The sequence below is a fragment of the Neopsephotus bourkii genome, unplaced genomic scaffold, assembly GCF_033783945.1.
Source record: "Neopsephotus bourkii isolate Nb327-2 ecotype Australia unplaced genomic scaffold, CSIRO-AGI_Nbou_v1 NB_1707, whole genome shotgun sequence".
NCBI classification, from domain to species: Eukaryota; Metazoa; Chordata; class Aves; order Psittaciformes; family Psittacidae; genus Neopsephotus; species Neopsephotus bourkii.
The window spans coordinates 6,982,639-7,270,996 of NW_026902181.1; the positions used below are offsets into that span (position 1 = coordinate 6,982,639).

Sequence of the window (288,358 nt, forward strand, 5' to 3'; positions counted from 1 at the left end):
ATCCCTCTTCAGATCATCCCATTTCACGTCCTACACGTTTGGCATGTTTCTGAATGCAATGATCATGTGTCATGGCCTCATGACTGAACTCATGAAGCTGAACTTCTTGTTGCTTTCTTCTTTTTTTTTTTCTTTTGCTGTTTCTCTTTTCTCACATGCAGCAAAGTCACATTTAAAGGTAACAACATTTTCTTCCTCAACGTTTTACCATCTTTGCAACAAAATTATCTGGTTTGGGTTTTTATAATACAAGTGTTGTAGTGCTATCTTTGCTGTCACTCTGTACTGGATTCTTAGATTCTTTAATTCCAAATGATGATTGATTTTCTGTGGTCTCTAGTTGCAGTAATACAGGTGTGGTGCTTGAATGCCATCACTTGTCTATAATTTTAATTTATGTTGTTCTTAATTTCCTGGGTCCTGTAGCCTCTGGCACTTTCAACTGGCCTTACGTTATCATGGGCACTTTTTTGGTGTTGGAACAAGTTCAGATTGCTACAACTTACTCTTTCTAACCTTCATCTGCCTTCTTGCTATCCATTGTAAGCCTGAACATCTGTGTGCTGAAACAGAGAGGAGGGAAGAGGTTAGGTAATACTTAGCTTGTTACAGATGCCATGAAAGAATTGCTAACGAGTGATTAGGTGTTCTTTATTCTTTAATGTTATGTGCAAGCCTGATTAAATCCCTGTTTATTTAATTTCAGCCCCAAAGCTTTCAGTTTTAAAATGCTGATAAACTTTTTAACATTTCTGCTATTCTTCAGCTTTGAATACCACAAATTTGGGTAAACTAACCAGTAATTAGTTAATGTTTGTAGCTGTAGTAAGTTTCATAGCTTAATATTGACAGGCTTTGGCCTGCTTGTTCTCTTTCAGTGTGTGTTGTTCTGGTGGGGTTTTTGTCACCTGGTCACTCTCGAAGGACCAGTTATGTGGCCCTGAAGTGGATTTTTAAGAATCCCCAGAAATTGTGGCTTGTGGTACACATCAAAAATTTGTATTGGATTGTTAGTAAATTTGGAGTCTAAATTTTACTTCTTATTCTATATAAATTGTTATTATTTCTAACAATCTTTCAGCTTCTCATTAAACAATAACTAACTTATCACATGGTTGATCTCATTTTCACCTTAGGGTAAGGCTTTCTCATCTTCAGTAACTTGTTTTGTTGAGAGTTTACACGTTCATTTTCTGCATCATAGAGACATTTCAAACAATGTGACTTTCATTCTTGAGTCTTCCTTATTCAGTCAGTTCAAATTATTCAGGTCCTTGCTGTCATTCTTTTCACTGAATGGCTTTCTCTTAAGTGCCAGGTTAAAGCCTCAAGTGTTTGTTATGAGTTTTATTTTGGATATATAGCACTGTATTGTAAAAGAATAAAACACAAACCTTACATGCTTATATGAAAAAATCTTTAGTGCTGCAAGTATGTGTTAAAGTATATAAAGAATTAGTTCTTCTGAGGCTATTAGAACTCTTCAGTTTAAAAATTAAAACAAAACCAAATTCTTTTGAACTGTCATCGGGACTTCTCTTATAGGAGCAAAATACGTGTATAGAAGAATATACAAACAAAACTAAATTATATAAACATATACTGACTTCTTTATGGATCTAAAAATATTTTCAAGACATTTGTACAGTAATGCTTTTCCTGTGTTTCTCTGCCTAAATACTTGGCTTCATTAAGACCTATGCCTGGTGTATATATAGCTACTAAGATCTTAATTTTCAGATAATAAGATTTTTATGAATTTTTTTTTTGCCAGAGAATCAATCACTTGCATTTAAGAAAATAACGTTATGGGGCTGCCATTTGTTGGAATCAACGTGTAGGTCAACAAATAGCCAAAACTTTTTTTTTGTATCTGCCTTGGGAATTTTTTGCCACAGCGACTTGCTCTGACATTACATGAACATGTAACTTACCATGTATCTGACTGACTGGAGAGTATTAGTTGCTACCAAAAAATCTGTTGAGACTTTTTCTTTGGGATTCTGAAAGAGTGGTATTTAAATATGCTGTGTGCTGGGTTCAGCAGTAGCAGTCATTTTTCTCCTTGGTAGCTGGCTCAGTGCTGTGACTTTTGGCCTGGCAACAGAGCTGATAACACTGATGTTTTGGTCTGGCCAAGGACTTTGTGAGCCTCATGCTCTGCCAGGGAGGAGGGGAAGCCGGGAGGAAGCAGAGACAGGACACCTGACCCAAACTGACCAAAGGGGTATTCCATACCACAGCAGGTCATGCCCAGGAGGTAACTGAGAGTTACCCAGAAGGGCAAGGACTGGAGGGTTGGAGGAGGTATCGGTTGGTGCTTGGTTGGGCTGGGGTGGGGGACAAGTTATTGGTTGGCTGGTGCTGAGGTGTTGTATTCTCTTCCCTTGTTATTTCCTTTATCATTATTATTATTGGTGGTAGCAGTAGTGATTTGTGTTATACCTTAGTTACTAAACTAAGAACCTGTGGGAGTTGCATTCTTTTCGATTCTCCTCTCCTTCCCTCCGGGAGTAGGGGGAGGGCAAGAAGGGGGGGGAGTGAGTTAGCAAGTTGCCTGACTGGTTTTAAACCACAACACTGAGTTATGATATTCACCTTACATTTAGCTATTTACATAGGAAATCAAAACCTGATGTAGGGTAGAATAATCGTGCAAACTGTGATGTCTGCTGACAAAGTGTGTTACTTGCTCAGTCACCTTGCTTGGTGAATGCTGAAGGCTGGGGATCACCTTTCTTAAGGCACTGATTGACCAGTTATCAAGTAACAGCCACATGAATTAAACAGTCTCATGTTCTCTTCCCTATTTTGGAGTCTGTTAGAGATTGCCTGCTTATCCATAATGATTTTCAAATTCTGATTCTGCTTCTGTAATAGTTCTACATGTAAACTGCCTGTATACAGTGCATTAGATGGAATCATTGAGTTTAAATTGCTCTGTTTTTTCCTATTTTCCAGATGTAGATGGCCTAATTAGATAATGATCCAGGATGATAGGTGATTGTAGAAAACTGAAGCAGCATGTGATAAAAATTAGAAGAGCAACTGACAATACTCACAGAAGTCCTGCTCTGCTGCTGTATTGGTGAAATTTTCAAGGGGAAGGTTTTGCTAATTAAAATATAAGCATTTTTTTACATGAGTGTGAAAGTTGGGGAGGGGAAAAGAAATGAAGACAACACAAATTGATTGCTAGTGGGAAGCCAGCGTTAGAATGTCCCTGCCTAAGTAACTTTTCCCTCCACAAAATTCCTTGGCAGGCTTTCTGCACTGTGAGGCTGTATTTATACTTGTAAATTAAACATATCTGGAAATCTTCTTGGACACAAAGTGCAACTGACATAAAATGGCCCACATCTATGCTAACAAATTCTCTTATCTTCCAAAACAAGGCAGTAGAACAGAAACTGCTTGAAAAATGACCTTAGAAGGAGTCCTCACATCAGGCTGGGAAGGTGCCTCAGAGAGTAGTGGTTGTGGTTGTCACAGGCCAAAGCCATGCCAGGGACTGTTGTCACAGTAACTAGTACAGATAACTACACTTCAATGATTTCACTGCTGTTGATATAGATTAAGACTCCAATGGTTATTCTGACTCCCATAAAAGGTTGAATATGATAAAAGAGGTTTTGTACTCTGCCTCACTTAAAATGACTACTTTCAATCTTTCTTAAATAATAACACTGTGTCAGAAGCAAGAGCAGCATAAAGCTAACCAGCATAGGATTTTGCTCAGATGGAATTACTGGAAGAATTATGAAGGATAGAATCTGTAAGTGCTAAAAATAAAGGGAACCAGGCACTGGGAGTGGTAAGGAACAGTTAATCACAAAGCTGCAGGAGAATAGAGGAGAAAAGAAAAGAAACATCAATTCTGAAGGAAATTAGGACAAGACTCAGAAATTAATATAAAAAAAGCTTTCTTCATAACACTTATGTTACCTGCTTCATCTCTTAAAGTTCTGCACATCTAGAATTGACCAATTTTCACATTCTTCTGTTTGGTGCACTTTGTTATCAAAGCCAAGCATTATTTTTGGCCTAGTGCAATAATTCATATCTGAATTTAATATGGGAATAAAATTTTAAAATCAGGAACTGCTTTGCTGAAAAAAAAATAATATATATAATTCCCCACCAAACAAAACAAACAAACAAAAACCACAACCCCCTAAAATCACTCAACCCAAAACAACAGAAAAAAAGACCCATGGTGGGACAGTGACAAGGTACACTTGCTTTTCAAGTACAATCTAAGTAAAGGGTTTGGGGTTTTTTGGGGTGAACAAAGCAAAGAATAAGTTCAGGTAGGAGTTGCTGATGTGCTGCAGCAGAAAAAAGTATAAAATGCTGTGTGCAGAGGCATCGTGTCTGGGTGAGGAGGTAGTTTATTGTCTAAGACAGAAGTACTGGATTTTACTTTCAGGAATACAGATTTCTGTAAGATGGGCAGTACAACTTCCATTGTTGTTTTTCACTGTATTTTCTCTCAAATAATATGTTAACAAAAAAAAAAAAAAAAACCCTTTATTTAGAAGTTTTCCATTAGTCAGAATTTAATAAATCAAGTATGGATTGATAGGCAGTCTTCATAATAACTTCCATTTTAAACATACTGAAACAGCACATTTTTGGTTTTAGAATATAAACAAATTGGTAATACAGAAGAAGGAACTTCTCTGATGTTCTGAAAACACTTGAGTTAGGATAGAAAGTACTATGTAAAGGCATGAAGCCACCATTTGAAAGATGTGCATAATTCATCATGTTACTACAGAAAATCTTATTTAAATTTGGTGGGGAAATGTGAAATTTTGACTAAGTGAAACTTTTTGAATATATATGTATGTAAAACAGTTTGCATGTAGTGCAGGAAGGAAACACTGCTGCTGGTGGTGCAGAGCCTTCCCATTTGGCATTGGGGTCATTTCCTTGAATAACTGATGTCATCCACCATATTAAATGCTGCCTCATCACTGGGTTGAGGGTGAAATAAGAATGAGGACTAAATAATTTCTGCCTTTCCAAATGCACTGAGTATACTTGTGCTGGTTTTGAGGAAATGTGTCAGTCCTCCCTTGGGACAGTACTTTTTCAGTCTTACTTTAATTACCTTTTCAATGCAGATTAAGACCACTGTATTTATCCTTAGTCCATGTATAGCATCTGTTCTATTTCATATTTGCATACGTATTTAATCACATCCATCAGTAAGATGTTATATGGTCACAAAATAGGTGCTTTTTATTGGTTAGGAAAAGAGAAGTAACGGATTTGTGGAATTAGACATGGACTTGACATTCTCCTACAGATATGTAAGTGCCAAACAATGCCTTTTGGATCACTGACTTTGTATTCTCAGTTAAACATATTAAGTTCCTAATGAAGTCACTGGGAGTGGCACATTTGTATGTGGTAAAGTAAAATAGGATATTTTGCTCTTGAGTGAGATTTCACAATGTAACTCAGAGCTTCAAAGATTGTAAGTTAAAAATAAAACACAGGGAGAGAGAGAACTCAAATATCTTCAAGTAATGCGGCTTCTGATTTTCTGTTGTGTTGTTAGAGCACTGTTGGTTCATTTATATGTTACCTACATCTGACCAAGTTGTCCAATTTATGATCAGAAGGGTATTTAAAATAACTGCTTAATTATGTCAAGGGCAAATGGTATATAATTCAGTGGTAGGACATAACAAACATACTTTTTTATATTTAAAACATCTTTTAGGCTTTTAATAAATTGGCTGGCATATTCTTTTGATGAAATGAACTCTTTTAGCAACAATGTTCTAAACAGAACCTCTCCATAGAAGGTATTTCTTCTAGTTTCAAATTGGAAAATTTTGTTTTGGTGTTTACCTTTTAAGTGTGACTGTGAAAAGGTGTTTGTGTCCTGGTCTGATCCATTTAATAGTGTGCAAAGCTCTCTGTTCTCTGCTGCCTCCTTGGAGTTTCTGTAGCATGTAGGTTCATTGTTTGTTATAGGAGGGCAACATAATAATTAAACAACAGTAGAATGGTGCCTTTTTTCATTTAAGATATTACCATCAAAACTTAATTTTAAACGTTAAGTTTGGCAAGGCTAAATCGTCATTTTCAGCATGGTGCTGAGCAGTAGTTGAAATGTATACTATACCAGTGCAGAATAAACAGTATCATACTTGCTGTTATGCAACACAAAATTCCTCCTAGATAGCTCCTTGGCACTGAGCTGATACCTGGGGCACAACATATTAGTACTTACCCTATTTGGGTAAGTCTGGCTACTCCATGCTGCAAGAAGGAATAAAGCTGTTTACTGATCACTGATATGCTCCATAAAGAAACAAAGCAGGCAAACAATTTATCAGGTCCTGCATTTGAAAGTTCAGTTGCAGACTAAAGTGCAGAAGGTTCTGACAGTCTCATGGCAAGGAAGAACAACAATTATAATCCAGTCCCTGACTGCAAGTCAGCCTTCCTTTTTGCTTTTTAATTCAACTTCTGTATGGACCAGGTGAATAATTGGAGGCAAATACAAGTACTAAGGAGGCTTGTCCACATGCCAATAGCCTTATGTTACATGAAGTTGTTTTGTAACTATGGTGCATTAATTTCTTACTTCTTTATTTGAATCATATCCAGTAACTTTGGAGTCTAGAGGCAACCTGTAGGAACTTAAGCAGGTTTTTATTTATTATTATTATTATTATATATTGAGAGATTTAAAAAAAACCCAAACACAAAACAAAAAACAAAGTCTAAAGTCTTTGTGTCATTTTTATAAGAAAATCTAATGTAGATGTCATTTTCTACGGCTTTCTTGCAGCAGACCAAAAATATTTCAAGATCATTATTCAAATTACACAGTAGATATATTTTAAGCATAGCTAAACTTCATGTCATAATATGTAATACTTGCTGATGATTTCAACCCATGTCCAGTGAGTGATATAACTGCACAACATCATGTCTGCTGGAGGCTGGAGTTTGGTTAGACACACTCAGAGCGGATCTGCTGGAATAGGCTCTGGTTTCGGGGATCTTGGTTTGACTTCCCAGTTTAAACTAGGGATCAAGACAACTTATTTGGCAGTATCATTTCATAGGCAACTTTACAGATACCCCTTTACAAATAACAGAAGTTTAGGTCTCTGAATTAGGCAGCACTGAGCTGTGAATCTGGAATGAGGTCAGTGCTAAAGTTGAGCTCTGTAGCCTCATTAGGCACTTAAGCGTCTTCTGGGGACATGTTCTGTCTCACAGAGAGATCAGGTTTTATGACAGCAGTTGCTCCATTACAGCATGTGTTACACTTCACTATGCAACAGCAGACATATACTTTATTATTCAAATACTTGACATGCAACTTGTTGAGTAGTCTAAAGTATTTTTTTCTTGCTCTTCAGGCTGTCTTATTCCTCTGCGCAAGGCTCTGGTACTGTGCTGTTATTGACAGGCCCGGTTTTACCAATGCATGGAAAACCAGTAATGGTGTCAGCAGTTTAGCTTCTGGAATTCTCAGCATCAGCTGCTGTGTTATTAACTCGGTGTAATCCAGATGGCCAGCCAGCTTGCCCAGCTCTGTCACAGTCTGGCTGGAAACTGAATTGCAGATTACACCCTCAACCTTTTGCTGTCTGGGTTAATGGAACATTGCAAAGGGGATATACTTTAATGCAATTATCTTGCAATAAAAACTGAAGACCTAAAGTCATCTGCAAGGCAGCGAAGTGGAAAATAAAGTATCAGAGGTTTTACCATATCATGTAAAAAGTTAAAATTGCTGTTGTCAGCAAAGCACAGATTCCAGTCAGATATTCATTGGCTTGCAATAGAACACTACTGGTGACATAGCTAGAAAGTATTTTCATGTATGGTGCAATGACTTTCCTACCTTCTATTGTAAGATTGTATCAGTTAGTTTACTGGAAATTTCTTGATACTAATCAGTGTGATATGCCAGGAAATGTGCCTCAAATAATTTCATGGAGTAAATCAGTTAACTCTTGCAGTGGATGCTTTGGATAGTATGAACTAAAACTATGATACCTCAGATGCTAAGCTGAAAAACTTATTTGAAAAAGTATCAATTAAAAATTAAAATGACCCTTTTAATACTGGTGGAACTATGTACTTTTTCCTACACTGTGTACAAATTGACTTGTACATTTTATTTCTAGCTTGAAGTCTCCTTATTTGTTTCTTCAGTAATAAAATAGCTGGCTCCCTTTCACTGATATGTGAATTTATGGATATGAATATTTATGAGCTGATAAAAGGTATGTAGTATATGCTTAAGAAACACACAAGTCCTCCTTGTGTAGATCCACTTTGTAGATCACAAAGTGGAATGAATTATTTTTCACTTGGTTGTTCACAGTTAACATGTTTTAAAACTCATAATGAAATTTTGTGTTGTTCTGCTTTACACTTCTTTCCAGTGCAATATAAGCACTTGTTTAAGGCATGGACACATGCATGTTTCTAAGGAGTCAGGCCCATGGCCATCTATTTCTACAGTCTAATTTGACATGAAAACAGGGAAATAACCTTGATGGCAAAACAGAAAATAATTGCTTTATGTAAAAAAAACCAAACAAAAAGCAACAACAACAACAACAACAAAAAAAACCACACACACACACAAAAAAAAAAACAAAACAAAAAACAAAAACACCCACAAAACCAACTTAAATAGGTTCTTTGTTCGGTCAGGAGTGCAGTGATACACTCCTGTGTGAAATGAAAATTATTCCCATTTGTTTGAAAAACTACTGAAAAACTACTGAAAAACTAATGATTTTCAGGTTTTATGTCTAGTAAAAAAAATGCCTTTTAGAAAGTTTTCTCTATAAAAGCACATTGTTCCCTGAAGCCTCCTATATGTGGAAATTCTTGAGATGTTTGTCAAAGCAGGTTAGAGCCCATGACACTTAAGGGAGAGTTCCTATATGAAAGTTTAGAACAAAATCTGATTTAAAACCAGATCACATATAGACACCAAAGGAGCTGGATACCGCAAATGAAGGGGCACTTAAAATATGGTATTAAAAGAGGATTTTTTTTTCTGAATAATTAAAAAATTGTAATGCCCTAACAGTTGGGAGATTCATTTAAATAACTGAGCATACAACTGTCATTCAGTAATAGGATAGATAAAAGACTTGCTCCCAAACATTACATTAGTGACAGTAGCATTCAGATCTCTAACAAAGGGAGTAACCCTGTTCCTGACCTAGATAAAATTTGAGATTAAAATACAGTTGTTTGCAGATCACTGAAGCAGACATTAGTATTTGCTGGCTTTAATAAGACATTTCATTCTTTCAGGATAAATTTGTTAAGTTGGAAGGCCAGAGTAATAGCATATAGGAAAGAGCCCTCATTAAAAACAATCCAGCATCTTCTCCTTCCAGGAAGGATACTGTAGTTCAGTCACGAAAAATCAGAATGTTTAGGTTTTTTCTTTAACTCTTTTGTTTACATTTGTCAGTGTCTCTTATTCTTTTCATGTGAAAAAGCCTGCTACATTAAGCATTGTATAGAGATGGAACTTAGTCTCATAGTTTCAGTATGTTTTGCTGTGTTTGTTATTTATTTTAAAATACAGTTTTTATCAAATTCATGTTTTCCATAAGATGACTGTTTTCTTACCACTTAAAAACCTCCTTTTCCGTGGCATGGAATCATTTCAAAGTGAATCTGTGTTCAGTTGTAAATTGAAGTGCTGCACTTAGGGGTTATCTGAATATTAATCTGGGTCTACCTAAACTTCCATTAATTGCTAATTAATTTTTTATGGTCTGGATTTTGTGTCTGGATTGATTTTTTTTCTATGATACAGTGGTTTTCTTTCACTTTGCATAGGGTGGTGGCAGATGGAGCAGAGCTTGTAAAATCATAGGATAAAATGGGAAAATGACAAACAGATTCTTTTTGAGATTGTAATAAATTAAAATAGATTTTGATATTTTTGAGTATTAATTTGTGTCAAGTGCTTTGCATTTTTCAGAAATGAATTTTGGAGTTTCAAAGTAGACGTGTCGACACCACAGTTTCCTATGGGGCAGAAATAGGTTTTTGTTTTCTCCCCCACGCAGCTCTCCTCATGGCTTGCTGCAAAGCCATGCAGTGTAACATGGCAATAATCTCAAACAATAAATAGTGCAAAGACTCCAAGTACATAATTAAATTAGAAAAATTAATCTTAATTCTGAGCCAGACCAGGTATTGACTGAGGATTTCTCGGTAGCAATGGCAAGTGAAAGAGCTCCTTTTAACTTTTCAGGGCTGTGACTTGAAGGAGTGCATTACTAATTTGTAGAGCAATTAAATTGTTCATTTGCGACGCTCTGTCACAAAACCAGTTTCAGAGTGTATAGAAGTAGTTACATTTCAGATGATTTGTAGTCTTTTGTAAATTCCTACAGTGCGTAGTAAGGTGAATGCCTGTCATTTCCTGACCACTCTCTGTCTTGCAAAATGAAGTTTAATAGAGGTGCAGAGCAATTTTATAAAGCGTTAAGTTAGACAAAATTCTTGAAGCAGGGGTTGACTGAAAAGGAATTTCTAATTTAACAAGGTGTATGGAGACACTTCTGTAATTATGGAAACAGTTCACTGTAATGCTACGAATGTGGAAAGTTGATCTTTTTTGGTGTTTTCCTTAATAAACTGACAGATTCACATTATTTTGATCAATACAAAGCTATTTGTCTTACAAAGTCATAATTCTATTAATTATTAATATTGGTATCACAAGTCATTTAAATCCTGAAAAATGGACTTGTCTTTTGTTTAGTCAAGAACAGTTCAGACATATAAAGTGATGAAAAAACTATGTCTCAGAGAGAGGTGGGGAAGATGCCTAAAGCAAAAATGATTGCAGCCTCAAGTGTTATGATTCGCTTCATCATTACTTCCAAATGGGGTTTCTCTAATGATAAATCTGGAAGTAGAAGAACATCTGCTCCAGATTTTATTGGTGATCTGTAATGAAAAAACAATTGAGCATGACTTTTTGTTATGAAGGCCTGATTTCTTAAATACTAATAATGATCCAAGTTGGTTTGAATACCTGCATTTTATAAAATAAAACTTTTCTACCATAAATAACAAAAATCCTGGTGTTCAAAACATCGTTGATCTCTACTGGGGTAATAATACCACAGTTCCCTATGTCAGTGGTGCTCTGTTTCAAGTGCTTTGTTATCTAATCCTGCTCAGTGGATTATGTGGCTGACTGGAGGAGTACTGTAATCAGTTAGGAACACAAGTCCTGTTGGCTGCTAGGACTTGCAGCCTCAATGAGTTAGTGTCCTGATAATCTCCCTCCTCCTCCTCCCTAGCCAATTACTCATACTGCTGTCATCAGGCAGATCAGTACCTGCTTTGTTTTTCAAAAATGTGATCATTTCTGCCTCCCTTGATGACATTGCAGCGTTACATAAAGGCATTATAGCAAGATTAAAAGGCCTGTGGAGCCTATAAACAAAAAAGCTGAGTAGTTACTGAATAGCTCTTGAAAAACAGATAAATTTTGTAACAGTCATTATTGTGCAACAGTAATGGCAGGCTAAACTACATAGGTTAACCTTTAATTTGCAAGTCAAATGTGAATCGCTCATTTAAGTACTGCAGTAATGTGAGGTGATTGATACGAATCTTGAACCTTAAGGGCAGTTATTTTATTTAGAGAGGAAATTAGATGTTTAGAAGTGAAATACTGCAGTTCTGTTAGAACTTGAGGAAACAGATACTGCAGGAAAAACATGCAGTAAAAGCAAAGGCAGATTACATACTACTGAATTGACAGCTGAGCTATTCTAGTACATGCTGAAATCTAAATTGTCTGAGGTTGAGTGGAAATGGATTGTAAAGCTACCAGTAAGTGATGGAAGCAGTATAATTGGAAAAGGTAATACTGATGCACTGCTGGAAGCTGAAGAGTAATTGGGTTTTATTCTGTTGTTTGCTAAAAAGGACTTGTACAACTTGAAATTTTAATTCTAGGAAGAAAGCCATTACCTGAAAAAAAAAGTTAAGAACTCCATGTACTAGTTATACAAATCTCGATTGTATACATAGGTAAGAAACTTGGTTCAACAGCAGCTTTACAGTAAATGTATCATACATTTATTCTGGAGTCATCTCTAAGCAGAGACTTAGAGTTGCCTGGGCCCCTGGGCTGTTGCACAGATGCATCTTTGCCTATAGCAGAGCCTTGGGGCAGCAAGTGAGCAGCCCATGCGGCCACCAGCTCCCCAGAGGAGCTCTGGTAACCTGCTGCAGGAAGCCCTCTGGGAGCGGGAGGCCCTTGCAACCTCTGGTAACGCTGGTGAGAGCAAAAGCAAAAAAAAGCCTGGCCTCTCCTTCCTGGGCTTGCCCTTTCCCGACTCCCATACCTGGAGCCGTTGTCTCACTATGGTGGCAAAATCCCTTTTTTTTTTTTTTGCTATGCTGTTTGAAGAAAGTGTTAGTTTCTTCAAAAGGGTATTTTGTTTGGTTTTTACAAATAACTGGAAGCACTGATAATGTATCTCTTTTTATTGAACTGTTTTCTCTGATGTGTTTATATTGGTACGGAAATGCGATATTTCACAGCGATGTGAAACCAGAAAACATTAATAATGGTAATCCATTTTATATGAGAATATTTAACTACAAGTGGAGTGTATCAGTATCTTTATCTTTTGAGAAGGTAATGCTTCCTCATGAATAAAAGCACAGGTTTTAAAAAATATATAGGCAGTTATCTCTAATACCATATTCCTGATCCAAAGGAATGAACAGGAAGTTTGTTACTGGCTAAAATCTGAAATCAGTCAGATGCATTACAGCCTGCATGTACTCACTCTAATCTAAAAATCTGTTCTCTGTAATTTATTAATATGTATCTTCCTTTCTGTGTTAACCTAGGAACAAGCAATAGGGTTCAGTTCTGCAGCTCAATCTTTCTACATTCAATTCCTACATTTAGTGGAAGTTATACAAATAAAGCAGAAGGTATCAGCTTTCAGAAGATTTCTTCATTGAAATCTATTCTCCTGATAGTTTCAGAATGTTATTTTGCTAATATCTGACAAGAAAGGATTTAAAAATTCAGTTTATGGGATTTGATTTTCTGGACATAAATTTTTGTTGTAGGTCTTAAAGGTGTACAGGAGAAGCCATTACAAAGAGGACCCAAAGCCACCTGTTATATCACTGCTAAACACAAGGACCCTCAGAAAATAACAGTCCAGCCTTCCCCTCAGTAATAGACCATATGTTTATTAACTCTTAGGTCCTTCTCTAATGATGTACAGGGGGTATTTGCACATACTGTGGGACACAGAGACTTCAAGCCTGGACTTACTTGCTATTTAAATGCAGTTTTACTGCTACTCTGGGGATTTCTGAAAGTTTATTCTTAAAGTAACCTGTGATTTCTTTTATAATAACTACTTCACACATTTAAAGGAAATCTTTGCTTGAATATTTCAGTGTTTCTAATTTGTCAAAATACTTTATTTTTGTATCCTAACATCAAAATACCCTGATGTTAGGAGATTTTGGATCTTGTAGGAGTATCTGTTCTAAGCAGCCACATACAGAATCATCTCCACATGCTGGTACAGAACAAATGAATGCTTACTAACAAGTGGTTACTACAGTTACTACAGCTTACTAACAAGTGGCAACTACAGTTGCAAAATTGGTATGTGATGTGCTGGCTGTGTTTTCTATGAAATTACAAGGTACAGTGTTCAGTGGAGCGTTTTATTATTAATGAAGAGAATCAAAGGTAAATAAATCACGAGCAAGTGCTATGGGTAATATGGTCTTTGTTTTCAGGGTTTTGTGGAAGGGATCAGTCTGCAGGTTCATGAGGCAGTAATCTTGCCTTCTCTGGCACTCTTCACCCTATGGCAGGCTAGTAATAAAGCAGTGGGATGTTCAAGAAAACTTAATACCAACAAAAACTATTTACAAGGAAAACAACATTTTTGAGCAGCTGATTGTTTTGTTGTTTGTTTTTCCACGTTTTTTTCTCCCCCCCCCCCCCCCCCCACCCCCTTGGCCTCATATTTGAGTTTGGTAAAAATGGATTTTCTCTGCCTTATCTCTGAATAAATGTATGGTTCATCTCCTCTCATGAGCATCACTAACTATTCTCAATCTTGTTAAAGCACTTGATGGTAGAGTTTTTTCCTCTGATTTACTACTTTGATTTATAATACAGTGTGTTTAAGACCCTTGTACCAGGACCTGATGTCCTGGAGTATTCTGAAGTCAGATTCCAATGAAGCAAGAGATCAGGAAAACACAGAGTGCTTTAAGCTTTTGGATGATGATGAAACTGTAACTCAAAAAAATCATCACTAGTCCTCAATTAAAAAGGTAAAATCACCACCATGACTATTTCCACTATCTTTGTACCCTAGCAACAGCAGCAGTTCTTTATTCTCTTCCCACGCTGCTGTCTCTGATATGCAACCAGGAGTGGTAACATTTGCTTTCCTTCTTTCCTCCTCCTCCACATGGCAAGTGCAGCTGCTGCCATCACCATTGCATTAAATGACAACCCTTATGCTTTGCCTGCTAACTTGTAGAAACAGCTCTACCTCGGTCAGAAAACTGTTAACCAAAAAAATCCTAAATGTGGCAGTTCTCTTGCAGTGTAATGGGATCAAAATCTTTAAAAATGCCGTGGATTTCCATTTCTGTTTGAATCAGGTGGGCTTTGAAGTTTAGCAAGAAAATTACACACCACAAACTTGAGTTTTCTTAGGGCAAAAAACCTCAAAGATATTTCCATGTAATTTTAGCTTAATGTAGCAGTTTCATTCTTTGCAACCACTGCATATGTACAGAGACCTGACAGATGTGCTCAGAGAGAAATGAGGGATGTTAACTGGGAATTACCAATTCAGAATCTTGCCAAGCTAAAGGAAGCTATGGACATGTTGGTTTGTTTTTAAATGCATTTTGCAGTTCTGCTGTTGAATGTTTTGTGAAAGCCTTTATGTTTCACACCACATTGTGTAAGAATTTTTAGTCTTTTTTGCAGCTGTGCTTACCTGATTTTTAAATCATGGTCTCCATTTGCTCCTTATAAATCATGATTCCTGAATTACATTTTTTTTTTTGGTGGACTACACAGTTGTTCTTCACTGTGTTACAGGTTTGCATTTAGCAGAACTAAACTACATTTGGTAGTTCGCACAAAAACTACCAACTGCTTGTCTTGATGTAGCTACAGAACATGAATCGGATCCCTTTTGTTCCTCTACTCAAAGTTTTATGAAGACATTCAGAGAAGTGTGCAACCAGCTGTTTGATTGAATTTACAAACAGTTAAAAGAAGTTTCCCATCTACAAAGAGGGCAGTGTTTTCCTTTCAAGGATCATGTGGTGATACTGAAGTGTTTCTTCAATTGTAAGTCCAAGGCAGTGTTCTGCTGATACGGGAAAAAGCAACATGTACAAGAAACAAATGTTAGTGGACCTAACTTGTTACGTCAGATTGCTTTATTGTGATAACAGTGTTTTCAAGGACTCTGTGCAAGTTTTGTATTAACTGAGAATGAAGCTCAGGAGTGCAGTTCAAATTGCCATCTTTCAAGTACTGCAGCTTGCAAAGAACCTGTGTGTTAGGAATGGAATGTTTCTTACAAATACGTATTTCTGTGTATAAACACGGCAAGAAAGACTGCTTGACTCTGCTGTCTTGCAATGAGGAAAAAACATCTTTTTCTGGGATCTGCCACTTCACTAGAAGAAAACACAATCCCATATCTATTGCCTTTCACCAGGCAGTGTTCTCTTTATGTATTTTATCTCAAACCTGTGAGGAGAGGGCAGCTACAGGTTTCTGTTCAGTGACGCATCTTTCCATCCAGACATGCAATTGTATGAATCTGCTGCTTACATTATCCTTCAGCTGTTGGTTGGTATTTAACTATCCACAAATGAATAATTCTAAAATGTATCTACCACATAAATGAATTATTTTTAACCAAAGTGGCAGTTGTGCCACTTTTAATTATTTTAATTGTGTCTTCTCATGAAGTTCAACAAGACCAAGGTCAAGGTCCTGCACCTTGGTCAGGGCAATCCTAAACACAAATACAGGCTGGGCAGAGAACAGATTGAGAGCAGCCCTGAGCAGGACTCTGGGGTGTTGGTTGACAAGAAATAAAACATGACCCGGCAGTGTGTGCTCACAGCCGAGAAAACCAACCAAGGTGAAAAAAGCCAGAAAGCCAAAGAGGGGATTCTCTCCCTCTGCTCTGCTCTGATGAGACCCCACCTGCAGTACTGCATTCAGCTCTGGGGCTCTCAACACAAGAGGGATGTGGATCTGTTAGAGTGGGTCTAGAGGAGGGCCACAAAGATCATCAGAGGGCTGGAGCACCTCTCCTATGAAGACAGGCTGAGGGAGTTGGGCTTGTGCAGCCTGAAGAAGAGAAGGCTCTAGGGAGACCTTCTAGCAGCTGTCAAGTACATAAAGGGGGCTCACAAGAAAGCTTGAGAGAGACCTTTTAAAAGTGCATGTAGTGATAGGACAAGTGGGAATGGCTTTAAGATGACAGAGGGAGATTTAGATTAGGTATTGGGAAGAAACTGTTTAGTGTGAGCATGGTGAGGCGCTGACACAGGTTGCCCAGAGAAGCTGTGGCTGCCCCATCCATGGAAGTGTTCAAGGCCAGGCTGGATGGGGCTTTGAGCAACCTGGTCTAGTGGCAGGTGTCCCTGCCCATGACAGTGGGTTGGAACTGGATTATCTGTAATGTCCTTTCCAACTCAAAGTATTCTATGATTATCTAGTGCTAATACCGTCTCTTACCTTGCAGTTTTCAGCCTCTCTTTCCTGGATCTAATGAGCTGGACCAAATTTCAAAAGTCCATGATGTTACAGGCATTCTGGCTAACAAAGCTCTCCACAAGTTCAGGCAGTAAGTATGCGCCTCCTTAGTTATTAATCTCACTGTTTAAATATCCGCTGTATGACTGTACATCTGCAATTTCTGCTCAGGGAACCACCATGCTAATCTAACTCCACTGGGACACTGAAGAGCGGTGTCCTCTATCCCTACCCAGAGATCATCGCATTCATGCTGCTTGTAGATAGAGCAGAAGAAATCTAAGCCTGTATCATCTTTAAGGCCAATAACATGTTAGGAGAGAAAACATTTCCTCGCCCTCCCCCTCCCCCCCCCCCAGTTATTACACACATATCCTTAATAAATGATTACCTAAATCAGATGAGAATTTTTTTTTTTCCAGTAATGTAATGCTCTCTGAATATGAATGAATAACTGTTTGCTCTCAACTTCCTTAACACAGGTCAAGAATTGCAAGGTTTGGTTTCTCCTTTAAAAAAGGAAAAGGAATACCTCCTGCAGTTTGCCTCCCAAAGGCTTCTCTCTCCTGTATGCAATGATAAAATATGATCCTGATGAGAGAATTGCTGCCCATCAAGCATTACAGCACCCTTATTTTCAAGAACTCTGACAAGTGACTTCGAATCAGTTCAGTCTTGAAGACTAAAACTAAAAAGTGGGGGGAGCACTATGTGCTTATTATTTAAAGTGGACTGAAATGAAGTTTGCTTACAGTGGTAGTACTAAGCTTGCAATACAATGAACATAATTCAGTTATTTGCCTTCACCTAAAGCACAACTGATGTTTTACTCTTCTTTTTTCCTCAAGCTTTTTAGGGCAGGTGAAACACAAAAAATTAAGATTACTGGGAAATACATCAGGGCAAGTACTTCTGCGTTTGTGGCACATTTCAATGGCAAGTCAAAAGACAGGTAATATTTAAGTGGAAGAATTGTCAGACCACTTAGAGAAAGTAATTTGTGGCATTAAGCTTGTTAGCTAGAAACAAATGTTTTACTTAAGCCGATTACTTGGTTTTATTGAGTCTGCCTGACTGATCTTTATTTGGTTTCCCCCTGCCCCCAAGCTCTGAAAAACACGAGTTAGAATTTAGAAGCTGTGATACCACATAATCCCTTCAGTAGACTTTTATCATAGTTGCTTTTACTTAAAGAATCAGTTCCACGTTTGGTTTTTTAATCATCTTTTTGCTGTCTTTGAATTAAAGAGCTTTATAGAAGAAGTTGTAGCAGAGGCATGAAGTGCTTCTGCCTTTCTTTTCAGACCTTCAGTCTACATCTTGAGCAAGTAATTTTTTTTTACTTAATTATACTAAGATGATATCCTAAAAAATATGAAGAAAATAACAAAATGGGAAAATCCTAAACTTGTATTTGACATTGGAAATTAAAAAAAATAAAATCTGATTAAAAGTTCTGGCAGACTAAAACTCAGTTTATGTTCAAGCTATGTGAAAAATACTCAATATACTCACTCTGAAGAGTTCCCTGTATCGGCAAGGTGAGACAGAAGTCATTACTACGCGAAAATCCCTCAAATACAGGTTTTTCTCAAAAAAGCAAATTGCATTAGCAAAAAAACCAATAATTATAAATTATTTTCTGCTGTGCATTTAACCTCAAAGGCACAAACTCTCCTTCCATAGAAGCAGTGACTTTTTCCACCAGTTTAACTCTGCGTTTCATCAGTGTAGGCTTTGTAAGGAATTCCTTTGGGAAAAACTGCAAGAAACATCAAGTGAGGCAGGAATTTTTAAAAAAGAATTATCTGAAGTGGCATTTGGCAGAGCTCAGTGAGCTCAGTACACACCCTGCATTGAGCTTTTTAAGTGTATTTTCCTTTCAGAAGCTGATGAAGAAGAAGGTTTGTTAAAAATAACATGAAAAGATTCTTTGAGCTTCAGTATTAGAATGGAATATTATCTACAAAATACAGGATTTCATATTACATTATAAATGACAGCTAACCTTTGTATAGCTTTAGATGTAAAAAAGTATTTTTCAGTCAGTTCTGGCAAGTGCTAACCTCCTGTGTTCAGTAACTTCAGCTTTTATTGAGGATGTGCCCATTATGAATCATAAGAGGTACTTAATTTTGATGCAGTTTCTGTAACTGCTGAATATTGCTAGAGAACTATAATGTAGCTAAAAACTAAAGCAACTTTTTATCTGATTCAAAGCAAATAAAATGTAGTTTTCTTCAAGCTTTAACAGAGACTGATATTGCAGCTAGTTGCTTAAAAAGAGTAGTATGGGCTTTTACTTAATTTTGCACAGATCATCAGTAGCAATGTCACTGTTTCCTAGTAATTAAAAGGCAGAGTTTTTAACCTACTTGGAAGGAGCCATTATTGCAGTTTCATACTATGGATTTTAAATCTCTGAGATCTCTTAAAAAATCTGCCATAATTTATTTGCAATGCTTAAATTTGGTGATGTGTTACAAAACAGGTTTGCTGTTTAAGAAGCAAATGTGTTTGTACAAGTCATACTTAGCTGGGGGTTTAAAAGTCGTCTGCCTACCAAGTACGCATGCAAGACAGGTTTTGCCAATAACCTTTTTGTGTTTTTTTTTTTTTATTAGTTCTAAAAGCTACTCTGCTCATAACTGGGAAGTGATCAGATTTTCTTTCAGTAACAACCCCCCTCTGGGACTGCTTCTGCTCAACGTTTTCTGTATAATGAACAAATGAAACACAATCAAAGACAAGGCAGGTGGGGGCCGTGTTGTATATACAAACTCAGTAAAGGATTTTTATACATATATATATATGTATGTATGTATGCATAAAATAAAGGTGTGATGCTAAGCTTAGGAAGTAGAATTAACGACTGTAGGTCTGCAGGCAATAAAGTGTAACTGGAACTTCTGACCGTGTACCTTAACCAAAAGTGTCATGAGCTTATCCAGTGTTTTTTCCCAGAGGGGAAGATGATGAGTTGCTTGGTGCCAGTATATTTGTAGTTAAGTATGGTGTGCAGCAGTAAAAATGGTCTAAAAATAGGTAACTTATTGTATCTATGGGATCTTCTTGCTCTCTGCAATTACTAATTTCTTACAAGATTAAAAAAAACAAAAAAGACAAACCCTTCTACTGACAGTTGACTGATCATTCAGTCTCAAGAGTTCTCTTCCTAGCATTACATATGAGGCCAAGGCTTGTATTATCAAGAGTATGTTCTTGATAGAGATATGTTAATTGGTAGCTTCCCATAATCTTTTTCTGGAAACCTAAAACCACACATGCTGAAGTTTAAATATTTCAACTAAAAAGAAAAAAAATTCCCTCAGATTGTGTCTGCACAAGGTCTTGTTTAATTTGAAAAGTGTTATTGCAACTGTTTGCTTCTATTATTGATGTATCAGGTAGGTAATTATTCGTACACCAAGCAAGTGGTTGTTTTTTGATAAGGTAAGAATTTTGGTAAGTTTAAGCTTGGAGAGTAGCAGCAACCAGCGTACAGTCTTGTGTATTGTAATTCTGTCTTACATAGTCGCTATCTACCTGTGGCTGTCAAGGCTGTTCTAATGAAAAAGGCCATTTCACATACAGCAGATTGCTTCTGATATGAAAATTAGAAATTTGAAGGGAAGGGCCACATTGGAATTTTTCTTTATTTTACAGTTTCAGGAGGATTTTACACAGTTTGGCATATATGGCACTTCACAGGTATTTATTTAATATAAAGTTTTCTGCTGTTATACCTCTGGAGACAACTTGGACTTCTCTGGCTGTTGATTAGTTGACAAACTCGAACTTTCCCACCTGCTTTATAGTTAAAATACACTCAACTTTAAGCTACAAACTGGCAAGTCTTCTTTCTACTCTCATTCTTCCAGCTAAAATTCCATAATGAACTGATCTGTGTTCCACTCACTTTTATTTTTTAACATAGTTGGAAAATGTTATGAAGAGCTGTGTCTATAGTAGAACTCAGAGTTCTTTTCAGGTAAGTTATAAGTATCCCTTTTCTTCCTGGAGAATTTTTTTTTCTACATGGAATAAAGGGTGGGATGGGCAGTTCAAGCTTCTAGATGACATCGTGATGGTAAAGAGGAGGCTGAAAATAGAACTACCACAAATGCTCCTTGAATGCTGTTGAACTATGAGAGACATACTCCGCAAACGCATATGCAAGCAGCTGCAATTATTACCCTAATGTTGGATACTCCAATCCTTTCCATAGGGGTTTTGTATTTTTCCAGCTCAAGGAAAAGTTTTTTAAATCATTACACCTATTCTCAACCGTTTCATTTTGACTCAGACCGTACAAAGCATTTACATCAGGGAGGTAACTACAGTAGTTTTCAGTGCTGAGGTTTATCTGTATTTTACCAGTTAAACCCACTATGTTAATAAAACAAAACTTCTGAACAATAATCCTGCTCAGTTTCAGTGTTTTCCCCATTCCTTATACTTTAGAAGAATGTAGGAAAGAATTGTGAAGTACAGCTCCATCTTTAATAACATAGACAATTTAACTGCCAGCTTATAAATGTATCTAGTGGTTTTCTACACAGTAGCTGAATTATAAGTATTAGACTTAGTTACAAGTAGCCACGGCAGTTGTTTCCCCCCAAATTTTCATTAATTTCCTGGAAAAATAAAAATTAACTTCTTATGCCAGAAGATACCTAAACTTTACTTGCAGTTTAAAAAATTCTACCTCACTTTACTACTGCAGGAGCAGGAAGGGCATTAACATCTGCCCTCACTGCGCATGGATACTCGGGCGAGTTCCACATTCCCAGGCTCGTGGCCTCTATTCTGCTCTGCTCTGCCTGTGCAGGATTCAGCAAAAGCCTAATTGAGAACACTGCCATATAGGGAACAGAGGAAGATACAGCAGGTACTTCTGTGCCATTCTGGGGCTTGACACAGAGCAGTGTCTCTTGGGGGTGGGTGGGGGGGGTGGGTGTGTTAATCTTTGCAAGAACTATTGAAAACAATTTAAGTGTTCTGTTGTAGACTGATTAAAATAGCACGTGTTAAGACAAGCAACACTGAACTGTACAAATACACTACGCCTATCTCCGTAACACTTAGCAGCTTAAGAGTGTTGAATTATAAATGAGATGTCTCATGTAAGACAAACAAGTTGTCTCAGAAACACATCAACTCCAATACATTGACCTAATATTAGACTGCCAAGTCAGAAAGCATGTACATCTACTGCTGCTGGATCTTCCACTTCACAACTCCTGGGACTTTGTGGTTACAAAATCCTTACCCTGTACAGTTGTCTGTCTGCACATTTTTTGCTGTATGATGTATTTAGAGATAAACCATTACAAGCAAGAACAAAACAATGTTATTTTACTTTCCTAATCAAAATTCAACTATACTAAATACGAAGTCATGTATGTTCTAGATGAAATAGTTTTGAAAGGAATTTGTTGTACAAAGTTTAGATGTTATGTCTGTACCAAACATTTAATTCAACAAAGGACTGATTACATCAAAAGTGACTGAATTTGAACAAAAAGTAAACAAAAATGCATGTTCAAGATAGTTTAATATGTATTTTCTGAATTAGAAATATCACTTTCTTAAATGAATGAGAAGTTCTAGTGTAATGATCCGTTACTCCCCTCTCCATCACTCCATTACATTATTTATACATATAATACAGAGCCAATGGCAGTTGGAAACAACAATATTAAAATAAATGTTTAATAGATACAAAGGATCTTTTCTTCACAACGTAGTTTTTCTGGTGTCTGGACACCATTTAAAAAGTAATTTTCTATTAGCATTAAACTATTTAAGTGCAAAACAATTTTGTTTTAAAAATCTATGATTGCAGCATCCATCTTCCTGAATAACATTTTGAAGCCAGAAAGTAATGACTTTCATTTTCCATGAGTGCATTCCAGGCTGTCTTCTAGCCATCTCTGGTTAAAAAAATCAGTGCAAAATAAACAATGGTGAAGTACTAGTTTAACCATTGAACTTACTTGAATTTAAGAAACATACTTTATTTTACATTATATATATATCTTTTATTTATATATTTATAGAGAGATTAAATTACACTGTACTTGAAAAGTATAAAGAAAACCAAAAATGTTACTATTATTTCCTGCAGCACCAAAGGAAGCTTGCCCCCTGCCATGAAAACCCTTCCTTGGGTGTGCAGATTAGCAGTATTAGCTGTAATAAGAACTCATTACATTATTCCTTTGCAAATTACTATGTGATTCACATAATTCTGTGTTTACACTCTGCCACATTACAATTTGTGATGCTCTTTGCCTGAAGAACAGCTCCTGGTTCCACTGTCATTACTTCTTGTCCTGCGTTCAGAGGTTTGCTAGCAGTAGTGTGATGGCTATACTACAGTTCCACTTGGAGAATTGGCCTGGTTTTGGGATGACAATAAACCCTGCAAACAAAGCAATTTACATTAATCCAGCAAGAGAACCTGATATTAAGTTTATAAAGTTCTTAGCCTGAAGCTAAAATGAGTACATTTTACTTTTACCACCACTTGCTTAGTTAAGACATCAGCACCTTCTTCCCTATGAAAGAATCTAGGCCGCTACTGTATCAGTCAGGCAGCACACAAAAGAGCTCTTGGTAAGTAAGAAAGCAAGCGTGTGCGGTTATGACACACAGTGACTCTGATCCCAGCATTTGATTTAATCTACCTTGCATTTTGAGTCATTGCAAACTGCAAAACGTTAAAAACCATACATCAGAAAAGTGATCAGTGTTTTATTAGGGTACCAACAAACCAACCTGTTCCAGTATCAACAAGGTTGATATCTAACCTGATACAGGGAAACAGTCTCTGAAATGCTACTGAATATTACAAGCTTCAAATAGAAAAATAGATTATCTAACCAGGTAGTTATTCTGGTAATTTTAAGAGAGAATGAAACACTGAGCAAGACTTCAGAAAAGATTCCCCATTACAATTTAAGTTTGCATTCAGGAAAACTTTTCACCCGCTCTTTTAACAACATCACTGCTTAAATAAAATGAGACTTACTCATTTCAGATGTCACTGCGCAACTGCATGGCACCCCTTGCTACACAGAGGCTGCTGTAATGATTTAAGACAACTATACCTTACGGATAGGTATCAATGAATAAATTCCTTTTCAGATTTATGTATACTAGTCCCTTTTTAATCATTTACATAAAGATAACTGTGTATCAGACTTAATTAGGAAAAGCTTAATACAAAAATACAATCTGGTCTTCTTGCAAGGTCATGATTTAGTTGCAGCAAGTGCCAGCAAGCTGAGGAGCACAACAGCAGCTAAGCTGGAAGCACACCAATGAGTATCACTGTGTGACTCTACCATGCAAGCATGGTCAATGCACTTTTAGCAACTCCTCTCAACAGCTACCAGCTTAGGATCTTACCTCAAAATTAAGATCCTGTGACTCAGATCCATCAAACTAGACAAGCTCAGGCAGACAACTGGCATATAACACAGAATTAGCCTACAACTTCAGAATCTACAGGAGCTCTTTCTTGCTTGGATCCAAGAACTGAAAGATCATAGCTGGGGGAAAAAAACCCTTTCCACAGAAGAGGTGGAAGGAAGGCTGCTCTGGCTGGATTCAAGTCATTAAGTTCCTGCTAAAACCATAGCCTGCCCTTTCAAAACACATCTGATCTACTGGCTCAGACACGATGATTCTGGATACATCTGCAGGATTTATAGCAGACTATGTGTATGTGTACACACATTTATATAAAACAAATTTATGTGGTGCTTAATTTGGTATCCTCCATAGATTGCACCTGCAGGAACCAGAACACTCTATTTTCACTTGTTTACATAGTGGATATCAGATTCAAACATTGCTGAGGTAGACTGGAGTGGGTCATTCTTTAAACTTGTTCAACACTCAGTACAAAGATACAGCGTATTTCACAAGAAGAGAACAGGAAGTTTTCTAGCTATTAGTTAAGGAATAGATGGTGAAAAAAAGGCAGAATTTTGAAGCAAAGAAGCTACTGAAGTACTTCTGAAAACATTTACCAAGAGAATTTTGTTTGAAAGTAATGGAGATGAATCAGAACTCTATAGTTCATTACTGAACATTCTTCTTAAAGCCAGCACTGGGAACAGTTTCTTACTGGAAGGTCTTCCTTTTCAGAAGATACATACCCTAAGCAACTTTAAGTACCCTGGAAAAAGACATCCAAAAGTATTATTTTCAGTCTTTAATAAATCAGTGATCCAAGCTGCTCATATTCAAATACATGCTTTCTAAGCACATAAAAAGTACCAGGAATGACATTGGGTCTTTCTCAACACGTTCATCACCATGCTTTGCAGACAAAGAGAAATAAGCACCATTTTGCTATCAGATTTACACTGGAACACAACCAATTGTTGGGAAACAAAATGAAGAGTCATTTATTTTCCTACAACTCCTCTAAAAATCCTTGCTCTGCATTAATTCTGCAACTGTGAGCAGGTGTGAGCAGGCAAGCCAGAGGATCACCATGTGGAAAGAATCTGACAACTGGTACCCTTTTGTTACTGCAAATGGGAGAGGTCAGAAGTTTTGTATGTTCTTCCAAGTACCGAATTTCAGAAGAGACCTCAGATTTCACACAGGAACAGCAAAATAATTCAGTTTTTAGGCACAGAAGTTTTACCAAAGTGACGAGTGTTCTCAGTGGGCCCTGAGTAACAAAAAGATTCTGCAGAATTTGCCATTGTACTGCAGCCTTTCAAGCAACGAGGGTTTAAGAAATCATGTTAGGTGCAACATAGGAACCTTCAGAAAGCCATGTTAGAAGAGCAAAAGAAGGCTCAAGAAAAGTTAAGTTTGACACAGAAGTTACTCTTAAGAATCTGATCTGTTGTAGAAAGCGTGTGGTACTAGAATATCTGTAATTGCATTCTCTGGGAATAATATAATAGATAAGGTTATAGAATAGCCACAGAAACCTCCTGCCTGTAAATGAAGAATAAAGAAACTGGGCTGCAATGCTTTCTGTGATGAAACCATCCAGCCTTGTCAACGAGGTGGTAAAAGATGGAAGAAAAGCTGCAGCAATTAATAGTGTACAGCAGAGCTGCACAGTTCAACAACCGTGACCAAAGAGTTGAGACATGAGCACCGCAGATCTCCATGTGGTACAGTGCATCAGCTTAGAGCTGAGCAGCAAACAGATCACACCAAGCAAGCAGCAGAAACAAATTAAGAGATTGTTCAAAAAAGGTCTGAAAATAAATGGAGTCTTTCATTAGTGGTGTCATTCTGTAAGTGTGTGGGTCTAGCAGGGGGTGGGAAATGGAACAGCGAGGAGACCCAAGTCAGAAATTTCCTAAAGCAATCCTCAGAGAGGGCTCTCCAAGTAGGTCCTGCATCTTCTGCCATCATAATGGAATACTCTACAGCTGAAATAAGCTTCTTTCCCAGAGAAAGGTGTGTTTCTTGCATCAGTTAGCAAAGGGAGAGTACTGGATGCAGGCTGTTTCAGTGCTAGTTGCAAAGTCTGTTCCAGGTTTGTCTCTGCATTCTTTGACTTCCCTAAACACTCAGGACTCAGCTTAGTAAAAGTAGGCATGCACAGGTAGGAATGAAAAGCTGTAACAGTTAGGATCCTAAAGGTCCTTTCCACTGACAGCTGTAGCACTCACAACTGTCCCCTGTCCAGAAAGGCCCACAGCAGTCTTGGGGTTAATCATGCTCACAACAGACTGGGGGTGGGGGTGAGGGGGGGGGGCTGTTTACAGAATTCCACATATGCTTCAGCCAGAGTCTGGGTATTTTTCACCTTTTTCCCCCAAAGATCTGAAACACAAGGTTTCACAACAGAAACTGTGAAACATGAGTCCAAAACTGCTGTATTTAAAGAAAAATTAAAAAAAAGATACCAGTAAGTATTGAAAAAAAAATAAAAGGCACCAGTAACTACTGAGTTAGTATTTTCTTCATGTAAATTAGAACAGGATTCACTGGAGCCAAAGATGCAATCATATGCAGTTTCACTAGTATAGAAAATAAACTGCAAGTCTGAACACATGAGCAGGAGATGGGAAATGGATGACAATCTGCTGCCTTGCAATGCTCCTGGCACATGCTCAGCCTTCGCCCTCCTCCAGCCAAACAGCTCAGCTGCTGCTCAGTAACCAGAGCTAGACTGCTGTCAGAACTCTGCACTTCTTGCCTACTTTCTGTTTAGAAATCAAAAAGTAGAAAAATCAAAGGGTCCAATGTAACAATCAACATAAAAAAACCCTGGGGTGTCTCCCAGTGCACTTTACTGGTAACAGTTAAACCAGGTTTTAAAATAGGCTGAATTAATCACTGCCCATACAAAAATAGCACTGATTTGTTAAAGCATTTCTGCTATTGCTAGTATATGAAATAATGGGGATTTATTATTGGAGGAACATTCCATATTTGTTCCTGTAAATATTCCCGTAAATAAAAATTCCTGTAATTTATTCCTGTCCAGAAGTGTGACATTCCTGAAGTAATCTGAAAAAGTCATCTGGACCTTTGTTTGACAGAAGAGCCCACAGTCCAATACAGTATTTGAGCAACAGCAAAATGTCAAAACAGAGTGAGATTTTTCATGTTTAAAATTCTGTCGTCAAATCAGCTGAATTGGTTTTAAGAGTTACATGAACAAAATATCCAACAGTTTCTTATCCAAATGATTCAGCGTTTATTAGCATAAGTCTCTGAACCGCATATACTCACTAAATCAAGATACTAGTGTAATGGAGGCATAAAAATCAATTGAGAATGGTCAAGGAAGCACATGCTGAACACTTACATAACATACAAGATGTACTTTGCATGGGATTTAGGGCGATACGGCAAAGCTGATAACTTTACATAGTCTATTCACTTAACAAGAGTTTTAAGTGTATTAGTTGTCTTCTGTTTGCCCTTTTAATTCTTTGTTCTAGTAATGTTACAGGAAAGTATAAATGCTTAAACCACCTGATACTGCTAAAAGCATGTAGCAGCATCAAGGGAGTTTCAGTTCTGAGTTTTTTGTGTACATGAGGAAGTTGCTTCTCCTGAGAGGTGTATCACTATTTTATTCATTGCCAACAAAAAGAAAAATCAAGCCTGATAGAAAGCCAGCAAACTAACTAAAAATCTGCCTTGTGGCATTAGGCAAGAGTGCTTCAAGACCAGCGTAGGACTGGCAAATGGAAGATAAACAAATGCAAGAGAAAAAAAGTAAGATGCAACTACATAAATCAGAATCACAGACTACTGGGTTGGAAGGGACCTCAAGAATGATCTGGTCCAACTTTCTAGGCAAAGTATGACCTAGACAAGATAGCCCAGCACCCTGCCCAGCATAATCTTGGGAGTGTCCAATGCTGGGGAATCCACCATTTCCCCAGGGAGATTATTCCAGTGGTGGATTGTTCTCACTGCAAAAAAATTTCTCTAGTGTGCTGGGAAAAGCACAAAAGGCTTTTGCCAGCAGAAACCTATCCAGCTTGAGCAATAGAACCTTAAGCTTCATTTCAGTAGTAAGGGCTCACATACTTAAAGGCTACTCCAGCTTCCTCAAATACAAAAGCCACTAAGATTTAAAATTTTCAGATTAGAAAAGAATGCAATTGAGCTAAATCAGGGAAAAGCATATGACTTAAAACAATACCGTTTGGGTTAGTTGTAAAGTAAGTGTGGTCTTAGCAGGAGAAGAAAAGAGCTAAATGAATTTGGTAAGGTTGATGAGCACCTACCAAAAAACCCACTTCAAAACACAGAAACTAATGTGAACATGTAAGTTATTTCCTCAAGATTTTTGAGCAATGTTATTGAAGACAAGCAAGACAACTTTCATGTTCCATGACATCTTTTGCCAAAGTATCTTCTCTGACCACAGAACTTGTGAAAGACAGTTTCATTTCATCCTTGAATTGACTGCTAAGAAACTGGTGTGACCAACCAGTTCTTGCATCATTTGACGTAACTGGATGTACCCAGAAGCTATCAGGATGGATTCCATTTTGTTCCTCTATTGGTACTTGTACTTTATAATACCTGTATGTTTTTATTTTTTTTAATATATGTATGTATATACACATATATATGTACACACACACACACGTATATATACACACACCATCACAGTGGTCAGTCAATACCTTCTGAAGTACCAGAAAGTTCTTAAGTTCACATAAGAAAGACTGATTTTCTCAACTTTATTCTACAGAGCATTTTTGCTTAACAGATGAACTGAGTCCTACCTCAATTAGTCTCGGCCCAAAGTAGCTAACTGCTTCTCAGCAGTTAACTGAAATTTCTCAGAAGTGCCTTTGAAACACTTTAGTAAGTGTAATTTCTTTGGCTCCTTCATTGGTTAACACAGAACCACAGCTGCAAGGGTGATGAAATCCCTTGTCCACTCAGATGGAAGGGGAACATCTGAAGTCTTCACCTAAATTGGTTCCAAGAAATTTTGCAGCCAGAGTTTTTGACTGGTTTATAGTTTTTGTTGAGACAAGCTTAGTTCTAGACTAGCCACAGCTCTTCTAGACAGAAACACGTGGATCATCTGAATCAGCCATACCCACAGGGCTGTAAATTCAGCATTCATTAGGTAAATATCACGATCCAAGGCTGGAATAAAGAACATACCCTGCACCAAAGTCCACTGAGGAAAGAGCTCCTGTAGAGTCCTAGAATAAACAACACTCTGCCCCAGCTCCTATTTGACAGGTAGGCAGAGAGGATCTAAATATGTCTGTGTTTAACTGAATCTGAGTTTAAACCAGCTTGACAAGTCTTTTGGCAAGTATTCCATTTCGTATTACTCTAGTCCTAAAAAAACCCGCAAGTATCATGAGACATGACCTTATCAGCAAGATTTAAACATCAAAACATACACATCATCTTGAGATGAAGTGAAATATTTACTTAGAACAGGTTACAGGATGTGATTATTTTCTTACTTTAAAATATGGCAAGTTAACAGCTTTCATTGTGGCCATTTGTTAAGCCTGTTACGTTAGCATAAGACCACCTAAGGACTGCAAGATAAATTAAAACTCAAATGTGGAAAGGACTATTGAAAGTTATCTACATTTACAGTTCAATCACACATTTTTATTTAACATCAGTATACAGAGGACAACCCCAGCAAGTTATTTTGTAATGTCAAGTATTTAGTAAAGTTCTTCAGCTGTAACAGTGACAATAGAACAGCTAAAAATAAGCAGTATGAAACAAACATGATCTTCTTAAAATTATAAATATACCAACAATATTTCTTAAAGCTTAATTATTGCAACAGTTAAATTAACAATAGTTCATGTTAGAAAGGCTCTATGAAATTTATTCAAGTTGTCAAGAAATTAGATGGAAGTGTAAAAAGAAAATACATATGAATTTTACTTCTGATTTTCACTAAAGGTAGTCAATACAATTTCGTACAGTATCACCTAACATGTCAATCTTTAACAAACTCAGTATACAGAATTCATAAAATGCAGAAAAAATATTGTTTAATCTTTACACGTAAATTGACAGTAAATTAACTGACACAAATTTTATTACTGTAACATAAGCAGGCCAGCATTTTAAATATTAATTTAGTAGCTTTATGTTGTTAAAGGGGCAGACGTATACAGTCATTCCAAGTACATATTTTGAAAAGGTGATAATTCAGAACATGGGTTTTCTAAAACGTGTTTAGTAAAAGTAATGTTATTTCCTAATCCAGACATCCTCATCATAAAGCCTTTACAGGGTTATGATCTCTCCTGGCTATATTCGAGCCACTAGTCACACCTCCTCACACACGTGCAAACACACATACCTTGCTATAAATATCACACCAGTGTTCTAGGTTTAAATTCACCCTGACAATGCAGGTCTGCTATGTGCAACTTTGCTATTATGCACATTACAGAAAGCTTCAAATTTTAGCTTGGTAACCTGAAGTCATATAGCTGTGTTTCAGTTTTACTATAATCATCCCTGAAGTTTATACAGATACCATATCACGTTGAAAGAAATCTATTTGATAGTACTTAAATACCAGCAATTGAACTTCAATTGTAATGATGAAATGCTCCTTTCCATAGAGGAAGAATTAGTATGTATAGCTGCTCATCTCACTCAAATATAGTACATGAATGTTTAAGTACTTTCACTAAAACAGAAGTCATACTATAACATGATACCGTACTACAATTGTAGTTAACTAGAAAATTCAAGGATGTTATAATTTAAGTCTAAGCTCTCCTGTACAATAAATCAAATAAATAAATACCATGTGCATTTGTTTTACAAAATGGTAGCATGTTTATCTTGCCAGGTTATACACTGCCATTTCACCTGTTCATTCTCTGGCCAATCTTACCTTGAGCTTTCTTACAAAGGAAACTCATCATCAAGTTTCACTTAGATAACATGGAGTCACTGTACAAGATGATGAATAGTTAATTCTGAAGTCAAACACAGGAATCACATAGATAGTTCCTCTGATCGCTAAGTTCAGAGAAAGCTTGTTTTGCATATCCAGGTACCACTTTGGTTTTTTCAGGAGTTCTGTGGGTTGTTTCTGAGTGGAGTTTTTTGTTTTTAATTGTTCTGCAAGTCCTGTAACTCAATTTGAAGTAGCTATAAAGATAGCATATGAAGTTTACCTTGGTTGCTTTAAAATTACTTTTCTGTGTTTTCAAATAAATACAACACTTCTATAATCCCATTTAGAGTCCTCAGCAGGGCCTAGGAAAGATGGGGGCAAGAGGCAACAGCTAGTTGTTACCATGTTGAGAAGAAAGTTCTTACTCTTGCTAAGGCAATCTATTTTTCTCCATAGACACAGGCTACAAAAAACAAGAGTAAAAATTAGAACTAATGAACCCTTAGCCTCAATTCACCTTGTTTCTAATTGAATTTTGCCATTCACTTCACCTCACTCTGAGTGGGCGTTAGTACACCAGTTCTGGAAAAGTGCAATGCAAGAATGGTATATCCAGTGAGGAAGCTCAAGGTATGATTATGTATACACAAAGGTAGCAATTTAGAAAGTTTATAAACCAACTGTCAGGCCCCTCTGTAAGGGCTGTACAGCCTAATAAATATCATAAGGATGACATCTGAAGAGACATTTATTTCTCCCCCGTCACCTCCCCACTAAGGGCAGCACATGCCCAACCAGAAAAAAAGAAGAGAACTTGTCATACACTGTCCAATTATCCAGCACATCTTTTAATGGCTATTCAAAATGAGAGAGAAAGGTAGCACTGGCTCAATGGAAATTATGTTGGACACTGCAAGTCTGCTTCAGTTTTCCATCCAATTCTTTCTTTAGACTGGCAGTGGCATGAATTTAATGAAGGCCTTCAGAGGCAATGATGGAAGAAACAGCAAGATTCAGAGGCTTTCACTCTAGAGTTGGCAGACAAAAAAGTGATGGAGTTTCACGATCACTTGGGGACCCACATTTCAAAAGGAAGACTAGAAACAGCAGCTTTAAACCCCAGAGTAAAGGGACAGACTAGGATAAAACAGCTGGCAAAATGGAAATGATGGCATATAACCCAGTAAGAAAGACATTACCACGAGTGTTTTATACTTCAGCAATTTTCATTAAATAAAATTATTAAGTGCTTTCCCATAAACAAAAAGGATGCTCATAAAGTCCTTCTGGCACAAATATATTTTCCTATCGAAGCCCTGTAAACATGCCACCGAAGTTTAGTTTTAACCAGCAGAGTGAGCTCACTAGAAATGCAAGTGAAATCAGAAAAACAAATTCATTTTGAAGTTTCTAAGTAAATACTTCCTAAACAATATGGCATTTACATCAGTGTGCAATATATTAATTTTGAAAGTGATAACTTCAGCATGAAAATTACTTACCTGTAATTAAAGTTTTCCACATTGGCCAATACATAAATCCTGATTTTTGGTACTGCATACTTTATCTCTGAAATATTTGAAATGTCATATTCCAAATCAAAGTCAACACACATAAATATTTAAGTTATATCCAGCCTAACAAAACCCACCTCAGCCACTGGAAGTAATTTAACAGTGTAGTGTTCAGTAGTATGTAAAGGAGTTTTAGAACAAAAGGACTATACAGGGCACACTAGAAATCTGAGGCACTGCTGTACATTTATAAAGGTAATTCATGAGACATGAATTGCACCAAGTCACAGAAGTGATAACTGCTTTAGCATTTGCATTCAGGACAAGCATTTTAAATAGTTCAGTGTTTTGGGGGATGCTCTTTTTTTTTCTTTTGTAATTAAATTAATGCTGGCTCTGTAGTTCTGAGGCAAAAAATAGTTTAGGTAACACTCTTCTTCCTTCTCCCCAAAAAAGGGCTTCCAAATTTTAGGTTTAGATTCAGCCTTCAACTATGCATTAAGATGCAGAGCAGACAGAGCTCTCTGTGCATACCTGTGTTGTGACAAATTTGATAACATCTCAAAGATGATTACACTATACAAACAGGTTTAAGAAAAATTACCAAGTTTTACTTAAAAGGTTCTATCAATGAAGATGTGGTATATAAATATATACAGTACCTCCACTTCAAAAGTCAGATTTATGAACCAAATGGTTAAAAGCTTTATGAACCTAATGAACAGCAGATTTTCATTTAGGCTGCCCAACATGGCTATTAGCAGATTACTTAATTTTCTTCAGGTGGTAACCTACTTTTTCACAAAAATAACGGTCTTTTTTGCTAGAACAACTCTGGTGATGTTTTCATAGCTGTATTCCTTTAAAATGCTGCTGGCAAAAAGAGCTATTTTAGCACAAAGTACTTTTTAACAAAATAATCACCATGGTTAGCTTCATTCAAAATCTAGCTTGCTATGCACTGGACAGAAGAAAAATGAAGTTTTATCTGTGTTCAAGTGCATTAACAACAAGTTTTAAAACTAGTAGCATATCTTAATGAAGGTTCAACTGACAGAATAGGTGCCATCAAAAAAACACAAGTTTGTTGATGATCAAACTGCCTAACAAAAACCGACAGTAACTGAAACTACTCAGAGAAAGCTGGCATGATTTTCCCTAATTTAACAAATACATAAATCAATACCTGGCTAAAATTAGATTTCTTTGATTATACTAAGTCACAATTTCAAGAGCATAAGCTACAGTCAGTAAAGGGCTAGCAAATTTGTGCATAAAATGACTGATGCTTTAATAAGAAGTGATTTTACATTAAAGGCAGGCCACCACAGAAAAGGATAGAGGAATAAAACACTTTGGTTTTAATTTTTTAAGAGGCTCATATTTCTCATTAGACTTAAAAGCCGCAGCTTTTCACAAGCTACTCTCACTGGAAGTGTTGTACTTTGTAGAAAACATTAGAAGGATTATCATCATTTTAGTGATGGACAGGTTTTACTTCAATCTTCACATAGTATAAGAACACTGATCAATAGTTTAGATGCACAGTATTTATTTCTTCTGCTGGAAGGCAACTATACTTAATTGTACCCAAGACACTTCAAATCATTCAGAAATACGGCATGCAGTATCCAAAAGTATGGCTCTGAGGATTTTTTTTTTTTTTACATTAAGCATAAAGAAATTTTATAGTCAACATTCAGTTATATTTCAAGAAAACTACCTATTCAGAGTTCTAGTTCTTTGATGCAGCATTAAGGATTAAAACTTACCACTTTACCAGGCCTTGCCCATGTGCAAATAAATCCCTCCTGACAAGCAGTGACTATACAGTCTTCAAGAAAAATTAACACAGTCAGTCTTTCATGTGCTATCTTTTTACAGATAAGAGGCTCTAACAAGGGAACATCTTCCATTCGGGGACAGAGAGGTGTTCCCAAAGTTTTAGCTGGGTCCGTTTTGGTTTTAGTAACTAGGTTCAGTTTGTCACTGCTCTTGCTGGATATATGTCCCATGCTATGATTTCTCTTGTGATCTTTTTCATGGTGTCGTTCCTTCCGATCATGTAGCGATAAGGTTGCAAATTTACTAACGCCAGAAGCAATGGCACCATCCATGACACTGCTTTTACTGCCAGCATTTGAGACTGCAGAATGTGGAAGGCTGTTTGACCGTGGAAGAGGAGGGGGTACAGAGTTTCCAGGTGTTGTGATACTGTTTCCATTACTTCCTGGGTTAGTTCCACCACTTCCAGCAGGTGGACTTGTGGCATTCATAACATTTGTATGTGTCCTTGCTCTTGAGAGAGGTTGGTGGGGGAAGAGGATATCTTCTGTAAGATCCCACAAACAGAGCTGTGTGTCCTGGCCTACGGAACCAAATCTATATGTAACGCTTACGGGACGACTGTCTGTAGAGTTCCTTTTGGATAGCCTAGATTGAGTACTATTTGCTCGATCTCTGCCAAAATGAAGGTCTTGGAAATCCTCATCACTTCCACTAAATTCCATTGGGTCACTCTCTTCTACACTAGTGGTATATGGATCAAACGCAACAACACTGACCCATGACTTATGTCCGTGGCCTCTCGCTATTACTCGACAGTCCACAAAAGACCATACTGTTACCAAGTCATCCTCTCCACCTGTCACTATGTATTTCCCATCAGGACTCCAACACACGCACAGCAGTCCTCCAAAGTAGCTTTTCATTGTACCATGCAATTCCACCGAATCAAAGTTAAACACACGAAGAAAACCATCCTGGCTCACACACGCCAAGAACTTCCCATCTGGGGAAAAGGCAAATTCATTCAGGGCACCCTCACCTACTGTCCATTTAAGCAGAGGGTTTCTTGTAGATTTACTCTTGCAAGTGTGTACTGCAAAACTTTCTCCTTGTTTAAGTAGCTGGTAGTGTGGGACTGTGGTACCACAAGTGTGCTCCACGTTATACAAGTACATATTGCCACTGGAATGAGCTACTAGGAAAAGGCTTTCCGAACCTGGTACCCATTTTACACAGGTTACTCTGGACTTGTCTATTAGTCTCTGTGAAAAACAAAGAAGATACACATCAGAAAGTCTGAAAATTAAAGTTTTAATGATTAACGGTAAATCTCAGCTTGGGGAGGGAGTGGGATGGGGAACAATACTTCAGTGAACTCAGCTTTCTAGGAGTGAGCTATGTTACTGCATTTGCAAAAACTTATCATCTTATCAGGCAGTAAAGAGGAAATTATTTTTAGATAAAGTGCTACCAAAGGTTATTATTATGGTCCAGTCACATTCCACAAAGAACAAACTTCAATCAAGCCAATCTGTTGTTATGAATCTAAAGGCAGCGTTCTTAGCTTTATTTTTCACTGTGTAGGTTGAAGAGCTTGAAAAGGAAACAATCAAGAAAACGCAGATTTAGCTACAGGGAAAAAAGGCAGTTACCGATCTATACTACATAGGTTACAACAGTAAACTGAGACTCTGGTTTTACCTGAAACCACAAATAAGATCCATCCTCTCAAGAAGAAATTAAAAAAAAAGGAGGCTTTAGGAGCCTTTACCAGGTTTTACTGATTCAGGGAAGAAAAGCTACAGAGACATTCAGCCTGTTATCAGGTGGCTGAAAAGCTAGTAACTAAATGCACAAGGTTCAGTGAGTGAATTGAAAAGGCACCACATACTCTTCACCTGGGAATCCCCACCCTCCAATTACTTTTCTTTCATTAGCCAAGGACCACTCAGTCACCACCTTAGAAGTTCCTTTTTAATAGAGTCTAACACTGCAAAAGAATGAACACACACATTAAACAAGCATTCCTGATCATAATGCCTTCAATTCTGTAAGAACTGAGAGATAAAGTGACTCCCTAAATTTGCTAGTGTAGCTCTGGTGGACTTCTAAAATGTACCAAGTTGGCCATAGCATGACTCAAATGCCACTCTGAGACAACTAATTCTTTACATGCACACTGAAGATTTGCATTTGACATAGACTGATAACAGGCTGAAAGAAAAGGTGAGCTACACTAAAGGCAAGAATGCAAAGACAGAGCCTAAGGAAATACCAGGAGAAGTTACAAAAATGTTAAAAACAAAATAAACAAAACCCCAAAACAAGGAGAAAAAAAAAAAAAGAAAACCAAACCAAACAAAAAACCTACCCCAAAACAACCCTAAACCCTCTCTATGCTGTTTATCACAAAAACAAACCCCAACAAACAAAAAAACCCCAACCAAACAAAACCCAAACTAATGGATAATGCGTTAACTGTTACCCATTCTGGGCCTGTACCTAACACTGGAAAGCAGCATCTGATCATTTTAGATCATACTTCTGCATATACTTTTGTTGCCCAGTGTTAAGACTAGGAAGCCTGTCTCCTGTGATTTCTCATTAGTTAAATTAGCGATTTTGTACTTGAGAGCTGAGGTATGTAACAATCTGGGCTTTTCCTCAAATGCAGTAACTTCAGAACAACACATTCTTAGCTTCTGTTGTGATATTTTAGGTAGTTTGTCATGTGTTCATTGATATTTACTATTCATGTTTTAGTAATGATGGTATCAAGTATTAAATAGTTACCTGGTACACACCAAGAGAATACAGTCAGGGTACATCAGCCCAACTGGCTTGCTATAAGCAGAAGTCTTCTCATCATGAAACTATCGTTAACACAGCAACACAGCACAATTTCTTGCTCTCCTGTACTAGAGCAGCTCAACCTGACATGCACCCTCTACTCACAAGAAGAGTTGCTCATCTTTTATACTAGAAATGACATTTTAAGTCCATAATCATGTTAGGCTACACAATCTTAAATACTGTACAGGAATCCTGGAAGCCTGATCTTCACTTCAAGGAGAACATGAACAAAACAGAAGATTGCCATCTGCAATGAGAACAGATTAGCTCAAGGAGACAAGATACAGAGAGACTATAAGCTGATACATAGCAACTGACTATATACAACTCATCTTTTTCTCAACTAGCAGAGCTTTAAATTCAGCAAGATGATAAAAACTCTAAATTTAGCACTTCCTGAAGTTTTAAAAGCTTTCAGCTGGGCTCAGGCACTTCTGCAGCACAGTGGAACAAGACCTGAAGTCAGTACGACCAACAGCTGCATTACAAAAATGGACTGAAAGCAGTACAAAGCAATCAGGGAGGTAACTGGGATAAGGAGCTTATGTCCAGTTTGGTGAAGGAATAATAAATGAAGGAGCTTCAGTTACAAGTCAGAAAGACAAGGAGGCCAAGATTATCCTGGTAGCCACGTTTTGCACAAGCTTGAAGAGACAAAATTATAAGCATAGGCCACAAGGAGTGAAAAAACTGAGGCAATCAAGAATGTGCATTAAGGCCTGACAAAGAGCTTTGGCAACACAGGCATAGGAAAAGTTTATTAGGAAATAAAAATGCAACTTAAGATTTTAGTTAAAATAAACAAAAGAGTAAGATGAAAGAATTATAATTCAATTTGCTAACTTGAGAATAACTAACTACCACCTGAAAACAACTGGATCTGTGAGGCATACTTGGTTGGTTTTGGAAATAAGAAAATGCCACTCATTAAATTCTGACACAGCTAGAAGGAATACTACTGCTGTAACAGACTGATTTAGGTAGGCAGCCACAAGCTTTATAATAGCATGCATATCAGCCTTTCAAGTCTCTATGGTCTTCCGTACCAACAGAATTAAAAAGAGTAACAAGTTAAGGCTGCATTAAAGTCTTTGCATTTTAAGTTCAACATAACTTTCTGTGTCATAACAGGTAAAGTTGTTTCACATATCACATATGATTAAGTGCTATCCTGATTGCTTTATCACAGGTGATAGTCAAAAGGCAGCTTTGGGCTACTGAATCACCAAATTACTAACAGGCCAGGTGGTAAATTCTATTACCTCCAGTATTCACATTAAATCTGTCAAAATATACGAACCCTTGTTTAGGCCACCTTCTGCCTATGAAGACAATGTTTATTCTCAAGCACTCAACCCAACAGCCAAGTTTATCTTAAAGCAAACTGGCTCCAACTCAGTGCTCACTAATCTTTCTCTGAAACGGCTTTTAGCTACAAGCCGAAACTTCAAAACACTTCCAGGCCAAACTTCAATATCGTAACTCAGATCAAAAATACAGAGTTTTCTAATTGGTTCTACCTGCAGATAACACCAGTGTAAAACCCAAGAATTTGTTATTTAACTCCAGCCTACTCTGCATGCAGTTTTGGTAGCGCTGAACAAATCCTTACGCTAGCTTCGTAGAAAACAGATAATCTCATTTACTTTCCACCAAACTGCCAAAGGATGCATTCCCACCACAGGGAAGTAATGCTTCCCGAGAAAGAAAAGACGAGTGGCAAATGGAAGCAGCATCCATGCTTCTATAACTTGTGGACTACCACAAGCTGCATTGCTGTATACTGTATACTTCTTTAAACTGTAGACACTAGACAGTAAATAACAAAGGCACGTAAACACACACTGGACCTTTATTAAATATTTCAGCAGAAGTTTTTCCCAAAACTACAAGAGTGGGAAGTGTTCTGTGATACGAAACACTAGCTGTTATAATACTTCTAATGCCATTTGTAACACTTGCACTACTACCATGCAAGATTAAGTAGAAGCTGTACTTACACAAATAACTTGTTCCCATTCCCATCCAAATTAGCACTCCCAGTGGTGAGTTCGGTGTTTTTTGGTTTGGGGTGGATTGTGGTTTTGTTGTTGTTTTTTTTTTTTTTTGGGGGGGGGGGAGGAGGAAGAGGAGTAAAAGGGGAGTGCAGTAGTGCAGGCTGAAGGGTGTTAGGACAACGTTAAAATGAACATTTCAACTATGTATGCAGAAGTTTCAACTATGTATGCAGAGTACTCTGCAACATTTAGAGATTCTCCAGCACTGTTTCGCACTCAACACAAGCAGACAGAGCAGGTGGGAAAATGCTAGGTAAGAAGAAAAGCACCCCTCTTCTGATCTAGCTGTAGCTACTTTTAGAAATCTGAGGAGGAATTAGACACCTCTAATTATAAACCATCCCCACTGAGAACAATAGTTCAACCTTCTTTGCACAAAGACAGAGCAAGGCAACACATCTCTGAGGTGGGAAAGATATGCTTGCTCAGTTTGAAAGCTGAGCAAGGCTTACCTTTATCTGCAAAGCTTTTATCCAGATTTTAAATAGCTAAAAAAACCCAAAACAAAATAAAAACACACCCAAAACCAGCCAACAAAAAAAAAAAAAAAAAAAACACCACAAAACCAAACCGACCACCAAAGCTCTTTGCTATTTGCTATTACCCCCCACAGTTCACCTGCAGCTGGATTAAAACACAAAAGGGAGAATAAACACCCCACACCCCAAAAATACCAATCATCTCCCCCAACCCACCCAAATTCCTATTGCTGTCCTCTGCAGAAAGTGCTGTCAAAAGCTGTACCAGTTACCAGATTTCCTTCCTTGTTTGCATCCAGACAACTTAAAATTCTAAGAATGCCAGTACTACCAGGTAATGGGAGCCAGTGGCCCGGTAACTAGGCATTAGTACCTCCAACAGTACCTCCTTCTATCTTCTTACCACACAGCAGCAAAAAAAAAGTAGATGAAGAATTTCTTTCAGGAACATCACATGGCTAAGACCACACAAGCCTTCGACTTCTTCTATGCAGCATTCAGCTTGATATCTTAGTCTTGCCCATGCAAGCCTACAGGAATCCTTGATACAGTGTCTGAGTACCATCCTACCCATAAAAATCAGTATTTTCACCTTATTAAATATGTTGACCAGAATATTAATTAAATAGGAAATAAATGTTTTCTTCTTCATTCAGAACCAGAAGCCTCAGAAACAGCTGACTGCAGAGCACATGTAGCAACATCTAGATCTGCAGACCTTCTTTCTCCTCAGTTAACTGTAATTAACACTAGTCACAGTATTACACAAACTAGAAAGTCCTAATTTTTAATCTTAACCCCCCAAAATTTCTTCATGAATAATGTTTTTGTGTAGCTATTTCAAGACAATGAAACAGCTGAAAAACAAAGGTGGTGACTGAACAATAAGCTATATAGACAAAGTCACCTACAGGACTTTGAGAATCTAGGATCTTTGACACCACAATCACATTGCATGCAACAATGTTAAGATTTCTACTTACTTCCTCATTAAATAATTTGCTAGTTTCTTTTTTAATAGGGTCTATAAGTTGGACCTGGCCTGCAGAGAAGCCCACTAGAAGAGAGACACTTTCTGCTGTGGCTGTTAAGTGATTGAAGTCATGGCATGTAGGTTGTGTTCCTTTGTATATCCTTTTGTCTATTGGTTTACTCAAGTCCGCAGCCTGCAAAGAAAACAAACAGAGTTAAAACAGTTTATCACAATGCATGAATATAACCAGCTCTACTTGCAAATAAGGTTTATACTAAGCAATAATTTATGTAGTCACAAAATCCTACTTTTAGAAGAAACTATTCAAAAGACATCCCAAGATGTTGTCAAAAGGTCTACCTTTTCATATAATGCAATACCTCTGTTTTTCAACTTTGCTAAACACTATACCTACCCCTAGCCTTTGCAGGTTGTCACAAACCAGTGACAACCGTTCAGTAATACAGAAGCTGCAGTGAGTCCTCAAGACAATATATTCCCAGAAGGCTCCTCCAGCCAGAAGATTCATACCATCACAGAGGCAAGTTATCTTCTACTTTTTCTATTACCAGCTTTCTCAATATTGAGTAGAACCAATTTTGGATTAAGAACAGCATATTTTCAATCACCTGATTCTTGTACTGTAAGTCTATCCTTTTATAACAGAGAAACGTAAGATATTGGTCTCAATTAAAAAAATATCAACTAGATCCTAGGACAGCATTTTGCTAGGAACACCGACTCAAGATGCTGATGCTGTTGATTATAAAACACATTTTAAGCCATTAAGCTGCAAAGTAATTGTGCTTCTGACACTGAACACAGACTTCAAATACAGTGCTAAAATAAGACAAAATAAGTGCAAACAAACTGAGGAACTTTAATATAAGCAACTGAAGAGCTGGCACTAAAGTGTCAAAAGAATCAAAAGAAACGGAAAAGCAATTTAAAATGCCTTTTCAGTTTTGTCATCTATGTTTATCCCCGTATCATTTGTGAAGACAACCTAACCTTTCATCATCCAGAGATTAAAACCCACACATTTCATATGCAAGATCATACATCAGGTTCAACTTTTGTTTTTTTTCAATCCCTATTTACTAGGTTAAGAGTCTGTAACTAGAAAGCTGCAGATACTCAACGATATTCCAGACCTGTGATGTAGCTGTGATTTGAGACTCCTGATTCTAATTCTGACATACACTTTTTCACTATTGTTCAGTCAGAGGAAATCAGGACAGCAACATACAAAACAAAACTTCTTTGAGGAAGAAGACAAGCTTCGCACAAAAAACCCTTGAGGATAAGGTCTAAAGAGCAGCAAATCCTCAGTGTGCATAGAACTACACAAACAGAAACTAGACCAATGAATACAGAAAAACTGTAACTAGCTACACAGTGAATCATGTCATGTGAGCCATTTCCGAAGTAAATTTAACCATGATGTACTCATAATAAGCGTATATACACAACGCTATTAAAGCTGCACTTCTGTTTTGCAGCATTTATTATAAACCGGTTTAATCAAGCATACAGCCTCATGGTTGAAAACTCCAAATGAGATGATGTATTCCAAGTTCTAAAGTCAGCAAATTATTCTCCAGAGCCCAGAAATCCATTATAAACCAGAAAAGAGTATTAGCAATACTTTACAAGGAGAACTTAAATAGAATACTAGCTCTGCTGGGAGATCATAGGATAAGACACATGACCAACAAGGAACACACACATACAGATGTAAATATGTAATTGGAAGCTGAAAGATCAAATCCTAGAGGCCACACAGATACCTCTTATACTGTGCAAGATTCCCTTGTCCTGTATCATTACAAAATAAATTATATCTAGAGCTAACTCTCAAAACTGAGGTAGCATCTCTACCTGGAGACCATTCTACAGAAACATACAGAAAGAAATGAAGAGTTAACAAGGTTAACCTATGAGACTCAAGGTTGTGTTTTCTGGACAAAGGCTCCAGCAGGACCCAATGCCTAAGAAGGAACATCCCTTTTAAAGCAAACAGACCTCAGTCCAAACCATGCTGAACAGAGAACCGCAGACTCTCCCAGCCAGCAGAAAACATGAATATTCCCAGGTGTTTCTCCTTCTGAATCCTATCCTTTTCAGCAGCAAAGAATCAATAGGTAGCTATTTTTAGACTGGAACTATACCTTGCTATTCTGTCTGACTGAGGTTTTATATCACTAGCTTCTGTTTTTGTTGTCCGACAAATTTGGTGTGACTGAAGTTCCCAGTCTTCTGAAATTGCATGATAATAGATCTAGCAAGACATGAAATTCTGATAAATTAAATCTAAGCACAGACTTCACCATGCTTGTTATAGCTGTTCTCTGGGAACCAGATGGCAGTGACAATCTGTCTGAACTTAAATGGAGTAAAAATAAACTAATTCAACCCAGAATTAAACAGGCTTCTACTGACAGGGATGCTCCGCCTTTTATTTACATGCAGCTAGTGTTTTCAGTTAAAATATAGTTGTCTCATGGAGATAAGTCAAATCTCCAAACACAGAAGTACTCTACCAGTCTTGATCTCTCTTAATTGAAAGGGCAGATTCAATGAGCATAAGAACTAGGAGACATTTTCTTTATTTCTGCACAGCAGAATGTTGCTATTGGATTTTGCTAAGAACAAGAAAAGTGCTACTCAAAATCCAGCTGTGCCTGGGACTCTGCATTTCATTAGCTCCCCACTAAATCCATTTGCTATAGCTATTTCATGGAAAATCCAATTCTCAGAAAAGAGCTTTTACATGGGATCCAAGTCCATAACTGCCAAATCCCAGGACGTGATACTATCTACTAAAGAAGATGATGTGAGCTGTCACCCTCTCAGAAGAATGATGTACTTTAAAAGAGAACAGAAAGATCTTGAGATTGTTACTGAACATGGAGGTTAAAAAACACAGATCAGGTACTCTCACCTCCACCTGAGCTGGCAGCAAGCTATCTGCATACTTCCTGTCTCAGTTCCTGTAAGATCTCCTGAAAAGCACTCAGCACTATTTCAGCCTGTCCACTTTGAGAAGCTTACTCCACTGTGGACGATTCGTGAGGAGAGCAACAATTTTTAATCACAACTGAAAGAAGGATGGGGCATCTAATGTAAGGCTAAGAAAAAAATACCAGTCTCCCTTTGAAGAAAAATCTGAAGCTATTGAACTGCATCTTAGCTAATAAAGACTCTGGTGTTAGCACCCTGGCCAAATGATACCTGCATCAGAAGTCTTTCTTTCCAGCATAAAGGGTATCTCATGTACCCCTTGGGCAAAGCAATGAGGAATGGTGGTTATCAGGCAACAAGAACATGAGGAATTTCACACGCCACCTGTCTAAAGTCAGTGATACAGCTGAACAAATTAGTGTACCCTGGGCATCAGCAGCTTCTTCATAGTCCTGCCACAGAACAGATTTAAAGTCTCTAGAGAGCCCTATGCTTACTTACAGAAGAAAAAAATGGCCAATTTGCCATTTAGCTCTTTGTGATAAATTCATATTCTAGAAATAAAATGTGAACCATGTAACACTTTTGAGGACTTCCTAGTGTCATTTACTTAACTCTGACAGCATACTCTCTTAGCAAGACTAGCCCCTCTCTGAAAAAAAAAAAAACCCAAACCCAAACAACTAACAGTCCAGCATTTGCACATTCACCCTGAATTCATGACTTCCAGCAGAAAGGCAGTCTTAACCACAGCATGGTAGCTTGACCCTGGCTTGACACCAGGTGCCCACCAAGGCCACTCTATCACTGCCCTGAGCTAGACAGAAGAGAAATACAACAAAAGGCTCATGGATCAAGATAAGGACAGGGAGAAGATCACTCAACAGTTTACTATCATGGGCAAACCAAACTTGACTTAGGGAAACTAGTTTAATTTATTACCAATCAAATCAGAGCAGGATAATGAGAAATCAATACCAATCTTAAAAAAATTTTCCCTTCACCCTTCCTTTCTTCCTGGGTTTAACTTGACTCCAGATTTTCTCTGCCTTCTCCCCCACAGCGGTGCAGGTGGATGAGGAATAGGGAATTGAAGTCAGTTCATCACAAGTTGTCTCTGCCACTCCTTCCTCCTTGGGGGGGCAGGACTCCTCACATTCTCGCCCTGCTCCAGTGGGGGCTCCATTCCACAGGAGACAGTTCTCCATGACTTGCTCCAGCGTGGGTCCCTCCCATGAGGTGCAATCCTTCAGGAACAGACTGCTACAGCCTGGGTCCCCTGCGAGGTCACAAGTCCTATGAGCAAACCTGTTCCAGCGCAGAATCCTCTCTCCGCACAGCCACAGGTGCTGCAGGAGCCTGCTCCAGCATGGGATTCCCACAGTGTCACAGCCTTCTTCAGGCATCCCCCTGCTCTGGCATGGGGTCCTCCAAGGGCTGCAGGTAGATATCAGCTCCACCAGAGACCTCCATGGGCTTCAGGGGGACACCCCACCACACCATGGTCTTCATCAAGGTCTACAGAGCAATCTCTGCTCCAGCTGCAATTGCTCCTGCACACTTTTCCCTCCACTTCTTAACTCTGTTATCCTAGAGGTGCTACCACCGTTGCTGATGGGCTTGGCCTTGGCCAGTGGCAGGTCCATCTTGGAGCTGCTGGCATTAGCTCTACAGACATAAGGGAAGCTTCTCGCAACTTCTCATAGAAGCCACCCTGTAGCCTCGCCACAGAAACCCAATACACACAACTCTAAGTACCAAAACACTAGGAAGAAAATAGGGAAAATAAATTATTATTATTATTATTATTAATAATAATAATATAGTTATGTAAGTCTGAAGCAAAGCATTTAAGTTTTCACATTCCTATGTTTGAAATGTCTGATTAGGATGGGCATCAATAACCTCTGTTCCATAGCTGTATGTAATTCTAAGGTCAAAGCCAGATTAACACCTGTCCAAGATTCATTCTTTTTATGTACTATTCATCCAAGACTTAGAGCTTTCATACTAAGATTTCCAAAGTGAATCATGTTATTTCAAAGTCAGCATTTAAACATCCTCCTCAACAAATGTGATTTCTTGCTGTACCTTTTCTTTCCTAACTTAATTTGCACCTTTCTACAAATTTTAGTTGAATGAAATTTATCATAGATGCTACATTTCCTTCCAAGTTACAAAACATCTGAGTTCAGAAAAGGAAAATAGTTAGTAATTTATCTCAGATAATTTCAACTGCAGTCATCAAAATACTCCCTTTAGATACTTAGTAATATTTAATAGCACATTTGCCAAAAAACTGGCTTTCAGTGGGTCATAGCTGTGAGACTGAGACAAAATATTAGGTCTTTAAGCCTAGAAGTGAGGACAAGCGTTCAATAAAAATTTTACTTCTGAAAATCGTCTTAAGAAAATCTCTCTTGTCCAGAGAATTAATTGATCTTAAACAGCAGATTACTGGCCATGTACATAAAGTTCTACTGCAAAATAAAAAGAGAAGACAGAAAGAACCAAGACACTGTACTTTTGAAAGCAATTTCCTCAGCATTTCTGGAGCTTGGAATTCATAAGTGGTTACCCATAGCTTGATCTGTCTTCAATACTTCGCTGCCCAGGGATTTAATGGTCCCTGGTCTAAAACCAGAACAATTTGAGAAAGCTGTGCTTGTTATAATGCTATACGAGTAACATGAGTAATAACACTAGGAACTGATTTCTAAGTGAGTTTTACTGAACTTCACAGATGCTCTTTAAAACCCAGCTGGAAAAAAGAGGCAAGGTAACCCCTGCTGATGCACCTTGCCGAGTATCCCCTCATGAACAGGGCAGTCTTCCAGGACTGACTTGCTCAATGTATTAGCAAGGACAGGGAAAATTAAACCATAAGGCCCCTTACAGCTTGTGTATTTTTCCTCCACGTCTGTGCTGGTCTTCTTTTCCTTACAGCAGAGCTAGCTGAAGGTCAGAAAAAGCTGAAGAATATGGCAAGAAAGCAGAGTTATGCTAGGCACTTTTGTAGAATTTTCTGGTGGGATCTATTTTTTCTGTACACAAGTATTTCTGCCAGAAATACCAGCTTCAATATTCACACTGGAAAGCCCTCTCATTATTATTAAAGGAGTGTATTTCCAGATTATTTTTTTTCGATACAAAACATACAATACAGCTCACTTAACATTAGCAATAAAATCATCTGCAGCTATTTCACAATTGCTTCAAGCTGGTCTGACCCTGCTTTAGGCAAGAGGTTACACTAGACTCTCAGAGGTCCCTTCCTACCTGAATAACCCTGAAATCCTAAGCTTAGAAGCAATCAAAACAGCGGCAACATGGCCACTCCCAGCTTACTTAACAGATCTGGCTTATGTTTAAAAGGAACTTTATGCAGGAAGAAAACTACAGAAACAAGTAAGGTGTCTTTCCCTATGAAGAGTGCTGATGGAGAGAAAAAACATCTGCTTAATTTATATGAGACACACAATAGAAAGTCCAGGCAATGCTTCCTGCAATTACAAAGCCCTAATAAAACACTTCACTGCAGTTCACAGTGCCAAAGCCAATCTGCAATAAACTGGCTCCTACAAATATAACTGCATGGCGGCTGACAAACTGCTGACTAATGACCTTAGCTCTCTCAGCAGAAAGTTTAATGTCTGAGAAGAACTCATATAAATTCTGGAGTCAGATTCAAGAACCTTCCAGGTACTGTACAAGTGAACAAGCATTCAGGGACACTTCAAAAGCGCCCCCAAAAAATTTATAAACTAGTCAGAAAGCTTCAGGGAATACTTGTAAAGGAGTATAAATTCTCTTTAGGATTCTATAAAAAGCCAGTAGACAATCACCATCTGTAAAATTGCTCTATTTACACCTACCTACGATAGGTTTCTTTAAGGACGGTTTCTTAAGTAAGAGCTGCTCTCTCCATACCTGAATGATGTGCTTAGCTTTAATGGTTGCATAATAGGTCTTCTCTGCGTATACACAGACTAGTTTGAGTGTCTCCCAAGCCTTGCAAAGCCATCAATACTAGGGACATTTCAGGTCTTTATTTGGCAACACTGTGTTCAATGCAACTGTGCTTTAGACTGGCCAGATCTGGTAACCTCAAGAAAACTAGTTTTGCTTCTAAAATCTGGCTCATCTTTCAACTCTATGAACTGAGGCAACAACAGCTTGACACTCACAACAGCATAACTACTGCTGGATTTGCTGCCAATTTATATAAGGGCAAGTATGAACTAGAACACATATGTTCATACAAGTATGAACAAGCATATACATTCACTTTCCCTTATTCCTCACCAGCTGAAGGCAAAAGAAACTATAAGCAAGAGATGAAATCTGCACTGGACAACATGAACTTTGAAAATGAAAAACTACAAAATTGGGCCCACTGTAGGAGAGGATGTGGCTCAAGACGATCTTAAAAAACTGAACGTGCAAAACTCGACGAGACCTGATGAAATCCATTCACGGGTCCTGAAGAAGCTGGCAAATGAAGTTGCTAAGCCACTGGCCATCATATTTGAAAATTCATGGCAGTCAGGTGAAGTTCCTGACAACCGGAAAAAGGGCAATATAACCCCCATTTTCAAGAAGGGGAAAATGGATGACCGGGGGAATTACAGACCAGTCAGTCTCACCTCTGTGCCTGGCAAAATCTTGGAGCAGATTCTCCTGGAAGGCATGCTAAGGCACATGAAAAGCAACAAGGTGCTTGGTGACAGCCAGCATGGATTCACTAAGGGGAAATCCTGCCTGACCAATTTGGTGGCCTTCTATGGTGGGGCTACGGAACTGATGGACAGGGGTAGAGCAGTTGATGTCATCTGCCTGGACTTGTGCAAAGCATTCAACACTGTCCCACATGACATCCTTGTCTCTAAATTGGAGAGACATCAGTTTGATAGCTGGACCACTCAGTGGATAAAGAACTGGCTGGATGGCCTCACGCAAAGAGTTGTGGTCAATGGCTCAATGTCCAGCTGGAGATCAGTAACGAGTGGTGTCCCTCAGGGGGCTGAGGGTGTCGGGACCTGTCTTGTTCAGGCTGGGACCTGTCTTGTTCAGCATCTTCGTTGCTGACATGGACAGTGGGATTGAGCGCACCCTCAGCAAGTTTGGTGATGACACCAAGCTGTGTGGTTCGGTTGATACGCTGGAGGGAAGGAATGCCATCCAGAGGGACCCTGACACGCTTGTGAGGTGGGCTGATGCCAACCTCATGAATTTTAACCATGGCAAGTGCAAGGTCCTACACGTGGGTCGGAGCAATTCCAGGCACAGCTACAGGTTGGACAGAGAAGAGATTCAGAGCAGCCCTGCGGAGAAGGACTTGGGGGTGCTGGTCGATGAGAAAATGAACATGAGCCAGCTTCAGTGTGCGCTTGCAGCCCAGAAAGCCAACCGTAACCTGGGCTGCATCAAAAGGAGCATGACCAGCAGGTCGAGAGAGGTGATCCTGCTCCTCTACTCTGCTCTTGTGAGACCTTACCTGAAGTATTGTGTGCAGTTTTGGCGTCCTCAACATAAAAAGAACATGGAACTGTTGGAACAAGTCCAGAGGAGGGCCACAAGGATGATCAGGGGACTGGAGCACCTCCCGCCAGGTTGGACGAAGCCTTGGGTGAGATGGTTTAGTGTGAGGTGTCACTGCCCATGGCGGGGGGGGGGCCCCCCTGAAAATAGATTATCTTAAGGTCCTTTCCAACCCTAAATATTCTATGATTGTATGATTCTAAAATTGGGGCAAAATAATTAGCATACAGGAAAACAAGATTGGCTACTTCTAACACACTGCCTCAAAGGCTTTAGCTTGCTTTCTCTAGAAAACCTCCAAAAAGCGTAACTGCCAATTTGTGCCATTTTTACTTCCATCTGAAGATCCCAATCTTCGAGACACGATTATTATTAATTTGGCATAGGTGGCATATACTCTATTTTTCTAATACATATTTTTTATAATCTCAAAGTTCAAAATAATTTGCATTTATACCTGCTGCCAACAAAATCATTTCAAGATTTACTTCCACTTAACAGAACATTTACTCTCCTGCACAACACAGTTCCTCATAAATGGGTTCCTGTATCTTTGCAGAAGGTTTTTTTATAAGTTACAAAGGACTTGATTAAATGCTGAACAGGAACACTTAAGGCATGTGACAAAGAGTTTCTAGGATACTGTGTAAGAACTGCTCTGTTAGTAGAAACAGGGACACAACATAATTTTATTTAACCTAATTTTTTCAAGTGTTCCACACAATTCCTCCATAACAAAGTCTTAAAGATCAGTTTTGTACAAGGTTGCCTGTAAATTTGGGAAGCTATTTGATATTCTTCTCCCTTCTACATTTAACTTCCACTCAGGGCCATAGAAGGCATACATGACTCTTTAAAGGAAAAAAGCACTACTTAACAAGATTTCAGTATTTTTTTCATAGCAGAGACAACTATGACCACATACATTACAAGCTCTCATGCAGACAACTGCACATAAACCCACATTTAGGCAAAGATCAACTTTGGTTTCTGAAGCATCCAATACACTAATCATATGCTGTTTCTAGCAGAATTATTCTGAGCACTCAAACAGAGCTAAAAGCATCCACTGGTTCGAAATTAATCTATGTGAAATTCATATGTATACAATTGTCAAAATCAAGAACATGGATGCGAACACAAAAAACCATGTAAAAGACTGGTTGATTCATGACTTAGTATAACAGTGTTATAAAGCTGTTGGCATTAAACCAAAATATTGGTCAGTTTACAGTACAGATCATCACATCCTAGATATTGGAAGTTATCTAACATGAAAGCACCAGCCTACCTACAGCCCTGGAAAAAGTAGACATTTTAAGAGTTCAGAAACTCAGAACAGCAGACTCCCAGAAAAGGAAAAATCCTTTTTTTTTTTTTTTCCAAACTCCCATTACTTCACAGGTGCATACAGAATCAACTCACTATTTTGTTTCATTGTAAGACTGAGCAAAGGGCATTAAAGTAGGACAAGAATGTTAACACCTCTGAACTACTGTAAGGCAGGGAGGCTGAGGGAAAGTCAAACAAGGTTTTGAACCCCTCAACCTAAAAAAAACCCCAACCAACAAAAAAAAAAAAAAAACAACAAAACTCCTCCATCTTCTGAGCAGAGAACACTGCTGCTGCCTCCAGCTGTCACAACCCAACAGAGGTCTTAAGTCACTGAAATTGTTCCTTTAGAAACTTATTTTCAATTCAATACATTACCCATTTAGTAAAATGAATAATTTTTATTATGAGACCCAGAGATATTTTTTTCCCTTTGAAGGTGCTGGACAGTGTTGAATGTAAACATAGGCCAAGCCCCAGCATGTTGCCATGATTTGTCCCTCTCTGGTATGACCAGGATGACAACACACCTCATTTAAACATTTTACTAATTTTTCTGGATTTTGCACTTGTTCAGTGGTGAAGTTGCAAAGCACTGGAGGGGCCCGCTGGCCTCATACTTGCCCATACTATCCCACACACACTGCCACTCATGACTGTCCAGCCTCAGGGAAAAATCTCTTGATCCTCCTATATCATCATCTAACCATAGACAAGACCCAAACCCGACTTTGCTTAACTTTCGAGATCAGATGAAATGGTCATGGGTGAAACACACTCTGTATGTGTGCCAACATGGTGATCCCCATCACTATCAGCAGGCAGATCTCAAGTGTACCCAAAGGCCATTCAAGACCTTCAGAACTCTCAAATGATGCTGTAACTAGTTGGGGGGGGGGGGGTCTATTGTATTACAAGTCCTGAATTAAACTGAGAATGCTCAAGTTTGTGATTCTGGATGAGTTCATGCTGCATCACCTGGTTTTTACTATGGAAACTCCATTTTAATATTTGGGTTCAGTAAATTATGAAAATGATTTGGTAAAATGAGTAACATTTTACCCGTAACACCCATACTGACAATACTCCTTTTGAGTAGAAGGCCAAACCACATTAAGTGTGACAGTGCTGTTCAAAGGCCCAGGTCAGACCCAAAGTGTTCTTTCTAGTGAACTGCCCACAGCCTCCAGCACAGCTCTCCCAGAGCAAGCCTGGTCAGCCTGAAGAGGTCTACGAGCTTAGCATCTCCAAAAGAAACCAAACAGCCTACCAACTTCAGCAAGTAGACTAGAAGCACTCCAAGTAACTCAAGCAATCTTAAACCGTGCTGTAATTCAAATCATTAAAACTTCAGGGAAATGGCATGACACTGTATCTTAGCTTTTCAAAAGGTGTTTGTATCTACATATTCAACTAAGTCAATTTTTACTATACCTGCAGAAGAACATGTGTCCATTTCCTCCCTAGAAGCACTCCAATACTTGAAATCACTCTTCACACAATACTGCTGTACTGTGATAAAGAGCACAAGATCCTGAACTTGCTCTTGAGCGTCTAAATAATTACTCAGAAACCTGCACTGAAGAACAGTTAGCAAAAGCAGTTCCTTTTGCAAAGTTCACCTTAACTGTGCGTGTCAGTTAATGACATGATCAATTCAGATAAAACCAGACTTTGATTTCAGTATTAGGGATTTGGCCACACTAAACCTGTAAACAGGCTGCTTAAACTCAAACAACTCTGAATATAGCCACTGTATCACACACTCCCAACAGACATGAACTGAATTAGGTATTCTATTTTGGTTTAAGCAATTGGTTGCTCCCCCCCTTCTTTTTTTTTTAATAGGAAGAAGAGAAAAGGTGGCGTGATATCAGTATTATTTTCTCTTCCCAGTGGCTGGTCTACAGAATTCTGGCTTAACGGTGGCTCAGCCTGCTGGATGAAAACCTTTCCAACAGAAACCTTATTCAGAAGCTATGTTCTGCACGCAGTGCAGACACCTTCCTCCTCTTCTCCCCCTACTCAGCTCTTTTTAAGGATATATGTAAGAAAGAGATCTCACTGTGCAGTTTTAAGTTCAAAACAACGATCTCAGGGCTATTAATAAACCATGGGTAATGGGTCACATTTTTATACCGGTATCACCTTCCCTGGCTTAAAAATTAAGACACAGATCTAACAGATCATGGCACATGCATATTTCATAATCATGGACTGCAGAACTGAACCACAGTACAAGACTTTGTACTCCCAATACCATTTATTCTATGGTAGGCAGAAATAAGTTCCAAAAGAAAATTCAAGGAGTTAGCTGCATTAATGCATTGTTGTCCATGCTAGATTTCTTTCAGAAGGCCATTAAATTTATCCTGGGTTCAGCTCTAAGTTATTGTTCTCCTTCTTAGTAGCTGGTGCAGTGCTGTGTTTTCGACTTTAGTCTGAGAACACACCAATGCTTTTATTTGTTGCTAAGTAATGCTTGCTCTGATCAAGGACTTTTTCAGTCTCTCGTGCTCTACCAGTGAGGAGGGGCACAAGAAGCTGGGAGGAAGCAGAGACAGGACACTTGACCCAAACTAGCCAAAGGGGTATTCCATACCACAGCACATCATGCCCAGTATATAAACTGGGGGGAGCTACCCAGAAGACCCAGATTGATGCTTGGGTCAGGCTGGGTATAGATCAGCAGGTGGTGAGCAACTGTATTTTGCATCACCTGTGCTTGTTTTTTCCCTTTTCCCACCACTTAGTTTTTTATACTCTCCCCTTGTTGTTGCCCTTATCGTTATTATTATTGGTGGCAACAGTAGTGGGTTTGTATTATACCTTAGTTATTGGACTGTTCTTATCTCAACCTATTCTTTCGATTCTTCTCCCCCATCCTGGAGCAGGAGGGAAAAGGGAGGGATTGAGTGAGTAGCTGCATGGTTCTCAGTTACCAGTTGGGCTTAAACCACAATAAAATTGCAATTAAAGAAGTTTTAGAACCCTTTACAGGATTTCTTTGCATTAACTACTGCGTGGAACTGTGAATATTGCCATATTTTAACACCCACTTTCTGTCCATTATTAACTCAAATGATCAAAGCAAGACATTCTGATAAAGTTAAATATGTGGAAAAACTACCAGTTCTGAATTTTGTTCCCTCTGGTTTTACTGAATACCTTCTTGTTCCCAGGAAGAGACAATGATGTCTCACTTTCCTTACATACACAGCACTTATAATGCTTACTAGAATAAGCACTTCCATCCTTCTCAGTATTTCTACAGAAGTTTTCAGTTAACACAGTTTTCACAATTTCTTTAAACATTTTTGTAACAGTACTTTTTTTTAATTTAAGACCTGGATGAACACTTATAGATGGATCTACTGATTTATACAATGCAATATGATTTATTCCATTCTTGTTTCTAATAGTCTTCATTCTATTTCTTACAATAAAGAAAAGCTAGGAATTGAGTACTGATCAATTAACAGCTATCTATAGCAACACCCTCTTCTTTTTGTGCAGTGGTTTCAAACTGACTCAAGGTCTTTCCTCCAGTATGCGCCACCAAAAGCTGAGTGGGAACAAACACTCCTGCTCAGTTACCTAACATTATTGCATCTCCCAAGTTCATTACAACTGCCCCTTGCCAGTTACTGAGTTGAAATAGTCCACCTTCAATTTCTGCTGCTTTTCTCTTTATTTCTTTTCCTGGTGTTACAGATTTACCACAGAACTCTAAGTTACCATATGGTAAACTTTGTGGGATGAAAGCTATTCAAAATTTTATTTACTGCTGCTAATCATTGGCACAGTTCATCTCATTCCAGGTCCTCCATGGTCTTAATTTCATTTGAGTTAAGCCCTAGTATAATCTTCCAGATTTTTCACATTCTACTTTTGTTTTAATTATAAAGTGATCAGTAAGTCCTTCTTAAAAAGGTCAGCAAAAAGCACAGACTAACCTGTCATACAGTATAATCATGACTACTTGTCTGCAGCTCACCCTCTTAAAACTCACGGGAACTCCTGAACTCCTCATTTCAGCATAATACTACACTGTTTGTTCCATCACCTCCAGCATTTCATGTTCAAGTAACACCACTTCCTACTTAATCACATCAAGCCTGCCTTCCTTCCCAAGACACCTTGTGCTTGTAGCACAAGTAAATTAATCAGTTTCTCAATTATAACCTAAACTGATTTCTCTTAGCCTCCAACTATCTAATATAATCCCCAACCTAGACTACGCAATGCATAATGCATAAGATCAAGTCATACGTTAGGCGAGGTGCACACAATCTCAACGTCCAACTCCAACTCCAGCCGCAATCTTCGTAAGTTTTTAGTATTATCTCTCTTAAGCCACAGACTGGCATCTCCATATAACAGCTTTCTCTTTTGGAGCAGATAGATTATTTTTTTTTTTAAAGATGCATGTAAATATATATCCTAACTTACATTCAGAGAGAAATAACTGCATGATTTGCACGCAAACACACCCATAGAAAACTGTACACCAGTCACATGCAGTATCAGATTTTGCCACGTATACCGATGTGATTGCAATATGAAATAAGTGTTCCTAGACAGTTCAAAGGCAGCTGATTAAACAGGGAACCTATCGAACTGGAAATCACCCTGTTAAAATACCAACATACAGATTTTTCTTACAGTTAGCAGCCTTGAGACAAACAACCACAGGAAAGTGAATACTGCAAGATCTTAAACATACACAGATCATTAAAAAATGTAATATAATCACGAACACACAAATCAATAAATATAAACAGATCCTATATATGATCTAACACACATATAATCACTATTATAGACAAATCATTATTTATGTATAGAGATTACCCTAGTCACATCTGTTAAACAAGACATGGCACATAAATTACTTGATTACAGTACTTATGGTTGTAATTTTTTTTCAGTCTCCAAGAGGCTATGCTATTCACTCAACATCCTTAGAGTTAAGAGGGCAAGCCACCAATGAATGTCACTCTTCTCTGCTTGTGAATACTGTCTGCTTTGTGTGAAACTCTTCACTGGCAATTAAGGTTTGCCTGATGAAAATAGGTTTTTAAAACAGTACTCTTTAGAAAATAGACTCTAAAAAATGATAAACAACTACAATTACCCTTCAATGCAATTATTTCAGTTTACAAGTTTTCTTTTGTGTATCTTAGTTTCCGAACTTTGGCATGAATTTCCTACTGTGTTTGCCATGGTAACCAAGCAGCCTGAGCCTCTACTTGAAATTCTGTTTAACTGTTTAGTGTTGTATATTGACCAAGATATATTAACATCCTAATGCATTCCAAAGAGCAAAGTGAGCAATTCTCATACTGAAAGAACCACTTTATTAACTATTGCAAACCTCAAAAGTTTTTTGCTGTTGTTTAACATAGGAGGATAATTGGGAAACTTCATTTCATAGCTACAAAATAGAACATACTCAGGTTTGAGGAACAGGGTATATTCAATATATAAGGAGCTACACTGGATCAGAAGAGTCTCTATTTGACACTATCTTCTCTCCTGTGAGTCAACACTTTACATTTATGTCAGAAAGGAAATACTTGTTTCAAGAATACATTTGAATGAGAAAAATTTTCCACACATTAAAGCTTACATCCTGGTGGAAAACTCATCTGTTGCAAGAAGGGCCAGGTAACTGGCTAACATCTTGAAGATCTAAGATTAACAGGGCAAAGTCAGGCCACATTTGCTAGCTTCTCTTTGTATCTATTTTGAAGGAAGCTTTCGTCAAACGTTTATCTTAAATACAGGCTCATGAATAAGAAAACACCTGATTTAAGTGCATGAAATCTTTTCTAATTCCCAGAAAACATAGTTCAACATACCAAATCTTATTTAAAAACTAAGTAAAAAAACAGATTAGGAAAACGGGGGGGGGGGGGGGGAGAGAAAGAAAAAGCAGCTTATTGCTTAGTTTTTTCAATCTCACTATTGCATATAGTTAAGATAAAAAAAATTTAAAAAAACCCTAACAAATAAATACAAAACAAGTATGGATTGGCCGGTCACCTCTTTACAGTAAATAAATGCAGCCACTATCACCTCATGTTACTATTCAAGAAAACCTCTCATTCTTTACTCTGCTCATGGCTCAACACAGGATGAAATAGTTCTGACCTGCTATATAAATGCAAACTTACAATACAGAAAACCATCTTCAAGAGTACCCAAACCACAAAATAAACCCCCTGGAATCTTCCCTACAAAACTACTGACATAGTTTTACCATAAAACATAGCATGCTCTTTCCATAATATCTGTAAAGCCAGCTGTACCTTCACCCTTTCATTGGACTTTACTGTCTACAGCTCCTCCAGTATCTTATAGTTCAGTTACTCTCCTGCATCTAAAAGCACGTAAGCCTCACTGGGTATCCCACAGATAGCTGGGCTGCTAAAGCTATGAATACATTTTCTGCATTTTGTTCATCTGGCTCAGCTCTTAGGAAGCTTCTGGATGAAACATCCTACCTCTTCTTAGAAATCTATTCTGTATTTCCCATAGAACTGGCAACCTATTGCACCACAGTATTTTCATTATGCAGTTTAACTATCAGCAATAGCTTACAGCAGGGCAGGTCAAAGAGCACGACTCTTCTGAATAGTAAATTTTGCACGACTGGGATTCATGTGAGACCTGGAAAGGTTTTATATTATTTATTCTCTCCGGTCTTTCTTTTCTTCTGCTGTTTACAGCTTTAAGAAATATTGATTGCTTTGCTCAGCTAACTAAAAAAAAAAAAAATAAAAAAAAATAATAAAAAAAATCACACTCCTCTTTCTCCAGTTTTACATTAGACACCATCTTCTCCTAGTAGCAGGAGCTGAAAATCACCTTCATCAACACAAGCAATCAGAATTTCATACAATATTAAAGCCATCTTTTCAATGCCTTGTACAATGGCACTAAAGATGTTTCCATTTCTATTGGTAAACCTCATTTGATGTATCTTTGAATTGCTTTTATCTCCTGCTTTCAACAGCTGTATCACAGGCTGGCTCAGCTTGTGATCAACGTTACACTCTGGTTATCATCTTTTCAAAGTTTTCTGGCTGAAGGAAAAATTCCATATGTATTTTTTTTTAATGAATTTTAACTTCACTTACTGTTCTGCTATCAGCTTGTTTCTTGTTATAAAATACTCTGATTACAAACTGATGCCTCTCAACTTTAAGAGAATTTTGCCACCATGTACGTGCGCTTACATCTTTGACCCAACATCACTAATTAAAGTACTGTTTCCAAAACCACCCTAGAAGACCTCTAACTTGAGACTCTTGAGTTCTCAGCAGTTGTCACAGTCCTGGTAATCAGTAAATTATGTAAAAAGATATCAAAACCTAAGAATTTTAATTCTCTCCCCATTTCAGAGCAAAGTGAGTTTAAGGTTGTAGTACTCCCTCAGTTAAAAAAATCTGATATACTAATCTAAAATTGCTAGTATATACAAGGACATGAACATAAATTCTTCCTTATTACCAGAGTGTTACACTAGAAATACTGAGCAGCTGAACTTCAAATAAAGCTGTCTATAATGTCCATTATACATTAACGTTTTCCCACTGCAGGGAAACTATCTTTTACTTTAAGCAAAACAGAACACACAGAAGTCTACTACCTTAGAATTTCAAAAGCTAGAACTGAAAGTAACATGAAGCAGTTAAAAATTCTCAGGGTTTTGGATCTGGGGGGGGGGGTGGGGGGGTGAGTTGAGTTTGTTGTTGTGGTAGCGGGTGTGTGTTGAGTAGCACTCTTGCATGTTTTTCTCTAAATACAATCAAGGGTGTGCCTTAAGAAAATACCTGCTTCTCACTAGCAGTCAAAGCACTTTTAGCAGAAGTTTTGACTACTAGGAATATGGAACTGATTTCAGAATAGCAGAGAGCATATCAAATATTCACAGGCACTGAATGAAGTTCATGCTGCAATACTACTTACAGACTGCCACATGCCACAGGTAAAGAATATATCCCCTTTTGTAAAATTGTAATGCACTGAAGCACACATTTTAGTCTTTTCACTTTTGAGGAACTGAAAAAATTAAGTGTATCATAACAATTACTGCTTTCCTTAACTACACTTCATAATTACGTTCTGCAAGGTACACTTAAGATCTATGCTTAATTAACTGTAACTCCTTTCTTAATAGTCACAATCTAGAAGTTATAACAGTCATAGCTCTGAAGTAAAAAAGTAATAGCTACCTTTCTGATCTCCTCTTTATTCCTTATCCTCCAGGGGATCCTCTCATTTCCTCCCACTCCTCCAGTCTAATCACTGTTGCCTACACTTCTAATCAGTCCTTTCTCACCTGTTTGTAAATGCTGAATGAGGCATGTTCAGATGAGCTGAACAAACGTAAAATACATATACTAGATGTAAGAAATAAATTCAAATAAGGAAAATAGGCATGTAAGTATCAAACGGCTTTCAAGTAAAACCACACATTCTGGCACAATTCAGTAACTCTTCTCATTCAGTTCACAGGCTCAGCTGGGATACTTACTAAACACTTATTAAGTTACTTTCACTGGAAAACTGTTTAAATTGACTCAAATCTAAGCAAAACTGGTTAGAAACTTGTATCTGTTAAAGATGACACTCATTTAAATTAGAGCTCGCAGACTGCTTTTTGATGACATCCAAAACATAGAACAAACTGGAAACATTACATGCCTGAATGATAGCATCATCTCCAAGTTGCTCACCCTCATGCACATGCAGAAGTTAGCTGACCTGTTGGACTAGTGTTCTAGTCAGTCACACCTTCAAAGCCATTACTTTCACTTTAGCTTTGAGTCTTATTTTTTTTCTTCTCCAAAACATAGCTGTGATTTTATATGTAGCAGAAAAATGCACTTTAACAATACATGCACACCTACCAAAGCATTCACTGAGGCTGACTTTATACACAACTTGCCAGAAACAGAATTCCAGTTTTTGAGTTGTTTTTTTTTTTCTTTTGGTGATCAGACATCCTAAGTTTCCTTAAAATACATCACAGAAAATTTTAAGTTCTCTGTTGAAAGACTAAGGCTGGTGTACTTTAATCACTGAAGTTGTTCAAACTTCATTTATTCTAACTTTAAGAAGATCAAAATACAGTAACACTCAAGAGTTGGCTTTACAAGTGTGTTTCATTGCAAAAAAACTCAACACCTGCCATCCCTTGACAATACCCTAATCTTTTCCAGTTTTAACAGTGAAGCTTTAAGTAGAACATTTCTCTTTTTAAGGGTATTCAAAAGTATCGAAAAAAACAAGACAGAGACTTCAAACCTACAAAGAACAAATAACCAAAAGACCAACTGATTCAGGAAACAGCATTAGGACTAAACTAAACTGTTTTATTCGAAATTTGCAAGCTACAGTATGATCATTATTATTAAATTACAGCAAGTTCAGTTTCAAGTAGACTTGTCAACAGGTAGAAGTACAAATTCATATTAATACAATATAACCAGTATAGCTTCATTATACTAAAAAACATATAGACAAGTAGTAAGTTGAGTTTCTACCAGTCTACACACTGGTATTTATCTTTGAAAGTTAGCCCCATCCCCTTTACAGCACATAAGTTACTTCTTTAGGACAGAAAATAAACATAAAAGGCAGCAACAAAAGAGGTCAGGATTATCCACTGCTATAACAAACCAACATTTTATTTGAACAGTGTAAATTCACTGTTTGTAAGAAGTCGTGTGTTGCACAGAAGTAGTCTCAATAATTGTTCACTTCATTCCCTGTTGCTGTAGAAACTTAACTTCACTGTAGCAGTTGTCAATTAATTTATATTTTTTTTAATTACAAAGCTCAATAAAAGTCAAACACAACAAAGCAATTTCTGTCCAGCAAGCTGAATTATGCCTTTTCTGGATCCTGTTGGATTTTGCAAGCCCTACAGGAATGCCAGACATTTCTGACATAGTGGTTTTAAGTGACCATAACTCCATGCTGCAGCATGTTAATACTACCAGAACAAAGCCCTAATTACTTTTGTATTAAAAATAAGATTCAACTGCTCTTACTCTAAGAACGCCAGAACAGTCCTAAAGAAGTTATGTGAATAAATTACTAATCAGATATATAACCTATGCTTCAAAAGCAGAATGAGGCCCACCAATTAATGATTTTTGTGATCATACTTAGTAAGAGATAACACATTTGCCTTAACTCTTATTCTGAAGTTGTTACTCGCAATGCATCTTCCTTCTGGATGCTGAAAATGTATCATAACAACCCAACACAATAAGGTAAAAACTGCTACAGAACAAGAACGGCAGCACAGGCTACTAGAAAGCAAATACCAAGGACCAAACCCCTAACACAGATACACCGCAGTGAACTCGGATTTCTCACAGTCCCACAGGTAGCAGTTCCAGGATATCACCTAATCCACAAACCAGAATCCTGCTTCAGAAGTTTTAGAGCAAAAGGCAGAATACTCCCAACTTGAGCACCAGCGTTCCAAATAGCTTTATTTTTAAGTAAGCAGAGCATTAAGACACTTTAAGTAAGTGCTGACAGTTTCACTAGTACAGATATTGGCAAGGGGAGGGAACACAACCAACCTTTTGCCTGCTAGCTATTAATAACTTCCTTTAAAGATTATCATGAAAGGGCTAAAACTGTTAAATGAACCAAATGGTCACACAACACTGTTTCTTTCCTCAGGCTGATTTTTATCTCAAGAGCAGGAGGCAGTGATCAATCTATCTACTGTCACCTACTGATCTACTTGCAGACAGTAGCTCAGGCCACTGAGTAGCTGCCCATACCTGAAGTGTTTTGCTCAAGTTCCTAACAGAAGCCTAAAGCACAGAACCGAACACAAGCTACTGACAGCACATGGGCCAGGCATTAAATCATCCCCCACACTGCTACAGGCATACTAATACTATGCACACTAGGGATTTCTACTGTCAAAAATACCTTTATCCAGCACTGATACCAGCAGACTGTCCAAATCTAAATTTCTTTTATATCAACCTGCACTGGAAGTGCCACAGCTGCAAGACACTTACTATTCAGAGGTGACACAAATGAAGAAAGGCTTCCCAAATGACTGAAGAGAAGGCACAGAAAAAGCATTTTCTAGCACCATGAGACTGGACTTCTCCAACCACTGGTCTTAAAAACATTCCCATTTGACTCTCTCTTATGTACAAGCAAAGCCACTATCAATTTAGGACTAACAAAAATTACACATATCAACCAGATCAATGCACGCCAAATATATTTTTGCAAAAAGGACTAACTATTGCTCAGAAGAAATTACACACATGCTGATGGGGTCCACCTGTCAGAGAAGAGGAAAAGTATTTTCAGTCACAGACTTGCCAAGTTGGTGAAGGTTTTAAGCTGAAGTTGCCAGGAGAGGGGAATGTCAATCCATCCCTTACCTACCACTACGATGGCGGATTAGATGCCAGCAACAGATGTCCAGAGCCTGAAGAGGGATCACTGGACAACAGGAGAGCACCTGAAGAGCAGCGCAAAAGAATTCAGACAATCCAGCCTGTAAATCAGCTTCACTGAGGGCCCAGCAGTAATACCTCTATGCAAATGCGCATAGCATGGGGAATAAACAAGAGGAGTTAGAGATGTGTACACACTTGCAAGGCTGTGATCTTACCAGCCTTGTGATCGTGGAGACTTGGCATGGTTCCTATAACTGGAGTGTTGGAATGGAAGAATACAGATTCTTCAGGACAGACAGGAAGGGGAGATGAGGAGGGGGTGTTGCCCTCTGTGTCAGTGACCAGCTCTAGTCCATACAGCTCCACATGGGAATGGATGAGGAACCAACCAAAAGCTTATGGGTCAGGAATAAAAGAAAATATGCTAAGGCACGTGGAAAATAAGGAGGTGACTGGTGACAGCCAACATGGCTTCAATAAGGGCAAATCATGCCTGGCAAATTTGGTGGCCTTCTACAATGGGGTTATGGTGCTAGTGGATAAAAGGAGAGCAACTGACATAATCTATCTGGACTTGTACAAAACATTTCACACTGTCCCATGTGACATCCTTGTCTCTAAACTATAGAGGCATGGATCTGAGGAATGGAGCACTGGGTCTGGATGGTTGCACTCCGGACCTCAACGTCCAAGTGTACACCAGTGATGAGTGGTGGTCTGCAGGGTTCAGTATCAGGACCAGTGCTGTTCAGCATCCTTCATCAGTGACTTGGACAGTGGGATTGACTGCACCCTCAGGAAGTCTGCTGATGACACCAATTTTAACTATCCTAGTTCAGTCTAATGCAATACAGAGGTTGCATTTTGGCTCAAACACAGAACTACCCTTGAACAGTCACTTCACTGGCATAGAATCTATTCTGCCCACCCTATCAGAAGGTCAGAAATTTAAAAAGCATCTTACAACTTGGCAGGCATTTGCTAACTGTACATGACACAGAGCCCCAAGTTATTCTGTACAAGAGACCACAGAAGTCACCTCTTGAGATATATCACTAATACTATTAAACAGCAATAATTCTCTAGTGAACCCAAGCATCTTTCTTTTACAAACTTCACCTTGTATTTCTGAAAAAAACTCCTCCTGGATTAATATATCACACTGAACAGCCACTCTTAAAGTTGTTTTTTTTTATAATTCTTTCATTAATTATGAAAAAATAGATCAATGATTTGAACTGACATATAGTCACACATGCAAGATGGGATATAAGACAGCTAAGAAATCCTGCATTCAGCAGCATACAGTCTGAAAAATGTTTGCTATATAGATCCTAGTAGGAAATAAAGGTGGAAATTTGAAGGAAAATGCAAGCTAAGCCTCTAAAAATCAACTAACTGTATTGCAAAGCCATAGACAGAGGTAGTATTTGCCATTCAGAACACTAAATTATACAAATCCAAACATCTAAACTATAATTTAAATCTTATGAACATAATTTAAAAAAAGAAATCATAAATATTTTTCTATAATACTGAGGACAGTAAATAAAAGCAGAAAAAATCAAGAAAAAAAAAATACTTTACAATAACTTCTGCGAAAACTTCACTTCAGTGATGGCTTCAAACTCGTACCAGGGTCATGCTCCAATATTCACCTCTGACCTGAAGAAAATCTGCACAACTATTCAGATTTACTGTGTTATCCGTGTGACTGTGCAGGTTAAAGCACCCTGAAGGCATCGCTCCAACAGTTTATTTCACCAGGCTTGCGGATTTTTAACATATAGTTTCAGTATGTATTGGCATCTCATGTTGTCAAAGCTCCCTCTTTCTTTAGTTGAAAGGAAGCACTGAAGCCATAAACTGGAGATCTCTCAAAGTTTGAGATTACTTCCCTGACAAAATGTATGTAAAGTTCCTGTAAGATAATATTATTATTATTACTATTTCTAGGAGTCTGGGTATAATGAAGTTTGCTTACAGCATCCAATGTTTTCTCCCTCCTCCAGGGCATTTTTAAATTAACCTAAATGCTAGTTAGTCTAAGCAAGAATGTTACTATAGCATTCAGATTCACTAGGCATACAAAATGAGGCATTATTAAACCAAGAACTGCTTAATACCTCTATGCTCTAATCCCACACAGAATGAAAAAAGTATTTATTTGACCACTACAGCCATATGAGAACCTTATGATTAACTCATGAAATTAAAGACAGATTATAGTTGGTAAACCAAAACTAAAATCACTTTGCAGAAACTATCTATTAGAGACCTTATCATTCCATTATGAACAGCTTTACTGAATAATGCAAGAGAAAAATCCCAGTGAAAGTTGACACTACCACTGGAAAGATTTCAAGTGTAGCGGCTGGTGGTCCTGCCCACAGACTACAGGGCTACATCTAGTCTACCAACAGTCTGCCAAACAGAAGCCAGAACAAGCAAAAGCAGCTGCTTTAAGTTACAGAGGGAAAGAAACTGGAAGGATGTAGATACTAGAATATGGACTGCATATACTTTTGGACTTAAAAGAGGGGGTGGAAGGAAGGAAGGAAAAAATACTCAACTTCCAAGAAGGATACAACACGTATTATTACTTCAACATACAGTATGGCACATTTAATGTTACTGTTTAGTTTTCTTAAGCTTTCTAAGAAGTTAGTGGTATTATTAGGCACTAGTGGCACTGTTTTCAATACTAATTTGTCCAAGTGTGTCAACTCACAGTCATAACAAATGGACAGCAAGTGGCCTTCAGATACCTGTCTTTCAAAAGAAAGTATTATAGATGGTTCCCCTTAGCCAGAGAACTACAATAATATTCCAAAATAGGGCATTAAATTCGATTCTAGAATGTCAAACATGACAATTAAGGCTTTCAAATCTCTGAGAGATGGGTCTAAGCAACATTTAATTAGAGGTTGAGGCATCCTCAGTGTACATTCTAACTATTAATGGTTAACAATTTAAGTGTTTTGCAGATTATCAGATGTCAAAGCATAATGCAAACTCCTCCTAATTTAAGCATGTAACACAACAGTTTTGGAAATAATCTGACAAAGCTGGCCCACAAAACTCACAACAGACACAAAAGCGTTTGTTACAAGTGACCACCACCTGCATCTGTGAAATAGTGACTAAAATTTTGTCAATCTGCAAAGATTAAGCGCTACAACTAATGGCTTCACACTAATTCAAATTTCCCCAACTGAATTCATGTAATTACTACATTACTACAGTATTACCACACATACACTCAAATAAAAATATCAGCAGTGGAGGAAAAAAAAAAAAAGACAAAAAGAAAAAGGACAAATCCCCGACAAATTCACTGTTTATAAAACACTGTGTACCAGTTTGGGGGTTTGGCCAGCATAGCTTAGTATTCACTCTCAAACATGCCAGCCAAACAGGCAGCCTTAGATAAAAGAACTGTTACCTTCAGAGACTATACTGCAACAGCTTAATGAAGTCGAAACAGTTGCGATACAGGCTTGAAACACAGGCTAAGAAAGTAAAAGCACTTCAGACTAACACCACTATCTCCAGCTCAGAAGTAGCCTCCAGATAGCAATCATCTTGCAAACTGTCAATTGCAGATATTTTGCTCTCTACCACAGCAAGAAACATTTAACAGTTTAACAGTGTCGTTTTAAAGCAGCTTTTCAGTCCTTCCTCTTCAGTCTTTCCCTGTGGAAGTCCTAACTGCTCTATATAAGCTTCACAACAAATTGTTAACAAAGTTAAATACTTTATCTATACTCTTGCAATCTACATTAGCCCTTCACTATTTCCTTCAGAATTGTCACTGGAAGGAAGGGGTTACGAAAAAAACCAACAACAAACCACCCTTCAGGAAACTGCAGATTATTTTGTGTCTTGTCAGTACAGCCCAGGTAGAATTAAGAAAGAAAACATCTATCTACCTGATAAAGCTCAAGGTGGTAAGTATATCCATCCATTAAACACCTGAAACAAGTCTCCAAGACTTTCAAATACCTTCACAACCACAGATCAACAGTTGATCTGTTCTACTGATCTAGGCACAGTACCTCCACAGGACTAGCAAATCCAGCCCCAACGTAACTATTGTCTACAAAACAGAGAAGAAACAAAAGCTCAGCAAGAAATTAAGGGATTTCTGGGTGGGGAAAGGAATATAAAAGAATCTACAACACTTTTGAAGAGGGACAGAACAGACTTACAGAGCATCACATCCAGCACACCTGAGACATGTGGACTATGCGAATACCTCCAGCACAGAAAAAGAGTATCTTCCCAGCTGCAGGATGGGACCAGATATCTTTGAAAAAAGTCCTGCTCTTTTTACTGTGGTACGTACATTAACCAATTTGCCTGGCATCTCTTTCACAGTAATAGTGATGTTTGATTCTGGTATAAATAAACATTTAAATGCAGCACGCTTTGTAGTAGAATTCAACTAATCATAGTACTAAGCCTTTCTTTGGTATCAAAACCACTGAAACAGATCAGACTGCAAGCACCTAGACAAAGGAGAATAAAGCACACAAGGCAAGCTTGCGTAAAGCAAGCACCCAAAAAATCTAATAGCCTTCTGAAAAATAACTGGACTAGAGAAAAAGTTCAGCAGCAAATGTAAACGTGTGGTTTTTAGTTCTCCTTAACAGATGAAAGCACACATCACATCTGTGAATGATATCAAGACTGGAAGGATTATTTTGCAATATGCAGCACAATCAGAAACAAAAACACTCTAAGAAATACAACAAAAATAAATGAAAATGGTCCATAAAATTTATAAACAACAAAAAATACCAAAGTATGTACAAAAATGGAGAAAAATAACAATATGATAAGAAACAAGTAAGTCTAAGCAGAATTAAAAAAGCAACATTATTCAATACATTAGCAAGAATATTAGACACAGCAAGCAATAACTGGCCCTTACTCTGCACTGAAGTCACAGTGGAAGTACTATATATTTAGTTTACCACAAATGCAAGCTAACAGAAGCCAACAGAAGAGTAATCAAGCATTTGGAATTCATGACCTCAGAAGAAAGGTTAAAAGAACCTTAGGAAAAATGAAAAGACAAATTAACAAGTTTTCAAATATGTAAAAGCTGAAGACAATAATCAACTAACCTCTATGTCCTCTATGTCCACCATAAATAACTGCATAAAGGCTGTGCGGTTGTGAGGTTTTTTGTTGGTTGCTTTTTTTGTTTGGCAGTTTTTTTTTTGTTTGTTTCCCTTGAACAAGTTTAGTTAGATATGGGGGGGGGGGGGGCAGAGGGGTGAACTAAGCACCAAAACAACTTATTTAGGGAGGTTATGGAATTCTCATTACTACTGCAAGTTTAAGAACTGGTCATGAAGATGTAGGTATGTATATTTCCCTCTGCTTCAGAGCAAGTGTATTATCAGGGATCCTTGCAAATCTCAGCATTTTTATAGCTCATATCTGCTATTAAAAGGTGCATCTTTTTCAGGGCCTTGACACAGCTTAGTGATGTCTAAATATACAGTAATATAAACTCACCTTCCCACCACAATTTGAGAAAATTTGCTGGTCTGCTCCACAGATTGCAGCTTCCTATCCAGAAGTGTCTTGCACTACCCTTCTCAGAGCAATATATTAAGCACAGTGACAAATGCCACCCATTATCATTCTGTTGTTGCAACAAGATCCTAGCTGAACAGTCTATAGAATAAAAATTGCCACCACGGATAACACTTCTCAACTGGACAAAGACTCCAGTATCAAGCCAGAAATAAAAAAGTAATTTAAAGAACTGCAAAGGAAGCAACCCTACATATCATCAGTATTTTTACTGGTAACCAGGGGCTGACAGTTTGCTAATTCTTAATAAAAGAAGTTGAAATACGAGATTATTTTCATCTTAGTACAAATATAATTGCTTTTAAGCAATTTGCTCAATGTAAGGTTAAAAAGACTGTCAACAGATTCTGCCCTTCATGCCTCAGCCAACCTGAGCTTGTCACCTACGTATGCTTCTACTCCAACACAATTACAATATGCTATAATATATACAATTATTGACTGACTGCTGCTTTAGGTAGCTGCGGGGGGTGTAAGTGTGCACATTTAATTTTTGAATTATTACCTTATAACCCTACTCCATGAAGAAGCAAACTTCTGAAATAATAAAAACAGGCTTCCTTTAACACCTATAACTCTCAATCAAAATTAAGTCAACAGTCCCATGCAAACAGATCCTCTAAATATGACTTAAGGCTGAAGCAAAGGCTTTATTGGGGAGAGACCTCATAAAGCAGGGGATCTGACCTGACAGCTCAGGCCACTGAAGAGGGGAGCTTTGTTACTTCTTTTCACCCAGCACCAACCCCTTCTTTGCTCTCACTGTTCCTGCTAATATCTGACCCCAACATGAGGCAGTGCAACCCACCAAATGAAAAGAAAATCTACCCAGAAAAAGAGCAAGTACTTTGCTGCTGGTTTAGCAAGCTGAACTAGCTCAACCAGAAGCTGAACACGGCTAAACATGACAAGGACATTGGAGCACACTGCTGAGAGGATACTATGCTGCTAAACCATCATTTCAAGCTGTGACTAGATCATTTGAGTTTATGAAAATTTACCCCTTCTTAACAAGAGATCACTGTACACACCTAACCTTAGAACCAAAGTTAAGGAGGACTGAAAGGGAAACCGTAATGACAGTGTAGTTGAGAATAATTATATACATATGTAAGTAGGTAAAGCAACCAGATATTCCATCACAATTTAATCTCTCCTTACTAAACTACAGGTTTTTAGGTGGGGGTTTTTTTCTTATGGATGCAAGTCAGAAAGCAGCAGTTTTCTGGAGGCCTGCACTGCCTTATTAACACAAAGATAGCTGCCTAGGTTTTATTATAAAGCCAACAATGCAGTCATAATTGATGTGCTTTCTATGACACAGAAACCATGGGAACATGGTGATGTTTCATAGTAATGGTAAAGTTCAGTAGTAAAATGGAAACATGAAAAAGTAAAAGTTCAGCTTCCTTTTTAAAGAGGCAAATAACAAAGTTAGGAGAAAATACCTTTTTGCTTCAAAACATCTCTAAAGACAGCCTGAACTGCTGTCCAAAGCTCTCTCTTGTCTCTCTGCCAAATTATCACTGTTTATTATTACTCAAATCTCCACACCACTGTCCTAGACATTAGACATAACTTTTGAACCAAGTTTTGTGGAAGAAGGATCAAGGTTAGGCGAACATCACCAGAAATACTTTTTTTTCTTTATATGGGTTAAATATCCTAAGTAGAACACATACATTAACAGTCTACTTTAAAAGATGACTTACAAATTAACATTGCAGATGCAACATATTTAGAATTTAAGGGAAACTAGAAGAATCTTAGCACTATTGAGTTCAAGATATGTCCTTTCAAGTGGTACCTTTGATTCAGTATTACAATATTTATTCTATAGTGTTGTTCATGGCTTAAGTGTGACACTTACTTCATGTGTACTGATCTGCAATGGATTGCCGATGCAAGAATTATCTCAATATTCAACAGATACAATTACTTAAAATAAAGTCTTGGTGGTTCTTTCACTCATTTTATTAAAAATATAAACATTTTCTTAGCAAGAAAAGAAGCAGATCTTAAAAATGGTAAAAAAAGAAAAAAGGCAAAATCATATCTACCTGATACAGACACAACACAGCTTCACTGAATTAAACTCATATTCTAATATGACTATGCGAAATTGACAACTATAGTCTTAAAGTAATTAGGGAAATTTTTTTAAGGGATACTTAGATAATTGTGAACCAACAGTTAAAGCTTGAGTTATTAGCATATGTATTGTGCACTTGATCCCAAATAGCTTGGTCTTCAACAGATGAAGTCCCTCTCTCCTCCTGCCCCCAAGACCAAGACAGCATGCAGAGTTTGAGTTTGTCCTTAAAAGGCAGAATTACATACTGTCAATTTAGATAATAACAGCTCTCTCCCTTTTATGATAGCCACAAGACACCTTTTGATTCTGAAAAGCTCAAATAATCAGTCTGAAAGACTGTCAGCCTGTTTCTATGTCAAATTTGTACACAGAAAAAGCAATGACTTGCAACTGAATAGTTTCAAAATAAATTCTAAAGCTTCAAGTATTACAAGCTTAAGACAGACCACCTTCCCCATTCTCATTTAAAGCATTTTTCTTCATTGCATTTCAGTCTAGTTCAGCTATTTCTCTAGGTTCACTTTACTAATGTATTACATACACATATACAGAATATACACTGTATTTTAAATTGCTATCACTGTAAAAGGCTACTGAAATTAATTCTGTTCTAACAATGTGTACGTTTTATACTACTTGGAGAAAAAATACTCAACACTAACAAGTATACTTCAAAGCTCTCAATTTAACAATAAACTAAAATTATCTCAGTTACTGTGTATCCCACCAACAGCTTTAGCATCTTAAAAAGATAAAAAAAAATCAAATACTCAAAATGATTTTATAATTTGAAAAAGTTATTCAGTTCCCTATTTTTAATGAAATTCCAGGGTTTAGTTTTTATTTTTTAGAAGTGTAGCAAGAGATGACTAAGACAACTTGCAAGAATCACATGTATCATTACTAAACTACAAAAAGGCCTGCTCTGCAATCTTAGTGAGAGAACTCTTCACTTACTCTGTATGGAAAAAACAGATATATCAGAATCCAAACATGGTAATAATTTAAGATACAGATTTTCAGAGAAAACTGCCAGCCAGAATAACTTGTAAATAGTAAACACAGCAGCTGGTTATAAACAGCAAATACTGTTTGATAAAAAATATTGCATGCTGAAAGAAACTATTAAGTACTACTTAAAACAAAACTAGACTATTAAAACTCATTAAAGGATGAAACTAAACTCTATATGCACACTTTCCCATATAATTATACAGGACATACCAGATCTGTTAAGTCACAGTTAACAGATAACCACATAGCCTTTATTCTCCAGTTGGTGTTACACTTTATACTGAGGAGGAGTGAAATAGGCACTAGTTTAGAACACCATGGATTCAATATAATTCCTTGCTCATGCACAAGCTTCCTGCACATCCTCGTGTATGTCACTAGTTCTCTGTGCCTTCAACCGGTACTGAATGGTGGGCTAAGAACAAAAAGATTTCAAAGTACTCACATTCTGGCAGCAGAGTCCTAGGTATGTAAGGTAACGAACACCCGCTTTTGGAAACATAAAACAGAAAAATGACAACCATTGTACCTGCGTTTACATATATCAAGAGTGACACAGGTTCACTCAGCATGACAAAGTCTGAATCCTCCTCTAAATCCCATAAAACCAAGGACCTTAAGAAATAACAAGTAGAAAGTGTTTGCTCATAAATGTGGTGACCCAAAAGATCAAATCCATGCTCTGCTAGTCCTGCATCAAATAATGACAAGTAAAGAGTCTCTATCAAGTGCATCAATGGTTCTTGTCTGTAAAGCAACTTTATCCATGTCAATTATCTGACATTTAAAACTCTGCTCACTCACTGCTCCCATTTAAAAACAATCCTAAAACCAGTTCACACTTCACAGTCACAGTGAAGGCCTAAAATTACAGTTAATATTGTAGCCATTAAATCAAAGCTAGAAAGATTCTGGAAGCAGGGACTGACACCACCATAATTATGACAGGCATCAGTATTCAGCAAACTCAGACCTGAAGCAGCAGGTGAAGGAGGCCCAGGGTTGCCTTACCAATGGTAAGCCAACCTTCACGCCTGCACGCCAAGGAGGACCCAAACAATCGCATCCCTCCAAAGGCTCACACAGATAAACAACCGTTGGTGACACCGTACCTGACGTGGCCCGCCAGTACTGAGCCAACGCCGGTCCCGTCACATAGCCCTCCAAGCCAGGCCTTCACTGCCCCTGCCCTAACCGCTACGCCGCGGGCCAGTTAATCGGGAGAGCGACTCAAATCCCAGCCGCAACCGGGCCGCAACCAAAAAGCTCCCAGGCGCAAGGCCGCCGGGGGGCAAGGGGGTCGGGGGAGTGACGGCCCAATTGGGCGGCCTCAGCCCCCCGCCCACGGTGCAGCTCCTGCGGTGGGGCTCCCACGCTCCACGGCAGCCGTCGGACCCTCGGCGGGCGGGCGGCGCGCAGTCCCTGCCACTCCCCCATCAGCCCAGAGACCGAGCCCCGGTACCTTGCGGACCCCCTTGTAGATGTAGAAGTAGAGCTCCCGGCCCACATTGAAGCAGAGCCGATCCCCGTTGCCGCTCTGATCGTTGACGTTGACGAAGGAAACGCGGACCGGGTTGGAGCCCTGCGAATTGAAGGGCACCCGGTTAGGTCGGCTGTACTCCGAATGGGTCAGCAGCTTGTACAGCCCCTCCCGGGTGGTGAACTGGGTCTTAATCTCGTTCATCTCCTTCCCTCCTCCCTCCGCCGCCATCTTGGAAAGGAGCATTCATCCTGCCCCAGTGCCCGGATGTAGCGGCACTGCGCAACCGCCGCCGCCGCCAGCCCTCGCACGGCTGTGCACGGAGGCGGCCACGCAAACGACGTAAGGGGGAGGAGCGGCAGCGCCTGTTTACTGCGGGTCTGCGCACACGCCGGACAGCTTCGCCTGCCCTTGGGTGGGCCCTCGGGGGGGGGCGGGGCTCCGGCTGGCGGGGGTCGCTCGCTGTGGTGATGGGGCGCGGGGGGGGGGCAGAGGTGAAGGGGAGCTGCTGCGGAGGACAGGGAGAGCGGGCTCTGGCTGGAGGGTGCGAGGAGGGGCTCTGGGCGCTCACAGGGACCCGTTGCCTCAGGACGTGGGCGGTGCGTGGGGTGAGGGCGTAACCGGCACCGCCTGAGGGGCCGCGCTGGAATCGGAGGTGTCCGCCTGTGCTGGGGCAGAGTCGCTAATGCGAGGCTCACGGTTCCCGGGTGAGAGGTCAGATTGAGGTGCCGTCGCCCTCGCTGTGTCCATGGGCTAGTTTATCCATACGTTACTGCCGGAGCACCCGCCAGCGCCTGCAAGCCTGGTCAGGTGGGGCTGCTAAACCCCGTTCGGAGCGTCCCGCGGGTAAATCAGTTGAGACGGCAAATGCAGGTGTGCAGCTATGCTTTGACGCTTCATGTCAAGCCCACGCTGCCCCTGAAGAAGACAGCATAGGTATTCTTCCAGCTCTGCACCACCTCCAGCTGCACGCAGAGCCAGACTGGGGAGGTGACCTGAAACGGTAACCTGAAAAACTGGTTGTCAGATCACTCACCTCATTGTTCTGATCATCGTGCAACTGTATAAGCAGCTGTGTTACACAGCAAACCACATCAGCGTCAGGTGGAAGTCGTGTAGGGTTGGAAAGATTATTTTCACTGGGCAGAGGCAGGACTGTTTCTTTTGGCAGCAGTGTCAAAGAGCTTGACTAATGAGCCTCATGGTTGACTCAAACTAAGACTGATCTCCATCTGTAAGAAAGGGTTTGACTCCTATCTCCAGGTACATACCTCCATTACCTCCCTTGTATCAGTCCTAGTAACCAAAGGGTGAGTCAGATCCACTTGAAAACTAGCACAAAGAAATTACAGGTTCTTGGGTAAGCAAACTATCGATCAGCAGCCAGACTGATGCAACTCATCTCAGAATTGCTGGGGTCAAAATAAAGAGGTACTTGGGAATATGCAACCAGGGGAAGACAAGCAGCACAGAGTTAGATCACCATATTAATTTAAAGGTATAGTTTCATGCTGTAGCTGTGTTGCTGTAATGCAGCTGCTACCAAAGGCATTGTCTTGCTCTCTACTTTCTTGACTGTGACTGCTGCTGCTACTTCCTTCCCAAGCAGCAGTGCTCATCTGGCCTCTAATGAGCCATTTCTGAAAGACAAATGGATAGAGAATTAAACTCCCTGAAAATGTGAAATTAATAGAGTAAAATGAAAAACATGGACTGTGTAAATGTGGGGACAGGAATGCACAACAGACCTGGAGGGAAGCAGGACCTCCTCTTCTTTCCACTAGGTCAGTTCAACCACAGAAGTCAATTTAGACTCCAGGGGGTTGAAGGGATTTCAAATCAACTGTTTCAAATTAGTTTAGTTAAAGAGATTTAGTTTGCAGCTTAATACTCTCTTGCTGCTGATCATCAAAATAGTAGTACAAGGTAGCTGAGAGACATGAAACAGCCAAAGTTCTCCAGGTTAATTCATGCAGAGCAGAGTATGTATCTGAGTAAGTACCTGTACAAGTACAAGCTAATCAAACCTCCAAAAGGTGGTCAGGTATTGAAGCCTTACTTGAAGTTCTTAATATTAAAACCAATCAGTAATAGCCAATAGACTTTGTCAAGTTACCAGCCAGCCTTGTTAGATGGTATTGATAATTAAAAGCACATAAAGTAGGTGAGCAGACTTGCAATTATATTAAGAATCGGACTGAGCATGGTTCTTGCATGTGGAAATTTCACAAATGGACTTCCAGAGAGAAGGCAAGAATGTTTTCAGTCACCAAAAGAAGAGCAGGAAGTGCAAGAATCTCTTCATAATCATAATATTTAAAAAAAAATATTACTCTAAGCAGGCATACTCACTATATCTTATTCATTACATACTGACAACATTGGATAGATCACTTTGAAGAACAAAGCAGGCAACTTTGTTAGAGGAACAATGTGGAATGCAAATTGTACTGTAACCACACAAAGCCCTCTAGCACTGATGGAATGAGTGTGATCCAAAGAATAAACAAAGCTAACAAGTATCTGGTTATCAGTAGTATATGATTGTGCAGAAAGCTGAAGCATTGATGGAGTGTTTAACATTTACCAAGAAACATCAATAAAAGATGCTGAGAGATTCCACTGAGAATCCAACACAAACATTCATTTGAAAAACACAGCTGCAAGTCACAAGAACACTATTGTACAGTACCACCACCAACAGTCACCAAATGCTTGGTCAAAGAATGGGAAAAGGGGATTACAAAGGTAAGCCTTCTGAAAAAAATTTCTCTGTACCACTCGTTAATTCTTCTGTTTCAAGCTAACCAAAGATGATAGTTTTGAAATGATCCCGTGAGGACACTGCTAGATGTGCTCTTTTCTATGCCCTGTGTAACCAGTAAATACAGATCAGTCAGTATCGTGCTGCATCATGCCTTTGCTTCTCATAAATGTTTTGGCAAATTGAAAAATGGACATTAGAAAAATTCACTCATTAATGCATGAGTGAACAATAAAACATTAATAAAGTAGTGTGGTCCTTTGAGATTGACATATGCAGGGCATAAATTGGTCCTGCAGCTTTTCAGGATGTAGTGTTGTGCTTTTGCTGGCCACAAGGAAACTGCCTTAAAACTTAGGCAATACAGTACTGTTACCAACAAAACTTTTTGCTGCTTTAATTTGAATGCTGTTACTTGCTGAAAAGTGCAACAACTGATCTTAGTGATGCTTTTACCAGAGAGGATGATGACTACACCCATATTCCATCACGCAAACAGTATCTATTCTGGTGTGCACTGCCTGCAGATTGTGATATAGAAACCAGGAGACCGTCTTTGCAGTGTCTGTCAACTATAGTTAAGTCTGACAAGTCTTGCTTGGGCTTCTGATGCCAAAACGAGTTTAGGCATTTAGTGTGACTGGCTTAAGAGTCCTAAGAGTCAAAACTTTGCAATGTGTCAAATTTTAACAAATTATGAATATGTGTGAATAACTAATAGGCAGAGGCATAGAAAGATACATAACTGACACATCTGAACTACTCAAAAGATTGACGCTGATGAGGGGAATGGCATGCAAGTTCTATTTAGTATGGGGACAAGAAAAATAATTAGTGTTGGAAATCTGTTTCCAATGACTTACATGGATTTTAAAGTACTTCTAACTTGCTTTCATCTTGAGAAAATATTGTTTATGGGTTAGTTCCATAGCACTTTATTTGCCTTAAGGATCTTTTCTTAACCACTACATACATTTAACACTAAATACATGAAATAATGCATTATGATGTATATTACAAAATGAAAGGCTGTTAGCAAGTTTCTGCTATGCTAGAATACATTGCATGTTGTTTGTATTCTCATCCCTCCTCCAGAGCAAGAGCGTGTGAAACATTTTGTTTTCATAGCTGGAGAGGGTTATTACTTAAATGGGTATTTTTACAAAACAGACATATGGATTGAAGAAGACAAGGTAAAAGAAGTCTGCTTTGCAGTTGGGATTGGATAACAGTGAATTCTGTTGTGGTTTGGGAAGGCTTCATTTTGGTGTTTGCACTCAGCTCTCTACAAGTTGCCTCTGGAACAGACTACCATACCTCCATAGTGAAAGTGCTGTTCTTGTCAGTAACAGTGCTTATCTTGAAGCTGTAGCTGTGCTGGAAATTATGTTCTCTGAAGATAAGACTGAGATAATTAATTTAATTTAAATTATATGGAAAGCCAGAGAGATTGGTTGTGATATGTCTGCAAATAGCTTGTGTTTCTAAGATGTACTACAGCATTATGTACTTCCCAAAACTCCCTAAATATGGAAGACATCCATACATAGTATTGCTGTAATCCATGTGAGGAATGAGAAACTTATGAATTACTAAGGTCTGACTGTTGGCCAGCAGCAATGATTGAGTTTCTTACAGAACTGGAATTTCTAGCCAGTGATACTTATCAGTGCTGCAGTGTGAGAATGTAGTGCCATCGAGAAGGTTGAGAACACTCCTAAACTGCAGTCTTCAGTAGACTCTTACGTGTTTTTAACTTAAGCAACAAAAGATTCAGTACATAAATGTTTCAAAATTATTTTATCTTCTATCAGAATCAGCTATTTAACTGAGCTGTTTTCATTGGGAAGCTTGTGGTTATCATGTTACGATAATACATGGTTACTGATAGGTGTTGTAGGTCAGCCAAGCAATCTGTACTTGGTGTAGCAGTTAATAGCCATCCATGCGAGCAAAGTTGTTGCCATTGTGTGTTTTAAGACTCCCTAAGCAGAACAGGAAATAAGGAAAGCTGAGAAAGGTGTCCTTGGAAAGAACAGACTTTAACAGCCAAGGAAAGGGAAGCATTACCAGCCTAAAACAAAGAACTGAGTAAGATCTAAAAGGTGAATCGGGAGCCTCTGAGCATTTTGCACTTAAGAGAGGTATGTTTATGGTGTCTTAAATTGATCCTAGGTTCCTCAGTCTCCTCCATGTCATCTGCCTAACTGATGATGATATCCTTCTCTGCTGCTTTGGTGTGTTTCTCAAAGAGAAACTGAAAACTTGTTAGCACATTCTACCTTTCTCACATGAGGCAATATTATCTCAAAGATGTTGCAGAGAGCTTCAGAAGAATGGTTATCTGCTTTCTGTCTAGTGTAGAAGGAGATTCTCCATCAGTGTAATAATTTCAGTTCCATGGCTGGAATGACTATCTCCAAATCGTTTTGGATGAAGCATTGAAGTTTTAGATAAATGATCTTCTAATGTGATTTTTTCTGAGTCTTGATAAGCTAATTGAAGCACAGGAGATTTGGATACTACATAGTACAGGCTGTTCATTCAGCACTAATAGAATCATTGCATGTATAAAGAAAGGAGAGCTTATTTTTCTGAATTATCTGCTGGCTTCATAATGGTCATTATTATGGTCATGCTCATGACTTTGGTTTCTAAGTCAAGAAGGGCACAAGTTAAATTCACAAGTCTGCCATCCATCTGGTGTCCAGAACTTACTCATATCTAGGAGCTGGAAGATTAGTGAGTGGAACTATGGAACTGTTTAGACAAAACTTCCAAATACAAATTTTCCAGCCTTTTTCGTTATAGCGATTTTGTCATCTACAAGACAAAAGAGAGGTTGGCTGAGGAGAATGAAGATTTATTGATATGATGCATGTATTCTTATCATATGCACATTATAATTTCATCATATAAAAAAATCATCATAAAAACTTATCAGCACTCGGTCTAACTGCCTAACTGGAAGTCTGACTTCTTCCATGTTTAATAAAACTTGTTTATTTTCTCTCTACTCTCTCTTGCTGAACATGTAAAGCACATGGGATTACTAAAGAAAAGTGTGGTCTGAAGATTACCTATGTAGAGTAGGCTCTTGGGTCCCTGCTTTTCTGGTTTACCTGAAACTATCATCCTTATCCAGCTCATACAATGTAGTCTTCTGTAATATATACTTATCAGTAATCAAGTAATCAGTAACGGGGTGACATTCCCTGTCTTTTGCCTCCATCCTTCTATGACCAAGTGCTAGGTATAATGTGATTAATGTAATTTCCCAATAGCTGTTCAGTCAGTTTAGTTAAATACATCTGGTGTTTATTTTTTTACTGATTTTTTTTTCATAAGTAGGTATAATATGCTGACATCAAATATAAGGTAGATACATACTAAATATTGATGTATTTTCATCTCCTTTAACAGCAATAATGGTAGAATTACTTGTTAATAGAGAGCATTAGTCTGACATCTTTCACAGGCAAGTACTTTCAATTTTCAGATACTAATTTCCTGATTCGGTCATTTGACACAGATGAGCACATCTGACAGATGCACTGGCATGCAGGAATTGCCTTTCTCAAAAAACAGCTGACTAAAACTTTACTGCAATGTCTCAGTATGTTCAGAGTCTGTACATGAAACTAAATCTGGGAGGTGGAGTTAGGAGACAGGATCAGTCTTTTTATTCATGTACCACATGAAAAGGGAAAGCTGTACACTTTTATATGCTTAAGCTATTTTTTTATTTGTATGTTTATTTAACCATAGAAAAAAGCATAATAGCTAGAAATGGAAGACAACATATACACCCTTCCGTTTTTATGTATGTGAGGTTGTTTATAGATTAAAAAAAAAAAAAACAACAAAAAACAAGCCTAATCTAACATACAGATTTCCTGAGACAGGTGTTGATTTTGGGGGGGGGGGGGGGGGGATGGTGAATGGTTGAATAGTTGAGCATACAGTTCATAGAAAATTACTGAAACAAAGTTTCTGTTATAAATAACAGACTCATTGAGTGGGTCAACTTCAAAAAAAAAAAAGGTTTAAACTCCTATGCCATATATGCAGATATATGTTGCTCTCTACCTATCTATGTTTGTTCAGTATAACTTCTATAGAGAATATTTATACTTGCTGTATTAGCCCCATCTGGTGAATTCTAACAGCATTGCAAACTAGAGAGACTTCATGCTGAACTCCCATGTTCCAGCTCGTAGGTCGGTAGCAAGGCATACACAGAGACCCATATTCCTCCTTTTGCCTACTGCAGCAATAATGCAAGCACCAAGGAGGAAACCTCATTAGTGTGTTAGTAACATAGTTTCTAAGCTTCTCCTTTGCTTTAATGGATTGATCTTACAAGTTAGGGTGCTACTATCTTCATTTGCATTCAAAATCATGAAGAGTACATTAACACACTTTAGCCAAACAGCCCCATTCACAAAGAGAGCATTTCTGTTCTTCAGCGCTCTTTGAGGAGAGGCCATGTGTGAGCAGCAGAATCAGCTGCTCTTGCAGAACATCTAGCTTTAAAATTCTTCCTGAGGGGGCTGTGGTTCCAGTTTGCATAGCTGCAAAGGGATGTCACCCTTCAATGAGTTCATTTCAGAGCAGCTGTTAGTGGACACAGTTATGGGCAATCTGCTCTAAGCGGCCCTGCTTGAGCAGAGGGGTTGGATGAGATGACCTCCAGAGGTTCCTTCCAACCTCAAACCTTCTGTGATTCTCTAAGTTTACCCTTATCATTTGTATTTGTTCAATATCAATATAAGTCAACACTATTTTGAGTAGGTAGCATTTTACTTACCTTCTGTAGGGATAAATTATAAAAGATCTTTTGAAGTGCAGGATCAGGATCATAGTTTCTAAACAACAAAGGAGGAGGCTGCTTGCCTCCAACATATGGGCTAGCAAACCCAGTCAGCCTTTGGTATGTCAAAGTAATACACCCTCAGCACCTGTCTTGACTTGCTCCATGCCTAAGAAGTCTTGATCAGTTTCTCTCTACTCTTCCTCTCCTTCTGCATGTCTCTACCAAGTAATGGCTGATTTTTATAAAAAAGCTTGGATTTAAGGTTACCTACATAGAGTCTATTCTGCAGAAAGGTAACAGTGATTCTTTTACTGATAGATAAAGATAACAGTGATTCTTTTACTGACAGGCTTAGCCATGAAGATTAGTTGCTCTGCTAAGGTAAGCTGAAATGTGGCTACAGTGTGTTTCTTTCCATCACTTCCCTTTGGAAAATTCAAACATAATCTTGTCATAATCTTCTTAGTCACCCTAATTCTGTTTCTTGTCTTCTCTCTTTCCCACAGCTGTGACAGAATACAACTATGGGCAAAATAAAACCAGCTAATAGTGAGACACAAGGCTCTCATGGTCTTTACTCAAAACAGATTAATAAAGTGGGTTAAGCATAACTTACATAGGAACATTAAATATGAGCATATCTTAAATAGAAACTCTACATCTTTGGGTGGTTTCAGGCTTGGTTATCATTAAATGATCAACAGAAGGCACTCTACAACACTTCAGTAAAATGTGATGCCTTGCAGTATTATTCTGACTTTAATGGATTGTGAGTCCATATTAGTCTCACCATTATACCAATTAAGCAAATATCTCTTATTTTCCCAGAAAAAATTCAAACTTATTCATAAAATTAAATCATTACCTCAGAGTGTACCTATACAGGTGGCCTTTCAGGTAAAGGACAGTGAGAATCTCCAGTCTTTCTTGTTATTTTGCATAACTATAAAATTTAAACTATGGCATGTCCCAGAATGTAAATGGAAAATTAATTAACGATAATAAATCAAATCTTGTGATGATTTTTCTTGCTTTGTAATACAGTCATTGAATCACAGAATCATAGAATAGTTAGGGCTGGAAAGGACCTTAAGAAACTAAGGACCTTAGTTTCAACCCCCCTGCCATAAGCTGGGACACCTCCCACTAAACCATGCCACCCAAGGCTCTGTCCAACCTGGCCTTGAACACTTCAGGGACGGAGCATTCATAAATTCCCTGGGCAACCCATTCTAGTGCCTCACCACCCTTACAGTAAAGAACTTCTTCCTTATATCCAATCTAAACTTCCCCTGTTTAAGTTTTAACCTGTTACCCCTTGTCCTATCACTACAGTCCCTAATGAAGAGTCCATCCCCAGCATCCCTATAGGCCCCCTTGAGATACTAGAAGACTGCTATGAGGTCTCCATGCAGCCTTCTCCAGGCTGAACAGCCCCAACTTTTTCAGCCTATCTTTATACAGGAGGTGCTCCAGTCCCCTGATCATCCTCGTGGCCCTCCTCTGGACTTGTTCCAACATGTTGAGGACACCAACACTGCACACAATACTCCAAGTGAGGCCTCACAAGAGCAGAGTAGAGGGGCAGGATCACCTCCTTTGACCTGCTGGTCATGCTCCTTTTGATGCAGCCCAGGATACGGTTGGCTTTCTGGGCTGCGAGCACACACTGAAGCTGGCTCATGTTCATTTTCTCATCAACCAGCACCCCCAAGTCCTTCTCCACAAGGCTGCTCTGAATCTTTTCTCTGCCCAACCTGTAGCTGTGCCTGAGATTGCTCTGACCCACGTGTAGGACCTTGCACTTGGCATGGTTAAACTTTATAAGTCTAAACTGACTACATTAAAAAGCCTACAAGTTTCCTCTTGATTAAACCATTATTAATCCTATTCTATCTCCATCTTAAGTAAATTAAAAGTCAGGGAGAAGCAAAAATCCAAAATATACATTGGAGTATTAACGATACATCTGAAACAGTAATTATATCTTTTGTCCTTCACTCTCAGTACATACATCCAAAATTACTTGTATTTTTTCACTGTTTAAAAACCCGTATACTACAGTTGTATGTGTGTATAAATATACATGCAGTAAGGGTTAGACTATGTTTATCCTTATTAACACTGAACCTGTGCAAACTGAAAATCAACCCATGGATGAAGAGAAGACTCTTGCCTTCCAGGCTGAAATAGTCCCTCATCAACACTGTCTATTGCAGCAAGAAAACCTTTCTGAGGGAGCCAGTTTGCAACTCATTGGCTGCAAGCTATCTAGCCATTAATGTGACTCAGCCAGTAAAACACTGTCTGAATTCTTAAGTATATCCTGAGAATGCTTAAGCCTTCTGTTTTAGTCTCCGGACAAAATCAGACTCAAGGCCTTGACTGATCCAAACAAGCTGGATTCTGGAAATTACTAACCCAATGAGCACAACTGTATTCTCGTCATGGATTCAGGCGCAGGATGACCAAAGCTGACCCCATTACTACTGTGACTTCCAGCAGTGGAGCTTTTATGGAAATATTGCTCGTGCTGGTGTCTTCAGGACTGGTCGATTTGGGGTCAGCTTCTTCTCTGCCTACTTGATTGCAAATGTGACTGAGCTCACAAAACAAAAAAGATAGGCAGTTTGTATGTCACCTCCAATTTGAGGCTAGCTAATGTCAAGTGAAAACACTACAGAACAGCAGCAGGAGCACAGGCACACAATCTAATGTAATAGTATCTAACTTTAACAGCAAATTTGCCCTGTCTGGGAAATAATGACTGTCTGAACTTTATAAAGCAAGAGAATGAAGTTGGTAATACAGCTCCACTGATGTATTTCATTTTATAATATGTACTACATTTAAAGAAAAAAAATTAAACATAATAGATTTCCATGAGGGTTTTGAAAACTGGGGGAAATACACTTTGAAATGGTGTAATTGCTGTAGTTGCTGCATTTGTTGGAGCACAGAATTAAGTATGAAGCACCAGGTCACCATCTTCATGTAGTCAGTGATGATTAAGAATTTATTACAATTACATTAACTCTTAATTTCAGAAAAAAACTTGCTATTTGGCCATTTCTGCTGCCACTAAAACTCTCAGATTTCACTCAAGGGGAACCCCATGGCTATAGAACAAAGATTATCCTAAATCCAAAGGAAGACCAAAGAGACTGTTTGGAAGAAAGGCAAATCAAAGAAATTGTGAAGAAGCATTCTCAATTCATCAGCTGTCCAATTACACTCTTTGTAAGTGCCTTGTTTGAGATGCTAATAGTACATGCTTTGAAACACTAGTTGCATACCTAATGTCCTCGCATCATACCCAGATGCTACTAGTACAATACTAACTAAGTTGTCTTTGTATTGCTAGCATTAAAGTTTACAAGAAGAACTGGCTACCCTGGATTTGGAGAAGGCTGAGGTTCTGAATGACTTCTTTGCCTCGGTCTTCACTGGCAAATGCTCTGACCACACCACCAAAGTCTTGGAAGACAGACACAGGGACTGTGACAATGAAGACCTTGGGCCCACTGTAGGAGAGGATCTGGTTCAAGACCATCCTAAGAACCTGAATGTGCACAAGGCCATGGGACCTGATGAAATCCATCCATGGATACTGAAGGAACTGGCAAATGAAGTTGCTAAGCCACTGGCCATCATATTTGAAAAATCATGGCAGTCAGGTGAAGTTCCTGACAACTGGAAAAAGGGAAATATAACCCCCATTTTCAAGAAGGGGAAAATGGATGACCGGGGGAATTACAGACCAGTCAGTCTCACCTCTGTGCCTGGCAAAATCTTGGAGCAGATTCTCCTGGAAGGCATGCTAAGGCACATTAAAAGCAACAAGGTTCATGGTGACAGCCAACATGGCTTCACTAAGGGGAAATCCTGCCTGACCAATTTGGTGGCCTTCTATGATTGGGCTATGGAACTGATGGACAGGGGTAGAGCAGTTGATGTCACCTGCCTGGACTTGTGCAAAGCGTTCAACACTGTCCCACACGACATCCTTGTCTCTAAACTGGAGAGACATCAATTTGATAGGTGGACCACTCAGTGGATAAAGAACTGGCTGGATGGCCGCATGCAAAGAGTTGTGGTCAATGGCTCAATGTCCAGCTGGAGACCAGTAATGAGTGGTGTCCCTCGGGGATCAGTGTTGGGACGGGTCTTGTTTAACATCTTTGTTGGTGACATGGACAGTGGGATTGAGTGCGCCCTCAGCAAGTTTGCTGACGACACCAAGCTGTGTGGTTCGGATGATACACTGGAGGGAAGGAATGCCATCCAGAGGGACCTCGACACGCTTGTGAGGTGGGCTGATGCCAACCTCATGAATTTTAACCATGGCAAGTGCAAAGTCCTACACCTGGGTTGGAGCAATCCCAGCCACAGCTACAGGCTGGGCAGAGAAGAGATTCAGAGCAGCCCTGTGGAGAAGGACTTGGGGGTGTTGGTCGATGAGAAAATGAACATGAGCCGGCTTCAGTGTGTGCTCACAGCCAAGAAAGCCAACCGTATCCTGGGCTACATCAAAAGGAGCATGACCAGCGGGTCGAAGGAGGTGATCCTGCCCCTCTACTCTGCTCTTGTGAGGCCTCACTTGTAGTATTGTGTGCAGTGTTGGGGTCCTCAACATAAAAAGGACATGGAACTGTTGGAACAAGACTAGAGGAGGGCCACGAGAATGATCAGGGGACTGGAGCACCTCCCGTATGAAGATAGGCTGAGAAAGTTGGGGCTGTTAAGCCTGGAGAAGGCTACATGGAGACCTCATAGCAGCCTTCTAGTATCTCAAGGGGGCCCATAGGGATGCTGGGGATGGACTCTTCATTAGGGACTGTAGTGGTAAGACAAGGGGTAATGGGTTAAAACTTAAACAGGGGAAGTATAGATTGGATATAAAAAAGAAGTTCTGTACTGTTAGGGTGGTGAGGCACTGGAATAGGTTGCCCAGGGAAGTTGTGAATGCTCCATCCCTGGCAGTTTTCAAGGCCAGGTTGGACAGAGCCTTGGGTGGCATGGTTTAGTGGGAGGTGTCCCTATTCATAGCAGGGGGGTTGAAACTAGATGATCTTAAGGTCCTTTCCAACCTTAACTATTCTATGGTTCTATGACTGTACATTCTGTTGTGTGATAACTTATTGGTTTGTTTTCCTAGTGATAGGTTTAAGAGGACTATGTACTAGCATCCTACCTATGCGGGATAGCTATACCACGTATTGGTTGCATCTAGATGGTGAGCTTCTGATGCACCAATCCAGAGGATGACTTATAAAGCTAACGTTTATATTAGTGAATATAGCAAGACAGAATTCATGCTGTTGGTAAAATCTGCACCACTTGACAATGAAAATACGTATTTGTAGCTAAAGATCCTAAGTATGCTGGTGAATCAATAAACTCTGACTGTGTATTTTATACTGATGTATTCTAATATTGTATATTTGGAGCCAAAGAAATCTGACATATTTAGACATGCTTCTGAAAGAGGTCTGGGTGGCACTGACTAATTAGTAATTCTGGCTTTTACACCAGAATTATTATGGTTCTAGTTCCAAAACTGAGCAGAAAGCCATTTAGAAAGGTACTTTGAATGCCTGCTGTATCAGTATTATTTAATGAAAAATTTTTGCAAAACTGCAAAGTTGGAAATACTTCTCATATGACCTGTAATGATGATGATCTTGGACTTTCATTATGATCTTTGGACTTGATGATCTTAAAGGTCTTTTCCAACTTAGCCGATTCTATGATGTTCAGTCTTAAAAAGAAAGTGATATGCAGGGAAATCAGTCAAGATGGAAGTAACATGCAAATTAAATAATGTAATAGGAATGTGAACCCAGGGGTTTCTAGAGAAAAGAATGGCCCACTGTACCTTCCTGTCTTGGACAACCAGAGCTAAGGAAGCCAAGTTATCATGGTTATATTTGGTATAAATTCAGAATTGTATTTCTGTCAGATGAAACAAACTTGTAACAGTTCTGCAGAACTACAGGTAAGAGAGACAGTTCATTGTGAACAAATGGTTGGAAAATACAATTTGAGGTAAGTCATTAGAAAGAGCAGCTATGTTCTGAGGAATAAAAGCTGAAAAATCCCTGCTTTTACTATTCCAGCCCTTTACTGTTCCTTCCTGCAACTTAGCTTTGCAGATCTACTGTGAAGGACAGCAAGAACAAAACACAGAAAAATACCTTTTGTCATCATTTTTTAATAGGTTTATTCTATAATAGAAACCTTTTCTTGTTAGAGTGAACTTGCTGCTTTTATTTTAAACACTAGAAATTTTTGAAGTAACTCAAATTTGACAAAATAAAGGCACTTTCCCTATTCCATACATATCCAACTAAAGTAGAGATGCAAAAATCCTGGGCTGCCAGCAGCTGAAACAGTTTTTGTTTTGTTAATCACAGGAGTCAATGTGACTCCCACCCAGCTGAAAGAGCCATTCTGGAGGGTTTTTCCTCTCTTGTTTTGTTTTGTAAATGATGAGAGGAAAAAAAAGGCAGAAATATCTGCAGAATTATCTCCTGGCAGGTATTAAGCAGCACCACTCCAAACAAGAAATAACGTGGTGACTTCTAGCAACTCTAGTCTGTCCTACTTGTTCAATGTAGAGCATTATACTGACATGTATATTAACTGGCCTAAGAATACCCTCAGCTCAGCTGACTGCACAGCAGGATTTCAGTGTAAAGAGCCAAGTTACTTCAGATTTGCCTCAGTATGGCAGGAAGCATCTCTGAAAGAGATGAAAACTGACTTTCCCTCTGATTCACTATGCCTTGTTACTGTAGCCTACAGATAGATCTGTGTATGATTAATGAAGTACTTACACAGCTCTTGACAAAATTTCTCAAAGTACCCATTCAGTCAGCTTTAATCAGAATTATCTTACTGCTACCATTCTTTCTTTCAGCATTCTTTCATGGAGAAGAAGCTGGGATTCAGAGCTCTCATGTTTTTTCACAAGAAATAAATCTTTTGATCTGACACAGCAGGAAAGTCACATTAAACTGCCTAAGCAGAGTGTTCATCTTGGATAGCTGTGAAGCCTTTATCTATGATTATCTGAAAATACTCCATCATTTTAGTACGGGGTTTTTTTTCGGCAGCAGTATATCCCTAATAAAATGAAAGTACTGCCTGAAATATAAAAGAAAAAAAGACCCCACAAAACCAAACACCTATCATCCATGTACTAAGTAATCTACCCAGAGCATATGGACAGATTTAAACCAGTTTCTTGCCTTTTCTTTACAAGTATAGAGTGCCAAAGTAGACTATATCCTAGGTTTGAAATACTAGAAATAATCAATTTCATGGCCATGTATGGTAAATGCTAATAATCTCACATTCTGAAAAATGTGAAATCTGAACCTGCAGATTTTTTTCAGTTCCTGTGACTTCTGAGATTTTTGTTGAATCATGCTTTGTGATGAAATGTGAAACTTTAAGGCATGTAGCAGACTCACAGTATACTCCAGTGTTTTGAATTCTGAATAGCTGACTTTAAATATTTCTTTACAGATACTGCAGCACAGCAGAATTATGAAGGTGACAAGTGGATTAATAACATTCTTCAGAGTTTCCTTGACCATCACAAGGAAAGAAGATGTAAGTTTTGCAAGAAATTTTCCAGAATATGAGGTGTTCTACCTGGACACCTCTTTCAAGGAGGGCCTTACCAGATTGCTCCATCAGCAAGGATGAGCCAGGAGCCAAGGGTAAAATCAAGGCAGGCCCAAGCAGGCAGCATACTGATAAGGGTCATAATCCCACAGTACCTGAACAAGAAGAGAACTGGTGCAGTGATGTTGCACCCAATAGGTCAATGATCACCAAACGCATCTGTAATAATGAGGTATGCCTAAGGACAAACCAAGAAGTCATGTCAGCAAGACAAGGCTGGAAGCGGCAAAGTACAAGGCTGAACCCAGGCACACCTCAGGCAAAGATCAAAGCCAAGGCCCAGGCTTCAGTGCAGCTCCTAAAACGGCAAACTCCTGATCAAGGCTTCCTACAGCTTCTTCTCACACTGCTCCATTCATACTGGTCAGATCCAATATAACTTGGCTGTGTGACATCAGAGCAAGTTTTGAGCTGTAATTCAAACTCAGTCATTAACTACAAGTCCTCACTGCAAATTATTTTTAGGACCAGGTTCAACAGATTTGTACACCAATTTAACTAGAAATTCTGCAAGATTCTTTAGTTCTTCCTATTTCTGTGCCCTCTTAAAAGCAAGATGGTTGAGGTTATTACATGCTCAGTATGCCCAATAAAAATGTGTAACTGATTTTTAACTTAGATATCCCTGATTCCAGCCATTGCTGCTTTGTAAAACTAATTTCTCAACCCTTTATAAACAAAGTAAGATCTCTACACCAGATTGCTCTAATTCTTTCCCTAAATCCTCTGATTTTTAAGGTAAACTTTTCTTTGAAGGTTTTTTTTCTCTAATAATTGTACTTATTAAGCAGCAGATGATTCAGAAGTGTTCCTGAAGTATGTGAAGCAATTCAATTAATTTTTTCTTCTTGCTTTTGTTGAAGGCACTAGAACAATTTGATCCAAATATGTCTTCTTTAAATAAAATAGTATCTTATTTGTATAAAATAGTATCTTCTTTGTATAAAATCTTTTTTTATGCAAAAATGTGATCTTTCAAGTACACGTGACTCTATGAACTATTTCTCTCTGCATCTGCTTACCTGCTTAGAATCCAGAACTGGAACTTACCTTCTGTGTGTCTATTTAAAATGAATACAAAATTTGTTTCCTACTATCAACTTTTTTTGTCACATTCTCATTATCTAACTTTGAAATGACATCTGTATTCAGTAAGCTGAAAAATAAATACTATCACACCAATAATGTAGTGAAGTACAGAATATATGCTTTGTGACATAGTTTCCAGTAGTAGGTGAAACTGATGTGGCCTATTGTGTACAAGGGGGTTGTCAAAATGTACAGGGGGTTTGTCAAAATGTACAGGGGGGTACTGCTTAAGTCATAGCTGGTTTAACGAGCTCAGCAGATGTCTTATCAGACAAATACCAGAACAAAACCTCCTAGTGAGGAGAATGGGGGTTGTACAAGGAGTACTGCTTAAATCATGGCTGGCTTGACAAGCCCAGCAGTTGCCTTATCAGACAGCACTAAGATAAGGCTTCCTAGCGAAGGGAATAGCTCATTAAACCAGCTAGACATGGACCAGACCCATCCAGCTCCTAAAGAGCATGCGTGAGGACCAGAGGTAAAAAGTTCAAGCCTGAGGAAGACTCGTTTACTTCATCTTGAAGACCCCTACCCACAAGAGGAAGACTACTTACTTCATCTGAAGACCCCTGCCCAAGACCAGCAGGAGGCACTGCGCATGCGTGGAGCGCCTTTTAGCTCATTATAATATGAAGCGGGGATAGAATATGAATATGTATAGGCGTATTGTGCGACCTAATACCTATGTATGACTTTACAGGATAAATGTAAAAGGAAAACGGCACTAAGGCACGCATGCCTTTTGGAGGACCAATCCCCCGTGCATCTTCAGCTGAATAAAGCATACCTACTTTACAACTTTATCCAAGTTGTGGAGTCTATTCCGTTATCAGTAGGTATCTCCTAGTTTTAATTAATTTAGATTTAAGATTTTAGAGTCCTTAATTCTACTTTTCTGAAGGTGACTTGAAGGATAGATTTGTCACCAAATTGACCAGGCATGCAAAATAACGAGAGTGCTCCATACATCCCATACCTGCAGGTGAATATGCAACAGCATTTAGCTGTTACATGTACTAAACCAACAGCCTTTACTGTTACACAGAATGCAATTCTTAGAACTAAAATACATACATGGAAAAAAGTAGCAGGTTTATTTCCATGCTTCTTGATGCTGAGGCACTTTTAAGTAATTTTCCTAGTGATGTAACTTCACCATCAATATCAATTTTTAATGTCTTCAAGGGACGTCTCAGATTTTATGTTTCTGGGGACATTTTAGTCAAACCTCCTGCTCTCTGAAAGAGCTTGTTCTCCAAGTTCCTCCTGCTCTGATTTAGGACCTATTTAAACTTAATACCTATGAATGGAAAAAAGCTTGCAGCTCTAGATAATAAATGTTACAACTGCCACCATACCTATCATTCTTCCTCTGAAACTATCATTTTTATGTATCTATTCCTGATTTAAGGGGGATTCTGATAGGAATGACATTCTACTGTTATTCTCTAAACCAAATAACTGTGTCAACTGGTTTCTTGGACCCATGCTAGACAAAACATGGAGACATTTCAGCAAGCAGGTCCTGCGATGCTCCTGAAGCAACGAGGAGAACCAGATACTGGAAAGAAACAATTATAACTCTGTGGAAGACAACATGCCTGTGTTGGTAAGTTTGCATAGGTACAATTCTTACTTTGTACATAAAACTTCAGATTAGAAATGCATAATTATGTATTTATTCTGGGAAAGTGTAAATCATGACATAATGCATAGAACTACAAAGACAGTTTCCCTTGTTCTAGTCACAAGGGAATATTAAGATGAGGACCAATTTAAAATATCAAATCGTAGTGCTTATAAACTGAACCTAATTATTAGTTTTTTACGAACATCATATAAAGTAATTTCTGATAAGATTAAACAATTATTCTGGACCTTGTTAACATTTCATGAATCCAGGCCTTTCCATTCTCTCAGCCTTCCTATGCAGCTGAGCTTTTATTATAATTGACATTTGTTAGTAGCGGAATTGTTGACTTTTGCTACAGTAGTCTCGTACAACAGTTTAAGTCCCTTCAGAATTTCTTCTGAGAGCAATGAGTCTGAGTTATCACACTCCCTAAACACACATTTCAAGAACCTGAGGCTTTTAGAGAAGATGTAGCCATATTGCCCTTGGTCGATACAATTACTATTTCCACCTATAGCTCAGAAGTACAACTACATTTTAGGAAAGCAATTCTCTGCCTCTTAGGTACCTCTTCACTGCAAAAATATTCCAAGTGACTATCGATCCTATTTATAGTATGAATCGCTTCTTTTTGTGACTTTAAATCTTATTCTCACTTCGTCTTCCAGTAAAGCATGAGAAAGTAGGAAAAAAGCTGGCTCAAAGAACAGTTTTAAGAAACCCTGAAGCTTTGCTCAGAGATCCCTAGCCAGCTTTACATTTCATTACAGTAACACAGATTTTACATGCATAATTCCATGTATTAAACTACTTTCTTTCTACTTTGAAATCTTTGAAATCTACTGTTTAGGTAATTTCAGTTCCTGCTGTTTTGTTTTCCTTAAGTAAACCCTGAAGCGCTGAGGTAACAACATCACCAAACTGCCAGAACATGAACAGAATTAATTTTAAAGTGATGTTATAAAAGCATTAAGGCTGCAGCACCAAGCAGTCAAAAGTTAGTTAAATGTTGGACTCAGAATTCTCTATGCAAATGTAATGTAATTTCTTTGTGGCTTGTAAAAATAAAGTCTTATTCAGCAAAACAGAAGAAGCCTCTGATCAAGAATAAACCACAGTTTTTCTAGGTTATTTCAATGCTTCAAACATTACACAAATATTTTCCAGACATCTTTTACTTTGTTCTTTTTTAATTTTGTAATTTTCATAGAGCAAGGAGTTCTATGAAATTGTGTAATTAAATACTCTAACACAATTAAAATGTACATGGGGAACAAGCATGGGACTAATCCTTGGGAAAGCGAATGCAAGACTGTGGCCCATGCAGTCAGTGCAGCAATGTAACTTCCTAGCACATGCTGTTGGCATAGAACCATTTCTGGTTTAAAAAGACCCAGTTCTTCAACATTTGATTCAAATCTGGATTTTCTGAAAGCCAAAGTTTCTCAGATTCTGACAAGAAAATTGCAAATCAATTACCTGACTCGGCTTCAAATTTAGAATCAGAATTTAATATTGTGGTTGTTGGGCATTTTTACCTTTGCATTTACAGTAATGTTCAAAGTAGCAAATCTTACCAAATAAATGGCAATTGCCCCATGTGATTTATTTATAACTGCATAATCAGAAAAAATGAAATCCCATGTAACCTACCCTCAGACACTGGCTACAATAGCTGTTAAAAAAATGGAAGAATGTTTGACTAAAAACATTCCTAAGGAAATGAAGTACATGAAAAAATGTGGTCGTTGTCCGTCAGTCTCTCCATAGTAATTTTGACCTATTTAACCAATTCAATCAAAGTTAACAAAATACAGAGATCACAGAGATACTAAGGTCTACAAAATCAATAGGTGGGCAACAGAGCTGTGTGCTCTTGTTGCCTCTTTTGACGGAAGAAGGGGCAGGGAGAATTCAACTTTATCCTTGTTGTTTGCTGTTCTAACAGCCAGGAGGAAGTGGCATGGCTACAGCCTTTACCAAGCACACCTACATGCACCAGTTCTAGGCCATACTGCTTCTCCCCCAGGCAGAACATTAAAGGCAGGCAGATGAAGGATAGACAGGTTTCGGGTGATGGGGAGAGGGGTCAGGAACATCTAGGGGATATGGGAGGGAGTAAGTGTGTGTGAAGGTATGACCTGAAAATATCAGGCTCCTCGCATTTCTCTCGTTAACTACTAGTTAAATATGAAGTATATTAATCTCTTGGTTGAAAAGCGGAACTCTTCTGCTCAGATTTTCCTCCAAAATAGATAGAAAGCAAGTCTGGAACTAGTGTGTTTAGCCTAAAACTGAAGCAACACAAAACTAGGATCAGTTAAAATAGAGTAACCATAGGAACAAAGTGCCTATCTTCATAAGCCCTCACTGCATACCGGAACAGAAAGAATATAGATTATTTACAAGTCACAAAGAAAATACTTGGTTTACACAGGCACACAGGAACTTGGGTTAAGCAGAGCTAGGAAAACTTCAGATGGTTTGGCATGAGATTACTTGCTCCTAGTGCACTTGTCAAACAATTCTGACAAAAGAAATCAGTCTGCTTTTGAAGACTGCTTTCAAAAGTTGAGTAACACGATCACAAAAGGGAAAAGAGAATAATATGGCTGCTACATTAGACAGCTTAAAGGTGCATGATCCTGCAGACATATGCAAAACCTTATATATGTCTTCATATGCTTAAAATTACATCTGTCTCTAAGTCTGAATAATTGAATCCACATTAACCAAAAGATTACAGAGAAAAAGATTTTCTTAGAACAACATCTTGAATATTTTGATAAAAGTGGCACTCTTAAAATTCTGGATATCTCCAAAGGATGTCCTACTAAATAATATCCTGAATAATATTAGTAGGATATTACTGGGGAAAAAAAATGCTTGGGCGGATTTCTATAAATTGTAATAGCTTAGCAGTTCTCTGTAATACAGAAGTTATTTTTTCACTAATAAATGTTGGAAAACATTTAATGAAATCTAAATTTAAGAGGCTTTCAGCCTAAAAGGCATGTCCTATGGCATTTATACTATACCAGGACAATTTTTAATCTAAGAAAAACAGGAAAGTTCCATCATTCTGCTTGGGTATAACTGCCACACTTTATTAGGGAAGTGGTAAAAAGCCATTAAGCTCCTTTATGGAAGCAGAGAACCAAAGCAGCTGTCAGACCATTAAAATCATAATCACTATGCAAAGAAAGGAGCATGTCATATTCAGGAAATTATTTTGGTGCATATTATTTTGTAGAAGTGTGTGTGTTTGAAAGGAAAAGAAACCCATTGAGATCATAAATGTATTGAAGTCAGACTTGACGAAGGTTCAGAAAACAACCAGCTGGAGTACCCACCAAAAGGTGACCTGGACATAAGCACAGAATTGTCTAGGCTGAGTGTTGGCTGAAATCCAGCTTTTTCAGTGGCTTAGAATGGTGAGCGAATAACCTCACTCCTACTCCTCTCCTGTGTGCTGAGCAGCAGCTCATCTATACACCCTCATGTTATCATAATTAATTTTTCCTTCTAATTAAAACAACCTGCAGGACTCGGTATGTAGGCCTACTGCTTTGATCAGAGCTGTAGCACATTTTAGAAGGGCAGGGTCCTGTTAGCCATTGTACCAATGCAGATACTGATCCAGATACTGCAGAAACTACAATAAAGCAAGCTGTGATTTTAATACCTTGACAGGTCCTATATTATGTTTTACATGCATACTTAATGTATTTTCTTGTCAGATAATGATAAGTACTGAAAACTCCCTAAAAGACATAATGCTGCAACAAAACCAAGCCTGTAAGCCCCAATTCAATCAGATTTGCTTGTCTAGGCCAAACTGCAGGAAAATGGATGCTAAGAATGGTAAATTCAGCATAAGGATCTTTGGTTAAATACATTAATAGACCCAAGTATTGCTGTATCTAATTCACAGGGCACACTACCCAGTGTAATTTAGTAGCAGAAGGGCAGTTAGGCATGTAAAAATGTCATTCCCCAAAATCAGTCAGATGTCAAACTAGACAGCACTCTGGGGTACATCTAAGAGCCAACAGAAAATGCCAAGAAGTTGCACCTGGTATGAATTCTTGCTACAGAAGCAACATCTTTATTTTACTCAAGCAAGCAAATAGCTATTCCTTAGAGCAGAGAGATTGTCCAGATTCATTCTTACATCAGTGTACAGTTTTAACATGTGGCTTCACTTGGTATTTATACCCCCCAAAGTGGATCAGCTCCAACAACCAAGTTTTAGAAGCCTGCTCTAGAACATTTGCGATGCAGATCACTTTCCCAAGAGATGGAAAACCTGCATTTAACTCCCTGCTCCCAATCAGGTCACTCAGGATATAAAAATAACATCCCTGCTACAAGCCATAATCAGAGTTACTGGGTCAGACATGTGCTTTTCCTTTATGCATGATGTATGGACTTATGTACGAAGATGCCTGTAGCTGTGCCCTTTTGAAAATCAACTGAGATTTCCCAGAGATCAGATAGCCATATCCAGGAAGAGAATCCCAGTAGGCTTCACGCTTTGGCCTGTTAATTGAACAGCATTGGCATCTGACGGCTACTATGATCACTTAAATCCTTAAGTAACCGCATAGCTGTGTAGGTCTTCCGAGATTCTTCGATTTGATCACTTGAGCTTGCGCAAAAATATAGTCTAAGAAGGACGTTTTTGTTTAACTTGCAGACTGACACTGCTGGGGGAAACGCTACCACAGCATCCGTACGCCGTGATTCATCCGGCTACGCCCCGCAGCACAGACAGGTCTGGCCGGAGGGGGGGAGCGAGCACAGCCGCAGCCACCTGCACAACCGGCCTGCGGGGAACCGCCCGGCGCCACTAATCCAACCGGAACCCAGCGGGCACGGCCCGGCCACTGCGGTTGCCGCCCCGCACCCAGCTTCTGGGCCCTTCTACCCGGCGGGTGCAGCCGAGTGCTTTCCAGGCCTTTCCCGGAGCGCCACGGGGGAAGTGCAATGAGAAGCCGGCGCGGCACCGCCCGCTTCTAGGACGTTCTGAGAGGCGCGGGGCAGCGGATGACGTCACCACCGCTTGCACAACCCCCCCGGACCTCTTCCCCAACCACCACCATAAGCTGCCACTTCGCATGCGTCCTCCCCTCACCTCCCCCCTGCTCCCCGGGCAGGCGGGCCGGCCGGCGCCTGCACAAGCGGTGAGCGCGCCGCTCATTCATCCGCTTGCCCATGCGCAGAGCCCGCCCCCGCCGGGGCGGGTAAGGCAGCGGGAGACGCCTGCGCGAAACCCGCGCACCGGCAGATGCTGTTCATAAACGGCTCCAATTGGCTGCGAGCGCCTCGACCCCGCCCCGTAGCGGCGTGGCCGGAGGTCTCCGCCCTACCCCCAGCCACCCTCCCGTGCGCAGCACCGCCCCCTCCCCTGTCCCTGGCAGTGAAGGTTCCCGATGGTTCTGGAAGGAGGCGGAGCCCGGTGTATATAAGTCAAGCGGGCGGGCGGGCGCGCGCACTGGAGAAGGGACGTCCGTGAGTGAAAGTGCGCTTGTGGTTTCATTGAGGAGGTCGGCGGCTTTCTACCCCCTGCCAGGGTGAGCGGTGGGGGAGTCTGTGGTAGCAGTCGGTTATGTAGGGGGATGGTTTTGCTGAGGGAGTGTTTTTCTTCCAGATACTACTGGCTGGTGGATTCTAATGCGTGTGCGGGGGATGCAGGCAGCCGCGTGGTGCGGGACGCTTTCTAGTACTTTCCCTGCTAGTGTCAGTTAAAAGTGAAATGGGATCGAAGGTTTTTTTTGGGGCCCGCAGTTGGGGTATGGTTGGAAGGAGGTGGTGTATCTATAGTCTGAATCGTTGGTAGTTTTTGTATTTCTGTCCTTACAGTAAGGTGGTAAGGAAAAAATGGCGGGGGGGGTGAGGGAGAAGGAGGACGGCCATTTTTTGTTTGCAGAGTGGGGGTGGGAGATAATGGGTGAAGTAGGCTGTTGGTTTCGGAGGGGACCACCGGCAGCAGTAACTCACCCTTCACACCGGTGGGATGGGGGTGACCGGTCTGGCTTTGTCGCGGGGTGGGGATGGGTCGGACGGCGAGGGATCGTTCCTCTGAATGAGTGCTCGGCCCCGCGGGGAGGGGGGTGGGGGGGGGATGGCGGGTTGTGGCGGGCGGGGGAAGGGGCCGCTAGGCAGCGCGCTCCGCGCGGGAGGGGGGCGGGCGGGGAAGGCTCTGGCAGTTTCTAGAACCTTTCTTGCTTCCGCCGAGAGCCTGCAGGGGGCGCTGCGCGGCAGCGCGTGGGGAGGCTCCTGCCGCCCGCGGGCTTGGATTAAAATCGTCTAGAGGGCAAGGGCACCGCAGCGTTAGAGCTAAGTGCAGTAGCTTATTGTTTCCTGTTACATTAGCGTTGGTGCTAGGGATTGCGCTGCTGCACTAGCGACTCGGTTCACTCCGTAGAGATTAAAGCTGGGTTGTGGTTCGAGAGGTCTTCGGTTTTCGGTTGAATCTGTCGTTCTTGAGCATTGGCTCGTACAGAGGGTAGCCTTGGCAGCAGGTTCAGTTCCCATTTTTTTGCGTAGAATGGGGTAACAAGCTCGGCTGGACCCTGTTGGCACTGGAATTGTATGGAGAGTGTATCTGAAGATAAAAGTCATATGAGCAAAAATAAGAGGTGGCTAAGATAAAAGAGAAGTACTAGTCTCCGAAATGCAGAAACGCGGATCAGTTTTTTACTTTTTCGCTATCTATACTTGTTCTGTGATGAGGAGAAGCAGGAGTTGTGTGGTACTTCCCAAGCTAATGCAGGAGAGGGAAAAATCTATGTTGCTCCAAAATGGTGCAGATCCATAACTAAAATCTTGTTTTCCATGTGTATTTCAAAATCTATGAATATTTGCTGGTGAGAAACCGAATCTAGTTTTTTTTTTTTTTCTTTGTGCTGTTACGCCGCTGTATTTGAAACAACAGTTAAATGCATTTATTTCTAAACGGTGCTGTTGATGCTTGCAAAAGGCTAAGTGCACAAAGGTGCTGTGGATGGTATTTCAGCTTTCTCTCTTTGTAGATGCCGGAAGCTGTGCAAACTCAAGACCAACCAATGGAGGAGGAGGTGGAGACATTTGCTTTCCAGGCTGAGATTGCTCAGTTGATGTCTCTGATCATCAACACCTTCTACTCAAATAAGGAAATTTTCCTGAGGGAGCTGATTTCCAATTCATCAGATGTAAGTATAGGCTTCCAGCCTGTTCCATGTCAGTAGGGGTGCTGGATTTTTTAGGAACGGTCAGGGAATACTAAAGCCTGTCCCTTCTCTTACAGGCTCTGGACAAGATAAGATATGAGAGCCTGACTGACCCAAGCAAGCTAGATTCTGGAAAAGACCTGAAAATTAACTTGATTCCAAACAAGCATGATCGCACTCTGACAATTGTTGATACAGGCATTGGGATGACCAAAGCTGACCTGGTCAACAACCTTGGTACAATTGCAAAGTCTGGGACCAAGGCGTTCATGGAAGCACTGCAGGCAGGGGCTGATATATCTATGATTGGTCAGTTTGGTGTTGGCTTCTATTCTGCCTACCTGGTTGCAGAAAAAGTGACAGTGATAACCAAGCACAACGATGATGAACAGTATGCTTGGGAGTCATCAGCTGGAGGATCTTTCACTGTCAGGCTTGATAATGGTGAGTGTTAAATGTTTGGGTTTTTTTTTCAAGCAACTTTTTGAAGATTTCTGTTCAGATACTTTGTGCGTTAACAGAAGACAAAAACAGCAGATGGGTAGTAGTACTATTAGTCATGTGGTATATCAAGCACATACACAGCTGTTTCCATTCTTCCAGTTAATATGTAATGGAATGTTTAAGTAAATCATAGCAAAGTGAGTTACAGTGAAGACATAAATTTTCAAAGCTTTGCATAAGGAAATACTGACTGATTGCTGCAACTACTCTACACTGCAAGCTCATCAGAGTACATGTCTGGGTACAGTGAGGCTGAGGAAATGTTCGTGAGGCTGTTCTGTATACAGAATTTTATGTTTTTGCAATGGTGAAGAAATCTGTTGATAGAGCAGTGGCTCTTCAAAGAGCAGTGTGTTTCAGAACATCTGATCTGCACAAGTAAAGCACGTAAACTCCATTCTAGGTGAACCTTTGGGCCGTGGGACAAAAGTCATTCTGCATCTGAAAGAAGATCAGACTGAATACCTGGAAGAACGGCGAATCAAAGAAATCGTAAAGAAGCATTCCCAGTTCATCGGTTATCCTATTACACTGTTTGTATGTATCTTGCTTGGATTGCTAAATAAGTATTGCAAGCTTAGAGCAAGTGAATTTTTGAAAGGGGAGTAGTGTCTGTAGAGTAGAATTACAGGTGCTACGTAAATCTAGCATTTAAATTCTGTTAACTGCATTTTACAGAGCCATTAATTACAGATTGGTAAAGTTACATTTAAATAACAAAAAACCCAGAACTGGAACGTGTTTTACAAAGCTGGTACTTAAACAGTTTCTGAATTACTGAAAACCTAATTCTATTTTGATGTATTAGTGGTAATGAAGTATGATGAAGCTAAACAGCTTGACCTAGTTCTATGCAGTCACATGGAAACAAATACTACTATCCTGGTGCCCAGAATGGAAGTTTTCAGTTAAATGTAGGAGGAAAATCTGATGCCATGATAGTTTTTAGCTTTGAGACTACAAGGGATACTTCAGGGCTGATGGTAATAGAAATTCTGAGTTTCTCCAGTAAACTAACAATTTCATTATAGGTGGAGAAGGAACGTGATAAGGAAGTCAGTGATGATGAGGCTGAGGAAAAAGAAGAAGAAAAAGAAGAGAAGGAGGAAAAGACAGAAGATAAACCAGAGATAGAGGATGTTGGTTCTGATGAAGAAGAAGAAAAGAAGGATGGAGACAAGAAGAAAAAAAAGAAGATTAAGGAGAAGTACATTGACCATGAGGAGCTGAACAAGACCAAGCCCATTTGGACCAGGAATCCAGATGACATAACCAATGAAGAATATGGGGAATTCTACAAGAGTCTGACAAATGACTGGGAAGACCACTTGGCTGTCAAAGTAAGTCTCTGTCAGTCTTGAGGTACAATTCTGTTTGCCCCTAAATCTGGAATATCAGTGAGGATGCTGCTGAACTGGATGCGTTGTCCCACATCTTACTCTGATAGTTTGCTTTACATTTGGAGTGACAGTCTGTGAGGATGAGAATCTTGTGCTACAATTACTTTGGCTGCTGTTAGGCTGCGTTCACAACTTTGATCAAATCAGTGTTAGATAAAACTCAGGCTGCCTTCCTAGTTTGTAGCTGTTACCAAGTTTAATTGAAAAACTGAGTAAGTTTCAGATAACTGTAAGTGGAGTTACTTGGCTTCATAGCTCAGTTTTGAAAAGGTCCATGGCTAAATGGGATGAGTGAATGAGTGGCCTTTTTTCTGGGTTGAGAAGTGCTGTAAGAACACAGCTGCTTTCTGAAGCTCAACATCTAGTATAGGGAACTGAGTGTGTTCTCATCTGCTTGTATGGTAACAACTGAATAGGACTTGGATATGTCTGGAGAAGGTACTTGTTCCTGACCCGTGTTTAATCTGTTTTTCTGAGATCTCTGATAGTTACTGTTCCACTTAGCATTTGAAGAGTTGTTAAATGATCATGCAAGTGAGAGCAATGTAAACAGACTAAAGTGACATTGTTTCCTCACAGCATTTCTCTGTGGAAGGGCAGTTGGAATTCAGAGCTCTCCTCTTTGTCCCACGGCGTGCACCTTTTGATTTGTTTGAAAACAGGAAGAAGAAGAATAACATCAAGCTGTATGTACGCAGAGTTTTCATCATGGACAACTGTGAGGAGCTGATCCCTGAATATCTGAGTGAGTACATTTTTGAGGAAAGTGTTGCCCAGAATGTCAGACAAAGCGCTTATTAGTCTTGCTGTTTCCCTTCATGTTTTAAGGACATTTGGAAGGGTGAAGGCTAAGTCATTAAACCTGATAGGAGTTGAAGGTACTGCTTGGTGATGTCTAAAAATGGTAAAAACCAATTAACTACTTTAAAATCTAGAGCCCCTTAGGTGATGACAGTTAATTTTGGTTGAGACCTACAGTACTCACTGTGTACAGTGTTAAAAGTTCCACTGTAATCTTCCAGATTTCATGAGAGGTGTGGTGGACTCCGAGGATTTACCTCTGAATATTTCTCGTGAAATGCTGCAGCAGAGCAAGATCCTCAAAGTGATCCGGAAGAACTTGGTGAAGAAGTGTTTGGAGCTCTTCACTGAGTTGGCTGAGGACAAGGAGAATTACAAGAAGTTCTATGAGCAGTTCTCCAAGAATATCAAGGTTTGTGGTAGTATTTTTGCTTTATAATACTACTACTTGTTAGATAATGCTTAACACAGTTCAGTGCTTCTCTGAAGGAATCACTAGTTTTTACTACTTCTGTAGCTTGGTATACATGAAGACTCCCAGAACCGCAAGAAGTTGTCAGAATTGCTGAGGTACTACACATCTGCATCTGGTGATGAAATGGTATCTCTGAAGGACTACTGCACTCGGATGAAGGAAAACCAGAAACATGTCTACTACATCACTGGTGAGTTGGTAACAAATTGTTAATCTTTTGGGGGGTAGAAAATGAAAAAAAACCACCATGGCAGCTCTTGGAGGGCATGCTTGTCCTTGCGTGTTCTGGTAGTCAGTGGAACCTTAAACATGGTATTACGTCCACAAGGACAGCAGAGATAGCTATACATGATGTAATGCTCTTTGTGCAGCTAGTCTACACACTTCTTTACTTATGGACATTTTCTAAAGCATGTTTTAGAATCTTCATGGTGGCTTTAAGATGACTTTGTTCAGGTGTTAGCTGTTAACAGCCAGGAGTCTGAATTTTTAAGTTCTAATGCTCAATACACTTAAGTATTTGGGCATTAAATACTGTTTTTTCTTAATGCTGTACAGGGCTCCTCAGATTATTCCTTGGCAGATATGGGAAATACTTCTGCCTGGATTACAGAAAGTTTTCTTCATTTTCAAACCAGGAAGAAGTGTATTGCAGGCTGTGGGTGTCAGTTTGATAAAAAACTTTGGTCTCTACAGGCCAGCCTAATCTTTACAGTAGCTTGTGGTACTGGTTATGTGTGTGTCCCCCCCCTTTTTTTTTCCCCTGGGTTGGGCATCACATAGTGAAAATGCAGCATAGGCTCTGGAGAAAAACAGGCTGCTATGTTTTCAGTACAGTGTTGAGGCTCAGACCACGACTGTGGCCTTCTCATTGTGTACAGGTGAGACGAAAGATCAGGTGGCTAACTCTGCTTTTGTGGAGCGTCTTCGCAAGCATGGCCTGGAAGTGATCTACATGATTGAACCTATTGATGAGTACTGTGTGCAGCAGCTGAAGGAATTTGAAGGCAAGACCCTTGTTTCTGTGACAAAAGAGGGTTTGGAGCTTCCAGAGGATGAGGAGGAGAAAAAGAAGCAGGAGGAGAAGAAAGCCAAATTCGAAAACCTTTGCAAAATAATGAAAGACATCCTTGAAAAGAAAGTAGAAAAGGTAATTAACAGTATTTAGTTTGTTTCTATGTAGTAAGTTTAGTGGTCTGAAATGAATTCACTGCAGTGAAGGCTGAATTACAGTTGCCCTTCTGAAGAAGAGCAATATATGCAAAATACAGTATTACAGATACCAGGCGTTTTTCACTTCAGTGACGCTAAGTGGTTGTGTTTAATTGGTATTGCACATTTTGTTTTGTCTCGTGAGTCCTTAGTCTTACATGGCCTGCAGCAGCATTTCGTAGTTGGAACTTGAGTTAAATCGGGATAGTAAAATATGTTCAAATACTAAATTCCATGTGTTTGTATGCACTTTCCTAGGTGGTTGTGTCCAACCGTTTAGTTACTTCTCCATGCTGTATTGTAACAAGTACATATGGCTGGACTGCCAACATGGAGAGGATCATGAAAGCACAGGCCTTACGAGACAACTCTACAATGGGATACATGGCAGCAAAGAAGCACCTGGAGATTAATCCTGATCATTCCATCATTGAAACTCTGAGGCAAAAGGCAGAGGCTGATAAGAATGACAAGTCTGTGAAGGATCTTGTTATCTTGCTGTATGAGACAGCACTGCTGTCCTCTGGCTTTAGCTTAGAAGATCCTCAGACACATGCCAACCGTATTTACAGGATGATTAAACTTGGCCTGGGTAAGTTACAAATGCGTCTTGTTTTCAGTGAATGCTGGCCCTTTGGAGAGCACTGATGGTCCAGAGATCATTTTGATGCTTGGGAAAGGGGAAACTTAAGTCAAATTGTGCAAATGAACAAAGATTTTGAACCCTGAGTTTGGCACTAATGTACTTGTTTTCTGCACAGGCATTGATGAAGATGATACTGCTGCAGAAGAAGCTAGTCCAGCAGTTACTGAGGAGATGCCACCTCTTGAAGGAGATGATGACACATCACGCATGGAGGAGGTGGATTAAACGAGTTCACAGGAAGTCATGAATGTTTCCTTGGCTAATACGAATAAGTTATATTTTGTATATTATGAATGTTACCTGCCAAAAAAATCTTAGACACTTTGTCTGCATTCCCTCATATTTATTTTCAAAGATGTTATACCTTTATTTTTGTTACATTGCTTTTTCAGCTGATGTGAGATACAAACGTCATTGAGGGAATATTTTCTTTTAACACTGTACAACCCTAAACAGGCAAGTAAGGAGTAATTTTTGTCTCTTATTAGCTGGTTGCAGGTGGCAGGGTTTTTGACTTATTCTTAAATGCCAGAAATGTGGGAAAGAAGTAACAAAGACAGTATGACATCAGGATGTTAAAGTTCGTGTTATGCAGCTCTTCAACTCTAAACCTGTCTTAACATTCAGTACCTAGTAACTAGGTATCTAGGAGAGCTGAAATATATTTGGGGAAGCTTTAACCCTTTCGCTCCTAACAAGGTCTTGATGTTTAAAGTTGTTTTTTATACTGTTTCAGGATTCTGGATTGCACTCTTACCATAGAATAGAATCCACTGTAAATCTCTATTGTGACTTAATGCAACTCTGCATGTACAGTTCAAACCTAGAACTGTAAGAATAAAAGTGTTACGAATGACTCATGTCACAGACTTGTCTGTTAACAGTGGGAGTTAAATCTGTAATGCTGCAATGCCACTGCAGTGCTACTGCAAACTGGTACTACAGAACAGTTAGCAGCTGTCAATGTATCTTAAGCCTGTTCTAGTCTTCGAAGAAGTGATTGTTTGCCTCAAGTTCGGTTTCCTCTGTGTTGATAATTCTGGCAGTTTTCCAGTGGCTCTACACATGGAGCTAGGCCCCCACAAACCTGGCTGCTAGTGGTGTACTGAGGTGACATTGTTAACGTCCTGAATAGTGCTCAGCACAGGCTTTCCAAAAAAAGACTAGGTTGTGTGTCCTTACATACTTCTACCATTGTCTCTGAAGGCGAAACAGTAAAAGGAAATGTTAATAGTGAATTCCAGCAGCTTCGCCTGGTTGTCAGCTTCTTTGATGCAGGTCACATCCTCTTCAGTGCCTTGGGTATTTACAAGCTGAAGTTCAGTGAACTTCAGGAGGGAAGGGGTGGGGGCAAAGTTGTAGGCATATCCTGCCTGGTTCTCCAGCAGGTAATGATTCAGTTTCCTGGTTCCCTATTTCATGTGGTTTATATATGACAAAGGGGTGTTTTGGGGAGGGGGGGGGGGGTGTTCTATAATTTTTAAAAGCCACCTGGTTCTAGTGGCAGTGGTGTCCTGCAGATAATCTAAAACTGTAGCTTACTGCAGACTAAAAGCTGTTAAGAGCAGTGCTGCTCTGCAGGTGGGGAGCTCTAATTTGGGCTTCATACACACTGGGTATTGGTGGGGGTGTGAGGGCTTTTCAACCTGGTGTTTTTGCATGTCAGTTTGCTGTACTGGTGTACTCACCTGTTTACACCAAACGGCTGAATTACTCCTCTGAAATAAATTCAGGGACTGGTTATGAAAATGAAGTGTTCCAATACTGCTTACCGTATTTCCAAAGGCCTAACATACGTGAAGGTTTCTGGGTGGGTTGGGTTTGGGCCATTTTTTTGTTTAACCTTCATCTGCTTCACTGAAGTTTTTCTGTGGTTGTTAGGCCACACTTGGCCTTGGATCAAGTTACTCTTGAGAGGGAAATGAAGTAGGAATGGAAAGGAAATGGGAGACATCTTCCCATTTTTTTCAGAATCTACATTTATGAAAGCTGTACTTGAGTTTTTTGGGGGTGAAAAGCAACCACTGGTACTACATTCCCACAGCTCTCAGCAGTTTATGTGCTCAAAGTGTGTCAAAGATGGTTCAAGCTCTTCATGAGTAGAGCAATTGCCTCATTGTACTTCACAAATACGAGCTTGCAGCTTACTAGATCTGTAGTATGTCTCCCATCCTTGTCATTTTGTCTTGCAAGATGCCCAAAACTGCTTCAAATGAGGGGTGTGTCAAAAACTGCAGCAGAGACTGGGGCTTCCTGGGCTGGGAAAGCAAGCTGACAACTTGGCTGGAGCTGTAGTTCTGCCATGTCCCAGCCTGGGGGCCAGGTGCACTGAGCTTACCCCATTCAGTTATAAGCCCAACTCTCCCCAAGGTGGCTCTCTTGCATGTGTTCCATGGCATCCTTGTGCTATAGCACTGTTGCTATAGCAACAAGTATGATATCAAAATATGCACTCTTGTGGCTGGTAAGAAGGGTACTGGCTTGTGGTTTGGTGGATGGATGATGGTAGCTGTGAGAGCTTTCGTCTTAGTGATGCCCGAATGGTGAAGGCTGTCAAGATGCTGGAGTTCATTCTGCTCTAGGTAATTTTTCCAAGGCCCTGCTGGTAAAAACCCTTACTCAGAGACACTAAAATGTACAAGCAGGTGGATTTTAAAGATAATGTGTGTGTTGTAACGGAAACCTGTTCTAAAAGATCTTTTTTAATATGTAAAATACTGAGAAAATATTTCCCAATTAGTACTCTGAGACTTAAAGTTCATAGTGACAAGATGCTAATGACAGACTTCAGTTGGTTAGTGAAGTGATGGCACAAGTCCTGACTCAGGTCTTTACCTCTCCTGAAAACAAATATATCTGTTAGAGAAGAATTCGAGTGAAACTTGTTTATCTTTTAATGAGTTGTTCCTGAGTTACATGAAGCAGTTGGACTGTAGATCTTGCAGAGGGGACATGACAGTGGGTTGTGCTTTGGCACAAGAGTGTGGAGTTTCCCTTATCTGGCAGGTTTTTCCTGAAACGTGTTTTGGGAAGTCAGGACACTGTTCTCAAAAGTTCTCTTGCTTGCTTAGCTGCCTGTTGTAGCCATTCATGGTTTCTCACATTTTGTACCAGTGTAATGGGAGATGAAAGGGTTGAGACATCATGGTGGAGTTCAGGGAAGGCTGGATGCCCTCATAACAGCCTTCTCTTTTCTTGGGCTTTGACCCTGATGGGGGCTTATGGTATCACAGCTGCTAAGCTGGCATGCACAGCACAGTTCAGTAAAAGTCAAGTGCCAACGTTAAAAACATGTCATCTTACTTGGGCTGCAGGGCAGTGGAGCCAGCCACTGAGTAACTGACTGCAGTAAAATTTGGCACAGGTGGGCATTCTGTTTTCTCTTTGCCTCCTGACTTAGAGCCTATACTGCTGGTGGTTAGAGGTTTCACTGCAGCTCATCGGAGCATTTTCTGTTGACCACAGTCTTTGTTACTGATCTTAGAAGTACTTAATTCTGCTACTCTTGGGAAGGAAGCTTGCTTCATATATACGTGGTTTGGGTTTTGGAGCCTTGGGAGCAGACGTGCTGGTGCCCTATTGCTATAATGAAAAGCTCCCACCTTTGCACACTGTGCAGTCTAAATTTCAGGTGGCAGCAGCAAAGGAAAATAGCTTGCTTTGTCCTGGAAATTAGAATAGAACCTGATGGATTTCCAAAGGTGACAAGGAAAGGAGCACAAAAAAAAACCACAACCCAAAATGCATGGGTAAATGTTGTGCTAAATTGAGAGGGGAACTGTTGCGTCTGGAAACAAAGATGCTTCTGGAATGTGCTATTGAAAATGCCTGCACCTAAACACTTGTTACAGCGGTCATGGCTAATGTGTCTTGCTGATGAGGGTTTTTTTGGATATTTTGCATAAATTTATGGCTGACCATGAAATGTCCATTCATTTGTGGTCTTAATTTGTATTTGGAGGTCTTAATTTGATAGAAATCTTGGCGAATAGTTTCAGGTGCTCTTCTGCCTATGTGTAAATCTGTCAGGATTTGCTCAACAGTGAAGGCACCCTAAGGAGCGAGTGACATGAAATTTCAGCTTTATTTATAATTTCTGGTACTTCGTTATGCAGATCTTGTTTAAATGTTCAACATTTTCAATGAAGCAAGTAAGCGATTTCAAACAGATTTGCTTTTCTAGCAAATTGTACCAAATGTATTTTTTCAAAATGCAGGCTAAAAAAAAAAAGACTGGTGAATAAAACTCCATCCAAAATAATGGCTCATCCAAGGAGGAGCAGAGGTAACTGTATCAGAGGAGAGTTCAGTGCCCTTACCAACAGCATAAAGAAGAGAAAGAGATGCGCATTCTTTCATACCAAGGTGCTGTTTCCATGGGTGAGGAGGAGAAGGAGGGTGTGGGGTTTGGGGTTTTCAGCTTTGCACTGCACGGGATTCTCCTCATTTTGAACTGTTAGCCAGGCAATTTAGTTACTAGGGCTTTAAAATACACAGGGATGTGTCCCACGTGTATTTCCCTGTGTCATTTTTATTTTGCCTATTTACAATTGGTAAATTATTTTGTTGAGTTTCTGTTCTAGAAATAAAAAGCCCATAATAGTTTTTAAAGAAAAAAAAAAAAAAAGTACTCTTTCACTACTTTTTTTCTGAAGCAGCATTTTAAAAGCTGTTAATAGGTTTCTGTTACAAAGAATCATAGAACAGTTGGGGTTGGAAAGGACTTTTAAGATCATCTAGTTCCAACCCCTGGATGCCTTATAGTAGACCATGTTGCCCAAGGCTCTGACAAACCTGGCCCTGAACACTGCCAGGGATGCAGCATTTACCACTTCTTTGGGCAACCTGTTCCAGTGCCTCACCATGCTCACAGTAAGGAACTTTCTTGTATCTAACCTGAACTTTCCCCCTTTAAGTCTTAACCCATTAACCCTTAGAGACCCTGATGAAGAGTCCTCTGGTATTCTTATAGCCCCCCCGCCTTAGATCCTTGAAGGCTCCTATGAAGTAAGTTACATAAAAAGATGTGTTTAGTGATCTGTGGAACACTTAACAGTGACATTTTGCCCTGCAAAGAGCCACTGGGGTTGGGCTTTGCTCACTGCGTTCTTGCTTTGCTTTTGCTGTCCCCTGTGGCAGAGAGTTTTGTGTGGAGGAAGTCTGGGAAACCTCCTACCCTAATTCTGTGATTCCTTTGGTGGGAAACTGACCTGGCAGCCCAGAGCTCACCTTGCTCATCTGGACTAATTTTAGCTTTTAGATGTTTGTTGTGCTGTCCCAGAAGAGGGATCATTTCGCCCAGTCTGCAGTGTGAAACGCACTTGTGACCATTTGAAAGGTGCAGTAGATGTTTCCCATTTGGAAGATCCACAGCCTAAACCTGAAAGCTCAGTCCTGCCAGCTACAGAGCCTCATGGTGATGTTTATATGGGAGCGGAAAGTGCTTTTCAAACACCAATGGAAATAGCTGATGATGAGACAGCTGCTTTTGCATCAAGACTCGTGGAATCATACGAGCTGTCTCAGAAATCTGGAACTACTTCAGAGACCACATGGCCCCAGCTGCTTGAATGCCCTTCAGCCATGGAGATCGAGCCTTCAAGTTCAGTGGGATTTCTGGAGAACTCTTAACAGAGGGACAGTTAACATCTGTGAACTAAGAGCAGTTCTTTCTGATGCAAGAATGGACTGGTGAAAAAATACCAATAAAACCCTTCATGTGGCCTGAAGTAGGTATGGTGTCATGGTGCAAGACCTGAGCCCAGGACATACGGCAATAATAATAATGCCCACGGTGCTTGGTCTCATCATGAATGTAGTGTGAGATTTCTGGAGTTATCCTGAGGTTGCTTTGTGCAGCAGTTGAAGGTGTGTACTAGAATTAAAGCTTCAAAATCATCGTTACAGACAGGGCTGGGTTCAGCTTTCTCTGTGAAATCCTGTGGTAGGTCAGTGCCTTGTCGATTTGAGATGACAAAACGCACCTTACTGGTCCCAATTATTGCTGTCTCAGGAGCTTAAAGGAAGCACTGGCTGGTGGGATTGGGAAGGCAAGGCTTTGGGGTAGATCCACCCCTCCTTCAGATGTCCTGTTTTTTTTTCCAGGGAAACAGGAGCACAGGTTCGGCTAGATACAGAAATAGGTTGTTTTTTGGTTTTTTCATTAAGGGTACTGTAGTGGATGATATGTTGTTGCATGCCTGGAGTAGCACTATTGCCTCCTCTCCCAGGTTGTTACTGAGGCATTTGAGAGGCTGTACCTTCGTAGAGTGCTATTGCTCTTTTTCTCCAGGAGATGAGCCAGAGAGTTTGCCATGCTAATCCTTTGTAGAGTTAGTAAGTTCAGTGCGTTTGCTGTGTTTCATTAGTTTGGAACAATAGACCTGATTTCAGTCATTTTCTAAACTGTTTTGGTCAGAGCTTATGTAGAGGGAGGTCTGAAATGGAAGAAGGAATTAAGAAATGTACCTCTTGGTCCCATGGTATTCCTTCTGTGGCTGCAAAGTCATCTGGCATTTGAGAGTGCCCTGAGAGGAGAGGTGTTTTTTATTTTTCTGCAGTAAGTTGTGCAAATAAGCATGTACACAGCATGTATACAGCACTGTCAATCCCAGGTGCTCCCAGCTGACATATGAACTATTATTTCCAGCAGCCTTTGTCGTAAGAGGTGGCCAGATCACTCATGTTACTACCTAGCTTTTTAAAGAATCAAACTCCAGGTAAAGATGCCAGGCTCCATTCCTGGAGCTACACTGTGCAAAGCAAAAAGGGACCAGGTTCAAACGCAGTTGCAGCCTGTCCTTGCACTCACCTGCCATGGAGACATCAGTCCTGCTCTGCTTGAGAGGAGAGCACGAGGTGCATTCCTGACAGTACAAGCAAGTTTTCAGGAATTCCATGACTGGGACAATACAAAGCTAAGCCAAATGTTAAGGCTATTGCAACAAAGCAAATCCATAAGGGAAGGTCATGCCAACTCAGCCAAGACATTCCTTGCAGATGATGACGTAATGCTCTTAATACTGTCAGCGTGTACTGTAACACTAGTGACCAGCTGCACTGTTTGAGTCTGAAATTAGATCCAGAGCAGCAGATGATACAGACTGTAGCATTCATTGAAATGAGTCATGAGAATAGTTAGGGAGAAGCTGCTGCCTGAGCATTCACACACCATTCCAGGCACACACCCCACCTGATACTTCAGTTGTTTGAACTGGTGTCCCTGCGCAGTGGGTGGCACAAGTGAGCTACGGGTGCCCCTTTTGCCTCCTCACTCACTTTCAGGGGCACATTCCCCTCCTTTGGACTCAACCCAAGGTTTCCTGCAGCAGTCTCAGTCATTTGATTCCAGGTTTTAAGCTGCCTGTGCTGCTTGACCCTACCCAGGCTGGTGCTGCAGTGGGTTCATTGTGCAAGGCTTGGCCTGGTCTTACAGTCACAATTTCATCCACAATCATCATCAGTCACAGACCGACAGCTCTGTTGAGCCCCAGTTGCTGGGGCTATGTTGCCAGCAGCTGTGGCCAATAAAGCATCTGGGCAGGCTTCTGTGGAAGTAATGAATCCAAGCCATGTGTTAGGATTAAGGATGATGATCATATGTGATCACTCAACTCGGCTGGCACTAACACAGCTCCTTAGCTCCCACCTCAGGGGTGGGGAGGGTGTTGGAAGAGGCTTTTGGCTGCTCTGTTTTGAAAGAGGCTGGAGAGGAAATAACTATCAGATGGTCCTGTCCTGGATAGAGAAGGTAAGGAGATGTCAGGGAGGAAAAGTGTGTGTGACAGGGCCTATCTCAGCTAGGGGCAGAAGTGGAGTGTAAGGAGTTTGTGACCTGTTCTCACTGTCACCTCCCTGAGGGCTTGATGTTGGTGCCTTTTCAAAGCACAACCTGCTGCTGTCTCCAGAGTGATGTGCTTGATTTACTGAGGCTTTTACACTCCTTTTAAGATTATCTAAACCAGTAGTGCCTTCTGCACTCTACGAGAAGATGCAAGAAAGCCAGATAGGGAGAAAATAATGGGATCAAAAGGAATTTCATTCAGATAGTTCCTGTTTCCCTGTTAAAAGAAGAACGGAATGGAGACATGGCCTTTAAAGGGTGAAATCAGATCTGCTTCTTTGTGAAAAGCGGACCTGATTCATAGTTCTCTGGTAAGTCTGAAAACATACAATTCTGGGTGTTTAAAAATTGCAAAGCTGTTGTTCCTTATCTCAGCAAGCAGTGGCAAGTAAGGGTGGTGGTATCTGAGTCCTCCAAATCATGAATGATGGGTTTTAAGTGTTTAAGAGGTGTTTAATAAAAGTGCTGTGTGTCTGACCACAACTGTCCACCCAACAGATGGGAGATCCTCTGCTGCAGAAAAGGGCAGGAGGAAGCCTCTGTGACTGTCCTGGCTGTCTCTGGTTCAGTAAGGTGTTTTTCCTTTGGCTGTTGACCATCTTCTGTCAGCCTGAAGGTTGCGTGGCTGAAACAGGGCTATGAAAAGTAAATCTCCCAAGAGCAGAGGGGGAGCACTGTTTCTGGCCACCAGGCATTGCAGACCCAGCTGAGGATGCATGTGCAGTCGGCTCTGGTGAGCACATTAGGAAGAGCAGTCCAGAGCCTCTAGCAGTGGCACGAAGCACTTTTCCTTTGGGACTTTCCTCTCTTTTTCCTTGTTTCACTCCCATCTTTTTCAACCAAGGGAGGGAGCCAGGCTGAGGGAGCTGAGCAGGGCACGTGTGAGAGGCTGGGGGAAGGGAAGGTGGGGCCGGGCTATAAAGCTGTGGGAGGGTGAAGGTGCTGGGAGCAGGATGGCATCCTCAGAAGAGAGGCAGCAGCGGCAGAAGCAGCGTGGGGCTGGGCAGCCCATAGAGGGTACAGGAGGAAGGGAGCGTCCTGTAACACAGCCTGGGGGTTGAAGGAGGAGGGGGGTATGGAGACTGAATGCTGGGGTGGGGGGCTGGGACAGCTCTCAGTGTGGCTTTGTGTTGGAGCTCCTCTGGTCTGGTTTGATGTCTTGAGTACAAATATTTCCTTGGGGGTTCAGAAGGCTTGTGGCTGGTTTTACAGAAGAAGAAAAAATCCACATCATGGAGTATGAGCTTTAAAAAAAGCATGTATTTTTCTCATGCTGCATGAAGGCCTGTGAACCAAGTCATTGTTCTGGCAGGAGACAGTGGCTTCTTGTTTGTTTTAGACAGAAGCTGCCTTTGATTGAGAACTTAACCGATCAACCCTTCTAGCATAAAGGGAGTTACCGTATCTGGGCAACTTATCTATGAGTTTTCCCCTAATGTGCTCTCCTACCTTCTACCTGTTTTAGTAGACACTCAGGCAGTGAAGAATTCTGTTAAAAGCCCAGACTACATAGAAGGACTGGCACGTAGATACATGGTAACTTTCTTCTAGTTGCTGCTTCTCTCTCTCTGTATTAAAATATAATTCAGAAAGTGTTAGTTGCTTTGTCTTTAGCCTGCAGCCAGCTGTGCTGGAAAAGAGGGCATGAAGAGCAGGTGTGAATGCATTAATTCAAGTGGTGTCACCTGCAAAGAGACAGAAAGGGAGGGAGGAAGCTCTTCCACTTCTGTGCTGCCACCTGGGGAATTCGGGGACTGTCCTTTGGTGAGGTTTCTGTAAGGGTGTAGTGTTAGTTATTATCTGTAGTTACATTTCTGAGATGTAGGGCCACCAAAAGCAAAGAAACTACCAAAACCTCACTGCAACTCAAAACGCATTTTGTAAAATTACTTACAAACTTGGAGTAACCACTCCTAGCAAATACAAGGCATGTTCTGGCTAGCTTCCTTTCTTATTTTTTGGGGGGGATGGAGATGAGCTTCTGTTTTTCCCTTGTGTTGCACTCACACAACCCAACCAGCAGCACAAATGTGGGAAACTTTGAAGGACTATGTGGTTTCTGATAGGAAAGCTTTGGAGAAAGTGTCTGCAGTTTGTACTAGGACTTCAGCTTCAATCTGAAGCTGCAGTAACTTCTGCTTGAGTAGCATTTCTTTCTCTTCCTCCTTTGCAGCGGAAGTGCATAGTAGAATCAAGTACAGAGTCCGAGTCTGAATCCAGTGTAAAGGTAAGAACTGACTCCCTAAAGCATTTTGATGGTGATGAGGTTCCCTTATGAGTATCCAAATCTTCCTTCAGTCTCAGCAGGGACAGTCTGAAGGATAGTTGGCGGGATTGTTGGGTTTGTGATGGTGAACTGGGCCAAAAAAAAACCCTCAAACCCCAACCACCCCAAACCGAACACTGTTCTGCCCACCAGGTTCTTCCTTACAACTGTTACTAATTGTATCAAAATTGATTCTGGGGGGATGAGGCAGGAAAGTGCTGGTGTTTTCAATAGACAACTGTAGCATGAACACTTCTCTGCTCAAAAGTGCTTAAAGCAAAGGTGGGATGTTTCTGATGGTTCACTTTGGTGGGATTTCCACAGCTCTGGGTGGAGAACCTCTGCCTTCTGACTGTCCATTTGGGGTGAGACTGAGAGAGCAGCTCTGTTGCTGTTGGAGTTCCTTATGACTACTGGCAGCTTCCTGAACATTGTTGTGTTAAATCAGTGTGTTTAATGGGGATGAAAAAAGACCTGATTCTGCAGTGGAGAACTGAGTAGTTAATTTCTGGGTACAAGTCTTCAGAATCGATGATCGCTATTAGTCCATGTGAATGAATTGCTGTGCTCTGTGGCTTAGAGAAGCTGTCTGCCAGGAACCAGCCCCTGTTTTACTTTCTAGAAAGTACAGAGGAAAGCTGGATTTGTCCATGGCTGGCTCCTGGGAGAAGCAAAGCTGGAAGTCCAGACTGGCTGGACTCTGATAGCTGGGCTGGGTGGAAGAAGGGCTTGCACAGGTGCCACCCTGGACAAAACCTGGTTGCTCTCACCAAGGGGGCCGAGGCAGGTGCCAGGGCAGGGCTGGGGGATTTCTGGGCTCATTAAAAAAGCAGAAACTGCTTTTCTTCATCACTGGCTTTGTGGGGATGTCTCTGTGTCCTTGAACCAGCACAAAAATGCACTATTTCAGAATGATGCGGTCTTCAGCATAAATTCATGAAGAAGGCTCTTTGGCCAAGTCTAGACAAGGCCATGTTTAAACACATGGGAAAAGAAACCTGAAACCTCAGTTATTACAGCAGGGACACTGAGATTGATCAAAAGGATTGAGTTTGCCTGTGCTAGTTACAGAAGTCTCCAAATAACAGCAAATTGGTAACCCAACTAATAAGGAAGAATTTCAGGTCATGTCAATAGAAAAGACCAAAAAGGAACCTAAGTGGGAGGGAAGCTCTATAAGGTCTATCTTTCTACTATTAGTTAAGTGCTGGTTTGGTTTACTTTTCTAGAGGCAAAATATACAATTACTCATTGTTCTTTTTATAGCAGTGTTTTAAGTACAGTAAGATTTACCATAGCTCTCCTCAGCCCCTCTCTTCTAGGCTAACTTTACCAGGCCTTTAGGTGTTAGACTGAGATACACTCTTTCCTACCTTTCAGCAAGGGGACAACCCGGCTTCCTCTTCTCTGGTATTTTTACCTACTCTGGTTTTACTTGGATTAATAATTCGTAGGAAGGTGCTTTATAAACTTACGTTTACTTCTCTTAAATAGGTTGTGCCTAGCACACTTGCTGGAAGACTCAAGAAAGCAAGAGACTCCAGGCGACTACAGGTAGGTTTGGCTGTAATGCAGCAGCCTTGTTCTCAGTGTAGCATCGAAAAAATAAAATAGAGGTGGGAATGCGTGGATAAACAGAAAAACTTCCATAGCAAGTCTGTGACTTATGTTGAAAGTGGTTTTAAAGACCACTGATGTTGCCTCTTGTTATTTTTTATGGACTAATAATCACCCACCGTATTTAGAGATTTATTTTAGTTTTTAGATCCTTATGACGGTGATTCAGAAGATGAATCCATCCCTTCTGACTGCAGCTTGAATACTTTAAATAATCTAGAAGTTGCACGATGGGCAAAATGTGCCCCAAAGGCAGCTGCTTTGGAGGATGCTGATACTTTGGGAGAGTCTTTTCCTCAACCTCAGGACTGGCTCTGCCCAGAAACAAAAGTGATCGAAATTCAGGCAGTAAATGACTGTAAAGCACCTCTGGGACTTCCCTGGCAAGAGAAGGATTTCCCAAGAAGCCTGTTGCAACCATCGAAATTGCCTAGAGCCACAGAAACGTTTACCTCCATGAGGCTGACACTTGAAAATTCCTTATTGATGGGTATTAACCCTTCAGCCTCTGCAGATGTCCCTGCAAGTTCAGACAACAGTGCTCCACAGCCCATACTAGGAGCTGACTGTGATGGCACAGTGGTCAAACAGCCCCTACTTAAAAGGAAACAAAGGGTTCCCATTCCAGAGGGTGCTAGTGAAAAACTAGGAAGAAAGAAATTTTGTGTCTCTTAACAAATCATTGGACAAGCTGTTCTGAATAATGCACCTGGTAGAGATTTCTTTTGCAGATGTTACTGACCTGCACAAGCTTTAAACAAAGAAGTGCAAGCCTCACTGTGTTCTGTAAGCTACTATTCATGAAAGCACAATGATACCAACCTTGAAATACAGTGGTACCAGCTACCTGGTAAAGCATTAATTCTGTATGACTGTTTTTAACATGTAGTTTCTTTCTTAAGATGGAAAGCCACCCAAAATACTACTGACCTTCTAGCCTTGCACCCTTCCACCACCAGCAGCATATTTACTTTATTAAAACAACTTTGCTTTCATTCGTATCACCTATGTGGCGATCTGGAGATGTTTTTTTTAATCAGCTTGGGGGAAAAAGTGGGTAGAACAGTAAAATTAAGAGGCCTTTGTTTTAAGCCATAAGCTGCTGTGGCTGCTCTCTGACTTGTGCCAGTGGCAGAGAATGCTGCAGTGAACACTACGAAGCTAACTAACTGCAAAAAAGCCTCCTTGCAGGTGTAGATGTGGGTGTACTGCAACAAGGCCACAGGTCTTGCTGGAATTAAGATTTGTGGAAAGCTTAAAAAATACAGTATTGTATTGGCCAAAGTACTGTGTCAGGGAGGTCATACCCTGTCCACTGAATGGTCTTCAGCCACCTTGTCTGAGGCTAACTAAAACTGAATTACTGCCCTTCAAACTTCAGCCAAGAACCCTAACCTCACTTAGTGAGGCTTACACTTAAACCGGTTGTTTAACAGAGCATAATGAAATATATAATTCACTAGGAAAAAATAATACAGGGCAGAAGTAAGTGAAGCCCCAGAGGACAGTACATTCTCAGACACTCAAAATTTGCTTATTCAGTATGAGATCTAACTGTGGATTAGCCAGTGAACTGAGAAGGCACCTCAGTTCAGGCCTCATGCACAAGTTAACATTCAGATAGTTGAATAGTTGGGGAAGCTCTAGCTTCTACTTCACGCTTAGTTAAGACTCTGGTGATCTCATCACCAATACTTGCTAACAGATGGAACTGGTTTAACTGAAGATTTTTTTTTATAGTAGCTGTAAGCTGGTCCCACATCCCAGGTGCTGAGGTATGCATAAAAAGTAGCTACTGAAAGGTGCACTCAGCTGAGCAGCTAAGAGCCAGATCTTGTACATATATAAGCTAATACTTTCCCTTGCGATCGGTATCCAGAGCACACTGCTAGCAGGAGATTTTACTTCCTTAGTGTATAATGTCTGAATGTATGAAGTTCTGGTGATGGAAAGGGCAGCAACTCCAGGAAGCTGAAACAGAACAAGAGCATTATGTATGGTTAAAACTCATCTTGGACAATGGATGTTGGATGTAGTTCCCATCTGTTCCTCACAACTGGGATATGAGAGCTACAAGCAGCAAAGATTACATGATGCACTGGTCTAGGATTCATTCCTTACAAGGTAATAAAACCAGCCAGGACAGTTCAACCTACACAGATTAACTGTATGAACAGTATGGCAAGAATAGAGAGCAAGAATTTTCTATTTCAGTAACTAGTAAGCATCAGCTGAAACAAGTACGTGAAGTATGTGTAAAACCAGTTTTTCCTCCAAGCACAACTGTGCTGTAGAGCCACTCACCACAGAAAAATTAGTTGATGGGTGTTCAGGAAGTCATTGCTTTCACGGAAGAAATCACTGGAAGGACGGAGCTCCTGAGATTTCAGTTTTGAGGTTGAAAAGCTACACACCTGTATTCTTTGAACACTTGATATTAGCCACTGCTACAGTGGCTGATAAAGGTAAACTCAATTGTTCTGACAGGCTTGGCAGAAGTGTTTACCCAGTTAATTTAGGATCAGAAAAAGCAAGCAAATAGCCAAACCACTACACACTGGTGCAAGCCATTAGCAGAACTCTCAGCTCCCCTAATTTGGTAACAGTTGGTCGTGTGTGTGTCTGAAATGGCATTGTAACTCCTTGTTCAAGCATTTAATACTACCCTCCTGGGTTTAATGAGACATGAAACTGGAAACATGTTTTGTCACAAAAGCAGCTTAAGCAAGAGGAAGCCCTGTGTTCAACAGGACAAGAGAGTCTGGCTTGGGATACTCTGGCTTCTAAGTGCATCTCAGCAGCTGTGTAAATGCAGGTTATTTGAAGCAACAGACAGTTCTTTGCAAACAGTTCATGCAATGGCACCAAATGTGATGTCAGGCTTTGTGTCTTACTTCACTGAAGACTTACATTCCAAGGTTCTCATTCCTTGTTTATCTGAACCAGCTGCTGAGTTGTGTGAAGGTTAACGATAGGCTTGAATACTAACTTCTCAGTTCTTATTCTCTGAAAAGATCACAGGTATAGTTTTTCCAGACCACTGAAATAAATTCCTGTAAGAATTATATTTCCAGAAATAGAGTCAAGAGTCTTGCTACAAATTTTATTTACTATATGATGACCCATCAAATACCACATCTACCCATTACCTTCCAAAAATCTCAGCCGATTTTCCTTAGAAGAAATCTAGCCTATTGGCTTTCCAGTGCACTGCTCCCTTTCTTTTTCCTCAACGCAAATCCATCTGACAACATAACCAGGTCACAAAAGTACAAGTGACTACTACACAGAAGACTGACAACTACTACAGCATTAACTAGTCAAAACACGTATTTTCACTCAGTGCAGAGAACTGCAACACCACGTTCATAGAAGCTACGGGGGTCTTCCTTGGTAGCTATTTCGAAGTCAACCGTGAAAATCAGATCAGCACGAGTGAAGTTCAGATAAACTGGCAAAGTCACCTGGGGAAAAAATTGAAAGTAGAAGAAGAGTTATGTAAGGCAGCTGAAGAGTGTTAAGAAGTTTCTGTACTACAACATGGTATGTACGAGATGGGATTTTAGTCTCAGATAACGCAGTACTCAAAAGATGAGAAAAAAGCCCAGGCCTCATAAATCTACCTGAAGCACAGGAACCTTTAGAGGTGTAAATTCAACTTTTGGCCTGAATAGCATTAATAATTTTGGATGCCAGTCCTCCTCCTTTCCTTATCTAACTACACAGGAAAGACCTAGTCAAGACTAGGTCTGTTTGCTGCTAGCCTGGGATTCAGGTACCAACTGTCTCTGAGAATGTTAATAAAAACCACAGAATGTGGTCCACAACAGAAGTATTCATAAAGCTTCAGGAAAAAGTATTGCTAGGTATATGTAATTATGAGAATTGTTTTAAAAATTGTTTTTACCAATACTTACAACATTTGCTTTTTTATCAGCATTTGTTTGCTTGATCCAGCGAAGCTGTGTAATGGGCAGTACAGTTGAAATAGCATTCGAAAGGGACAGCTTGTTGTTACTGCATGTAGCTCCCTGAAGCTTCAGGCCTGGCAATTGAAATACACTTCTAAGAGCTTTCATACATTTAAACAAAGACTGTATCATTTAATGACAAAGTCCACTAAATGAGAGGTATTTCATACTGCAAAATAAAAGAGGTTGTAGCAGATGTTCTATCCAATACCACTTAAATACATACTATACTGCCCCAAGTCCTAAAGTTTATTAGCATTATAAGTACTTCCCTGTTAAGTAAACTATTTTAAAAAGCTGTTGCAATATGATCCTTGTCATCTAATATAACACATTTAATACCAGAAACTTCTGAAAATATTTTACATGAAGGACCCCTTTCTGGTTGAGTTTACCTGTAACTCCAAAACTGCATGCATCCAGCACTGCATTCTGTGTAGTTGTAACATTGACTTCAAGACAGAGCTCTTCAAGAGACCAACTGTTTGCTTGTGCAACGTACTGTCTTGTAGCAGTAATATATGCCTCTGGCACGAACAGGCCACCAAGGCATACATGGATGTTCTATTTGGGGCGAGAGGAGGAATATAAAAAAAAAGGCTATCAGCTGCAGTATTAATTAATGATTATCACAAACATTACAATTTTCCTGCTGCTACTGGAACACACTGTTAAGTTCTAAGCTGGTTTTTGTTCTTAAGGCTATGTTTTTTGTCATTCTAAAATACTAGGTTTTCCTCTGTATGAACAATTTAGCCTGCTAAGCCTCACCACTCTGAGGCAAGGAGATACTCAATAGTATTCTAGATGAAGGGAGAGTCAGGCCTGATGCGAGAAAGAAATTTGTTACAGTGAGGGCGGTGAAACAGGCAGAGGTTGCCCAGAAATGTGGCAGATGCACCATCCCTGGAGTCATTCGAGGTTAGGCTGGATGTAGTTCTGGGCAACCTGATATAGTTGAAGATGCCCCTGCTTATTGTAGGGGGGTTTGATTAGATGACCTTTGAAGGTCCCTTCCAACCCAAACCATTCTATGATTCTATCACTTACAAAGTACATTTCAGAGAACACTGAAGTTATTTTTTCCTGAAGAACTATTCAGAAGCCTTGATTTGAAGACTCCATGAAGTAGCTATACAGCTCCACAAATGACCTCTAGAAGAACTCAGCACTACATACCTTTAGTTCTTTTGCTCCACCAGAAGCAGCTGCCTGGGAAATATTCTGCAGCTGTTTAATGCGCTCACTGAAGTCAGACACCCACTGAATAACTGTCATACCAGCTGGCACTGTGTAATGAGACCAGCTCCGAGGCAAGATGCCTATGAAAAATGTGATTTGAATTAAGTTTTGTTGACATACAAGTGGGAATTGCGCACTATTCTGACACTTCATTTTTTCTTCCAATAGCCATTTAAGACTTGGACCCAGGATACAAGCCTCTATCTTAAAAGGCTCCTCAGTGAGAGATTCTTCTCCTCATTTTCAAAGGTTACAAAGCAAAAGGTCTCCAGGTGTACTATTTGTTCAAAAAGCCAATCAGTTACAGAAACCAACAGCAACTTCAGTTACACACAGCTATATACTCCAGTAACTGACTGAAGCGGTCAAGTATCTGTGTTTCAGGAAATGCTTTTGTTCTAAGCAGACACAAGATGACCATGTATTGCTAGAAACAAGATGTCTGAAAATTCCATGCTTACGTACAATCCTGAAACAGAAGTTTAGAGAATCTGAATATTTTCTAGGAGCAATATTACTGACTTTGTGGTATAAATAATTTTGTTCACTCACAATTCAGAGACTGAAAATTCAGTAAGATTTCAACTTAGAAATTTAGCTGCTGATATAAACTGTACAAAAAAGGCAGAAATTAGCTACCTCAACTTGAAATCCCAAACCAACTGGAGTTTTATTGCCTGACTCAAAAGTACTGTTTGTGTCAAATGGTGAAGTCAATGCCAACCTTCCTGCAATTTTTTTTAAGCTGCTGACCATAACAGCCCCTAACGTACAGAGCGCAGAAGGGAAAGAGCACTGGGAGGTGCTAATTTGAATTACCATACCTTTCACCAGTTCATTTATAAGTGTACGCAAATAGTTGGTTTGTTTCTTTTTTCCTTCACACACTTGAACCACATCTGCGAGGTCCTGACGAACATCTTGAAGCAGCTTAGCTCCCATTTTCACCTCTCTCTCAAAGAATCGGAACAGAGGATCCTGATGGTCAAAACACTGAAAGTAAGCTGCAGATCTAAGTTCTTGCTGAATAACTGCTACAAAAAGCAACCCCAAAATCCTGAATGGGCTGAGCAGTGACACTGACTACAAGCATTAAACATGAAGATTCAGTCTTCTGTTCAGAAAGTAACTGCGGACACTGTTTACAACCAAAATCTCCTCTCCCTTGGAGAAGTAGGGAAATAGAAGTCTTAGCTGAACAATCAATGCAGACTGCCTGCTGGAGCTCCTTCCAATCAACTCTGAATTTATTTTAGTCAGCAACAAAAGGTTCTCACCTACTATGCCAGAGTAAGTCTTTAGAAGCAGTTAAGCAATCATGATCGCATTCATTTGTGGAGCTTATTCCCGAGTCAGAGCTTAGGATACTACTGTCTAGATCTCAAGAGTTGCCACCAGCCCTTGCAACTTCTGTTCCGAGTTAAGAGAAGCTGCTGCCCTCTCTCCCCTCACTAAACTATAGCAGTATTTAATGTGCACTGGCTGTAGAGGCAGTATTAAAACTAGAAGTCAGCATGCTAAAAGTAGAACAGGAAGCACTTGTTTCTTGCTACCTGATCACAGGGAAGCTTTGAAAGTGATAGCCTTGACAGTTTGCCATTGTATTTCGTCAAATAATACCCACAAGACATAAACCAACTTTTAAGAGCATTTCTAGAAATCCAGAGGGGCTCTACACAGCTATGGGCAGTCAGAATCAGCATCAATACAGGTTCCATCTCTCCCCAGCAGTTTCATCAGTATTTGTGAATCACAATGCACTCATTCCAGTGCACACGAACTTGCACACTTCCTATGCCCACATTAAATAAAACCTGGTTCTTACTTTAATGTTTTCCACAGTCCGCTTCAGATGGTTTAGAGTTTGTGGGATAAGGTGAAGCCAGTTAGAGGCTGTGGTATGTAGTGTTCTCATCCAGGCTGGGCGACCATCTGATGTAGAATCAGTTCTTGCCTTCTTTTCAGTTTCTGCATAAGCCAGATCATCCTCATCCTCTAGCATCTGCATTTTCAGCATTTTACTGATCATATCTATGCCTAATACAGAAGATATGCTGTTAGTCAGAGCATTGGCATCAAGATGAAAACATCCTGCTACATGCAAGAACTAGGACGTCTATTTTTCCCTAGTCTAGGCCTGAAATTCAGAGCTACTTAGCAGTAGGTAGCTCCAGAGCCAACAATAAAGCTTTCCAGGATCAGGATGGGAAATTAAACCAAATATGTTGGAGGAGGACGGGAAAGTTATCAACTGTTCAGTCAGATTTCTGCTTTTTAGTTAATGGTGGCCTAGTAATGTATGCAAGACATTGTTATAGTTCTGGTTTTACCTTGTGTAGTTAGAAGAACTTTCTCTGCATTATTTGGCAGGCCCAGCCATGATGGGGTTTGTGTATCTGGCAGCATCTCAACCCACTGGACAAATTCTTCACGTCTGTAAGTAAGAGTTTTAATACTCATTAGAAGGTTTCCTCTATTAATATTTTATTAAAGGTAGTTCTTTACCCAAGACAAATATTTCCACACCTAAATCCCAGCACAAGCATACAGGTTAGGGGCTTTTTAATAAATAAAAAAAGATTTGTACATACAGATCAGGATAAGAACGATACCTGATTCCATCTGGCATCTGGATATCTTTGTGTCCATCAACTTTACAAGCCAGTTTAAATTCACTATCAAAACTTAAAGTAGTGAACAGACGTTCCAAGAAAGTGTTCAACAAACGCTGATCAAATTCATTATCAATACGACCTCCATAGATAGACTGTGCCATCAGTGTCTTTAATGCAGACCAGGGGATTTTATCAGGTGAAATGTTTTGGCGACCCTGTAAGTAATATGCAACGTAATTAGCAGAAACAAACCTTTTAACATTTACTCTGATTGAGGAATCAAATTCAAGAACTAAGTTAAATTGCCATCAGATTATTTGTGTCTACTCAGTCAACTTAGTAAATGTTTCCAGAACAGACTGTTTTACTGAAAATCTTCAGTAATCTAATGATCTATACTTAAGTACACTATACTTGCCTTTGCTGTGTCATCCAGCCATGTATCTACTGTGTCACAGGCAGATCTCAGATCAGATTCTCCAAATTCATACTTCTTGGACCAACCCAACGGAGCATAGCGCAAGCGCTCTTGGATAATGGCATGGAACCAGGCAAGGAGGAAATATAAACGAGCACGCTCATTGGGAGACTAGGAAGTGGAGAGAAAAAGAAGTATAAATAAACTGTTGCTCAAGCGATCTGATAAAAATCAAAGCCTGCTAAGAGAAAACATCAGATTTAGTGCCGCCAGACTGCTACCAAACATATTCTATCAACAGAAAAAGCAACTACTACTTTACTTCTGTGAGAAAAAAACCCCAACATACTATGTGCATCTTAAAGAGCTGAGGTTTTATCATCTAAAGGTAAGATTTTAATGAAGACATTCTCCCATTTTCTTTCATCTATGCATACTGCAGCCTTACCTTGCACATTCTAGAAACTGGAATGCTACTGAAAGTCCTCAGCATGTTTGCCTTTACACCAGGGGGAGGCTCAAACACAAAGATTCGACCAGCACGTAGCAAATTCACTGGCACCTAGAAAAGATCAATAAACAGCTCCTTCAGCCTGTACTAAATTAAATCTAACAGCACAGTTTGCATTATCTTCCAAACCTCTTTGTGAGCACACACACTAACAACCTGCCTTTCTTTTGGAGGGTAGGGGAAACAGCAAAAGGAATCATAGAATGGTTTCGAAGGTACCTTAGAGATCATCTAGTTCTAGGAAGGTACCTTAGAGATCACCTACTGCCAGTGCCCCTGCCATGTGCAGGACATCTCCACTAGAGCAGGTTGCGCAAAGCCCCAACCAACCTAGCCTTGAACCCTGCCAGGGATGGGGCAAGCCACAGCTTCTCTGGTTAACCTGATCCAGTGCCTCACCACCCTCACAGTGGGAATTCCTTCTTAATATTTAATCTAAATCTACCCTTTTTCAGTTTAAAGTGATTCCCCCTTGTCCTGCCACTACATGCCTGTGTAAAAAGTCCCTTTCCAGCTTTCTTGTAGGCTCCTTTAGGTACTGGAAGGCTGCTCTAAGGTCTCCCTGGAGCCTTCCCCAGGCTGAATAAGCCCAGTTCTTTCAGCCTGTCTCCATAGGAGACATGCTCCAGCCCTTTGGTCATCTTTGTGGCCCTTCTCTGGATTCCCTCTACAGCAGGTCCATGTTCCTTTTGTTTGGGGCCCCAGAACTGAACACAGTACTACAGATGGGGTCTTACAAGACTGGAATACAGGGGAGAATCACATCCCGTGACCTGCTGACTTCAAATCTGTGTTACCTTTGGATTTATCTCCATGGTAAGGAAGAGTCTGAAACAAGCATGGGGCTGTAGGGAATGCAGCTTCTTTTCCAGTTGCATGAGCCAGCCAGGAGCCAGGTGAACGTTCTTCAGCATTACCCACCTGTGAAGTTTTGAAACATAACAAGTGCTTTTTAATGTACAGCTTATGGATCCTGGCTATAATCATAATAAAGAGTCATAGAATACGGCCTCAATGTTACATATTTTTCTTCCTCTTTCAAACCTGTCTTTTACACAGAATCAGTTACTGTGTACTGTAAATGGGCTAACTTCCCTGTTTCCAGATACAACCTACTTCTCTTGAAAATATTTATACCAAATAGAAATTGTGAAGAGCTGAGCTTCAGTTAGTACAAATTTCAGTTCAGAATATGGTCCCCATTTTTTTTGACTCAATTTTAACTATTTAGCCAATAGATTAGTTCCTCCTTCCCTGTTTACCTTTCTACTAGACAATATGCTAGCAAAAAGGAGACAGAACTTACCTTCCAGATTTCACTGCTGTGTTTATTGCTTTATCTGCTTGGTTAAACCCTTCAGCAGAGCCTGAAAGACAGACAGGTTGCTAAAGCTCTTACTAGTAACGATTTCATTTATGCTTAGATGATGAAATAAGGTGTGTTCTTACCAATAGCAATAGAAGTGATCTGTGTATTCTGCTCAGCTGCAAGATCTTCCACATGGCCACTGGCATCATAACCAGGCACTGAGCACATCAGCACAGGGGTATTAGGTTTCACCTGGTTTAAAAGGATATGAATCAGTCACTACATGAATACGAGAATGCAGTAAGCTCAGTCTTTTTTGCCTCTGGAAAGCTAAAGACTATGCTACTTTAAGTTTTACATTAACAAACAGGAAAAAAAATTATTATAATTCCATGGCGACAAAGATAAGTGAGTGTCTTGGTGGGCAGCTTTACTCACAATGGAAAACTCATGCAAGATGGCACTAAGGTAAAATTACCCAGGATTTTAGCCTTTAAAAAAAAAAGTGGGTTACCTCTGTATCTACGATATGTGTCAGATCTAAAGGCTGCTCCATAATGGACATGAAAGACTCTCCAAGATTTGTTGAAACAAATGTATGTGCCATTGCCAACAAACGATCTGGACGGAAGGCCTGGATGAGAAGCAAGCGATGAATGGCCTGTCCAATAGGAGCTGAAAAAAGGAGAGAGGATTAGAGGGACAGGTAAGAAAACCATCCTCAACACTTCCCTCCATTCTCCATTCCATTTTTTCCATCTTATTATGAAGAAAATTAATTATCCCTTTGAAGGCTCTGCTGCAACATTTTAATGGAATGCTTATATTCTATCTTCACTCTGATGTTAAAAGAAACTTAGTATCTTCAGTTGGCTTGTCTTCTGCAATATTTTAATTACCTGCTCAATTGCTCGTGTTGTAACCCTTTAAAAGCCTACCCTGACAAGATGCTTTTGGATTCTACTGAAATGCTACCAGTTTCCAAAATCTACAGTCCAGAAGTACTGCAACTGAGTGATTTTAACTTCCAGGTCTCTCCTCATTCAACAATTTGCTGTTCTGCTAGATTTTGAAGTATTACATACTTGTCTAGTATGGACAGATAACCTAGGGTTAATATTAAGCATTAACTCTAGGTTAAGCTGAAGTTAACAGTCAAGCAGCTTTACAGTAGCTAGTAAACACAAGCTTAGAATCCTTAATTTAGAAATCCAACTATGGGAATGAGCCCTGAATGATCACAGATGGCACACACTTCCTAACGTTACCTTTCAGACAGGGGAGAAACTGTAGATCAATAGTTACACTTAAGCTCTAAGTAGACTAGCCCTGTCCTGTCCTCAGAAAATGTGTGTTGGAGCTTTTTAGAGTATTGAGCTGCCTCCAGATTTGCAATGACTAAGGTTAATCCAAACTACTATGTATTCTAATGAGACTGCAGAAGTACATTTCATGCACACCAGAAGACCTGAAACCAAAACCACCAGACATGAAGTTCTTTGAAAATCCCAACTTTAGGATCTTCCCAGGCATTAAGGTCCAAATTAAAATTCTACTCCCGAACTGCTCTGAAATCACAATAATTCTACTTACATCAGTACAGTACATTGGTGTCGACAACAGTGTAACTTAACTTACTTGCAGGCTTTTCTTCACTCCAAAGATATGGTACAGTCTGCTCTGGTGAACTGCTATCCAGCCAGATACAGAATTGCTATATTGAAAGAAAATGAAAAGAAAATGAAACAGAGTTTCATGGCATCAAAAAATCTTCTGCAAGGTGCAGGTTCTGTTCATGGTGCAATACAGATGTTCAATCTCAGCCTTAAAATCTAGAATTTAATGTACTGCAGAAGTGTTCAGCTACATACCAACTTCCACTAGGAAACAAAGACTGCTAGGGTAGGGTTGAACTACGTACAGTCCAAGCTTCCCTAGCCTTGGATTTGCAAGTATTTAAAAAAACCTAGTAAGTAGTTAAGTGTTTAAGCAATGAAATGTACAAGTTCATAAGATTTTTCCCATTTGATGCTAGTACCTTATCATCTATCTTCAGAACAAAAAGTTCAATTAACTACCAGCTTCAGTCTGTGACTAAGTCTTGAGAAATAAGGCTAACACTGTTAAACAGAAGCACTATTATATTAATGAAATTAAGTCATACATTTAACTTAGCTCCCAGTATTGTTCAATGCTCAACACAGTCTGGTCTTTTCCAAGACTTCCAGATACAGAATCACATAAAAGTTACGGCTGGAAAGGAACTTAAGGTCGTCTAGTTCCAATCCCCCTGCCATGGGCAGGGACACCTCCCACTAAACCATGTCACCCAAGGCTCTGTCCAATCTGACCTTGAACACTGCCAGGGATGGAGCTTTCACAACTTCCCTGGGCAACCCATTCCATTGCCTCACCACCCTAACAGTAAAGGATTTCTTCCTTATATCCAATCAAAACTTCCCCTGTTTAAGACTTAAGATGTTACCCCTTGTCCTATAACTACAGTCCCTAATGAAGAGTCCATCCCCAGCATCCTTGTAAGTCCACTTCAGATACTGGAAGGCTGCTTTGAGGTCTCCACACAGCCTTCCCTTCTCCAGGCTGAACAGCCCCAACTTTCTCAGCCTATCTTCATACGGGAGGTGCTCCAGTCCTCCCCTGATCATCCTTGTGGCCCTCCTCTGGACTTGTTCCAACAGTTCCATGTCCTTTTTATTTTGAGGACACCAGAACTGCACACAATACTCCAAGTAAGGTCTCGCACAAGCAGAGTAGAGGGGCAGGATCACCTCCGTCAACCTGCTGGTCACACTCCTTTTGATGCAGCCCAGGATACAGCTGGCTTTCTGGGCTGCAAGCACACACTGCTGGCTCATGTTCATTTTCTCATCAACCAACACACCCCCAAGTCCTTCTCCACAGGGCTGCTCTGAATCTCTTCTCTGCCCAACCTGTAGCTGTGACTGGGATTGCTCCAACCCAGGTGTAGGACCTTGCACTTGCCATGGTTAAACTTCACGAGGTTGGCATCAGCCCACCACACAAGCGTGTTGAGGGCCCTCTGGATGGCATTCCTTCCCTCCAGTGTATCAACTGAACCACACAGCTTGGAGTCATCGGCAAACTTGATGAGGGCGCACTCAATCCCACTGTCCATGTCACCAACAAAGATGTTAAACAAGACCCGTCCCAACACTGATCCCTGAGGGACACCACTCGTTACTGGTCTCCAGCTGGACACTGAGCCATTGACCACAACTCTTTGCATGCGGCCATCCAGCCAGTTCTTTATCCACCGAGTGGTCCATCCATCAGATTGATGTCTCTCCAATTTAGAGACAAGGATGTTGTGTAGGACAGCGCTTTGCACAAGCCCAGGTAGATGACGTCAACTGCTCTACCCTTGTCCATCAGTTCTGTAGCCCCATCATAGAAGGCCACCAAACTGGTCAGGCAGGATTTCCTCTTAGTGAAACCATGCTGGCTGTCACAAAGCACCTTGTTGATTTTCATGTGCCTTAGCATGCCTTCCAGGAGAATCTGCTCCAAGATTTTGCCAGGCACAGAGGTGAGACTGACTGGTCTGTAATTCCCCCGGTCATCCATTTTCCCCTTCTTGAAAATGGGGGTTATATTTCCCTTTTTCCAGTTGTCGGGAAGTTCACCTGACTGCCATGATTTTTCAAATATGATGGACAGTGGCTTAGCAATTTCATTCGCCAGCTCCTTCAGGACCTGCAGATGGATTTCATCAGGTCCCATGGCCTTGTGCACATTCAGGTTCTTAGGATGGTCTTGAACCAGGCCTAAGGTCTTCATTCTCACAGTCCCTGCGTCTGCCTTCCAAGACTTGGGTGGTGTGGTCAGAGCCTTTGCCAGTGAAGACTGAGGCAGAAAAGTCAGTAAGATCCTCAGCCTTCTCCGAATCCAGGGTAGCCAGTTCTCCTGATAGCTTCCAGAGAGGGCCCATGTTGTCCCTAGTCTGTCTTTTACTTGCAATACACCTATAGAATTCCTTCCTGTTGTCTTTAACATCCCTAGCCAAGTTTAATTCTAACTGAGCCTTAGCTTTCCTAACCTGGTCCCTAGCTTCCTGGGCAACATTCCTGTTTTCTTCCCAGGCTGCCTGTCCTTGCTTCCACATTTTATAAGCCTCTTTTTTCCTTCGAATTTTCCTCAGCAGCTCTTTATCCATTCAAGGAGGTCTCCTGGCCCTCCTGCTGCACTTCCTTCTAGTTGGGATGCAACACTCCTGAGCTTGTAGCAGGTGATCCTTGTATATCAGCCAACAGTCTTGGGCCCCCCTGCCCTCTAGGGCTATATCCCATGGAACCTTACTAAGCAGGTTCCTGAAGAAGCCAAAGTTTGCTTGCTTGAAGTCCAGGGCACTGAGCTTGCTGCACGCTCTTCTCACTGTCCTGAGGACCTCGAACTCGACCATCTCATGATCGCTGCATCCAAGGCTGCCCTGGAGCGTCACATTTCCAGTGAGCCCTTCTCTGTTGGTGAGCACGAGGTCAAGCATGGCACCTCTCCTTGTTGGCTCCTCTGTTACTTGCAGAAGGAAGTTGTCTTCCACACAATCGAGGAACCTCCTGGACTGCTTGCTGCCAGGCCATACCGTACCCCCAACAGATACCAGGGTGATTGAAGTCCCCCACAAGAACAAGGGCCTGTGAGCGTGAGTCTTTTCCTGTCTGTCTGTAGAGTGTTTAATCCACAGAGTCCTCTTGACCAGGTGGTCTGTAACAGATCCCCACAGTAATGTCTCCCATTGCTGTCCTCCCTTTAACCCTGACCCACAAACTCTCTATTGACTGATAACCTGTCCCCAGACAGAGTTCCATACTCTCCAGCCTATCCCTAACACAAATAGCAACTCCTCCTTCCCACATGCTGGGCCTGTCTTTTCTAAAGAGCCTGCAGCCTTCCATTCCAACACTCCAGTCATAGGAGCCATCCCACCATGTTTCTGTGATGCCTATTATATCATACCCCTGTAGACACACACACATCTCTAATTCCTCTTGTTTGCTCCCCATGCTATGGGCGTTTGTATAGAGGCATCTCAGCCGAGCTCCAAATGAAGCCAGGTCATTGACTGGAGCGGCTGGAATATCTCTACATTGCTCCAAGCATTTATTATAGGTGCTGGCAACTGACTGGGTGTGTTGGGATGGAATGATGCCCCCTCCCCCAACATATCTAGTTTAAAGCTTTCTTGAGTAGCCTGGCAAGCCTACCAAAACCACTCCTCCCGTCAACCAGCTCCACCAGCCCTCAGTAGACCTGGCCTCCTAAATTCAGTCCCATGTTCTAGATACCCAAACCCCTGACTATGGCACCACCATTCTAACTATTTTTTAACCTGGCCAATCCTCCCAGCCTTTTTAAGGTCCTCCCCTGTACCCTGGAGAATTGACAAAAAGACAGTCTGAGCTCCAGAGCCCCTAACCACCTCTCCCAGGGCTTTATAGTCCTTCCTTACGTTCTCCGGGCTGCTGCTACCTATATCACTAGCACCCACATGGATCACTAGTGGGTAATAGTGGGACTTACTAGACCAGGCAGCGTCTCTGCAACATCCCTGATCCGTGCCCCTGGTAGGCAACACATCTCCCTTGAGACTGGGTCAGGGCGACAGATAGGTGCCTCTGTTCCTTTCAAAGCAGAGTCCCCTACCACTATGACCCGCAAATATGTGTAGCTTGAGCGTTTCATATATAAATGGTTTCAATGTTTCCCTGAGCAAGACTGCAATTTGACCATCATATTTATTAAGTTCTGGACTCGTTTTGCTTCAACGTATTTCAAGCAAAATGTTGTTGTTGTTTCTTTTTTTTTTAATAAAAAAAAAAACACACATAAAACTCAAATTATGCTTTGTCTATTACACTTTCTTTAGACATGTCCAATCAATTCAATGATCTCCCTTAATTCTGCATTGCCCCCAACCCCCCCGCCCTGGGTCTACAGATCTCTATGAAGCTATATGTTCTTTTACATCTGAAGGCTGAGGGATCTGAGGGAAATTAGAGGTATCAATGTCTAATTCAAAAGTAGAATTCAACTTTTAATATAAAAACTAGGCAGCCAAACAGATACTATTTCAGGTAAGGACATACTTTGTAACATACAGTTTCACAGTCAGGACACAGATGCATTCTTATAACATGTCATGACAAGGAGCAAAGTGCCCAGAAGCAGAGCACTATCCAAATTCAGTTCAAATAGTCATGTCCAAGAGCCCACCATAATGATACTATGTACGGCTAGGGCTGCTCTCATCTACTGCATCATTATCACATTAGTGATACAGTAAAAGAGACGCAGAATCACACTTTCTGTTATCATAGGAACGAAAGCTAACCTCAAAGTTAGGTGAATGGTGAAGCTGCATCCAAGGCCAAGTGATGAATAATACTGGTATTTACAAGTCAAATTTCATAGCTGGATTACAAATGAAGTAGGGGCATTCATTTCCACAACAACTACAACTAGTTAATCTGTAAAGCTTCCCTTCTCATACTAGGATTACTTACTTGTAAGCATGAAGCTCTTAAAGCAGACACTGAAAATGCTTAAGCAGACAGTTTAGTGCAGAAACCAACCATAGCTGACACTCACCTCATCAGCTTGAACTTTTGAAACAAGGTCCTTAAATGCCGGAAGGCAGCTCAACCTCATCATTGCTTCTGTTTGCTCTACAGTCAAACCATTGATTTTTGGGAGAGATGCAGAGTTTAGTACAATCTCCTTCCCTCTCAAGAAGTGCTGGAATTCTGCATCATATGTAGGCTCCCTAATGGTAAGGAAAAAGAAGAGTTGAGCTAGGTGCATTCAAGACAACTCTCACTTTTCTAACCAAAGTGAAGAGAGAAAACAAACGTTTACCCAATAGTGCCTTTCAGTTTAATGCGAGCCAACAACATAGCAAACGTTATATGATCTTGATGCAGCATACCACGTGCCACTCTATTGAAAGCCACCTACCAACAAAACAGTGAAGACAGCAATGTAAGAGGCCTTGAACTCTGACCCCTCAAAAATACAGAATTACATTTAGTAATTAAAAAACTGAACCTGAAAGAGATCCTTTGTGATGATCGAAAGACGCTGAGTATTCTCTGTAATTCCCTTCAGATTTGGGTTCTCATACAAGACATTGTGATAGATGTCCAAGAAAAACTGGAGAGAGTATTGGTACAGGAAATGTATCTGAAAGACAAAAGAGTTTGTTTTTTCTCCCTAGAATCCTGCTGTTTGACAATGGTTTGTGCCTACCAAACTGTAATATGTCAGCTAGGGCTGGAATTAGGCTGTACCTATTTAGCTTTTAACTGTGAACACATGAAGCTTCTGATAGGAAGAACAACTCACCCTACCTGTTTCAGTGACTCCATAGTAAAGTAGATGCTACTGCATGCTGTAGAAAGAGGCAAGTACTGCTGAGAAACAGTCTCCACTTCTTGCATGACAATATCTGTCTCTTCTACTTTTCTGGTGACCTCTGCTGCTTCCTTCTTCAGGTTCTCAAGAGTAGTAATGATGGTGTCATCATCCAGGATACGTCCCTTCACTTCATTAAGCGCCTGTAGTAGGGATTTTTCTAACTGACGCAAGCGCAGCTGAAATTCACCTTAATTAGAAGAAAAATCAGATTACATATGTAGAGATGTATTAGTTCCTAAGAATTACATGAATTCTGCGTACTTTGTCATTGGACATCCTAAAAAAGCAAGAGTATCAGCTATATATTTCACTGTGTTTTTCTACAGCTACATAAAATCACTGTACTGTTTTGGAACAGGAGAAAGTCACTTTAATTTTGGCAAGCATACCTTGAAGCTTGAGGAGGTCAGAGCGTTTTTCATCAACATCTGGTCTTTCAGCTTTCAGGACTTCATTCAGACACTGGCTCTGTAAGCTGCTGCGAGTAACTGTGAAGTTCACAAACGTAACACGAGAGCAGAGGTCTGGTGGGAATTCAACCTGTCACAGGAAACACGAAAAACTCTCTCAGTTCTCTGACATACCATTTCTATAAGCAGGATAGCCTTTGTTTACTTACTGTTGGATCTCTGGTGGAGAGGAAGATAACGAAGGATGGTGACAGATCAATATCTTGGTCTCCAAGAGTAATCAGAACTCTGCCTCCAGTTCTCCGGACTTCACGATTCAGAACAGGATTCAGAACTGGATCATAGCTTTCCACATCCTAGAAGCAGAGATTTGTTAAAAGATTCTGTTGCTTCAACTGTCTCAAGCTAAAAAACCTGATCCAACTAGGGCATAAAGTTTGGTGAGGGATCAATTTACAGCTGGTTTAGAATATGGATCACATTCAAAGGTATTTCTAGTTTATATTTGTAGCTGAGCTACAAAAGCACACAGTTGAGGCTACTATAATACATACTCTTGGAAGGGGGGGTATTAATGGTCATAATTGTGTTAGTTCTAATTCATAGTAAGACCGTTTCTAAGCAGCACAGGTAACAAGTTACTGATCCCATCTGCAAGCTAATCCTTTTTCTTCCTCTTTTCCATACTACTAAACAAAAAAATATATCCATCTGAAGTCAAAGTCATTATTCCTACCACTGCCCATTTCTTTGTATTACTGAAACTTCTTCCTGCTACTCAGAGTAGATTTAGTTCCAGATAATTAGCTGTATCAGGTACTATGATCTATGACTAGAGATAGCAAACAGAAACAAAGGACAGACAGACAGGTTACAAGTCATTCTGTAAAATGGAATTAAAGAAAGATTATTTCAAAATAAAAGCATTTAATCTTGAAATAGTTCAAATGGACTCTGTGTATCTCACCATATTTTTCTAAGGAGTAACACCTCATATATGACTGAGTGATAGTTTACTTGTTAAATCATGGTTTGAAAATAAAGTTGTTTGCACCTTAGTAGCAGAACAATCATAGTTTTCTAGTACATCTCAGAATTTTTAATAGTTTCTACAAGACTATGCAACTAACCTGGACCAGAAGTGGGTTACCAAATCTCAAGGCACTTTCCAAGTTCTTCCTGAAAGCATCATCCAAGAAACTAGTACGAGTTATTTTACGGTCTTTATATTCGTTCATGATAAACTCTGTAGCTTGCCCAGAGGGATCAATGATCAATGGATACCTAAGTTGGTAATAAACCACTGTCATTATTTGGGTCTTGACTGCAGACAGCCTCTAAGCAGTTTTATGAATTTAGGTTGTGTTAAGTCTCAAATCTAAAAGCCCATATATTGAAGGAATAAGCTGGCCAGGTTCAGTGACTTATTTCACTTCAGAGTTCTGAAAGGTAAGTCTGTATTTGGGCAACAAAATAGCTTCAGTTCAGGCCAATTTATTTTAACAGCTATGCGTAACAAAAAAGGCAAGGAAAGATGAATGAGTTTTTATGTTTACACACAGTTGAGAAGCTTTTACAAATATTGTAAGTTCTTACAACAGTGAAATTGCTGAAGCTGCTTTGAGAGAGTTACTGTGATTCTTAGATAGGTGTAAAGCTCCTGTGAGAATGCTGGTTTAGAATTCTATGTCTTAGAATGAAATACCTATTAAACCGCTTGAGCATGATGGCATTCTCAGTGCACAGGTCATCTGCAGGTAGAGAACTTGCTTGCCAGCGAAGCCGCTCATCTGCATTGGAAAGGTACTCTGTCCTTGCAATGTCTGTACGGAACTACAAGAAGTACATCCAGTTAGTACCTGACTGAAGATTCTCCAACTAGGTGGTGAGGACATTTTAAGTAAATGCAGTTCTACAGGGTATTGCTTTCCAATAGCTCCATTCTTTACTTGCCAATCTTAAACCTACTTTTCTATTTATCATTTACTACGGCAGTAAATGCATACACAGTTAACTTATAACTGCGTCTTTACCTGAATATTTGCCTGCTGCAAATGGTGAGACCACGTAGTGAACAGATTCTGGCGCATCTGCTGATCGAAGTAGCCAGCATAGGCAATAAAAGCTCCTGAAAGCAAGCAGTCTCCAGCAATAGTGGACATCTGGTTCTTGAAAGTTTCACTTGTCTTCTCCCATCTTTCACGTTCAGCAGAAAGACTCTTCAGAAGAGCTGTGCTGCGGTTTACCTAGAAATAAGTGGTCAAGTACAGTCTTCAGATGACAAATTGTTACGGTAGTCTTTCAGGACATCTGAATATTAACTCTAGGCCCCAGTTAGATTTAAAGCTCAGAATGAAATTAGTGCTTTTACACTTCAGTGTTTTGTTTTTAACTGTTATCTTGAACTTAAAAGTGCTAAATATTAGCATAGTAGTGTCTACTCGCTAATCGCTGGATCAAATACACAGAGAAATTCTTCCCCTTCCACCCTCCCAGAAGCAGCACAGTTAAGACATTACAATCACTCTACATCCATGCCTTTTTCCAAAGGCTTTCTACTTAGTTTAGGCCTTATGTGAACTGTCTTATTAATCAACCAGCAACATGAGTTGGTATTTCCAACTCAAGCCACGGGTTTCAGTTGTTTTAAGCTTTGTGACAGCTCAAATGCACTGCACAGGGGAAGCAACCAAGTCTGGTCACAAGTACGAAGAATGGTTCGATTTCCTACTATCAAAGGTTAAAGAATGGAAAATTATTACATAGGAGCCTTACTTTTGCTTCCACTGCAGCCAGATCTGCTTTAATAGCCTGAGCCTCCGAAATCAGCACTGCATATTCTTCTTTGTAACGAGCAATACTGGCCTCAAGATCACGAATCATCTGCTCTACTTCATTTGCTTTCTGCTGGTTATCTTTGGCGTCATCCTCCAGCTTCTGCAGTTCATTGCGTAGAGGTTCCACTCTTTTCAACATATCAGCATAGTTCAGCTGTAAACAGTAAACAGGCCCTTTATACTTTTAAACCAGTAAATGTTAATAAGAACCACAGCATTCAGGTATGTTATCAACTGCATCTTTTCAAGCTTAGAAACTTGGGACCAGTATGCCAATGAATAACTACTTAACAGAAACTCAGAAATGTTTATCAGTACCTAAGACTTTTATTTAAACCAAGCACAGACACCCAAGTAATTGCTCTCTGCAAGATCCTTTTACTGCTTTGTAGATAACAAAGGAAGCAATCTGAAAGGTTGAGACCACATGCACTAGTATACAGCACTGTTCTGCATAAATAATTGACTGCGTGTCCATGCCAGCCACTACTGTGCTAATCTGACTTTCCTAGTAAGGAAGTGAGTGTAGCTAAGCCAAAACCAGTTAGGATATGGCTTATTTGCAACACTGAAGCTGAACAGTCTCTCCACATCATGCCATTCACAGCAGGGACAGCTTTAACAAGCCAAGCATTCTGCTGCATTGACCACCAACAGGCAAGTAAAACCATTTTTCAATAACTCAGTCTGGGGACATCTTTCCAAAGCCTATTCCTTTAGGAAGCTAGTCAAGTATTTAAAAGTCTGCCTGAAAGACCTTGACAGATTTATTTGAAGCAAACCAGTTTGTAATATTTAGTTGAACAGAGGCAAATTCAGAGCCTTCAGACACTGTTATACACCTTCAGGGTCACACTTTTCATGTTTGCTTCTCCAAATTACTGACTTTACCTGTGCAATTGCCCACTTCACCATAGGTCCACAGGCCAGTGATGCTCTGTTTACAATTTCATAGTTGTAACTTGGATTCGACAGGTAGTTTTTCTTCATCTTCTCCCGGATGGCATCACTGCAAAGGAAATGTTTTTAGACATAGCATGAGTACACTGTATGTCAGCACATGAGTTCAGTACTCCTTTATCTGGCCTGCCTTCCACAGCTGACATGAACATTGCCTACCAGTTTTGCTGACTGGTAGCTGGGATGTTTCAATTAGTTCAAAATGCTGTTTTAGCAGTCACAATTTAAAAGGGTTAAAAAGCATTTAACAGTATTTTAAGATTAGTCACTCATAAATTGCTAAACCCTGCTCAGAAAAATTTGGAGTTGGAAGGGCATTCAGTGTCTCTATAGTCTAGTCTGACCTTCTACTCAGATTCAGAGCCAGCTGGGTCAGCCTGGATAAAGCTTTAGCCACTTGGGTCTGTTATTACTGCAAAACTACCTTCAACTAACGATGTAGCTCTGAACAGCAACACACTGCTTTGCAACCATGCTCTGAGGTTACCCAGCAGCAGCTGTTTTGTCCCAGTCTGCGTAAGACACCTTTGCTTCAGTAGTCTTTTTCCTGTACTACCTACACATTCATTAGATGCAAGAATAAACTGGTCTCGAAGGAACTGAAGTGCTACCAAAGCAACTGCACAGAGGGAAGTTCAGTTATGACCTTCCGTATCTTTGTAAATAGATTATTCACATAAATAGCTCACGCTTACACTTTACCTGATTTCCTCAGCAGAAAAGTTAACAATGGTTGGAATGAAGTTCTCTCTCATGATGATGGAACGTATTTGTTTCCAGTCAGTTGTACTTTCACCCAGTAGCAGGCAGATGGACTCCAGTGCTAACTTAACAGCTGCAGGTGGATTAGCCATAGAACGGACCTCTACTAGGTGCTGTTTCTTTATCGACTTCACAGCTAACCAGTGCCAGAAAGATGACGAACATTGATTAGGAAGAAAATAAACAGTTAGCTAAGTCCACTGAAGTACCTTGGATTTGTAAAAGCACTTTAAGATTCTCAAAGGGAAGATTATAAGAGAAGCAGATACTAGTGGATAACCTTCAAACTACTGTATCACAAGATAAACTTCTGTGAAATGTCAACTTCCAACTGGCCACAATAAATGAATCCTTTTTAGGCAACTTATTCTGCTGCCTAAAAATTATTCACGTAAATCAGTGATTCCTCTAACCAGTTTAACAAATGGACAGCTTGATTGTATGCTGTCTGTGCAGCAATGAGGCATCAATGGCCTTTCTGATTATGAGCTTTTTAATGAATACACAGACTGAGTTAAATAACTAGTGCTGATCTGCTAGAAAGAAAGCCGCAGGCCATAAAAGGAGTTATCAGGTATCAGACCAGTACTATGAACAGCTCAAAGACTAGGAATTTTTTCAACACTGTTCAGCTACATACTGAACAGAGCCTATACTTCTGTTAGCACCAACTCAGACCACAACAAAACACATTTCCATGGACTGCAGTTTTAGATCCAAGACCACAGGGTGATGTCAGTTGATAACATACCATTCTGAGCTTCAATGACAGCAGGCTCCACCTTGTCAAGATCTTCTTTCACACTCATCTGCTTGTCTGCAATGACCTCCTGCTGCTTGTGCAGCTGTTCTTGAATCTCCTGGCTCATGACCTAGAAGGAAATTACTGCTTTTTAGAAGTTGAAATTCTTCCAGTACTTGCTCTGCAGGCTCTATTTTATAAATAAAGATATTTACAAATACACAGATAAAAACACAAATATTTTTACCTTTTTCTTCTCAGCTTCCTGCTGATCTTTCACCATCTTTTTCAACTTGTCATTGGCTGCTGCATTCTTCACTTCCAGTTCCTGACTCTTTATTCTTAGGTCACGCCGCAATTCTTCCACCTGAGATAGGTTGTAAGATGGGAGAGAAAATCCATTTAAGCAGAGAGGTCTATTTAATCACTCCAGCCTTATAGAGGGCAAAGTTTTAAAGATATGTACCTGATCAACTGTTTCCTTGATTTTTCTAAGACCAACATTCAAATGCATTTGCTGTTCCTCCAATTCACTTCGTTTCTCATTGAACAAGTTGGCATAATGGTTGATGAAATCTAGATAGTGGCGTGGTGTGATTGCCATGGTTCTGCCTCCCCGTTTTGCCAGACGAGCATTAGCCTTAGGCAAGAAAAAGATTATGCAGTTTTTGAATCTATTTGGATGCCAAAGATCATACTTTTTAGGAAACTGGTACATGATGCTGTGGCCTAAAGATCAATAGAAGTTAATCAGTGTAATAATAGCATACCTGATGAAGAGTCTGATGAACGAACACACAACTATTAACAATAGCTTCCCTGTGTGTTGGTGGTTGGGGTAGCTTATCATATACAACTGGCATGTAATCGGGCACAATATAATTTGGTTTCTCAAGATCCATTTTGCTTGTGAACTCTTTGCCCACTTGGTACAGTGCCTCAGTTGACCAGTCTCCAAACCAGTTCAAGACACACCTGAAATACAAAGCATCTGTGAAGACTTTCCCCCCAGTTACTGTTTTAATAATACTTGTAATACATGCTGGAATATATAGCAATTACCTGTTGAAGAGCGCAGGAGAGGTAGCTGCCCTGTCCTTCAGGCCCTCAGAAGATGGATTCATAGTGAACACAACATGGAGATTGCGAATAACTTGGCTGGTGAACCATTTGTAGAGTTCTTCATGTGAATCTAACATTAAACCTTCTTTCTGTGCTCCTTCTTTACACTGAGTCATAAGGGTGGCATATTCATCTCCTTCAAAGAGACCAGGAACCTAATTCAAGAGATAGCTTTGTTGTAACTTATAATTTTAAAAAGGCACTTGAAGTATTTACTTAAAAATCTTCTTACCTCTCCATTGGCTAGGAGAGTGTTCATTCTCTCCAGGAATCCAGAATCCAAAACATTTGATTCATCCATTATGAAAGCTATTTTTTCATTTTTGCAGCCTGAACGTCTCAATACTGTCCTAAGGTCTTCATCAAAATCTTCACCTGTGTATTTTCTGTGAACCTAGTAAGATTTAACACTGGTTATTAGTATTTTTCTTTAGATTTTAATGCATATTTTAGGGGTCAGTATTTAAGAAATGTGAGCTTTGACTAACAGGGTTTTTAAAGTTAAATTAGCATGCCAACCTTAATTTGGTAGACACTCAAACCATTCATCCAGGCAACAAATCTTGAAAGGGTTGTTTTTCCTGCTCCGCTGACTCCAATAAGCAGCAAGTGGCCCTGTGGCTGACGGAAGATTCTGGAAAAGAACACAATGAAGTATGTTTGGCAAGTGTTATCAACTTACTGATGCTTTTCTTTGAACAGCTAAACTTCCAAACTGACACACCTTTCCAGATAGGATCCTGCTATCTGGAAGCCAGCAGTATATTGTCTATGGACAACAGGATCATGCTCCATTCTCAGAGTAGCCTGACTACACAGGAAGTAAGAATGGAGCATGATCCTTTTGTTTTAGAAAAAGTCTCTAAATACTATTTACACAATCAGCAGCTGAAGTCTCAACTTACCGGTCAATTCTTAACACATGATCCAAGACTTCATTGAACAGAACAAGTGGTACATCAAGTTCTTCTTCATAGAAGACCTTAAGCCTAGCTTTCACGTAGTCTCTTAATTCTTCTTGATCCACTGGAATATAATCCTGAAAGAATCAGCCAATACAGTATGGAACTTAAGATTACATCGGGATCAATTTATGAGTAGATGAAAGCAGAACTATTCAAATACTTAAGTAACAATGCTTTACAAAAGCTGTACTCATTCAATTTGCTTAGGAACATGCCCATAGCCTAAACTGACACAGATACCAGCACAGGGTTTGAATACTCTAGTGAACCTATCATAGCTTGAAACTGTGCTTGCCAGTCACCAGAGACTTAGGAAGTACCATGGCAGACTTACCCTTACTTCCTCAGCTTATTTTAAACAGCCTTTCCTAGCCACTTGCTACTGGCAGCAGGCTAGATGAACTTTTGCCTTGACCGCGGAAGATTTCTACAGATTGCACAGCTGTATGACTTCAGATAGCAACAAACAGTCCACCATAAAGAGTAACATCAGCGTTATCCAAAGGTCACTGCCTTATCCAAGAGATTCCATAAGCAGTAACTGTCATCAGCTTTCTGTGTTTTACTGTTCTTGGGAAATACTATCTAATACTGCTTGTACGTACTGTGATAGATCTTACAATAGCACTTCAGATAATCATAGTAACAGCTTCTTTGAGATCAGCTTAAGAAATTGAAGGGCACGAATTATCCTGTTAATATACATGCAGCTAGCTTGTAAGAACTGCATCACTCAGTTGCTCCCAAACTTTTTTTTTCTCAATTTTTACTTACTTTTGACAGCCAGTTGCTGTATAAGATAGGCCTGCTCATAGCTTTTTCTTTGTCAATATTGGGGAAGTGTTTCAGAGCAACCATATCAATGTTCTCATCAGTCCAGCGTCTCTCCTCGTCTTCCACAAGTCTGAATAAAGAAACAAGTCAGTGACTACAAATCCTCTGTAATGGGAGGATATACTCACATCACAGGACAGTGCTATGACTGAAGTATGTTTCTGCTTTGCTCAGATACTACTCCTTAGAGTGTAGAGTGAAGGGAAATTCTATTGTATTAATGTTATTTAACATGAAGCACACTTCAGTTTGGCCTTCTAATGAAAGTTGGCAATGAGTACGGAAAATTGATTTTGTTTTTTTTTTGGTTCCCCATCTCATGTTTATTTTACCTGTCCTGGAAGAGACGTAAGGCTTCATGGGCCCAAATCCTGATCAGGCCTTCAACGGGTAAGGTTTCCAGTGGTCTTAATGCTTCAAATATGCCTCTCACCCATCGAGTCATTTCACGAGGTGAATAGATGTAGTGTGGCTGTGTGTCTTGAGTGAATCTCTCCTAAAAATTTAAACTTCATTGGTTAGTTCATCTTAAATTCGTATATTTTTTACAGGCCTTGGCATTGCAAGATATTATTTTGTTAGCATCACCCATCAGCTTTCACCAGAACTCTGTTAGTCAAGTTCCTCTACATATATTATCCATATGAAAGACAAACAATGCATGTTAAATGAAGGAAGATTTCTAATGCTAGAAGACTGGGGTTGTATTTAAAAATTTACCTGAGACATTGTGTAGAATTCTACCATAGCAGCAGTAAGGGGTTCCGCGTATGTGCGAAGTGATGGGATCAGCCTTAGCATTGCACGATTAAATGTTCCATATATCTGAGTGAGTGAAGCTGGTCCAGGATAGTCCACATAAACCACAGGAACATGTCGTAAAAATCTGAAGATTAGCAGATTACATAGTCCAGAAAGTCAAATTACAGCTTGTATTATTTTCATTATGTTTTGCCAAAACTAAATTAACATCTTGATTCAAAATTATTATTAGTAAAAGCAGTTGGTTTGATTGCTCCTTGGTAACTCAGGCCACAAAGCATTCTGAAGTATCCACAGCACTTCAGACAGATCATTCAAGGCGTGCAGCAGTGAGTCCACTGGCTGGCTGTCATAATGAACCAGCTAGCAGTTAGTTCATAAGTAAGGGACAATTTCGGCACAGCTGGCATTAAACAACTGTATTAAGAACAGATTACACAGTCAATGCTTCAATTTTGACCCCTATTCTGTTGCTATATGGAGTTTACTAGACACGCTACCTATGTGACAGAGGTTTTCTTCCAGGATCTGTGGGTGGATTACATGCACCAACAAACTGAATTCTCTCCAGTTTCACCCATGTCTGGTCTGATGTACGATAGAATCCTCCATGTTCCACCATCTGGAAAAAAACAGAAGTAAAATAAGATCAGTGGAATGCTGTTATTTCCTTGAAAATAACTCTAGTGGTATAGTTGATTACAAAGAAAAACAAACCTGTCTAATGAAGGATATGACTCTTTGTGTGCCATACTTATCCATATCTGGCAAGTTGATTTCATCACAGAACAGCACCAGCCACTTTCCTAACTGCACAGGAGCCAACACTACTCCATTAGGTGTACGCCTGTACTCACAGTAGTGATCGAAAGTTTTCAAGAGTAGTTCTGGAGTTGTAGCACTAGAAAAGTTGAGCCCAACCACCTTAAAAAGAGAATATTGCAAAGAAATAGTTAAAATACACTAAGGCTTGAAAAACAATATATCAAGAAGCCTGAAAACAGGTATACTTTGCTATCTGTAGTGGAAGTATATATACTATCTATATTTCACGTAAGTCTGTATTATGACTGTATACTGTTGGCTTCTCACTGTATGTTCTCCGTCTACCATGCAGCAACATCTCCTGCCCAAACTTGTACTTAGAATATTATAGCTTCATATAACTGTTACTCCATCTAAATACACTGAAGGATGAGAGCTACTCTTGAACATTACCACAGGTTTTTAAACACTAAATGAAGGAATGCTCCTGTATTATTGAAGGAGCAAAGGAAGTAGTTTTTAGGTTAAGGATTTTGAGACATAAATTTAGATTCTGCTCAACAAAATTTTTGTTTTTTTGCTATGTATACAAGTGACTGACTGAGGTGGAGGTATCACTGAATTCTGGTTAGCAAATTGTTTTCCTGCTAAATTAAGACTGCTTTAATATTTTAAGGAGATTAGAGACTTGCTACTACTCTGTAATTCGCATGTATTCATACACACTCATACCTCCATGTCAGGCAGAGCTCTCAGAGCACTGAAGAGTGTCATGGTCTTTCCAGAACCTGGTGGGCCACACAGGACCAGAGGTTTGTGTTCTGCCAGCCAAGTATACAGCAATGCTTCATGACGAACCGTATCTAGGGTTGGTACTACAACATCAGGAGCTGCAACTTTGTGTGTTTCAACTTCAATTTGTGGAACCTTCGATTGCCATGGCACCCATTCACCTGTAATGGACACCTAGTAGCACAAAACCATGATCAGACAATTTACAACGGGAATATAGCTCAATCTTAACTTAAAATGTTTTTTTAAACCACAGAATAGTTTGTGGCATCAAATTTCATGTGTTTATTTAAACAGGCAGCTTGATAGCTGAACTGTGAGACTAAAATTTAAGATAGCATAGTGTTTTGGTTTCCAGTTTCATCGCCAAAATCTGAAACAAGCTCCCAAGAACACAAAACAGCAACACTTTCATCATTAGAAAGGTTTACCTCATAGTCAATTATAGGTATGTTTGGTGCAGTGGGCAGTGGCACAGTGGTGATTCTCCTAATGTATTCTCCCAGTTCTGTTCTCATTTTCAAACGACTGTCTCCAGAAAGAGACCACAGTATTGCATAGACCAGGTACCTCTGTAAAGAAGCAGTAAAAGCAGCTATTGGTTTAACAGCAATGGAACAAAGCCTAAGGAATAATCAATAAAATCCAACTGCTACAATAATGCATCAAACACAGCAGCCACCTAGCAGCGTATTATATTTACCTGGATGTAGCGCTCTAGTTGATCTATCTGCATTGGAAAGTCTGGATGATTGGCATTGTACTGGGCTACGTTGCGGCAAGCTTGATGCAACATGGAGAACAGAGAACCAAGACAGCGCAAGCGGGTAAGATCCATAATATGCTCCAACTTGAAAGCATGTTCAAGTGCTTTAGTTACCAGGCCATTAGATGTGAAATATGGCTGCATTATTGTTGCAGCATCTCTCTGAATCTGTTGGGGGAGACAAACACTGCTCAAAACACTTGTTTCTCACCTGATTACTAGGCAGCAGGAAATAATTTTGTTAAAGGTTTGAAATACTTCATATTTTAATATTCTTTAAAAAGAAAAAAGTATGTTAGAAAGGATGGCAGCTTATCTCTGACAGGCTGTCATAAATTCTAAGTACACTGTACTACTACTTGTAATACAAGCATTCTTACTACCTTATCCCAAAATGTAATCTAATTTATACCTGCAACATTGGGGATGCTGCTTCTTCTCCTTCATCTTCTTTGCCCTTTCGCCTTCGCTGAGCTTCCTCCTCACCTTCATCCAGAGGAATGCTTCTTAGTCTGGCCAGGAAGTTATTGAATATCATGTCTGTACTGAGAACATCCTCACTGAACCAGACCATGCCACACCTTGACACAGTAGCCAAAGTGGCATATTTCAGATCCTGTACTTCAAACATGATACGCACCTGAAGAGCAGAGATTCAGAACAACAGTTTGAAGTAAAACTAAACAACAAAAAAAGCAAAACAAACCTAAACCTCTCTCCCTCTGCCCAAACAGAGACCTTTTAAAATAAGTTGATTTGCGTTTAGCCTCTGAATAATCAACAGCAGCATTAAAATATCCTAGAGTAAGTTCATCATTGACGGTTACACTAGTCTTTCATATAACCTACAGAATTTGTCTTAAAAGATCACAGTGATTATAATGTGAAATGTTTGTTTCCACAAAAGATCCTAACTCTGGCAAACTAGTACCTGAGTTCAGTACTACCCTGGCTTGTAATAAGAAAGAAGGACAGCACTATGGATTAAGGTAAAAGCTACAAGTTTATAGGACAGCACATAAGCATCGGGTAAAAATAATAACATTACATTTGGTGGAAGGCTGAGACGTTCTCCGTTTGGCAGAGTCAGTAGCTTGTTGTCATCCAAAACAGAGTTCAAGTTCTCAACCCATTCAGGGTCTACATCACCATCAAAGATGATCCACTGACGTTTTTGTAGTTCACCTCTCACATTGTCTATGATTCTACATTAAAAGAAACAGTTACTGCAGTAGGAAACAAAGAATAAAGCCAGCTTATTCATGGCACAAATGTATTAGCCACTCACTTTCTCAGGACATGTGTAAACAAGCCATCTGTCCATTCTCTGGTGTTCGGATCCAAAGTACCATACAGGTGATCTTTGCTGATTGCTTTTGGATCTATAATATGAGCAACACCTTCCACACCCTCCAGCCGTTCAAGGGCTTTCAGAAGTACTCTCCAAGCCATGCTCTTTCCACTTCCGGACGGACCAACCATCATCAATCCATGATTTATCTGTGTAATCTGATACAGCTGAAGAACCTGTGACACAAGAAATGATGCAGCAATTAAGTCTTAACTTCAGTAATCAATCTAAGATTCCATGTGTTGCTCACTTCAGACAAGAGAAAGGAAAAGGCTTTCCAACTTTCATAATAAACCAGGAAGTTTAGTCTTATACATGAACTTTCAATTCCACATTTTCAGTTTCATGTTTTACCTTTTCAACCCACATGCCACCAACTTCCTCTCCATCACCATAGGTAAGGTACATTTCCTGACACACTTTCTTAAGCTCCTCTCGCAAGGCTGTCATCTCCCCACGATGATACTGTACTCCAGGGAACACATCAGAAAGGAGACTGAACAGCAATGGAATGTCTTCTGCAACCAGTTTTGGTACCATAGTTTCACATACACTTTGGATCAGGATCTGCAGAGAAAGTCATGTTTAGGTTAAGATTTTTTTAAGTTTGCTTTACCTAATGTGTTTGACAAGGAATACTTCAACTACATGCTTCATTGATAAAGCACTAGACCAAAGTGGTCTTAGTAAAAACAGACACTGATGGGGTTTAAATTTTGAAACTACACAATGAATTCCTATTGATGTTCAGTTTATACAACTGTAGTTTATCACGCCTCTCCTTTCACTATGCTTTTGGTATTAACTGCTGAGGAACTGAGCAGCAGTAAGTATAATGAACAATCTATGATTCAAGGACTCATAAGACACATTTAACTAGGTGCTTCTAAGTCACCAAATTACCACTTTCCGTAACTAACATTACTCCACTTGCATGGCTTAACACTAATTGTAAACACTATTAAGTTACTTCTTTGTTTAGCGTGCATCCAGTACCTTATCACACACATTACCTCTTGTTCTGGTAAATTCTCAGCAATTTCTCCTTCATCAACAACTTCACCACGCTCTTCTTTCTCCCGCTTTATCCTCTGAATCCTCTCTCTCTTCACATTACCTGCACTAACCAGCACGCTCTTCAATGCTCTCAAGCCAAAATCATAGTGACTTTGGGAAGACAGCTGCTCATCACAAAGCCTAAGAAGCAAAAGAGCCAAAATATGGTTTGATTCTGAATAGAGACAAACACAAGACTTAGTAAACGTCACTATTTTCTTAAAATGACACTGCTGCACACTGTGCTTATTGAGATATAAAGAACATTACTGCTTTGAACAATAACTCTACTTTTACTGACTGGAGCCAAACTTGTTACTTACTTGAAGAATGGTACTATCTTGTTGGCAAGCACTTCAGCTGTACGGAAACCCTGGGAGTACAGCATGACCTGGGCAATCAACTGGCGGTCTGGTTTTGTCATTGCCAAGCTACGGAACAACTTCTTCAAATTGTCAGGCAGATTTGATCTGCCAGCATATCCAGGATTCATGGTGATGAAGATAGCCATGTCAGGGCTCACTTTGACTTGTTTGTTCAGCAGCTCGCAAGTAATTGGTGTTGCAGCTGAAACAGAGTGCATTTAGTTACACCTGAGTCGGCAATCAATCACCCTGAAAACAGAAATCATACTTTATTCTATTTCATTTTCCTACAGCAATGGACAGTAGGTCCACTAGTACTGCAACTGAAATACAGATTTCTACCAGCTGAAAGCTGACTTCAAGTTTTTAAGTTTTGGTTGAAAGTGCCTTTGTACTTGGTAGAAATGAAACTAGGCAACAAAGCACCATGAAGGACATTAGAGATGCTATGTAACACTACTACATATGAACAATTACATACTCTTATCATAGTTGGGGTTGGAATGTTCTCGCAAAGCTTCCTGGATGCACTGAACTTGCTGGGAAACAGCAGAGAGCATACGCTCCTCCAGTCTGTTGAACTCATCAAAGCAGCCCCATGCACCTACTTGGCAAAGTCCCACAAAGATGCGTCCCATTGCCTGCACGTAGAGGGCAAAAGTCACTGAAGTTGCATGATCATTCTTGCTTATAAATAGGCAAAGGCAGCAGAGAAGAGCAGGTTATACAATGCATCTATAGTAGGAAGGAGCTCTATTTCTATGTAGGTTGCCATCTCTGTAGTGCTGTGAGAGCTATTAAATGGGTCTGACTTTCAGATGTTCACGGCTTCATAGAGTCACAGAAAATGATCACAGCTTTCTATTAGTACATTCTGTATTGCAATGTATTCACAAAGCAGTCAATATAAACCCACTTTATAATGTTTTGTTTGCTGATATGATTAGCTCCAGTCCTTTATTGCAAGGAGGATACTAAACTACAGAACATTTCAAAAGGTGTGGATTTAAGGGCAGAAATGAGTACCTGGGGAAAGGTTCACTGAAGCATGAACAGAGTAACCCATTTTAGCTTGGGACCTCCTGTTCCTCTAAACTGTCAGAGGCAGGAAGGGGACTGGGAGCAAGGAAGGAGTAACAAACACTATCTGTGATGCTACTGCTGCCTAAGTATCTTCTCACAGTCATCACTACAGGCTAAATGTTGACTAAATGGACCCCTGGTCTGATCAAAATACAACTGTTCAGAAAAAAACCCAAACAGATGGGCAACCTGGCAGAGTACTGTGATTCCTTGACAAAGTTTCATATTGTCTTCTATATATACACACCCAACCAAGGTTTTTATTTTGAGACATTTGCCATGTTATAATTTACAGAGGCATTGCATGAGGTTATCAGCTGAAGATATTATTTTTGAAATATCTGGGTAGATTTTCTTAGTTTTGAAGAATACCTCACATGCTGAGGTACACTCCACAGTTATGTTGCAAAGGATAATTTGGTAATAATACAGCTATTTTAGCAGTCTCAAAGTCTCATTTGTTTTCCATTAAACCAATACTATCTATGCGAACCAAACAGTTTAAGTTACTTTCCTAAAGCCAGTCTTGCGCCACCACCCTGTACTTCCTCTTTTTTCCCCCTCCATGCGCTGCTATTGAACTAAAAAAACAACCAGAACCTTCCCCCCTCCAATTTTTTTCTCTACTTCTGCTTTAGGCATTTTTTGATACAGAGCATCTGTAGGATCCACAGATTCCAGCTCAGTTAAGACTTGAAGATTATCATCCTGAAAATAAACACTGTTGGCTGTTTCAGAGTTTTGAAGAGACTCTCACAGCTTATTAGCAAAGATTACATTTCTTTTGTATCAAACACCTTACCTGGAAGTCAAATGTTTCATCACAGTTGAAAACCAACACAAAGCGGCCAAGCTGATGTCCAAGAGCCTTAACAGATTCTGTTTTGCCAGTACCAGCAGGACCTATTTTTGAAGTGGGACAGACATGTCTTAATATTTAATCATCTGAGGTACTCACTACCAGCATGCTGATTCTGATGGTCCCTGCCAAGAGGGTTCAGTGAAACCTAGACCTGTTACAACTTCTCCCAAAAGACTGTTTTGTTCTTCAAAAATTTATTTCTAAGTGTGCTACGTGCTTACATTAAAGCTATGTATTAGAGATAACAAGTTTGTATACCTGTCTCAAGTTTTTATTGTACTTCAATACAAACTTACCAAATGGTGATCCTCCAAGTCTTGCCTCCAGGGCTTGAGTCATCGTCAGGTAACAGCGGTCAGTAAGCGGAGTCTGTACTAGCTTATCCTGAACACCAAGGTACTCAAAACCATAGTTGAATTTGGCATTTGCCATCTGAATGGAGAGCTGCTGCAGCACATCTGTCTGCTTTGGGTCAAAGTAGAACCGCATTTGGCTGAGCCACTCGAAGGATTTGGAGTTGTCAACCTTGCTTTTGATCAGTGATCTTGTAACATCTCTCTGGTGCACCAACTCGGTGATCTGGAGAATGAAGTAACTCCTTAGACCACTGCAAATACACCCCATTGCTAACAAAGCCAGGAATCCTGCAGCTTCTTGGATTACCAAAGTGAACTGTCATCACTTAGAAATCATGACCTACCAACAGTCTCTGCCTTAAAATCTGTTGTTACGAATACAGAACATTGTTGACTGCTCTTGTTAAGGACTTCCATAGCTTTCAGCAAAGCACTCTGGTACAGTCAGTCTGTTAACCCACCACACTACTGAACTATGCATTTTACTTGCCAGAAACTACGAAGACAAGTACTTGTAAATCCAGGATGATTTTAAATTCTCCCCCCCCCGCCCAAATTTTTACCCATAAAGAAAAGCATATAATAATTACAATAATAAATGGCTTTATGAAGTATTTCATGTTTGAATAAAGAAATCAGTAACTTTCACATCTGAAAGTTAGTTTGAAAAATCAATTCAGTGATCCTGGTCTGTAATATGCCATCATACATTAAGCTGACTGACTACAATGAAAAACTACCACCACCTACAACATCAGGGCTTGACGTAGATGCTTAAATTGCACAAAACTTTCTCCTAGAGGGAAAATAAATCTTTAGACTAAACAATCTTTTCATTAAACTTTAAAAAATCCTCACTTAAAAACCCAGAAGAGGAACGTAAGTTTTTACTTACCAAGTGCTCCAGTTTCCTTCTGCGAAGAGGTGGCTGCTCCATCAGCACAGAGTCTGCCAGGACATTGAGTGTGACCTCAACATTAGCTAACACAGACTGGAGAGGACTGTTGCCTCCAGCTCCACCTGTATTGAGGGCTGTCTCAACATTCTCAGACCATGCAATCTGGGCCGACAGGACAACGAGCTGAGCCTGTATAACAAAAATCCTCATCAGACAGTCTTCCTCACTGATGTAACCAAGCTGCAGTATGCTTAAGTGTTCCATATTGATACCTGATACTTGTCAATCCAAGAGATGTAGACTGCTGGATCAATTGAAGTTGCTTTCCCAAAGATTTCCACTTCAGTAACAGATTCTGCAAGCAATTTAGCAAGGGTCACTCTCATTTCCTTTTCAACAAGAGTGAGCCACTCATTGATCTTGGGATGTTCTGTTATAGAGACAGGTGTTTTGAACAGCACCTGAAAGAATTAGGTTTAAGTCAGCTCATGTTCACTTATTTTCAGAATCTTATTTAAAAAGAAACACTGCAGCCATACCTCCTCTCCTTCACGTGAAGATATCCCAAGAACCACAGAATTGTCTTCATTGAGAATAATGCTAGAAACGCCAGCAAACATCTTCTTGAAGTGTTTCTGCAGCTTAGCAACATTTTTGCTGTTTCCAATTATTTCAAGCAAGTCTTCATCACCAACAAAGTAAAACCTAAAAATCACATAAACTTAGATCTGTATCAGAACTCCAACTATCAATTTATTTATGCTTCACAGATGGCAACTATATGAGAGTAACTGACGTTTATTTCCCCAACACTGCAAGAGTGCACAAACCACAAATTTGTCAGAAGTTATACTTCAGTTCTAAGATTAACTGTCAGTTCATGTTGTCTGTCCCATACAGAAGCGTACATATGCTCCACACTGATCTTTGCCTTCCCTATCCATCCCTGAAATACCCACAGTAGAGCTTGAGACTCAGTTGGGTCTATGAGGCAGGGAGAACTCCCACTCAGTACCTCCCTCACCATTACCCTCTCATGCTAAAGTGACAATCTAGTTAAGGACTACAGGTAGGTCAGAACCAATGACTTAAATAACAGACTGTGGTAGTATACACACTGTTCCTTCAATCAAATGCCAAAATTAGGCTGTTCAAAATGGAACCTGTAGGTTTACAGAAAACAGCTGCAATGGTTCCTTAAGCAACATCTGAATCCTACAAGAAGCAAGTAAGGGAAGTTTTAGTTCAACTTCCTGAGAAGCAGCTGTAACTGAATTCTGTATTGAGACAACACAGATTTAAATAGTCGTAACATCTTACATACATGCAAAACAAAAAATTTACAGAGGCTTTACAGAACAGTACACCAGTTCCTGCACAGAAACATCAAATCATGTCAAGAGTCAACTGAAGTCAACTTCATACCGAGGAAAAGAGGACCGCTCCCTTTCCAAGTATTCTCCCAGTGCCTTCTGTATCTTCCCAAGCAAGTCTGCCAGTCTCTCTAATGACCTCTGCACACCTTGAATGTTAAGAACATCCATCACAAGTGGAGATTTAGACACCTTTTTCATGAGTGCCAAAAATTCAGTGCTGATGCTGCAAGTAAAATAACACAGTACATTACAGAAAACTCAGTAATCACAGCCTGCAGAACACCACAGTTATCAGTCTCTAAATGACCACTGCCTCTCTTAAGTGTTGCAGCAGTCCTAGGGAACATAAGGCTAAAGTCCCAAAACAGCTCTTCATCTACCTACACAACAACATGACCTAACTTCTTTGCAATGTTCAATTTACTGATTCAGCTGCTGAAGGTCTACTTGTTCTCCATTTCCTGAAGAGATGCACAAATATGATTCTATGATCTGACTGGAAGTGTACAGAATGAACAAGGATGACCAGGGCAACTTAAAGCAGAGGAAAAAAATGATACTTGAAGGGTAAGACTGAAGGCTGTGGCAAAAGAAATCAACCTGCTTGTTGCAGCTACAATGCAAGAAAAATCCCAGAAGCAGCTGATCAGAACTAGCAAGAAAACCTGACTGTATTCCAATCATCTTCTAAAAATTGTACATCAGCCTGTTTATTATAAACCTTTTTCTGCTGTAGTTGTCTACATGCAACTTCTGCTGTATCTGTTTGATGAACTTAATGTATACAACAGGGCTGTAATCCACCTGGACCAGAGAAGTATCTTCATTTCTCATGTATATATACACACAAGTATAGGAGATATATGTATTTCATATGGACCAGTTAGTACAGAATACAGTTTTTCAACTTAGAGAGTGCTACAATGAAATAATGAAGTTGCAGGCCTGTCCACATGGTGCCCCAGGGGAGGCAAGAAAAGAACAAAGCAATTAAAAAGTTACCTCTGGAATCGCTGGGTCTCCACAGGGAGCAAGTGCTTGATGTCTGCACTACCAGTGAAGATACCCTCCAGGTAGACCCATCGCCTCTGGACATCTATCCAGACATCAAAGAGTGCCATGATCCGGTTGAGCTTATCTTCCCAGCTAAGGGCGTCTTCTTCGAACACCTGAAGTTTAAATGCTGCATTAAAACTCATTTTAACAGTATCAGGATTTTGACTGCCACTTATTATTAACAGAAACAGTTGCTTGAGAATTACAGAATATGCATGTGCAATTAACTGTCAGCTTAATCAGCCCCTGATGACAAATACATAAACTGAACAAGAGGTGAAGGCAGAATTAAATGAAGGTTCTTCAGCCCTGTTCTCTATTTTACCTTGTAGTATGGCGACAGCTTCATAGCAGACACACTGTTAATGTGCTCTTTTACTTTGTTGAAAAGGTCATCCCATCCACGGATCAAACGACATTTGTTCTGGTAATTAACTAAGTCCAATTCATAAGTGTTCCAGACTTCTCTTATCTGAAGAAAAAAAATGTTTAAGATATGACATCAATAATTTCTGCTTGAACATACTACAAAGGAGAAACATTAATCATCTTTTACTTTTTACCTTTTTTTTATAGAAATATTGAAAATATGATGTATTTAAATAAAACAAACCAGGCAGAGTGTCTGCAGTCATTATCAAGAACTGCATTTCCCAAATGATGCATGTTTCATCAGAAGCTTACATAGCTTTACTCTGTTCCCCAAAACAGAGCACTCATGGAGTCTCAGCAACTTTTATCAACAGCTTAGACTGATTAAGTTTAATACACAAGTGTCAGCCACCATACAGCAAACCTTTGATTTGCTATAGCATGCATACACGCCAGTTGATACTAACCTGTTTCAAGAACTCTTCCAAAGCCATCTCTCCCTGAGCCACCAGCAGCACATCTTTGACGATTGCTTCATTTCTTTGTAAATCGACATCCCAGATCTGACCCAGGGTCAATTCTGAGACAACCCAGTTGACATGAAGCCTTTTCATTAGCTGTTTCCAGTGACGATCTTTAAGTGCCTCGGATTTCAGTTCAATAACTAACATGTTTATCTACAGAAGACAAGAAAACAAGTTACATCCCTGAACTATAAAACCTTTAAACCCATGCATTTTAGAAATGAGCATAAGTTACCTTCATATAGCCCTTCAGGAGTCTCTGGACATACTCATAGGAGGCATATTGTCGCAAGCGGGCAGGGAAGTTTTTCAGTTGGTTCAGCAGAGCATCTAAGTTTTGTCGAAGCTGTTAGTAACGTAAAAGCAATGAAATCTTTTTCTGCAAGTGCTGCATACACAGTTGTACAAGCTTCAAGCAGTGTATTTTTACAAAAACCACTTACTAATGAGATACTGGCAGTACAGCAGTACAGCTCTTTTAGACGTATTTGCACAGTATGACATGATATTGTCACAGGCAGTTTATGCCTCAGTGTTCTACTGCTCTCTACCTCCTGAATATTGAACTAAAACTGATGCTGTTCTTTCAACCATATAACAAAGTTTCCATAATAAGGTCCAAAAGCCAACTTAAAAACCAGCAGTTTCTTCTCTGTCGATGCAGCTCAATCTCAAAAACTACTGGAATTACATAAATCCCCATCAAAATTACTGAAGTTGTGACAAACCCTGTAAATTAATTTATTTTATTAGCTTAGCATAAGAAGAAATAAGCTAAAAAGATACTGAAAAAGGTACCTAAACACTGAAACAATCTGGAATGTGACAATTGAGCTTGTCCATCTTAAGAGGTCCAATTTCTAAATTGCATATACTTGCAGTGATGTTGTTTATATATACAGAAGTACCTTGCGAGGCTGTACTGAAACCCAGGGCTGTTCTTTCATTTGATCAATCTGTTCCCAGACCTTAGAGAGTTCAGACCAGACACCTTTGAGATCCTGCAACTCTTCAAGGGCAACCTATAATAAGAAGTATATTAAACATCAGCAGTTATTCCTAATTTTTTCAAAATCATAGAATCATAGAATAGTTAGGGTTGGAAAGGACCTTAAGATCATCAAGTTCCAGCCCCCCTGCCATGGGCAGGGACACCCCACTCTAAACCATATTACCCAAGGCCTCATCCAACCTGGCCTTGAACACTGCCAGGGATGAGACATTCACAACCTCCCTGGACAACCTATTCCAGTGCCTCACTACCCTAACAGGAAAGAATTTCCTCCTTATATCCAATCTAAACTTCCCCTGTTTAAGTTTTAACCCATTACCCCTTGTCTACCACTACAGTCCCTAATGAAGAGTCCATCCCCAGCATCCCTATATGCCCCCTTCAGATACTGGAAGGCTCCTATGAGGTCTCCACGCAGCCTCCTCTTCTCCAGGCTAAATCATGAGTGTGGGGAAGTTAAACAGAATACTTTGAATATGTAAAAAACCTTCAGATAGCTTTCCAATTCATATTGTCAAGAAATACAATAGCAAGTGACCCATGAGATACTTGCACCTCAGGTCCCATACTAGCTTCACAAGACAGGCAAGGAAGAGATCACAATCTCTTAAGGCAAGAAATGAAGAAGTGCGGAGATTGTGTCTTGACACTAGTACACTGCTGATTACAAGTCACTCTCTTAAGGGAGAGAGAGATGGAAATGAAATGGTTTTATCTCAAATGGATAAAATACTGTTTGAGCAGGTTGTACCTGGACACGTTCTTCACTGCCACTGAGTAGTCCTGTATCTGTTAGTTCCAGAGCTTCCTTGGCCTTGGCACACTTCTCACGATCATCCTTCAGCCTACTGAACTTTCCTTCGTAAATGGTAAGAGCTTGAAGAGCCTCTTCTGGACGTAGGTTTCCCTAAAGGTTGCATGGGACACGTTAACCCAAAACTCCTACAACCAAGTTGAAGCCAAGGTAAAAGCAGTAAGTAAATACTAAATGTTTGCTTGCCTCATTATTTTCCTATTTCCAGTTTGCTGACAATAAGCTTACATACTGATGCAGAGTTTAAGTCTCATACCACTTTTACATGCAGTTTTTGGCTTTCCTAAATAGCACTTTGGGAAGAAAAAAAAAAAAAAAAAAAGCAGCTTGCTTCTAAATACCCCTACATGCATGCCTCTGACATAGCCCTTGTTTCAGTAAAAGCTTGTTAGTCACTTGAGCTGTCTAGGTTTTTGCACCTAATAGAGGCCTATGTCTTAAGAGCAAATTTCCTTATGCCACTCCTCCCAACATCAACATATTGTCAAGTTATTATAGAGCCCTCAAACAGACTTTTACCACCATCTAAAATGAAAACCTGCAAAAAAACAATACAAATAAACTGCCTGCTTCAACTGAATACAAAGAATCAACCACATTTGCTGAATGAATATTAACCATGACTTACTGTTACAGGCTTTGTTTTCTCCCAGTCTGTTAGCAAGTCAGTTGTTCGGCTCTCCACTGCACGATCCTCTTGAACTATCTTCATCTGCAAATTTGCTACTTGTTGTTGAATGGCAGAATCCTTTCTACGCATAATGTCATTAAAGGCACCCCATTCTCCTTCAATGTTGTCAATGTACAGCCAAGAGGATGGAAACTGGAACCTTTGTTTCTCAAGCAAGCGCTGACCATTGCGATAAAGCTACAAGAGACAGTGGTTGTAGTTAAAAAGACAAAACTAAGTTTAAGTTGCAAGGCTAAATACTCAAACGTATTTTAACAAGTGCTCACAACAGAATTCACAGGTTATGAAGCTCACGTCTGCTCTTTAAGAACTTGAATATTACGAAGCTATATTTTTAGAGCTAAGCCTGACATTTTCAGAAGAAAGTATCATTACCAAAACAACATACCTCAACTTGCTTTTCAAACTGCTTGATTTTACGTTTCAAGGACTGCACGTATGTGATAAAAGTCACTGCATCTGATGTGCTGGCAGTGTCCACTGAATGCTGCTCCAGTTCTTGACGGGACTGTTTGGAGCACAAATCAGTATTTCAGAAGTCTAGAACAGTTGATTTGAAAGTGAAAAACTGGAATTTGGACCTGTCTTACCTTAGAAATTTGTGAATGAAACTCTGTCATATTCTGGCCAAGCATTTGGCCAAATTTGCTGAGCACTTCCTTGTGCCAGGAGTCATACTTCAAGTTCACCTTTGATTGTACCTATGATCGAATAAAGTTACATAATAGTAATGTGTCAGCCTTGCTATTTTCTGCTATACAGTCAATCTGAAATTGAATCCATTTATAATAAAGACCAACTACAATTTCTTACCTTGCCATAGTCTATGACAACAGGTCCAAATTCCTTTCTGGTTTCTGCATTGTCAAATGTTCCTCTTGCCTTTCTTATCTGAACTAAAAGGGCTTGCCACTTATTCAGGTCTTCTCCAAGACGGTTGTATATGTTTTCAGCCTGCATATCCCACAGACACTGGTACTGCAGCCAAACCTGATTGAGGTATTTCACAATGTTCAGAACTTCTCCAGCACGTTCCAAAAGATGTGAGTGTCCCCAACTCTCAGGAAAACTGAGAGAAGGGTCCACTTTCAGTTTAGCTGTAGCATTATGTGGTGTCAGTCTCCTACCTTGACATACTGCTCCACTTCAGTCACAATTCCCATGATAGCAGAGTATGTCTCCTCTAGAGCCGCAGGGCCATCAGGCATCCTTGTCAATGCATTACGATAGAATTTCTCTTCCTCAGAGAGCTCATAATGCACTCCAACCTAAGAACCACAATTATATGTGTGATACACGTGAATTTCTAGAGCACTCAGGTTCACTCCCAGAGCAACACATTAAGATAACAAGCACAACTAACTGCAAAGTGAAAATACCTGCTTAGATTTATATACAGCTTCGTTATACTTACCTGGTATCTCTGACTCTGAATTCTTGGTAGAGACAGGATTACCGTCTTCCAAAAAAACATTTCTTGATAAAGTTTGTACCTACACTCTTCAATTGGTGGATTCAAGTATATCACCTGGTTGGTTATTCTTAGTTCATGTACGATGTTCTGCAGAAACAGTAAACACGTTTTACTGACAGATACTCCCACATACAGACAAGAATTCTGGATTTCAAGAAGCAGCAAACACTGCTGAAAAATCAACTTGCAATTAAAGGGGAGGCAAGTATTCCTCCAAGAACAGATGCATAAAAAATATCTGTCTCTCATGTAAGCCTCAGATATAATTCTTGGATTAACTGACAATAAGGTTAAAGAAAAAAAAGTTCAGCAGAAAACTTCAACAGCAAAACTTACTTTGATCTTGGGTTCACCACCAGGCTTATGGCTCACTTGAGGAGCATCTGTATCCATGTCAACTTCGGCTTTGTCATCTGCTTGTCCAAGAAGCACTTGTGTCCAGGCCCTCAGTCCTGCTTGCAAACGAACACCCAGGATTCTTTCAATCTAAAGAACATAAGATACATTGGAGGAAACAGCTGTATATTCACTGCATAAAGACCCCATTACCGATATATTCCGACACCACACATACTGTGGTGCCTCAAGGAACCAAGTGTTCCTTAATAAGTCAGTAAAGAAGTTTAAGAGTTTTGGTAAATTTTCATTAAATAAAAGTTCAAAGCTTCTCCTGTCCTCATGGACTTAAAAGGAATTTAACAATTTTAACTGCTCTGAAGTTGGCTGAAACCTAAAACTTTACTCAACAGCAGAACCAAATAATACAAAGGTAGTGGGTCCTGCTACTAGCATAGAAATTTTTCACCACCCTTAAAAAAAAAAGAAAAAGCTGGTGACCTGCTTGCTCACCGGCACCTTCTAGGCAGTCAAGCTGAATCAAACTTTTTGTCTTCAAATGACAAAACTCCCCTTGAACTAGTTGATCCCAAAAGTCAACAGCAGAAAATAAACACGTCTTGCACCTTCTGCATACAAAACCCACACAAAATTTTCAGAGAATTGAGACAGAATTTTCCTTGGGTGACTATCAGGAATATAATAAAAAAGCATTTGTACCCAGGGAAAATGTTTTTTTTCTAAATACATACTAACTCCTTATCTCAAACCTACCTCTATATCCAACTTATTGACCCAGATTGGCAAATTTGAATATGAATGAAGATTTAAGTCATCCACAGCTTTCTGAACCCTGTTCAAGATTTCAGAGAAAGTCCTGTGATCATACATGCATGTTTCCAATGATCTCACTTCCAAGTCTATTTTCTCTTCAATAATGAGCAGATCATCCACCTAAAATGGTTTAGGAAAAATGGGATGTTTAGTTTGACAGTTAGATAGAGGCAGCAGTATTGTGCAGTAATGGTTAGTCACCTCTCTTTATTTGGATTCAGTTTGTCTACCAATTTTAGTAGTACTAAAAGAGCCATTTAGGTGGCCGACTTGTTACAACCCTATCAGCTACTTAACCAAAGAGCTATAGAAGAGCACACCAGCTATTCCATTCCACTTTTGGTTAACCACATTGCTGAAGTATCAGTGTAAAAATTTTGCAGAATTTGCAAGATAAAACAAACCTTTTCTTGGAAACTGAAGACAGTCTCAGCTAAGCGCTGTACATATGGATCAAGTTTGTACGATTCCCACACAAGAGCGATTCCTTCTGCAATCAAAGCCTGCACCTCCTTCTTCAAGCCAGCAACCAGAAGTGAGATAGTATTACGCTCTTCCACTTTCTCACAGGTTCGCTCATATGTACGGACACTTTCAATCAGAGAAATAGCAAATGGGTAGAGCTGGTTTGCTTGGTGAGCTTTGTTGACAATTGCCAGGGGAACACGGAAACCAAGCCATTTCAGGTTTCGGACTTCTTTTGAAAGTGTAATTATTTCTGGGAGGAAGTTAACTTTCAGTTTCAGGACATTTCCACTTCGACCTCTAACACGAGTGCTTTCAATGGTGAAAATACGACCAGACACACCAAGATTGCGTTGCTGAACTTTTCTTGCCCAGTCATCAAAGATCTCCTGTGTGTTGAGCTTCATGCGAAAGCTATCTCCATCCTGCTTTAGCTTCTGACCTTCTACATGGTTCTCCCATCCTTTGCCAAGGACATCCTCAACACGCTTCATGTAAGCGGTGAGCTGTCTGTCAATCTGTTTTGCCCAAATTATAGACCCAGACACAGGAGGCAAGTCACGAACATGACTCATTTTACAAGCTTGACTCTGGGGGTATTGTACTTTAAATTTGTCATGAAGAGACTCAATATCATCTTTTACGCGCTGGATCAATTGCGTTTGATATTCACGAATGGCACCACGAATGTGAGGTCTGACAAATAAGGCATTAAACCTGGAGAAGATTCTGAACATTTCATTGGCATTCTTCGCTGTACCAAGCTGGTCTCTCAAACGGGCAGTTATTCTTGTTTCAACTCTATCAATTCTTTCATCATACCGTTTCATTGCTGCCTCCCATGCTTCTGTGCCTTCTTTTGAAACATCTAACCCATCTACTTCCTTAACATTCTCATAAGCAAGATTGACTTCTTCAATTGCATTAGCATCTGCAGCATCAAAAAGGACCTCTGCTACTTTCATATCCTGTGGTTCAGGTACCTCTCCTTGATTTTGTTGGGCAACAGCCGTCACCTGCATTGCAATCACATTTACGTAAGTTGGATGCTTCAAAATTTACCTATAAATAATCACAAAGTCTGTTATAAAAAGCACTGAAAAAAATACCCTATTTGTTTATAATATATTTTTATATATACTATATTTACAAACAGGTAAACAAATTAGTACCAAATCCTTAAGAAACCTGCAGTCATGTTTAAATTTAAGCTCGATTAGGAACAGGGCAACAGTTACTTTACAAACTTCCACTACTGTGCAGCATAACCTCATTTTCCACTGTGAATTAGACAAGCTCAAGAATTTACACTCTTACTAATCACTGCTATGTCTGGACTTGCTGTCTTTGTTAACAGGTGCATGGCCATGTAGTATGTAATGTAAATCAGAATAAAAGATAAGCCTATCAAAAAGGGTTCAAAACTAGACCAGTTTTGGAAGCAGATAGTGAAACTGTTACATTAGCTTTGCGTTGCTAACTTTTTAAAGCAACAGTGAGCATTCCTGAAGAAGCCATACAGATTTTCTGTCTGGTAACAACCAAGAACATTACCTGAGGTCGCAAGACTCTCACAATAACTGCCCTCAGCTGCTCATGCTGACGCCTGAATTTCCTCATTTGATCAAGACGACCCTGGAGTTTCCTATGAGCTGGATTGATACGCCAAACCATCTTCAGGTTCTCCTCCCTTTTTCTTTTCACAATATCTCTCAGCAGAACTTGCAGCTTCTCATATTCATCATCCCAGGTTTGGAATACTTCAAAGCATGCAACCATTACCTGAAGAGAGTTTTACAACAGCAACTTTAGCTTCCAAATGAAATTCTTCCCAAAAGTCACTACTCAATGCATAATACAGCCATGCTCTATATCCATACCCTATATTCTGTATCACAAAACTGTAACATACCTTTTCAAACTCTTCATAAGCAACATGCATCAGCTTTCTGGTTCCCAACACTTTAAGTAGCTGAGAGCTCAGATCTCTTGAAATAGCCTCCACTAAACGCAATGCCCTTTGGATTGGGTATTTTGTGTTTCTGATTTTTCTCAAATGGGTAAATATTGCAACAAGAGCCTGCCTTATTTTGTCCAACTCAGTAGCAGACAGCAAGTCATTCAGTGGAAAGTCTTTCATCAGTGGATTATAGTCATTCACTGTCTCCAGAGCCTGTTTCAGACCTAAATGTAACAGGAAATATTTTTAATACAACTTTTAATTTCATTAATCACATCTGTAGCTTTAACTAGACCAAGGTTACTCTAAACAGCGTTGTTCTTTGTACCACAACATTCAAGTTCCAAAACAGCAAGTTTCTGTAGAACTTTTGTAAAAAAATAAAATTATTGCAGAGATATTTTACCTGTGTCTGTATCGAAGCTCACAGTTGCATGAAAACGTTTGCCATGTTTCAGGATATCCAGAGTCAGAAGAACTTCTGGACTTTCACGTTTTTCCTGAATGCGATACAGAGCCCGTTCCAAATTTAACCAGAAGCTTATCTCCTGTAACGCAGTGCCTGATGCAGGATCTCGATCTAGTTTGGTCACCTTAAAAGTAATAGAGAGAAAGAGAAGGGAAGGAGAGAAGCATTTAATTCACATGCGTCAACTGTAAAAACTTGTTAGATTACCAAACGTAGTTGAAACAAGTAGTATCTCCTAGGTTGTAATAACTGAACCTGAGACACTTTGACAAGCATTCTCTCAGAAATGTAGGAACTGCAGTGCAACAAGAGTCAAAGTTCAATTCCAGTGGCCCTGGAAGTTGGTTTTAGCACCTCCCGTGGCATCTTCAGCATAGCCTAAAAAAGTCACCTGTCCACTTCCTTGATCTCTGTTTCTATTTTGGTTAATGACAGATGAGCCAGGCAAGAAAACAAATGTTTTATGCTCTGGAGTAGGAAAAGGCACCACTGTTCCATGAGCAATAGGTGTTTCATGTGCCCATGGAAGAAAAAAAGCCAGAGTAGTATCTGAGATGCTACTTCCAAGTAACAGCAGAATAGCAGAGCTCTTCTGAAAAGTAAAAGGCAGACATACAAGAGATTACAGGACAGTACTGGACCAACTATTCTGAATGCACCTGGATAAATAACAAGCCAAACCAACAAGACCCACTTCTCTCAATTTACTGTAAAGATAAGCTGTTATGTTGCTTTGTTGGTTTTTTTTTTTACCTTTTGTATCTCTCTAATCCAGCGGTTGACTCCAGATTGTAGCTGATTGAGGAATAATGGATCCTCAGCCTTCTCACCAAAATCTGTAACCTTTGGTTTTTCTCCACGTTCGTAACACTGCTTGGCAACATTAGTAATAGTTGCATGAATTGGCAGACTAATCTCCGGAATTTCAATATTCTGCTGCAGATGCAAGAGGCCCATTTCAAGTTCTGCAATCTTTTTCTCAACTGAAGGAGCCATCTTATCTCCATCCCTGAAAAAGCGCAGAGGTTTCCATGTAAGAGGCTAAACATAAATGACACACAACATATTAAAGCCTTATGAACTACTTCCCTGGAGTCAGCAACAGCATCAGATGCAACTGTGTGCTTAAACAATTTCACATGACTTGCCTTGAACAGCTGCTTTTTTCTTTTCATTAAACACCTACTTTAATTCATTAGTAGAGAAATGCGGCATTTATACTGAATTACCTGTCTGCTTTGCCAGATTCCCTGATATAGGACTTGAAAAAGGGAGCAACAGCATTGCTGATGAAAGAATGTAATGTTTCATACGGAGAATCTTCACTGAGAGTGAGGACTCTCAGCTGGGAAGACACTGGTTTGTCAGCATCAATCACTGGTGTACGCTTAATGAATGCCAGGCTGCAGAACAGAGAAAAGTTACCAACTAAACATTTGAAACTTAAGTGACAGTTAGAATAGCTTAAATCTACTGCAAGTTTAGGTCACAGGAGTCAAATGCTAACCTACGTCATACTTTCTTCTGAAATACCTGAACACAAGTCTTGTAATAACTACATCTTTTTATTTAATCAGTAAACAGCCAAACATAGGTATCAGTAAGCAGTGTGGGCACACTAAAGAGGCTTACATCTTAGGAAGCTTCACGCTCAAATATAGAATCATAGAATAGAATCATAGGTGACAAATATGTAAGAGTCAGACATAACCAAGTATTACTGAACCTAATGAACATACTACTGTGTATGCTACTTTTGCATGTATGCCAGTTTAATAAGACTCTCTCTTTAACTTCAGAACTAGAAGTCCTAAGTCCATTCCTGTCAGCCTCATGACACACCTTTGTTTTATCAGAGCCTCCACCTTAAAAAGCTATTCCTCTGCCTGAATAAAATCACTGCATGAAGCACATGGCAAACTGGAGGTAAACTTCTAGGTAAAGCAGGTAGATCTGCTTGTAAGGGCTTTGCATTTACAAGCTAGAAATATCAAGATGTTTTACTGACTCACCTGTTTGATTTTATTCCATAATGAATGTCAGTGCTGATACTGTAAGAAATAAACTCTTTTTCCTCTTCTCCTTCATCTCCCACATCCTCTGCAAAAAACATGCTATGTAAGAAATATTTTATTTCTAAGGTATCGGCCACAATCCCTCTACCAGACTATCTTCTAACCATTAATTTCTACATCAACTTATCTAAATTAAGTTAAATTCAGCTTTACAATGTCACTCAGTTTCAGAGTGGGTTCACTGCTCTTCAACAACACTCTATTGGCTTTTAAAGGTTGCTATAAAAAAGAAAGATAAAACATTACAAGCAAATTCTGTTATCACATTCTAAGAAAAATCTTCCGCAATACAAAATGTACATTTATTTGTAGAGGTATGCTATGGAATGACTACACTTCAGTACACTAGAAAAAAACAGCTGCTTTCTTCTTTTTAAAGGTTGGGTTTTTTTTGACCTTTTCTTTGAAAGATATTTGGAAATTAAGTCTCTGAACAAAGAAACCTCCTGACAAAGCAGAAACCCAAGCCATGGGAAGTACTCGGGCATTACCAAAGCCAATATATCACAGATGACGTAATCCCTGGGAACGCAGGCAGTTGTGCTGCAATGCAGTCATTTTAGTGCAGAAGGTGACTCCCTGTTGGGAGACATGCATGGACCTGAAAGAGCATTACAGTGGACTCTTGTCCTGCCCTGATTTCATTTTGTCATTCATGGGAGATACACCCTAGGGTGTCACATTTGTGATCCTGAACACTAGAAGCCAGAACACTGCACAGTAACCTGTATGAAAGCTGTTGGCAGGCTGTGTAGGTCATGATGGCACACAGCAGTTTTCATTACGCAGAAACATGGCTTTTGTTTTATTGTATTTGTAATCAATAATTTACTTGGTACTATCTGGACTTCGTGTGGACTAATAGTCCACACAAAAGTTTCAATAATAATATTGCTTTTAATAATGTTAAAGAAAATAAGATCTCTATATGGTGTTAGAGGTACTGAATCTGTTAAATCTGAAGGCTGGCTGTGAATCATAAAATCCGCTCTCCCTAAACAACTGCTATTAAACCAGAAGACATCAATGGAAATGCCTTCTGTCCATAGTAAATTAGTATTTACCTTCTGAAACATCAAAATGTCTCAATTTGGTTTTTAACCATACATGTGTAACAATACCTATGCAACAAGCCTAGAGCTAACTTATCACTACTCTTTCATTACTTCCAACCCAGACTAAGGATAATCAATCTCATGAGCCAGCCAAGAAAGATTCAAAAATCATCTGCATATTATATTAACATGCGGTAATGGTGTAAACACTGTGTCATGAATTTATGATTGTTGTTCTTTTTTTCACCCCTAGAGAATTCTACTGTTATTCCTGCTGAAAAATCTCAGACTCTGAAGGAGGAAGAGGATAAGCAGTAAGCAGAAATAGGCATAAGATAAACAAAGACAATATTTTAAGCAACATTTTGGATTCATAGGGACTAGACAAGGAGCGGAAGAATCTTCTTCATGTTTCCATCAGTGTGCAGCAACTGCAGGGCCTATGTCCACTATCTTAGACTGCAGCTGCTGACCTGCTAAATAATGTATTATGAAGTCTGAATACATTAAAATTTGACATAAATCTACTGGGACTGAATCAATAGTATAATAGCAGCAGAAATCCAGAAGTTTAGTACTAAAATTCTGCAAGCTCAAAGTGGCAGGCATGTAGCCATATACAAATTGTAAGTCTTGTTTAGTAGTAAAAGTCTGTGTTATTAACGAAGCTTTGTTTTAGCCTATTATTGTTCATTAAACTGGATTCTGTGACAATTTAAGTGCTTATTTAGAAATTGATTTCTTGACAAAAGAAAGTCATTTGCAAAATAAATGACTCAGTGTAATCATGCAAGTAACAAAGATGTTTTTCAAGCCAAGAGTGTCAACTTTGCTATAACATTTAATGCAGCATTTGATGACTTTTCCAAGAGCCATTTACAAGCACCATGGCCACCAGGCTTTGCTAATTAAACAAGGACACTGCAGGGTCTGCAGCCTGATTTATGAACCGGAGTCTCGCTAATTTACCATGGAATAACGCTTCCCACAGGCTGAGATGACTCTCTTTTGGTTTTTATTTTTCGGGGCGGAAGGGAATGGTTTTGGTTATTTCTCAAGGGCTGGTTTTCGTTATTCTGCTTCAGGCCGGCGACCTGCCTCGCCCAGGTCAGCTTCTGAGCAGCAGGGACGCCTCAGAGAGAAGCGCCTACAGCGCACTGACGAAGCACTTTCGCTGGCTATCCCAGCTGGACGGGCTACAGCCGCAGCACACAAAGCACCTGCGCCCACGACCCCGCCGCGTATCTGCATCGAGCCGCTTCAGCCCAAACCTCAGGCATAGAGAACAAAGAACGGCCGAGGCCTGCCGCGGCAGGGGCTGACAGCTCGGGCCCCGCCCGCCAATGCCGGTCCTCGCGCGAGGTGCGGCGCCAGCGCCTCGACCTGGCTCTCCGGGTCGCGCCCGCCCGCGGCAGGACAGCGCCTACCGCGCAGGGGCCGCGCCTGAGGCGGGGACCCCCGCAGCCCCCCGAGCCCCTCCCGCTCCGCGGCAGGGCGGCGGCCCCAGACAGGCGCCGCCGCCATTTTGAGAGCGCGGCATCCGCGCGGCTCTCGCCTCACCTTTGAGGGTGGAGCGCTCCACCAGCACAGTGTGGACCTGAGGGTCGGATAGGAACTTGCGCATATGCTCCACGGCGCCCTTCTCCTCCAGTGCCGCCTCCAGCACCGCTGGGGCTTCGCCGCCGTCCTCCAGCAGCAGCGGCACCAGCTTTCGCAGGTGCTTCTGCAGCACCGACACATCGGCCACATTCTGCACCGCCGAGCCAGACACCTCCATGCCGCCTTCCTCGCCGCCGGGGCCGCCGCCCCCACCGCCGCCGGAGTCGGACATGCTGAGGCAGGAACAGCGAGAGGCACGCCACGCTCCGCCCGCCCGCGGTGCGGCGAGCAACGCCCTGCCGCCGGGGAGCCTGGGAAAGGCAGCCCGCCACGCCTCCGTGGCCGGGGCCAGTGCCGCCCTCGGCACAGCCCCTGTTGGCGAAGGCGGTGTTCCAGTAGCTTCTCCCTAAGAGCAGCGAAGTGGCTGAGCTGCCAGAGGAAAGTAGCAGCCCGCCCACCTGCAGCTGCGTTGCGCCACCAGGCCGAGAGAGAGATGGGTGCTGTCGGTCCCTTACCGGGAAGACAAAGCAGCCCCAGGGCTCGTTTGTTCAAAATGTTTAGTTTATGTGAAAAATAAACCCTAGAAGCCGTAACAAGGGGAGAAGCAAGACTGGCTTCTCTGGCGTAAAGAGCAACCCCCTACCCACCTCGTACAATAGGCATGGCTAGTTATAGTTTAATGAATGCAGCACTTAAATCAGGAATCCCATACTTTCATACCCCATAGAGAACAGAGAGGGGAACTGAAAGCACCCCAGTGAGAAGGAGACTTCTCCCTGAACATAATTTAATTTTTAAAAATTGTTAAAGCTCTTTTACAGCAGCCACACCCCAGTGTGTATGTTTGATCTAAGGAACTGCCACCAGGATGGATAATCCTGCTGCCCCTTGTCTAAAGTAGTCCCATCCCTCCCTTTGTCCTGGGTGGTAGTTGCATGTGCCTGGGAGAGGGAAGGTGACAGCAGCTCCAGAACAATTCCACTGCCGCCCAAAAATCACTATTGGTGACACACTTTTGTTTATACGCAAGCAGAGAAGGGGATGGCACCTAGAAGAGAAAACCAAGCAAACTAACCATACAAAACTATCTCTGACCGCCCCCCCTCTCATTTCCTCAGGTGGATACACAGGCAAATGTAGAGACCCTTAGGCCCAGCGTCTGTTCAGATGTACTTACTGCACAACATGTAAGCAAGACGGGATGGGATATCCTGCCTGACTAAGCAAATGCGAGCCTGTAAGCCACTACACAAGTGTTAACGCAGCGTTAAAAGTGTGTGTGCCCAGCTATTTTACAAGGAATACAGAACAGCTACATGCCCTTGCTCCTTTTTCTACCAGGAAAAAGCATGCCTACACTCACGTAGGCTCCTAAGGGGTTCAGGAGTCCAGATTAGCTTTAAAAAAACCCACTGATATCTTAAGTAATAGAAATTTCAAGCCTTCTTGGCTGGAAGGAAAATAATCTGTTCAAGCAACAGAACTGACAAAGGTTATTCACTGAAAACTTACCAAAACCATTTCATTTCCTCTCCTTCCAAGCCCCTCTTAATAGAATAGTAATTTTTTGACAAAGAAAAATATTCTAAGATAATATATAATCTATTCTATTTACAGAACATGGTTATTGAGACAGTATTTAAAATAACACTCATCTACTTCAATTTTCCAAAGTCTAGTTTGCTCACATCCTATCAGTTTTCTACATGCAGATGTTTTAGGATTAAGTTTCATATGAGAAAGACTTAACTTTGCCAGGCTGAATTCCAGAAAGGCTACCCCATATCTGGTCCTGATGAATGCCTTCCGGTGGGGTGAGGATTACCTACTTCTTACATCTGTGTAGTAACTGTCAGTACAGACTAAACATCCAAAACCCACAGGTTAAATTAACATGCTGGCCTCTAGGATGTTCCGTAAAAGGGTGTTGATAATCCTCTTCTGCAACATAGTAAGTGTAAAAACATCTCTTCGGAGGTTAGTTCAAGCTAAGTGCTGGCATGCTCATTCTTCTAAAACAGCTGTCATTTGCTGCACCAAAACATCACAAAATTTTTGCAGCTTACAAAGCAAGAATCAACATTACTGCAAAACTGCTGCCAGGAAAAAATATGAATAAGGTAAGTAAAGTAAGGAATTAAGTACAAGAAAGAAGGACAGAGACAGGAAACAGGAATTCAAGTAAGTGTATATATATGCATTGCTGCCAATCTGCAGAGAAAGTAGGGTCAAAAAAATCCCAACACATCCCATTACTGTCAGTTCTAAAAATACTCCATGTGTGACAACACTTTATCGTATAAAAAACAAGTCAAGGATTCTGATATTTAAGCACTGAACTACTTGCCACTACAAGCCAGCGTAGGTAAGAAACTTGGTATTCCTTCTCCAGCCTTGTCTGCTGTGCCAAAGGTAACAGGAAGATCTTGTAAATTAAGTTAAAGGAAATCGAAGCAAAGACAAGGTAAAGTAGCTTTTTGCACAAGTTCTTATGTTCAGCTAAAGAACAGATGTTCTCTCTATAAAGGCTTTAGCTTTCTCAATATGTGAAAAATCATTTGCCTTGATCTACCCCTAGTTAATCATGAATGGCCTTTTCTTGGATACACAAAGGACCTGGCACTTCTACAGGTATGTGAGAAGCTATTTCAGTCAGCCATCCAAAAGGCAAAACTGCCAATATGACACATTTCACCTCTAGTTTAACTAAAAATAAGTATTTCAGAGAATCAGAATAAGAACGAGGACATCCCAAGACAGAGAATGTTTGCACCTGGCAAATGCCATATAAAATATGTAGAAAGAAAGAATTTTGCGCAAGTCAGAAAAGAAACTTCAGAAAAAAAATATTTCTCCTATATTTAATAATGATTTGGTAGTATTAGAGACCAAAATCAAAGCAAAATCCCTGAACAAGTAACAATCAGAGCAAATCACTTGCTTTTCCATCTCTAAGCCTCTTAAATCTTGGCAAAGTACTAGAAAAATCACAGTGGCAATCCCTTCATGCAGCATGAACTTTAGTGTGGTCTTCTTGATCACAGAAGTGCTTAAAATAGCTTGAGGCAATTATGTGAATACTCTTTTTCCCCCCTGAAGTGAAACAGTGGAAGCCCTCTCCCTTCAACACCATAGGACTGATGCTTATGAGACTTCATGTGTTATGGTTGCAGTCCTCTGCTTGTGCAGGAGTGAATGCAGTCCTGATATGACTGGGTTCACAGAAAGACAGCTGGAGCCTTGCTGTTTTTCAGTTACATGAGGAAGGTATAATGTTATTATCTTCTGTAGCTCCACAGTAAATTCTCCATTGGGAATTTTTTCATATAAAAACTTTTTAGCTGCATCAAAGTTTTATTTCATAAGGTAGAGACAGCTCAAGCCAAGTCTCAGCATATAAACTATAATACAGGGAGATAGCGATATGGTAACTAGAATGGCATTTCTTAATTAGCTATATGCAGTCAGTCTCCACAATCATTGCACACAGTAAGGACAAGATCCAAGGTGCAGAAATGCTCCACTTTCAGGGGTATGGTCCCTAATGTGATCTAGAACAAGATTCAGGATAACCTGGAATCATAGCTATCTCCTGTAAGTACACCTGTAAGGTACTGAAACTTTCCATAAGGAAATGAGAAACCTCCACGCACAAGTGTACCTGTGCTACACTAGCACCTTCCCTTCCATGGCTAAAAAACCAAAGCAAGGAATACCTAAAAAGGCTGCTGGTCAAAGCCCCTGAGCTTAATTCTCTTGGGGAGAAAAGATTATAAAGTTCAATTCCTGAATATACTTGCAACTCAGTAAGGCATCTATGCAGGGGAAAAAAAAAAAGTCACTACTGTCAGTATTTTAAAATATTATGAGGCATTTGACCTTAATTTTATAAACTGAATGACTGAACCCTTAGTTGATTCAGAATCTAGTTCCTGATTCATGATTAAGCTTGGGAATGCATGCAATGAGTTTACTTCTGAGCTGATGCAAAAACCTGTTTTTCAGTATGCAACAGTTTAACTCAAATTTTAACATCTGTAGCAAGGCAGTAGTCAGATACTGATCCACCACACTTAGAACCCTCCCCCAACCTCAACCACTTATTGGAAGTCAGCTTATATGTAATCGCCTTAGCTCTTTTGAAGACTTTTATGGATTCCAGAAGGAAGACAATTCCTACTGCAGACTGAATGTTCTTCCTACCTTTTTTCCTTTTTGCTACCTTGACCACACACCACCTACTGCACAATAATCCCTGAATTTATGGTTACTTTGCTTGAAGCCTGTTAAGATAGAAGTTACAGGGAAAAAACACTGTGGTATGAAAGGTGCATTTTTCATATTTGTAGACTGGAGATTCAGAAAACTTCTTTCAGTCCTGATAGTTGTCACAAAAGATGTATCTGCTCTTTCTACCATCATTCCCATTTTTTTACTAACTGCCTTACAATAAACCTTTTTTTTTTTTTTTTTTTGGGGGGGGGGAGGTGTGTGTGAAATGTATTGTATTCTCTTAGTTTGTACAGATGATTCTGCAAACAATTACAATCTACACATCCCCAAGCACCCTGGGCTAAATTTAGTTTCATGATGAACAAGTAAAATTCACATGTTCTTTATTTGTCCATATAATACACCATTTTTTTATAAGTTCTAAAATTAGATAAAAGCATATTAAATGGCAGGTGTATGAAGTTCTTCAGAAACAATGCCAGAACAAAAAATTGAATTACAAAATGTTAAAAAATGTAGGTACATTTGAACTTAACATTCCACTAATGCATAATGTTACAGATACTGTCTAATGAAAAATAATTGTGTCACTTACCTATTTTTGCTGTTTCTAGGAACTTTTTATTCTGTACATAAGACGAATCTGTACAAAATATGAAGTCTACATTTTTATTACTTATTACCATAAAACAAGGTACAATGTATGTACAATATTAAAATGAAGCCATACTAAAGCCACACTAAAAAGACACTTGTAATATTACTTTTGACATTCCTGATGTACAGGTGTAATTTTGGAAAACTGGGGAAGGTGTCAGACAGAACTTTATGAAGAAGAACAATCACCAAAATTCTACTTTAATTCTTTTTATTTTGGATGTTTTACTTTTAGAATGATTTTGTACAGGATTATTAGAACTTTATAAATATTGATAATAAACATGCTAACCTGCTAGTGGTGATGGATTCTGGAATATTGCCTGAACAAATTGCAGTAGCCCAAAACTTCAAATATGACTTCATGATGAACTTTACAAATACCACAGTTTTTCCCTTTTTGGTGAGTGTTTATCTTCAATAAAGAACAAAAATAAAATCTAGACAGTGAAAGATGTTCTTATATGTTGAGCATCACATAAACATTGATATACTTTTTTTCTTTTTCTACCCCTTTGGGTAATATAATTCCTTTCAGCAACCTCTTGCACAAACATACTGAACACCCAAAATCAAAGGTAACTGATGATCTACCAGCTAAAGATGGAAGTTCAAACAATGGTATATCAAAATACACTGACATTGCTTTACACAATTAAAAAAGCACCCTTTTTCCCTCAAAAGGAGAAGGCATCTTAAAACTGTTTTAATATAGTTTATCCTAATGGTAAAGCATTTTTTTTTTTCTTCAAGTTTTACAGGAAATGTTTTCAGACACAGTGGACGTTCCACTTAAAGGTTGGGCTGGTCTTTAAATTTAGTTGTTGTAAGCCAATAGTTACCACCCTCAACTGTCTTCCAATAGACAACATGACAAATATTGGAATTTGAATGTTAAATGCAACCAACAAACAGCAGGCACTACATATGCACAAGGTTACTACGAATGTCTGCTTTGCGCATTTTCTTTTTTAAATGGATGCAGGAGACATTATACTTCCTTAAAAAGTAAACCAAAACTATTTTTAAAGAAGCTGCGTTTTTATCTCTTTATGCATTAAGACATTAAACATTAAGTTATATCATGTTACTGCCAGAGACAAAAGAAACTAATCACCCATTTAGAATAGCAGAACACATTTCAAACAGCTTGTAAGCAGGATAAGTAAGTCAAAATACTGGCCACCCTGAGAGAAATCAAATATTGAAGACAAAGCACTATATTTTTAGAGATTTTCCTCCCGTGCTTTCCCATCTACAACGAAAAGCTCATTACATGCAAGTAATCTTGTGGAATATATAGCAGCATTTGAAGATCATCAGCAACTCAGATGCATTTTCAGTTCACTTGTGAGGTGTATTTGCAGCACATGTGCTCTTTACAACAACAACAAAAAAATTTTCACTGTAAAATTATGGTCACTATCTCCTCAGCTCTTAGACTCATTTGAAAAGAAGCAGAATGGAATTCAAGGGTCTGTTCTTTTTCTTGTTATTTAATAAGCTTGTGACGTTGTGTTTCCTGAAAGGTTATGTTCATCTTTCAGATGAAAACTGATCCAACTGAAATCACGCATAGTATCTGCCACAGAATATTGAACTCCTAGAGCCCAAGAAAAATGCTGAGTATTAAAAGCTCAGATAAGGGAGAAAACAATGAAAGAGTATTTTATTGACTTGAAAAAACTTAAAATGAAATTTTATATTCAATCTTTTTCCAGTCAGTAAACAAATCTTTATTTTAGGAAAAATTCTTCTACCAGTTCATATCTTGAATACTGGTGCCATATTATACACTAAAGACTGGAAAATATGGCTTTAAATATATATAAAGTATTAGGACATGGTATATATATATATATATATATATATCTTTATCCTAAGTAAACGAGAAATAAATTTACAGAATTCTTAGAAAGGAATGATGATTGAGGATTGTCATGAAAGTTACCAGTTTGTAAGCCATGTTTTATAGTACGAAAGAATAACTGTGTATTTTCAAAACTGCTGGTATATTGCAAGACAGCAACAATGTGGAAATAACTGTCAAGAAATCCTAGAAAAAGTTTCATACTTAATTTGAAATAATTTTGCTTTTTTTTGAAAACACACATTTATCATTAGTACCAACTGTTGGTCATTCACTTACATGGAAAGAGTTGATAGAATGCTTTTTTCAAATATTACTATAAAAACTGCATGATATCAGCTAGCTGGTGCTATAACACCACCTCCAGGAAATTGCGTCCACTTGACTGTAGTCAACCCAATATTCTGCATGTAGAATTGGGTAATTTACCATTGTTTGAACTACTAATCTTGAGCTGCATACTCTATTATTGCCTACAGAACTGGGTTGAAGAAAGCTTTGACTTTGTAACTGATTGGTATGGCACAAAAAGTAAGTTCTACTGTAGAACTGAGTCCAGAAAAAACCCAACTTTTCCTCCAAAATAGTATTTCACTGTTACAGTTTAATGCCCATCATGTGATATTAATTCATCAGCTCTGCAATGTGATTCCAAGGCTTTCATGGTATAGATATCCTGAGGCAGTTCTGACTTGCGTCGCACAAGAGGACGATCTTTTTTCTGATCTTTCTGTGCCTGAAATAAAGTTGGCCAAAATAATTAATAAACAGTTAAAAGTATTTCTTGCACATCAGTAGGCTCATTTATAGAAAAAAAAAAAAAAAAGCCAAACCAAAAAACCCAACAACCCTCCCTCCCCAAAAAACCACCAAACAAACAAAAAAACATATGGGGAAAAAAAATGTATACCTTCTCTTTACCCCACCAGTTACCCAGTTTCAAGTCCTGACCCTCTTTTTTTTGCTGAGAGGCAGTATTAGAAACAGGTAGAAATTCTAAGCTATTAGCAATCATGACATTACTACCATGATTATCACTTGATAATGTTTTAAGAAACTAAATTATCTTCTCATTTATTTTTCATTTTGTCTCTACATTTAAGATAAATGATTGTTTTTTTTCTAATGACTTGCACTATTCACATATCTGAAAATTTAAGCTTCCGCTCTATTTTTTACTGATGCTCTCTCAAAGCCAAACACTGTTGCTGTCAAAGTGTCTTTAAACTGTATAACGGTGTCTTTATATAGTTCCTGCGTCTGTCTCACCCTAATGTGCCTGTTAGATCATAGGATCAATGGTTAGGGTTGGAAAGGACCGTAAGTTCATCCAGCCATGGGCAGGGACACCTTCCACTAGACCAATGATGTTTATTCATCTTCTATAAAAAACATCCTTATGAAAACTGATAGGCTTTCACTTAGCCACTGATTTACTAGCATGTTCAAAAAGTTAGTAAGTCATGCCAGTCAAATTTTACTGTAGCAGAGTATACCCTATAAACCCTCACAGAGTCTGGTACAGAAAAAAAAAAAGTTCCATCACCTCTTCAGTATGGACACCCTGCTACATTACTAACCTCTGGCACAAACCTTGCTTTCACTGAAACTGTATATATCTTTACACAGCTCCTCACTTCTGAAGGTTTACTTAAAAAATAAATTAAGCTGTTATTTTGAGTTGCCCCTGCCCCCTTCTCCCCCCTGATAACTGCAGTACTTCTTGGTTTAGCATCAATTTCTAAGGGTACTTAGCCAGGGATGCACAACTGTCTTTCCAGTGCCCTCTCAAAGAATTATGCAAGAATGCTACCTTGCTTGCTTTCTGCAATACCCTAATCCTTAATCAATTCTTTGCTTTCCTTGTTACCTAGACTTATCAATCGAGCTCATCAAATAGGAATGCGATACATGCATTTTCCAGCTGAAACACTAGCAATGAAGCTGTATATAGTCCCAGCATCATAATTATTGATGATGAGTTCTTTGTGGAAAAGTAGTCAAGACGTAGGTAGGGTCCTTGGTTTTAGTCTGGGCTGCCATTACTCTTTGTACATTTGTATTGTATAACACTGACTCAAATCCCCAAACACATCAGCAGCTGGGACTGGGAACTTTGTTCTTAACTGTTTGTCCCAACTACTAGAATGTGTCACACTTCAGCTGATTTTCTTCTGGAGCTCGTGTTAGACCTCTCAGACTTAGCAGGTACAAGCTCTCATTCCCTCTGGCCAGGACAGAAAGTGAACCAAGGTCCCCTACTTCTGGAGAAAATCTTTATTACCTAGGAAATAGCATAGTAAAAGATGGACACTACCATCAACACAACTCTAAGATTAAGAAGTACTTGTTTTTTTTCCAATAAACTTGTATACACTTTCCTCCACTAGAACTGGTTCTAGGCTCTGAAGTTGTGAAAGGAGGACCCTCTCCCCATCACGTGGAGCCTACCTAAGCTATCCATGGTCTCAAAAAAAGGCAGAGGTTTAGAAATTTATTAAGCCCAGTACTCCTCACTGACTAGCTCTAACCAGCATTCCCACTAAGGGCAATGCTACCCTCATTCACTGCTCTCAACAGGAATGTAATTCTTGGTGGCTGAATTACATGTAATGCATAGGATTCCACTTGAGAGACAAGTGTTTAACTTTCATGCATTCCAGTATTTCTTTTGATGTCAATCTTCATTCAAAATCCCACAGTACAAGAAATAAATAATCTTGAAGGACAATGACTCTGGAGTTTTAAGAAAGTAATCTAGGAGGTTAGGTTGACCGTATGCTTATTTTTATTAAATTTGTTTGAAACACTGGTTCAAATTAACACACTTGATCTCTGATCTCAACCAGTTTTTCCACCTCCAGCTCATTTCTCTGGTCTTATAACTTTGCTGGATTTAGAGATATTCATATTACTGATACTGCTACCAGACATCTTGGTGATACTGCAATGCTCCCTGGCACCTCTCCATTTTCCATTAGCTCCGAGTTTAAATCTGTCATTTGAATGTCAGGATTCTAGTTCTGTTTATCTGATGTTAAATTAAAAATACCTGAAGATTACTAAGCATTAGCTAAGGATGAGAAGACTGGAATGACCTTGAGAGTCCAAGGACACTGTAGTAGGTAATGGAACATGCCAAATGGTACACTGAGGAAGATGACCCATTAAGTGAACAAGACAAAGTCATACTTTATGTATTTTTCAAAGCATAGTAGCTTTAGTCAATAAGGCGGCTCTGAACAAAAATGTCAACACTGGAATCCGACTTTATACATCTGTACGTACTTTATGCCTTTTCCTGTAAAAAGCCCCAACCTTACATACGTAAGAGTGGCAGAGTTCAGTTTTATTTTTAACTATCCTAAAAGCAAAATCATTGTTCCCATCATGACATAAAAAGTTATTTCTAAGTGAAAAGAAAATGAAAATTCAACCACTGTATTCCTGGCTGCTACACTACCACTTAAAAGTGGCAGCTCTAAGGAAGATTATTACTCTAGGATAAATGGTTATGGGGCTGAAAATAGAACCTAGAATTATGGCTATGATTAGCAGTCACTTGGGGGGGGGGGGGGGAAGTAATTCATGATTTAGAGTACTTTGTTATCGTCACATGGCTTTACCTGACAAGCCTCTTCTTTCACCGTCTTTTTCAGCATCTGCAAATCTTCAATTAAAGGACCATCTGTTTCCATTGCAACAGGACTGTTCAGCAAACTTGTGTCACTATATGTAGGGTACTAATAAAATGCAAAATGTTAAAATAATCATTCTTAGTAGTAACACCTAAATAGTAAGAGTGTATTTCAGCATTTGAACAATAAGATTAACTTCAATATCTTATGCTTCCAGGCACCAAGTAATAAATTTTAAAATGGAACTCCAATACTTTTACTTGGCAGAAATATCCTGTTGAAAAATACAGTCAGAACACACATGCACAAAAACTATGCTTTGATTATCTGAGGTTGAATTTTAAAATATTCAGATTTTGCCAGTACTGAACTGAATGCAAACATTTATCTGAAACTTTATTAATACATTGTCTAGTGATTTGTGAACAGTGTAGCAACCCAAACACAATTATTTTACTTTCTGGTGCAGTTCCATGTTGGAAGAGAAAATACACTGTTAAAACACCAAATATGGTTAACATAAATTTACAGTAATTTCAAAACAGAATATTAAACCTTTCTGGCTTGAGAAACAGCCTCTTGTATAGCTTATAAGCTTACTGTACAGCAAATTCAGTCATTTAAATGCTAGTTTAACTCAGGTGATGTGTATGTGATCTTGAAATCAAAACTAATTTAGAAACACATAATTTTTCATTTGTTTTTTCCTCATAATATGCTAGTATCTGAGTGTAGCAGTAACAGTGCAGATAAGAAAATAGAAAAAAACTATAGCAAGGATTTAATGAATCCAATTACAATGATTTCAAAGCTTAAAATATATTCCCTGTGTCACACAGAGGCAGGAACAGCTCTGAACAGCAACTGTCAGTAATTACACAAATGACAAATTTAACAAATTCCAGGAAAAAAAAATAGTAACTCAAAAACCCCTTAAAAAGCCATTATATAGAGCACTAAAAGCATTTATAACCTTATGCCAATTCACAGGAACACTTCACGTTCAAATTAATATTTTTAAAAATGTTATTTATTTAAAAACTTTTATATTTTAAATGTTCCTCAAACATACTATGCAGAACATACTTGTATACAGGTTGTGTTAATGAGTCTCAGAAAATGTGGTTACAAAAAATTACTTGTGAAGAAACAAATTTCCTATTGCAAGTCAATCCCATTATTTAGTCAGACATGCAATAGCAAATGACCACACATATCAAATAATGTTCTAGCAAGACTTTCATATGGCTTATCTGATCAGCAGAATGTTTTATCACTGAAAGTCAAGTGCTACTTTCATACGAATCTTTTTTCATTCACTTAGCTTATCTGTTGTCAGCTGACATTTTGTTTAACAAATTTTATTTCAGCAGTTTAGGAACTGTCCCCTGAGAAACACCACAAGAACAAAAATATTTATGAAATTCCACCTTCTTAAAAAATTATGACACTATAGTCTGCTTTAAAATAGCACTGAGATCATAAGTGTCCCACTTCCGTATACAGAGTACTACTACTCCCTCTTCCACCTCTTGAAACTCAGCTAGATGATATTAAGATACAATACAGTAAGTTTCTTGCTGCAGCAAAGTAGAATTCTGGCTACAAAGTAACTGAAATGCTTGGGGTCTTTTTGCCCATAGCAGTAATCAGTATGACAGAGAGAAAGGAAAACTGGCAGCACCCTCCCAAGCAAATTAGGGGGAATATCCCCAAACAAAAATAAAACAAAAGCCACCCAAGTCAAACCATCCCCCTCTCCCATAATCTCAAAATATAATGAATAGTCCAAATTATCTTTGTTTCTGTATTAAAATTTCAGTTACATCAAGTAATAGAATAGAATAGTTAGGGTTGGAAAGGACCTTAAGATCATCAAGTTCCAACCCCCCTGCCATGGGCAGGGACACCTCGCCCTAAACCATATTACCCAAGGCCTCGTCCAACCTAGCCTTGAACACTGCCAGGGATGAAGCATTCACAACCTCCCTGGACAACCTATTCCAGCACCTCACTACCCTAACAGGAAAGAATTTCCTCCTTATATCCAATCTAAACTTCCCCTGTTTAAGTTTTAACCCATTACCCCTTGTCCTACCACTACAGTCCCTAATGAAGAGTCCACCCCCAGCATCCCTATAATGTAGGTTACTTACTAAAAGGAAAAGTTGATTTCCCTTTTAGTAAGAACCTGAGGCGCAGGTTCACCAGACGACTGGCCCAATGCAAGTAGGAGAACAAATGCAGCAGACAAGAATGAACAGTATTACTTTAATCCATTAGACACAGAGCAAAACTGACCAGTCATAACTCACAGTTTGCAGAAAGATCTTTTGTAATATATTGTTTGCAAAACAGCTTTTCAAGAGAAACCAATTATGGCATCTCTCTCTGTTTTCCATAATTTTGCACAATAACTTCAAACCACAATACAGTATCTCCTTTATACTCCTGCATACAATAATCTCCTAAGAAAAGGAAAAAGTACTTCATACCATACTTTTCAGAAACCTTCTTTTTAAAAAACAATTACTTGCACAAGTGAAAGTTATAAATTTTTAAAGTATTTTTATTGTATATATTTTCATAATACAATTAGTGAAATTGCTTTATTTTCATGATCAGTCAGACCTGTTTCCCCCTCTGATATTTAAGAAAACTAAGGTATTTGAACATGAACATGTTAATCTTTTCTAAATACCTGGGGATTTGATTTGGCTAGATTTTCTATTTTAACCCATGCTTCTTCCCGTTCCTTCAATTTTAGCTTCTCTCTGGAAAAAAAAAAAAAAAAAAATTAGAAGCAAAAATAGCAAAAGGAGCTTGGTAAATTTTGTATCACAGCTTGGATACTTTCTTAAGCACAAAGAAATTCACTAGAAGTCAAGAGAATAAATTACTTAGCTACACGTGTTTCAACTTACTGCCCAAAATACCACTTCCTGTTGACAAGATAACTGGCATCATTTCAATACCACATGATTGCAAAGGAAAAAGACAATTCTCATAGAAAAATAAGCTGACATGAGCCAGTTTGTTGGTTAGTAACTGTACATTAAAAGACTTAAAATGAAAACAGAATTCTTGATCTATGTCAAAAGTGTGTTTCAACTTTGTAATATTTGAATTCTACATTGAAACATAAGAAACTAGCATCTTGCCAGAAAAAAGGCAGAAATTCTTACTGTCAGCCCAATGGCTTAAGGTAACAGTTTGAAAGAAAAGGTTCAGAGACATCTTGAACTTAACACAGACACACCCAACAAAGTTAACACAGAAGTACCCAACTTAACACAGAAGTACCCAACTTAACATAGAAGTACCCAACAAACACACCCATTCAAGTGAGTCCCAAGCCAAGAGGGATGACATGGGATGCCTTTTTTTCCTTTCTCCTCATTAAAGCAGGAAAGGTTTGTTTCCTTCTGCCTAACATAGTTTAAAATGGTAAAATGTAGGGGCTTGTTTCCAACTCTTTTTTCTTACAGATAAACAATGTACTACAGAGACTAGAATCAACACCTATCTTTGAAACCTGGTAGAGTTTTAAAAGGGCTTTGAGCTTAAGAGTACTGAAAGTGGTCTCAGGCTTGAACGCATAGAGCAGATAAACCAAATGTAAAAAAAAAACCCAATTAGACAAAAACGTTATATTCAAGCACATACAAAATTTGCCCCCCAATTCTCAATTAAGTTCAGCTATTTAGCCCCCCCGCCCCCCCTCCCCCCCTTGTTAAGTTCTGCGTAGTCAGGGATTTTTTTTTTTGTTTTGTTACTGTATCACTCAGAACCCTGCCTGCCTTAGTTCACACCCAAAACACCACCCAGAAAAGATCCAAAAAACAGAGAAGGAAAGTTTGCTTTCACATGTAAAAAGGATTCTACTTATTTGCTATGAGGTAAGAGAGACTTATATGAACTTTTTTAAAAAAGCAAATGTTCACATTTCATTATCTATAAACACACACAAAACTTCGATACAAGCTCATTTCTACTTAAGTTGTAGAAAGAAACTTCAAAACTTGGACAAATCAATCCCCATTAAGAATTTGTACTACTTCCAGTATATTGGTTTAAAATAGGTGTGTAATTTGAGCCACCACTTGAAGGAATCCCTATTCATTTTAAAATTAAAACTAGAATTCAAATCCAGTATGCACTTTCTAACTATACTCCCCAGCCCCTAAGGTGAGAGTGAAAACATTAATACTTCTGACTTCTGAATCTCACTTTAGTAGGCTTTATAATACCCCAAATATTCAAAACACTACGTCTAACAAAATTAGACATGAAGGAGCAGAAGATAAGCAACTTTATGATCATAAAATCTGCATTTTGGGGCATAAGCCAGAAAAAAAAAATCTAGCTTTTAAATCCCTACTCTGTTCACTGACCTATGCAAGACTATACTAAATTCAGCAGGAGTCTTCTGGCAGGTAATGTACAAATACCCTCTATTTCATTAGACTGATAACTTTATTTTGAGTAGCTTTTTGAAAAATATTCACATATGCTGAGACAGAATGCAACGCTTTAAAATACTGGAAAAGTGTTTTGGGAAGAACCAAGTGAGATCATGAAAGGAAGTAACACTGGGTAAATAAAGCATGCTAAAATAAATGCAGGATGTAAACTAAACTGCTTAACAGATCTTTTACACTGGGCTCCACGAGTACCCCTCTCAAGTTTATTTTTAGGAAGATTGTGATCCCCAGCAGCATTAGGTATAAGACTATGTGAGGCATCCTACTGTTAAGGAGATTTTACAGTTCACCTATAATAAGTTTTCACCAACTCAATTCAGAGACTGTTGCACTGTAAATGAATGGGCAACTTCCCCACTAAAGACAGTAGTTTTTCAGAGCTAAAGCACTCTGAACAAATTATTCAAGAACAGACAGACAACACTGACATGAAAACTTACTTCAGTTTTTCTGCTTTAAATTGCTGTGTGCAGTCATCGAACAGTTTTTGGTTCATCTCCATGAAGAGTTTCAGAGCATTGTATATCAAGCCATGTATTGTCCTATAAGTAAAACTTCTGGGTGAAATTCAGAGTACTTTAAACTTGGCTATTTTTTTCTGGTCAACAGTAGCCAATAGCCTACATAACTGGAAAATTATATCATTTCAGAATAAGTGGAAACAAAGCTAGTGAGTGGAAGTTTCAGTTTACCCTCAAAAGGGCTAACACAAGGACTAAAATTACCAACCTGAATGCAGCTTTCATTCTCTACAGCACTACTCATCACTTTTGATATGTTTGAACTTCATTTTTAACAGTAGATGTGTTAATACATGATTAGTTTTGAAATTTAGTAACCGACATTAATCAAACTAGGGTTATTAGAGAAAATACAAGATGACATTGATCTTGATGTAAGTAACTTACTGGCAGCTGACAAATTCAAGGAAAAAACTCCAACATTAATGATTAAAAGGAGCATGGAAAAGACACCATTCATTTAAAGAACTGTCACACAGCAACAAGCACTTGCTTTAAACACAATTATGCCACACGCTCTAGAAAAGTGTTAGAAAAGTGGAAAAAATAAGAAAATAAAATAATCTGCTTTATGAAGCACTTTTACAAAGTAATTTACAGTTCCAATCTGTAATGTACTACTGATAATTAAATCAAAAAAGCAGTCCCTTCAATGATTATTTTTATCATACATGTGAGCTACAAGTAAGAGTGCAGCTGTACTCGGTAGCATGACTTCTGCTCAGAGCAAAATGAATGCAAGGCCTTGAAAGCCCGAAAAAAGTCAATAGCAATCCACATTTACTGTGTACAACTGCATCACTGAATCAGTTTTATTAATGAGTACATTATTTGTTACTGCTTACAGCCAGTGACAGTAACCAATTACTTTAACATCACTTTATTTTCCACTTCTTTTCCTGTGTTTAGTGGCAGACTGATTTCTCATTCTTGGCCAATCCATCAGCAGTCCTCAGCACTAGACTGTGATATTTTCACTATCGCAGCAGTTGCACAATAGCTCAAACAAAGAGGCACTTTACAATGGAACACCTGCAGAAAGGAGCTGACCAGCACTCTTTTCATACATCAGTACTATGTTATTGTGGGGGAAAAAAAGTTAAAATAGTCAATGGAGAAAGAAGAGAAAACAATAAACAATGGGGGGAGGAAGAGGAGGGAAGGAAATACTGACTTTGTCCACAATGTATTTCCATTAGAATGCAGAAGAAATGCAAAACAGCAAAGATGTTAAAGATAAGAAATCAAAGTTAGTCTTTAGAAGTATCTGAACTACAGATTCAGCCAAATTTGGTTCATATTAATAGAAATACATCATGGACAAGATGCACTAAAAATATTGTTTCTTGTTTAATGAAAAAAGGAAAACTTTTCTTCCTCAGTTCTTTATACTTCCTAAAAAATTTTGCCAACAGTAGTCTCCTCCTTATTCAGCAACTTGAATGTCATAAACAGCTCAACATACTTAAAACAAGCAACTCAAATACCTGAACCACTTTTAAGCCTAAAACTAGACATAAGTGAACTATCAGAATCTTATCTGTACAAGTGTTTCTTACTTGTTCCAATGTGTCTTTGAATTCCGGTACAAGGATGGAAACATGATGGGTAAAATTTTTGCTGCGTTGTCACTAATTAGACTCATAATATATTCATTATTCCAGTAGTATAATGCTCGTTCTGCAACCTAAGATGAGATGAAAAAAAGGAAAACTTCAGACAACCTCTTATTAAGAGCAAATAATTGAAACATTTGACAGAAATAAGGAAAGGTCAGATTGGATTTTGTTTTTTCTACCACAAACAGAGCCATGGAGCTTATGAAAAATGCTATGGAAAAGTTGCTTTTTCCCTGACAGGAACATGATTCAAACTATAACCTATGAACTCTAAAGTGCAAGCAAATAAATGTTTTCCCAAAGAAAGAGTATTTGTAGAACTCTATTACAAGCACTGAAATGCAAACACTCTGTACTTGAAGGGTTCACATAGTTCTGAAAACGGTGAGCTTTTAAGCTTTTATGTTAAGCATAACACTGAAGTGAATCACCCAATGCGAATGCACATACCACACTCTTGAAAAAGACCAATAAAGCTAACATCTGGATCCCTAAAATTTAACACAGAATCAAATGTTTTTTTTTAGCAACAAATAAAACCCACTGAATAATAACAGGTAGTACCATTAACAAATATGCTTTATAAAAATTCTCTTATTACAATACACTCAGTAGGTACAGACCTGGAAGTGTGGACTGGACACACATTTGGCCAGCTGTCTAAAAAGAGGCTCCATAACTTTTACAAATTCAGATGGTTCAATAACATCTAAGATTTCTTCTAGTTCATTTAGAAACATGACTTCTTTTGGACTGTGAGTCTTTGGCCAGTATTTCAGCAGCGCCATTACAACCTGTAGAGACAAAATGAACATAATCTTCACAGTAATTTGACTTTATCGCATCAAATTATATCTCATCAAGAAGTCTGGTACTTTAAACACAACACAACTTAGATATTTTGTCCCATGTGACAGCAGTAATCAAATATGGTTCAGTGTCACAGAAGTTAACTGTTAACAGATCTAAAAAACACTTCTTTGGAAAACAGTTATGCATATGAAAGACATGTTTATAAATAATAATCAAAAGACTAGAGAATGACCTGACCCCTAACTTAGCACAATCAAAGTGCAAATGTGTTATTACACTATGGGGAAAATGATCTGTCATTTAAGCGAAAGCAGCTTTCAATCTCTAATTTCTTGGGACTGTACTCCAAAGTTCAAGAAATTAAGTTTTATGATTATATTTTAAGAAAGTATTTACTATAAATACTCAAACTGACAGATGACCAGCAACTCTAGGCATGTTGCTCTTAAAGCACTGAGTTTTATTTAACTGACTAAATTACTATAATCAGAGACTTAACTTTCTTCATGACTATTATTTACCCAGCTTGCTGAAGCAGTTTTTGCCTAGCAAACCATGAATACTCAAAAGATAGGTGGGTGGGATCCATAAAAATGTGATCTAAAGGAAGTTGTCTGCCAGTTAGCTCACAACTCTTCAAAAAGAGTCTATACATCTGTGGGAAATGTTTCTCAAATCTAATTGAAAACCAGAATTCTTTTAACTACTGAACATACAGGTCAAAGAATTTCAGTCTGAAAAGTAATAGTAGCTTAGCAGTTAAAATATATTTAGACATCATATTTATTAGTGTAGTTACTGATTACACCATAATTTATTCAAGAATCTTTGGAAATACACAAATGAAGGAGTAATAACTCTTGTGCTGTTAGCAATTTCTGATTTAAGAAAAATAAGAGTAAACACAAATGTGTTTGCGACAAAAGGACAATGATTTTTCCTGAAAGATGTTAGTTTTCAAACCAAAATGTAAGATTTTTATTTTTTTTTAAAACCATAAAACCTGTTTTCTATCTGTGGCAATTTGGTGCCAAAGAATATTCAAACAGGAAGATAATTTCCCTCAAAGGATATTTAAGCTATGTAGCAGTGGAAGAAAAATCCAGAACAGTACAGACTTCCGGAAAAATTCTTTAAAAATAAAATTGATATTTTGTCTTTCTATACAGTTTAAAAGCAGCAATGGCTCATTAGCCTCTCAAACAATGATTTCTGATCTCATTTAGGAAAAAAAAACCAAAAAGCAACAACTCAAACCAGTTTCTACTTTTGTTTCCTGCAATTTTTACAGAAGCCCAGCTTTTTGTATGAAAGCAGATACTATGTCCTGGGGAAATTTATGCAGCTTTTTTTTCAACAAGATGTCAGAAAGTCTCATATAACAACGGGAAGGGAAAACAGGTTTTTTGGTAATAACCAGAGTTTTTGAAGGACACCTTAGTACTTCTTTGATGCATGTGCTAGATTTTTAAATAATGTTGGAATCATGTACTACTTTGGGATCAAAAAAAGAAAAGAGACTTGCATATGTATCAGTTCAGATTTGTACTAGGAAATAGGCACATCCTAGCTGATTTCTGGAAGCAAGCTAAGTTTTCAAGATCCCATACAGCACAACTGACAGAAATGTCTGACATTTGATAAGTTAACAAATATTAAAAACTCTAATTCAAAGAGAGCTCATGCTCAGCTGCATACTCCATTTGTTTAAAGAATCCCGGTTCCCATTTTACAATGAAAATGGTTATAATCTAATGATGTGCACTTTTGTTAATAACAATCATTTTACTGATTGTTACTTAGTGATTAAACACATTAGTTCTTACCTACTTCATATTGGGTTTAACGAGGCGAAGCACTATATGCTATGAGGGACAATTAAAAGTATTTATCTAGACAATTAGGTGCAGCCAGACCAACATCTGCTTCTGTCTACGGTCCAAACTTCATAGACATGAACAGGATCTAACTCAAAAGCCTTGCATTAGTAGGTAGCTCCATGTGCCAGAAATCTGTGCTAAATAATCAGTCACTCAATAGAGCACAGTTCAGGCAAGCTGATTTCTGACTAAACCGCTTCTGCATCAACCATCTCATATCCAGACAGCCAGAAGAAAACAAGCAGAATAAACTCTACTCTGTTAGTAAAAGGTATGCTCTTAATGTTTGTTTTAATTCATTCTGGACATTCGATCAACTGTTGGAAAAACTGAACTTGATAGATCAAAATTATTAAATATTTGACTCTTCCTAATAAAAACAATTACATATCAATATTTTTATCCTCACACCCCCTTAAACAGTCTACAGATTAAAGGAATATTAATATTCCAAAACATATAATAATGGAAGATAAACTTACTGGTTCTGTAAGTGTACTGTCCTTTTCTAAAAATTGAACTACACAGTATGCCAGCTATAGAAAGAGAGAGAGAGATACTTATTAACGCTCTTTGAAGCCACTTTGAAACCACTAGTGTAAGCAGAGAACACTACTAATTCAAATAAAAACACAACAGTTTTTCTGTAACTTTTCAGAAATTATTTGGCAGACAATTTAAACAACAAAAGGGCAAATACACTTTACCAATTTTTCCCAACCTTCCCAAGTCTGTCCTCACCTTCTTCTGGGCTAACACATAATTCAATGTTTTCTTTTTAGATCTAGTAATTCACATTTCAGCACACTTCATCTTTTCAAACACAGGATTTAAAAAATCACTCTCTTGTCCTTTAAAGCGCTCTCCACTTGCCAACATTTTGGTGTCCCATACTGATTTAGTAAGTATTTTACATTTCATAACCTTAATTAGAAATGCACTGAACAGTCATAAATCTTAGGACTTTCTAGACATGAGAATTAATGCTAACTGTGCGTGTCACTATAAAGCAGATACAAGCTGAGGCTAAATTACAGTATTTACCACCTTCAATTATGAGAATCAGACTGTCTATCCGTGCCTGAACAGTGAACTATTACACACACCCATTTCATTTAGTAGGCCAACAGTCCCAAAGTAAATGGGAGGTTCACTCCTTAACCATTTTTTCTAATGTCTCCCGACTTATGAAAGTTCAGCTGATGAACCCAGTTCCTTTCTGATGACTGCTACCAAGAATGTCCCTAAGGAATTAAAGGAATATACAACAGTTACCCCCAGTGTTCTCCATCATTTTACAGTAAATTTGAATTAGATGTAGAAATTATCTTTCTTCATGCGTATCTGCCACTGTTTCAATGTGAATTTTTGTGGTTTTACTCTGGTGTTTCACACACTAAACTCACTCAAGCCTTCCTATCTTATGCAATAGAACATGTAAAAGAGGCATTCCCTATGTCTTCTCTTTAGTAATGGTAATGAGAAATGCAGATCACCTGAAGGCTTTGGAGAGTTAGTTTGTGAATTAAGGGGAAGATATAAAGACCAAGCCATCTCAGGTAGGTAGAAGAAAAGGTGGCTATCACAGATGCCTGCACTAGCTGAAATTACAAGAAAGGTCTAATTCGCCACTTCCCAACAGGTTGTTCGTAGCATTAAAAAAAAATGGGAAAAAATATTTTTAAATGGAAGCCACTCTAGCCTACTACTTCAACAGGAAATGATTTGAGCCCCAGTAGGCAAGATCTAAAGTAAATGCTTATAAGCATCTCTAATTACTAAAGAACTGTAATTACAGAAATGGTGTTCTTAAAAATACAAGTTGTTAGTGGTTTCATTTGAAGAAATGGTACTTAAAACTTGGAGTACTTGAATCTACACAGACATGTTCAACTTTCAAATTAAAAAAAACCCCAAACCAAACAAACAAAACCAAAGCTGTGTAACAACCTTTCACTGAGAAAATTTCAGTGTATCATGATACTGTATTTTCTCTAATACTGTATGATTTCCCACTTCTCTAGAAATTCTGAATGGAAGTAAACTCAGCACAGAAAACATACAGCTGGTTTATAAGCATGCTACAACTCAGATGCACCCTTTTTTGATTTTTTACTTCTAAAAAGATCTTACAAATACTGATGTCCCAGTAAATGCCCAATTCTTTAACAGTTGTAAGACACTGAATTCAGCTGAAATTCTCCATTTAGTTTAGAAAAAAACCTGTTTATAGATGACAATCATTAAAACCATACTTTTCTGCAATTTTTGTATGCCTAAATATTACAGCCAAAAATAAAACAAACAAAATTTTGCATGTGGATATATATCAAGAACTTTCACATTAAGGAACTACTTCATGCGTTTCATCTATAAACATTACAGTGCTATTTTTAAAAAGGTATTTATTTATATATAAAACACATATTTTGAAGTAATTTCCCTTCCCTCCTCCCTCAACAAGTGAGGCATTATAGGTATATATATTAAGTAATTTCCATAAGGCCAGTTATGAGGCAAGTGTTGGGAGTGTTCAAACAGAATTCATATCAGTATGACTAGAGTCTCCTTGTCCTCTCTAGGCAAGCTTACTTTAACACTAGTATGAAAGCGCTGAACAAAATTTACCTGTGGATGGTAGACACTGAGTGATTTCACTTTGTGCAATGGTAACAAAACCTTCAATAAGAATATTTTGTGCTCTTCTTTTAATGGTAAGGCAAATCCATTAATTATGCTGCCAGGGAAAGAAATTTAAAAATAGAAGTTAGTAATTATACGAGATCTACACTGCTGTACGGCATTAACATCAGTTAAAATATCAAGAATCCTATTGCCCGTTTAGTATTTTAAATTCTATTTTATTACTCTAATACTTTTCAATAACAAGGACAGAAGGCACCCAGGCAAAAGGAACCTACTATATTCCTCTTAAAAAAAGAAACAAAATCAAACAAGCCAAAAGCAGAACCTCACAAAACCATTAAAAGGTAAAAAGTCACATTTATTTCACATCTTGGACATCAGAGATGACCAAAAATTAAAGCTTAATAAACACTTGCGTATCCTTGTTGCACATGCCTGAAGTAATTTTCACTAGTAATGACTGTACAACTATTTTTGAGGATATGAATTATTCCTCCTGAAGTCTCTCAATCCATAATCTCAAACCCCCATTACTACTTCAACATTTCTATGGTTTCTTGCCACAACTTCCACTTACTCAAAAATATACTTAATTTAAAAAAAAAAAAAAAAAGTGTCTCCAAGATGTTTTAAGGCTTGTTAAACTGAAAGGAGCAAAAACGTGGGGTGAGTTTGGCCTTGATCGTGTATGAAGAAATTCTGCAATCCGGTCAAAAGATGATTGCCAGAAACACCATTACCGCACTAGTAGTTCCTACAGGAATTGTTCGTTTGTCCAGTATTATATAGTACTTAGCAAAGAAACACGAAATGGAGTATTTCAGCATGAAACTCAATTCTTCTATTTCTCACAAGTCAAAACTCAAGAACCCAACTAAAAGCTTAGTTACTCCTTATTGCACTGGAAGAATATCCAATACAGAACAGTTACAGCTCAGAAACCTCATTTAACTACTAAAAGTTTTGATTTGGAAGTCTGAATGAAAGAAGAACAAACAATATCCCTTTCCCTCCCCCCCCCCCCCCAAAAAAAACCCGAACCAAACACAATGAACAACCTTAACTTTTAAATTTGTAACACTTATAGCTAACCTAACAAAACCAAGAATGAAAACACTGGTGACTTTAGTAAGAGTTTTGAAAACTTAGCTCCATATTCTACTATTTATGCAGTTTTCAGTATATCCTGATGAGTATTACTTCGCTATAGGATGTTGAGCATTTCAATGAAAATTAAAGAACTGCTCTCGGGAGACATGTAGACTTCAAAAATTTTAAAACATCTTCCCAATTTCAACAGCATTCTAAGCTGCATTCAGAACAGCACTGCCAGTAGGTTGAGGGAGGTGATCCTTTAACACTGCTCAGCCCTGCTGAGACACATCTAGACTGCTGCACCCAGTTATGGGCTCCCTAGGACAAGAAGGATGTAGACATACTGGAAAAAGTCCAGTAAAGTGTCGCAAAGATAATAAAATGGCTGGAGCATCTGATATACAAAGGAAGGCTGACAAATCGCTTTAGCCTAGATAAGAGAAGGCTCAGGGGTATCTTACTCATGTGTACAAATACCTGAAGGGATGGTGTGAGGAAGAGTCAGACTCTTCAGCAGTGCCCAGTGAAAGGGAAAGAGTCAACCGGCGTAGGAAATTTCATTCAAACGTAAGAAAAAAAGCTTTTTATTGTGAGCATGGCCAAACATGGGAACCTGCTGCCTAGAGGAGGTGTAGGGGGTTGTAAGCCTCCATCCCTGGAGGTACCCAAAGCCCAACCAGACACAATGCTGAGCAACCTGCTCTCCTTGACATGTTACTGTTATGTGCAAAGATACAGAAACACCATAAAGTAAACCTAACCAAGCTTTTAAAGTGTATTAATGTATAGTAAAAAAAACCCTAACCAAACCAAAACAGTGCCCCTCACCTGCAAACAACACAAAAAGACCAGAAGCAAAGAAAAAAAACAACACCCAAAACACTTGCACATGGATTACAGAAATAACCACTCTAGTTTTGATGAAGCTATCAGCTTTTAAGTTGTATAATTTTCAAAGACTTTCAGATATATCACTGGAATTTGCAAAATAATGGGATTAACAAAAGAATGTTACTGAAGTTTCATAACCTAGGCTTCCTTGGTGTACCCGCTATGCATTTAGTGATGTTGGAAGAACTTCTTAATAAATTCCAACTTACTGCATTATTTGTATTTGCTTTACAACCAATATTAATTTGTATGTATTTGCTTTACAACTAACATTAATAGGGGTCCTAAGCTAGAAAATCAGACTTAAAAAAATACAATTGAAAAAATTGTCACATTCCAAAATGCTGCCACAAGGTTCAAGATTTTTGCTGTGTTTCTGCAAATCCTACACAAACCTTACACTCATTACAGCTCTGACATGATGCGAAACTATCTTAATCTTGTTTCAAAGCAATCTGCAATTCCCAATTTGATTTTTAAAGTCTACCCTGAAGACCAAGCAAGTTTAATCAATTAAATGAAACCTACAACTTACCTTCCCAGTATTTCCAGTAATTCTGCTATGCCATTGTGATGTTCTGTTTCATAAATAAACCTAAATAAAAAGCTTTATTCAGTTACTGCTGAAGAGAGATATAAATCTAACACCAAGATCCCCATCTCACATTACAGATAGCCTTGGCCTCCCAGGTTTTAGTTACTCAGTAAAAAGAGAACAGGAAAACACAGTGAAACTTTGTGGAAAGATAAATCAGTAACACATCAAGCTGCTTTCAGTCTTCTACTTGCCTCTCTTTTTTTCCCCACATTTAACAAAGCAGCATGCACTTGAGCTTTTTCTAATACTCGTATTCCATGCCATTTTAATAATGCAAAACTGAACACAGCAAACAATGCTTTAAATATTAAAATAACACAAGAGCATCTGGCATAATTAAATGCCGTAACTCAACCTTCTATAGCACATGCAAGTACAAGGTGTTCAAACAGTTGCTACTTATGGATCTAAAAATCTCTTTGCCATTACAGACTTCTGTGCAAACAAAAGGCTCTGTAAAAAACAGAGGAAGTAAAATTTTTCCAAGTTTTCTGTTGACAGAGCACTGAAATTCCCTAGGCAGTCACCCTGCCATCCTTTTTCCAAATTGCCTGAGTGTAAACGTATTGAGAAAGTTCTATGCACAACCTTTTTTGCAAAAAGTTACAAAAATTTATGCTTGAAAAAATAATTCTACTAGCCAGAAAACATTTTTAATTTGAAAATTTGTCATAGGCAGACATATTAACAGCTACTTTTAAGCTTGAATATTTGACACAACTACTTTTTCCCTTTAAAGACCATTTCCATATAACCCAGTACAACGACAATTACAAGCAAAACTAAAGACAATGATATAAAAAGCTTTGGACTGAATTAACAGGAGCATAAAGGTTTAATAATTAAAATATTTTGCACTAGTAAAAATAGAGTAATGCACTATCAGGAAAGAATTCTGGCAATTCTGGTCAGTGACTAAAAGACAAAGAGCACACATTTCTTCAGTAAGCACAATAAGCTGACAACTTGTAGACAAAAGTATAAGAAAAGGAAATGCATTGAAAAATTCTACAATACTCTAGGAGCTCTTGAAGAGCATAGTCCATTAATTTAAGAAGAAGTTGAAACAACTTCCCTCCCTCGTGCTCATGTCCAGGAACATTAGCTTACATTTGGAGATGCAAAATTTTTAGGCTTCTACTTTTTAAATATTATATGATTAAGTGAGGTTTTTCTTTTAATTTTTCCTCTATTACAACTTGGTAGAGAAAGGTAGTCTCTACAGTGCAAATCAATAATCTCCAATATACAGTTCAGATCGAAAACATTTTTTATACAAACTATTACAAGTTTGATCTAATGACCAGAACATTTCTAGGTCTTTCAAAAGCCCTGTGCCAGAATTATCTGTGTTTGAACACTTTGCTTCCATTGTCCCTGAAAGTAAAGTGCAAGAAGTGGCAAGTAAAAACACTTTTCAGAAGTGAATTTTAAACACGCTGTGATGCTGCTGTGTTATCTGGTTCAGATATTTTACAAAATTATGCATTTTGGAATTAATTTCATAAAGTCTGTATCTGGGGGAAAATTTACATCTTTGTTTGAAAGATACACCTGTACTTTATCCTTTGGACATACTGGCTCTTGACATGTCTAGTCAAGAACAGTTGTCAACAACAGTGCAGGCTTACTAATTATGTTAAAGTAGCCCCTCTGTATCACTTCCAAAGGCTTACTTGTTACCATGGGCAGGGAAGATAAGCTCCCTCTACAGCTGGTACAGCTGGGTGCCATTCATGAGAGGGCACTGAGTATGTGTCAGCTTTTTGCTATTTTCTTAAAGGGATAGCATGAAACATTAATTTGGGGATGAAAACAGCAGTGCTAGAGAAAAAGGGAAAATGACAGAGTGCAAAACTGATACATTGATATCATTATTTGTTGACAAGAATACAAAAACTAAACCACTAAATTTAAGGCACCATAATTTTGCATTCATGCTTGACATAATGCCAGTAAAACACAAACTTCTAAAAAGCTTTGGTAATACAGTGGATTAGTTTTTCATTTTTTTTTTTTTTTTTCCCCCTTTGGGGTAATACACACATTCATTCTATGGCAATTAAAAAAATATTTCACGAGCCCTAAATTGTTCATCTCTGTTCTGAGGAAAGAAAAGGCAGTTCCTTCAAGCAAATTCCAGAGCTTTCGATCATTCAGCTTGAGTCCAACTTTTGCACTATGAAGAACTACATTTTATTAAATCTCTACTAAAACACAAACAGCACTATGCAATAAGAAAAAAAAAGCCTTACAGAGAAAGATAACCCAACCACTCACTGAATCGCACAATAGCTCAAATTTCAGCTGCAAAATTTATGCTGCGTGCAAGACTACCCTAATTTGTATCTCCCAGACCGGTAATAATTATTGTCAAATGCAGCAGTATTTGGTACAAACTTACTAAGAAATAAAAACAATTGCTAGCAATGTCTGGGAGTACTTTTAGTTGTATATGTGACCACATGCGCCGTAATACAAAGATACTGACATACCTATAAAATATATTATTAATTTGTTTCCGGATGTAAGCTCTTAGGCCTAAGAATTTCCCATATATTCTGTGAAGAGTTGTTTTCAGAAAATCTCTTTCACGAGGATCTTCACTGTCAAAAAGCTCTAAAAGCTGCAAAAAGGGAAGAGATGCACTTTACCTGACTGTAACGCATTGCAAAAATAATTTATAGCTTGAAGTTAAAAAGTCTTTTTTTACCTCACCTGTAATACAAACTTCTGATCAATATATTTCTTAGCTATATTAGGTTGAAAATCTGGAGATTCTAAAAACCTTAAGAAAAACTCATAAACAAGCTGAAAAAAAAAAACAAAACCAAAAAATAATATTAGTCTTTTAAACAAGGAATCATTTTATAAGTAGTAAATTACCAAAATTACTAATTAGTTGCTGAGAGCTGCACTGTTTTTATGTACCACACAGTAAAAACTTTGTTCTTCCTCTCCTGACAAAGTACAAGAACTTAAGTTTCTTTAAAGTACACTGAAATTCTGCTGAGCTCCATCACAAGATTCTACTCAAATGACATACAGCGATCTAATATTCATCATTCGCAGAAGTATGTGTTTTGAACATTCTCTGTTCTGCTGTCACAGTACCTCTGAAAGCTAGAGTTGCATCAGAGTCAGATCAAAGCATATGTTCATAGTGTCAAGCAGAAGCTCATTTAAAATCATAGCAGTTACATCTGCACCACAAGAAACAACGACCCTTTAACCTATAATATACTGATGTTTAATACTATCAGTTTAAATTAAAAAAATGTATTTTAAATATTGCAGAGAAATGTAACTGACCTGAGACAAACACATAACAAACAATTCTGAGTCAAGAAACAATTTTAATGTAAGAATTTTGTTAATATTATGATGTCCTAGTCTTCATTAAATACCTGTAGATGAGGCCATGCAGCTTCTAAGGTTGGTTCATCTTCCTCTGGATCAAATTCTGCTCCCGTTGGATTGGAAGATGGTGGTAATGTTCGAAACATATTAACTGCAAACTGAAATCATATGTGCCTTTAAGAACTCTGAAACAAGTGGATTATTAAGAAAAAGACTTCACTGATGGTTTTGACTGAAAACTCTTTTGAACCATTTTAATTAATATCTGCAAAAATACAAGCTATGTAACCCAGTTGTTTAAATATGAACTACATTCTTTCTTTGTTAAAGATTTCTAATTTGGAGAACACTTTCCCATGCAGTACTCTAAAGCACACACCTGTCAGGATGTATTTTATGAGGGTATCACTCTGATCTCTTTACACACATGAAAGCCCAAGCAAGTGTATATAAAACGTTTATACAAACATGTTATACATATATATATATGATATATAAATACACATATACACAATTTACAAGGCTTTGCAGCAACCTGCAAAAGTGGAAAGCAGAAGCAGAGATGCAAAACAAAGATTACCAACACCTGTTGTTCTCTGTAAAGTATCAGTTTCATTTCACACTATGAGTATACACATGGGGAAACACTTCAACATCAGATCTTCCTGCCAGTGGTCTTTCTGCTAAACCATGTCCATCTACCTGACAGCACGGGAACCCTGAGGTGGTAGAAATGCATATCCCAACCCATTCATCTTTCACTTTGTCTGAATTCTCAAACCCCTGAAAGCCATTCATCATTCTTGCGGAAGTGGAGCAGACTACAAAGATGAACTGATTTTCAAGTTGTTGATACATACATACACACAGACATATATTATTTTTGTGTTTTTAAGTACTTGTCTAGACTCATACTAATATATGAACTGAAGACTAACTCTTCACAAACACCTTTAACATGAAGAGTTTTTAAGTCCCTAATAAAGACAAAACACGCTTTCCCTGACATGGACAGAAACCTCTCTGAGATCCTGTTTTAGTCAAAACAACCTCATCACTAAATTCATGTAACTTTCTTTAGTTAAAAAATAATCAGAACTAATCAAATTTATATCAGTGTATACAATGCACATAACCACAAATGCAAAGTAAAACACACTTGTTGGCTGAAAAAAAGTAGAGGTATGTGATTTTTTGGGATAAATTCAGCACACACTCTCTAGAATAACCTTACCTACAATGGTGCAGATTTAAAAGGTCTGCAGTACCTTTAATTCTCCACATGTAGACAGCTAACAAAACCAGCTGGCTGCTTTGTGGATAAGAAAGAAACATCTAGCTAGTGATTCAAATGGTTGTTCTCACACTGTGAGGAGTTACTGATTAAAACTTTATTGAACAAGCTAGGGCGGATAGGTTTCTGAGTGTGCCAGTAAGAAAACCCAACAAAACTTTTATCTGTATATGCAAGACAGCTATAGCTGTCAGTACTGAAAAGAGACTAATTCCTCAATTCCACTTGTAATCCAGAGTATTAGGTAAGGCAGACATTGATAGGAGACAACCAAACTGTTGAGCAAGTAAAAAAGTGTCATCTCTTTAGCCATGTAAGCGCACCAAATAGAAACTTTGCTCTATTTTGTTGCATACTCATTATCAAACCAGTACCAAGCAGTCTAAACTGATTTTTGTATAAATAAAAAAAACAAATAAATAAAATCAATGCAAATTAGCATATGGTCCCAAACCACCTCCACAACTTCAAAATGATCATTTAAGACGAATGCCTCAGTCTCACAGCAGCTTGAATACATTGCAGAAGCGATGAGAAGACTGCCAAAATAGAAACAGCAGTGTACTGTCCTCACCTTTCATAGCCATTGAGTGTACTGGGCTCCATAAATAAATTCTTCAAGTCTATTCCTTCTCACAACACTAAAGTAAATTTTGCTTTCAAATGCACTGCTCATTTTATGCTTCATAAAAACATCAAAGTATTTAAAAGTAAATTTTGGTAAACATTTGCTCACAATGAGAATGGTGGGTATGCTGTATGGAGGGCACATCCTCCACATGTATTTTATCAAGTCAGCTGCAGTTGAAGGCGTGAAGCTTCAGCATAAGGCATACATTTACTCCATCCTCCACAGGTACCACAAGTACTGGTAAGAGTTAACATACACATTGCTATAAATAGTCTAGTGCTGTGAGAGATTAGAGGTGCCTTTTTACAAGTATTTAGGAGAAAATTGGAGAATACATTTCCTAAGTGTGGCAAAGCAAGAGACAATAGGGCAGAGAAGCTGATTTGTCAAGAAAAAGAAAATTCTTCATAAAAGGCTACATCACCAGGAGCAGCAGAAACATTTACAGAGCCTTTTCAAGAAAGCCAACACTTGGCTCAGTAAACATGCCAGTAAAGAGCATCTCCAGGAACAGCTAAGATGAAAAAAAAAAGAAAAAGAAAAAGATTACCCCATTGGAACCTGCACTGAACTGAATGCTTTATTTGAGGATGCAAAGGAACATTTCCCTTATTTCATCAACTGAAAGGTTCCTATGCTTCAACCAATGTGTAATACACAGTTAAAAGAATAACAAAAAAAAAAACAAAAACAACCCCTAAACCCTACAAGCTCGAGTTTACTTAAAATCTGTCTATTCAGAATGCAAGGTCTACTCCAATATAAAATTTAAAATCTATTCTTTATGCCTTGAATTCAGTCTTTGTTATGCTATTATGCCCAAATTCCATTGCAGCTAATACTCACATGTGCCATACACGTTTTCTTTTCTTTTTTTTTTTTATACAGAAGCAAAGCTTTCTTGCTGATAATTTGAAGATTACTCAAAAGCTCTGAAAGATTAAGCTGTCTCAGTTTAAAGATGTTATGTTCCAGAGGAATGCATTCTACCCATCTTTGATAGGATTCTGGGAAAAGCAGAGTGCCATATTTCCTTCCCCCTTCACATTCTGACTTCTCCTCATTAACACCTCCATTCACAGTTTAAAATAATGCTGTAAATTACCTATTAACTGGCAGGGCTAAGGAGCATATATATATGTGCTGCCCTGCCATCTCACTTCTGACAGATGGCACAGCAGACAGTGGGAGGCAGTATGAAACTGCATCAGCTAAATCTGCAAGGCTTACATCATATTCCCACAAAGGAAAAGTCATCCTCATGCTTCAGAATATTCCTTCATTTCTGCAGCTGAGATGTAGGTCTGATACAGACAGAGACTGGCATACCAGAGTAATTACTATTTCAGAGAATTAAAAGTAAAGCTGAAATATCTTTATGTTCCCCTTTTAAAAAGCATACTCCATCAAGAAGCTAACAAGTTCCAACCTGTATTATACAATAATCAATAGTCTTCCAACAAAACAAACCCAGGAAGACTATACTTGAAATTTAAAACCTACTAAATTTTTTAAGCAAATGGAAGAATAATCATGGCCTTCTCTAGATGAGCAAGTCTGAGGCTCTCGCTATAAAGAAGAAAAAACAGGTCACATAGGGTGCTAGGTACGATGTTTTATATTTTTTATTTCTGAGGATATCAAATGGAAAAAAACCTAGAGTAAGTTGTTCCATGAGCAATGGAACCAATGAAGCCTGACTTGATCTGGCTTGTGCTTTATATCCTTGAATAACAAAACATCAAACTGCTTAAATCAAGGTGCATCATCTCCCAGTGAAGGCACAACACAAACCTGAAACTCTTGTCTATTAAGCCATTGAAATTTAAAAAGATTTACAATGAATTAGTATCAGTGAGTCCTTTACCATTCTGTCAAATGCCTGGTATTTTTCATAACTTCTCAGCCTTCTGACCAAACAGACAAGACACAAGCTGCAGTCTCATTTCCTCTAAGGCAAATTTCCCTCAGAAGTACTAAGTAAACATAGCTTAAACACAACAGCTCCCCAGCTCCTCCCCCCTCAAACCCCACAACATCTTATCAAACTTATGAAGTTTGAGTCTTTACGAAAGTGGCGCTAGCATGCCAAAATTCCCCTCTGTGCTGTTAGCACAAGACAATACTTAACTCCAAAGGACGTAACTAAAGATAATGGGAAAACAAGAAAGGAAAATCAAACAACCTGCATTTTACTACTTTACAGACATGTCTGTTGTAATGGTAGTTATGCACCCTGTTTTTCTGGTAGCCTATTTTGTGTAATGCTGAAGAATATTTTCAAACAACTAGCATCAGACATAGTGTTACACATTTTCTCCTCCCTTCTCCTGAGCAGCCTGAGTGAAGCCTTACATGAACAGCTCTAAGTGACAAGGTACATAATCTGAAAGTCTTCTATATTTGCGTGAATAAAGCCACCCTAATAGCTAAACTGAGTCACAAGTAGTACGCTTCTACTCACAGTAGCATTTCTTATTCTACACCAAACATAAAAGAAACTAAACAAAACCTCACATCTGCAAAACACCCAAAACAAAAATGTAACTACAGGAGCAACATAGCTATTTCAAAACAGATGACCAAAAAACCCCAAACCTGTTCCATAAAAGAAGCCTAAGAAAACCTGCTATCTGAATTTAAGCTCAAAATACTAGTCCACGGACTTACATAGCCTACTGCAGTGCTGTGTAAGTCCCACGCAAGGGAACCCCACGCCCTTCAGAACCTTGCACATCATAAACATTTTTAAATTCACTGAAAGTGTTGTCAAACAGATGGTGCATGCTCCCAGCAAAACACCACCAATTAAAATAGCAGCCAAATTCTGCACCAAGAGTTAGTAAACTAACCAAAGTGCAGACTTCATTACCATTAGTCATACCTGAAAGCAAAGGAAGTTTATACTCTCCTCAGCCAAATATATTCTGGCCATAACTGATGAAAAATGATAATGCACGCACATAAGGCAAAAGTTATGGAATTATGGGCAGTTAAGACTTCTTACACAGAGCAAATGCTCACGTCTGACTTAGATATTCAAGAACTCGAACTCCATTTTACTTAAATGAAGTCTCAGCAAGCTTATTCTCTTCCATAACTCCCCTTTCATCAGTGTCAACTACTTCAAAACAAGCAATCAATTACCAAAAAGCAGAGATAAAAACAAGCTATCAAGACATGGAAAAAGCCATGATCCTACATCTCCTCATTAATCATCCTCAATGCATTGTGTACTTGTTTGACATCTACAGTTATGCAGTCCTACTATACACAAAGTTCTCATGAAAATAACCCGTGTTTCAGTGAACATTTATGGATGACTTCAAGAATAAGAAATCTTCAGAATAAGCGATGTCTTTCATACTATAAATCCTTAGAATCTATGAAGAAGCTTCAAAGTACCCAATTGTTAGGATGGCCTCAAAACTTTACTAAGTTTGTATTCATGTTAAAGATGCACTGTTTTCTTAGTCCCCTGAAAAATCACCTCAAGCTATAATGTCTTGGGAAAAACATCACGTCACACATGGTCAAGAGTTTCTTGTGGGCTCAGTAGCCAAGATTTTCAAAAGATGCCTTCTGTTCTCAGTGTATTGCAGACAACAGCTACAGACCTCAACTCAACTGCTACTCCACGGAACTGGTGTAAAGTCAGCACAATGAGAGCTTAAAGACTCTCCCATAGCTTCAAGCCCAATGCAGAGAAGGAGCTGGCCATAAGGCCAACAGGAAGAAAAAACCCTAGGCCTAGCTGGCTAGGATTTGGATAGTGAGAAGAGAGAAACAGTATAGGCCTGGATTGTTCATATAGCTTGTTCCAGCAGAACCCTTTATCTGCCATCCTGTGGACTAAAAGTCTGACTCTTCTCACCTTTAAACACAGGAGAAACTCAGTTGCTGGTACTGAATGAGATTATAGAAGACTGTCAAACTTGCAAAGGTGATCTTAATTCCAATCTTCTATTTTTTTTCAGGTTTTGAGTTCTGCATTCTACATGGTTTTTAAAGAGCTAGATGTATTTAACTTTCCTCCCTATTTTTATAACAACTATTAAAATTGATACAGATAAAAAAGCAACCATGAATTAAAAAATTCAACATAGTTCTCATTGTTAAGTAACTTACCATATGTACTACTTCAGGGTAAATAGGTTCTGTAATCACATTGCGATTGTGTGTGATATATTCTACCATTTCACTTAAAGCTGCTCGTTTTACTTCCTTCCACTTTAGGTCACTTAGTGGATCAGAAACAAAGTCAAAAAGTACACAACATTGTCGTAACTTCTGGATAAAAAGCTTTTCTTGATCAGCAGGAGGAACATCTGAAAAGTGAAAATAATTGGTTGTAAGTTATAGTGCAGTAGACTTCACTCTTGTCCCCTCTGCTCAAGACACAGACATAGCAGTGTTTAAGACTAAAAGGCAGATTTTCTGAACCTTTAAATGATTTTCAGGAATATAATAGTCCAGAGTTATGAGCCACAGTAAAATATGCTGTACATGACAGCAATGCATACTTACTTGCCTTTGCCAGGAATTGATAGTGCATGGAAAAAACATATACTTGGGGGGCAAAAAAAAAAAACCCAAACAAACAAACAAACAAACAAAATTCCAACAAACAACAACAAAAAACACAACAAAACAAAACAAACCCCTCACAGAATTCCCCAAACAGCTCAGTTTGTGGAAAAATATTATGTCACATTTTCATAAATCTCTAGTATTAAAAGAGCCACTTTTTAAACCTGGCAGCTGCCACCTCGCAAAGTCCATTTTTATGTCAAGTGCCTCCTATAACACAACAGGCCGCAGGAATCACATCCAGGCATAGAACAACTATTCAACATTTTTTTAAAACTTCACTAACACAAATATTCAGAGAATCTGAACCAACACACTTAGAATCTTCAACTACTTGGCCAATTTGTAACACTGTTTTGAATGTCTGTTTCACACATACAAGAGTCAGGCTTGCATTAATTACCAATTAACTCTGATTAACTGTGGCCAGCACTGCAAAGTTAAACAACACTGGCCTTCTTGAAAAGATCATACTTAATAACCAAGATTAATATAAGAAAAAAAAATCAGTAAATTTTAAAACAAAGTAAGTAAATATCTCATTTGATATTTACTCGTTGTTTAATCATCACTCAGATGCAGCTGGTAAGTAGCTATTTTGACTTCTTCTGTGATACCTATCAAAAATATTTCACAGGCTTCAGGTACCCAGAGACCAGACTCCCTCACCTTCTATAACAAATAAAAAAAAAAAAATTAAGAATTATAATCTTGGTAGCACTGTAATTCATTGCCTGAATCATTGTTACACAAACACCTAACTTCGAGACAAAGGTTGCCTTGCCTTACAGTCTTTCTGCAGTGCTACTTTTTACTATTTGAAAAGGATACATGGGTTATAAAAAAAATTACCTCTCAATTTTCACTTCACACACTTTACACCTTAATCCTCCCTATTAATTATGTAGCACTTTGAGGTAAAGCAAAATTAGACTGCACATTTCAAACTTCATGCACAATTGACAAGCAAATAAGCCAGCACTACTTCTAACATCAGTATTTTCCAAAATAATGAAGCTTCAAAAGAATTAAGTATACTCACAATGACATAAACCCACCAGTTACATTTTGAAACTAAAGTAAGCCTAAATCACCAAGTCCAAGTATAGATGTAGAAGTTTAGGTTACTGTTAAGAAAGAACTGACACTAGACTGCCATTTATAAACATTCATGTGCTGACAACTGACATACCTCCTATAGCTTACATTTCAACAGTTACAGGAGTTATGCCTTTTAAACTCTATAGAGCTTTAAGCCTCATTGCCACGAAAATCTGTATGTGCTTTATTTTTCTCTTAAGTAATCCCATGAGCAGTGAAGATGACTAATGCATGTGAAATTACAGATCATTATACACAGCAAAACCTTTCACGATCAGAACCTTAACTTTCAGTACTTGGGAAATACACAATTAACTAGCTAGAGGTAAAGAAAGCTGTAACCTCATTTGACAGCAGCAAAATTCATGTCCGATTAAAATTGTTACATGACTACAGCACCAAGGTAAAGACAAGAAATGTGAACACACCACAGAAAGGCTGTGTAAATTAGCACATTTTATGTTTTTGTATAATGACTATTTTATTGTTAGATATGAACTGCTAAGACATTAACAGCATGTTAAAAAACAAAGTAAAACTAGATCGCCTTTGTAAACAGTTCTGCAGTTTACACCCACTTCTTCTAGTTGATGACTTTTCTTTTTCCTTAGAGTATTATAAAATGCTAAAATTTTCTTCAACACAAGCAGCAAGAGCTACCACAAAAGTTTTTGAAGCAGTACTACTGAATATGAACAGACACAACCTAACACATGCAGGCACAATCTGATAAACTGAATGCCTGACCTATCTACAGTCCAGTTGATTAGTTACATACAATGAGTTGCTCTCCTTTAAGTGCCTGACAAACTTCTTAAGATAACAAAAACTGGAGTAGCTCCTCCCTCTCAAAGAGAAGTTGCTTTCAAAAGTACTTTCGCTATAATAAACCCGGAGGACACACTTGGTTTAAAATGTCTGGCTATTTTTATTTTTATTTTTTTTAAGTTATGTACACAGAATTGTTCTGAAGATTAATTCCAGAATAAAAGCTTCTAATAGCCCTGGAGACAATGCAGAATAAAAACGTAGCATACATGAAAGAAACCATAACCAGATACAGAACTCAAGTGTCACCAAGCCACCTGGGACAGTGAAGGCTTCAAGAACTAGGAAGAAGATGGTAAATAATGGGTGTCCCTAAACACAGCAACAGCTTTCTGGCAAACAAACCAAAATTCCTGTCCAGCATTATGAACAAATTGAAGGTACTTTAAGACACACAAATTTTGTATCTGAATACAATTTTGTCTATTTGGATTGAAAACTACAGCAATGAGTGATTTCTTCTGGAAAAAAAGAGCACTTAATCAAGTAATCTGTATACTGAAAGTCAGTCAAATTTATGACCTAAATGTACAAAGTCTCAGATGTACAAAGTGGTTATTTTTTCTCAATTAACTGTAAGATGGAAAGTGGTTCAACCTGAAGGGTAAACACAATTTCACTTCAGGATACTGTGCTATGAATGTATGCTTCACAAGATCCAAAACCCAAATAGAGACTATAATCATACAAGTAATGGGCATAAAATTACAGTGATTTACAGTACACTGACCTGAGAAGAAGCATTAAAGCTATAATTACAACTAATCTCAGAAGTTAAAGACTGAGAACTAAGACGGTCAAGAAACATCCTTAACCAGGCAAGCCACCTCCCTCACCACTTAACTTTGAAGTGGCTTAACTATTTTTAGTACCTCAGTCACCCTTATTCTAGTGAGAGAGAATGTTCTTTATGCAGACTGAGAGCCTCACATATTTCCAAGGAACCCTGTTTTGTTTGTTTGTGGTTTGTTGTTTGTACACACCACCCCCCCAAAGGAGTCTTAATCCGCAGCCTTCAGGTTTCTGGATCTCAAATCTCTTGTAGTACTTGTCTGGATTACTTGCCATTAAATAAAAGATCACCCCTACTTTTAAAGTTTGAAAGGATGCTTTTAGTATGACAGAAAAACAGAAGGTGGCCAAGAAGCTGACTTGAGTAGATAGTAATTTTTGTGCAGAAAATGTATGCACACCTGCAGAGGAACTCCAGATATGCCAAAAAGCTGTTTATCCTCAGCCACATGACAGTGACTGGTGACAATCTTTCAGTGAACTGCATGGGGACTTCTACATCACCTTCCACTTCAACTAAGTGATCACTCACAACTCCCAATTACTGAAGTTAACTGACTGACTTGACGAGACTGCCATTAGGTAAAAGTTTCCATAACTGAGCAACTCCAGTGCTCCATTCCTGAATAGCCATGAGAAGGCCACGCTTATTCAGAATCTACTTCTTACAATAATTCCATTTTGAATTATTTGGAGCTGCTCACTAAGTAGTGGGTTTTGTACAAATGAAAAAAACAAACACCAAACCCAAACAAAAAACCTCCCAAGAAAAATAAGAACAAAATCAAAACAAAAAACCCCCCACACCTTCACCACCTCCATTTGCTAGCCACTATTTACATTATTTTCACAGAATGTTTCTGAACAATAGTTTAAGCATAATCCTAAGGCTCTGTATTCAACATCTATCCCTATCAGTAATCATACTTTAAATGAGTAATATTTCTGGTCTTCTGCTGGAATAGTAGCATAGGTTTTCAGAATCTCAAAGAATTTCAGTCTTACATTTGGATTTGTTTCCCAGCAATTCCTGACACAAATATTGTAATGGCATATTTTCTGCCTAAATCCACATAATTTACCTACTATCCTTTTTGCAAGAGAGAAAGATACACTAGAAAAAGTACTAAAAGAATGTAGGTACTCTGATGGGAAGGTAGGCTCTGGGCCTGAGAGATCAGCTACTTGTTTTACTCAGATTTTTCAGTTTCTTTCCTTCCAATCCCAGGACATTAGATTGGCTTACACAACCAACCTACGAGGTGGAAGCTCTGCCCCTTCTATTTTAACTGTATCAGTAGAGAAGTAGCTATTCAGTAACTATTCACACTGGTAACTGTCCTCCCTCTCTCCTTGCTTCTCAGTAGGACACGGTAATCATTCTGTACATAGGAGCTACCAACAGACCACAGCACCCTGAGAAACAATTTTTTAAGGTACAGCATAGCTAAAGAACCAAACCTGTTATATTCTAACAAACCAATTTTTTTTCCTGTCTTCATACTAAAACAAATTTTGTCTGCTTTTAGAAAATCAGAAATCAAGTAAAAATAAACCATAAAACACTAAACTTTAGTTTTTAAGTGTCTGAACATACGTCCAATATTGTATGGTACATGAATAATTTTCAAATTGTAGGAGTGTAGAGAACTTACCACTCTCTGGATAAGATTTTTTTTTTATGTTCCTTCAAATCTAAAAATTATTTTTCTAGTTTTGTATTGTAACTGTGTCAACACTGGGCATTGGTGATTGATCCATCCCCTATCTTCTTCACAGCAGCCCTTTTTTCTATGGCAATGGTGTAATTCAATAGTTGCTTAGTAAAGGACAAAAGGCAAGGCAGGGTAAGTAGGTAACCCAGAGATGCCACACAAAACAGCCATTTTCTAGTATAGATTCAAACTGAAATAAAGCTAGAAGTTCAAAGGTTTCAGATCATGTCCTAACAGGAAGAACAGCTCATACAACTTCTACCACAAAACACAGTTTGTGGTCAGTAAAAATAGGAGTGCTTGTATTAGACTCAAGAGAGCACAATATATAAACATTTTAAGTAGCATAGAAGTGGAACAAACTTCCGCTCTTTATCTCAATATGAAAAAGATAAAGAGATGCACATGCAAGCTGTGTAAAGTGTCATAAAAGAATGCAGGCTTAGTTCAAAAGAACTGAGCTGTAAGTTTAAAGCCCTTCTCTAATTATGATGCAGTATACCTCTAAACATTCACACAGAGCAGTTCTCAACTGCTTTAATATATATGATCACCGGCCATTTCTTCCCTCGCCTGTCACTACAGGGATTTGCAAGTGTGGGTAAACCCTTCGGGCCTGCACAGTGGATTTTTTAGGTGAGGCACAGAATGCACGGAACTGGCCCCACCCTTTACACCTGAGGTTTATTTGTCAGGGCCTAGCAAGCTTGGATGGTGACAGCAAAGTCCTCAGGTCATAGGTTTGATTAGAGTATCCTTCTCTTAGATGGATGGCCCTACAAGGCTAGACAAGCTCCATCTGACCGGGTTTGAAGTTAAGAGTTGTCCTTCTCCTAGGATGGTTGCCCAAAGACTAGTGAGCCCATCCTGCCCGTGGACAGACTTTGTCTGACCCTTCAGTAGAGACCTGTCTGGAATGAGAGACCCTACCGGAGGCATATGCCACTGGAGGCGTAGCTCTCAACCTCACAAGGGCAAGCAAGCTCTTTCCCCATGACCACGGGGTGTCTGTGAAAGAGTTTTATATATCTGTATCTCTCTCTATATAGATACATATATACACAATGTATTTCCTGTCAGAAACAGGACAGTGGAGATGGACTTTCAGTCTGGTCTACAACAACAAAGCTCATGACTCCCAAACAACTCTTGATCTTTAATTAAAAATATTCTGCAGGTACTTAGACCTTCCCTAAAGATAACAATACTTATTCCAACCAGCTATCATCATAGCAAAGTTGTTGAACAGCAAACTGTTCAAGGATAGTTAGAAGACGAGCTGAAAATGGTAGGCCAACACACAAGGGAAGTTCCCAATCACAAAAGTATTTTTACAGCCCACATATTTCCAAAGCATGATCCTCATCTGCATCAGCTGCCTTTACGCAGGACCATCATGCTCAGTACCAGTCCAGGCATTCAGGAGAGGGGGGGAAATAAGAACCAGATGTAATTACAGGCTATGTGCACCCCAGCTTTCAAGGAACTGACCTGACTGCCAGAAATACTTTTTGACTGTTCTTCAGGTAACAGAAATTTGTAATTGGAAAAGAAAGCTGCTCTGCATTTCCCTGCATTTCGAAGAACTGCATCGTTTTTAACTGCTGCTGTTTCACATTGGGTAATGCACCTGAAAGACTGGCATCCAAAATACAAGAATTACTTTTCTATATATTGATAGAAAATAAGGTTTAAAAACAACGCTTAAATCCATACATATGTGGCCAGTTTTCTACATAAAATTCAAAAGCAAGCTGCATTTTACTTTATTTCCAAATCGCCAGTTCTGGTGTTTTTTTGGTGTTTTTTCTTTTTTGTGGGTTTTTCTTTTTTTTTTTTTTTCTCCATTTAAATAATGCAGTGGTTCTATTTAAAGAAATCTCCCCCCCCCACCACCCTCCCCAAGCAAACTAAGTCCTGGTCAGTAGATTTCTTTTTCAACAAAGCAACAGCACCGACATTGCTCCTATGCTGATCTGCACTCCGGATGAAGTTGTAACTCCACTTAAGATAAAAACTTATTTCACCTATGACAGCATGTGTATTAAACCAATATAAACCATGACACAGAAGTGGGGACAAGAGAGGGAAGATCAAGACATTGCAATTCATTAAGTACGAAGATACATAACATTTAAAAGATTTAGTTTCTACAAAAGGAAAAACTCTTGTCTAAATTTTAATTCAAATGAGAAGTTTTTCATTGGATTATGAGACTTCTAGAGCAATACATTCTTCCAATTAACAGGGGAAAAGAAGGCTGTCAGAATCAAGTGAGCCATTATCAGACTAATTAAACAGCAACAGGGAATAAAAAGCCACCACCCTAAAAAAGCCCACAGTTAAGAGAGCCTGAAAGGAATGTGAAGCACATGTTTTGTCAGTCGTGGAGTGAAGCTCAAAACAGGTGCTTCAAAACACTAATCCCCTCGGAAAGCTGCAGTTGTTAGGGAATGCAGCGAGAGCTATTGCTAGTGGCAGCTATCTCCTAACTACAAGATTACATTGTGGTTTTGAGGACGGAGAAACTAAGTAATGACATTTAACTGTCAAACATTTAAGATGGGAAGTTTTACAGACTCACTGGTAATGAAGTAGAAAAAAAAAAAAAAAAAGCCTGCTGTCATTTCATACTATTTGACATAACTTTTTACAAACTAAACAACCCGAGGCACTGGAATGACTTCCAGTAACATCTTTTCCAGGTATACATCATAAACCTAATGATGATAACAGCAGATCAGTGAATAATCCCTGCTCCTAACTGTCTAACTTTTTCAGAAGAGGACCAACATCACCCCGCATCTAAGCTCCTGCTTTACAAAGATTTTAATCAGAAGACAACTCTTTTCTTAGAAGCCATATGAAATTTTAAAAAACCTACCTTAACATATTTGTAATAGTATTTCAGAGAAGTAAGAATTTTTGGACTATATTTAAATGTTTAAAAATAGAAAGTGAGGAGTTAAAGTGGTAACTGAATAAATACTTTAAAGGCAATATACCATAAAGAGAAAAACAGAAACACAGAGGAAATGGCAAGTGAAAAAAAACAAATGGGCTAGAGCTAATGAAATAATAATCCCACCTGAAAGAGAAAAATGACAGGGAGGATAATCAAATGGACAACGGAAGAAAAAACTGTCTTAACAAGGAAAGAGAGAAATCAAACAGATAAAGAACTCTCAGTAGAGATTTTTGGCATACATATGCTGTTAACATACTGTTAATATGACAGCAAACCTAATTTTTAAACACAAAGCACTTATTAGAAACCTAAAAGAAAAATCCTCAATTTCCTAGCTGTTACACTGTACCTGAATCCATTCTCATAGTGTAAAAATCAATTTATTATGCAACACCTTCTACTGTATTTGAAAATTAAAACTGTTTTTAACATTCTCTGAAAAGATGAAGCACGACTATGGTGAGACCAGACCTTCGTTGCACTACAGAACATGATTCAAGTCTATGATGTAATTCAGAAGATTTACATTAAGTAAACTGAAGTAACCCATGAACCACTGAATAAACTCTGCTGCTTTGGACACTTGGTTGAAGTATCCGATGATCAAGTCTAACTACCTGCTATAAGCAGAAGGGCTGTTTCTCAAAACACACCCAAACTCCACATACCAGCCCATAACTCCAGTCAGCTACTGCTGATGAGCCTGAGTAACTTGTCAATCAATGTTATCTGTCACACATCTACGATAAATATAATTCAAGGAGCAATCAGCTGCCAAAACGTAAAATATCTTGTATGATTCCCCAGAGCATGTCAGCCTGCTTCTTCCTCTCCTTGCTCTCCCTACATATTCTAAATCCTGGCAGTTAATCCCTGGTTTCTATTGGATGCTTCTGAATGTCAAAATAGGTTAATTTAATGAGGACTCTTAGAATAATTAGTTACAACTATCAAAAGAATTCACTGAACAATACTGGGTCGTGTGGCTTGGAAAGAGATGACACAGACTAGAAAGCAGGAAGAAAAGCTCCCCCTATGGTTTTCTATGGTCAAACATGTTTCACACCCTAATGCAACCTAAACCAAATACCCAGCCTCTCACACAAGAATTATGGTTATAAACAGCTAACAGTTTATAAACAGTTGTGCTGGAAAGCACAACTGCATGTGCTTTCCAGCTTTTCTAAAGCTAACATGTCTTAACAAAATCTTCCATAACCATTCCTTGATAACAATGCTGAATCAGCTTTCTAAACTCTTGTCATGGTTTAACTCTAGCCAGCCACTAAGTACCACACAGCTGCTCGCTCACTCTCTACCAACCCCGCAAAGGGATGTGGAGGACAATCAGAAAAAACTTAAGAAACACAAGAACAGTTAAACAACTAAAATAAAGAAAAACATAACAATAATAATAAAAATAGAGAAATAAAACCCAAGAAAGAAAGTGATGCGCAATACAACTGCTCACCACCCACTGATAAATGCCCAGACTGTCCCCGAGCAGTTTATATGCTGACTATGATGTTCTACGGTATGGAATACTCCTTTAGCTAGTTTAGGTCAAGTGTTCTGTCTCTGCTCCCTCCTAGCTTCCTGTGCACCTCCTCACTAGCAGAATGTGAGAGACTGAAAAGTCCTTGACCAGGGTAAATCCTACTGAGCAACAACTAAAACATTGGTGTGTTATCAGCATTGTTTTCATCCTAAATCAAAAACACAGCACTGCACCAGCTAGTAGGTACAAAATCAAATCTACCCCAGCGAATACCAGGGCAATTTTCCATTCTTTTCAAAACAGAAATAGGATGAGCAACAGGTTAACTCTTTTGAAAAGTTTATTCAGAGGAAAAGCTTTAACAGTGCAGGTAACCCTGAGCTGAGATGCAAACTAAGGTCCCAAGCGCAGATCAACAATTACAATCATCCCAAGTCGCCATACAGCATTAGAACTTCCAACAGTCATTACAAGATACACGGGAAATACCACCAATACCACCAGGACTTTTTTTTGGTGTTTTTTTCCTGAGAGAAATTTCTTAATAAATTCTCCTTAATAGACAGGAAGTCCCATCCCTTGTGTGTGGGTTTTAAATTTAAACTGAGGCCTCCAACACCTGTAAATGTAGCAGGCAAAACCAAGTTTGCTTTCATTAGTTATGAGTCCAAAAGTGATCCAAGAAGCTCTGGACATGTTTAGACATCTCACTCCCAAGCAGATTTCCTGAAGTATTATTTTATTTACAATTTTCTTTTTAAATGGAAGATTCAGATGTGCAATGAAAGCAATTTATTTTAATTTCTTCCACTTAAAAAAAAGCTTTAGGATTCTTTATCCCTTAAGCTACATTAATGAATACTGAGCTTCCAATAGGAGGGAGAATGTTATGCAGCAAAGCATATATGCTCAAAATTTTGCTTTAAAGAGAATGTGTTTATTCCAATTCAAGGGTCAGTAAGATCTTAATTTCCAACTAGGACAAGCACAACACAACTTTTTTTGTGGCATTCAAATAACTTCTAGCAGTCTTCAAAAATCCTGTGCATCAATTTTTGGATTTTAAGATACTTTATATAGAAGTTGAGACATACCAGGAGCAAAAAAAAGATATAAATATACTAGGTTAGAAGAAAGATCCTAGTGTTAAGACCAGTTAGTTTGTTTGGAAAATATTTTTGAAGAAAACTTATTACACCCAAAGAACAGACAACACACTTTTTCCTTAAACTATTTAAGGGATTTCAGGTTTTGATCGATTTTGTTCCAGTTTTCTTTCCAACATGGCTTAAATGAACACAGAATACCTTTGAAATACCACTGACATTGTTATCCTTTCACTTTAAATACAAAAGCAACACAAGAATTCCGTTTTAGAGGCTGTGTGAAGCCACACAGCTAGTAGCTTTAATCCAAAAATACAAATTAAAAGCCTTCCATAAAAGTCCTCAAAATGAAAAGTGTTTTGAATTACTAGACTGCAACAACCAACTACAAGAGTCCCAAATGCTTTATTTTTACTTTACATCTTTTCCATTTCATGTATTACTTTTTCTTGCATAACTTATAAAGAAATATTTACTTAATAAAATTAAGACTTATCAGTAACAAGAGCAATTATGAAAACTGACAGAAAACTGGACTTCCAAAACTTGTAACAACCCAGAGGCAGATCCCACCCTTAATTTTAACTGCCTTTGAAAAAGAAAACCTAACCGGCAATTTACAGCAGAAATGGTACTGCATGATTTGTTCGCGCATTAAGAAGAACTGATTGTAAGAGTTGCAGACGTGGCTTTAAAATACCAGACACTCAGAGCATCATTTAACTCTGTTTTGTCTCAGAAGCCAAGCAGTAGCTCTGTTAGGCTGGCAAGACTGCACTTTCACTCATATAAAGTGTTTACCGCCAGCCTAAAGGTTAGAACCTTTATAAAAGCCACCTCCACCAGAGGGGCAAATTGTTTATGTATGAATATTCCTGCAGCTATTAAATACTGCTGCTCCTCACTTAACCTGTGTGATTTACAATGTGGTTTCAGTAGCCAACAGTATTTGATAGCACATGGAGAGAATTAGCTGACTACAGCATCAATGATTAATTTTGCTTTGAACAGAAACAGGAGTAATACTTTCCTCAGAAACACATGGCACTGAATTTTCATCTTCAAAGGTATTCCATGGGACCAAACCAGAAAAATTTTGATGCAGGGATAAAAATCTGGGAAAATATACATTTATGCTGATATATCGCTTCCTTGAAAGGGCGTGCAAATTAAACCACAAATCAGTAAATGTAGCTTAAAATTCCAGCTGACTACTTTCCTATAATTTCATGGAATTTTCAGCTCAACAGAAAGTGCCATCCAGAGATGTTTTACAGCCATACCCTCAGAGATTTTACGTGCAGTATGAACACTTAGCAATGTTTCCAGCAGCAGAACTTTCACACTCTTTATATGGGTAAAGGATCCATACAAATGTAGAAATAACCCAACAAAGTGAAGCAAGAGGAATGACAGAGCACAGACTAAAAGCAGTAGCAAGGTAAAATATATCCTCTGATACAAAATGATACACTGTAAGTGATGAGTTAATAATCATGTCACCATGTTGAATGCAAGGGGAGCGATAACTAAGCAACCTCCTTTAGGTGCACTCATAAAAACACTCCCCATAAGTTGCTTCAGGATATACCAGTAAAAAACATGAGTCTAAGTCTGGCTATGCACTGTGGCTATGTTTGGATGTCCTTTGAAAAAATCTAGCAAAACCATACAAGAGAGAATATAATAATACTCATTTGTATTAGTACAAATCCTTCAACAATTCAGACTATTATCTAATAGTAACAGATTAAATCCTTTAGTAAACATTTCACTTTCCTATAGACACAAGATGCCTAGGTTTATTACGAACAGAACTGCTGCTGCTTCTTCAGGAAGATTGTCTTGTTTGTCTTTTTTGAGGTAACACTTTTAGTGGATGGATTTCAAAGCTAGTGATTTAGTGTATAACTGGTTAACCAATGTAAAAGAACAGCAGAGGCTGAGAACTTTCTGTAAGAATATAGGAAACTCTGGCAAGATGGACAACTCTGAGCTCCAGGAGTCAGGCTGAATACCAATGGAGTCAGAATGGCTTGGCACAGGTACCAACCCAAACATGCAGCTGGTTCTCACCCCTTTGGATTATAAATTTATAATTGTCTTGTATTGGAGGAAAGGTAAGAACAAGCATTTTTAACTCTTAAATCTTATCTGAGGTTTAACCATTTGATCCAATCTCAACAACAATTATGGCCCACAAGCAGAACAGAAGATGAGTGCTGGCCCTAGGAAATCCCATTTATTGGATTAGCAGGGGTGAAAAAAAGTTCTGAAGGTTTTTTGCACGGGAATATTTCCACAAAACAAGCCTCCGATTTTACAAGTAGCTGTAATTTCAAAATGAAATTCACTGAAAGAGAATTAGCACAATGTATCACTGTGATGGAAGCATCTCTGAAGAAAACTACTAGAATGTCCAACTCAACAACACTGTACAACCATAATGTACCTTTCTTCCCAGGCAGATTTTACTCACTTTTCACAACAGAGAGTTACTAAGTTTAAATGTATTAAAGTATTACACTTAAGGAAATATGCTCAGACCAGTTAAGTTTGTCATCCTTAAAAATATCTATTTATGCATAAAATGCAAAATGCATGTGGAGTATTATCATTACACAGAAAACATAGAAGGAGTAAACCAGATCAATTTTCCACTGCAGTACACATCTACAAAAAAAGCCCAGCATGAAAGGTGACTTTGAAATTCCTTTTGGTATGCTTTCATAATCTGTGCAACCTATAATAAAATATTAATGCCCCAAGAAAGGCAAACTGAGTACATGCAAAGGAAATCATGCTTGAAATTTATCAAGTTCTTGGGAAGTATTAGAAAGTTGGTAACGACAATTATCTCTGGATTTTTAGACCTTTAACATAATGTTTTTATAATGCAGGAAGATTACCAGAAACATGTAGGGATCTGGGTTAGAAATTACACTGCTCAACATTTTCATAAACACCACAGAAGACAAACAGCAAGGTCACACTGTTTGTTAATGCTGCATTCATTGTCAGTTTAAAGCTTGTAAAAAGAACTACAGAAAAACTTCATGATACTGAGCAAAAGAATTCAGTCTATTAGATCTTTCCAAAAGGTAATAAACATAAAGGAACGTGGGTAAAACAGCTGACTGTGCCTATGTACGAGTTCTAGCTTATTCAGAAGATACTTTTAGTTATGCATGTTCTGTAAAAAACACATACCTGCCATGTTTTTTTACTACTGCTGTTCTCCTAACAGAATATTAAGAAATTAACAAAACACCCTTCTAGGATGCCAGTATTTTTAAAGCTGCATGCGGTTCCCAACACCCAACTTTAACAGTTTGCAAAGACTTGATAAGAATAATTTAAAACACCGTAACACCAAAAATAGAGAGGTAACACTGAGGTAAAAGTGCTACTAATAAGCATTCTGGCACTAAACATACTAAAAAGCCTGCCTTAGTAACTGAAAAAGGTTTACAGTAACAATATTGTTCTTTGTACATCAAAATTCATACTGTGGTATTTTTAAGTGACAGTAAGGCCAGTCATTTTTTTTTGGCCAACATGCAGCAAGGAATGACAGAATCACAGAGTAATTTTCACCAGAAGGGACTACCTCAGTTCTGCTATTCTAATCCCTCACTCAAAGCAGGGTGAGCTAGTTAAACCCAGCTGCTCATGGCATTCTCCAGTCAATGACTTAAGTATCTCCAAGTACAGTCCCTTTGGAATCCAGTATTTAACCACTTCTATGGTGAGTTTTTTGTTTCCTTGTATTCAATGGCAACTTCTTGTGCTACAACTTCTGTCAGTTACTTCTCACTCAGTCACTGTAGACCTTTCTGAGGAGAGCCTGGCTCTGTCCTCTATACCCTCCCATCAGTGGGAGATGGGATCTCCCCTTAGCCTTCCCTTCCCCAGACCAGTTCTTTCAGCTTCATTTTGTACATCATGAGATTAATGACTACTGTTCTCCATGATGAATTTGGTCTGTATTACTTCTCAAGTGCAAGCTTTGGCCTCTGCTTCCCACTTAATTACAAAACAGCTTTTTTTATGGTTTTAGTTTTTAGCTCAGAAACAATTCCTGCAAAGCAAGAACCTTCATGATTTTTTGCAAGCATGGTTACGCAAAAATATCTTCACATGAATTATTTTCCAAGAAGAAACATATGTCAGTTTCTTTCTAAAATGGAAGTGCCAAGCTTTTCTCCTTTAAGAAATAAATTGCATACTTCAGGGTTAAATGCAATATGAGGCTCACTTAACAGTCATTTCCTACATTTACACATTGTCAAAAGGGACTTGAGCTTTCATAGCCATCTATGAAAATCTAAAGTAAGTGAAAATGCACCTTGCAATAGCTGGGTAGCAGTTGACTGCTTTAAGAACCTGACTGCAGCTCATGGTGATTTAGTGACCTTTCGGCTCCAGATCAAAGGTGGCCCAGTCTCAGGGTAAAAACCTCAGACAGGTGCCCTTCTGTTAGTACCTACCCCAACAGAACAAAGATCTTTCATTAGGCTTTGGCAGGCATGAAATGTCTACCTAAACACTCTGAACTTCCCAGCACAAAAACATTGCTACTGACATTTTTAGCCCTGCAGAAAAGCCCTGTGTGCAAACAGAATATTAATCATACTCAAGATTAATGCATACAAGGGGCATATCATAAATATGAACAAAGTTAACACAATTTTTCTTTGAAAATGAAAATGCAAGCAACCTTCAAAAAGTCTAAAGTAACTTACATAATGACAAAAAGTTGAATCTGTCAGTTGCTGGTCTGGAAGGCAGAGAAGGATGGACAATAAGATATCTGAAACAGGTTATGGCCTACAGAAAATGTCACTTTGAGTTAGCACAGTATCAGGGTGTTATTCTCCTTCCCACACAACTTTCAGTATGTCTTGCAAAACGTCTTGAAAATAAGTTTTGAAGAGCATGAACAGACATTACCAGTCCCCGCCAGTCAGCAACAAAACTGCTAAGGTAACTTCTATGTTCTGGTAATTCTGCCATTGCAGATCAGGGCAGAATTCTACCTGTATTTTGTTCAAATACCTGTTTCTTGATTTCATAAGAACACTGGCATTTGAACCACCTCTACGTACTTATAAAACAGTACTAAGATTTTTTAACAGCACTGAACTGTATACCCAATGAAAATGTTTGCCCCCCACCCCCTGAATAAACATTTACTATCTGCCTACAGAATGAATTACAATTATTTTCTACCTGTAACTGCACTCTGTACTACAGCTACATTTCTCAGCAAAACTCACAACAGTAAATATGAACTGATATCTCTCAAGCCTAGTGACAAATGTTTACTGTTTTTCCTAATCCATGCTGCTTTTACAGCTGCTTTCTTTGCTTGAAGTGCTGAAATCAAAAGGTTCCATTTCCTCCCCCCAGGCCTCATTTTATTTATGTGGATCCTCCTGTAAGGGCTCTGAGTGCACTTCCATCACCCTGGGGGTTTAGCCACCAGAAGGGCTCCATGAGGAGAAGACACATCTTGAAAACACCATTCAGCTCTGCTTTCCTCCTTGTAAAAATATTAAATTCCTGCTACCTAATAAACATCTTCTCTGTGCTGTCCTAATATCATCTTCATAGCTACTCGCCTGTTGATGCACAAAGATCCTAAAGGAGCTCTCTCTGCAGATACCCCATTGACCAGCTGCTCTGGCTACACCATTTGTTTCACAGCCAAATACAAGCTCAAGTCTCTACCCAGGATTACAAACCACAATAGTTATTCCATGGCCATAATGGCTGCTCAAACTGAACTAATTTTCTTGGAAGCTTTGGATCATTTCAGTATTAGGTAAGCTTTCAGTTCACCGTGATAACCAGTGACAAGCAGCTCAGCTGCCCATTATACACTATCTTTGTACTCTAAAAAGATCAATGCAGCAGCACCATAACTTGGATCTCCTGGAAAGCCTGTTGCGGCTGAATGACCAAACACTCACTGAACCAGTGCTTTCAGCACAACCAAACAACATACGGTAATGGCTCCACGCCACTTGTGGTCAGCACAGATTAGGCTCTTTTGGTACTTGGTATTTTCCAACAAGTCCAAAGTCATCTTTTGCAGACTGGATTTCTACACACTGATCTTGAACAACTGCCAACAGTGTATGGTTGTGACAAAGGGCATAGTACCTGAATGAAGAAAGGAGAGCAAGTATACTTCTGACCAGTGTCAGCCAAGTCCTGTGGTTGCTGAAGAAGTCTATAGTGAATAGAAACACCAAGCTAGGTAGTCTACACATTACGATCCAGATCAGGGAGGTACATGGCTGGACAACCACATAGCTGCAATGACTAAGGCCAAGGGTCTGACCTTAAAGACAGCTCCTGATGGAAAGCAGAACCTCAACAAGACTTCTCACAGGTCTTTCCACAGCGCTCTGACTCAGAATTACATGGCTGCACCATATCCAAGATGACCCTGAGCACTCGCAGTCAAATGAACTGCTGAAGGATGGGGTATCTGCGGACATCTCCTATCCTGCAAATACCTATTGCTCCTCCTTATCGGTGATGGGGCTGACACCAGTGGCAGCAAAACCTTTATTTCTTATTTACAAGACTTGTAACATAATTTTAAAACCCCACACCTGTATCTAATTTTCCAACTGTGTTATTTCAGCAAAGCTGTAAGTAGCCCAGACAATAAGGCTGTGTGCAGTTCAGGAGGAACAAGAGGTAAGGGAGCAAGCTCCCATCCCATGCTGGATCAGATTTCCTTTTCATTCTGCAAACACTACATACTCCATGTGATCCAGGTACAGAAAGGGCTTCAGAATTAACTTTAAAAGCATGACTGTAATTTTTAAAGAAGCTCTGGTAGTGTAGTCCACAAGGCCCCATAGATTTTTTTTTTTTTTAAATAAGACTAAGACCAAATATGGTAGCTAAAATATAAGGGTAAAATAAAACAGTATACCAGCTCAAAAATTTAGCTTAAACATTACATGAATTTGGTGATAAAGCAGTATGTTTTCCATTACAACAAACTAGATCAACTAGGACCAACAGGCTTGTGTCCCCACACTTCTGACATTTAAGTTTTAGCTCTTATAGCTGCAAAAAGAAATTCTAGTAGAAATTTTATCCCATACAGCAACAGATGATGTAAAAGGACAACTGCAAAAGCAGCACAGATTGGGACAAACAGTAAATGTGTCATTAGGCTTCAGTTACCAGCTAATTTTTACTGCTATTAATTTTACATGTATTGTTCTGACAGGCTTCATTTTGGAGGCAGATCAGTACTGGTAGCATCAGAGCAGCTAGTGAGATGAGGCACACAAAAACCAACACAACTTCTGCATACACATACACATGTACGTAAGGGATGCTTTTCCCATCCCAGTGTCAAGAAACTCCGTAATACTAGAGCCACAACTTATTTCCTAGGACCTGAAAAATCCAAGAGAATCTCTCAGTTGTTCCCTGATTGTTTACAAGAAAGTCCACTCTCATCACCCATTAAAAAAAAAACAAAACCACCAAACAAAACCCAACAAAATTAAGAAAAACATAGCAACAAATCAAACCACAAAACCCCTCAACCTTTACTGCTGTGTGCCAAAATTTTAGATACACTGCACCAAGAATTTAGGTCCTAAAAAAATAAATTTCAGAACATTTAAAAAGTAATAAAAAATAATAAAAAAATCCATTGTTTCCACAAGTACATATCTGACTGGAGCACAAACAGGGATGATAAATTCACTGACAAGAATCTTAGTATCATATTGAGACAAAGGATTACTAAGGTTCTTCATTATAACATTTCATCACTATGATTCCAACGTTGTTTTTCTCTCCTAACTCACACCTTTAAAAGATGGTGCTTCTCTCCTCCCCTTCCAAAAGGCAGCATCTATCAGAGAATTAAGGTGATTTGTGCAGCATGAAAAGCAAAGACCTGTCTACAGGTCAGGTAGTTGCATTTCTATTCCCCTGACAACAAGTACAGTCCCTATTTTAACTCAAGGGAATTTTATCGCATGCCCCACCCCCGAGACCAAAATGAGTCTCTTCTCAAATACATCCAGTCCCACTTCAGAGAGAGAAAGAGGTGGCTCCTCTTTTAAAGGGCAAAGAGAAATTGTGATTTCTTAATACATGAAGATCAGTGCTACTGCTTAAAGGAGCAGACTTCTGAACAGTTGCCTTTGTTGGGTTGTTTTCTGGGGTGGTTTTTTTTTTTTTTTCCAACTTTCAAAGCAATAATTTTTTCAGTGTTTGAAATATTAATGAAAAAAAACGCTTTTCAGTACTAACATCAAGCCAGTATCAGTGAAAGCTGAGGAGCAAAGGTAACTAAGAATCGTATTAGCTGTGTTTCTTGCATATAAATGCCATTGCTCAAGGTATGCTAATGCCAGCTAATACATGTTCAGCTTTCACAAAAAGTTCTAAACCAAAACAACCTTAAGATAAAAAAAAAAAACAAAAAAAAAAAACTCTGATTGGTTAACAGCCAGCTGAAGAATTAAGAAAAAAACCCACAAACCACAGCAATGCAAAATTTTACCAACTGCAAAAATACAGATCAAGAGATGCACACGCAGTATCACACAGAAATGTCATACCAACATGTATTTTCCCAATGAATTATATAAAATGTAGATCTGCAATGCACTAATTCTATAAACCCAAAAGAACATACTCTGTGCAGAAATTTCACATTCAGAACTGCACACAGGAACAGGCACATAAGAGCTTGCTTGTTAAAACTGAACTGCATCTCTTCTACGAAATGCTTTCTGCATACATAAAGGATATTTTCAGAATAAATGTCACGCACCCCCACTCCTTCCCAACAACACTTTCAATTCTTTTACAGGCTGCAATGGGTTTTAAAGGAGCTGTAGCGGAAAGATTTCCACAAAAAAAGGCTTTGAAACACATCAATCGTCTGCCCTTATTCTATAGAAACGGTAAAGCGGTAACTCGGCTCTTCCCTCCCCCACTCAGTACCTTTCTGGGGTAATGACTTCACATCCTTTGACATCAGCACAGCTTGAAAGGGGGATGGGAGAGTTACGGCAGAAAGCAGTAAAACCTGCTTTTAGCTATGCATGCAATGCCTCTGCGAATTCCTAAATCTTCCCTAAACACATCGAGCAGAGGACGGGTTTTGATCTGCGCCGGTTTTATCGCCAAACATAAAGTGTCGGGGCTAGAGGCCTCCTGCTCCCCTTTACCCGAGCATCACAATAGCCATTTATTAGCCCGTCGGAGGGTCGCGATTCCCTCTCGCACGCACAATAACTCACCTCTAATATGCAAAAGAGCCACGGGCTGGAACGGCCCATTGGAATTGGCTGCGTCAACCACCATCCTGCTGCTAGCTCTGTTACATGTCAACATCTAGGCTCCAGCAGGCAAGGCGGTGTACTCCTTAAGGCAAGAAACCAGCCTCCATTTTAGTTTAAAAAAAAAGACAGAAACCGAAGCGCTCTGCAGCTGGAGGGAACTGGCTAGTGAGTGATGTCAGCGGGCGGGAGGAGCCCCATTGGCCAACGGCAGCAACTTCAAATGACACCGAGGAGGCCGCAAATGAGCGGAGCCTGGCGCGGGATTGGCACTGCGCCCTGCGCGCCCGGCTCCGCGCCTCTCGGCAAACTGCGGCCAAAGGAGGTGACGAGTCTCCGCGTTCGCTTATTTTAAACCAGGGTGATGTTATTGCTGCTCTGTTAGCCCCCCACAAATAGTATTCTGTACGCACCTGCTAGAAAGAGCGCAACGACTGTCTTTCTTTCCTGAAAGAGCCAAAAGCGTTATCTTTCCTTCAGCAAGGCCGCCAAGAATTACCAATCGGGAATTCAACGTAAGCGTGGAAAAACACAGCATTAAGGGCAACATCTACAACTTGAGCTTACAAGAGCCGTATTAAAAAGTAGTTCACAGTAGGATATAGGTATAGTAATAAGAAAGAAACAACCAACCTCATAAGCATTACCATGAGGTGTTTTAGATTGGTTTCTATTACGTATATTAAGAACAAAAGCAATCTACACACGTGACATGCAGGGGATAAGAACCCCATGTTTCATGGTCACTTAATATTTGTTTCATTCTAGAAATGGACCCATCTTAAATTGAAGTTAATGTCATTAAGCCTGCATAAAGCAAACTTTGTTTTCCATTCCAGAAAGTTCAGTAATCATAAGCAACTGTTTTACTAGTATCAAAAATTAAGGTATTGCAGCACTAGGAACCAGTATAGAGGCATATGGAAACAGTTGTGCTACATAATCCCAGGAACACAAAAAAGTACAGCATGACAACTTCTAAACTTCAGTTAAATTACTTATTTGGAACAACCTTTTCTTCATCATACGAGACTTGCACATTTATTTTTATAATAAGCTATCTGAAGAACCACTTTGCTCACTAGGTACTGCACCTCTGGGAGTGACCTTAAGTGTCAGTGTACTACTCTCCAAATCCTACTTGCACCAGTATGTCACCTTTAGATTACTTGATCTCTGGCACTGACCTAACTTCCATCTGCTAAAAAAAGGGAGTACATTAAAAAAAAAAAAAAGGCAAAAAAAACAAAACCCCAAACACCCCTCCCCACCCCCCCAACTTTTCAATTAGGTAATTCGCTGATGAAAATTTGGAACAAAAACAAATTATTGGGCATATGCATACTTGGTTAGTAAATTTTATCCTACTACAATAATACACTGTCCAAAGGTGATTGAGAGCTGTACTGAGTATTACAGAATTGGATGAAAGGAAAAGTAGGATATAGAAAAGAAAAAATAGACAAGGAATATTACCTATAAAATATGAAGCAATCGATTGGATTTACTGATTGCTGACAAGATCCACTTTGAAGTAGTGCATCCTAGATGTCACAGTTGAAGGAGGATGTAAACCTGATGAGATAGCCCAAAGATGACCAATCTAGAAAATATTACTTCATTAAAAAAAAAATAAAGCTGCTGTGATGTAGGTTGTTGGGTATTTTATTTGTTTGGGGAGGGTTGGTTTGTTTGTTTTAGGTTTTGTTGGGTTTTTTTAACAGGAAAGACTACACTGAGAATATTCAAGTATTTTAAAGAGTAATTATGGAGATGAAGGGAATTCATTTTTTCCTATGTTCACTACAGACGGTAAATTTCTCCTACAGCAAGGAATATTAGGTTAGATATTAAAGGAAATCCTCTTGCAGTAAGTACAGTGAAACAAAATAAGAGACTGCAAACTTTCCAGTAATTTAAAAAGTGACCAAACATGAGTGATACAAATGTAGCTGATCCTGCTTTAGAGAACATTAAAATGGACTACATGAAATTGATGCCTTTTAAACCTTTGTCCTAAGACTACGGAGATTCAAATTATTTGTCCTTTCAGTCTAGACAAAACCAAGGGAGGTACATTCTCAAAATGGGTGTATCTTAGATGTGAAGTCTTAGTCTTATAAAAGAAAAAGCTACCAGAGAGGTGAGCCTTTAATAAAACGCAATTTAAAAACAAAACCGAGACTGACCTCAGACAAAGTTTTCTACCAGATCTTCATGGATCAAGATAAAAAGAAAACTGAAGAACAACTGAGATAATTTTCATTCTATTTTCACATGCAGAATTTCTTAAGAAAACTTTGTTTCCTTTCCCTATCTAAAGTACAATGAGGCTGTTCTATACTGGTAAGACACACTATGAAGCAGCGAAAATTAGGCTTAAAATTCTTGTTTATCTGGTAACCACATCTTTAAGAGGCAGTTCTCTCTCTCTTCTCTTTGTTTCAGTGGTCAACTGCTGTTTCTGTTCCTTTGGAACTCCCTGCAAAGATTAAATGGCTATGAAGACCGCTGGTTCAATGGCACACAACTGAAGTACCGTACTGGAACGCAAGGCAAAAAGCGAGTGCTACTTTTGTTACAGTTCCACTTCCTACTTAATAGAGAAGCATGGCTTTCTTGGATGGAGGTTCATTAGCAAATTTGAGGTAATGGTTTCAGAATCAACCTCCCTACATTGTTCTTAGAATCAACTAGCTTGGAGAAGTCCGTTATGATCATCAAGTCCAACCTTTACCCCAGGACTGCCAAGTCCACCACTAAACCATGTCACTAATGGCCTCGTCTAGACGGGAATTTTTCTGCTTCACTGAAGAGAGTAAATGTGACATTTACAGTGCTAACAGTAGCATCAGCAGAACACTAAGTCACATTCAGGTAAGTTTTCTTTGCAAGATACGCATGCTATGTTCACATTTCTTCCTCTTTGCAGGACTGTGTTGCATCTGAGGTCAGTACTTAGTATGAAGCTGGTTAAAACAGCCATAATGCATAATTCAGTATATTCCTGGTATGCTTCTGACAGGACACTAGTGTAGCTGAAGAACATAAATCTTGATAAGACCTTTTGCTCATTAACAGAATCTGGTATCTTCAGCAGTTATACACATTTGGAACTACATTCTACACAGGAGGTTTGTATGACCTCCCTGTGTTTCAGCATTAAAACACTTGCCACCAAGGAAAAATATTTACTTGAGTTCAATTACTTTGAGCAACCTCATTTGGGAAAAAAGAATTGCAAAGAAAATTGAGTTAGGAGCTGACTTACTAATGGGAAGGGAAAGAATATTAGTACAAGTGGAATGGAGCTAATGAATATCAGTGGGAGGAGGAAGACCTTACTTGAACTAATTTATGAATACACTTCCGTTGCAACACAATCAAAAACTGTGTTAACTTTGGCTACCCATATTTAGAATTTAATGAATGAAAAACCAGACTGATAGCATAGCAAAGCTATAGGAGTTCCAGGTTTTCGCTGAACCCTGTTCATCATTTCTAACTTCCTGATAATGGGAATGAAGGAAAACTCCGTAATAAATTTCTCAGGACATAAATGTGTTACATTTAGGATCCATCACTATATCTGGTGAATTCTCTTTACCCTGGAAGACTATGTAGTATTGCTTTCAAAACACACACATTCTACTTGGGTTGTGATTTAAAAAAACCCAGACACCCCCCCCCCAGTTCACCTGCCCAAAGACTTGCATCTATTTTCATTCTGAAGTAGCTAGTATTCTAACTGGTAGTGCCAGAATCAACAATATACAAGATAAGTAAAACTGGATTAATTTCCATTTACATGATGACACCTTGGACAAAATTGATTACCTATAAGATTATATGAGGAGTTTTCCTTTTTTGATTGTGAAAGGACTATTTAGGCTGAACTCCAAGGTAACTAAAGGCACAATTCCACAACCACTCAAGTTGCTATACCTCAGCAACCTAAGGCAGCCTAATTCAGTCTCATTCCAGCATTACCCTCTGCTTTATTTTTTATATTATTTTCCTCTCATCTGCTTCAGTGGTCATAAACCCCACATCTGGGTTGGTTTAGTCCACTAATCCAGCATAAAGTCACTTACTTTACTGTCAGGTTGGTTTTCTGTTAACTTAAAACTGTGTTCCATGGCAGCCTAAACTGAGTGAAGTCTAGATGAGCTACTGCTGCCACCCCACCTCTTCTGAGGTGCACGTGCACAGCCGTCTGAAATTGCTGTACAAGATGCATGGTTGAACCAGATTAGGAGACTGAGCAAAGTTCAAGTGAGAAGGAAAAGAGGGGAGGGGTTTGAGTCATATTGATTCCATTATCTGGTTCACCAGACAGCCACCCAAAGAAGTGGGAATAAACATGACTTGCTTTTACTGGTAGGACCAATGCCATTCACACTTTTCCCCTCCAATTATAGCCTAACCAAAACTTGCCATTCTTACAAATGACGTCAGGCTATAGAAAACAAGGGTCTCTTGACAAGTCTGAATTATGAATTACCTGAAGACAGCAACTTTGTCCTAGGTGGGGGGGGGGGAGGGGGGGGGGGAAGGCAGCATCAGATACTACACATTTTGGAGAAGAAATCACAGCAAAAGGAAAGACACCAGGCTTCTCCTACACAGTTCTGACTCAGTTCCAAAGGACAGCCAAGAGGAAATTCTTCAAGGAAACAGAGGTGGTAAACACCATGTTAATACTTAGCTATCAAAAGAAATACACAGATAAGAAAAAATCTTTACTTGGATAAATTAAATAGGTATGGACTATCATTTGGCTTCCTTAAAGAATTTCTAGGATTGAAACATGGCAAAAGATAACCTTCTACATTCCACATTTAAAAACAAAACAAACAAAAAAAATCCTTTCTAATATAGCAAAAACTGATTAGAAGTGGAATCGACAAACGTCTGCCAGCAATTGGATTTTTCTCTGTCTTGATTTCCTGATATTTGCAAGGTCACTGTAGCACACAGACTAACAGTGCCAAGTTTTCTGTCAGCCAATACTCAGAAGGTTTCATAACTGGGGGGGGGGGGATGGGGGGAGTGAGGGGAGGAATCAGTGGACACCTGTTGAGTTCAGAAACCTGTACAACACAAAAAATACCATCAGTTACCTTAAAAAAATGTATTTTAATGATAGCATCTGGTGCAAAGTAACATTTTCCAAGGCAAATTTCAGAAGCTCTTTTCAAATACTAACATGATAATTTTTATGAAGCCCATTATAAAAGCTAACACATATACCACCAAACTTCCTCCCATCTGTGGCCTCGTTCCAAAGGTCACACATGTAATTTTCAAGAACTGAAACACAGAATTTTAAAAGTAAAAACTTGAGAACATGCCAATTATCCAGCAAGCACAGACTTACATTTACATGTATAATTATTGCATTCAGTATTTGATCAGTAGAGCTTTTATGAGAAGTTCATTGTTTAGGTTTGATCATAATGAAGACCTGTGCAGTGGAACAAAATGTTCTTTTTGTAAATAAGAGCATAATAAAAGACATTTTAAGAGAGATTTGAATCTCAATTCAGAGACAAGTTAGGATCTAGAAAATAAGACAAGGCCACATTTTAAATCCCATCTTTATGGAATCTATCCAAGCTTCAGTGGAAACAAGTTTGGTAGGAAATGCTGCCAGGGACAGATGTAAAGCATTCTTCTAACAGTTTCAGCTGCTGACTAACGAGTAGGTGTTTGATAGGGCAGTTGAAATGAAAAACAGCTCATTAATCCAAGCCTATGATTTCACTTAAAGCTAGACTAAGAAAAAAAACACACCAACTCACACTGAAGCAAAGTATTTTTTTTTCTATAACCTTTTTAGTAGTTACTCACTATCATGTTTCTTAATCTTTAAAATGTTATGTAGTAATTCAGACTGGATAATTCCTAAGTATTTTAATATTTTGGCAATAATATTAAAGTATTTACTCATCTGATAGATCATATTTTCCTGTATGAACATCAAGAAATTGCCAGGTTTTGCTTTAAGAAATGTATATGCTAACCACACACACTTTCATAATTCTTCTGAACATTTAAAAGAAAAATACATAAAGTCTGTTTATGCAACACTATGATAATGTTTTTAAGATCAAAGACAAAGTTACTAAATTAACATGACAAAGTGCCTCCACAGTTCTTTCACATGATACACTTCATACATTCACTGACACCTTACCATAGTGATGTAGAGAAGAGTGAACTTCTGCAGTATTTTTCATTATGGGTTTTTTGTTTTGATAAATTCAATACAATATTGGGCTGCCAAAAATACTATAAAAGCATGAATGCAGCCAGGACCAGAAGGACAGCACTGCACATGTTGAGTTAGTCCAGTATAGTTCGTGTCCAAGAGACAAAGGAATCACAAAACTGTAGTCAATGTTTGACGTGACTTTTTTTTTTCTCTGTGTTTTGCCTTTTAAATGCATTATTTATTAGGGCAAATTATCTTTTATAGTAGCATTATCTTGTTTAATCTACCGTCTTACTTTGCATAAACTATTTTTAGATAATAAACAGTGATGATACCACCTTGCAGATGGACAAAACATATTCATTGCCATGCACAAATGCACAAACTGGAGTGGCAGAAATACTACACCTTTCTTCTCTACCTAATTTACAACTGGCAGGAGTAAGTTTCTGCAGTGAAAGTGACATTCAGTATTGAGATCTCCAGTCTCAACAGTTTATAAGAAAAGTGCTCCTAAAAAACCCCATAGTTCTCCATTACTGCTGTGAGTCCCATAAATTCAATTATATTACATATATGCAGTCAGTCTCTTTTGTATCACAAAAAACAGATGCCAATTTTAAACAAACAGATAATACGCTCTGCTTAAGTTTAAAATTGTCCTGATATGAATGTCTGGAAATTACCAACATATACAGTTGAATTCCTCTGCAGCACAGAGATAAATTCTTGATTTGCTTTTAATTTAATCTTGGTATCGGTTTTGCTTACTTATCTGTACTCTACAGTTGAGACAAACACACAACCACCTTATATTTCTGGCATTTGGAGAAATTCTCACTTTCTCCCCCTTCCTCATAGTTACAACAGTTTTATCAATGAAAATTTAATTCTACTTTTTTTTTAAGAATCAGAATCTTAAACTGGAATCACATCATCTGCAATCTTGATTCATCAGACTTTAATACTGTGCAGAAAACAGAACAATCTCCTGGACAGCCATTTGTGTCTTAAAAACATTAGGAAACCTTTAAGAAGGCTTGCCTCCCTATCAGAGTCCTGTATCACAAACAGACAAGTTGAGACACCATCCTGATGTTCTCTATGTTCTCTTGCACAGAAGACTCAGGATTTGGCATAGCTCTACAGTCTCTGCTTGAATAAAAAAGGAAACCATGCACTCAGCATGAAATGTGCTCAGACAAATGACACCCTTATGACGTGCCGTGTTCATTATTTTACTGGGGAGGGGGGAGGGCTGAGAAAGAAAGAATAGATATGACTGGTAGTACTCTTAATGTTGAAATCATGCTAAGTCAGGAACAGACATCTCCACCAGAAGGTCAAAACTTGACTGCTCAACATGCACAGCAAGATCTTCAACAACAAAACACTACAATCCTGTCACATCCAATTATTCTACATTATGGAACCAGCGCAGTATTCCGTCTTCTATACTTCTCAGCATGAAAAGTTAGTATGTATGTCCACATCTGTCAATAGCTCGTTTCTTCTTATCTTGATATATGCCTTTGCAAGAATATTTTATCCATGCTTGCAAGACCATAAATCCAATTCCAGGAGGTAAACAGTAACTCTGTGAATAAATTAGGAACTGTATTTGAAAATAAAAGCTGAACTGCAATAGTCATTTTGAAGATTACACAAAACAGTGTTCTGATCTAAAAAAGAAACCAACCCAAGCCCATGAACAAAATCACAACACTAGCATCACAGAAGTACTCTATAAGAATATAAAATCATTCTATCCAGCTTTAAAAACTACGTACAGAAATGCTACCAAAAAAAGCATATTTTTACATCATGCTAAAGTGTACATATGTATGACTAACACATGTTCATTGGGAATTTTGCAACATTTCAGAATAATACAGAGCATTGAAGTAATTTTATTTTTTCAAATTTCTTATTCTAGGACTGACAGAGAACATTATCTTTTAACAAATATTCCTTGCAGGTTAAAGTTAGATTTGTGACACAATTTATTTGACAGTGCATGAAACCTTTATTTCAGTCACTGCATCTTGATGTATTTAAAAATTCTCATTGTGACGTTCTCTTACATATAGTAGAGATTGAGATTCTTAATCTTACCACTTTGCTCAGCAGTTATCTCTAAATGCTGCACATTTACAATTCACTAAAATCAGCACATCCTTGCAAAATAACGTACTTACACAAATACAAGTATGCTCACCTGTTTGTACTGTTAAAAAACTCTTGTAGCACATAAACTAAGTGTACATAATGGGCAAGGGAGCATTTTAGAAATCCATAATTTGCAAGACTGTACCACGGGGGGGGGGGAACTGTCAATGGAAGTATTACTAAAACTGTAAATTCTCATAAGTATAAATTCCCATTTTCAGTAACATACATGTTTGAATCACGAAACTTAAATTTTACTTTTCTGCATTAATAGTCTTAAATAGAAATGAAAGACATTAACACTTAGATTGCTCGTTAATGAGTTATGAAATAGACTACTAGCTGCTTTTTATTCCTTTTTGATCTTTGATCAGTGAGTCCATCACAGCAGCAACCTCAGTTCTGCAGATGCTGCTAGCTACTCTCATGTGGTAAGGGACAACTACATTCTCAGTAAAATCAGTATTAAACCCAGGTCTTTTTTGTTGTTGTTGGTTTTGGGGTGTTTTTCTTTTTAAGAATTTGAGAGACTTGATCTGTATGATGGTTGGATACTTTGGATACTAACTCCATGAAAGGAGCTGAAGTATTATTGCAGCTGTCAAGCGCACAAGCAACAAGCATGCAATTCATAACATACTATGACACTCTCAAAAGTTTCCTCTCAAAACCAAATGGACACAGGTAGAGGAGTAGCTCATATGCATCACATATTCAAGCTCTAGAGCTTTTTCCAGTCTATAGTGTATATGGGTGTCAGAAATTCGTAGAGGTAACGTAAAGTCAAGAAATAAAATGAATATGACCCAAAATCATCACCAGAAACGAATGCCACCGCACAAACTAAATCAGAGATACTAACATAGATATTTGCTAATTAATGATGAAAAAGTTATCCATAACAACACAATGAATTAAAGTTTCTTGCATAAAGTTGAAGTGGGCAGTTGCAAAGAACACTTCAGTGTGTCAGTGGTCAGGTACATACAAGCTCAGATCTGGTACTTTAGAAATACATTTATTAAATATTCATATTGAACACTTTGCTGTTTATCTCACACAGAACACATTCTTAAACCTGTAAACAATTTCAATATATCCCAAATTACAAACTGTCTTCTTAAGAAAGCAAAAGTGAAGAAACCTAAGTTTCTGAAGGCTGAAACACCCCTTTGCCATTTATAATTGAAATAACCAAAACATTAATCTGCAGCTTCTCAAATCATGACCAAACACAACTTTAGGCCAATTTTTTCCCAAATAATAAACAACTGAAAACAAAAACCAGCTTTCTGTAACTGAAGTACCTGCACTATAAATGTTAACTAACAAGCAGAACCAGACAAGCAGAAATTAAAGTAACACAAGTTTGTTGGCACGGAATTTTTCTTTTTATTATGAAAAAAGTAAAGATCTTGAAAAGATGTTTGAGACATTTCTGAGGGTGCTTCTCCAGAGAAGCTTCTGGGTTATCTCTGGGCAGACAAGCTACCTATTCCAATCAGACTAAATCAGGTTTCATTGCACTGTGCTGCAGGGAGATTTGCAGCTTGCAGCTTTGCTAATACATGGTTCTCAATGCTCTACAAACCACTTGCACCAGAGACTTCTTTTTTCTACATTAATCTCTACTCTTGGAGCATCTTTACTCATAATTTACTTCCTTTTTGCATTATCTGAACTATTCCACTCCTCCATTTCCAGAATAAACTGAGGGTGTACAATGTTGATCATAAGCTGTGGGAATGAATACAAATCATGCCACACTAATACCCATCACCAGGACATATAGGCTGGTATTTCTGGAACCCTATCATCAGCACTTCTGTGCAACGCCTAAGAGAAAGTTCACAACATGCCTAAAGACCAAAAAGGATTTCCTAAATAAGAAACCTTGATGAAAACCCACTTTCGCATCTCCTCATTTCCGTTCCCACTATTTCAAGTGGTCCACTGATCTGAACTCCAGCCCTATGGCACAGAAAAACAGTGGCTATCTCAGCAATAAATGCTTGGAGCAATGCAGAGATATTTCACCCTCCCCAGCCAATGAGATGGCTTCATTTGGAGCTAGCCTCAGATGCCTCTATACAACCGCCCGTAGCATGGGGAATAAACAAGAAATTAGAGATGTGTGCATGTCTACGGGGGCATGATATAATAGGCATCACAGAAACATGATGGGATGGCTCCTATGACTGGAGTGTTGGAATGGAAGGCTACAGACTCTTTAGAAAAGACAGGCCCAGCAGGCAGGAAGGAGGAGTTGCTATTTATGTTAGGGATAGGCTGGAGAGTATGGAACTCTGTCTGGGGACAGGTTATCAGTCAATAGAGAGTTTGTGGGTCAGGGTTAAATGGAGGACAGCAATGGCAGACACTACTGTGGGGATCTGTTAGACACCACCTGGTCAAGAGGACTCTGTGGATTAAACACTCTACAGACAGACAGGAAATGCCTCACGCTCACAGGCCCTTGTTCTCGTGGGGGACTTCAATTACCCTGGTATCTGTTCGAGGTACCGTATGGCCCAGCACAAGCAATCCAGCAGGTTCCTCGATTGTGTGGAAGATAACTTCCTTCTGCAAGTAACAGAGGAGCCAACAAGGAGAGGTGCCATGCTTGACCTCGTGCTCACCAACAGGGAAGGGCCTGTCGGAAATGTGATGCTCCAGGGCAGCCTTGGTTGCAGCGATCATGAGATGGTCGAGTTCGAGATCCTCAGGACAATGAGAAGAATGTGCAGCAAGCTCACTCCCCTGGACTTCAAGCAAGCAAACTTTGGCTTCTGCAGGAACCTGCTTAGTAAGGTTCCATGGGATATAGCCCTAGAGGGCAGGGGGGCCCAAGACTGTTGGCTGATATTCAAGGATCACCTGCTACAAGCTCAGGAGTGTTGCATCCCAACTAGAAGGAAGTGCAGCAGGAGGGCCAGGAGACCTCCTTGGATGGATAAGGAGCTGCTGAGGAAAATTCAAATGAAAAAAGAGGCTTAATAAATGTGGAAGCAAGGACAGGCGGCCTGGGACAAATACAGGGATGTTGTCCAGGAAGCTAGGGACCAGGTTAGGAAAGCTAAGGCCCAGTTAGAATTAAACTTGGGTAGGCATGTTAAAGATAACAGGAAGGGATTCTATAGGTATGTAGCGAATAAAAGACAGACTAGGGACAATGTAGGCCCTCTCTGGAAGCTATCAGGAGAACTGGCTACCCTGGATTTGGAGAAAGCTGAGGTTCTTAATGACTTCTTTGCCTCAGTCTTCACTGAGGAAATCCTGCCTGACCAATTTGGTGGCCTTCTATGATGGGGCTACGGAACTGATGGACAGGGATAGAGCAGTTGATGTCATCTACCTGGACTTGTGCAAAGCGTTCAACACTTTCCCACACGACATCCTTGTCTCGAAACTGGAGAGACATCAATTTGATAGGTGGACCACTCGGTGGATAAAGAACTGGCTGGACGGCCGCATGCAAAGAGTTGAGGTCAATGGCTCAACGTCCAGCTGGAGACCAGTAACGAGTAGTGTCCCTCAGGGATCGGTGTTGGGACCAGTCTTGTTTATCATCATTGTTGCTGACATGGACAGTGGGATTGATTGCGCCCTCATCAAGTTTGCCGATGACTCCAAGCTGTGTGGTTCAGTTGATACGCTGGAGGGAAGGAATGCCATCCAGAGGGGCCTTGATACACTTGTGAGGTGGCTGATGCTGACCTCATGAAGTTTAACCATGCCACATTCAAGGTCCTACACCTGGGTTGGAGCAATCCCAGTCACAGCTACAGGCTGGGAAGAGAAGAGATGCAGAGCAGCCCTGTGGAGAAGGACTTGGGGGTGTTGGTCGATGAGAAAATGAACATGAGCCGGCTTCAGTGTGCGCTCACAGCCCAGAAAGCCAACTGTATCCTGGGATGCATCAAAAGGAGTGTAACCAGCAGGTCAAAGGAGGTGATCGTGTCCCTCTACTCTGCTCTCATGAGCAGACATGGAACTGTTGGAAGAAGTCCAGAGGAGGGCCACAAGGATGATCAGGGGAGGACTGGAGCACCTCCTGTATGAAGAGAGGCTGAGAACGTTGCGGCTGTTCAGCCTGGAGAAGAGAAGGTTGTGTGGAGACCTCACAGCGGCCTTCCAGTATCTGAAGGGGGGCTATAGGGATGCTAGGGATGGACTCTTCATTAGGGACTGTAGTGGTAGGACAAGGGGTAATGGGTTAAAACTTAAACAGGGGAAGTTTAGATTGGATATAAGGAAGAAGTTCTTTACTGTAAGGGTGGTGAGGCACTGGAATGGGTTGGCCAGGGAAGATGTGAATGCTCTGTCTCTGGCAGTGTTCAAGGCCAGGTTGGACAGAGCCTTGGGTGGCATGGTTTAGCAGGAGGTGGCCCTGCCCATGGCAGGGAGGTTGAAACTAGATGATCTTGAAGTCTTTTCCAACCCTAGCTATTTTATGATTCTATTCTATGATTCTAATACGACAGGCCATTTAGAGCTTACCAGTTACAAGCTTTCAGGGACCTAATACAGACCTTAAAGCATGCAAAGATAACCCCATTCTATATGCTCTGATTAAAATGCAACCCCATGTAATGTGCATCACACTACACAGTAATCAACCCAACATACATGAAGAAAATACACATCTCTGTCTGCTACAGACAGAAGAAAGATTTCCCAGGCACTGTAGCTATAGAAATACATCCAGTCGATGTAAGTAACTGGAGTTTGAAAGCCGGTTAAACACAGCTATGTTGAAGGAACAATATGTTCTTCCCAGTGCTTCATTAAAGTCGAACCTGCTTGATCATCTCAGTCCTTTAAATTACAGCCTGTCAGTCCACTCTAACTGCTGCTCAGGCACAGACATTAAACACCACTCTTAAAGCTGTCCAAAAAGAAAGTTTCTCAGCTTTACTTGACACACTGAATGCACGTCAAGTCATGTATCTCTGTATATTAGAACAGGGTGACTGGCCAACAGCATTCTCAGCAACAGTACTAGGGGGGTATAAGTGAACACATGCAGTGAGCAACTATCCAGACACTTGCTATGATCCATGAGACTGGACATAGCTTTATTAGTAAGTGTAGTAACTACTACCTATCCAGATCAGCCATTGCATCACCATTTCATAACAAAGTCTGACCCTCAACAGCCTGGAGACATACATAGAGCATCAGATATCCACCACAGACGAGCTCAAGATCTTTCATTTCACTTGAGAGTAGGCAGTGATTGCTGACTGAAAAACAAATATAATGCATACGCACAATACTCCTACCATTTCTTCACATACAGGTATGTTGTGTCAAATGCACTGGAATACTCTTGAAACAGACCTTCACAGTATCACAGTATCACAGTAGGTTAGAGATTGGAAGGGACCTCAAAAGATCATCTAGTCCAATCCCCCTGCCGGAGCAGGAACACCTAGATAAGGTTACACAGGAACGTGTCCAGGCGGGTCTTGAATGTCTCCAAAGAAGGAGATTCCACAACCTCCCTGGGCAGCCTGTTCCAGTGTTCCGTCACCCTCACTGAGAAGAAGTTTCTTCTCAGGTTTAAGTGGAACCTCTTGTGCTCCAATTTGTACCCATTACCCCTTGTCCTTTCATTGTTTGCCACTGAGAAGAGCCTGGCTCCATCCTTGTGACACTCCCCCTTTATATATTTATATACACTAATAAGGTCACCCCTCAATCTCCTCTTCTCCAAACTATAGAGACCCAGCTCCCTCAGTCTTTCCTCATAAGGGAGATGCTCCACTCCCTTAATCATCTTAGTTGCCCTGCGCTGGACTCTCTCCAGCAGGTCCCTGTCCTTTTTAAACTGAGGGGCCCAGAACTGGACACAATATTCCAGATGAGGTCTCACCAGGGCAGAGTAGAGGGGAAGGAGGACCTCTCTCGACCTACTAACCACCCCCCTTCTAATACAACCCAGGATGCCATTGGCCTTCTTGGCCACAAGGGCACAGTGTCGGCTCATGGTCACCCTGTCGTCCACCAGGACCCCCAGGTCCCTCTCCCCTACACTGCTCTCTAACAGGTCGTTCCCCAGCCTATACTGGAACCTGGGGTTGTTCCTGCCCAAATGCAGGACTCTACACTTTCCCTTGTTATATTTCATCAAGTTATTCCCCGCCCAGCTCTCCAGCCTGTCCAGGTCCCTCTGGATGGCAGCACAGCCTTCTGGCGTGTCGGCCACCCCTAAAGACCTTAAGACTTACCTTTTTATTTATTTTTTTTTTCCCCACTTCCCCCCCCCGCCACACCCAAGTCCAAGCAGCCATTCTTCATAGGTTACTAGTGTAGACAGCAACAGATCCAAAACTTCACCTCACCCACCATAAAATGGACTACTTTCCCCCACTCCCACCTGGATTCACTTTTCTCGTTTCCAGCTCACTGTCCGCACTGCTTTGCATTGCATGCTCAGTTCTAGCCACCCTGAGCTGACAGTCCCAGGCACAACCAGAAACATACTATTTAAAGTAGAACAAAATAGAGGTTCTAGATCTTGTAACAAACATTTTTCCTTGCAGCTGAGCCTCTGAACAAAAGGTCATGCCAGTCAATAAGGCTGTATGCATAACTTTTTACAAAAATCACTACTTTAATTCAGTGTCATTTGCTTATGTCACACCCCGGATGTGACAGCTTGTGCATGAACCTACTATGTCAGTGTAAAACATAGGCCATATTATCGATAATCTGTGGTGCTAAATATTCTCATTTACAAAACTAATAGAGTAAAATTCACTAATTAAACAGCAGATAAATCTTAAAATTAAGCAGCATCTTGTATATAGACTGCTATACTAACACAATGGACAGTATTTCATATATTTTGTAAAAACAGTATCTCTGTGAAGAGATGAATGTTGCAGTCCAATTTGATCTGCATAATCTGTATAAAACCAGTATAATTCAGATGGGTTCAGAATCTAAGTTTCTTATATTCTAGAAATACTAATGCATTATATCAAGAAAACAGTGACTGGAGAAAATGTCTTATCCCTTGACATTTCCACATTGCCTACACCAGCACTAATCAACACCTCAGGAATCTATTACGCTTTCACTGCCAACTTTAAACACTGGAACGTAGTATGCATCACACTTCAAAACAGCTTTTTTTTTTTTTTTTTCCTTTAAATAAACCTTCAGAACAAATCGGCTGCTCATAAGCAGTACATCAGTACACTGGATCACATCTGGAAAATTCTACCCTAGCACTACTACAAGCTACTGTAAGCACACTGTGGAAACATGTATCTACATAAAAGACAGTAGCTAAAATAAAGATAAAAGCTGTGTTATTAAGACAACAACTATCACCATCTTTTCATTACAGATGGCAGTAAATATAAAAGACCACAAAGCCTTAAAATTGACAAAAGAAAAATAATATTCACTAAAAAGATGCCACTCCGCTTGACCCATCATCACAAAAACAAGACCAATAAATAGCGATATCCAGGTCTTCCCACAATGCCAAGAGATATTTTAGTATAAAGAAGTGTTTCAGCATGCTGCACTGAGGACAGATGATATACTTTGCAGAGAAAGCCCAAATACTCTTATTTTATGCAAGATGAGCAAACATACTTTCACACAGACATTTCTGGGTTGAAGAAACAAAAGTATTTCATATACTGATCACCAAGAGGGCAACACATTGTAAGTCCTCCTATAAGGATTGACAGAAAAGAAAAACCAAACCAAAACAGTGTGTTTGAGCATGCAAGTATGTGCAAGTTTGCACATGTATACTTGATATATTATGTATGATGTTCAGGTACAAGTGTGATAGTTGAGATGCTTCTCTGTCTTATGCCCAAGATCCCCCCAAGAGTCATTCTGATTTAAAAAGACATACCTTTTAAAGCTGGCAGTTTCTGAAGCTCCCTGTTATTGCTAACATTAAACCTTGAAGAACTCTGCCGCTTTTCTTTCTTCAGTACTGTCTGTGGTGCTGGTACTTTGATTTTAGATAGCTGTGCTGGGGGAGGAATGCTGTTTGTTTTTTTGTTTGACACCTGGTTAAAAAAAAAGAAATGAAAGCAGTTAATTGCAGCAGAATTTAGAGAGAAAAATCTTCTAAAAATGATTGTTACAGTAATAGATGAGGCAAAATAAACTTTTAATCAAATTGCTCTATCTTCTGAATATATAGCTATCTATTCTGTTCCATCTTTTCAGTGTTAATTTCTGTACCACAGCCCTCATATAGAGGGGAATAGATCATCTTGTTACATGCATTAACCCATTTATTTGAAGTTATCAGCTGACTGAAAAGCTATTCTCACCTTTTCCCTGAGAAGTCCAGGTCTCCAAGGTATCTAGCTGTCTAACTTCAGCTTTAAATGGATCATAAGATCTTGTCTACTTACAGCAGGTGAACCTCCCACTGCCTATTTGTACTGTGCCTTGCTGCTAGACTCCTAAGCTTAGCTTGGCTATTCAGGCTTTGATATAAAGTTGAACCAGGTCCTACTGTTGTAGTGGCCTCAGCAGCTTCTAAAACATACATGAAGATTTGTAGCAGTTTACTGCCTACTCAGAGCAAGTTGCTTTTACTGTAATAATCCTAAACAGATTGCCATTGTACCTCTGTATGAAGTTTATAACTTAAAACTAGAAAAATGGTTCCCACCTATAGGTTTCCAAATTGCTGTTATTTCCCAGACTATACTTGACAGTGCTCTCAAGCTGAATAAAATGCATCATTAGCAAAAGCATGTCAGAACTTGTAATGCTGCCTTTCTCATTCCTTTTCTGAAATAGGAAAAGCAGTTTTAAAGTAGGCAATAGTCAACTTTTTTAAATATTAACAATTTCATAGTGTTCTTTACAAGAATGATAAAAACATTTAGGAGTACCTTAAACTAAAAATACAGAGACAGCTGAGCAGGAAATCTTACTCCATATACTCTAATTAACTTTACAGGACCATAATTTTCTTAAAATTTGAAAATTACACTGAAGCACAAACACCTGAAAATATACCTTGGCACTTTTATCTTACAGGAAAGACCATGTTCTCCTTTTCAGACAGTGCCATGCGATAATAGAAAAAAAAAATCATATGGGAATGAGATTCAGGATGGAAATCAAGTTGCAATGCTGCTGCTTTGGCAGTTTCAATTGATTCAACTAGAATTTTGTTCAGTAGATATCAAAGCAGTGTTTCATTCCTGCATGAGATAACCTCAGTGGCAGTTCATAAGGATATGGCTAAAACAACAAAACCCATTTTTCTTCATGTTCTAAAAAGGATTTCCAGAATAGCTTATTCATCAACAATTTCCATATGGTCTGGGAGTGTACACATTCAGTGCACATGGAAATGTTACCACAAAGATTTATCTACCTTTAGAGTCTCCAAGACAGTAATTTTATTCAAATTTTGTTCTAATAGCATAACTGGGAAAGAAATGTATATGTTTCAAGTACAGATTAACAATTGTATATTATACATGCGGTACTTAATGTATCAAAGATACAAAAGCAACATTTAGTTTTCATTAAACACATTTAATACGACTGTTTTGTGAATTTAAAATTTTAATAACAAAAACCCTTACAGACTTATAGAACAAGTAAGGGGAGACAACACACTGAATGCTAGAAGCCTTAAGTTACCAAAAATAGTCTGTAGTTGTTTCAGTAAAAATGGCGTACATTGGCAGATAAAAGCTTTTCTGTACAAGTAATATCCATTATGTTGCATTTTTCATACTGTTTTGCATTTCAATCCCAAACACTAAATGCTTTGAGATCTTTTTGCTGAAATACAAGTGGCCTACAAGGTAAATTCTTTCCATTAATTCAAGTTAAACACACCCCAAACAAACAAAAAAACCCCACAAAAACGAAACAAAAACCCCAAGAACCTGACATTCCAAATAAAAATATGAATAGACTAAGCAGAAAGAAAAACAACACTAAAAATTAGGAGGCAAAACTTACCATGCATTAAACTAATTAAGATGCAATATAAACACTGTTCATGCACAGGATTCTGTACTTTCAGTATTATGCTTTGAGTCTAAGGACATTTTTCTGTACTGGCTATCTTCCACTGCCACCTGTTTTTTGTTCATTACTTGGAACAGGAAAAGCTGCTTTCCTGTTTCCTCTATTCCCAAACAAATTCTCAATTTTGAATTAACAAGTGCTCACATGTGCCTGCACACATGCGCACAGTACAGTATCCTCAGGTAACACACACATCAGGGAACCAACTATTCTAAATCAGAGATAAATTCTAAAAATAGCCAAAATTGGTTATTTAAGAGGATGGATAACATTTCTAATTAAAATGGCAAAAAAAAAAAAGCATTTTTTGTTGCTATGGAAATTTCCCATCTAGCAGTGATGACTCCAGAGTAATTCAGACTTGAACTGCTGGCCAATTTATCCAACAGACTTCCTCCCTCCTGTTTCTACCATCAAACATGACGATTCCTGCCTTTCAGTCATACCCCAGTCATTCAGCCAGCACATGCCAGAAAGCTGCCAAAAGAGTTTCCAGCTCATTACTGTTGAATACTACATTACACAGCTGTACTCAAAACCTCTGCAAGTGGTAATATTGTGCTACCACAACTGGCCTCCAGAGCTTGCAGCCAACCACCCTTGGATAGAAGGGTACCAGGGAAGGTGTGTTAATTCAACTTAAGCCACACAGCTCAGCAATTTTAATGACTCCTCTAAAAAGGAAAATTCAGACTACCAATTCTGTGTATTAATTTGTTAAAGATTTCAAGGTAACTTTTTATAATTGAGCCTTCGCTCAGTTCTCATTGATTCAGATCGAAGACACAAGCCCAGTTTCTTTCTTCCAGTGACAAACCAAAGAACTTTAGAAACCACAATTCCTGAGGATAACTAATGGACATCCTGCTACATCAATGAACAATTCAACTGATTTGACACCAGAACAGTCAAACTACAGATACATTTTAGTCAGTTCTCGTTACTAGAATGGGAAAAACCTATTCTTACCCTTGTTCTGTCAAACAGCTCCTTCATACCCAAATGTTTATATACTGACAGCCATATTTAATTCTAAAAATGCTGATAAACCCCTAAAAATGTGTACAAATTAATCTGAATATTGTCAGATTGAGAACATGTTTCTTCAGATCATAATTATGACATCACTCTCTGGTTTCCTGATCAATTTAGTTTTTAAAAGCTAGAGTTTTACATAGTTTTATGAACATTAAGACAATAAGGGACAGTGTGATTCTAACTGAAGTTTTGCTTGTAACAATTGAAAAAAATAGAGTTGATGTTCCTCAGTGCCCTTGAATAAGCTTAAAATTAACTAAAGAGAGTGAAAGGCAGGGAGGAGATATTTCTTGCCAGTCAACAGTTCAAGATAGTCCTTGCATCCCTTCTTCCCTGGAGTCTTCCTCCATTAAGCAGGATGCAGTACATTCCTTTTCCTTGTCTTACCCTCACTGTCTTGAGCAAAGTCAGATCCTTGAACCCCTGACTCATAAGTGGTAATGTAGAAATCGGAGCACAACACTACATTTATGACCAGGGAAAGAAAGATATAAGTAGACCAAGCATATCTACAGTTACAGCCAAGTTTTCTTTATGAATTAAAATGACCAAACAGTCCACATGGCAACTTTTACTTCTGGCCAGAAATCTAAGGGACAAGAGAGAATACTAGGATCTGGAAGAAGGGTCCACCCTGAATCCCATATACATCAACAAGTCTTTCAGAAGACCCTATTCTTCTGACAGTCCTCCAAAACCAGGTATTTAAGCAACCTTAACCAATACAGGCAACCAGAATAACTGTGCCTGACCTTATCTTTCAAAGCCACTCACTAATAACTAAACACACAAAGCTTTCTGCTCTCTGAAATCCAGAGCTTAGCCAAGCCTAGTAGTGGGGTCAACTCTGTAACTATGCAGCCAGCTTTCATCCTGCTTTCTAAAATAAACTCGTCAGAGCAGGTGAAGATTTGAAGATGACAATAAAATCACCTGGATGCATCTGTTACTCAAGATTTTAAAAACTGGATGGCTTACTAGTGACAAAAACCACATCTCCTAAGCACAGGGCAAGAGAGATTCTCTCTTTGCCTGAAGAAAACATACTGCTAGGCAGTACCCCATATGGTGTTTCTTGACAGAGATTAGTCTAACACTAATCTGCAGATTTCTTCCCTCTAACAAGTATTACCACTGAATTTAAGTATCAGTGTGTACACCATCCTAGGATGGCAGTCGCAAGCCACATACCAGCAAGAACCTTGATAAAAACTCTGGACTACAAAATCTCGATAGGTGAACCTTGAACCAATTAACACATGAATAAGACTCCCTGTGAAATGCATGTACACACAGAAAAAAGCACAGAATACTTTTTATGAGAACCATTAGTCTGAACCTGCTTGTATAAATGCAGAACCAATCCCTTTCTTCTTTTCCTTTTGGTATAGGAAGTAGTGGCCAGGGACTTATTTTTTCATTAAGCTAAACAGAGGTCTGATCTATAGCACCCAAAAGAGCTCATTTCTTGCCAAGGCAGCCCCAGAAGGGGCTATGAAACCATTCTGGATTATATCTAAAATATACTTAAAATGAAACTGAAAAATAAGTTACTGAAACTAAACAAACAACATGAAAAACATGAAAGGGACATTTACAACTTAATTTTCAAAACTGTATGAGGGCCCAGCATGTAACCAAAATAATTTAGCTAAGAGGTTGAGGCCTATTACATAATTAAGCTGAAAGTTGAACTTAATTTAATCTCTTGAGAACTGAAATAAAAAAAATCAAGGAGTCAAAATGGGTGGAGAGCAGTCAAGAGCCTTCCATGCGGTTTTCTCCTCTATGCAGTAACTTCAAAATAGTGTGAAAATCTGTGAACACTCCAGGAATCTTGAACTCAGTCGCAAAGTGCTCTTCTTCGCACATCTTCATTTACTGTTTTGGGGGTTGGAACAGGAACAGATTGTATGTGGCATATGGCCCAATAGCCATCAACCTGGTAAATATATCCACAGCATACTTTCAGGAGGTAGCTGGTGGTGTTAGATTAGCAGTTGAGACCAAGGCAAGTTGCTCAAGACAGCACGTTACCAGGAGAGCAACATTTGTCAGCTGATTTCAATGCTGTGTTAACACCACCAGTTCAACATGCCTTCCAACAGGACATCAGATTAAACTCTTATTTTGGTATTAAAGATATTGATTGTCAGAGCTATCCGGACAGTCTGCAGTAACTGTAGTTCATGAAAATAGTACCCAGTCACTGGCAAGGTGTTCGCTATGGAGCAAACTAGCAATTAGATGAAATCTTTACCATCAGTATTTTCCATCTACAGAGACTCAGCACAAGCCATACAGAGCTTGATGTGGATTCTTCATCATCTGGACACATAAAATGGGGCATTAATCCATAAACAACCCAGGGAAAATCAACAGGGAAACAATATGCTTGCTGAGTACCAATCTGGATGGCAAATAGTTCTGAAGTTCTCAATTTGATGAAGATTCTTCCTAATACGCCATTATTATTCACGAGTTTCACTAGATTGATTGGGCAGGCAACCTAGGGACAAGCCTCTGGAGATGCAGTTTATGGTGCTAAGGCTTTGGTTGGCTTCAGATGGACCATAATTTAGATTTCTATTGGTTTTCTTCAACAAAATCGTTTGTTAGGATGATACCTGGACTGGCCTGCTAGAAGGATCTTTGCAGCTGCCTTTCTAGCAAGTCTGTTTATTATCATGAAAGATTGTCCTGGTTGAGATACATTGGATAATTCAGTGATAGTCTCAGCATAACATATGTTTTTACTTGGTAAGATAGCAAGAGCTGCACCCTAAAGCTTTGAGGCTTTAAAAAAAACAAATGCCCCCCCTGAAAAGTAAAATTTGTTACCTGCAACCATCAGTTAGCTAATTAAATATGATTAAACAAGATAATAACCTAAGTATTGTTTCAAAACTTTTAGATAAATAGCAGGATGAAGAATCTGAATAAATGATATCCTGGCTTAAATTACTTCTGCTCTTGACTTTCATTTTTAAATTCTCTGATCAGCCTAAAACACCCTTAAAATAAAAAAAAAAAAAACCCAACAAAAAATCACAAACAAAAACAAACAAACACACAAAAAATCCCCACCAAGAAAAAACAAAAAAATCCCCAACCCTCTAAATAAACAAAAACTAATTTTGTGCTTCTTGGTGTGTGTGTACATATATATATATATATGTACACACAGACGACATGTATGTATGTAAGGTTCCCACATTCAAAGGAAAAGACACACAAACTCATCCCATTTAGTTTAAGCCCCAATTCCTATACTCTACTGTAAATTTTAATTATATAAAACTGCTGATGAGCTAAGGCTACTACATATGTGGTTTTACCACTGATGTCTGTATTTGTGTGCTCCCTGACCCATTCATAGTAGTTTTTCACCTCACATACTCATACTGAAATATTTTTTGCTTTGCCCCCTCTACCCACCGATTTGGTATTTCCATTAGATGCTATGTAAGAGAGTTACAGACCCTGACAAGTTCTTGGCCAGTTTAGCAGTACAGCCATAACCTTGGCCACTTCTAAAGAACTGTTACAGTAAATAATTTCATCTCCGGTCTCATTGTGCTTTTATTTTAAATGTCACTAGAAAAGTTTACTTTTCAGGACTTCAGACTGCTAAACTGAGCAATGACAAAAGCGTATTAAATTATAGTCACTATAAAGGTGTAGCAAATTAAAGCATTTGGCAGCTGTCTTTTAAGAAGGACATTCGAGAATGGGGCACTATTTTTTTGCTGGATTTTATTTTTTATTGGCCCTCAGCACCTGGGGGCTGAAGGGTGAGGGAGAGGGGAACCATCATGCTTTAGACCCAGCCGGTAACTCAACACCACGCAGCCATTCACTCACCCCTCTACCTCTTCTCTCTGGGGCAGAATGGGGAGGAAAACTGGAAAAATGTAAACCCCACAGGTTGAGATAAGCACAGTTTAATCATAGAATAGTTAGGGTTAGAAAGGACCTTAAGATTATCGAGTTCTAACCCACCTGCTAATAACTAAAATAAAGTAAAATATAGTGATAGTAGAAAGAATACCAATAATGATAATACAAAACAACAAAAGAAGAAATGAAAGCTCAGAAAACACAAGTGATGCACAAGACACTTGCTCACCACCCGCTGACCAATACCCCGCCCAACCTGAGCAGTGATTGGTCCCTTCAGGGTAACTTCCCCCAGTTCATATACTGGGCATGACCTGTGTGGTATGGAATACCCCTTTGGCTAGTTTGGGTCAGGTGTCCTGTCTCTGCTTCCTCCTGGCTTTCTGTGTCCCTTCTCACTGGCAGAGCACAAGAGACTGAAAAGTCCTTGATCAGGGTAAGCATTACTTAGCAACAACTAAAACATCAGTGTGTTATCAGCACTGTTTTCAGACTGAAGCCAAAACACAGCACTGTACCAGGAAGAAAATTAACTGATACAGCTGAAACCAGGACACAAACCAAAAAGCCAAAGCCTGCCTTCCCACATGTAGAATTATAGATTTATTCTGACTTCAAATGAAATGGAGAGGAAAAAAATTCACAAGATTTAATACTTGTGAAGTCTGTGAACATATGGGTAGCATTCTATGGCTACCTCATTTTCTTACTATTTATATTTTCTATGGGATAACTATATTAATCATTAATGCATATGTGTAATACAGACTTAATACTTCTTCCCTCTTGGATTTTGAGTAGTAGGTGCTAGCTGTTATGAAAAAGCTTAAGATAAACAATTTGAAACAAAGGATGAAAATTATATTTTCAGTTTACAAGATGCCAATATCCATTTTTGAAGGCCATTTCACCCAATGAAGGCCTTTGCCTTCATTGCTGTGTTTCCATTCAGGAAGGATTCAGTGAGTTTAAAAGCATGATTAGCAAGTAGAGGATAGCAAGTACCGAAACAAATCACAAATGAAGTCCTCACACATCATGTTACAGGAGTAGTTGTCAGCCTTCTGTAATAGCTAGAAGGGCACAGGATCCTGTTTTCAGAAGCATCTCCTTTCAGGTAAAGAAATACTTGTTTACATCAGTGTTTGGTACACTTTATCAATTCCATTAGTTTTAAAAGCCTAATATTAAAGTTACACAACAGGCATTGTTAAGATAACCTTTTTCACTATTCAGTATTAATATATATTTGCTTTGGATGCAGAAGGAAATTCCAATTGCCAAAACAAAATGGCAAGATGTCATTAAAAACAGAAAATTACAAAAGTTAAAAACAAATTGCCAGCTGCTTTAAGCATAACATAAAGTACATCCTTCTAGTCAGCAAACAGCACCTCATTTAGTATTAAGAGTGTATTCACTTGCTACACTGAAGTATTTTTTAATGGTTATATCAATCCATTCAAAAAATCTCTAGGAAAGAAAAACATAAATGCAAGCCATGAACAAAAATTAGCTTTTAAACTGTATTTTTTAAGAAGCTGGCACACCAATTTAGAGAAAAACAAAAAACAAAACCCAAAGAAACCATCCTGAGGGCTCACAGACTTTATTTGCAGAGCCAACAGAAGAGAAAATCCATCCTGATTTTCTGTGCAGTTTTGGTTTAAAGTCCTGTTTTGCTAATGCTAGGGGTAAAATCCCAAGCCAATAGCACCAGAAAGCTTCATAAAACAGCAGGTCTAGCGCTGCCTATTTATAGCCCTCCTGCGATTCAAACTTGAGAGAACTAGACGCTCAAGTTTCAAATTTATTTCATTATAAGTATCTCTCTTCTTCCAAATGAAAGAACAGTGACTTTCAAATCAATTTTACCTACTGCATGGGACTGACTCAAGAGGACACTGGCTATACCATCTGCCAGTCCAGCTGGGATGTATCACAATCATTAGGGTTGGAAGGGACCTCTGGAAATCATCTAGTCCAACCCCCCTGCTAAGGCAGGGCCACCTAATAATACATGACTGACTATATACTGAAGAAACTAAGGTACAGGTAGGTTTGTTAGGCACCGCAAACATAGCTTATTGATTCGGTCCACTGAAAACTTCCAGATTTGGGGATGCTTTATTACAGGCTATCAGCCATTCCTGATCACGATGAGTATATAATCAGCATCAAACTTACAGTATGGTAGAGAGTACTACCAACTCCCTTAAAACACTGCTTTATGTTATATTATAAATAAACTCTTAGTGTCAGGCATTAAGAGAGATAAATCCAATCTATGCTAAATACATCCTTGTAAAAAGACATCTGCTTCTATGGAGAACAACAAATACAGAAGAATCTTATACCTCAAAGACACTGAAGTTAGTTTAACCACAAATACTGTACCACTGAGTGACAGAGATTGCCCATCTAACAGAAGTTGAAAAGAGCTTACATGACAGCTGCTTTTCACCAGTGACAATAAATATTATACACTGAATCACATGCAGGTACAAATTAGCATACTAAACAATTAAAACAGGATTATCTCAGCTGATTGAAAGAATGTTCTGTAGCAAGAAGGTTTTTCTAGAAATTATTTAGAACCAGTCCCAACACATTTGAACAGGAAAGGGGAAAAACAATGCCAGAACTTCTGGAAAAGTGTTCTCCCTCCCTGACTCCCAAACTTCAAGCTCCTCTGCTGTTGTCTCTAATGAGTTGCCTAATAAGTACTTAGTTGTGCTAAGACTTTCATCTATAACTTTAAAAATTCTGAAGTAGAAAAACATAAGGATACTTCTACATACGATCTCTGCTAAGAAACCCACACAAACCATCAATGCCACTTCTAGTCCCCATCCTTTTTATATTCATCATTTTTAAGGAAAGTGGAAATTACATGTGTGCATGCAGTCAGGAATCAGTAACAGAAGTAATGAGAATACTCATGGTACTTCCCCCTTGTATGCTGGCTAACACAAGAAAGGTGAACAAAAAAAACTGGGCAGTCACCTCTCAAAGTTCTTTCAGAACTCTTACAGTTCTTTCAGAAAATCTTTACTTTTCCTGTTGTCCCATTAAAGAAATAATTCTATAATGTTATTATTGCTGAAAAAGTACTACCACAATGCTGAACAGCTTAACAAATTAACTTTTAAATAAAAAGAACTTTACAAAGCAGGGAAGAAAAACCTCCAAAAACGCCTGATGAAACTGCTGCGCTGGAAGCTATTACCAGTGTTTAATAAACCTACTGAAAAGCGATGGCTGCAACACAGTCGTAGGACTGAGCATGGATGAGTACTTACAGAGCTTTTTTCAATCTTTTTTTTTTTTTAAATTGGTTTCAACAGTGATTACAGTCCAACATCAGCCACATTTGCTGACAATAAGTCAAGCCATTTCTTGCACAGGATGAAAACTGGCCAATGGAATTTGTATTTTATTACATTTTATTTGTCCATACTAGAACAAACACCTTTGAAGTAGAAAGAACCAACCTGGGCAGCACATGGACACAACGTGACAGCACACACGATCATGCACACGCACCTCAAACCACATTAGTCTTCTATTTGTTCTTCTGCATAACAGAAAAACTTGAGGAGCTATGAATTCTGTTCTTGTTTTTCAGAAGTCACCAAGCCAATACTTTCTTAAAAATCAAAAGTTGTCTCTTCCTTCTACAGAATACTTGGTACCCAGAATCAAGATGAGTAAAAGTTTAAAAGTTTCCTGCCTTCTTAAGCCAGTCCAGCTTGACCTAGAAGATGGTATCACTCCCAGTCACCTACTAGTGCTCTGCATGAAAGGTTACCAGTTACTTCTGACCCTTTCATCCCCAAGGTTAACCTCAACTGTGAAATGTACAAATGCTTCTAGACTATTTCAGCAACTAGCAAAAAGTGCAAGTTTTAGCACATACCTTCCCACAGGCAAAACAGACAGAAGAGTATACAGGGTTAAAGTTTTAGCTTCCTTCCCCTGTGGCTGTATTCTACTGTTAAAATATAGTATTTGAATTTTTAGAAGCGTTAGCTTTTCTAGAGAGAGAACAAGGTAATGCTCTGCAACAATCATTAGCTATTACCAAGCCACCTCTTTTTAAAGAAATAAGACTGACCGTAACTTATTATTCCCTTAATTCAAAAGGAGACCTCCACACCCCTATGACAAAACAAAACCCTACAACCATGCTTATCCCTGAGGCAAGTAACTTCTTCAGAGGCTGGTTAGGTCACAGGGAACATGTATGTCCACAAGATATTAAGTGTTGGCACAGCCAATCCCCACATCTGGGCATTCTTTAATGTTATTTGGGTTGTTTTTTTTTCAATTGAGTATAGGTTTGAGGCACTGGTAAACACCCTCCCCCCCCCCCCCCCCAAGTATTTAACCAGAATAGAGACGCTACTCCCCCACAGGGGAAAAAAAAAAACAAAACACACCAATGTACAACAGAGTAACTCTTTGTTCACAACCTGAAGACACTCAATATGCTGGACTAACTACTGAAGTAAGATGTTAGATTCAACTGCTCTGGCAACTATATAATCTGATTTATGTTTACTAACAGGTTACAACTGAAGTTAAAAAGAGCAAATATGATTAAGCTTCCATTTAAGTGTTATAAAAGTGAACAGTATGTGCAACTGGAAACCAAAATAATTGCATTAGGGTACAGAAAAGGAAGCAGACAAAGTAATGGAATTCCTTCCACCTAGGGGAGATTAAGCAGGGCTTGGGAAAAAAAAAATTAAAATAAGAACCATCTAAAGATGCCACTATAAAAAACTTCAATTAAATCATTAACAACAGGAAAGAAATTTTACCCAACGCCTCAGCTAAGCAACCTTCTAAGCCATACACTGGCTTGGAGAAAAACATACCACAATAGAAGACCTTGTATCTACTGTGTTTCTGAATCTCTCAAGTATCAGCTATTGACGACACAGCAAATATGAGAGGTCCACATTGCTTCATATGTAGCATGGCTCTTTTGGTATTACACCAAGTAACCAAGACATGGGTAATACAAGAAGAATCATGTGCATTCTTTCCTGTAAACATCTGCTTGGCGGGAATACTAGAGACAGGAATATAGGCAAGACAGACCTTGCTTTCGAACACAATTACAATAGCATTCCTTGAGATTTAAATGAAGAGGCATTTACTTCAGTAGGTGCATACTTCAGCTACAGTTTAGTACCTCTGTACATGCTTATGGGGCTTCTACTATAGTTTTCAAACTGCGACAAGTTGTTTTCACCAACTTCCAGCATGGGCATCCATGACCTAGCATACTGGGAATCATTTCAATCTCTTTCCAAACCTGTTGTACAGCTTCAGTCAACTAACATCTTTTTTCCCCTGACTGCAAGACAGAAACACACACTTGTTCATTTTTGTAAATATTACTTTTTTATCCATAGAAGTCATTCTAGCATCATTAATTCAGTTAAGTGCCATAGAAGTGTCTATAAATAAATTATTTGTGGGCTGCTGCTGCTTATGTTGTCCCTGTTCTCTGAACAGCAGACAGTTTCCAGTCTTTACAATCTTCTAGGTACATTAAATGCATATGCATTAAACACAGTTAAAAAAAAAAAGAACCAGCATATCTCCAAATCAACTCATAGTCTAGAAGGATTGTACAAGGAAACACTAAGATAATCTTCTTCAAAGAAAAAGGCCTAAAACCATATTAATAACGTGGTCCATCACATTTCCATATTTACTAGTCTTCTTCTGTTAAAAAACAGCTTCCTTTCTGCTCACATAAGCACCAGCTAACATATGTCATGATTACAGCCAGCCACATTATAATGTAAAGTCTACATTACTATTTGTGTGCAATTATTCTATTAATTAAGTTAATGAGTCAAGCACTGAGGTGCTCCAAATTGTATGAAGACTAAATAATGCCCACTGGGAATGGCAATCATACTATATGTGCCAGTCACATTCCTAGAATGGTTAGGGTTAGAAAGGACCTTAAGATCATCTAGTTCCAAATCCCCTGCCATGGGCAGGAACATTTCACCGTAGACCATGTCACCCAAGGCTCTGTCCAACCTGGCCTTGAACACTTGCCAGGGATGGAGCATTTTCACTTCTTTGGGCAACCTGTTCTAGTGCCTCACCACCTTCACAGTAAAGAGCTTCCCTTATATCTAATCTAAACTTGCCCTGTTTAAGTTTAAACCCATCATCCCTTGTACTGATGCTACAGTCCCTGATGAAGAGTCCCTTCTCCAGCATCCCTGTAGGCCCTCTTCAGGTACTGGAAGGCTGCTATGAGGTCTCCAAGCAGCCTTCTCCAGGCTGAACAGCCTCAACTTTCTTGGCCTGTCTTCATACGGGAGGTGCTCCAGTCCCCTTATCATTCTCGTGGCCCTCCTCTGGACTTGCTCTGACAGCTCTATGTCCTTCTTATGCTGAGGACACTAGAACTGCACACAGTACTCCAAGTGGGGTCTCATCAGAGCAGAGGGGCAGGACCACCTCCTTTGACCTGCTGGTCATGCTCCTTTTGATGCAGCCCAGGATAAGGTTGGCTTTCTGGGCTGCAAGCACAAATTGCCAGCTCATGTTTAGTTTCTCATTAATCAACACCCCCAAGTCCTTCTGCACAGGGCTGCTCTGAATCACTACTCTGCCCAGCCTGTAGCTGTGACTGGGGTTACCCAGACCCAGGTGTAGAAACTTGCACTTCGCTTCACTGAACTTCACGAGGTTGACATTGGCCCACCTGTTATGCGTGTCAAGGTCCCTCTGGATGGCATCCCTTCCTTCCAGCGTATCAACTGAACCCCATAGCTTAGTGTCATCAGCAAACCTGTTGAGGGTGCCTCAATCCCACCACCGTGTTGCCAACAAAAACTGGTTCCAACACCAAATTCCCAGTCCCTTTCCCATTCTGCTCTTACTCACATATGATTAAGCATCACAGATAAGTAAACTGTAATTTTCACTGGGAATTCTATCAGGAAGAACAACTGAAAAATAAAAATGCATGTACACTACAACATAGTATAGAATCATAGAATAGTTTGGGTTGGAAAGGACCTTAAGATCATCTAGTCCAACACCCCTACCGTGGAATGGGACACCTCGCACTAAACCATGTCACCCAAGGCTCTGTCTAGCCTGGCCTTGAACACCACCAGGGATGGAGTATTCATAACTTTCTTAGGCAACCCATTCCAGTGCCTCATCACTCTTACAGTAAAGTTCTTCCTTATATCTAACCTAAACTTCCCCTGTTTAAGTTTGAACCCGTGTTCAAACAGATTCTCCTATTGAAATTCAAGTCTCTCACATTTAAAAAAAAAAAATAATAAAAGAAGAAAAAGGCATCAAATCTACAAACACAGAAATCACAAACAAAACTGCATATATGTTTTAGTTAACATTTAAAGCTCTCTACTAATCAACCATGGGAGCTTTACAATCTACCCTGAAATACCAACAAGGAATAAGAAAATGAATTTTGGTCTCAGCAGCCTGTCACTCAGAAACTTGAGTAAATAAGCAGTCAACAAACTTACAGCAAAGATGCTGAAAATGACAAGTCTTACAGTTGCACAGGAGCTAAACTTTTAGCCAAGAACCAATACTTTAACATCACAGCAATATACTGTAAAGACAGAATGTACCCCAATAAAGTACATCTATTTACACCTCTATAAACATCCACACCAACAGATTCCTTATTTTATCCTATGAGCTTTCCTAGTAGCTAAGATTCCTCCACCAAAACTCAATCAACTCTTACCTGTATTTGCTGAAATACTTTTACAAGGAGTTTACAATTTTTAATAATCTTACTTTAAGATGCTAGCATGCATCTTTCTGCAAAGCAAACAAATGAGAACTCATTGAAGTGCATCAGAAAAAGCATACTAAATATTCCCACCCACCTACCCCCAACACTCATTTCAGGAAGGAGAAAATGGTAAAGCTGAATGTGTATTTTTCTTCTCAAACACTGTTTTTTAGTATCAAGACATGTAGTTTAGAGGCTGAAATACATAAACTTTTAAGTTTAGCATTTTGCATTTGGTCTGGTGTGAACATTTTAAATGAAATTTCAGAATCCCTCTGAACAGTGGATTTCCAAATTAAGCAAATCTATTAATTCCAAGTTTCTGGATTAATGTGGGAAAAGGAGTGAATAATGATTTAATAGACCTCTTTTAAGTCACTACACCTTCCTGGTGAGCAAAACATAGAGCAATGTAGAAGGAAGAGAAAAAAAAAAAATCAGCATCAAGAACCATACTCCAAACAAACTCCATTGTATACTTATAAAAACAAATCAAACAACAAAACAACTGGTAGCCTTTGATTAAGCCTAAGGTCTCCTAACAATAAAACAGGCTACTGACACTTAGCTGATATGTCAACATTGACAGTTTGAGAAAAGAGGGCACTGGGAATTACAGAGAATGCTAAAAATTGCAATAAGCAACTAGTAGACAAGCCTCAAACCTCACAATAAGACTAGAAAAGTAAGAAGGATGTATGGCTTAACCAAAAAGAAAACATGAGTATTTAAGGCTGCAGCAAGCAAGCATTTACTCTAAATAAAATTAACTTCCTCAAGAGAATGTTCTCTTAATTTTTGTCAAATGCCAGAGCAGTAGTTCCAACAATCACTTTCCATTAAAAACCACCTGTCATGTGAAAATTACAACCACCTAGAAAAATTCAGAACACTCATCAGAACTAATGACAAGTTTACCTGGAAAAAACATATTTTAGTAATACTTACCTCATGCTCCTGGTTATCTTGTCCATCTTTGCCACTTTTTCCACTCTTGACTGATTTTGCAGGTTCCTTTTAAAAAAAAAAAGTTTTCAGTCGCAGTTATTTTGAAGAAGAGATCTAGACAGATTTTTCAATCCAAGAAATTAGGTTTTCTTTAGACACCCTCTAAAAGTACCAAAGTTGATATGACAAAAATCATACAGTTTTATTGGAAGATCTAAATACTGAACTATCAATCTCTACAAAGCTGCTTTAAAGATTTTTCATCTGTGGGAAGGTTTTGGAATTTTATTTATGCCTCAAAATTCATCCATGAAGTACATAAAGAAAAGCTTTCACACAGGTAAGTAGGCATGGACAAAATCAACGCAAGTAATTTGAACCATGCCTAAGAACTTACCCTTTACTGTCTTTGTTTTTTAACTTCAGGAATATTTATATTTAGTTTAGCTTTGTGTCCTGGGTTTAGCATCAGTGCCAGTTTTACATTTCATTATTTGTCTGTTCTAGGGGCTAGAGAATCTAGTATAGAATCAGGGCCAAAACTCAAATTTTCCCTCCCAGCATTATATTTAACTTGAACCCTTTACCCAAAGCATATTTCTGAGATTCGTTATCCTCAGAAAGTAAAGTATTAATGTTTTTACTATCAAGGGTGGCAAGAATATTGAGAAAAAGTTAAAACAAACCAACCCCCATAAACTGTAACACCCAAGCTCCCTACATCCAATCTTAAAATGTTGAAAAACTAAAAGACAAGCAGAAGTCAACTGAAAAACAGAAGGTCTAGAGGGAGGTCAGCTGGATGAGGCAGACCGTAATACTTCACTGTTTCTGACTTCCACCCATATGGCTAATGGTCTGTCATATTAAATGCAGTAGAGTTAACTTGCTGCTGGATTTTGAAGTTTTCTGCAACCATTACTTGTGCAAGATCCTTTTGTGGCTGCCAGAAAAGTCACTCCCGGGAGTACCGGGGGAAACGGAGGCAATGCAGGGCCAAAGCTAGATAGTCTCCCACCGTCAGGCAAAGGAGGTGAAAAGATTTCTCGTGGCGATTAGTGCTCCTTGAGTGCTCACGGTGATCCCCCAAGCACAACTTCAGCTGCAGCCCCAGCCACACAGCTGTTAAACTTCCCGGGACTGTGACCGGGAAAGCAGCTGTAGGGCAACCCCCACCCTCAGCCCTGACGTACCGCCGTGAAAAATGCCCCTGCACCCCGAAACATACGCGGCCCAACCTGACGTAGGGGACCCCCCGTACCAGCTCAGCCTTCCGCTAGGCACGGCGGAGCACGTTTTCCTTCCCCTCCCTCCAGCACTCCCCCGCACGCCAAAACCACGGCCTCTCTCCACTGACCCCCATCCCTTCGGCTGCCCCCAACTCTGCGCCCGTCCTTCGCGGGCTCCGCTCCCACACTTTGCCGGGCAGACCCCAGGCACCCGGCGAGAAGACACCGGGACTCCCCTTTCCCCGGCGGCCCCGGCACCCCCTGGACTAGGCCTCACCAGGAGCTACCCCCTCCCCAACACCCGGCTCCCGGGGAAAGTCAGGGGGCCGGCATACAACAGTGAAGGGACTGGGCGGCCCATTGCCCTGTTCTCTCCAGCGGCAGGGAGCGCCCCGCCGCCCGCCTCAACGCTGGGCTGCGCTCGCCACTGCCGCCCCCTGCAGCGCTCTGCCCCAGCCCCTCCTCCTCGTGGGGCCTGGGCCCCACAGCTTCCCCACGCAGGGCCCAAACCCAGCCACGACCGCAGAGACTCACTTTTTCCTTTTTGTTTTTATTCGGCATGGCCGCCCCACACACCGCGGCCAGAGAGGCGCGAGAGGCGCAACCGCCGCGGCCCCACTCCCCGCTGCGCCCGCGCCACTGCACCCCCCAGCCTCGACTCTGGCCCTCCCCCCACCCCCTTCCTCCTCCTCCTCCTCCACCCCCCGCCCGCCGCGAGCGGGCCCTTGCCCCGCCATTGGCTGCCTTTGTCACGTGAGCCAGGGCTCCCGAAACGTCACCTCGTGGGCCGGGTTTGCGACGGCTTCCAGTACCCTGCCTCCTGTCACGGTCACGGGTGGCGGCGGCGACAGGGACGTGGCTGGGCTGAGCCCCCAGGTCTCCCCGCTCCGCCCGGGCTGAGGGGCGGCCCAGCGGCTCCAGCCACGTCTTGAGGTAGGCCCCTCAGACTAAGCTGTTTCGCCCCAAACCCGCCGCATCTCTGAGGGGAAGCAGCGGGCACGCTGAGGTGTCTCCAGTTCCTCCGGTAGGATCCGCCTCAATCGATGACACCCCGTGGGAAGTGCGGGGTCCCTGCAGCCACAGGGGCGCGAGGTGCCAACTGCAGCCCGCCCTTGAGTTGAGGGGTGCGGGTTTGGCCGCTGTGGCTGCAGGGAGAGGTGGGTCCCGCCGTGCGGTGTCCGGGAGCCTGTCGCTGGAGAGCTGCCCAGGTCTAATGAATTAAAAATAAAAGCAAGGCATGTCTGAAGCATGCTGGTCCTCTCATACAAATCCAGCGTGGGCATCATCAGTTTGAGGACTTTGATATATGCTTGCAGTATATGGATAAAGAAAAGGTGAGCTTTGCATAGTTGCAGCCTGATTTTATAACAGTATCTTGATCCCTTGTTTTTTCCCAAAAGCCTGGGTCTAGATGGGTTGTTTCCGTGATGCCCACCGGTACCAGTTTTTTTTTTTTTTTTCTTTTTTCTCAAACAAATCACCCTTTAATCTCTTAAAGGTAGAATGCAAAAATCAGAACAATCTGCTTTAACAAAAGAAGAAAAGCATATATCCGATGACTGGAAATCCTGCAAACTGTGTTTCTTACATGGCCAGATTAAGCCCCAAAATACTGTTACCTGAGGGGAAAAAAAACGACCACAGGGAGTATTAATACTCATAATAATGCCAGTATATAAAGCATTTGAAATTTAGATTGGATGTGCTTATTAAATGGTAATTATGCTGTGCTACTAAAGGATAGAAAAAATGCAGCCTAATAAATACCAGCATAAAAGTGAGATAAATCTTCTTCCTTACCCAACCTATGAGAATCAAAGCCAGCATAAATAAATTGCTGGGCTCAAATTTTTAGGAGCTGGGATTTCTAATAACCACTTGTTTCTGATATGATGGTATCTGACATCAGCTTGTATGCATTATATTTGGACACTTCGCTTTTGCTCTGGTTAAAGGACAAAGAAACCCTCCCTTTTCCAAGCCCTGCAAAGAAGTCTACTCACTATGGAGAACTGTTTCTTCTTGCTTCAGTCCCTTTCCTGCTGCTTCAGTCCCTTTCCTGCTTCTTCAGTTCCCTTCTTGCTTCTTCAGTGCTAGAAAATAAATTATGCCTGCCTTTCCCTAATCTTCTCTGGTCTGAGGATTTATAAATGAGGTGCAGTTATTACTTGTGTGCTTCTGTTAAGAGTCAGTCATGAATGAGTTACTACTAATAAATGAGGTTTCTGACAACAGAACAGCATGGATTTTGAATGTACTAAGACAAAATAAAGGGGGAAAATCTACCTCCATCTGTATTTCGGAGTTTGATCAGTCTATGAGTTTTAAAGCTGAGGATAAACTTGGGAGCTTCCAGTTCTTTGTTAGGTTTCAGTTTCATGGAGCCTTAAACCGCTCTTAATTCCCAGCTTTTGTGTTCCTATCTCCCTCCTCTGCACTGACGCTGGTACTGTGCAGCTCCTTAAACCAATTCATAGAATTGATCAGGTTAAAAACTCTTCCTGTCCCCCTTGTCATGACCCCCCCCTTCTCTTTTCCTTCCCTCCCCCCTTCCCCCCCGAATGATGTGGGTTTATTTTTTAATTTCTTGAACTGGCACACCATCATCTGCTTCTGTAAACACTAGCATTGGCCAAAGGAAGGGGTGGAAATATGTGGCGGGGGTGGGATGTGACTTCAACAGCCTAGATTCAGATCAGTTTAAGCAGCTTAATGAGTTTCTCATTGGCTTTTGGCCTCCTTTGTGCTTGCTAGTGCTCATAGTTTTTCCAAATAATGGAAAAACTCTGTCAGTTTAGTTGTTACCCAAGTACTTCTGAATAGCAGCAGCAAAAAATATCTGTCCTTATTTTGCTTTTAGCTGGGAAATCTTGACTCAATGTGTCTGAATACAGCTTCAGAAGATGGCACAAACTTGGTTAACATTTAGGAGGTTTTCTTTGTGACCACAGATGTAGAAACTCTTGTGAAAACTTGACTCCCCCTCACCTCGCTTGCTGGGGAAAGAACTTTATTCATCAGTTAAAGAAAGCAATTGTGTTTTTCAAGGCCTGCTGTATTATATGAATAATCAGTGGGTGGAGGTGGTTTACAAGAAAAACAGTTCCATCTGTATGTATGCTCTAGTGACTTCGTAAAATAATGAGAATAAGACAAGTGACTTACATTTTCATGGAACACTAAGATGAAATCTTATTTTTACTACCGTGGTACGTCACTGTGGGCCTAATTAGTCTGCTAAGAGTAGGAATAACTATGAAAATAAGGTGATGTAATACAAGTGTGAGTATGACTATATTAATATTTGCATTAACTTCTGAACATGCTTCGTGCAAGCTAAATGTTTTCAAAACCCAGAGTAGATTCAGAATGATTAGGCTATCTCTGTAGTTAAAATATCAAAACCCTAATGTATGCAGCACAGCTACATTTTTTTACTGTATTGATTAAATTGTCTAAATTTGCAAAAGTTAAATCACCCAATAATTTCAAGTCTGTATAATATTTAATAGTCTGAAACTGGGCCAAATGTCCAAATGTCCAGAGTGCCAATGAAAGGGGAATATTTACACAGTCCCTTCCAACTCTATCGGATAATACTTTCTTTTTTTTTTTTTTTTTAATCCCTTCACAAGACTTGAGCAGTCATGCTCTGGCCTGAGTTTGTTGAACAAAGCACGGTCACTGTGGTAGGGATAACTTCCATCCCCAGTTGTATGATTTTACTGCTTTCCATGCTCTCTCTCTAGTTCAGTTGAGTGATCTGCCAGTTCAGCTTGCTAAAATGGCAAAAAAAAGTGACTGAAAAGGGAAGACAGGAGACAGTGAGACCTTTTGCTAGGGAAGACAGGAGACAATGAGACCTTTTGCTAGCAAGCTGTTAATTTATCTCAACTGAAACTACGCAACTGCACTTTTGGACAAAGTTTCAGAAGCCAGTGAAGTGTCATCATTATATATGTCAAACATTGGCAGGCTGTTTCTTAAAATGCTTCTTTACAGGCTGAAGCAGAATGTGGCTATAGCAAAGGCAGGACCTCTTTGACCAGGGCATCATCCCAGTGAGGTCAGCGTGGCAATAGTCACCAGCCTGAGACAAGGCAAGGTAACAGGTCAGGGGGCCATCCAAGAAGTCCACTCAGGAGCAACAACAGAGGGCCAAAGACCAGAAGGGAGGCAAGGCTACCTATAATGCAAATCCAAAATTACAGGAGACAAGCCCAGAGAGAGGACTGCTTATATTATCAGTCTAAGGTTCGTCCAGTAGACTGGGGCCAGAGACAAGACTATGTATAATGTATGCCTGAGGTCCACCTAGGATGTTCAGTCAATAAGTCATGCTGGAATGAGACAGAGTCAGAAACAGATACAACTCTGATGAAGCAGGCCAGGCTTGGGTGCCAACACCAGAGCTTAAATGGAGCTCCTGGACCTGTTGGAATGTTGTCATGCATGGCTGGTAACTGGCATGGTATTAGACATTGTTAATAGCTACTGTCCATGTTCAATAACACATTGATTCTGAATTTCTCTTTGGGTCAACTTAATTTTAAATGAACATGAGAAAAAATAAACACGGAAAACTCATGCAGAATGTTACTGAGGCATAGTACTGGGATACAGTTGCATTTCTTTGTAGTAGCTTATATGGGGCTACCTGTGTTTTGGATTTGTGATGAGAACAGTGTTAATAGCACGTTATTGCTGAGCAGTGCTCACACAGAGTTAAGGCTTTTTCTGCTCCACATACCACCGTACCAGCAAGTAGGCTGGGAGTGAACTAGAATTTGGAAGGAGACACAGCCAGGACAGCTGACCCTAACTGACCAAAGGGATATTCCATACCATAAGTTGTGCTTGACAATAAAACTGGATGGAGGGATGGGGGGGTTGGCCAGGGCTGCCATTGCTTGAGGAGTGGGTGGGCATCAGTTGGCTGGTAGTGAGCAACTGTTTGGAGTTTTTTTGCATCATGTGTTTTTCTTTTTTTCCCTCCTTTGTTGTTGTGGTGTGGTTTGGGGTTTTATTTTGTTGTTGTTGTTGTTGTTGTGTTTTTTAAATTATTATTTAATAATAATAAATTTTATTATTTTAAATTAAGCTGTCTTTATCTCAACCTATGAAATTTTGTACTTTTGCCCTTACGATTTTTGTCCCTGTTCTACTGGAGGTAAATCTGTGAGTGGCTGTGTGGTGCTTAGCTGCCTACTGAGGTTAAACCACAACAAGCATAGAATCATAAAATCCTGGAATGGTTAGGGTTGGAAAGGACCTTAAGATCATCTAATTCCATGCTCCCTGCCATGGGCAGGAATGCTTCACCTTAGGCCGTGTCACCCAAGGCTTTGTCCAACCTGGCCTTGAACACTTGCCAGGAATGGAGCACTTGCCACTTCTTTGGGCAACCTGTTCCAGTGTCTCACCACACTCACAGTAAGGAGCTTCTTCCTTTTTTATAACCTGAACTGCCCCTATTTAAGTTTAAACCCATCATCCCTTGTCCTATTACTACAGTCCCTAATGAAGAGTCCCTGTCCAGCATTCTTGTAGGCCCCTTCAGATACTGGAAAGCTGCTATGAGGTCTTCATGCAGCCTTCTCTTCTCCAGGCTGAGCAGCTCGAACTTCCTCAGTCTCTCGTCATATAGGAGGTGCTCCAAATCCCTTATCATCCTTGTGGCCCTCCTCTGGACTTGCTCTGACAGCTCTATGTCCTTCTTATGTTGAGGACACTAGAACTGCACACAGTATTCCAAGTGGAGTCTCATGCGAGCAGAGTAGAGGGGCAGGATCACCTCCTTCGACCTGCTGGTCACACTTTTTTTGATGTAGCCCAGGATACGTTTGGCTTTCTGGGCTGAGAGCACACACTGCTGGCTCATGTTCAGTTTCTCATCAACCAACACCAAGAAGTCCTTCTCCGCAGGGCTGCTCTGAATCACTTTGCGCAACCTGTGCCTTGGATTGCCCTGACCCAGGTGTGCAATAGGAATATATAAAAAAATATCTAATAATATTTAATGACATTTAAAACATCTTATCTGTTTGTGGCTACAGTTTGAACACTGGTTATTAAGTATTGAAATGATCTACATGTGGGAATTTGGATGATGGTCAAAGTAAAAGGCTATTTTCAGATGAACTATTTGTCTTATGCAGAATGCAAATTCCTATGAAAAGTCCTTGCACTTGAGTGCTGATACTTAAATTCGATAGAGATGGGAGTTACAAAAAATAGTCATGTTAAAGAATTTTGTACAAATCACTTGATGTTCTTCTGCCTCAGTGAAGCAAATAAAAAGATCATAAAACTAAGATTTTACTGGGTATCATGTAATTGAATCTTTCCAGGAAAATAAACTCAAAGAGGTGCAACTCTGCTGGTCTCACATTTGAAATGAGAATGTCTGCTTTCATGTTTCCACTATTCTTTTAAGTTTGTTTTTTTTTTTTTTTTGGTATTTATAACGAATTAAGATATACTTTAAAATATTATCTAATAATGTGTTAAAATGTATTGCAATTGCCTAGCATTCAAAGGCTATAAGGAACAAGAACTTTTTGATCGTTCATCTCTTTTTTGAATCAAAATTGGGGTGTTTTGGTGCAATTTCTAGCAGTCTGTTGATTCCAGCTTTTTGCTGTGTTAAGTGCAGTGTTCCTATTTACAAACTACCATTCCCTCTTCCCACATGATACCAAAGGGAAGGTTAATTTTGTATCAGAAGAGTGAGACTATTAACATAAAGGTAACTGCAGCTAATACTCCTACATTTTCATTTTCATCGTATTTAAGTTGGTATTTATAGAATGAATGAAGAGATCCAATTAATTGTACCTCCTGTTGATGCCATACAAGATTTTCTCTTTCAACACTTCATACTTTTTTCTGCCTTTTTTTTTTTTTTTTTAGGATTTGTCATAGCTAATATAGCTATGTATTTTTATCTCAGTGTGGGAAGAGTTGAAAGACATACTCAGAAGGCATACTCAGGACTTAACCCTGCAAGTACCATACATTTGTCTGCTTCCAAGTATGTTCAGCAGTGTCCTCATTCTCAGATGATGCATATGCTGGATTTCTGATGTTTCAGGTATCCTTACTTCCTGGTCAGATTGTATGAGTAACTACTATCAACACAGTTTTTAGCTTGCTCCCCCTAGGGCAGGCTGCCTGTACCTATACTGTGCAGTGTTTGAAGGGACCTTGTAGTCTTCTGCAGGCCTTTCCACAGCCTTTTTACATACATAGCACAAATATCACTCCTTTGCTACACTTACATTCTGTGATCATGCAAGCTCCTAATGTGTACCCTAAGACAGATAATGTTTGTTTTTTAATATTGTTGCCTGAGGCTACACTGAAATCGCTCAGCATCAAGCTGCCCTAACACATCTCTTGTTGATCAGGGTGACTCCCGCAGTGAAGATTCACCTTTCTTCAAGAGCTGTGATAGTCCTCTGCCACACTGACTTCCTCTCTCCACCTTGAAGTCTGTCTTTGCGTATGAGACAACTGAACAATTTTGAAAAGTTCTTTAATGAATATCCAAGATAAAAAGAGAAATGCTTGCAGCATACCACTTGCCTGCTACCATAGCATGTTATCAGAGAGGCATGTTATGGTGACATGCCAGGCAACAGGCTTGCAAGGATGATGTTGGAGGATTGGACCAAGTGAGACTTCATACTCAAACCATTTCCTAGAGCTATGTAGCTACTGAATGGGTTCTGGGTTTTTGTCTGAGAGGAAGTCTTGCTTCAAAGGGTATTCCAGGAATAATCAAGCATGCTCACAGAGTGAAATCTAATGAAGAGGACTTTGGAGCAAAAAATGTGATAATTCAGACTGATAGTATAGGTGCACTCAAAATCTCCTTATGCATTATGTTGGGAGCCTTGGTCTGTAATTCAGTTGCAGATTCTACTTGTGGCAAAACTCCTGAGTCCATCATCCAAATGCAGCTCTTCAATGTAAGAGTTATAAGACTTTGTCAGCTTTGGCAGACCACAAAATTTCTGCTTAGTCACATTTTCAGAGGTGTTGGCTCCATTTTCACTGAATGTTTAAAAAAATCAGATACTCTGAAAGAATTTAGACTGAGCAATTAAACACTGGCAAAGTATATAAGCATTTCAAACTAGTTAAGCAAACTTAACTACAGATTTCTCTTCCATCTGTATTTATATCATGCTGTGTACTGACTGTCTGGTATGCCTGTAGGCTTTGCCCCAAAGTTAACTTTGTCTGCATCTTGTGTTCAGTATTTATTTTAAAAATTCTGCATAGATATGAGTTCTGTTTTACATTTATAGTATCATCTCGTAGGCATGTTGGAATTTCTTTTGAACACCAGGCAGGTGAAAAGAAAGTTCTGAGAGACAATAACATGGGAAGACCATTACTATGAAGTCAAAACCCAAGGCCTTTGACAGATTTTGTGCCTGCATGCCTTCCACAGAAGCATGGCATATAATCTTTATACCTGGTGCGTTCCTTTCACAAAGAGATTCAGGGAGTTTTTACTTTATGGTCTTTCTTGCTGTCCTGTACAGGAAAAAACTGTCTGTACAGTAAAAGTCATAGAATCATAGAATAGTTAGGGTTGGAAAGGGCCTTAAGATCATCTAGTTCCAACCCCCTTGCCATGGGCAGGGATGCCTCACCTAGACCATGTTGCCCAAGTGCCTGTCCAACCTGGCCTTGAAAACTGCCGGGGATTTATTAATGTCATTTATTGATGTGAGCAGAGCTAATCCCAGCTGTTCTTACAGATTTTAATTTCCACAAAACACCTTGTGTCTCCAGCATGCTGTATGTTTCTACTTTTGCTTTTATTGCTATCTTACATGTTTCTTTCCAAATTTATCAGAAGACTGTCCATATGTTTCTTGGCTGTTTGAAGAAGTGTTCCATATACATGTAGCAGTGATTCAAGAATCAGTTGTGAGAGCCATTTTTCCCTTCCTTTCACAGGGTCTGACAAAATATTTTTATGCAGTCATTTGCCTATCTTGCATTTTTTAATTTATAGAATAAATGCCCAGATTATGTCATGGACCCCTTTATTTGCTTTTGAGAGAAAGAATTAGCAGGCATTTGAATGAAAGTTAACTGCCAAAAAAAAAAAGCTGATGGATCTTAGTTAAAACTGGCCACTGGAGAAGTGTAATGTGTGCTAAATTCATTATCCCGCTTGCACCTTGGTTTCAAACTTGTTTTGAAGGCTCGAACCTTTAGACATGAAAGGATCGTCAAGTCTTCTGGCCTACTCAACCCTGAGTTTGAAAACAGTATGCCAACTTTGTTAACCAGGTTGTACAGGAAAAGCCAGGATAAGACTGGTTATTACATATTGGCTACTGAATACCTGTCAAATAGTGACTTCCAGTTATGATAACATGAGGCAGATCTGAAGCAGTTACCCTGAGATGAAAAGCTGTGTATCCCCTTACCAGTCACTTGAGCTGTTCAGTGTCCATCTGCTGATTTGAGAAGAAAACATCATTAATAATATATTCATGGATTGTGCTCTTGCTTTTATGTTGCTATTAGTTTTTCCAGTGTGAGCTATTCTCAGCATTATTTAGCTTCCGAGCTCTAATGTCTCCTTAGTAGCCATGGCAAATTGCTTGGTGTTTTCTGTCTTAGGGGATAAAAGGAATTAAAACATATGATGTGACATTAAAATTGATCCATGAGTATGAGGTTGCTTAGATTTTGCGTGAGAGTCTATACAACATTAATACGGTTTAGCACTGCTTTGAAATACTTTTGCAAAGAGGGAGTCTGAAAAAAAGAGTAACTTATATCATAGTTTATTAAAGCTAACACAGCCACACTAGTCTAGTACTTAATAATACAAATCACTTAATACTATGAAATGAGTGAGATAATGTTTTGGACTTAGGGAGCGGAATGCTGATATTAAGTTGGTGCAGCTCTATCGAAGTCAGTGGAAATGTCAAAATGGCCAAAAACACCTAGAGAATTTTGTTTGGTTTGGAAAGTGTTTTAACATTTTTAATTAATAGTTCTACCAGGCACAATAAAATTATTTCATTAGAACTTAAGCCTTTCAAACTCATAATTTACGGTTTTATCATATGGGGGAGCTGATTTGATTTTAAATTAATGGACAATATGATCTGAAAAGTTGTCAGAAGTAAAGCCTGCAGCCAAAACAAGACTGTATTAGCTAGTAAATTCTTAATGTCTCTGAAAATTTTGCTCTTTTGAAGTACTGATCTTTTGGTTTTCCTTACAATGGGCAGTTTGTATACACTGGGAATGTACGTGCTTGGGAGAAAATGGCCTGCTGGTGAAGTCCTATATCCAAGACATTTGCAAAGTAAAAGCTGTTTTTAATCTATTTTTCTTGGTGTGTTTTTTTTTTTTTGTTGTTGTTGTTGGTTGTTTGTTGTTGTTTTTTTTCTTTGTTTTTATATGTGGTGATATCACTGGCCAAACTACCCAAAGGCTTGGCCGTTTATCTTTGATACTGATCTCTGCAGTTTTCATGCCTTTGTGGCTTCAACATCACATTACTGCGGTACAGGGACCGAGGAGCTATAGCTATGGCAACCAATGCCTGATAGGTGACTGACAGCATGAATTACAGCATCTCTAAGGATTTCATGCAGACTGGTCTTCCTGCTGGTTTGACTGCTCATTTATTTTTGACCATCAGGACCAGGATCAGCAGCATCAAGTCATTTTCTATTCTAGTATTCATTCTTCTGGAAGAAACTAAGAGAGTTTGTATAGCTAGACGGTACAGATGGATCTTAAACTGGTTTAGGAGGGAATATTTTTGTAATCATACTGTAATTCTTCAAGTGAGATGAACCATGTCTCATTTTTTTCTGGTATCAGTATTGCTATATCTACTGTAGCACTTTTACCAACACAACTAGCTCATTTAAAAGGGTATGTCTCATAACCCTGACTGACTTAGCAGTGTAAGTAAATCCTGAAGTCAAACTCAACCTCAGATATAGCCTTTGTATTAAAGATGAAGTTGGGAATAAGGTGGGATATTAAATGGTTTTGGGTTTATTCTTTAGGTTTTGCAATGAGTGTGTCTGAATTAGGAGAGCCAGTTTCAGCCTTGACATTAAAAATCCAGATCCTCCACAGTCACTGGCAGTTGCAGGTACATGTTTAATATCAGTATCATAAAGGGCAAGAGATTGAAAGGTGAAATATAGGAAAACATATTTGGGGTTCTTGCTTTTCTTAATACATCTGCAACTTAAGTTTTATGAAAAATTCAACTCATACCCCTTGCTATGTGTGAGTGGGCATGTTCCAGAACCTGAAATTCAGGTTCAGGTCTCCTTACCCAAAACATGCCCCAAACCCCCCAACTTACTGCTGGTTAAAACTGTTTCACAGGGCAGAGTTTAATGTGTGTGTTGACAGTGTATTTGGACTCTTTTTATGAAAGCTTTTGGCCATTTCCGTAAAGATCATCTGCCAGCAGTTATTTATTGACAGTTGCTTAATAATGTACATTTAAAAACAAAACTGTATGTGTCTGGACATTTATGCCTTCAGCCAAGTTTAGTGCAGATATAACAATATTATGCAATATTATGTAATAATCATAACAATGACTTAATTGAGCAATCCAGGACACATGTACTGACACTACAACACCTATTTATTGCATGTAAGGGTTTCAGAGAAAATGAAATTAATTTGTAAGAAAATAAGAATTACAACTTAAAACAAGTTTCTGAAGTCATAGGAAAAAAACCTGTTATCTGAATGAAGCACTTCTTTGTATAGAAGTTCTCATTTTATTGATTTCTTTAGAGCACAGAAATCATACACAGAATGTTATTGCTTAAATATCATCTGCAAACAGTGAACTGTAATGCTTGATTAATATCATACATTGATACAGTAATCTACTAAAGTGGCAGTAAAATAAGTTTACAAAAGGAGCAACAGTAATATGATTTTTATCTCTACAAATGTAAGGCATAAAGAACCATTTCACAAGAAAAAATCCATGTTAAATGTTATTGGAGTTTGCAGAATTCAAACTTACTCAGATTGACTTCATTTTAAATTAAGATGACCTAATGAAATTTAGTAAAGTTATAATCCTAACTGAATTTAAATCACTGTATTTGGAGGACTCATACAATGCTTCAGTTGAGGAGTGGCAAAGTTGAAGAGTTTGTTTGTTTTGTTGTTTGGTTTTGTTTATTTTTTTGTAACTTGTTTAATTTTTCTAGTGACTGCTTTCAGTACTGTGAACAAACTTTCAGAAATTGGTTAGGAGAGTTCCCAAGATTGAGTGTTGCCTGATGTTATTGATGAAGGACCTAGGAGATGTTGGACAAAGTCCAGAGGAGGGCCACAAGGATGATAAGGGATTTAGAGCACCTCCGGTACAAAGACAGGCTGAGAAAGTTCAGGCTGTTCAGCCTGGAGAAGAGAAGGCTGTGTGGAGACCTCATAGCAGCCTCCCAGTATCTAAAGGGGGCCTACAGGGATACTGGGGAGGGACTCTTCATCAGGGACTGTAGTGTTAGGATAAGGGATGACAGGTTTAAACTTAAATAGGAGCAGTTCAGGTTAGATGTAAGGAAGAAGTTCTTTACTGTGAGGGTGGGGAGGTACTGGAATGGGTTTCCCAAGGAAGTTGTGAATGCTCCAACCCTGACGGTTTTCAAGCCAGGTTAGACAGAGCCTTAGACGACATGGTTTAGTGCAAGGTGTCCCTGCCCATGGCAGGGGGGTTGGAACTAGATGATCTTAAGGTCCTTTCCAACCCTAACTGTTGTATATTTTTATGATTCTGTGGACTGATAGCTAAGAAGAGATAACAGAATTATTTACATGGTGATTTTGCACAAGAGCATAGAGAAAGTGTGCTCAGGGCTTCTGTTTATAGCAAGAAAAAAAAATCCATGAAAAGGGACATATTTTCCTTAATTATTAATAGCTTTTGTATAGACCTATTTCAGATGCATTTTCCTAAAAATGTCATACTACTATTATTAATAACTTAAATGCACCAATCTGATACACTACTGTTTATGCAGTTTGCATTGATTTTAGTAAGATTGTAAATAGGCAGAGATTTTTGTAAATAAGTAGAGGTTTTCACAACACTTTAGGATCATAACAGAACTATAAATGTGTAGGAAAGGGTGAATACGCATGAAGAGATAATCCAGCATAATTTATTGCTCTTGTCAGGTTTTGGTTTATTTTTTTTTTCCTAAGCAATCTATTATGAGCACATTTAAATTTACAGAAAATTAAGAAATTAAATTTAAGAAAGTTTTACAGCCACCTTAGCAGGTCTGTTGCTTGGCTTCCCATTCACAGCAGAATTATCATGATATATGTTCTAATTCTTCTTGATGTAAGATTTAATTAATATTTCCTGTGCTTCTTTCAGTTCTCCTTCTAGTGGAGACATTGAGTAGTAGTTATAATTATCTTTTTATAAATATCTTTCAGGTATGAAGAGATTTATCAAGTCCTGCACTCTTTCAGGTTCTTTGCTAGGTCTAAGTGAGTTGACTGTGTTCCACTGTAGATTTCAGTTGCTGAAAACAGGTGTGTAAAATATGTTCTGGCCTTCTATTGAGAATGTCTACATCACCACCAGACTAAATTTAGATTTTGTTGTGGGTTTTTATCAGAAATCAGTATTCTTATTCTGGACATGAAGAAACTTACAGCTGTACTGCATCAGGTAGAGCTGCAGGAGATGACTGGGACAATTTCTTCTCCTTTCGTTTCTTATTCCTCGTGACTGCAATTTACTATGGCTTGCAACATTATTTTTTTTTTTTTATGTTCTGCCTGCATGTTTAAATTTAAGTTTGCAGCCGATTTATCTGTTTTTTCCAAGTGAAGGTGTAAGCAATGCATTACAAGAGTAAGTTTCCTATTTCCTGTTACTGCCATGAGTGAGTAGAAACTTGGCCTGACCTGGTGGTTCCTAGTAAGCTGCCAATCAATTTTCAAGTCTGATTACAGTATCACAGTATCACAGTATGTTAGAGATTGGAAGGGACCTCAAAAGATCATCTAGTCCGATCCCCCTGCCGGAGCAGGAACACCTAGATAAGGTTACACAGGAACGTGTCCAGGCTGGTCTTGAATGTCTCCAAAGAAGGAGATTCCACAACCTCCCTGGGCAGCCTGTTCCAGTGTTCCGTCACCCTCACTGAGAAGAAGTTTCTTCTCAGGTTTAAGTGGAACCTCTTGTGCTCCAATTTGTACCCATTACCCCTTGTCCTTTCATTGTTTGCCACTGAGAAGAGCCTGGCTCCATCCTCGTGACACTCCCCCTTTATATATTTATATACACTAATAAGGTCACCCCTTAATCTCCTCTTCTCCAAACTATAGAGACCCAGCTCCCTCAGTCTTTCCTCATAAGGGAGATGCTCCACTCCCTTAATCATCTTAGTTGCCCTGCGCTGGACTCTCTCCAGCAGGTCCCTGTCCTTTTTAAACTGAGGGGCCCAGAACTGGACACAATATTCCAGATGAGGCCTCACCAGGGCAGAGTAGAGGGGAAGGAGGACCTCTCTCGACCTACTAACCACCCCCCTTCTAATACACCCCAGGATGCCATTGGCCTTCTTGGCCACAAGGGCACAGTGTCGGCTCATGGTCACCCTGTCGTCCACCAGGACCCCCAGGTCCCTCTCCCCTACACTGCTCTCTAACAGGTCGTTCCCCAGCCTATACTGGAACCTGGGGTTGTTCCTGCCCAGATGCAGGACTCTACACTTTCCCTTGTTATATTTCATCAAGTTATTCCCCGCCCAGCTCTCCAGCCTGTCCAGGTCCCTCTGGATGGCAGCACAGCCTTCTGGCGTGTCGGCCACCCCTCCCAGCTTAGTGTCATCAGCAAACTTGCTGATAGTACACTCAATTCCCTCATCTAAATCGTTGATGAATATATTAAATAATACTGGTCCCAGTACCGACCCTTGAGGCACTCCACTAGATACAGGCCTCCAACTAGACTCCGCCCCATAGACTACAGCTCTCTGGCTTCTCTCCTTCAGCCAGTTCACAGTCCACCTCACTACCCGATCATCCAGACCACACTTCCTCAATTTAGCCGCAAGGATGCTGTGGGAGACCGTGTCAAACGCTTTGCTGAAGTCAAGGTAGACCACATCCACCGCTCTACCATCATCCATCCACCGTGTTATTTCCTCATAAAAGGCTACGAGATTGGTCAAGCACGACTTCCCCTTGGTGAAGCCATGTTGACTGCAACTCAATTAACTGTAACTCTCACCAATAGCCTCACTTTTCATCAGCAAATTAAATTATTTTAATACTGCAATGAATTGGGAACATTCTAAAATAAACAAACCAGACACTTTGAATATCACAGAATCCCACAAGTGTTTCCTCCAGAAGTATTTTGAACCTTCTGGGGAAGTAGGCTTCTTCAAAAGCCCTTTTTATTGTATATGACACCTGTCAAAAGGATTTATGCCTGCTTTTGGAGTCAATATTTCTGTAATTAGTTTTTAAACTTAGTAAAAGATGAGTTATTTCCATCTGATTATGGTATTATCTACAGCAGAAACGTATAGATTTTTAAGCCAAGAAACACTTTTTCTAGACTCTGATTACAAAGCAGTTTAATTTGAAGTGACTTCGGTGCCACACATCACTGGGGCAGTATGTTCCTACACTTCATCTGTGCAGAGCAATATTTGCTTGATCATAATGAGTCAGCTTAGAGAGCTAAGGTGGCAGAAGACTTACTAAAACATGTGCTGAAAGAATCAGTACAGAGCAAAGGTTAATACAGGACAATAGAGACATGGCAGCAAGTAGTTAGACCAGTTTGGGTTGCCATGACCTGCGTCACATTTCACAGACCTTAGAAATAGATCATGTATTTCCAGCATCATTACAGTAAAATTCAGTTATCTGCCCTATCTTGGATCACTGCACAAGGGCTGTCTCCTTCCAAGAGATTCCCAGTTTGGCACACTCAGTCCGAGGTACATTAATTTCACTTACTTGAAAACAAGTAGCATATTAAATATTGTTACTAAATACAAACTAATTATCAATTATGCTGGGTGATTTTTCTCTCTAATTTTTATTTTTAAAAAAGGCTTCATGGTTTATCATACAACATATTCCTTAATTGGCTTATATTACTTAATTGGCTTCCCCCCCCCCCCCCCGCTTTAGAAAATAAGCAACTTGAACTTTACAGTAATTTCATGTGCTTAACATACTTAATGTGGGTGCATAGTAATATGGAAACACTATCCTCTAGTGGCAGTTTTGTGTTAACACAAATCTCGATCTACATCAGTGTGAATTGGTTTATGTGTGTTCAAAAGTTGGTATGTTGGCCGCAATATTATTTATAAATTCAGAGTTATGTTTTACATAACAAGGAATAATTAAATAAATTCTACATATAGTGTGATGATAATACATGCTTCAACACCAGCATCAGCTGCACTATATATATATATTTATGTGACTATAAACCAGACTATATATATGATTATTTGTGACTTTCCAGACTTCTAACTTACGTAGCTGTATTCTGCTATGGTAGTTTTTTCATAGATATGTCGTTTAACATAGTAGGATCACTAGTTGGTTTTTAGTCTACTCTTGAACTCTGGCATTAAAGTCTAATTCTTTTGGTAAGAGTGTCTCTAGACACTGGTGTCCACAAGCACATGAAATACCCTTAATTTTTTTTCAGTTTGCATTTTCAAAAATCCAGCATATAGCTTAAAGGAGAAACAAGGAAATGCAAAAAAAAAAAAAAAAAGAAAAGAAAAAAAGAGAGCAAACTCTGGGATTTCAATGCATCACTTTTTCAAACTTACCCACTAAACAGGTCAGTCTAGGCTGAAGGTGTAGTTGCTCACTGTGAAGATTGATGTTACAAAAAATTACATGATTTCTCACTCATCCCCTAAAAATGTTTCAGCTCTGGAAGTTTGGAAATCTATCTGTGTAAAAAATCCTATGAGACTAATCATATTTTAGGAGATGGGATTGTACCTTATAAATGATACCACTTAATGCACCATAAAACATAACCAGTGGATACTAACGAGGTTATACTGACATTGATGCATATTACAGAATTCATGAAAGTTACTTGCACTTTATAAACTTACTTTAATTCACAAATGTATTTGTTGCTATTGTGCCAAGTTGTTTTTCTGATATCTATTAAAAGAATTCAAGGTAAATATTTTCTTCATTTCATGTGAGTTGTTAATTAAAAACCAAAAGCAAAAATAAAAACATAAAAATTCAGTATTCCTTTTCCTAGTATTCAATTTATATTGCAAAATATTAGCATTTTTTCCTTTTTTTTTTTTTTTTTTCTCTGAGGTCTGTGCTTGGACCAAAGGAGATACTTGATCTGGGCAGTTCATGTTCATAGAGAAAAGTCATTGTCTTGTCTTTGTTCCACAGTCCCCTCAAGCAATGTTTGCTACAATGGTATAAACTACAGTAGTAAGCACCAATGTGAAAACATAAAATTTATGTCAACATAATTGTAGCCACAGAACAATAATTAGTCAGGAAACAATTCTCTTGAATGAGACAACATCTATTTTTAAAGTGTGAATAAAAACTGTTAGTACTATAAGTAGTGCCACTAAGGGTCAGATGTAGCTATGCAATGAACAGTTATTTTGAAAATATCATGTGAAGAGTTCAGATGTTATTACACTTACAAGGGACTTGTCTGGAGACAAGGGACTGCAGTCTTTTGTTGCTGATTGATGAGCTTAATCTCAAATTCACATTGCTAGTGACAAAATATATAGTGGCATATGCCAGAGCACTGTGCTTCATGAACTAATGTGTCCAGTCCCCCAAAACACAGCTGGAAGTTTACATTGCAGATTGGCTAACTATGGAAAACACCAACCAGTCATTTTGTGGGCAGTGTTTCTTACCAATGTTTGAATGGCCATGATTATAGTATCTTGTTTCCACTAGTTCTTCTCTGAAAGGTGAGAACTGTCAATGGGAAGTGCAGAGAAGTCTTAGAATTCCTTCCTCTGCTATGTGTGTTCTACAGGTAAATAAAGAAATGAAAAATAATGTCAGGAAAAATAATAGCCGGATTTTCGGGGGAAAATGCTAGTGAGGATCTGTGAAAGGAAACTGTATGTTAGTGACAGGATACAATCTGGTTGCATGAAGACAGGCCTACATCACAGGTGATCAAAATAATACTGTTTATCTCTTAAGCTGTGTTAAATAAACCTGTGGTGTAGAAGAGCAACAAAACTTTTGCTTCAAGTTCTCTTCAGTAAGTCAGTTCTGCAAGGTGAATCTGTCTCCCGTTTATATTCCCACTTGTCTGGTTCTCTTGAATTCTGTATTGCTAGATGCTGTGTATCTGAAAGTAATAACCTAAGGGCATAAGAAGAACCCATATGGGTTACTATGTGTTTTTGTGCTTGTGTTTACTAAAAAATAATTTGATATTATGTTTATGAAAAACACATACTTTGATGACTCTTTGGAATATGTTCTCTTTTCTTTGTATATATTTTGCCTTGAAAAGTGAACCTTTTTAAATTTTCTGAAGCAAAATATTGTGCCTACTTAGTAAACAGTACAATGAAACAAATATTATAATTTGCAGTTTCACGTGTTCATAATTGGCTTCACTAAAGGCAAATAGTGCCTGACAAATTGGTAGATAAGGGAAGAGCAACTGACATCCACTTGGACTTGTGCAAAGCATTGACACTGTCCTACATGACATCCTTGTCTTGAAACTGGAGAGACATGGATTTGATGGAGGGACCACTGGATGCATAAGGAATTAGCTGAATGGTTGCACTCAAAGAGTTGCAGTGACTGGCTCAATGTCCAAGTAGAGACCAGTGATGAGTAGTGTTCCTCAAGAGTTGGTATTGGAACCAGTGCTGTTCAGCATCTTTGTTGGTAACATGGGCAGTGGGATTGAAAGCACTCTCAGTAAATTTGCTGACAACACCAAGCTATGTGATGCAGCTGACATGCTGGAGTGATGGGATACCATCCAGAGGAACCTTGACAGGCTTGAGAGGAGGGCCAGTGCCAACCTTATGAAGTTCAACAAGGCCAAGGGCAAGGTCCTGCACCTGGGTTGGAGCAGTCCCAAGCACAACTACAGGCTGGGCAGAGAATGGATTGAAAGCAGCTGTGAGGAGAGGAGAGGGACTTGGGGATGTTTGCTTAGAAGAAGCAAAACATGATCCAGTAGTGTGTGCTTGCAGCCCAGAAAGCCAACCATGTCCTAAACTGAATCAAAAGCAGCATGACCTGCAAGTTGAGGGAGGTGACTCTCCCCCTCTACTCAACAATCATGAGACCCTGCTTCGAGTACTGTGCTCAGGTCTGGGGCCCCAAACATGAGGAGGACATGGACCTGTTAGAGTGAGTCCAGAGAAGGGCCACCAAGGTGATCAGAGGGATGGAACACCTCTCGTGTAAAGACAGGTTGAGAGAGTTGAACTTGTTCAGCCCAGAGAAGGCCCAGGGGAGACCTTCTAGCAGCTTTCCAGTATCTAAAGGGGTCTACAAGAAATCCGGAGAGAGACTTTTTGCAGGACAAGTGGGAATGGCTTTAAACTGAAAGAGGGTAGATTTAGATATTGGAACAAAACTCTTTACTATGAGGGTGGTGAGGCACTGGAAGAGGTCGCCCAGAGATGTTGTAGTTGCCCCATCCCTGGAAGTATTTAAGGCCAGGTTGGATGTAGCTGTGAGCAACCTGGTCTAGTGGAAGGTGTTCCTGCCCATGGCAGGAGGGTTTGGAACTGAATGATCTTTGAAGTGTCTTCCAACCTAAACCATTCTATGATTCTATGATAATTGAAAGAATGTTGCCTTAAATATAACTATATAAAACTATATAAATTAAAGGATTATAGTGAAGCATTTGGAGACATTATATTTTACTATAAAGCACTATAGTTTAATAGTTTATTGTTTAGGATTCCAGTACAGTTTTTTTTTTTCAGTGTTTCATTGAATTATAGAATAGACATTAGAAGAGCTCTGTAATAAACACAGATTTTCTTGTCTATTATCATGTTTTGAGATGGGCTGTTATAGTGTAACTGCAGACTGTGTACAATGATTAGAATATTAGATCTTTCATATGGTGAATATGTCACTTTACAAACAGCTTCACTGAATTCAGTTCATCAGGGCAGACGTTCTCACACTTTGGTGTGAGTAAGGATATCATCTTGCAAGGCAGCAGAATCTTATTCATTGGCTAAGAAATTTTACTGGCAAAATGTCTCTGTTTTTTCTGGTTGTTGACTGAAAACATAATAAATTAAGATTTAGTATGCAACAGAGGACAGAAGAAGCAAGAACATTGAAGAGACCGACTTTGATTTGCAGAGGCTGCTTTTCCACTACAATTTCAGTTATGCCAGTGGAAAGTATGCCTTCTCTTTCTCTCTGTTGACACTATCCCATACATCCCTTGACATCTCCAGTTAGAGAAAGCAGACCAACTTTATGTGGCAGAGCTATGACAACACGTCTGAAAATTTGTCTTCACTGATTTCTGTTACTGTTGGGTTAGATCTGATGCAAAACTTTCAATATTAACTCACTTTTATGTGTATTACTGCCTGAACTAAATACCTGGAAAGTATTAAGAGTTACTTTTTAGTATACATTGAATAGACAGATCATACAAGCATGTGCTAAGAAGTTATTTGAATTCAATAGGATGCATGAGAACCTTAAAAATTTTAAAATTTAAATAAACTGCAGTGTAGCTGTCTTTGTAATGTAGAACTATAGAGAGCAGAATCCTCTGCTGAGTTAGACTCATCATCCAACTGATCGGTCTTTCTAGAATAAAAGGACCTTGTGATTGTGACCAGGTGGAAGCAAGGACAGGTGGCCTGGGAAGAGTACAGGGATGGTGTACAGGAAGCTAGGGACCATGTGAGGAAAACTAAGGCCCAGTTAGAATTAGACTTGGCTAGGGAAATGAAAGATAACAGGAAGGGATTCTATGGTTACATTGCAAATAAAAGACAGACTAGGGACAACGTGGGCCTTCTCCAGGAGCTATCAGAACTGTCTATTCTGGATTTGGAGAAGGCTGAGGTTCTTATTGACTTTTTTGCCTCTGTCTTCACTAGCAAATGCTCTACCACACCACCCAAGTCTTGGAAGGCAGACGCAGGGACCGTGAGAATGAAGACCTTGGGCCCACTGTAGGAGAGGGTTTGGTTCGAGACCATCTTAAGAACCTGAGCATGCACAAGTCCATGGGACCTGATGAAATCCATCCGTGGGTCCTGAAGGAGCTGGCAAATGAAGTTGCTAAGCAACTGTTCATCATATTTAAAAAATCATGGCAGTCAGGTGAAGTTCCCAACAACTGGAAAAAGAGAAATATAACCCCCATTTTCAAGAATGGGAAAATGGATGACCGGGGGAATTACAGACCAGTCAGTCTCACCTCTGTGCCTGGCAAAACCTTGGAGCAGATTCTCCTGGAAGGCATGCTAAGGCACATGAAAAACAACAAGGTGCTCTGTGACAGCCAGCATGGCTTCACTAAGGGGAAATCCTGCCTGACCAATTTGGTGGCCTTCTATGATGGGGCTACGGAACTGATGGACAGGGATAGAGCAGTTGATGTCATCTGCTTGGACTTGTGCAAAGCGTTCGACACTGTCCCACACGACATCCTTGTCTCTAAACTGGAGAGACATCAATCTGATGGATGGACCACTCAGTGGATAAAGAACTGGCTGGATGGCCACATGCAAAGAGTTGAGGTCAATGGCTCAAATGTCCAGCTGGAGACCAGTAACGAGTGGTGACCCTCAGGGATAGGTTTTGGGACCTGTCTTGTTTAACATCTTTGTTGGTGACATGGATAGTGGGATTGAATGTGCCCTCATCAAGTTTGCCGATGACTCCAATCTGTGTGGTTCAGTTGATAGGCTGGAGGGAAGGAATGCCATCCAGAGGGACCTTAACACGCTTGTGAGGTGGGCTGATGCCAACCTCATGAAGTTTAACCATGACAAGTACAAGGTCCTGCACCTGGGTTGGAGCAATCCCAGGCACAGCTACAGATTGGGTAGAGAAGAGATTCAGAGCAGCCCTGTGGAGAATGTCTTGGGGGTGTTGGTCAATGAGAAACTTAACATGAGCTGGCTTCAGTGTGCACTAGCAGCCCAGAAGGCCAACCGTATTCTGGGCTGCATCAAAAGGAGCATGACCAGCAGGTTGAAGGAGGTGATCCTGCCCCTCTGCTGTCGTGAGACCTCACTTGGAGTATTGTGCACAGTTCTGGTGTCCTCAACATAAAAAGGGCATGGAACTGTTGGAACAAGTCCAGAGGAGGGCCACGAGGATGATCAGGGGACTGGAGCACCTCCCGTATGAAGATAGGCTGGAGAAGGCTGCATGGAGACCTCATAGCAGCCTTCCAGTATCTGAAGGGGGCCTATAAGGATGCTGGGGAGGGACTCTTCATTAGGGACTGTAGTGATAGGACAAGATGTAACAGGTTAAAACTTAAACAGGAGAAGTTTAGATTGGATATAAGGAGGAAGTTCTTTACTGTTAGGGTGGTGAGGCACTGGAGTGGGTTGCCCAAGGAAGATGTGAATGCTCCATTCCTGGCAGTGTTCAAGGCCAGGTTGGACAGAGCCTTGGGTGACATAGTTTAGCGGGAGGTGTCCCTGCCCATGGCAGGGAGGTTGAAACTAGATGATCTTGAAGTCCTTTCCAACCCTAACTATTCTATGATTCTATGATTTCCCATAGTACAAAGTCAGGAGAAAAGTATGTTTACTAAGAAAAGCTAGAATTTTATAACTAAGCACTGCATTTTATATAATGGTATGTCCTGGGTTTAGCAGTAGCAGTCATTTTTCTCCTTCTTGGTAGCTGGTGCAGTGCTGTGTTTTGCCTTTGGGGCTGGGAACAGAGGTGAAAACAATGATGTTTTGGTTTGGCCAAGGACTTTGCGAGCCTCATGCTCTGCCAGGGAGGAGGGGAAGCCGGGAGGAAGCAGAGACAGGACACCTGACCCAAACTGACCAAAGAGGTATTCCATACCACAGCACGTCATGCCCTGGATGTAACTGGGAGTTACCCAGAAGGGCTGGGACAGCAGGGATGGAGATATCGGTTGGTGCTTGGTCGGGCTGGAGGGGCAAGTTATCGGTCGCCTGGTGGTGAGGTGTTGTATTCTCTTCCCTTGTTATTTCCTTTATCATTATTATTGGTGGTAGCAGTAGTGATTTGTGTTATACCTTAGTTACTAAACTGTTCTTATCTCAACCTGTGGGAGTTGCATTCTTTTCGGTTCTCCTCTCCATCCCTCTAGAAGTAGGGGGAGGGCAAGAAGGGGGGGGTGAGTGAAAAAGCTGTCTGGCTGGGGTTAAACCACGACATGATGCATTTTTCATATTTTAATTTGCTATTATTTTGGAAAATCAAGCTGTTTTCAATGTAATTCATATAATTTGTGAGGAAAGATTACCACATAATTTTTTCACTTTGCAATCTTTTAAAGAAATGTCTCTTCATATGGTATAAATCAGAATTTGGCTTGTGAAAAGGGCAGCTCCTTCCTGGATTCAACACAGACATAGTGTACAGACTGGTATATTCTGATGAAGAGATTTCAAATCTTCTATGAGGAAAAAAAAAAAAGGCTGACTGGTGATATTGAAAAATCAGCTATGTTCCTGCTTCTCATTTTTTAAAATAATATTGCATATTGTCGGTAGTATGAAATTGTAAAACTACTAGTTTGTTACCAAGTAGAACAGGAGGGCAGAACATGGCTACATAAATGAAAAATTAGTAGTTGCATTATCCGAATAAGGACTGCGTAATAGAGGGAGAAGAAAAAGGAAAATCATTCATAATCTGGCACTGAGAGCCATTTGCTGTTCATTTTCATGCCTTACGTTTTAAACTGAGAACCTTTAGAAGAGAGTCGGGATTTGTTTCTTCAAGTACTAAGTGCCACAATTTCTAGGTGCATATCTCTTTGCTGGCTTTCTCTGAAATAGAAGTTGCCAAGACAGCTGGAAGGACACGATACTAAAGAGATCAGTAGATTGGTGTGGGATGGTGGGTCCTGTTTTTATATTTTAAGAAGTTAACGTTATCAAACAGACATGACATAAAAAAAGTTCTAAGATAAGAAAGAGTTATAAATATGTTTTATGTTTTGGTCAAAATGTTGTGTAACGAAAGTGCTACGAGACAGAGGAGTCACATAGCTTTTCCAGGGAGTGCCTTTTTCTGTACTGGAGCAGCTCTCTCCTGGGAAACAGTGCTGCAAAAATTACTGGTAACAGTGTGTGATAGGATTAAGTGCTTTATGAATAATAAGCATTTTGCCTAAACTGAATGGTGCTGCATATAGTAGTCTTAAATAATATTAATTCTTAAATTTTCTGAGTAATTATGTCAGTCCTTCTTCCCTTCAGGACAGAATGCCTATTCTTCATTGATACATCTTTTAAAACAACAATCATTAAATTATACATTCTTCTTTACACTTGGAGAGTACAAACTGGCAGGAAGGGGAATTAGCAACATTAGTCAAATGATGTACTTGCAAAAATACTTAAGGAATAATATTAGGTAGTGTGTGTTTGCTTGTTTAATTGGGTTCTAAAACAATCTCATTGCTACTAATATTTTTTAGAAGATTTAAAAAAACCCCACAGGGTTCTGCAGTCTAACAATTCTTTCATTAAATGTCTGTTCTACTCAAAAGAAGTAAGTAGATATTTTGAGAAACATGTCAGGCAGTGAGTTTGTTAATGATCACATTTCTTTTGAGGAATGAAGAGCATGACTCCATAATATCATTCTGTCTGTTAATCACAACACTCTTCAGTTTCTTCGTTACCTTCCAAACTGTTTCTTATGCCTGGACCCTCCTACTGTGAAATTATTTTACCCTCAGAAGTGTCTCAGACTGTTTTCTTGCCAAATAAATGTTTTTAGCACCTTCCGTTCTGTTCTTTAAAAGTATCAAAGAGGGTGAACTACTAAGCCAAATTCCCCCCTGGATTTGAGAATGTGACTCTCTAATCTTGTGTAAAGAGGCATTAACAATATTAGTCACAGTACTCTGCTTTTTCTGTATTTCTGACTAGTCTCTAATGTGGCTGTCCTTGCACAAGCAGAATTCTCATTAGCACTAACAGATTTATTAGATCAAATACTGAGATTTGTAGAACAGTGCTCATGTTACTTACAGAAACAGTGTAATTGGCTTTTATTTACCAATGCATGCAAGAGTTGCACAGAAAAAAAAAAAAGGAATTGTGAACCAGTGATATTTTTCATAGAAGGGGATGCCTGGGTAGGGACCAGGGGGAGGATTTTAGACATTTTTTTGCTACTATAAATAAACAAATCTATTTGTAAGCATTACCTGTGTAAGAATTGTATGATAAAACCATTGAAATGATGTTTCACAACATGTAACGTTAACGGACTGGTTTTCATGGACCAGCAGGTAGATGATTAAAACTTTCAGATTCTAAACTCATTTTCACATGAGCCCTTGCAGCATTACAAAAGGGGACCACCCTAGTTATGATCCATATGAGGCAGTCTATCAGCTGGAATCATTTTGCTCATCTGCTTGCTTCTCAGTCCATAGAATCATAGAAGGATTTGGGTTAGAAGGGACCTTAAAGATCATCCAGTTAGACTGTAGGAATTGTTTATACTGGATTCCAGCCAGCTGGGAGTAATTTTTGTGATCAGGGAATTCTATCCAGAGAGATGTATCTAGTCTTTTTTGGATGTTTAAGCAATGTAGTGAGAACAGACTGGACCACAAAATGTGACCCCAAAAGTGTCTTAGAGTAGGTGGATTATTAAAGAAAGTATTTAATAAAATGCCTGTTCCATTCAGTTTTACCAGCAGAATAATATTACACCTGAATAAGGAGTCCAAGATCTGGTCCTTATTGTGCTTTCTTTGGCCTTTCATTTCTTATTTTGTTATCTTTGTGAATTTTGAGTGCATACAACCAGCCAGCAAATGAAGAATCCAGTGCTTTTACAACATCCATTTTTCTTTCTGTGAATGTTGATATTTTATCTTCTCTTAAACTTCCCTTAATATTTGTTTGACTGCTTAAAATTTTTGTTAGTTTGTTTTAATCAGTTTAATATAATTTGAAGACTATGTAAATGCATAGGGTTGAGAGTTTTTTCCTCTGTTGCCTCTTCATTGCTTGAATTCTTTACTAATTTCAGTGAAACACAAAAAAAATTTATTTCATGTCACAACAAGAATTCTGAAAACTGACTGGTATGAAGAGCAAGAGAAACTATAGATTAAAGAATATCTGCTTTTAAAATCTAACAACCTAATAACCTTATGTATTCTGGATGTGTGTGCCTATGACTTACGTAACAATATGGTTTGTTCAAGATTGAAGTATTTTTACTTTTATTTTCTTGTGATTGCTTTGAGCTAAAGTTTTTTTATGTTTGAGTGAAAATAGCCATTTGTTTGGAAACTGATTACACTTAAATGCTATAAAACTAGTGACAGATACATAACTCATCAGTAATTTTTTTACATGGTTAAATGAAAAAGTACATTTGTAATAAGGTGGATCAGTTGCATGTTTGGAGGTCAGCAATAGTGCAACAATATCAAATTTGGGAAGACAATGCTGAGCATTTTTAATATTCCTGTCACTGATTTATTAGAAGAATCAGCTGTCAAGTATGTTAAAATGCAGTTCCTCCATAGGATAAGGACATTAACTTATTGATTAAAAAGAACCTTTAACCCATTCAGGTTTACTATTTTCCTCAAAGGCTACCTTTGTTCTAAGTGTGTAATATGCATGATTAATATCTGTCTTTTAAAAGAGATTGTAGAATTCTAGGTCCTAAAACATACTCAAAAAAGAGAAAATGTTGTTGTAAATATAGACTTTGGGAAAATAATGTTTATAAAGGATATTGCAGCTTTTCCTTTTAGTTGCTATTCTAGAGTGTATTTAATACAATGTACTGAACACTGTAATATCATCCCATTTCTGTAATGTGTAATTTGGTGCGTACACTGTAACTTTTTCTGGCAATAATACAAGAGTCATTTACTATATCTTACTAATATGAAAATACATAATACATCCGTATTTATTAATGCATTAATACTAATGAAATAGTAGACAGATACAGGATATAGGGCTGGTGTCCAAAAAGCGGATTTGTGTCTAGCGTGCAGTAAACCAATTCCACACACCCAGGAGAGACGTTGTATTTATTCAGGCCTGGGTGTCACAGAAAGTTGTGGGAATAAAACTGCTTAATACCAATACAGCATTAAGAAGCAGGCATTTCCTTATTGCATGATTGGATGCTAGGTGGAGTTTCCATGAATCAAGCACACCCCATGCCAATTTCATTGTTACATTTATACACAAACATTACAAGGTAGTACACTCCCAATTACAATGTTGGTTAACAATCTTCATACAATTATAGTATCTGCAGTGTCATTGTCTTCTGTTGCTATGCTTGCACAGGGGAAGTAGCATTAGTATTATAATTAGTATTATTATTAGTATTATTATTAGTATTATAATGAGAATATAATGAGGATAGTTCATTGAAAGGACACCCTGATCTTGCCTGATTTGGCAAGGTAGAAATCTATCTGGCCAACTTGGCAACAAAACTTACTTTTAAGGTGTCCTGAAATAAACTGCCTTCATCATAATGCTAAAAACCACACCCACAGATCGAGAAGACCCTTGCCCAGGTGAAGACCCTTCCTCCACAAAAGCGTAGTAACAGAAGAGAATGACACTGCAGGCATTGTATGCAGATCGTTAACCAATCATTTTAACTGGGGGTGTACTACCTTGTAATTTTTGTGTATAAATGTAATGACGAAATTGGTGTGGGATGAGCTTTTTTCATGGAAATTTCACCTAGTACCCAATGCTGCAATAAAGGAGTGCTCACTTATCTGCTTTCTGTAGATGAGTTTTTCATTTCCCGACTAGCAAAATAAAGTATGATATTTAATAATAAAGTCCAAAACATTTGATTTAATATTTTCAAACTTAGTTGCTCAGATTTGGTTCCTTAACACCTTTATAGGCTCACAAATAATCAAATTACAGACTATCTTCAAAAAAGTTTTAATTTTGGAATCTAAACATGCATTTAGGATTCAGCTTTCAGGTACTAATGGCTGATTTACCATACATTTTATAGAATCCATTTAATGATCTAGAAATAAAGTCCAGAAACTCATTTATTTCCAAGTCCTTATCACCATTAAATTTATAGAACTGTTATATGTAAACTACTGTCTGCTACGGTGTCTATGGGCTCCTGGATATACACATTCATCCTAAGTGACTCTCAGAACAAAATGTAGGTGTATATCAGTCCTTTTTCCCTATCGATTTAATGCTTTCATGTATGCTGAATGGGAGCCTAAAGATACAGCCAGAAAGCTTTCAGTTTTGACAGTTTTCTTGTCTGAACAAAATCAGGGAAGATGGACGACATGGGTGAACTCTACTTCATATTTTAGGATCACTAGCCATAAGAATTCAGTCCTTTTGTTACGTTTCAAAATAAATAGAGATCTCCTTACAGACTACTGGAATAATATCTCAGGGAAAAAATTATTTACTGAAGAATTTTCCAGTCTTGCAAATTTTAGTGAAAATTTTATTGTCCTATTTTCAGGATTACCTTAGTTTCTAAAGTTGATGGTATGGAATGTAGAAACTACATTTAGTAACTTGGGGGTATGGACTGTATAACACTACAAGGAAAGATGACAGTAAGCATCAGTGGGCTTTTGACAGTATTTTTTGTTGCAGAGAAACATTATTAGTAGAACTGGCAAAAACAGAAGTAAGTAAGTACAAGGGGGCAAATAAGGATAAAGGGCCACATCCTGCAAAGTGCTGAACATATTTTTAGGCACAGACTGCCTTTAGCTCCTGTTGACTCCTGCATGCAAAGAGGGAGGATTGGAAGAATGTGTGTATGTGCATGTGTGTGGAATCAAAGAACCTTATTTGAACCTAACTTTGGGTTATAGCCAAGTACTTTAAGTCAAGACCATAGTCAGATGCTTGGGCTATGAAGTTAATGCGAAAGAAAAAAAGAAAAGAGTATAGCTGCTTTGGGTTTGATCTTGCTCATGTGATAAAAGTTCCAATAGCTTCCGATCCTACCAGGAGGTCCAAAGACCCTCTCTAATTATATTTATATAAATGTTAATAACTATTTCAGTATTATTAACGATGGCAAGATCTGAACTCATTAAAGGTGGGAAATTGGTCGGATTAATTTGCTCCTGCTTATATTTGCCAAGAGAGCATTTTCCCAGCATTATTCTTTCTTCATATATTTTAACTTTGTAATTGTGGATCAAAGCCTACTCAGCTTTGGTTGTATTAAGTGAATCTTACTGAAATAGAAACTCAGAAAGGCATTTTCTGCCAAAAAATGTAACTGGAGAAGTCATGGTTGAGTTCAGCTTATTAAATCTGTTTACTTAGTGTGCCTAAGTCTCTTTGGAATTAAAAAAACCCAAAACATAACAAAACATGGGTATGTTTGGGCAGTGAGACATGAGTACATTTTTAAAGAAATAGTCCTGGAAAATATGTTTAAAAGTCATTGACAATGCATAGCAGTAAACAAGACCTTATAAATGTATTGCCTGGAATAATATGTGGCTCTGTGAAATGAAAATTATTCAGACATTGTGAAAAACTGGAACTTCAAAGACTTGCATTTTATCTCCATCTGAATATGAGTATTCCATCTGGTCCTGTATCTCATCTCTGAAAATTGCCAATATATTTGTGCTTTCAAAAGAAACTGTAAGAATCTTACAGGAACCTACTGTGGTTGGTCTTTTCCTGAACTCTAATTGCAAATCTGCTTTAACTTTTAGTAGTTCTTTCTATAAAATTGACATAAATAATTATAATAATTGTGAACATTTGCTGTATTTATATTATTTCCATATGAATATTTACATATAAGTTCTTGACCTCATATACTTCATGTAATTTAGTACATAAGATCAGCCACATGGAATGAGACTTCTGCCCTGCAACGCAAGAATTTTGTTTTGTGAGCCTCATTGTTTGCAGAGTAACAAGTAACAGATTATTTTTCTCTGTTAACTGTCTCAATTGCATTAATGACATTAGTCATCTCAATATTGACATTAGTCAACTTTTGCTTTCAATCTTCTGGGCTTTCTTTGAAGTGAAGCATCTTGGTATTTTGTTTCCTTTTGGTAAAGCTGTTACATAATTTATATTATCTTGGATACTCTATGTTTTCTTAGAAGCTATAGTTTTTTAGAAAATAAAATTATAGTTTTATATTTTTTCCCATGAGATGGGATGTTAGAACTGCATACTTTGTAGCTTTATATTGTCTCAGAATTATTTCTATCACTTTCCTAGTAGTTTATGTTAGCCTTTTTGAATCCTGCTGCATACTGAACTCCTATTTTTGAAGAATCATCCATAATGACTTCCAGACCAGCTCTCAATATAGTAATAATCAAGAGATCATCTTTTTATAAGTTTTCACCTTGTGTATTATGCTGTCTTATTGATTTTATGCACCCATTATCCATTTTAAGAACATTAGAATGATTATATTAGGTTAGAACAAAGGTTACTCTAGGCCAGTTTCCTGTCTCCAGCACTGGCTAAATACAATGCTGTTGGGAAAAAGACATTAGAACAGAGAAATCATGTTACTTTGTCAGAATATTCTCCCCAGCTCCAGCAGCTTGTAGTTCAGGAAATTCCAGAGTCAGGGAAACTGTCTTTGTAAGCTAATGAACTTTGCTTCCTGTTGCTCAGTACGCTGTAATTCTTCTGCAAATGCTAGCAGTAAATTTTAGATTTGACTGTCCTGAATAATTTTTATCACCAATAATGCTTCCTTCTATTCTGTCCATATGCTGTTTGTCTTAACTGAAGTAATTAAGCCAATTAATGTTCATCAAACCTTTAAGTCCATGTAGACACTCAGTTAATTGATCATTCTACTTTTTCTGTCAGATCAAATGTAGTTTATGTTTTCTCCAATCCTTTGTTAAACCCCAAATGATTTAATTTCCTACTTTGGCACATCACTAATTTTTTTTCACACAAGGTAGAAAGCACTTATTTGAGGAAGAGATGAATGGAATTTGAGCCATCCTTTCACTGTTACAGACAAAAAAGCATGCTGCTGATGGTGAAGATATTCATGGTTATACCAAATGCATTCTGTACCAGCTGCAACTGTTAAAGTAATTCACTCTTTTTTGAGGAGATATGATGTGAATAAGGATAAAAGCAGGAAGAACTGGTAAGTGCTTGGATTTAAAATCTTTCTGCTTAATGCTTTATTGTGCTCACGCAGGTGTCCCTGCCCATGGCACGGGGGTTGGAACTTGATGATCTTAAGGTCCTTTCCAACCCTAACTATTCTACGATTCTATGACTAAAAAAAAACAACTTCCCCTAAACAGATGGTTTTTGACTGAAGATCTTTCTGAAAATATGGAAGTCTCTTATCTAGTGTTACCTGTAGATTCTACAATATTGAAGTCAATGAGTTTCTTCTTTGGCATTGTTTATAAGGAGCAGGATCTTGGACATCAATGTGCACCTGGACATATCAAAAGACAAAAGGTTATTTGGGGTGGGCTTTTGTGTGATTAAGTGTAGAGGTAAGAACTCTAGCACTGTTTACATTTTCAGCACTATTCAAGTGCTGAATTCCTAACGTGCATTCACATTGCAGTGTTATGTACAACCAGAAATAAATGTGTGTCATTATTCTTTTGAACAATTCAATATTTTAGGCATGGTATGTTGGTTGTGGCTTACAGAAAGAACAGATGTACAGTTTACCTTGTGGGAAGAGGTATCAGCTGCAGTAATTTAGGCTTTTCTCATGGTATTTCCCTATTATCCAATAATATCTTTGATGAGAAACAGTCCCCAATTATCTCTTTTCACCTCCAGGTCTGTCACCTGTTCTAAATCTTTATTTATTTGAGGAAAAAGGCCTCCCAAAAATGCCTTTCATATTTAACACTGCTGTTTCCATTTACTGGCTGATCAACATTATAGGGGCTGTACTCTTTACCTTAAAGGTTATTGTTGCTGGGGAAAAAAAGCTAAGTCCTAGATATGCCCTGTGGTCTTAATCAGTATCTGTCCCTGAACACCAAATTCTTGAAATGGTTCCATGTTAGCTACAAAACCGTTACAATGAGTTTGCTATGGCCCAGGCATTCAAGATCCAAAATTTTGTCTTTCTAGTATTAGTAGAGGTGTGCTGTTGTTCCTTTCCTTGCAACTCAGCATATGGCACATAAGGAATTTCTCTTGTTGAAAGGAAATGCTTTGCAGATCTTTTGAAATTAATATATTGCCTTTTACTTTTCCTGTATTGAAGATATAGTCTGAAGCCTCATTTTAGTTGCGCAGAACATAAGGTGGTTGTGTCTCATGATCAAGCCTACATCTGGGATACCTTGGGATACTGGGGTATCATTTAGGGCCATGTTTCACAGAAGGTTTCTCTTTGCAGCTTGTTTAAGATGAAAACACTCTGCAAAAGTCAGATGGACTCTGAAGTTTTATTCTCAAATGATTTAAAAAAAGTTTTGTCTTTTCACCTTCTCTTGCTTTTGCAACCAGAGCCAAAATACCTTGTGCCATTTGGGTAAGTTACATAGGCCAGTCATATGGGTGAAATGTTTGTAGTACCAGGTATGTCATACACCCTAGAGTTTCACTTGATAGATTCTATGAGGAAAATGCTGGATGTTCCCACAATGCTTTGTCTCCTACAGCATTAATCTGTTAAGCGGCTGTGTAAGCTTTGGCAACATCCACAGTGCATAGTAGGACTGTATCCACATTGGCTTATTTGCTATTGCTTCTTGAATGTTTCTAACCTGGGGGCTTTGCATCTTTTAGATTGTTAAGGCTACACTGGCTACCATCGTCACTGTACACATTGTTCTGCCTGCATGGTTCTACTTTCTGAAATCTCTTACTTGGTGCTTAAAATCTCTTCAGCAATACCTAGCAGGATCCCTCAGGGATCTAAGCCATTCTGCTAGAAGGAGCAGTGAGAAAATATATTTTTGTCTGATCATTGAAGGGAGAACTCATGCCAGGGAGTCTAAGCTAGCAGTGTTAGTACCCAGTGGTACTGGGTACACTCCCAAGGTGTCTGCTTCTTGAAGCAGCTTATGTGGATCAACCCCCTTTCTCATCAAAGTGGGCTTGATTTTTTCTCAACCTCGTTGCAGTGCTGGCTGCTGAGCTATTTGTCTTTGTTTTCTAGGAACAGATTAAAACTGCTTGACAGGTTTTTTCTGTGTTCTTGTGTCCTAATGATTTTTTCTCCCTTTTAAATGAAGCCCAGATGGTCTCTTACATATCATGTCACTCCAGACTGTTCTTGATGTGGCAGATGTAAGTTCCCATTCTAATGTATTAGCTGTTCAACAATGATGATTTTCCTAGCTACAGAGCACTGGCCCCTTTAGGACATCCGGTACTCATTGAGAATTTGCTATCCAATCATTCCTTCATTTTCATTTCCAGAGTTGAACTCCACTGTCTGAAGAACTCTTTGACCACTTCTCTTTACTAGAGGTCTTCTGTTGCAAAAGGAACAATGTTTTACTAATTAGTAATATTAGGTAGTCTGCAAACTTTAAAGTAACTGGTTTTGATATTTTCTGGAGGTCTAAACATTTAAGGGTATTATTCCCAGACAATCCATGTTTATGAAATGCTGCAACTATGGTCTTGATCCAGAGTCTTTAGCTAGGATTTAGTAAGGTGTCAGTATGAATTACAGAAGAAGCTTCTGTACAAAGCTTTCCTAGAAGTATAATCCTCAGAAGAATTAACAATTCCAGACTGATTGCCAAATAAATTTTAGTATGTGTGTCTAATAAAAAAAAGCAATAATTGAATGTTTAAGTGCCTTGTATTTTTCTTCTTCTACTGAATTGCAGAAGAGAGTATCTCTTGATTATTAGACAAGTCTATGAGGTGTAGTGATAAACAATTCAGCTATTCCAGAATATTTATTGGACCATTGTCTATTAAGGATAAACATTGTTCCAAAAGGGAAACAGTGTATATAACGAAAGATGACTGTTTAATGATTAATTTGGAATGTGAAATTCTAAGAGGCAATAAAGCCTTCAGAACATACTGATCCTCAGTTTAAAGCGTGGAATGAAAATCATAATGGTTAATTTTTAGAATTAATCTGTGATCATGAGCTTACAGAGCTTGGAACATCAGATTGCTAACAGGTATGTATCTTCACATTGGAAAAATACATCAGTATTCGCCTCGGTATTTTCTGGAAAAAGGTTTTGGCTTTTCTTTATTCACTCAAGGCTTTCTAAATACTTTTCTATGTATCATTTCTATTTTTTAGAGTTCTGGTATAAAAACAATCCAAAAGTCATTGTTCAGTTTTGTTTTCAGAGCCTGCTTTTCCTGGGGGGAAGTGGGGAGGAGTTCTGTTTGCTATCTAGCTTCAATTAAAATTTGGCTATGAGTTTTTTGTTTTTCAGTGGAAATGTTAGTCCCTTTCCATTCCAACTGCAGGCTAACATCCATGCTTTGGGATAAATAGCAATGAGCCTTCTCACAGTTTCTCAGAAGCTCTTTAAATAAACAGTAATTGCGTATGATAGGCAGCAGCACCATTACAACCTGTTGTCAGAAGTTCCCTACTTTTAAGAGGCATTTATTCTCTACTTCATGGATCAATAACTCTTCTCCAGATAATGTCTAACAGTCACTCAAATATGTGTCTCTTAATGACATAATATAAAATTCTATGAGAAGGACCTATAGGAAGTGACATTACTATTTGCATGCTGTGTGCGTGAGTAGCTAAATAATGCTACAGTTCTGTTTCTAGTATTACAGACTGGAAAAAAAAACCCTGTAGCTTAGGAGACATCAGCTGTGTCAATGGAGAGGTAGACCTTGATCTGCAACTAGGGTATACCATGGAGTTCCCAAAGGAAAAGGGAAGAAGTTCTATTAAGATCTCTGATAGTAAGA

At 39.1% G+C, this 288,358-nt stretch overlaps 5 protein-coding genes and 2 long non-coding RNA genes across 20 annotated transcripts; 4 read left to right on the forward strand and 3 right to left on the reverse strand.

The window, feature by feature from the left end:
• Positions 1-4,165: 4,165 nt before the first annotated feature.
• MOK (MOK protein kinase) lies at positions 4,166-162,544 on the forward strand. Its single transcript, XM_061376510.1, is given in 10 exon segments — positions 4,166-6,539; positions 6,542-6,581; positions 8,197-8,267; positions 13,135-13,243; positions 13,525-13,583; positions 13,586-13,727; positions 16,827-16,928; positions 17,320-17,372; positions 17,375-19,123; positions 162,534-162,544. Coding segments are annotated over 9 exon segments (735 nt in total). The 5' UTR covers positions 4,166-6,493; the 3' UTR covers positions 17,488-19,123; positions 162,534-162,544.
• Positions 22,376-72,678, reverse strand: WDR20 (WD repeat domain 20). Of its 9 annotated transcripts, none has more exons than XR_009728913.1 (5): positions 72,347-72,676; positions 40,880-41,062; positions 34,492-35,769; positions 32,708-32,774; positions 22,376-23,264 (listed from the first exon to the last, which is right to left on the reverse strand). XR_009728913.1 is itself a non-coding variant. In XM_061376249.1 (5 exons), exons 1-5 carry the CDS (start codon positions 72,391-72,393, stop codon positions 23,211-23,213), a joined length of 1,638 nt encoding a protein of 545 aa, XP_061232233.1. In that variant the 5' UTR covers positions 72,394-72,531; the 3' UTR covers positions 22,376-23,210. The 9 variants fall into 9 exon arrangements, 7 of the variants coding, with proteins under 7 accessions (XP_061232233.1, XP_061232231.1, XP_061232234.1 ...); XM_061376249.1 differs by lacking the exon at positions 32,708-32,774 and adding an exon at positions 71,424-71,499 and having other exon boundaries at positions 72,347-72,531; XR_009728914.1 differs by lacking the exon at positions 22,376-23,264 and adding an exon at positions 31,662-32,233.
• Positions 82,841-87,811, forward strand: LOC133224582 (uncharacterized). Its single transcript, XR_009728888.1, has 2 exons — positions 82,841-83,184; positions 87,478-87,811. It is a non-coding gene; the product is annotated as an uncharacterized LOC133224582 (long non-coding RNA).
• On the forward strand, positions 88,766-92,105 carry LOC133224581 (uncharacterized). The gene is made up of 2 exons (XR_009728887.1): positions 88,766-88,873; positions 89,565-92,105. It is a non-coding gene; the product is annotated as an uncharacterized LOC133224581 (long non-coding RNA).
• Positions 97,369-103,469, forward strand: HSP90AA1 (heat shock protein 90 alpha family class A member 1). The gene is made up of 10 exons (XM_061376245.1): positions 97,369-97,557; positions 97,653-98,019; positions 98,483-98,616; positions 99,111-99,419; positions 100,059-100,224; positions 100,502-100,692; positions 100,798-100,945; positions 101,637-101,905; positions 102,226-102,559; positions 102,729-103,469. The coding sequence occupies exons 1-10, from the start codon at positions 97,399-97,401 to the stop codon at positions 102,836-102,838; spliced, it is 2,187 nt and encodes a 728-aa protein (XP_061232229.1). The 5' UTR covers positions 97,369-97,398; the 3' UTR covers positions 102,839-103,469.
• DYNC1H1 (dynein cytoplasmic 1 heavy chain 1) lies at positions 117,429-165,946 on the reverse strand. Its single transcript, XM_061376258.1, has 78 exons — positions 165,619-165,946; positions 162,941-163,028; positions 162,158-162,331; positions 161,682-161,937; positions 160,866-161,052; positions 160,412-160,683; positions 160,054-160,281; positions 158,439-159,515; positions 157,975-158,154; positions 157,201-157,350; positions 156,805-156,951; positions 156,518-156,658; positions 156,204-156,380; positions 155,981-156,091; positions 155,779-155,898; positions 155,328-155,567; positions 154,637-154,792; positions 153,782-153,895; positions 153,109-153,219; positions 152,817-153,026; positions 152,303-152,449; positions 151,924-152,090; positions 150,971-151,144; positions 150,085-150,250; positions 149,818-150,006; positions 149,543-149,734; positions 148,588-148,870; positions 148,232-148,332; positions 146,828-146,987; positions 146,305-146,548; positions 145,939-146,122; positions 145,280-145,492; positions 144,863-145,101; positions 144,623-144,779; positions 143,987-144,214; positions 143,512-143,742; positions 143,240-143,380; positions 142,749-142,982; positions 141,969-142,175; positions 141,752-141,873; positions 141,210-141,375; positions 140,822-140,985; positions 140,430-140,559; positions 139,596-139,729; positions 139,210-139,324; positions 138,923-139,084; positions 138,631-138,845; positions 138,339-138,543; positions 138,035-138,208; positions 137,816-137,935; positions 137,578-137,698; positions 136,767-136,962; positions 135,996-136,113; positions 135,043-135,258; positions 134,301-134,513; positions 133,973-134,100; positions 133,398-133,551; positions 132,477-132,623; positions 132,247-132,397; positions 131,791-132,044; positions 131,489-131,623; positions 131,300-131,394; positions 131,033-131,207; positions 126,044-126,119; positions 124,920-125,080; positions 124,546-124,657; positions 124,403-124,463; positions 123,894-124,017; positions 123,034-123,147; positions 122,586-122,756; positions 122,165-122,382; positions 121,883-121,986; positions 121,378-121,589; positions 120,377-120,530; positions 119,490-119,632; positions 118,706-118,874; positions 118,257-118,384; positions 117,429-117,803 (listed from the first exon to the last, which is right to left on the reverse strand). Exons 1-78 carry the CDS (start codon positions 165,887-165,889, stop codon positions 117,675-117,677), a joined length of 13,953 nt encoding a protein of 4,650 aa, XP_061232242.1. The 5' UTR covers positions 165,890-165,946; the 3' UTR covers positions 117,429-117,674.
• A 4,310-nt stretch (positions 165,947-170,256) lies between these two features.
• On the reverse strand, positions 170,257-253,825 carry PPP2R5C (protein phosphatase 2 regulatory subunit B'gamma). 6 transcript variants are annotated; one of them, XM_061376204.1, is made up of 16 exons: positions 253,728-253,825; positions 251,965-252,030; positions 236,095-236,254; positions 200,016-200,215; positions 194,010-194,120; positions 193,321-193,413; positions 193,098-193,228; positions 190,540-190,599; positions 188,001-188,109; positions 185,855-185,908; positions 183,303-183,473; positions 182,620-182,747; positions 180,980-181,081; positions 178,757-178,829; positions 176,044-176,160; positions 170,257-173,153 (listed from the first exon to the last, which is right to left on the reverse strand). In XM_061376204.1, exons 1-16 carry the CDS (start codon positions 253,752-253,754, stop codon positions 173,022-173,024), a joined length of 1,734 nt encoding a protein of 577 aa, XP_061232188.1. In that variant the 5' UTR covers positions 253,755-253,825; the 3' UTR covers positions 170,257-173,021. The 6 variants fall into 6 exon arrangements, with proteins under 6 accessions (XP_061232188.1, XP_061232191.1, XP_061232189.1 ...); XM_061376207.1 differs by lacking the exon at positions 193,321-193,413; XM_061376205.1 differs by lacking the exon at positions 185,855-185,908.
• Between the last annotated feature and the right edge of the window lie 34,533 nt (positions 253,826-288,358).

Coding starts and splice junctions, on each gene's coding strand:
- PPP2R5C (XM_061376204.1), bottom strand. CDS start 253,754: ATGCCGAATAAAAACAAAAAGGAAAAA. Junction 236,255..251,964: donor AAGATAACCAGGAGCATGAG/GTAAGTATTACT, acceptor TTTTTTAACCAG/GTGTCAAACAAAAAAACAAA. Junction 176,161..178,756: donor TAGCCAAATCAAATCCCCAG/GTATTTAGAAAA, acceptor GCATTTTATTAG/TACCCTACATATAGTGACAC.
- DYNC1H1 (XM_061376258.1), bottom strand. CDS start 165,889: ATGTCCGACTCCGGCGGCGGTGGGGGCGGCGGCCCCGGCGGCGAGGAA. Junction 156,092..156,203: donor TTGTCATAGACTATGGCAAG/GTAAGAAATTGT, acceptor ATTCGATCATAG/GTACAATCAAAGGTGAACTT. Junction 142,176..142,748: donor GAGCTCTGCCTGACATGGAG/GTATGAGTGTGT, acceptor TCTCTTTTTAAG/GTGGTTGGGCTCAACTTTTC.
- HSP90AA1 (XM_061376245.1), top strand. CDS start 97,399: ATGCCGGAAGCTGTGCAAACTCAAGACCAACCAATGGAGGAGGAGGTG. Junction 98,617..99,110: donor GTTATCCTATTACACTGTTT/GTATGTATCTTG, acceptor ATTTCATTATAG/GTGGAGAAGGAACGTGATAA. Junction 101,906..102,225: donor TTGAAAAGAAAGTAGAAAAG/GTAATTAACAGT, acceptor GCACTTTCCTAG/GTGGTTGTGTCCAACCGTTT.
- WDR20 (XM_061376253.1), bottom strand. CDS start 72,610: ATGCTCCTTTCCAAGATGGCGGCGGAGGGAGGAGGGAAGGAGATGAAC. Junction 41,063..72,346: donor TCTACAAGGGGGTCCGCAAG/GTACCGGGGCTC, acceptor TTTTCTTTGCAG/GCTGCGGACTTGAGTAAACC. Junction 29,596..34,491: donor GGGCAAGGCCTGGTAAAGTG/GTAAGTTTTAAT, acceptor GTTTAAACTCAG/ATTCAGTTAAACACAGACAT.